The sequence below is a fragment of the Chlamydotis macqueenii genome, chromosome 17, assembly GCF_036417535.1.
Source record: "Chlamydotis macqueenii isolate bChlMac1 chromosome 17, bChlMac1.mat, whole genome shotgun sequence".
NCBI lineage: Eukaryota > Metazoa > Chordata > Aves > Otidiformes > Otididae > Chlamydotis > Chlamydotis macqueenii.
Window position 1 is genome coordinate 6986756 of NC_141572.1, and position 280543 is coordinate 7267298.

Sequence of the window (280543 nt, forward strand, 5' to 3'; positions counted from 1 at the left end):
CCACAGCAACCTCAGAAGAATGAAAGAAAAACATTCTGGTATTTGTCTTGGGTCCATGAATATTTGAGAGCCCTGGAATAAATTAGTGCTGATGCTTTGCAACAAAATGACAAGACACAAGTTGTGTTTGGCGGAGAATCTTGGAATGCATCTGTTTCGTAGCCACATGTGGAACAAATCTTTACGGTACCAATGGTCATTCAAACCGTAACATATCCTCCATGGTGAGGCTGGGAAAGCAGCACATAGCACTTCTGACCAGGACTGATAAAAGACCATGTTTTGACCTCTGTTTACATGATCCCAATGTTTTCCTCAGGGCTTTCAGCCCTTTTCCCTCTGCGTGCAGCACCAAGCAGCATGTGCAGCGCTGAACCGTTGGAGTTTGTAGGTTCTGCTGCAAGAAGCAGCAAGAGAACGGCAAAATGCAACTAGAGAGCCTCCCGCTACAGACCGCTTCCAGAGCTCAGCTCATTGACTAAAGCAGAAGAGGACAAGTCTTAAATCAAGCACAAAACTGAAATGATTAAATAGTCTTACGGAAAGATCTATGGTAACACCACCTTGGCCTCTTTCTTCAGCATATTATGAGCACATGGGTATTTTCTCTTGCAGCAGAATTCATTAGTTTAATGTGAAACACTGTGGGAAGGGCTAGCGATCATAAAGTTACAAGAAAGATTGCATGTTTATCTCAGATAATGTTGCCTAGAGCTCTTTTTTTTTTGCTTAGTAGTGTTATTATTTCTCTCTCCATTTCAATACGATTCCTGCCTACACATTTAATTATTTTTTCCCCAGATGACTTTATTTTAGACCCTTTGAATTTTAATGCCCTGGGCATAACCTGTTCAGCACAGCTCCGTGGCCATGAGAAAGCACAGCATCTGGAAGAGAGGTACAATCCTGCTGGTTACAGACCAACCCTTTCCCTTCATAGCAGTGAGGCACCCAGGTACCTACATCTGGGCATCTGGGTACCTGTAGCACACACACCAGCCGCGAATCTCGTCCTGCCAGCCCACTGGTAAGCACGCCCAGTTCAAGGGACCAAAGCTTTAATTGATACCAGTCTATCAATGGGACTTCTCTTATTTATAACCGCAGATATTCTTGCCCTGTTACGTTTGCTTTGTTCTATCATTTCCTTCTCATCAAGAAACAAACTCAATTATACTTTTCTCTGCTCCAGGCGTAACTAATCAGCAGGCAACTCCCTCAGTAAGCCCAGCCATTTCAAACACCTCCTCTCACATGCAGATATCTCAAAAAAAGAAGTGTTACTTCTACACCCCTCAAGGGGTGCATGCACAGTCATTTATCTTTCTTTCATCTCGCAGAATGCTAATAAAACAATCACCTCCCTATCCTCAAATTGGGTAGATCCTAATTAACATGCTAATTTGGCAGATCTTCCCTAATGACTCCCAAACCTCAGCAGTAATATGTTATTTAGATAGGAAAGAGTTATCTCAAAGATAGGTAGAATTAAAAAACTGGCAAGCCAGAGCAGAGTTTGGATAGGCAAAATACTGAAACGGAACCTTCTACTGCAAGAATTAAAATTCTCCACCTGCCTATGCGACAGATCACATATTTACAGATTCAGCACCTTACAAGGTTCAGAGCAAGAGGCATTTTGAAGGTAATATACAGCTGTAATAAAGAAGACCATTGAAGCAAAGAGAAACAACATATGAGTAACAATGAAGTTTTTAAATATATTATTAAACCTGTTTATTTTAATATCTCTCTAAATAAAGCTGGCTTTTATTATCTGACACAAAAATCTACAAGTTATTTTGCAAACCCAACAATGCCAGAAGCTCTGGCAGTTTGTATTCATGAGCAACGTCAAGATGGATAGTTCAAGTCTTAATGGAATTAGTCCACTGGGGCTAGTATTATGTTTATGCAGTTAGAGGCTCAATAAAATCAAATTTCTGTGCATTTGCTCTCTTCAGAAAATAGGATTCAATAATAATTTAAATCCCCCCTTAAGCTAAAATAAAAATATTGGCAGATGTCATAAAAGTCATTGTTCTCAAGTTTTGTTTCATGCACACCTCGTATATAAAAGAGTAATTTTGTTAGTAAGAAATTATAAGTTTTGACTCTTATAAAACAAAACCTTTGATGTGTGTCTCCTGAAACCCCTACTGCACACGTCCCTGCAAGCATGGCCCTACCCCGCTACAGCTGCGCACGTAGTCGCTGAGCACACCGGAGCACGTTGGCTCTGAACAGCAGCATTTCTGTAAATACCACGCATGCAGCTGCTCAGTCCTGCCTCACACCCAAGGTTGTGTTCGGGAGGACAAACTCAGTTATGTCAGGACTGCGTAGCAACAGCTCACCTCAGCCTGGGCAGCTAAGATGAACTTGAAGGATGTGCTTTGGTCTCAAACTGAAAAACCTCAGAGATAAAACAGAGGATTTTTTTTTTTTTTTTTTGCTGTGCTTTTGGAGCATGTAGAAGAAGAAATACTGGCAGGGGAACACCATGGTTTTGTTTTTTTTTTGTGCAACTTGCTGGACTTTCTTTAGTTCCACTCTAAAAGCCATGAAAAGGAGTAAAAACATTTCACTGTGATACTTTGTTTTGCGATGCAGAACAGTTTTTCATGAAAGGTTTTTTTTTTTTTACAGGATACCAAAAGCTAAAATAAAATGGTTTTGTCCTGATTTCTGCTATTTTCTCCAGTTTTAGTTTTTATGACCCTTGTTCACAAAACATTCTTTCCTCTCCTTCCCCACCCATCATTTTACAATGGCTCCAAATTAAAAAAAAAATCTTCACCTATTCATATGCTTTTCCCTGTATACAAAAGATGGACAAGCAATGCAATAGTCATTACTTATAGGTGTGATAGACAAAGAAAAAATGAGTCCAAGTGAGCTCTGGACAGTTTGGCCCCTTTTCTTTCCATCTTTGTATATCCAGGCAAGCCTCCTCTCACTTCTGAAGGTCCATTTGATAAAGAATCTGCTGGTTTCGTTTAGCGGCAATTGCAATAAAACCACTGCCTTTAGATGTACTATCAAAAGTCCTGTAAGAGGGTCACACCCTACTCCACCAAAGTCAGAGGCACTGATTTAGCAAAGCCCCTCAGCTCCTTCAATACCTTTCTGCTGCTCTTGCCTTCGTATCAGACACAGATTATAACATCAATTTAGATGAAAGTACAGAACAAGAGGCATCGGTCTGAACAGACAAGACAGAGTCTAAGTAATATAAAATACAGTCTAAAAGAAAGCTATCCTATGTATGTACTACTGAAGTATATGGGATCACAAAGACACATCACTTTTCATATACTTTGTTTTGAACAATATCAGTCTTTTCTTAGGAGTTACTGACAGAAAATAACATTACAATGAAATTACCGTAGCATGTATCAGGCTGACCTGTGTTTCTTGTTAGTGTTCTGGTAATAGCATAACGGGGCTTTAGCACTATACGAGACAAAGTAAAGCAAATTTTGCTTGTTAGTGCAAGTTCTGCTCACCAAATGGGAAATCGCTGGAAGATCCCATCTATAAACAAAATCTGGGGCTTTTGTATACACACAGGCAACAGACTCAGCAAGCAGTGAACGCTGTGCTCCTCTCCTCTTAAAAATATGTAGAGAAACAAACCAGACCCGATCAAATGACCTTCAAAGTTGTCATCTCCTGTGAGGATGCAGGAGTTGTGCCCTGAGGTGCAGGGAGCAGCACCCCAGGAAAGGGCAGCAGCACCAGATCCGGAGCAGCCCAAGGCCCTTGCGCAAAACAGAGTTTACACAGGCAAATTGCTCATCTACTTTCCTCCTGGTAGCACCTCTGGGGTGCCGCAGGCTCAGCAGGGCATTAGAAGGATGAGAAGGTTTTTCTTCTGAGCACAGCTGAACACCTCAGTCCATACTTGCTCCTGCACGGGACAGCAGGAAAGAGAGCATCCCCTTGGAACAACAGCCAGGGCAACACAACAGCTGGATATTGCAGCACCATGTGAGCTCTTATGAAAGAAACCTGCAAAACTCTTTAATACAGCTTTGTAGCTGTATTTATCTATCTATAAATACCTATATCTACATAAATACACTGTTCTTTCTTGCTATATAACCTTCATTATAGAGAGCACTAATATTTCTGTGTACCACAGCATAGCGCTGTGCTGCGGAAGCCGGGCTTGAAAGCAAGGCATTCGTGGAAAAAGGCTCTCAGGAACAGGCTTAAAAGCAATGCAGCCAGAGACAAACAGCTTCAGGGTGAGGTATCTTAAGGGGTGTGCTTTCCTGACAGAAATACAGTTCCCTGAGCTGTGTTCACATCTTCTGCACACTCACATCATGGTTCAATGATATAATAAATCCAACTTACATCAAAACTACTGCAGCTGTGAGACACAAAGCACTAACCCAGTATAAATTTGCTCTGCTGATTCAGATTTGTTAAAAAAAAATAAATGTTGACAGGTTAACTTTTCACTGGCAGGCTTTACGCTGGATCATGTACCGCCTGTCTGCAGCACTTCAACATTTTCCAAGATCCCATACCATCTTCAGCTACTGGAAAATAAACATATGCTCTTTATCTTATATTTTGGCTCATTCACTAGAGGTGCAATTGCGTGTCCATGCCTGATTTGGTTCAAAGGACCATGCTGGAGCTGGTATAAAGACCAGAGAATAACATCCTCAGCCTTTGCTGGACAGTCCCAGGGCAGTATTGCCCCAGGGTAAAATCTCTGGGCTAAGTAGGAGGCAGGTGAGTGCTCAAGGTGGCAGAAAAAGTCATTCTATGTGATTTGGAGCCAAAGTCATGGTGCGTCTCTTAAGAACTGATCCAGCCTGAAACCCAAAGCTACTGCTGGCTTTGGTAAGGTTGGACCAGTTACATGTATATACTTTAGTTAATATGGGCTGCAACGTATTTAAAAGGCTCAAAACCAATCACCTTGCTCTTCCCAAAAATATAGCCTTTTGCTCCTTGTTTCAGAATTGCTTTTCTCCCTTTTGCCTTTTTTTTGGAGAGGAAACTTTTGATTTGTAACCTTGTCTAAACAGCAACAAAAAAACCCATGTAGGACATCCCCTGATGAGACCTGGGTCATGATGCCCTACAAGCCACCCCTGCTCAACTTAAGGCAAAATGGCTCTAGGTGAGCTCAGAAAGAGCTCAAAAAAGAAGAAACCATTAAGCCCAGATGAGGGTCTAACCTTGGTCATTTTGAGACGACCTGTTTATTGAAGTTGCTATGTGGAGTGTAATAGACCAGTGGGTTTTGAAACTTCCCTGAAGGGTGTGTGGGCTGAAAGCATTAAGGCTTTGTAAATGGAAATTTTCCTTCCAAAGAGTGAAATATGCAGATTTTGCTCATTGCTTCCACATAAACGAGTGACCAAATGAAGAGAAAACTGATCAAGAAAAATATATGCATAATAAAAATGTGTACATGCTTCATCTAAAATTCATTGCCTCCTAAGGTTCATCAAATAATTACTTAGTCTTGAACAGCTGCATGCACAATAAAATTTGCTTGGTCTGAATAGAATTAGAAAATAGAATTTTTTTTTCTTGAGGATTTTAACATAACTGATACCCTCCAAATGTTCAGCAAGTAGCAACTCCAACTGAAAATGGCACTAAAGTAACTTGTATTTAAAAGTATCTACACAAACCAGATTGATTCTGAGCTGACATTTGCTGGTTTTAATCATGTACTTCATTGCATAGCAGCAAGAGCCTGAAGAAATAACAGAGCTGCTGCATACAAAAGTTTATTAATGAGTCAAATCCAATCCGTGCATCGCTTTGCTCTACTAACACGAGGAGCTTTATGTCACAGCTGAAATATTTCATTCCTGCTGTGAGCTGAGGAGAGGATATTTGGGCCCTGTGCAGGAGATTTTAGACACTGTGCCCATTGCAATGTCAGAGTTTCCTCTCTTCCCAAAACTTCTGCAGGTGAGTCAACAGGCTGGGGTCTCAGGCACGGTTTGGGGGTTTCGCTCATCAGTGTGGAAGGAAAGGGAGAGTCTCAGAACCCTTTTTGGAGCAGAGCTTCAAAAAAAAGATTCACTCTACCCTGTTCTTTCAGTAAAGTCACTCCTGGGCTGACAGCAGGATTTGTTCCAACATGCTTCATTTTTAAAAATATCTGTTCCCATCAGATTTCCTTGAATAAGGATAAATAAATCACTGAGTCATCTATCCTGAAATGGGAGCTGCAGGCAACATCCTGACCAGACTGAACTGATGGCCTGGTCACTAACATCCTATAACCTCTGTTTTCTCACTGGCCTTCCCTGCAATGCTGCTGCTGTAAGAAATTCCCTGACCACCAGTAAATTGTCCTACCCCTGCTCCGCTCCCTGCTTGTACAAACCACACAGCGCGGGGCTTTCTCTGTCACACTGGAGTTCGCACTGACTTTGCTTCAGCGACAATTGGGTCAGACGCTGGGTAGGTGTATGGAAAATTCACAAAAGCGCCAGTTTGGAAGCACGTCAGAAACATCAGCATTTACTCCAGTAAGAGGAGCTGCTTGCCAAAGACGCAGCTCCCATGGTGAACAAAGGGAGGAGGGAGGGATGTTCTCCGTTTACCGTAGACAGCTATCCCTCACAGCACCAGGCTGTGAAATAAAATAAGCTATGAAATAAAATAAGTTTTACAGTAATCAGAGGACTGAAGCCTGTCTTTCCTCTCCCCCTTTGGGGAATGAGTTCACAATGCTTGGGATGAGAGATGACGGCATCCCTAGTCAGACAAGATGGGTAGCGGCCCAGTTTTGTAATTAAGCTAGGTTTGCAAGGTTTTTATTTTGAGGGGAAAAAAAAAAAAACCAGGATCGCTTATAATTGGAAATGAAACTAAATGAATGCCACTGCCTTTATTCTGGCAGCTGAATTCCCGTAATGCTTAGCAATTGCCATGTTTGTAATGTAAATATACTACTGTCGCTGCACTGAAATAGATTTCTTCTTTTTTCCTGCTCAAAGTAAAAAATTTGCTCCAGCTGCTGCTGATCAAGCATTTGGAGAACATTACCCAGACCATTAGTATTCTACACACACTGCCAGGTGCACAAACAACTCACTAGCATCTCTCTCTCTCCAGTTAATTGAATCATGGCTTGATTGGGTTCAACAGACAATTTAAAATATTTTCCTAGTTTGAAAAGTTTGGGCCTGCCTCAGTGAGTAGAAGAGTGATAAGGGACTTCTCTGCAAAAAAAATCAGGTTTGCTAGTCTCATCTGAATCCATGTTCAATCTGGCGAGGCTCAGCTTTTCTTTCCCTTCCTGACTCACGTTTCTGTTAGTGCCGCCAGACAAATGAGCTGGCAGATACCACAAAAGGTCAGAAGACAAGAGAGCAAGAGAAATTTTTAGCATAACTAGATTTTCCTATCCATTGCACGCTCCTACAGCGTACAGATGGGATTTCTGCTCTAGTTACGTTCTCAGACAGGGTGGCTACGGCTACATTTAACCAAGCGGGCATGGCCGCAGAAGAGGTTACTGTGGGTGCACCCAGCCGGGTGTCCTGCCCGCCCCCCCTGCACCCAGGGAGCACTTCTCCTCTAAAGGTCGTGGTGTTTCAGTCTAAAAACCAATGGCATGGTTTAGCTTCAGGTGAAGTACAGGAACCCCCAAAGACAGGGATAGTGGTTGGTTTTGCCCATTGAATTCACCTGGAAGGGAACTAACTTTAAGGGAAATGAAGGAATGCTACAGCTGAGGGAACCTTCTCCTCTGTGCAGAACTGCCAGACCATTTTTTATGGAAACTTCCTTTTTTTTTTTTTTGTGGAAGCAGAATACCCTCCTGGTTCCTAATTGTCCAAAGGGTTTCTGCGTTTGCCAGAGGAACCATGGAAATCAGCTACAAGAGTGCCTGTGCCAGACAAACCCTCTCTCCTGCTGTGTCTTCAGCTTCTTTTTCTCTTTGCCCAGCTGACACTTCCTAAATTCCCTCCTTGCCACGCTGAGTCCGAATCCCAGCAACATCGAGCCAGTTAATGGAGAAGTGCAGAAGGCTGAGCCCTGAAGCTCAGCAATCTCAGTAAAATCCAGAGCCTTCAACAAGCATTGCCTAGAAAAGAGTGGAAGGTACAAGGGGACAGAGCAGAAGTGTGCTGTCAGCATCCGCAGCGCTAACAACTTTGCAGTTTCTCAGTGACCTTGCCCATAACAATTGGGATGAAGGTACGTAGAGGCCCACGTGAAGGTTGGCTTTGGGCCAACGCATGCGTTTACTGGCCAGCTTTGTGGTCAGATTTGAACTTTCAAACCCTGCCATCGTTGCATACTTTTCCACCTATCAACTCCTCCTTTTCTGGACTGCAAGAGGACAAGATTCACAGCTGATGTAAAGCAGCACACCAGTAAAACTAACAGGGCTGCAATGCTCTGCACAACCAATCTCTCATCTAGAAGGGTCCAGGGATCTCACTATTTTGTAAAATATTAGGCATTACACAACAGGCATGAATTTGACTAATTCTGACAGAGCTGAAGTCCCATTCATTATCATCTGTATAATATTTCCAATTTCCATGTTTATTGAAAAATAGTGTTTCCTAAATACTGAGGGTACTTTTTAAACAGACAGCAGCCTCAAATAATTGTCAATCCACTCAAATTCTATTTAACAAGCTCTTGAGTAGAGCCTGCTCTTCCAAATTGGTTTTCTGTTTTGGGCAAACTTCAGTGGAGAACAGGCCAGCTCTTCGCATCTAGCTTTGCTGTGTTAACTGCCATGTGTTAAAACAAAAAGCCCAACCCCACAAAAAAAAAAAAAAAACAAAATACAAATCAAGAATTAAGAGCTTTCAGCTGCATTCAGTTGTCAAACAGGCTCTGGAGTATTAACAGATGCAAACAGTATGAATTTTGGTGCAACTAATACAGAGAAGGAAGATCAGTGATGCAGAGTTAAGCATCAGATTCTGAATTAAGTCCCAGTTTTAGGTGCTTAGAGTCTATACTTTAGTATAGTGTGATACCCACCAGCAAAGATGAAGTTGGGGGTCTGTCAGCACTTTTCAGTCTAAGTCAGGTCTCTTTTCCAGAACAGAAAGGAGGTCTGTGCTGTAACCATTCCCTTGAGTCAGTAGTTTGGCAGACAAGGTCTCCTCTGAGTACAGGAGTGTTTGTTCTGCTAATTAATGTTCCAACTAATTTGACTTTTTAAAAAAAAAAAAATTAAAGGAGAGTTTGAAAGGAAAAGTATACAAAGGCCAAGTTTTTCCACAATTTCAGATGATTTCTTAAGGTGTGAGATAATGTTTTGTAACTGTGAGCGTAGAACGTGGATAAGATGCTAAGAACACACCAAAAATTAAGAATATGTACCTTCAGGTACTTGATAGCAACCTTCCCCAGGAAAAAAACCTTTATGTTGCAGGCTACAAAGTGAGAACTAGTTTAGATTCCTTCAAATCATAAAGATTAAAAAGTGTATGCATGTACAAAAATTAGAACATATGTAGGATAAAAGGTTGGAAAATATTTGTAATAGGGCACATACAAGGTTCATCCAGCCATCTTTTTGGAGTCGAATGAGAAAACATGAGTATTAATTTAGCACTAGCAGCCAACTGTTTTTGACTGCATCAGTTATGCTTAATGCTGAACTCAGAAAAAAATTTTGATGGAAGACTTCAGCAAGAATTATCAGCATCCTTAGAACTAGAGACCTGATCCTGCCATGCATGGGTAAAAGCTGTACAAAACCATCCAGAATAAGGAGCTGCTCTGCAGAGTCTACATATGACAACTTGTCCTCACAACCAGAAAGTGCAGCAAAAAAGCTGGCATGTCAACTCTAGAGTATCTAAAAATAATAATAAAATAATAAGATAAATAATACTTAAGATAATGAATGAAATATTTTAAACTCATGAGGTTAAATAAGATACAAATATTTGAAGAAAACTCTGCTGACTGCAGTACATGGAGATCTTAAAAAGAAAAGTCCGAATTGTGGATTCAGAATCCTAGTGAGAAACTGGCAGAAAGCTTATGTCACAGATTTGACACGTACAAACAAAAGAAAGAATGAGAACATAACTGAAGGGAAGAGAAACGTCCTTGTCACCTACAGTTATAAAAGTCAGGCCAGAGTCTGACTTTCCCTCAGAACCAAAAACTTATGTCATGGTACTTATGACACCTGGGAAATGGCTAGGATGAGTGAACCACCAGTAAATGATGTTGTACACAATGAAACATCGTAGCGTTCTTCCTTAGACACTGACGCTGCGTGGGTAGACCTATTTCACCATGAATCTCCTTAGAGGGCTGTGGTCTCAGGACCCAAAACTGTAGACAGATAGATAATCATTCCTTAAAAGTTGGAGGCTTACAAACACTTTGCATCCCTTCTGTGTAGAGGTCTTTCTTTTTCATCTCCTTTGCCTGTCATGAGGTCCTACAATATTTACAACAGCTCTGCAATGTCTCAGTAATTTATCCAAGATTCAGCAAGTTTCACCATCTGCCACACTTTATGTATCCTTAAGGAGTCTCCTAAAGAAAAGACACTCTTGAATTTTTATGTTCAAAACCACAGTGCTAATCCTGACTTAAATACCAAACACACCCTTCAGATAAGGCATCAACTGATGTCACATTTTCACCGATCAAACCATGTAGCTTAAAAGTAAAATTTTTTATTTACCAACAGGGTGGGTTTTTTTTTTTGTGCAGTATTTTAAATATTCACTTCAGGCAGGATGCTATTTGAAGAGGCATTTCACCTAGAGATTTTGGTGTGATTTCTAGCCTCTTTCTAGTCTCAAAAAAAACTAAGACTTTATGTTTGTGAAAGGTGTTTCACATGGGGAATCACATAGTGTTTCACAAATAAATATTAATGTACCATAGTAAGAAGCTGAGAGGTTCAGATGGTCATCCCAAGGCACAGGCACACGTTAGCAAACCACCGCTTTATGTACTTCACTTCAGGAATGCGAGCAGAACTTAATGGCAACTTTCTGGCTTAATTTTTTTTTTTTTTTTAAATGAAAATACCTGTTTAGAGTCCAAATTTGTAATGAGGAAGGGCTTGGTATTGCTATTTTACTGGTTCAAAGTTGTGAAAAAATCTTCCATTTTTATATTTGAAAAGTAAGTCTAAATTACTTCTGTTAATAAGAATTAAATTTGTACCAAGAGACAAAAACCAGAAATGTTTTAGTTGACCCAAGCTTCCTCTTTCTTACCGTCTTAATTTTCCTTGTTTGAAAAAATAAAATTCTGATTTTTTTTCCATGATAATTTTAAGATCTGTAAAATTCTCAGGGAACAATAAATACTTCCTACATAAGCTCATTTATGAGTAATCAAAATCAAAACAAGGGATTTGACTTTTAACATCAGAAACGTGTACACTAAATTAAACTGTGAAACACAAGAGAAACAAAACTGCTTGTTTACTCTTCTAAGGTCATATTTATGCCAGAAGTTACTTTGGATGCTGATTCCATATGTAATTGCACACATACTTTAGCATTTTCAATTTTTTAATTGAATTTGCTTAATCCATTTAGGAGAGAGGTTTATTCAGAAAAGGCATTCCTCTTCCAAAATAAGAGCAACCACCCACAGAGCCAATTAGGACCAGTTAAAGGGCTTGACATTAAAACTTTGCATCTTATTCTGTACTTTTTTTGAATATAAATATAAATCTTTGTTCACCTTTCTCCTTCCCTTACTGCTCTCCCTCATCCAAGGCCATTCGGGACAGATAATTCAATGAGCAGTGAGATAACGTTTGCCTGAATGCAGACACGGCTCGAGCTCACTGCAGACACATGCCGAGAGCCTTCATCCCACCCCCTCCCCTACAAGCGTCCTATGCTGTCACAGCTCCTCTGCGAGATGCTGTCACATTGCTAAGGCACAAGAAGTTGGAGCCATCTGCTTGCTTCAATTAATTACAGCTTGCTCCTGAGATTTCTGCTGGGACTCTCTCTGTTCAGGCGTGCTGAATGAGACCTGCAAGCATTAGGGGAATCAACCACATTGTCCCACTGTTTAAACAAGAATAAAGAGATGTCCTTCCTAAATGAGAAAAAAAATGTATTATTTCAGCTCCCTCAGCAGAAACTGGCGATGTCTTTCTCTGCAGATGACTACCACGTACGCAAATAAGGCTAGGAGAGGTTGAAGTGTCAAGAATAGCTGAATTTTCAGCTGCTTGCTCTTTAATAAATAATGACAGGCTGCACTTGGAGCTCAGCAAAGAAACTCTATTGCCTTTCTCCTGCCAGAACATCTTTATGCATTACGGGATTGGACAGAAAGTTTCCTGACACAGCAAGGTTAGTGCAGTCATGCACTTGGAAAGACAACCCGGTGATATTCAGGGTCGACAACTGATGAGTATTAAAGCATTCAGGTGTTATGCTCGTGCTTTGTGAGCTCCTCCGTTTGCTTGTTTACTGGAGATGTCTTACGGGGGGGATCGATAATTAACACAGCGATCTCTAGGTCTCATTGCAGAAGAGAACTCCTCACAACTCTGATAGGGAGATTTTTCTAATTACCCAAAGAGAACACACAGTAACGTAACTTGCCAATTTGAAACAGAACTGCTGGCTCACAGCCTAAGAAATACCACATTATATCTGATCTCCCCTCACCTCTCAAGTATGCATGACTAACATAATTCCAGAGCTGAAGTAGGATTTTTAGACCGTAAGGAAGGTCAGGAAGCGCAAAGCCCCCTCACCTTTATGTGAATGCTCATTTAAACATTATGATGTTGCAGTTTCTGTCGCAAAAATAGAGTCATCTGCCTACTTATTTCCCAATCATTGAAGTAAGATTTCCATCATCTTCTAGCTCCTCCATGGTTCATCCGAGCTAGCTCTGTAGAGCTAGTACTATGCTGTACTATCATTTACTTGCCACCAGGCTTATGACCCACTTGGAGCACAGTTTGACACTGCAGCATAAAGAACCAACATGAATTTTTCTGGATAATTCCCAAATTCACTAAAACCTCTGCACATCTGCAATGTGATTCTAAATGGTAAAGAGCAGGCTGAATCTGTTTCATTGTTGGTTAGAGTCAGCTGCCAACTGCTCCTTGGGGTTCCCAACAAATAGATACACCTTTCCTCCCAGGAGAATTCAATGCACTTGTTAATCTTAAGCTAGCATCTGCTAGCCTATTCCAGCTAGAAAGAGAAATACGAAAGGAAAATTAAGTTTGTAAAGTGTTTCAGACTTGTGTTTCAATCTGGTTTCTGGTCCCTGCCACAGATGCAATGAGTTACTCTGCCCCGAGCTCACAGTAAGTACTGGGGTTGCCAGCTGAAACGAGCACAAGGCAGTAGCTCGCTCATTAGTAACTCTGCTGCTGGCAGGAAAAGCACCGGTCTATCCCTTAGTTTAGCCTGCATGGGATAAGAAAAAAAGAGGGGAAATCAGTGTAACTTGCTCCTTTCACACTGCCTTCAGAAGAGCCAAAGCACCCTCCACCCACAAAACCTTGCAGCGTTGCTCTGAAACGCAAACAAACTTAGACTTAAGAAATTTGGAAAATTCCAAGGAGGACTGACGTAGTTTATTAATTTCCACCTTTTGTTCAAAATATGCATAGATGTCTAAAGTCTGGGGTTCATAAAAGTCACTGAACAAGTGCTACTTTAAGAGATGAACTGCAAATAAAGGAACATCTATCCCGCTGTTAAAATGATGCAGCCCATAAATGCCAAGAAGCAGAGACTGTTTATAAGTGCTGTCCATCTGCTACTTCTCTTTCCTTCTTATTCTTTCTGGGTAAGGATGCCCTTCACATGGCTGCTTCTTATACAAAAAAAAAAAGAAAAAAAAAAAAAGGCCAAGGAAGGGGAGTGAATGAAGAGCTTTAAATCAGAAATACAAGTTCTGAACTCCTTTTTGGTAGAGAACTTGGAATCTGGCAGTTCACAAGCCTGAAACCCGACTTCCCTCTCCCACTCCCAGAAGAAAATGAAGGAGACTGCAGGTTACAGCATTACACACTCATGTCTCCTCTTAATCCATTCTTGCCAAGAAGCTGATTTTGGATGAACTTGCTGACAGCTCTGTAAACCTAGTGAAGGACATTTGCAAGGGTTAGATGGCTCAGATTATAACCTTGGGCTGGAACTCCTTTAAAGATTCTCAAATCCAATAGCCTAGTATGAACCATTCAATTAGAGAATTATAGTCAGTCAGTTTAACCAGAAAGTTCTTCACACCAAATTCTTAAATTCCCTTTTCCTCAACAAATCAAGGCATTTATTCTTCCTGTTATCCATCATCTACTTGTTATTTGTCTGGCTTAAATATTTTAACAAGTGCTTTAAAAATGTTTGCTGTTTAAAAATTTAAGTGGTGAATAAATATGCCAGTTTCCTATTTCTTAAGCCCCACTGATGCCAGAGACCAGATATTAATGGGAACGCTTTTCTGCTGAGCTCTCACCACAAGAATTATACGTTCACATTGTTGTCAGAGGGCTTAGCACTGGATCGGATCAGTTCAGTACTCTTAGCAATTGGTTCCTTTCAACATCTGTAAATGAATAAAGCATATTTAATGAAAATCTGTCATGCATTAGTCATCTGCATTAGCAGATTTCTAAATTTTCATGAGAATTATGTTAGTCTTTAATAATAATAATAATAGAAACCCCAGCCTTGCCTGCATGCAACATATGCAGGGAGTCAGGGGACATTTTTTTGCAGGTTAAGGAGTTTTAAATGTATGAACTATGCAGCAGAGCTTATATCAGCAGTGGGGAAGAAAAACATATGTGGGCTACAAACTATTCACAGCATAGAAAGAACATGAGGATTGAGGAAGGAGAATTAATAAAAAGTAAATACATGGAAATACACTGGATTTATTCAAATTGGAAAGGAGGGAAGAAATAATTTTTCTTCAGGGAGATCAGCCCACACCTCATTTAAAGTCCCATGAAAATCCTGTATTCCTAAAGATGGGTACACTTGGAATGTTGGTTAAAAATAGAAATTTAAGAACTGCTTTTCAGGAAAAAGCAACTCTATTGTGGCCAAGGAATTATCCCTGGCCTTAGAACTGGGCCTATTGTGTTCTTTCCACAGTCTCTCTGGATTTATTTCCTGATAATTGTAGGTCCCTGAAAAATATCCATCATTAATCAGTAACAGTTGAACGACCCTGGTTCTGGGAAAAAAATTAGACCAAAATGCCTAGAGATTTAATCAAGAGCATAAGGTGAGTATTAGTGATTTCTCCCCTCTTTACCCAATCAGAAAATTATCCAGGTACCCAAGAAATGGGTCAAAACCAAATCTCAAACATCTTTGTGGTCTGTTAAACAGTGAGGTGCTTTTCATGTTCTCCTCTCCACTGAGATCAGCCAGATATTAAACTCTCACTAAACAACAGCCCTTGGATGAAGCTACGCAGCCTGCAAGAGCCTTGCACAGCAAGTGCCTTCGCAAAGTATACATTGGCCACCTTCTGAATTCACAATTCCACGTATGAAAAATCATACTGAAAGGTTTGCTTCACTACAGAGCAGACAATGAACAGTAATTTAAGAACCTGTCTGGTTAAACAAGGCCTGCTAGAAATGAAAAATTACATTCCCAGTGCAAGGAAATGACTGTCGCTCCAGCCATTCCGTCAGGGGCAAGGTACAAGGGAATGCTTCCTGCATTCAATTTCCTACAAAATCACAGGTATTAATTAACTTGACTTTTCAAAAAGTGCTGCCTTTGATGTTGGAACACATGCAGATTTTAGAGGTTTGCAACCATCTGGTTTTTGAAAACTTATTCTGGTCTGTGTGACCTGACTGAACAGCCATGCAGTGCAGCATTTAACTGCCGAAAGACAGGGTAATTTTTTCCTTCCTTCATACAAGAGATTTAACATCTGTAATACAGGAACAAACCCTGGTTCAGATAAGGCTGCTGGCTTCTCAACAGCAGTAACAATTTCTGTGGACATTAGCCAGGGGAAGTAAATAAGGAGCAGCTTAAGAGCTCATGACCACACTGATTTTCTGATTAGAAAATAGGGGGTGGGTGAGATGATTAGATTTAGGTGGATCCTTATTTGAATAATGAAGCACTGGGAAAACTGTGATGCACTACAGGATTAGTAAGCACTATGGACATTGTTTTTTCTCCCTTCAAAACTTAACACTTTTTCCAAAATGGAAGCCTTTCCTAGAATGCCAGTGAGGCTAGCAGGCCTGGCAGAGGGTTCTGCTCTTTTGAGTACTTGGAAGAAAGTATCATTCTACAAGCCTCATGTTTCATCTAGTGAAAAAATAAAGCCTACTATTTCTCTTCACGTCATGTCCCACGCCAAGTTTTAATATAGTTATTGTTACATAAAAGCAGCTTCATCCTTCTCCTGAGGTCAATAAGTCTACTTCATCTCCATGGGCAACGTTCTCCCCTGCAACCCGCCTCTGAACGTGAGCACAGCTCTACACACACACCAGCACACACAACTCGACCAGCTACTGCCTTGTCTACTTAAATCTTCTTTTGCGTAGGTAGAAAAATGTCTCCATCAGCCCTGCCCTGAGCATCCCTGGGTGAAAAGGCAAACCGAAAGCCCGTGCTGTGGTAGCCTCCTTGATGCATCGCTGCCATGAGGCCTCCACAGACACGCTGTGAGCTGATGCAACGCTGTGGCTGCTGCCAGATGTTCGCATCAGCAGCCAGGTACCCAGACACTGGAAGTCCCTGCTGCACATAACTGAATATCATCATTAGTGTTCCTCACAATTCTCACTGATCTTTCCACCATGCTTACAAGTGCCTAGCTGTTAATAAGCACTGCCACTCCAGTTATTGTGTTTCAGATAAATACGCTGCAGTAATTAATAGAGATTAACAATTTGATTTAAAAGATAGACTTGCCCCAGCATGAGAAGCGACTTGACTGTCACTGCAAGCTCAGCCAGTCCTCCATTAGATTACACATGCAGCTCACATGAGGAATCATACAGAAATCCCTCATCAGTAAAATTATATTCATTAGCCCTCAGTTTAGAAACAAAGTTGGTAAATCAACTTTATCTGCTGCCTATGGGATGAAGAGACTTTTGATAAAAGCTTTTTATTTAGATGAGGCTTTTTAGCATCAGCATCCAGATAAATGAAACTGCATGAATTACCTACACTGTGCAGAAATAGATCCTTTGATTTGGAATACAACAACAACGAAAAGATTTTAACATCAAAAGTATTGGGAACAAGACTGCTTATTAATAATAGTGTCTGTATAAATTATCGCAGAAACAGCTGCAGCAGAGATGAACGCCTGTCAAAGTGAACTTACTAGAAGCAGCCTGCTCACAACCCAGAGAAATCCAGTGCCAAGTGACTAAAACTTCCAGCCATTTCCCACTCAGATGGATAAGAGCTGCCTCACACTCAATTTTGCTTATGAGACCTTGATTATAAAACATTTATCACATTTTCATCTGTTGTTAAATGATTTCTTCCATGGGAGTTCTTCATTGGCAAGCATATCTAGTGCTTCCATATGCCAAGCAGGCAGGAAAAACTGCAGGAGAATGGAAAGACCGAGTATTTCATACAGTCCCTGATTGCACGGTTGTGTGCTTCTGGGGCACTCTGCAAAAGATAAAAGGTTCAAATAAAGCTGTTTCAAAGAAAATAGCTGTCAGGTTTCCCCTTTTGAACCTCTTAGTCATATAACTTCTCAGGTGGGAAGTAACCAAAAACCTGAAGTCAGCTCTTCCCACAGGAGCACTGAAACTGGACGCATGAGGAAACCTAGCTTCCTCACATCAGCTCGTATTCACGCAGGTTTTGCAGATGCAACACATTAATTCTCTGCTGCTCTTTCCACAGAAAGAGGAGAAAAAGCAAACTGTGGGCCAACATGATGACTGTGAGAGCACCTACAGCAGTAGGACAGGATCCTAGTCTTTGCCTCTGAGTTTTGCTTTTAATGCTGACTTTGAACCTCCTGCTTGCTAACACATAGAGCATGGCAGAGTCTGGGCAGCCACTAAGAGAAACAGGAGATTTCTGTGTTCATGTGTGCCTTTGAAGATTTTGATAGGCACCTATCTTCTCCCACACAGTAAGGATACTCACACCAAGTCACAAACCTGCTGTGTATTTTCCTTCAGTTGTTACAGTGGGCACACCAAGCTTCACACCAAGCCTTCTCTTATCTCCATGCTCTATGTGCAGAAATAACGTGCTTCTGGTAGGCAAGGTCAGAGCTCTTATTTCCCTATTGAAGGGCCAAGGGCAGCGTTTCCAGGTCACTCATTTGTCACCACCGCTGCCTCTGTCAGGCTCTCCTAGCTGGAGGGAACCTTAACTACGCAGCATTACCTACCAGTGCTAGCGTTCTGAAAACAAAATACAGTGCTCCCACTGCAAAGCTCAAACTGCAGCCTGGCACAGACCCTGTGCCAACAGAGACTGAAATCTTCCCAGGTAAAGAGTTGAACACAAGGTCCCAAAGCCCAGTTCCAAGGTCTGTTAGAGAGACAGAGCTTGCACAGTAGAAACAGCAAAAACGAAGCTATAGGCCCCGTTCTCCTCCTATCCATGTACCAAATGGCTTGCATCACCCAACCTAGCCCGGAAAGCCGTCCCCAGCATCCTGGGCCTAACAATTGCACTGATTTCTCATCAGTTCTGTGTAAGAGAAAGATTAACGTGGTCTGAGGAAAATGAAGAGCCTGGCAGTTTCTAGAAGCTTCAGAAACTGCAGGATTTCTAAGGCCCAGGTGAGGACCTGACTGGTTCACAACCCTAAACGTCCTTAACGTGAGTCAGGAAGAAAAAGCATTGTCCCAAGCTGGCCTGAGGCTGCCCTTGTAGGGGCTGTGCTGTCTCGTGATCTAGTGACTCATTCTTAACGCTAGGATGCTGGATCAGAAAATACCAGAGCTGCCTACTTGCTGTTCCAGAGTTACACCATGGAGACCTGCTGCAGGAAAAACCAAGCATGCCAAATTCCCAGCTCTTCACCTTCTCCCAGCAGGCACACGGGGACCAGGACCCAGTGCCTGCCAGCCCCCAGTACGGTACAGTACCTCGTGGCTTTGGCAGCGCTCTTCTCCTGCCAAGGTTCAGCTGACGGCCTTCGTTAACATGCTTCCCCCACACCACACCTCTCACAGAGCACAGCTTTAACTTTCCTCCCGGGGCAGGTAAAGCCGGCTGCCACGTAGCTCTTCACGGAGGCCATTCATGTCGTTAGCAAGTTTCTTTGAAAATTCTGTAATACTCCATCTGCTCAACGCTGAATTTTACAGGAAAAGATCTTGCCTGGGTGTGAAATGATTGCAGGGAGAGAGGAGGCAACTGGAGGAGCACACACCTTTCTGAACAAAGACAGTTATTTCACACACCACACAGGATTGTTGCGATTTAAACGATGTCAAATGTAGCTCTTAGGATCGCTCTGCTCCAAGCAATAAACTTCCAGACAGTTTTAATACCGTTCAGTTGTCAAACAAAGTAGTAATTTACATAATAGCGTACTACTCTGTCTGTGAGAGTCCTAACTCTTTCATAAGGCTCCTTGGTGTAATGCTTCTGCCTCTAGGAGTATTTACATTATTTTATTCAGTACAATGCAGCTCTGTGGGTCCCAGCAGATTGAGCTGTCCCGAATGAGCTATCCTTGAAACTACAGAATCTTTCGTGGTTCTCTGACAGAAGAAATTCCACCATCAGGTCTCAGAAGACTTGCAGAAGCTCCCCAATGAGCTTCAGCACGTGACATAGCTCTTGCCCACCGGCTTGGTCATGGGAATGGTTTGCACGAGCTCCCCTGCTTCTCAGTGAGGCAGCGGTAAAGAGCAGAGAAGGGAATAATTTAATCTTGCATTTGACTGCTGTTCTGCACACTAATGCTACCTTGTAATCCGTACTCCCTCCTGCCTCCAAAGGCACTGGGGCTAAAGGGGTTTTTCTGCAGGCAGTCGGCAGGGAAGCACAACAGTGCTGACCACGTCTGACCCCAGCTGGCAGAGGGCACAGCTGGGCAATCGCACCCAGACAGCTGGCTTTTATTACAATATCAAGTAATCTGATTAACATCTGCATCCCAAACATCTATAAGCTCTGCTTAGGCTTTTTTTTTCTCCCCCAGCACCATCTGAAGCCTGTCTAGAAGTATTTGTGTTTCAACCATTTGGTTTTACCTGGGCTGGAAGGTCTGAATTGTGGGAATATCCAGCCATTCATGGTGCTTCTCTTTTCACATGAGCGTTACCTGACAAGTGCATCCCCATCCCCCCAAAAAGCCACCTTTCAGCTTGTGAAAAATCATCTAGAACACTCAAAACAGTGGGTGCACAGGATCAGCCAAGAACAGCTCTGCTGTGGAATTACAGCTGAGCTATCTCTGTGTCTGCTTTGACAAAAACCTAACCCTCGTTCTTCCCTCAGAAGGGCTCTCTTGGCTCAGTCTCCATGCTCCAATAATCTTGCTTTGAATCCAAGTAGCTGCAGCTCATCACCTTCCAGTACATATGTTGGTTTGTTAGGTGTATGCTGAGCATTTTAAGAATTACTGCAGTCATTAACGAACAGAATTTCAATCTGCTGTCATCTAGCCATACAAGTGTGGGGGCTTTTCACTTCTCTGCTGCTAAAACCACACCTCATGCCTCATATTGGCTTCCAGGTATTATAATTACTGGTCTTACATGTAGAATATTATTTTACAGTATACTACATCTTGCTCAAGTCAGTTTTCAGTTAAAGAAGCTGAAGCTAAATCTCTCAGTTTAAAGTTAAATGAAAACATATTTTCTTCATCTTAATTGCATAGCATCACTCAATCACACAGACATACAACCAGCTTCAGGAGAAATACGTTCTTAAAATGCTCAAAGATTTTCAAAAACCAGATCAATAAAACAAACAAACAGACATCTTTTACAAGACCCAACAACCCTAAACACTAGGAATACTAAAACATCTCAGCCCCTATCCCTTTAATTCAGCCCATACCACCAGAATAGCACCTTAAGCAGTGCAAATATTTTTTTTTCTCTTTTTGATTTTTCTAACATGTTCCTTTGCATTTAGCACCGAGCAGACACAGACTAAGAGAGACCATCCTTGAAAGTGAATTGGACTTGTGGCTTCAGGTTATAAGTCTCTCCTATATCCCAGCGTGGATTACCCATACAAGTGAGAAGCAAGAATCCTCACCTAAGTAGAATCATCCCACTTTGGGTGAAATCCTCTCTTTGCCAGGGAAACAGGAGTATTTCCTTCAGTGTGATATAACTTCTTTCCTTTCTATCCCTTCTGTTCTCTTTTCCTTGGAAACATGGGAGATCACAATGGCACTCTGACTCCCATATCCTGGATACGCTTATGCATATGAAAAAATGTGATTCAAAGTTCACAGCCTTAGTACATCAGAATGCCAGTGTCAGAATATACTGTAGAAAAAAAAAACCCTCTAAACTTGAAATAAGGATTTTTAGCCCTTCCTTACATATTACATACTTACAATATATACTGTAATAATGGTTTGGTTTTTTTTTCTTTTTGTCTCTTACTGTCTGTGAAGGTGGCAAAGGTGAAACTGATGCAATTATTAAATAAAGATTATGTTTCAGATATTTCGCAAGGTCACCTAAACCTTGAAATAGCTGATGATTTGGTACAGACAGAAATAAATGAATCAGCATGTAGTCATTTTTCAGAATGTTCAACTATGAATTGGTGATTAACCTTTGAAATATACTATGAAGAAAAAAGACTGATTCTCTATCTCATTGCCTTCAAATCAAATCTGCTCATCCTTCTATAAACACATGCTATAGCCAAGACCAAGCCTATTGTGTTCAGTACAAGATTATCTGTCTGAAATGCTTCATCATATTCTTTGTAATAGAAGAGATTGTGTAAACATATACCTCTTCCAGCTGAAACTGTCAACCAGTGTACAACGTTTCTAGTACCTACAAAAGCCAATATTTCAGTGTCCAACTCACAATCTTACTTCATCGTTCTCTAACACTGCGTGGAAAAATTAGTTTGTTGGTATCACTGCATTCTAAGCCTCCAGAAACCATGCACTTGTCTCTAAATTCTGAATTTTTCTAGTCCTTCTTGTCAAATTTGATGGATATCAACTTCACCTAGGTGGGAATCATTCCAATTGGCAGTCAAAGAGAAGCTGCCCTGAGAGAATCTCAGAAGCTGATGATTAGGCATTGACTGGAACAGCAGAAGCAAGATCAAGCATTGGCAAAAAGCACCATCCATCCTTTGTAAGTGGAGAAAACATTATTTCATGAATGGTAGACTGACAATACGCCTCATTGGCATGTGTTGATTTTTGGTCTACTTTCTCTTCATAGAAATACAACAAAAATTTCATATTTGTAATGAAGTATTAGGACTTGTCCTTTACATGGTGAATTTTATAAGAAGGAAAGTAACCTTTGTGTCAAAACAATTCTCCAAAGTTGATGAAAATGACATATTGTCACCACCATCTCAATTATGTTTGTTCACTGCTTTCAACTGCTGTCACAAAACCAGCAAAAAGTGCTCTTCAGGTCCTACAAACCTGGGTTTCCACTCTATCAAGTGCCTTTAAATCTAAGCCTCCAGTTTGCAAAATTCATTTGGCTGAAAAGAAAGATTTACATGGATGTGTAATATCAAAGTGAGGAGAGGATCAGGTTTCTGGAAGATATGTATTTTTTGCAAACCCAGGATGTGCAGTACATCCAGAAGTTACTTGTAATTACTCGGAATTAAGAAGAGGATGTGAACCAGTTGAATGAAGGCAGAATTGGGAATGGAGAAATCGCTGAAAGTGTATGCTATCATGACAGAGGAAACAGATCCATGAAGCTCCCAAAAAACAAAGTCAGGTTTGAAAGAAAAACTTATTCAAAGTTAAAAATACCCAGATGCTTATGTCCCACTCTAGAACCACCTCTGATGAGTAACAAGCTAGCAGTGTCTGGCTCCAAAGACCCAATTAATGCTCTTCTCTATGTGTGGCTATCAGTTTGGCTCCTGTAGTTACTGATGAGTACAGGCAGAAGCCTTTTATTGTGCATCAGACACCCAAAACAGTTTGTGGCCATTTTTTAAAATCCATCCCTCCTTCTGAAACAATTTGTATAGGGGCTTTAAAGATGTGGTAAATGCAATAGAGGATAAATCTGTGGAATCCTTTTTTAGATGATTAACCCTAGTGCGAGGTCATTAAAAGTAGTAGTGAGTCTGTCCAGAGGTGTACTGATATGGTGCTCTAGGCTTTGCTATTGCTTATTTTGGAAAAAAAAAAAAAAAAAAAAACAGACCTGGCAAATACCTTTGACATACCCGCTACATCAAACTCAGTATTCTGGGTCAGAAGCCAGAGTGAAGGATTTGCTTTCCACTCGACCTTGAAGAAGTCACTTGACATTGAATAACCATACTAGAAAACCAGGTTAATAGAAGAACTTTAATGAGAATCAGATGCTGGATTTGAACTGAATTTTCATGAGTACATGAATTATAGAAACCCTAGCAGCAGAGGTGGTATCAAACTCATAATTCAATTTCAGTCGATGTTTCGGAGTCCTGTTCCAGCATACATAGATCCAGTGTAAATGTGAACAACTTTTGCGAGGTGTTTCTTTTTTGTTGAATTTGAATATCAATTAGTTGATTTGCTTCACACCTCAGATCAGAAATCTCTATGCCTGGTTCCTCTTCACCTACCCTACTGGGTAGTCTCTATGCAAATACCCTTATTACGGCTAGGTACCATGTTTCACCAGCGTACATGTGGTCAAAGTACAGGAGAGCTGAAAACCAGTCTGTCTCTGAAATCACACATAGCCTTGCTTGAAGCTTCTCCGACTTTGCTGGATGCTTTAAAAAATACAGCAACCTACAAAATATTTAATAAAGGCAGACACTAAACAGCCCTTTCATGCATTCAGTGAAAAATTAAAAAAAAAATCCACTCCTATTATCTTCTAGCAGCTGTTAGTGACTACAGCAGGTGGAAAAAGTTTCTGTCTGTAAAACTTGTGCTAACTAGTTTAGCTTCCCTAAAACAAGAGAGCATGAGCACGTGGAAACAAGATGCAGAGTTCTCCACTTACTCATCTTTCTCCTTGTCAGGCTAATTGATACAGAAATTCACCATTAGCTTTTTTTATGGACATGCAAGGCATCGGCATTGAGCCCTTTTACTTAAGGCATTAGAGCAGCCCAGGACCCTGTCCGATAGCCGCATCTTTATTTGGCTCTTCCATCTCAAGTGTTGCTGGATGAACAGAAAAAGCAGCCGCGTGTAGCAGATGGCCTGATGTGCTTCAATACCCTCACGTCACACGCGATGCTGCGCATCCGCACAAAGCTTGCGGTTCCAACCTCAGACCTCCCAAGCCCAGTGCTGTCTCCTAAATTATTTATTTCTCAGACTAGGCTTAATAATGATGCGGGGAAGAATTTTGTTTAGTGATGAAGAATGATTTAACAGAGCTAACAGCATGCCTACAAGCTTTGCTGGGGCTGTTCAGCAGAGGGGGGAACATTCTGCTGCTCTGTTAGTGGTTATGGGTAGTTAGTCATCAGGCATTAACCAGGTGTCATGAATAAAAACTCTCCAATTTACCAGTTTCTAGACATGTAGCAAAGCAGTCTGTGCTACAGACAAAAATACTACCTTCTGGACCAGGTGACAGGAGCACAAGATGTTGCCGTTTACTTTGTTTTTGTTTTGCTGAGAAACTGGCATTCTTGTTGTTTGGATCAACCCTAATGAAACACCTGCTAGGTTTTAATTAAAATAAAATGGAATGCAGTTGCATGAACAGGTGGAAGGAGAAGATGATATACCATACAGCTCAAATCCCACCATGTGTTCAGAGACTTTGCAAAGTCCCAGCTATCACATCCATAAACCAGCGATGGAGTGTGTCAAGAACATTTTGATTGTGCACAAGAGTCTGGTTAAAAAGGTATCTACTTAGGCAGGGAACAGCAGAAAGATAATAGTCAAGCAGCCTTACATTACATCCAGGTAATGACTGGTGTAATGGTTTCTCGTTTCTGATGTACTACATGGTTGTATTTTCCAGTTGTGAGAAGCTGGACTATTCAAATAATTCACAATAGAGTGTTAGTCATCAAAACACAGCCAGATATCAAAATATACAAAGCATATAATGACTATGGTCTTAAAAAAAAACCCAACCAACCAACCAACCAAAAAAAAAACCACAAAAAAAACCACCCCCGAAAAACCACCTCCCCCAAAAAAACCTGACTGCAATTCCTATCCTGTTCCCAACCCTTGTTGGAAAGAGCCATCCCCAAGAGCTGCAGAGGTTGTGCACCTCTAGCCAACTGCCAAACAGAACAGTGCAAGATCAGCTGCTTCATTTTATGTTTTGTTTAGGCATAGAAGAGAGGTAGTGCTCTTCAATAGACTGCTGCCTCCTGAACTTAGCACATGGTTAACTGCCAGCTGAATGTGGCAAGAAAATGGAAGGTAACAAAGAGTCGGAGTCATGCTCCACACAATCCCAGCCCTGGCATGACAGAAAAAGCAGGTAACTGTGAAACACGCATGGTGAGCACCTAGTGTAAGAGCCTGTTCTAGCACTATCATTTATGGACAACTTAAGTTTTGAATGAGATAATTGAACTTAGTGGGCTAGAAAACCTGGTCTTTTGCCAAAGAATGTTTAATACTGATTGCTTTAAATTAGGTCTGTCCTTTAAGCACTGGCTTTTATGCTTTTACTGTCAGTGAGCCTGTAGGTGTCTGTCTATTAGCACTTTGGTGAGTACTTTCTTCTAAAACTGTAGTTCTAGAACAAAACAAAACAAAAGGTCCTATAAAGTCTGAAAGGCCCTCCCTCAGGAAGAATTAATGTAATGAACTTTTCTTGTTGCAAACAAACTACTGCAGAAGCCCTTAGCGTGCACTGTGTTTATCAGGAGACAGAAACTATTTAGTGCATGGGTTATTTATCTTTAATAAACTTTTCGGTCTATCAGGTTGAGGCAGTTCAATGTTATAAAACACTTATGCAAGAGAGGCTTTCTGTACATAAACATCCACTATTTTCTGAGCTATAACACATAAAGGCTTTCCTATTTTCGCTTTCAAGATAATAAATGTCCTCTAAGGACTAATGATTTGTAAAATTTCAGTTTGATGTCAAAGAATAGAGGAAAGCACAGAGCATGCTGCATTGAAAGGAACTCTTCATTTCAAATAACTGCAAGAATTGCAATTGTGTACAGTAAAAGGTAACAGCTGGAAGTTGGACCCACTACCTACCTGTGAGTTCTCTTTGCTGTCTACTTCGCACACGGGGTTAATTACTGGTTATCTCCTGTAAAACAAGGACTTTTCTGACATGCTTGACTCCGTAATTTGGAAAAGTGTCTGTAGTTTGTGCTTTGATTTAGAAAATGAAACAGCAATGGTATCTTAAAAGACAACTCTGTAGAAGAACGCATAGAGCTTGGGGAAGGTTTCGCTTTCCGTGGGATGCGATCCAGGGCACTGCTCCCTCCCAGGCAATGGCTTGTGAAGCCTAACGAGGCAACAAGTCTGACAGAAGCTGGTAACAGAAACAATTTCAGAACTGTAAAAATTGCTTGGAGACAGCAGAGTGTTAGGAAGGATGACCTTGGTATGAGCCAGATCCTTGCGTAACCCAAATACACGCTGTCCTATCCAAGGGCAAGGAAGTCACTGGATGTAATAACTTGAAACAGGTAATTCGGCACGTTTAAAGCCACCTGTCTGCATGATTTCCATCCATGAGATAATCCAGAAACAAACCACTTTGGAAGGTGGGCTGTTTCTGACCTCCCATGTCGAGGTCTATTCCCATCACTTTCCTTGTAACGATTTCACTTCCTATATGAGTTTTGGCTTGAGTTGTGATTTTTGGATATGTCTCACATGACAGAGCAGGCTGCAGTAGCAAAATGGGTCTTTGCATAGTTTAAAGCCATGCTTTCTTTCACTCTCACACTGCAGTCTACATTTGTAAATCACATCTTCCCTGGCAGCTACAGTGATTGATTTTTTCCTACTTTTTGCATTTCAATCAGTAATGTTTGATCCAGAAAATCCATTTAACAAGTTGTTTTAAATCAGTTTATGCTGTCACAAGATGTGAGTAATACGTATTTTTACATGACATGGTTTATTTTTGAATGTGAATTACTTCTCACATTAAACAAGAGAAGTTTCTCTCAAGAAATTTTAAAAACAATGATGAAGTTGGAAGCTGCACACTCTGATAGGAGTTAAGTTCCTAGATAAATCTATTGAAAGATCTGGGACTGCATTATCCACCTTCTTTAATGTCCTGACCTGCCTGCGTTTGCTATATTCATGCATATAAAACTTTGCAGCGCTCTTCATCCACTGGTATCACTTATTCACCATGCAGAGAGGAAAAAGCAGCAAGACTTTCATTCCTTTGTGGTCATTGACTGTGACAATTTGTGAAGCCAAATATTCAAGAACAGAAAGAATCAGGTAAAATAATAGTAATGGGGCAAAAGAGGAAGGGCAGGGAAGTCCAGCAGATAACTGTACTTTGTTATGTGTTACACCTGCATTTCCATAAAGGTGAATTAACAAAAGCAAGCACACTTGACAACGCACAGAAAGAGAGATCTCATTCATATTAGACAAGGTGGCCAAGGTATACAAAAATGTATAGGCAGAAGTAGGAGCAAAGAGAAGAAAATTGAATATCAGGTCTGAACTCACTTTTGTGGCATTTACTCTACCAAAGTTCTTGTGGTAACACCTATAAAACAGAATTAAGCTATGAGGCCTTGCTAAGCAGCCAGAATTTTGGATTTTATTATGTATCATTAAAGCGCAGAAACCATTTAATCAAAAAAACAATTGCTCTCTCTTGTTACACAAACATTCAAAGTAATCCTGTCTGAGGCCTCAATCAGCAACCACAAAGAGATGCCTTAAAGAAAACCAGAGAAATTCCACTACAGTCTAGTGTAGACAGAAGTACTAACACAACCAATGCTTCATTTTTTTTGCCCAGGAGCCTAATAACCTGTATTGCACCAGCCCAGATTTCTGTGTAACTGAAGAAGGATTTGGCATTTAAATGACAGTGAAAACATACGACAAATGGTGTCATCAGTGCCACAGACAAAAGGGTTATGCATTTGCACAGGTTGCATTTCTCCAGGCTCTGCAGTGGGTTACGCTGATAGCTAATCTGGTTTGCACCATTCTCAGGGTGAGAATAGACTCATCTGGAAGACCACTGAGCATGTTTTTCTTCTCAGGTCCACAGATAAAACCAGATTTGCATCACAAGTTTATACATGTGTATTCCATATATTTATTTATGTATTTGTGTATTATACAAATATGAAGATTAAATATTTATAGTACTTATATTTATATTTAGAACATCTGCATGCAGATGCATCTGCCTTCTTTGCCATGTAAACTATCAAGCTAGTAACTTTTCAAGTACCTTCTAGAAGAAATTAATTTCTTTGCTCATACTCATTGCAAGCAGCAGATATTCTTTATCTGATCCTTTAGCATCAACAAGATTAGATTACTACAAAACCTATGTATTTTCATGTTTTGCTGAAGCAAGCCAAACTTTTCTATAAGAAAAAAAAAAAGCAAATTTTAACTAAAAAAAAATGCATAGTTGGATATGACCTTACGTCAATTAATCATGTGATCTGCACCAAAAAGGCAGTGACATTTAAAAATAAGTGATTTGGTACACATTTCTCCTGGCTAGTGCTATAGGCTAGGCACTCCCCATCTCATTTTCACTCTCTCTGGTCTTGAGGAGCAGAAACCTAACTTTTTTTCTTAGGAATGAAAAGTAAATCTGTGGAACAACAGCAGCGTGAATAGGTGCAGCACAAATCCTCAATGTGGTTGCAAGATGTTTTTTTCCCCCTAATACCACAGTTTCTACGTCTGCACACAAGAACTCCAGCCAGTTACATAAAAAAAAAAATCTAAACTATATTTAACTGTTTTTATAAGCTTCTGAATGCACATTGCTTCCATTCTGTAATTTGGTCTCCTAAGTACCTTAATTTTATACTAGGTTAAAAAAGAAAAAAAGCAACAAACAAAAAAAACACCAAAAAAACCAAAACAAAACTATTGGCTCTTTGATGTTGGGGGCGGGGGGGAACGCTTTGGGATTCTATCTGAATGTAATAATTCTTTGTGGGCAAGTTCTGGGATTTGCAGGAAGCATGAAGGGCTGCAAATGTTTCACAGGTCAGAGATTAAGTTTACCTGGTAAGACTGAAGTAGTTTAGGATACTCTGCCAGCAAAGATTTTATTCCCTTCTCTCATCTCCTTTAATAACGGCAATGAAACAAGCCCCCAGTGTGCCTCTTCACTGACCTATCAGGCAAGATTAATAAGCTTTCCCCTTAAATATCATATTGCACAGGACCTTGAGATATCTTTTCCTGTTTATAACCTGCCTCAGTCTGGGCTAATCCTTTCATACTTTGTCCATATTCCTCTTCCAGGAGATACAAACTTGGAAGCTGGAACTCAGGAGCACAGGCAGCTCCTGCCTTCCCCAGTGAGCTCAGCATGAGCTTTACTTACACCACTGATTCCCAACTGCATTAGAGAAAAAAAAAAAAAAAAAAAAAAAAAAAAAAAAAGGTCTTCAACACCTGCAATTCCCAAACCTAACACTTCATTTTACAAAATCAGAACAGATTGCCCTACTTTTTACATCCTAGTAATTGTCCATTAATAAATCCTACTCCTGCTCAGCCTTATCCTTCAGTTACCCAGCAGCATTGCTGGCACCAGCAACGTTCAATTCTAAATTGTTCCCAAGAGGGCTGTAAGAAGTAAGCAGGCTTTTGCCCTTGGCAGGCAGCGATAACAGTAAGTGGTAAGGTGCTGACCTACATCCATCTCACAAGCACACGAGCTAAAGAAAGTCTTGAACGCCAGCACTTTGGTCTGGCTTTCAGTCCCAGTCTGTTCACATGGATCAGAATGTTATGTATTTACAATCTAATTCTCTTCATGCTTATCAGTCAAAAATGCTGAAGGTCTAGAGTAAGAAATGCTTCGAGACTAATTGGGTTTTGTTCCCTTTGTACCACCCACAAAGGGGCCCCCACAAGAGGGGCCATGCTTTGGGGTCTATATTTTCACTTTTGCTCAAACTAAACTGTTCTCTGTCCTGTGGAAGTTATAACTGAAGCAGAAAAGAAGCCTCACCTTAAGCCATGGCTTGAAGTTGTTCACAAGCCCTCTCGTGGTGCTCTCTGCCTGCTACATTTCAGAAGCATCAAGTCACTGCAAGGATGCAGAATGCAAGCTCTGCCTGCGAAAGAGATGCTCAGGGAAGGACAGCACATCCTTTGTCTGACGTAACCCAGGGCCTCTCATCCATAGCCTGTAGAGAGCACAAGACACAGAAGTTGCTGATTCTTTGCAACCCCTTGGCCTCATTCTAAATGTGAATACTCTGCTCTCTAGGATGAGAGTAATGGATGAGCTTTTCCTTTTTAAAAATAGTTGTTCCGTAGCTATTTAAAGGTTTCACTTTGCTTATAACTCTCTTCTCTTTCTTTGCCTTCCCTTGGGCAAGTAATCCCCTTTCTCTTCTTTTGGTTTCATCAGCTTTCAAAAGAAAACCTTTAATGGGGTACCACAACCTCCCCATTTGCGCTGACTTCAAATCCACTTAGACAAACTGATCCCGGGTAAAATCAATTTTAGTTAAAAGACAACTTCATTTTGGACTGTATTTATCTAAAGACTCAGAAAACCCCCGATTTAAAACGAAATATTTTTCCCTGAGGTAGTAGATAACTCATATGAACAGGGTTAAATACTGCACAGCCACAGAGCCAGAGCTCCTATGCCATTCTCAGTGTGACACTGGAATTTCCATCTAAATTGCTGAGATTCTAGAAGAGAAGTTACAAATCAAGGTCCAACTGGGAAAGCTGAGCTCTTTTTTCAAAGCTGAGAGATTATAATAACGAGATATTTGCTTCAGGGAAAAAGCTTTGGAGCAAGTGTCACCCATTTGATCAGTATGCTACTTTGTCTGTCTCTCCTCCTTTGAAAGGCTAACAGAAATAATTTCTTCAGAGACTGCACACGATAAGTGCATCAGAGCTGTAGACCTCTAGCAAACGTGCTTATCAACCACTTTCAAAGGGCATGGAAATGAACTCCTGACTTCATCAGCAGATTGGGAACAATTCAAACACTTCAGCCCCGCAAGCATTAGATTTGTATATCCATGGCAAAAGGAACGGTTACAGCAACATGTATTTACATTTCCTGTCATGCAGTCTCCACAAGGCCTGCAACTTGGTTTTTTATCTGCTTTGCAGCATCTCACACAGAGGATTTAAAAAAAAAAAATTGTAAACCCAACTTCCTGAGCAAGTCAGTTGTCCATTTGGCTGGTGCTAAATTATCACTTTCTACTTCAAACAGTGATATTTAAGGGAAAATAACAAATAACCTATGAAGAGGAATTTATCAGAAGTTCTTAAGAATAGGATCATATTGGCTATAGAAATGCCTTATCCCAGGATAAAACAGGTGGGTGATAGACACTATCTCTCTTGGTCATCCATTAGTATAATGTTCTGGTAGGAGTCCTCTCCATGTGTTTCATCCCATGTAAATGCTGGCAATGCTGTGGTCTTCTCTGGGTCCCTGTGAGAACCAGCAAGCAGAAGCCATAGCCACAAGTTCACCTGCAAAACCAAACCTCTCTTTAAATTCAGTCCTAACTGAATTAAATTCAGTCCTAACTCAGCCCCATTTTAGGTGCTAAAAGATGACTAAGTGCTTAACCCGAAGTTGTCTGCATTTTAAAGGTTCTCACCGCCTCTCGTATGAAATAAAAACTGCCAGTCTTTCACCTCTCAGTTCACTGAAATGGGGCAGGCTGTGCAGAAAGTGCTCTGTTGCGGCAGAGTCAGCCCTGCTCCAGGAGCAGTGCAGGTTTGGGAAATAATGTTTTATCAGTCAGTGCTAATTGATCAGCACAGATCTTGCTGAGTCCCATATTTCCACAGCTGCTTGCAACATTACTGTAATGCAGCAGCCTCATAATAGCTACGGTGCTGCTTTCAGCACTAGCTCACACACTCTGCCACAGGACTTATTTTACTGAAAAATAAAACTGTCTGCCAAGACAATGTGCCACCACATTCTCCCTTTGGGAAGCTACAGAGCTTTTTGTATATATATTTTTTTAAACTATGAGAATAACACAGTGCATCAATAGACTAAAATCCCTGCATGCAATGGCTCTGAATGGAAACAATGCTGCTTTACAGATGTGGTTCTATAAAAATTTCCCAGATTAACTCTATTTATTAATCTTTGCTATCTGGTTCTCCACAAATAAGTTACACCTGCTCCTGACATAGCCTGTTTCAGAAGTGCTGCTTTATTACAGGGGCCAATTAGGGCTTACTGAAGATAATGGAAAAGTTTCCACTCACAGCTTCTTTTTGCTGGGTTAATTTCAAGTGTTTTAGCAATAAACTTGCCCATTTATATAGCCTGCTGTCTAATTTTGGAAGATTGCTTTTGAGACAAGCAATAATCAGCCAACCTCTATTTCACAATATCCGGTGATTAAAACTTGTAGTTAATGCCTTTACAAAAAGCCCTCAGCTCCATTTAGTTCTTACAATGGGAAAATTGGTTCTTTCCCACCAATGAAAAACAGAAGAGAAAGATCTTATAAGCCTATAATCAAAAATACAGAATACATCCTTGGAGGAGAGTTGCAGAAGAGACAGTTTTTCAGGCAATGAATATCAGCATCAGTTCAGAAAGCAAGCAGCTACAGAAAAATCAATGCAAGGGCTGAACACTTCTCTTAACATTTTTCCTTTTCTGAATGGCTCTCATAAATTAGGTTTTTTAGCTTCCTGGAGTGCTTTGCTTCACAAAAGATTTAGAAGTGTCAGGATCCAACATTCCAGTCACTCCCCAGACGATAATGTACTTGCTCATCCCAAGAAGAGTTACATAGAAAGCAAATTAAAAAAAATGCAAGATCATATCAAATGAAGGAAAGTCAGCCTCAAATACTAATGCCTCATCTCATAAAGGTACAAAATAATAAAAACATTCCCTATAGGCAATTGAAAAAGCAGCAACTTCGCAAGCCAATCAAGAAAACTGCAGCCCTGGTTTATAGGTCTGCTTGGGCTGGCTCAGCAGAAGAATGAGGCTCCTATTTCGTGGAGTATGTAAATGCATACAGAAATCCCATGGTTTCTCACTGGATGCAGCCCTTGCTCACACATTTTGTGTCACAAGGGTGCCAGCGAGGTGAACAAGACTCTTTGGGTAGGGGGTCCGACTTTATAGATCATTCATCAAGAGCTCAATGTTTAGAGCTAATTCAGTAGTTGGTAGCCTTGGAAATATCACATTGTCAGTTTTATTTGTACCAAGTTCTGTTCCTCTGCTAACAACTCCTAGGTCACAGCACTAGAGATGTCAAAGCTGATATAGCAACTTTCCTTCTCAGGTTATGAATTAATGAAGGAACCATACTGTTTCTGGTAAAGCGATGCTGCTGTGCCACCACTTATATTTGACAACTGAGGAGGACACACTCCCCCACAGAAGGCACATCCACCAGTCCTCCTCCAGTTCTACCTGGGCAGAGCGTGACAAAATCCCAATTAAAGTTTGTCAACTTCCCTGAAAAATGGCATGATGGAAAAATAGGGTTTAATTCCAGAGGGCATTATTTTGTCCAATTACTAGTAGAACACAGGCACAGAATTTTATTCTGTTACCCTTTTTGTTGCCAAATGACTTGTGTTCATTTAAATCTAACTCAAAACTGTCCAGACAGGCTAGAGTGTCTCAAAGTCTTGAAGAAGAGGAAGAAGCCACCTATTACTTAGCAACTTGTTCCAATTGGTAGTTATGCTCATCTTTTAAAATAAAAGTATACACACTCCATTTCAAACTTATTTGGATTTCCTCTTCAGCTCTTGTCTTTTCAAGTTCACTTGAAGCAATGGAAACTCATCCAAAAGCTAGGAAAAGTTTTAAAGTTTTTGATTTCCACTCCTGGGAAGTCAAAGTGATCTTGTTCACGCTTTTATAGTCGGCAGCAGTTTGTAAGACTCAGACTGCAACACATTTGCCTAGCAGGGCTCCCTAAAGTGCCTTTGCCATGCTGGAGCCCTTCCAGGGCCAGTGCCCGTACAAGTATGCTACTCAGCACCACGCCACCATTGACTGCAAACCGAGTTCACTTCTTCCAACCTCGGTCAATAGCTCCGGACGAAAACTCACCACAGCAAGGGATTCTGGCTTGCACAGCCAGCTCCAGTCCTGTCCATCTTGTTCATGGAAATTAGGAATTTCATTTTACCCAGGGCTGAGCTGCCACCACTCCTCTCTTCTCCTGTTTGTACTTTATCATAGCTGAAGTTTTTTGTCTTGCTGTGAATGAGTCTCCTCCACTTTTACAGGAATCTTTCATTATAAAAGGTTGTGGTTTTTCTCCCCTCCTTCAGGCATCTTCATTACAGGGTACTTTTAAAAAAACAACAACAAAACCATAGTGCAGTGTGCCAGTCAATAGTGAAATTATGAGAAGAGTAATCTACTCTCCCCACCCTAATGAGCTGATGAGTAAATAACTGTCAGGCCATTGCACTGATCTATTGATCAGGGCTTCCCACAGAGCTGGTGTGCTGCATAGGTACCTGCTGCTAAGCAGAAGAGATCAATATAGGAAACTTCTGAAAACAACAACGGAAGGTTTCAGGTTTTTTAGATGCTTTCTCTCATGCACTGGGGCAGCACGTCTTCATTGCTAGATCCATTCTTCATCGTTAGGTCACACCTCTCACCCCTGCTTCCTGCCTTTCACCTTGAGAAGGTTAACATATTCTGTAAACACATAGTACCCTGGGACAGAAGAGGCTGATTAGTGAGAAGTGTAGTTTATAGCAGATATTAAAGCAGCTGGCTGAAGTGACTTCACCTGTAATTAATGCTCCAGAGAAAATTTCCTCAAAGATTTAAGCCTTACCTTCTTGCCCCTACACAACACAGCCATCACATCACCCATACTGGCTTCCTATTCTACCAAGAGTCAAAGCTTGAAACTGTTTTACTTCCAAAAGCTTTGGAGGGGCTTCTGCACCAAGTGTCATGCTGGGTCACTCCTCCTCCATTTTCCACCTATCTTCCTTCATTTAGTACCTAACGTTCAGAGCAAGACTCTTATCTTCTACTCCATGTTTTTTCTTTTTTTTACCTTTCTTTTCAAGTCTCAGTTGAAAAGTTCTCTCCCCTTGTAGACCTCAAAGTATTAAATTTTCTGTCCTCTGATCCTATTATTTACTTGGATGATCCAATTTTCTCAAGACTTGTCATAGCTTTTGTCCTGCCCTCTTCTCATCGAAGCTAGGTACAGACACAGATGTTAGCCTTAAATGCCAATTTTGAAGTTTCCTTTATATCTTTTTATAAAATTACTTTTCATTTGAACTCCTATAATTTTAAGTCCATTTACAATCATTAAAATAAAAATGAAACATTTGGTTTTTTAATGAAAAAAAATTCAAATGGCAGAGCTCATTTTTAAAAAACTCTAGAGGTAGGAACAACTGCAGATATCTTACTTAATGCAGGGAAGTTGATGAAAATAGAGACACTTGAATGTCATGTGACTATCATCTGATGAATTCACAAGCAGCTATACCTGAAACTTCAAGCAAATAACATGTATGTCCAGATAAATAGCTAGCAACCTGAGTCCTTATTAGATATTGTGTCTAAAACAACAAGGTATGGAAGCATGCTGCTCTCCTTCCTACAGAGCTGACATTCTGTAAACACAAACCATAAGCTTTGTCTTATATTTGTGTATCATCTCTCATCGAGAGAAATACCAAAATAAATATACTATCATGTTTCTATGGACTAGTATTATCAATATATTTAAATATTAATTTGACCACAAATAAAAAAGTTCTCATCAGAAAATGGGGTCTATAGTTTTTTTTTTTTTTTTTAAGCTGTAACGATTTAGATATAATTTTTCAAATGGGAAAATTCAAGAAAACGTTTGGGTCTTGTCAAATGAATGCTGTGGTAGTTTTGAAACACTAAACTTTTGCTTGCATAGAGCATCCTGACACAGAAGTTCAAAAAATTGATTACAAAGTTTTCAAAATCAGCACAAGTTTCATTCTTGGCATCTTCATCTCCGATAGAAAAAAGTTTCAGAACATTAGAGTTTTCTGCAGGACCAAAGTTGCATTTGGGCCTACATGAAAGATGGGGAGAGGCTGTTTAGTAGGGCATGTTGTGATAGGACAAAGGGTTTTAAAATAGAGGGGGGTAGATTTAGATTGGATATTAGGAAAAAAATTTTTACAGTGTGAGTTGTAGAACACTGGAACAGGTTGCCCAGAGAGGTGGTGGATGCCCCATCCCTGGAAACATTCAAGGCCAGGCTGGATGAGGCTCTGAGCAACCTGATCTAGTCAGGGATGTCCCTGCTCCATGCAGGGGGGTTGGACTGGATGACCTTTGAAGGTCCCTTCCAACCCTAACCATTCTATGATTCTATGATTTGTTGTAAGAATTCTTTAAGGCATGTACTTCACTTCACTGCTAGTGTCCTGGTTTTTTTTCAGAATTTGTTTTATACTCTGGATATTTGGCTTCATCACATACCCCAGGAGGGTGACATTGCAACAGTTATTTTAAGTAATATCAACCTTTTCTTCCTCAAACTCAATAATTAAAGATAAAAAGGGAAGTGGATTAGACAAGACATTCTATCTCTTCCTTTTACACTGTCCCAAATCATTTTATCACCGGGAAGATATTTTCAGCAGACAGATACTTGTCTCCATTAAAATGCAGCAGAGGAATTTTAAAAAATGATCAAGGGGACACGCTGAGTTCTTCATGTTAAACAAACAAGAGAACTTGATGTACAATTCAGAAAACAGAGAATAAAAAGAAAGCTTAGACAAGATAAAAGGGATAACAGCATACAGAGGCTAAGTTATCAAACAGAAGACCTTGAAGCAAAGCATATTTTGTTCATTTCAATAAAGAACATGAGATTCCACACACGATGGAAGATTATTATTTTCCCCTTTGACAGATTTATGTTTGTAGCTTTTTAAAATTTATTTTTATACAGCTGCTCTACAATCAATTTCCTCCTCAGTCTCTTCTCCCAACCTATAGATCTCAAGCCCCAGAAGATATTGTGCAGGTGAAGTTACTCAGTTAGGAGATACTGTCAGCTATGAAATTAAAAAAAAAAAAAAAATCTAGAAACTGCAAGGTGTCTTTAAAATGAATAACGGACAACACAGCAGAATGCACGGAAAGCCTTTTCATAGAGCCAGTATCTAGACCATTAAACTTGACATAAATAACTAAGTTGCAAAAAGAAAAAAAAAAGTATTTACTCGTAAGAAACAATTTACTGCAATCATTCAAGCCATGAGTCAAAAAGCAGAAAGTACTATGGTCTTTAAATCCTGGTAACATTCAACACTTGTAATGGCTCATTTTTAAGATTTTGGTGCATGGATTAAGCAGATAGATCTAATCACGCAGAGCATGATCTCAAGCTCTACTAATTGAGGAGAAACACATTCATATCTTCTCAGTGAACACAAAAATTATGTATGATCACAGAGAACGGAAAAGACCATCAAAAATGCCAGCTTCTCCTTTGATTCATCAATATGTAAAAACAAAAGAGGAAAAAAGCAGTTGATGACCAACCAGGACCTTGCTCAGCATTAGAATCTCACCAAGTTTTTCTTCCCATTTCTTTGTGAGGGTCACCTTCCACACAAGACAAATCTCAGAAAGCGCCTGTGAAAGTGATAATCAATAACGCTGGAAGGAAAGATGAAAGAACTGATATAGTTCTCTTCCCACTGCCTGGGGACAGAGTGCTAATAGACAAGGAAGAGCTATGATGAGTCTACAATCACAAAAGGATAATCCCCCATCAAACAGAATGCCAGCAGACGTGAGAATATTAATCAAGTAAAAGCTTTTCTAGTGCTCCTGGATGCGATTTGTATTACACTGTTGATGCCTAGGGGATGAAGGTTTTCCTGCAGTTACAAACCAAGACAGGTTGGCTTTTGCCTCAAAGCCCATGGATAGCATCACCATAACTGTACGTCCAAAAACTGGATATGCAAGGGAGAACAAAAAGGACTCCTCTGTATTTGAGACTTCTGCTAGCATACATCAATCCTAAAGCTGGTGGTGGTAACCAACATTCATCAGAGCTGCAAGATAGCAGATAAAAAAAAAAATTAACACACACATGCAGGCACTTCGTCTGAGACTGTATAATTAGGCTGAGAAACCCATTGGCCACTGGATGCTCTTTAAGACTGAACAAAAGGTGAAGAGGAAGTGGACATCAGACATTTATGTAATAGCACAGATTACCCTAATGCTTCAAATGACCACCAAATCTCCACTTTCTGGTCTTCAGGCAATTTTTTTTTTGTGACTAGACATCAGGACAAAACCTTTAAGGCAGGGATGAGGTAGCACAGGTTCTTCCTTCTCCTAGCACGTGAAAGAATTTTCATCTGGAGTACTGTAGTACATCCTTCTAGTACCCTGATCTGCAACAATGATGGATGCACAAGCTAGCAATTGCCACATCCACAAACAATTCCCAGAGATTCTTGTTAATGCACTATGACATTGTTCCTGCTATGTACTAGCTGCTGTCCAAACAAAGAAACAGCCCATAATCTGCTTTCCCTTGTGCAGTAGGCAGGTATTTAAGTTCAGTTGCTGCCTTACCACATGCAGTACAAAAGCCCTCAGTGTCTTTTGCAGCCTTCCATGACCCTACTCAGGGAGGGCGAGTTCTGATGGCTTGTGCTTAAGTGAAGGGGTGAATCATGGTAATGAGGTCTCTTCCCTCCTTTCCACTCCAGACTCCTTTTCTGGAAGGAGAGGAAATGTTGGTGGGCTTTTTTCTTGCAGGACTGGCCACAATCCAGACCCAAGCATCTGTTGGAGAGCTCACTATTGCTCTTTTCATAACAGATTTGGCTGGTAAATCTGGTAACAGCTGCATGAGCTATGCTTGTGATCTGTACAATTAATTTACAACTGGCAAACCTGTCATTGTTCATCACTAGATGACAGCAATGCACTTCTGTGCAAGCCTTCAACTGTTAATAAGGTCATGACTCCAAAGGAGCCTTGGGTGGTTCTGTGGCCTGATTCCCTGCCAAAGACACAGCTACACAGGAAAACAACGGGAGGAGAATGCACTTGGGGAAATAACTCTGCATGGACGAGGTGCCACAGTCCCAAAGAGAGAGAAGACACCAGTTCAGTAAAACGCAAAGTAAAAATATTGGTGGGACTCGGGATTTACCCCAAAGCAAAGGCTGGACTATTACCTTCCTCGTATTACCATAGGGAACAGACCTGGAGGAACTTAAAGCAACTACACTACACTGTGTCATACATACAACTTTCCTACATCCGTGGCACAAGGGCTGATGCTGTCACAGTATAACCAGAGATACGAAAATTAAGAGCAACTTCTAACCACGTGATGCCTTATAACTCACATGACCAGCAATAAACACGCTGTACTGTAGAAAAGGGGTAGCACAGGAGGAATGAAGTCCGTGGTAGTGTCTCCTGTCTCCCCCTCCTGGAAGCGGCACAGTGACTACCAGTTGTGCCAGCAAGAACATTTGAGTGACTGCACTGTGAACGAGTTGTTTGGGAAACATCAAGTCCTGTAGCAAGCAACTTGGTCAATTTGTATTTTTCTAAAGAGGTTACAATTTAAAGGGTGGATGCAATTGAGCTCATAGATGGAGATGGGGGTGGAGAAGGAAGGGAAGCAACCCCAACAAAAGCAGACAGACTGGATGCATGACCAGTTCACAGTCAAACACTACTTCAACTGGAGCAACTATTATTTCATCGTCCAGTTTCCATGGGAAGGCAGTCTATAAATTTAGCTGCATACATACATATGTATACCCACATCCACATAAATCCTTGGATGAGAGCAAGGTACATGAATATCTGCAGCTCCAGTGATTCCTTGCCCCGCTGGCAAGAAAAGAATATTTTCTTATTTATATCCATAACAAGTCATTTATTTACGCAGTTCTCTCTTCTCACTTGGTATTTCGCCTTTGCTCTACAGTTCTTCATTTATGATAATTATTTTAATTCTGACAGTAGCTTTGGGGTAAGCAGTCTTACAGAATCTAAATCAAGCCCTTGATCACTTGAGGTCATTAGAGACTCCATGGCAAGAAAATTATTTGTGAACAAGAAAACTTTTCTCTACTTACAACTTTTTCTCTACTTACAAGGAATGGCTGTACCTCTGTTAAGACAAAACAAAACAGCTATAACAGCATGGAGAAAGGTTGAGCTGAAAAAAAAAAAATTGTATTACTTCTGAAATATCAAGTTCTCTGGGTTACTCACTTGGAAGTATCAGGGAACCACGCATTGTTTTCCCCTCATTTTAGTGTAATAATATGTGGTCGTTTCTTTCTGGAATGGGAACATCCACTAACGAGCTGGTCATTTTTTTTTTTTTCTAGTGGAAACCATCAGCCAGAGCTGCTCATCCTACATAAAATATATTTACTGATTCCTCATCCTTACAGGACCCAAATCTTCTGAAAAGAGCTTGCAAAGGAAGCTGCCATATTCACCTTCATGACAATTACTCTTATAAGAGCCACTTGTTTCAGAGATGAGGAGAATAGTGAAAGCAATAAACATACAAGTCTAGCATGGCAGCCATACTGTGGGTACTTAGGCTAGCAATATTAATTTATAGGGGCTTTTTTTTTTTCCTTCTCAATCATGAAAACAACATTGGGCTGCTCAAGGAGCTAAACTTCCTATAAATTGTGTCTGGGGTACTCTCTACAACAGAAGCACAACATGTTACAAAGTTGAATCCTTGATTTTTTTTTTGCAGACCAATACAAATTATTTTAGACCTTCTTGTTCTACAGAAGATGAATATCATCCTGGGATAATCTCAATCCTCTTCAAAACAAACTTAATCAGTTCTTCACTAGGTGAACCCACACGGCTTTGACAAACTCCACTCCTAGCCTGAGTCCTACAAAACCAGTCTTTCTTCTGGTTTTATAATTGTGCTTAACTTGCGTTGGTTTGTTGATCAGTGCAGTGCAGCACAAGATCTATACCCAATTGCAGAGCTGCTTCCTGCTTCTTCATTTCCATTCTCCCCCCCACTGCTAACTTCCTTGCTGTGTGTTCACTTCCCTCCCCATCTGCATCTAAACTTGCCCCTTACCCCAGCTGCTGGTCTGCAGGAAATCTCTTTTCCAGCAAGAGTGGCACTCATTCCCACAGCCCATTCAGTATCTGGTATCTTGGAAAATGAAGTTTCTTAAGAAAACATGAGACAACATCATTGTGCGTAAAGGATGCTAATGATTGGTAGGGGACTGACTAGTCCCTGTAATGGAAGGGAATGTGGAACAGACTTCAACCTTTGCAGCTCATTGGGGAAGTGTTGTTGTTTTCCCACTTTAAATAAATTTTGAAAAGACGACAGGTGAACTCTAACTGCAACTCCCTCTGTAGGCAATAAAGCATCTGATGAAATCACTGCACATCTGTGAGTGAAGTGATACGGATTAATCAACATACATCATCGTCTATACAGAAAGTATTAAAGCCTCCCTTGGACTGCTTTGCAAGAACATCCTCTTGACATTATTTTGTTATTCCTATCTCAGACTATTTGTTCCTTGTCTTTTAGGGTGAGGGATGAAGGCTAGAAAAACTAATCTCAGTGAAGAATCTTCCTTTGGAAAATACTTGCCCTAATCTTGCACACTGTACATAAGGTTTGGTAAAACCTGATTAATGTTCTCCATTGGTTTTCACTCATGTGACAGTGGGGAGAACTGGCTGGCAGTTTCTTGATATGTTTTATCTCCACACTCCCAAATGGAAAATGTGGAAAACTGTCTTTTTCAGATAAAAGGTTTGCTTTACCATAAAAGTCTGCAGTTACAGTTTTGTAATTATTAGAAGGTCCCTTCTAACACATGGCTTGGAAAGACATGATTTCACATAAGTTTTGACTATATGAAAGTGCAAAACTGAGATATTTTGAAATGGTTGGAATTAATAAACTAATGCACTTTTTTTTTTTAACGGGAAGGCAGTTCAGCAAATATCAGATTTTGATTTAAGTTTAAAGAGATAATCTTTGTCTAATAAAATACAATTAAATGAAATCTTAAAGATCTTGGTACTATAGAGGACAATGTGTCTCAACATAAACATTTCATTAAGTTATAGGGTATACTAGGAGTTATCAGTGTTGACGACATCTGTACTCTTAACTGATTTTCTTGAAAAATGTGGTTTTAATAGGACCTTGCAGGGAGTTTTGAGATAGTCCTGCAAGTTTCAGAGGACCTCCTCAAAGGGCAACAAAGCTGGTGAGGGGTCTGGAGCACAAGTCTTATGAGGAGCGGCTGAGAGAGTTGGGATTGTTTAGTCTGGAGAAGAGGAGGCTCAGGGGAGACCTCATTGCACTCTATAGCTTCCTGAAGGCAGGTTGTGATGAGCAGGGGTTTGGCCTCTTCTCCCAGGCAACAAGCAGGACCCGAGGAAGTGGCCACAAGTTGTACCAGAGGAGGTTTAGATTGGACGTGAGGAAAAACTTTTTCTCCCAAAGAGTGGTCAGGCACTGGAATGGCCTGCCCAGGGAGGTGGTGGAGTCACCGTCCCTGGCAGTGTTCAAGAGGCGGCTTGATGAGAAGCTACAGGATATGGTTTAGTAGCTGTGGCAGCAATGGTAGTGGGAAGACGGTTGGACTAGATGATCTTATAGGTCCCATCTAACCATGTGATTCTATGAAAATAACACCAGCCTGTTCTTTAGAGTGTCACATGAGCTGTCCTGTGTCGAACAGGAGTGATTTCAGCCATCTTCCTCTAAAATTCAGATTTGTCAAAAAAACTCGCTAAACAAATATTCAATTTGATATAATAGTAAATCTTCAAATTCCAATCTAAATTTATCCAAAGCCAGTTTGTACATAATTCAGTTTTGTGCCAACATTGTTCTCTAGCTCAAATAGGTATTTCTCTCTCATGTTTGTAGTTGGTTCTTCTAGAAGAGTCTTCTGCACCTTAAGACTACTTTTCAGCCTACCTGGCTCAACAAACAGGCCTATTCATCAACTTATCCTCTGAAATGTTCCTAATTCTGAACGTGGTTCAAATGCCAGATCAAATATTTCTAAATAAAACTACTCATAAATCTTTGTAGGTAAACATCTGCCGTGCACCTAAGTAAACTGTGGGGAAAAGGAGATTCATGGCCAGTCAGTTACCTGCTTTACTCCGTTTCTCTTTGCTGGTTCATCTCTGCTTGCCTACACCTTGACAGAGACAGAAAGCACATTTGTAGCAGCCAGCTCTGACCGCATTTGGAAAGGTTTGCTAACACGGCCTTTTTATGCCTGCACGAGGACACAGAACAAAGCCAAAAGGGAGATGTTGGAGACAGAGACAAGTGCTTAATCCGATACCACCAGTAGCAGGACATGTTCAATAACAAGGATATGTCAGTAAGAGGAATGTCCAAGTTCAAATCTATCAGTGATCAGAGCAACTAAAAGAACTGGTAAAGATGTTTAATCCTGTTACAGACCAGCAGCCAGAGAGGAGTTTAGCAAAGAGAGCTCAGAGAGGAGTTTAATTTCTGCAGGCACTGCACTGCTGCAAGGGCTGCAGGTATGGTAAACTGATTCAGGTTTTACGTATCTTCCTCAGCTCATTCTCACATGTACTCCTCTGTTTAAATCAATGGGATGATAGGAATGACTTGCTTGTAGCAGGACTGCAGGAGTTTATTAATATCACATAACAGAAAGTAAGAAATAAAAGGGCACAAGGGAATCTTACAGGCCACCAGAAACACGCTACTCTGTCTTGGTGCCTTGCTTCCCTTATACTGATAAATTACGTCTCTATTGCTTGTCAGCTACAGGATAAAACAGGGCATCTTTATTAGCAACAATGTACTCTAATTAGAATTTTAAAGGAGATTACTTAAGAGCTCACTCAACATTATTAGGAATATGCATTACTTTGTGTTATAGAGTAGAAGGGAGTGTTTTAGTGCTAACAGCCTATTTTGACTAAGTTTATCTCTGTATCCTGACAGTATAATGTTGATTTAGCACTATGCCTGTCAGTTATCTTAGAATGACTATTCTGTCTTTCCAGCTAGGGAAAAAAGCTTTAATAAAAATATTTAAGGAACATATGATTTTTCTTAACAATACCCAAGTTGGGCAGACTCAACTTACAATAGCTAAGCAAAACACCACCCAAAACAATTACAGTCAATTCTTCTCAATCTATTAGCAGTTAGACCTGAAACGTTAACAAGTGACAAACGGTGAACACTCACAGAAAAGTCACTGAAATTAAACCAATTAAAAGATGTACTATTCAGAAATCTGAAAGGACTATGCTGCAACTGCTTGGAGTATATATCCTTAATACCTTAAGCTGTTTTGGTCATGTCTTTTTGACTTAAATGCCCAAAAAGTCACTGCTTGACAATTCAGAGAAAGTGACATTTAAAAGTGCGGTCAGGGGAAATAAAGGAATAGCAACCGACAAGATTCAGCACAGAGACCATTCATCTTCCACAAATGAGCAGGTGGAGAAACCAATGCAGAATTACTAAAACAGACAAAGGAAGAACCAACTGAGCAAACAAAGAGCACATGGTCCAGAGACACCATTGCACCATCTACCTCCATTTGCAATGGAAATGGCAGAGTTGGGAATAAATCTACCTTTTGAGCAGTGGCTGGGCAGCTCCTCATCCCATAGGGGATACTGCTTTCTGAAACAAGATATGCTAGGAATAACTATCCTTGTTTACTTAAAAAGAGCTTATGTTCCAGTTTTTGGCTTCTTTCATCTAAAGCCTTGCTATCCTGCCTCCATCCAAATCACATGTCTCACAAAACATAGCTGGCAGTCCCAAATCAGGAAAAACTTGCTGTGACAACTAAAGTAACATTTGCAGTTGGCTGAGAGTCAACAGATATGGCTGTAAGATTCATAGAAGTGTCAACTGGAAAAAAAAAAAAGAAAAGAAAAAAAATCAGTTTCATCAGCAGTAATGTGTTTACAACTTAAATGAAGCTTTATATTTACCCATGAAACAGCAAAGAAAATGAATGAAGGGATGAAGTGAATGCTGTTTCCTGGGGCTGAGGCTATTTTAGAGGTAGATTATCTCTAACTTTCTCCACAGGAAATGCTAAAGATGATAGCCAAGCTTGATTCCATAATCCTATTTTGTGAAGTGTAAATACTCATCAAAAAATTTTGGAATAAAACAGTGTTTTCTTGACAGCTAATCAACCAAGGACTACTGTTTATCTCTAGGAATGACCAATCCATTGTTGCAGTGTCAGCTTTTATTTGAGGAATACACTACATACATCAATGCAGATGAGCAGGCATGCAAACTATTCTACCCGACAACTGTCATCTTTAATTATTCTTTTCCTACCTACCTCGGTCTTCTTGTTTAAGCTGTCATAATGAATTCTAAAATCCCCCCCTGGGATCTTGGCATCTTGTTGGAATAAAAGACGACTTTAAGATTCCCTAGCAAAAGGGAATTCGAGCCTGTCTCAAGCAGATCTGTGACCTGGTACAATCACAGAATCATAGAATGGTTTGGGTTGGAAGGGACCCTAAAGACGATCCAGTTCCAGTCACCCTGCCCTGAGGATGGACACCTTCCACTGGACCAGGTCACTCAAAGCCCCATCCAGCCTGGCCTTGAACACTTCCAGGGATGGGGCATCCACAGCTTCTCTGGGCAACCTGTGCCAGTGCCTCACCACCTTCACAGTGAAGAGTCTTCCTTGTATCTAGTCTAAACCATCCTTCTTTCAGTTTAAAGCCATCACCCCTTGTCCACTCAGTACATACCCTTGTCAAAAGTCCCTCCCCAGCTTTTGTACACAATCAGCACACACTTGCTCAATAGCAGCTTGAAAGAGAGAAAGGAGCCTAAAACATACATGCACAAGTGCAGCCCAGAGACCCGTTAATGTACATTTGTAAGCTGTACTGCTACAAGATTAAAACAACAGCAACTGGACTTTTTTTTTTTCCCTAGTTTTTGTCTCCAGCAAGCGAGTTCAGCATAGTCTCACCCAGGGATGTTAAATGAGGGGTAGCAATGTTTTTGTTGGTACTCTTTGTTCTTCTAAAACCACATGAAGAGTAAGCTCCGGTGCACTAGGAGCACACATGGACTAGAAGAAGAGACCAGGGGCCTATTATAACATGGAGCTAAGCTCATCTCAGAAATTCCTGTGAAAAATGCACTGGGAACTGAAATAACATTAATCCATTTTCAACCCCTTGGAAATCACTCCATAGATTTGTACTATTGGCAGGGGAGATTCAGGCCACCTGTCTTCTGACATAGCTGTCAATTTTGAGACTAGTAGGTCTTGTCTTTTCAGGAGAAAGTTTTGTTTGAATGTAAGTCTGAGGAATTGTCTGAGAAAATAGATCAGTCTGTCACTCAGCTAAATGGCTGCCATTAAAAGAAACGCATGCACTTCCTCTGTATTGAGGTCATTATTATTCCTAGTGGCTTTGAAGGGTTTCCATAGGTTTTGGTTCTGCCAGGTGATAGAATTCACGTGCATCTTCTATTGCAACCTGAACCACAGAGTTTGAGGAGGTAGAGCACTTGTGTTGGAAGAATTTTAAGTACCCTTAGAGTTATTACAGGTATGACCCAGAAAGCTTGCTGCATAGACATCCTCCAGTGCCAGTAGGAGAACTATAATATACTAAACTGTCTTGAATCCCAGAACACAGGAAATTGCAATCTTTGAAGCAGCATTTAATTCTCTTCCCTTCACACCAGAATTACCTATTCTGTTTAAGAATAGATTATTACTTTCCCAGTTTCTTCGCGATCAATCTTCATTATAATCTGATCAATATATAACCCTTGTCCCCATGCAGTCAACTTTGCCAATAGTTCCAGTTGCATGATCAATGCCTGTATTTCTTAAGCCTTGACCAGTTTGCTGCTAGTTACACTGTTTAGCACACCAGATCACCTACTGATGCAATCAAACTTCACACACACCTGTCCCTAAAGGACATCAGTTTTCCCTAGGAAAGATGATTTTATAACTGAGAAATTATTGAAAATACTTGCTGATTTTCATATCTATAAAAGGAAGTAGATTCCATGAAAAAAAAAAAAACTGCTCCATGATGATTTTATTTCAGAACTCAATCAGTTAGCAAATACAGATGGATATTTACCAAATACATAAGGTGTGCAGAAACCAAGTTTGCATGAACAAAACAAGTGAGGGAGGTAAGTGCTTCTCTTAAGGACTAAAAAGGAAATAAAATTATTTTGATATGTCTGTTTCTGTACTCTGGCTTTATTTGAATATTAAATAACTTAATTAGATTCCTGTGGTAAGTATAAGAGACTAGAATGGAATTCTGTGAAGACTCTCAACCAGCTATTATTGTTCTTATTTATGCTTCTTCACCCCTTGGCTTAACTGCACTAATAACAGAAGAAATAAGTACTGCTATTGCCTTCCTATAGCTGTTTTGCTTTCAGAACAATTTTATTTTTCCCTCCTTCCTCTAAGATATAACTTCACTTCTAATTATCGTTTTCTGTTCCATTTCATTTCCATTATTTTTTTTTTTCAAGACTAGGAAAAAGATGAACTCTATGCTGTTTTGACTCTGCATGATCATCCTTAATCACATGAAGCTCCCAGCTATTTCCAGCATACGCCCATTTCTCAGGATGCAACTGATACAACATACTTTATTTCTCTTCTGAATTTCTTAATTAACACGCATTTTAAACAGTAGAGTTTGCATTTAACAATGAAGTTGTCAGACAATGAAGTCAGCAGTTCGTGTATGTACAGCTATGTGACAAACCAAGGTCCCTGTGGTAGGCAGCAAGTCTGCATTAGCACAGTGTTACACCCAGGCCTGATACCGGCACTACAAGATGCCTCAGTAACGGGAGAGTAGTCCATTAACACAGCTACACTGCTTTTGAGGTCTGAAATATTGCTCACGTCCCTCTGAGTGTCACAGCACCATGCCAGGTAGAATAACAACAGTCCAGAAAACACTCAGACTTTCAGTTGTGCTTTCTAGAGAGATAATAGCAGCTCAAGCATGCAATTAAGCAAATTAGCAATTGTCTTAAACCTGAACTAGATCAGCAACAGATTTTGAGGCTGTACACTAATTAAGAGATGAAAAGCTTTTAAAGAGTAATTCTTGTTTTCTACACTTTCATATCTTGCCTTGGTTACCAGAAAGCTGTAGTTACTCTGCTTTGAGTGCCACCTCTCTGCGTTCATTTATACACACACACTGCCCGCTACTCCTTGGGCTGAAATTTAGAGGAGCGAGTGTCCTCTGCCTCTGCTGACTGCCTTGTTCAGACTAGGAAAACCCAACCATCGTTTGACCTATTCTGTCTTAGTTAAGGCAATTGTTCTGCTTTACAGTTACCACAGGCAGCAACGTTTAATCACCTAGTCGAATTTATTCCTTTTCGTTTAGGCACACTGCACCTCCCATCATGCTGTAACTGATGTCAGCCAGGAAGTAATTTGTTCTAAAGAGGGGTAAGCATCCTTGGCATTTGTAAGGCAGTTATCACCATCAGGTGCTTTCATTGAAATCACAGGGCAAACTGCTCATTACAACTGCAATTCGTATCAAGCTTAATTTCCAACATGATGTAAATTGAATGTATCGTGTTGGGCCATAGAACAATACATTTACCTGCCTGGTTTCAAGGGTCATCTTCATTAGAACTTGTATTCCACAGTTAGCTACAATAAATCAGCCCTACCAAAAAAAAAAAAGCTTCAGTAGCAGCAGGTTTCCAGTCTTTGTTTCAACTAATCTCTACCTGTAATTAATGCTTCATCGTTGCCCTTGAGGGAGAACATCTGTTTTCACAGATCATGCTAATGGTTGGTTAAATACGACTGTCTTTACTGTTCCCAAAATCATATTTAGCAGGTCCCAAACATATTGTATCAGATTCTTCATGATGTTTTCACAACAGTTTTCCTAAATCCTCTACCACTTCCTTTGCAGAATCCAATAAACTTTTTTTTTCCATTAATTGACAAGGAATTACCATCCTACTTCCACTGCCTAGAGACATAGCCACAGTATGAGATCATTCTCATGTTATCATTATTCTCAATTACACTAAGCTACAGTCACAACATCACCATCAGCATCACACCTGTTATTACTGAGCAAAGTAAAGTGTGAAGACAATTAGCAAAGGGACATTAAAGGCTTGGAACAAGCATGCATTTCTCCATGTAAGAGTTTCAAACCTCTTCTGTCCTTGAATATAGACTTTTGTCTACAGACACAATGCAGAAAGAGCAGTTATTTGACCTCAGCTTGCTTACCCACCTCCCTTCCAAATGGCACTGAACTCCAGCAGCTTTTCTTTTACTCTGGTAAGCAGTGCCTCACAAGGTGCCAGTGGTATGCCTCTTCATGGACAGCACCAACAATTCCAATTTGCAGAGATGATACCATCACCAAAATGATAAGAAGTGCCACTGATCAGCTTCAGAGACCAAAACTGACCTAGCTGAGCATAAAGGACAACAGCCCAATGGCTCTCCCATAAACTATAATCTTCAGCTGAAAGATAATCACAAAGAGTAAGAGACAGCAGCTTCCTAAATCATTCTGGCTTGATCAGCATGAGGCTGTAGTTTTGTGTTGTTCATTTTAAAAGTCTGCCCACAGTTCATATTATGTAAGTGACAAAACAATACTGCAGGGACACTGGCGCTAAGGTCACAGTGGAACATGCACTGGAGAACAGGCTGTGGTACTTGAAGATACCAAGTGCCTCCACTCCAAAAGAGTTCAATTTTTCTGCATTGACAAGTATGAAAGGGATGGTGGTTTATCAGCCTAGCTCAACTGCAGAGACAGAACTCACAGCCAGTGATCCTGTGTAATTATAGACCTTGGTGGTTTCTTTCTTTTTGTAATTGCTTTTCTTTCCTTGCTATAAATTACTGATGTTTTCCCTGATCTCCACCATTTCACTATAAAGCATGAAAGCCATGTGAATCTAAAAGACACACCGTGGTCTAATAGGGCAATCCTATGAAACACTAGGAAAAAAAACAGATTATTTTTCCACTCCTGTGCAGGAAAACAGCAGCTGTGACACTCCAAGCTCATGGCACCTGGCTAAGCTCTCATGAACCTAAGGGTAGAGCACAAATTGCAGGTCAAGCTCTAATTTACCCTCTTCAGTAACAGCTGCCAGGGCTTCATTTACTCACTTCACCTTTCTGCCTGCCCCACACTTTAGGTAGAATGGGGCTAAATAGTATTGATACAACAGCTGTACTGAGGCAAGCTCCTCAATCAAGTCTAAGCCTAGGCTATTGTTAAAATACATAATAAAAATTTCATTTATTAACACAGCTTACAACTACTTAGATTGTTTATTCCACTACAGGTATTCTAAGGCTGGTTCAGAGCCCCATGCTTCTAACGGTAAAAAAAAAAAAAAAAACCACACCTTTTTTCTGTATCTTACAAGCAGAAGCACCAGGAATTAGCAAATTCCCAGTGCCTGCACCACAATGATCTGCACTATGTCATAGATGTGCTGAAGCATTAGAAGAAAATATTTAATAACCAATATCCCACATTTCTGGGAGATACTTAACACCCACTTCCCATAATCCCATTCTATAAGTTGCTGCTTTTTCACGTAAGGTCACAGCACTGCCATCTTCAGAAACAAAAAAAAAAAGCTTCGGCAGGTCATTGGAATACAATATATTTGAGATGGATTTCATTATCATAAATGACAAAAAGAAAAAAAAAAAAGAGCACACACTCAAGGAATTGTTGGTTAGGGCATTCTGGGCTAAGCCAGAACACATCCAAGACAGAAATTATATTTTAACTACAAAGTGAAAGTAACTGACAAGAGGATAATTCTAACAATCAGAGATTGCGAAGGTGACAGTCTTACAATCGAGTAATCATATTGCCAGCAGAACCATTTTAAAGTATAGCTCATAGTAGAGTTTGATAAATAGCACCTCATTAGCAGAAACTCAAGGAGCCAAAGGTTAGTGAGACTTAGAGTCCACCAAGATTTGTAACAATGCTTTCAAATTAAACCCTTCATTTAGAATACCCAGACAAAGTAGAAGCAGAGTTTTACAGCTCCTGTACATTTGTTACCCTAATCAGGTATCATCCTGGTGTTTTCAGGTAAAAGCTTTAATTGTTAGGACGTGGTAAGCGTAACAATGGGAGGATTTGCACATCTGATGTTTCTTAAACAGGAAACAAGCCCTGCAATCCAATTAGCTGCCTTTGATGGTAACCTTAATTTCTAACTTTGGATAAAACCCTTTCAAGCAAGCCACTTTGTGCTCTGAACTCCCACTGTGCCTGATATTTATTTGACACTGCCAAAAAAATGCCAGAAACTAACATATTTTAACTTTGAAAGTTAAAAACTAAGGGTATTATAAATGCAGCTAATAACTGCAGAAGCATTCACAATCCTATTCCAAGGCTCTATTGGATTAGTCATTGCAGGCTTTGCACAAACAAGTATAACTGAGCAGTCAAATGACAGGGATTTTTCTTAGGGAAGAGTCTGTTATGAATTCAGACACCCAAGAAAGAGCAGAAGCAAACTAAGTCGATTCTGAGTCATCCCAGCAAGGGAGCAAAAAAAAAAAGCACCATATGATCTCACATCAGTGCTCCACCTCCGCCAGTCAGCCAACTGACAGACCGACAAGTTCGTGCTCTGGAGCCTCAAGTTGTTTTGTCCAAGCCATCTAGCAGACAGTTACAACATGAGTATAAAAGAAGGAAGACGTTAAGCTATTGTCTCCTTGTAACATGGAAATTCAACTATTATTTCAGAAATAATGAAAGCATTTTCTGCTTAATTCCTTTAGAAATTAAAGCTCCTCTTGGTTACACCAACCTGCAGGCAAACTTTCCTGAAGTGTATCAAGTAGTGAAAATAAGAGACTACACAGACAACAGACACTGGGATCTACAAAGCTTCTTACTATTTTTTTTTTCCTGAAAGGCTCCACATGACAACGATCACATAAAATATTCACGCATCAAAGAGTGATGTTTTAAAGAAGTTTTAAAGCATACTACAGCGCACAAATACCGTGCACCTCCCATCCCAGTATCTTAACTGTGACTTGAAGCTTTGAATTCACATCAGAAATTACCTATTGCTTTGAATCAAACAAAGCAGTAAGAGCATCTGTACTTTGCTATCATCACATAAGATAATCCTGAGTCTTCTATCAAATTACACTTGCTTTATGATAAGGCTTAGTGATCCTTCGAGAATGAGTCAGCTTTTTTCTCCCCCTCCTATATCTATAGGTAGACACCTCACAGCCAAACACATCAAATGAATATTTGGTGCAGAATGAGGTCCTAACAACACAAATTACAAAAGAAAACCAATTAAAAGCAAAACACTAGGCAAAACAATTATAAGAGAAAATAAAATGGTTATAGCCCTTACAAGCTCATTTATCAGTACAGCTTTTCCTATATTAGAACTATAATTCACCCCTCTGAGTAGCTGACAAAGTCCTCTCAAAAGTAGTCAGTAACCATCAATTTCTTCATTCTAAGAAATACTCCATACTACATTATTTCGTTTCGGAGACACGAAGTCAAAAGACCTCTTCGGTACAATAAGAGCTGAACAAAAATAAATTACCTTTCTCTACAATTTCAGAAGGCTTCTCCAAGCTCTTAACAGTCCTAAAAACCATGCAGCAGCAAAAGCACCCTCTCTCCACCCTCTTTTTGTATGGCTAAGAGCACCTGTTTACCAAATGCTAATTGCAGCCAATTAGCCATCAATTATGAGAAGCTACATTTTCACCTGTTTCAGATCAAAATCCCTGGTACTTGTAGCTTGGCCAATTACCTCGTTCTAACTAGCTAAAAAGTTGACCTTTTGTTGGAAGTTAACTCCTGCTTGTCTACTGCAGTCACAGACTTGTCTACACACAGTTTCCCTAGGAAATTCTTCCTGGTTAGTATTTTAGAAGTGAAATAAACATATTTTTGAAACAGCACACAAGTTTGTTGAAGTAATCTGTTAAATCATAAGTAGTTTTTCTAATTAAAATGCCATTTATTGAGGACAATTCCTCTTTGTAGGCAAGTCCTTCATTCTTAACAGACTGTATAATTTGATAGGAATTTCTACTTTCCTTCTCACATATTTAGCAATGTTCTTGTTGTCTACAGTGCACTTGTTTGCACTTTATTAAAACTGCAGTGGAAGCTGGCCTTCTGCTATGATCTGTATCCTTAGTGGATTCTGTTTCTTCTTGTCTGAATTTTTTTTTTTTTAATTTAAAAAATAAAAGAAAACAAAGTTGACAGTTTATTTTTACAAAGTCATCCAAGTTTTTAATTTTCAACCTTTAGAAATAAAAAATGATCCAATTTGGAATAAATAAAAATTAGCTCAATTATTATGAAGATAAATTAACTACAAGTGAATAATGTTGATATCATGGGTACTTCATTTGCAATAATTTACTCATTGAAGAACTATAAGCCAGTCAGCTTGCATTAGAATGGTTAAGTATTTTAATTCAATTATGGAATTACTATTAGGTGACTAAAGAACAAATAACAAATAAGTCTCAGTTCATTTTATTTATCTACTAGCGACATGACTTAGAAAGATTATCAGTTTAATTAAATTTGCCCCTATGAGAATTTATCTCGTATTGCCAAAAGCAAACCTGCACATGAAGTCACTAAGGAATGACCTTGCCTTTCTAGGAACATTTTGGGTTGGGAAGGGAGACCTTGTACAAGCTCTTTTTTAAAAAAATTATTGAGATAAAAATCTTACATGAAGTCAGGCTGTAAGAAATACCCCCACACTCTCCCTTGGGACTTTTATAAATAAATTCATATAAAACTGGATGAAACCTAGAACAAAATAAAAATCGGACCACAAATCTATGTCTGGCTTCTCACTCAACATATGATTACAAATGAGGAACCGATGCCTTGTTCGTGTGCAAGCTTTCAGATCAAAGTGAAAAGTCTTCAGGTAACTAGTTCATGCTATCTGTTGTGAACCTGCCTTAGTCAAATAGGTATTTAGCAATCTCCTGGCACAAGAGGATTTCCTTGTAGCTGGACAGTCAGCATCATGAGTAAGCAACTCGTGCTCCTTTGGGCTCCTCCCAGGCACTAGACATTACCTGACTGCACTCACTCTAGGAGAAATGTACGTTGGAATTTACTAAATTCTACATTCAGTAGGCCAAGTTGCAAAATTCTCTATGTTGAATGTGCTCATCCTGTCATTTGTCCCTTTTAGAACTCCAAGGTGATTGTTAATGAAAACCTCAGTTCTGGAAAACATTATTAAATCTGGTTAATGGGCAACAACTTGCATTGAATGTCCATAATGGTAGGCACACTTGTAAAAATTCTCCAACGTCACTAAGTTATCGTTCAAATCTTGGCTTACAGTTGGTCTTTTTGGCACGCTGAAGACCACTTGGCAATGGTTAGGAAGCTGGAATGTTTTGATCACTAATTATAACTCTGCCATAATTGCATTACTGGGCTATTGACTTCTCCCTCACCCCATCTCTTTAAGTGACTCTGTCATTACATCCCTTATAGATTTTAACAGTTTTTCGGGGCAGCTGCCTTTCTATAAATGTTTTGTACAGCTATTATAAGTCCAAACCTTATAGGCACACAACACACCAAACAATAAAAAAGAAGAATTATTCATAACAGTAATCATTAGCACGCAGTTGTGTCCCAAGTATAAAACATGGGACAGTATATATGTGCATTCAGACCTGGCATTCACAGTACTTGCCATTAAAAGATATTGGCAATTTAAATATTTCTGGTCGTTTGCCCTTATTGTACCAATCACATTTCTAATTTCTCACAGGCTCTTCCTAGAAAATGATTTAACATGCAGTACAGATCGTCCATGTGAAAAGGACCTGCATTTTTAATTATAGTCGTTTCACAGGATCAAATCGCAATAAGGTTCCCATAAATGTTCAGAATCTAACAAGCTGCACAGCACTTTGCAAAGAGTAGCCATCATTCAGTAGAAATGTTAGAATACCCTTTATTTCCTTTCTCTATTTCCCAGCAAGCATCCTGGGAGAATCATGAGTTTTAAATTTGCTCAGGCATGAAGGGATTTTGTGCCCCTTGAGCCTTTGTATTATGATAATGCATACATAAAGGTAAGTTTTATTAATTGGAGCGCTTTCCATGGGGGCTACTGCAACGAAGGAGGCAGGGGAAAGGGAGCTGAATGGAAGAAGAAGGGACCCAACTGAGCAGTGTTTCCAAGATCCAAAATTAAACCCTGATACACACCCCCTTGAACCTGCGCCCCTTTACCTGTGTACTGATATAGTGTGAACTGTTCCAGGCAGCACTAATTTTTAACAACTCAATCCAATTTATTGTCTTTTTTAAAAAAAAATCAATACTCCAAACTCTCCTTTGTACTTATCTTAAAAATTGCTCTCAGGCAAGATTGGATTTCATTACTGTAGCCTTTGCATAAAAGCACTTTGAGTTCACGCTCTGTGCCTTCCTAACAGCTCTCTCTGCCTTCCTAACACCACGAGCAGAGATGTGATAGATTTCTCAGTACTTTCCTCATTGCTGTCAAATTACACAATATTTCACTACTTCTTATTTGTGTCTTTTTATATTTGTGACTTCTATCATTATCGCTTTCTTCTTATATCTTTCCCAATTTTAATAGCTGAGGGATTGGAATTGGAAAGAACTGGAAGGAATATAGAGGGATGTTTTGATGGTGCCAGATCCCTTCTTCCAATCTTGCTACAAGCGCAAGCATGACTGAACTGTTGGAGTGCCTTTCCCCCATCCCTGCCTCCCGAAAGGTTTTGAGTGGGTGTAGAAGTGAGTTTCTTCAGTTTGGGAAACAAAAGCCCACATGACAAATGCCCTCTTGCTTTCTTATCAGTTAACCGGGCTTTTGAGGGAAGTAAGCAAATATGACGTGGTGGCAGGCTACTCTCCTGCTTCGTTACTCATTTGCTCAGGAAGCCAGCAAACACATGCTTTGAAGACAATTTGTAAGCTCTGATTTGTCAGAGGGAACATCACCATGAAAATGCTCCATATTGACAACAGCAAATTAAAAAGACACCTGCATTGAGCAGATTCATCTAACTATGCTTTCACACATTTCTAGTGGTTTCAAGTGAGATACTCGGAGAGACCCTCAGGATAGAGACCAGTTCGAAGACAATAAATACTGGAAAGAACCCCGTCATGTATCGTGTATCACAATACACGAAGAGAGGAGAAGGAAATAACTGGTGTAGGCTGGGAACATACAAATAAGCCTTCGGGCATACAATTCAATAGGAATTCAAAACAAACAAAAAGAATTCAGAATTGGATTTGTAGGCTCTTGTTTACCTCTCCCAATCTCTCCAAATCCAATAGGATTTTTCTTTTTTCCCCTAAATTATATTCACAGAAAACAAAAATACCACAAAATTTAGATAGGTTAAATGTTACTCATTAAGCAGCAGGAAAAAAATTACACTTCAAGGAAAAACAAGCAAGTTTTGTAATTTTTAATAAGCTAATTCAGTGTTACATTAAGAAATCACAACAATAACAAAATTCCCTCTAGACCAAGACTACTTGACTGCAACTCCATTTTGGTATGAAAAACTGAAATCTGTTATTCAGGCAAATCTGAAATAAAATTGGTTTCCAGTTTCAGCCACAAAACATAAAACAAATTACTTGTGTGGTTCTTCTCTTATACTAGAGAAAACAAGATATCAAATACACGACAAAGAACTCTCTATGCCTTCTTTCATATTAATTCAATGGAAGAGCAAAGGGCAAAACCATAAAAAAAATGAATGCTTTAAACCTTCTGCAGCTTCTTGGGTTGTTGCTTCTGTCCCTGATACTCACGCAGAGGCTTTTCACACTTAAAAAATGAAAACACTTAAGACACTTTTTCCTCCTTTTTTTTTTTTGCTGGACACTCATTCTCTTTTGAGCTAAAGGGCACAAGCAGAGTGTAGCTAAAATAAACTTCTTAGGATCTGAGGGCTGACAGCTGTAGTTTTTAAGAAGTGGTTTGACAGAGATGGGAAAAAGCATACAGTGACTTTGGGAAAATCAAGCAAAATCAAAGGTGGCATGAAATGGTCCTGCTTCTTCCATCCTGCTGTGTGGCCGGCCCTTATGTTCTGGGTATTGCCAAGGCTGGCTCTGAGCAGAGAATGCTCTGTGCAGCCAACAATTTTTGTGCATCACGCTACAGGGTGTTTTTCAGATCCCTGTGTTTTGCATGAGTTGACCAGGCTTGGTCTCTTCCCTCCCTTAATTTCTTAGGGCATTATGTGTCTTGGAAATAGACTTTGTGTTCTACAGCATATGATGGCTGGTAGATAAATCTGATTGATAGGACCAAAGCAGAGCTTGAATCAGTCTCATTCCACTAACAGTTCTGGCAAATATATTGTTTTTCATATTGTGCTCACACATACCTGTCTCAATAGCATCTGAACATCCTGGTCTTTCCTATATTTACCTAATCACAAAGCAAAGTCTCCGTATTAAACCATGTATTCCCCTCTAGCAAACATCTTACCAATCCAGTTGGAATGCAAACATTCATAAGTCATCATCGAGCCTCCCCACACCTGTTACACATTAGAAAAATAGTAATTTATTAAGAAAAAGGCTTGCAGAGTTGATATCTCCTCAGGTAGCTCCAATCCTGCTGGCCCTCCTACCTACCTCACTGCTTGAGTAAAACCAATAAAAAAGCATTCTATTTCCTAACCTGACAAGTACGGGCAAATTGACTTAGAGGGTTTAATTACTTAAAAAAAAAAATACTAATGCCATTGGTTGCCATGGCAATACATTCTCACTAGATGGAACAGCATCGGCAGTATTGGAGAAAGAGTCTGTCTTTGTAACTGCCAGCCTTACAATAAAATACAGTTATTAACTATAAATGCTTCTTGCTGTTTAGAACTGCAAATGCAACAGCCAATACAATAGTCAAGGACTGCCTTTGACGTAGTGCTACAGAAATTTATGTGCTTATGTTCCTACAGGCTGCTGCTGTGGCAGCGGGGAAGGATCCACGGCATATGACAGCAATGATGTGTAGGTTTGGAGAACTGGGAACGGCTCGCCACTGCAACAAGCGCGCAAAGTTTGATTACGCTGAGAAATAATCACACATGTCTCCTGGTCTTAGTCTTTCCTAAACAATTTAAACAAACAAACCAGTGACTGCAGATGCGTTACTGATGGAAGTGGTAAATAAAGCTAACCAACCGCTAAATAGGCGGTTTGGATCCCAACCAGTTGTTGCCAAAGGTGAAGGCAAGCTCCAGTCTTTCGCTCTCTTGAATGTGAAATCCTCACTTGCTTCTCTAAGTTTTTCTGTGCTTCTGGCTCTTCATATTTCTTCTCTCTTTTTCTCTCAGGAGTAAAGCTTCGGTTAAAAAAGCCAGTGTCCTAGAATAACCATCCTGGGAATGACTGATGAAGTTACAGACTGTCTGAATATAATCATTTCCACATATTTCAGTTAAATATGATAATATATCATTTAATTAATACAATACTTCAGAGTGGAAAAATCCTAGGGTTATCCTTCCATCACTTCAGCTCTGCCCTTCAACAAACTACATACGAACCACAATTCAATTTATTAGGTTTATTTTCCTTCCCCCCCACCAAAGTGCTACTTATAGCAGAGGATATTCAACTGGTATATTTTTACTGGCTTATGGTAGATTTTGGTTTATGCCCCTTAATGCCTGTTTACTCCAGAACCTTTAATTATGAAGAAACAGAATAACATTTCAGGGGGTAATACTCTCTGCATTTCTTTTACTGATTTTAAACTGATGTCAATGACATTCAAAGCCACAACTTTAAGAATCTCTTCTCAAACTAAGCTGTATTCTTGCACAAATAGTATGCCATAAAAATGTGGAAAACTTTGAAGTTATAGACAAATTCTTACTTAATAATCAGGTGCTCTGTCTCACACACATCTTGTATATTAAGTGATTATAAGGAATTTTGGCAAGGGTCTGTATGACAAGCATTAGGTGCATTAATTTAAATTAAATAATCTATTTTTTCTCCTCAATAAAATTTTGCAATAAATTGTGCCATTTGGCAAGACTTCTTGAGCATTTTATGACGCAGATTTATTCCATTATTTACTGGATACCACAAGGACCGCAAAAAAAAAAAAAAAAGGAATGAAACATTTGAAGCATCCCAAAAAAGAAACACTGAAAGAAAAAAAAAAATCCTCAAATTCTTTCAGTTGCACCTTCATAGTTTAATAATTATAAAAGTAATAGTTAAAATACAGTTGCATAATAAACCTCAGATCTTGAAAAAAGAAGAAAAATACCAAACATAACTAAGGTGAGCTTTGAGTTCTTTAACAGCAACCATGATACTTTTTTTTTTAGACCACTTCCAAAACAAAATCAAGAACAGATCAGAGCTGCAAAAATCAAAGCAGAAGTTTTGCTCAGTAATGCCATACTCTGCAAAACAGATTGAAGAGAAAAGAAATACTTATGTTAAGTGAAATAAAATTTATTTTTAAGCTTCTCAATTATGTATTTTTTTCCATGGCATAATAGGGAAGCACAATATTTTTTTCCTTAAAAACTCTTGACAAGATAAAAATATACAACTAACCCAAGATTAATATTACAGTCCTCTCTTTCAATTAGCATTTCCCAAAATGTATTTTCCTGTTAAAAATTCATCTGGTAGTGCTGAGTCCTTGTCCTTATCAAGCAATACATTGGGATTTAACACAGCTGAAATATTTTCCCTTGCTATTATCTCTGGATATTTGTATTCTAATTACTGAATGAAACAACATATGTATAATGAATATATGGCCTAAGTTTCTCCCCAGCCTCCCGAAGTGCACAACACAGCATTTTATGTGCATTTTTTTTTTAGCTTTTACATTTTTATTCCAAAGTCTTGAAATTGCTTTACAAAGTATATACACTTTACTCTTGACATGTACTGGGAAAAGGTACCAGGACAAAGGTTATGGAGTAGTTTTCCACAGGAGCTCAGATAGGATTCGGTGACTTGAGCCCCGGTCTCATGGCATAAACAAAAGCTGGTGAGCAGGCATGAAATTAGAACATAGCATGGAGTTGCTGTAAAACAGCTCAGCTACACCAGTGCAATGTGTGCTTAGCTTCTGTCAGCTGCTGTATTTCATGAAAAAGGGACTGCAGTCACAGCTGCAGTAAATCACTACCTCAAAAGCAGCCAATTTATAACTGTGAGGAAAGGGACTCTGGATCTTTGTGTTTTATAAAACTTCTGCTATAATGAGCTGCATAAAGGAAGATTGATATATCAAATACATTTTGGGCTCCTTTCTCTTTGGGCTGCTTTGCAAGAAATAAATCAGCTGTCATCAGCTGGACCAGAGCAAACAGACCACAGCGAAGTACAGTGGGCTCTGGGTTAGTAATTCTCTAGTATATTCTCTGGGTTAGTATAAGGGGTACCACCTACCTCCAACTCCTCAGCAGCCTTCAATCAACCAACACCTAAACTCTCTGAGTTCTTTGTACACAGTTTGATCATTCACATGCATCGCTGTTGTCTCTCCTAGGGAAAGAGCAGGCCACAGAAACGGCATGTTGCTATCACGCTCTGTTACGGGAGTCTGTTGCTCACCTGACATTTCCAAGTGTTCATAGCTTACATTTTTCAGGAGCTGACCTGGAGATCCTAATGGTGAGGACACGTTCAAGGTATAAAATTATGCCCTGCATTAATAGCTTTGAAATGTTCTCCGTTATCAAACTAAAAGGAAAATCATAACAGCATATACAACAGCCAAACACAAGAGATTTCCTGTGGAAGGCATTGCTCTCTTATTTGTCATCCAGCATTCAGAAGAAACCTCTCTGGATTTTGCTTTTCATGAAGACTAGGAAAGAACTTGTCATACTGGCACACACTGTAGAAAACCAAACCAGATATTGGATTCTTCCATTAATTCAAAGGATGAGCAGACAGTCATGTAACATTTATAACTGAAGGGCAGAGTAAGCAATCAATAATGTTTGCCCATGTGGGCCATTTTTCTCATTACTTTATAGGATGAATCCAGGTCTCCAGATACATGAAGCATGGATAAAATTCACCCTTGCACACAAGGCCAGTGTTAAGACCCATCTGCTTCTACTGCCCTGCTTTGGAGGTCTAAACTCCAGCACCAATTCCTCTGCACAGGAACAAGTTTCCTCCAATAGATACTGTTTACCCCTAAGCAACAGCAGAGTAGAGGCTTCTAAATTTCACCATGAAGAAAGATAACAATGTTCAATAGCTAGTGTTAAAAAAAAAAGAAAAAAAAAAAAATCAAACCCAAACAACCACCCCCACCTAAACAATGACATGTGAGTTAAGAATGGTTTTAGATACATTAATCCGCTTACCTTCTATTTCTCATTTTCCCCTACTTCCCTTCTTCCTCAAATCCAGATAGATTTATACTTGGTGCTAATAAAATTCACCAGCTTCAGCTAATTATTCTAAATTACAAACAGGGGGAATGAAGATCTAGGGAAGGAGATGAAAACACCTAAACAAAGGCTGTAAGAGGTAAATATTCTTCATATTTAATTAACAACACCTGGGACTGTTAAAGAACTGGAATTGATTTGATAGCTTTCATAGCATGCCCTGTACTTTTCAAAAGAAATCAAACAAAAAAGCTATGTCAGATTTTGAATTCAAGTCTTAATGATAATTAATTAATAAAAATGCCATCCAGGCGCACTTCATTGTTTGACAGCTACAGGAAAGGAGAAATATGTTCAAGCTGCATGCAGTTCAATAAACAAACACTCGCTCTCGCCCCCAAAATCGGTATCAAATCCAACCCCCAGGTTTCAGAGTTTAGCAAAACTTCTAGGTTTCCTTCACTCATGAAAAATAACATTTGGCAAAATGTCATAACTTTGATTTATGCTGCTGTTTTGAGGATTGCAACAATATCGGTATTTTCTTGAAGTGTCAATTTAATTAATTTCACAGTACTTTTCATACTTTCCCTTATTGCCAGTAGCCCTTGTACTCCAGCAAAACAAACATAGAACTCCTAGAATGGAAAACTTGCTACTTTTTCTACTTTTATAAAGAAGCAAGCAAACAAACTCTCATTTCAAATGCTTCCCCCTGCAAAAAAGAGAAAAAAGTGATGTAGAAAAAAGTCTGGTTTCCATATATCAGTACAGCCAGCTGGGCCACACTGATCACACCATGGCCCCCAAGTCCCTCACGTCCACGATTCTGACTGATTTCATACTTTGCCTCTGAACCCAGGGAGAAGCAGACCACATTTACACACAAAGCACAAATAATCTCATATAACCCTCAGTGGCCTGTATAGAATCCCATATAGAAGATCCTTATTTTGAAAGCTATAAGAACGATAATGAGGGACAGACTTCAGTCTCTCCTTTAATTAAACCAAAAAGTTATTTTGATGAGTGGCTGTTCCACTCATATCAGCATGGAGAAACACTGTACTTTGATGTTGAAATAAAGAGAGAGACTACATTGTCATGCAAGAGATGGAAGCCATGTAGATTCATCATGTGCAATCTGTACAGCTAAGGGAAAAAAATCTTTGACTGTATAAATTATCCTACAGAAACAACCATTCCACGTAAGGCAGCAGATCGAGTAATGGGTTAATCCACAGAAACTCAAGCTTTCCGGATGAAGAACAGTTGCACAGCAGATGCAGGCATTCCAGGTAATGCATTTTGCCCACGTGGAAATATTTTACTGCTGGACAAATGAAGGCATCTTCCCCTCAGTCTTCAGGCAAGCAACTAAATGCAGTCTATTCATTTAAGTTCAGCAGTTACAATATTATGTTCTTGAAGTTTATGCCTTCAAGTTTCACTTCTGACACTTTATCCATCTCCCGTGTTGGAGGCTGAAAACAAGAAGACAGTCACATCTTGCTCTTTGCTCAGATAAAGAGCGAAAAAGAATGCATTTCAAGTCTCTTTGGTTCATTCCTTGCTTATCTTCCATGTATGCAAAATTAATGCTACATCTTTTCTTCGCAATCCCTGCCTACGAGCTGCTTTGGCCGCAGCATTCTGGTACACAGGAACGCAATGGTACTTTGCTTGTCATTAGCATTCTTCTCCTCAACACCACATAGAAGATGCACACCCCAGCTGAAACAATAGCTTCCCCCCCCCCCCCGTTTGCTCAAATTTGCTATCTTTGAATGTATGGCATCATCAAAAAGTTTCTGACTGATGTAAAGGGACCTTGTCCGGCTGAAGCCAAAGGCCATCATCACTGAAGGGCACCAGTAGCACTAACATTACCAACACCGACAATTCAGCTGAGCTTTAACACCATCAGAATCACACAAGGGCACAGGGCAGCATGGTGTGTGCTTAGAGTTCAAACAGAGAGGTGCTGCAGGTCTTGCATAAAATATTTTTCAAAATGTGCAGGTGGTAACTTCTTCACATGTCAAACTGTTCAATCATTTAAGTTTCCTATCCAAATATAAAACATATATATATGCACAACTAGAAAGTAATTTTGGAAGTATTGCCAAGATCATTTTGTTCAAGAAAAAAAATCTCTACATACCAAAAAAATAAGTGAAATTTTGCTGCTGCTTTCTCCCACCAGAAAAAGGGGAAAAAAAAAAACCAACCAGATTTAAGGATACAAAGACATTTTATAGATGTGTGTCACTTTTTTGAACATTCCAGTCTGACGTTGTTCCATAGTTCTGAAAGACTAAAGTTGGTGAACTTCGGTCTTTTTTTTAACCCTCTCTGGAATGAAGTGCTGCATTTTTCCACAAGCTTCACATGTTTATTTTCAAAATCCTCTTTTTTTTTTTTTTTTTTTAAGGTTAAAAGCTGGTAAGTTTTTCAATTTTACAAATCTTTGATCCAAATCTATTTTTAATGACATGCTAAACAGTTAGATGAATTCTTATAAATACAAGCATTAACAACAACAACAAAAAATCTCAGCATCCCTTCAAAACTGCAGCAACACCTATATCCACTCCCTTCTCAAATTCTTTATAAACAAGTCTCCGTTTAAAGCTAAAGAGACAATGAGTGACTACATTCATCTCACCTGAGACATCTCAATTATTTAATTAAAAATCATATTTGGACATGCTAATCCTGACTTAGGTTTAATTTTCAGTCTCAGAAGCAGAAAGTTATTATTAACACAAGCAAATCAACATTCTGCAGCAATATGGTACCTCAAGTGTATTTATAAACAGGAAGGTATTATTAAAAAATAAAGAGCTCCCAAGCTCAGACGGAATATGCAATTACAGTTGATTATGAAACTCAGTCATCATCATAAACTCACCAACAAAGATTGCAAGAACTGTTCTGGTCCTAAGGAACAAGGGGATAACACTGCTGTTCCCTTCCTCCAAGCCTCCAAGGACAATGCTTACTGCTCAGACTGCAAATGGCTGGAATTAATTTCATGTGGGCCCATACATCCATTCTGGGATTTAACCTCTGTCTTTGACTGGTGGAAGGTGATAGCTAATGAGATCTGCTTTGGGGGTAGACGAGGGAACATGGGAGGGTAGCACAGTGTATTAATGCAGTAGGAATAACCAGGCAAAGAATCCAGGCTGTGCTCCTTCCTCTTCACTGTGCAAGTCTGGCAGCCACTTCTCACTGAGTACTAACTTTACCTGATGGAGGAGAATTTCAATTAAAAATAGTATTTTTACAAGTAAAAAAAAAATTTAAAAACCATTTTTACCATTGAAAATGGTATTTTTATGGAAAATGAAATTACTATCAAAAACTGCAATAGCCATACCAATTGGGTCAGCTAGCTTCAACTCTGGAAGAGTCTCTTATTTCTTCTCGGTATTTTTGCAAGGCTATGAGAGATCCTAGTGTCATAGGTTGTAAAAACTGAGTGAACTTGAAGGATATAGGGTCGAACCCTCTTCTCTGAAAAGAAAGCTCTTTGGAGCCAAAATGTCTGGGTTTGTTTTTTCTACAGTCCATTGCTTTAAGGTGGTCTGAGAGATAAGTCAATCCATTTTAAAACTTTTTTGGCATTATTTTTTACTCACATGCATTAACATAATCTAGTTTGATCACTGCTCCAGAAATTTACAGCTCTGAACAATACTTCTAATGCCTTAACTAAAAAAAAAAAAAAAAAAAAAGATCTTCTTGTCAGCATTTTCCTTTGCTTGCAAGGACAAGGTGAGAAAAAAGCCTGTTTCCCTGAAACTGTTTTCCTTTTCTGTGTTTAAATGCAATGCTGCACAGCAAGAGGAGCAGAAAAGAGTAGATATCTGGTCACAGGTCATTATACAGCCCTTTCTAAAGTTAGGCAATGACCAAGAGTCACTCCCTCTGAGGTGACCACCTTGAGCTTTGACTTGGCTTCTCCAGAGGCCGTGGGACTCAAAGCCACCCAGCCACTCCTTCTGAACACACCACTGCTAATTATTGCATCTCAAACACATAGCAAAAAAACCCTTCAGCCTGCAAACTTGTTAAAACTGGAATGATCTTCAGCACAGTAAGCTGAAGTCATTAGTTATTTATTCCCTGGCAGTGTAGGTGGATAATTAGCGCATAATTTGAGGTTTTCTAGGCGTGACAGCCTGCTCTGATAGCTGCCCCTAGTCCTGATTAAATGCCTGCCTCAGATCTCGCAGCAGCATCTCGTGAGAAAATTCCATGCTCTGCCAATATCAGGTTGCTGTTTCACAGTTTGAAACCATCACAAATGTTTGGGTTTCTTTTTTTTTTTTATTTTGTTGAGGAAGAATTTTTTTTCTTGTTGCTGAAGCTCTGACTAAACGTTGCTTTGCATCCAAAGCACCTGTGAGAACATGGATGCAACTGCAGGGGAACAAAAGAGATATTACACATGAGGCGTTAAAATGGCATTATGAACAGAGATGCATACGGGCTTCAGAAAGGAAAATAAATATATCTGCAGGGTAAAAAAGGAAAAGTGTATTCAGGGTATGATGTGTATTTAGTCTGTTCTAGCCCACACACCACGGAGAATACGCAGGAGCCCTCAGGACGCACCCCAACTTTCAGCCTCATCCACAGTCCCAGGGCAGGCAGACGGCAGGAGTCGGGCCTAGGTATTGATTTTACAGATGGTGACAGCGGTGGAGTTGCCAGTTTCTGCCTGCGGCGCCCAGATTCGATCACTCATTGTAAGCGAGATCGGCAGATTTTTTACGTTGTGCTTGGAAAGGTCACAGCTCTCTGACGTCCGCGAGCTGTATTGTCATCCCCTTCATCCCTGGATTCACTAAATGCCAGTTAGCTGAGCGGCCTCTGGCAACAAATTAAAACCAGTGGGATAAAATGGACCGTAATCTCTGATTCACAGAGTGGGGATTCTGTACAGATAGTTACCTAAGGAGATTTTTCTGCTCCCATAAAATAGCCGAATCGTTACTGATTCTCTCTCTATGCTGCTTCTCTTCTTGTTCCCATTTTCTTCTTTCCACTCTGCCTGAGAGCATAGGAATAAACAATGGCAAAGGCCGGCCCAGGGGCCACCTGAGACCCCACATTTCCACGGCTCACCAAGTGTCAGAGCTCCGGTCCCATGGGCCCTCCCTGAGCACCGGGACCAGCACGATGAGCACTCGATGGGGGGGCATCACAGGACCCCATTTCATGGTCAAAACAAGAAAGAAAGGAGGTGTCCGGCCACTGCTTGTGTTGTTAGGTTTCTGGGGAGATTTTGGTGTTGTTTTTTTTTTAAATTCACTGTCTCTTCAGAGTGTTTTTTTTTGGACATGTCCGGAAGTCGTAGCAGAAGGCAGCTTTGTTATTTATCTGAAAACTGCTAGGTCTCACACACAGGCCTCACCTGAGCGGTTCAGCTGGTGGGCATCCTCACAGCACAGAAGATAAAGGATAACTGCTCTCACCAGCCTTGCTCGTACATGGACTGAAGACCCTGCCTTGGGTACCACTAAGTGACAGAGGGACTTCTAGCAATTTTATTACCTAAATCCCTCTGTGGATATAGATTTGATGAAGGCATTCATGACAGAGCATGGCCTCCAGAGTCCAGTTCAACCCCTCAGTCCATAGCTATTCCACTGATGTTGAATAGATGTCACCCCAAACTCCATCACAAAATATTACCTCTCAGCATCTTAATCTTTCCTTGGACTGATCCCTTATTACATTTCAGGGGCTAGCTTGCAAAGGACAGGTTCATTTGCTAATATATGAATGATTTTTGCTTTAAGCCTCTGAGTTAGCATTTTCATAAGCACGTTTCAAAATGTATTTGATTGCTGTTAGAAATCATTTTGGTTCACACTCGACAACCAGACCAACCTAAGCCAATATGCTCTGCCTGGCACTGTGAAAGGATGTTGTGAGAACTTAATTACTAACTGCAAGTTACTGTGCATATGGTGAATTTTAAATGTACTATTTCTTTTATTTTTTTTTGCTTCCAAGATAAAAACACCCAGTTGTTTAACTCCTGCTTATTAAGATTTCTGTCTAGCAGTTCTGATAAAATTGTTTCAGATTGTATACCCTACAGAGAACAGCATGCTGCCTTTTCCTATCCATGAGCTGCTTGCAGACCATAAATGCCATCCAAGCCAAAGTGAGTCCTCTTTGCCCTTCTGTAAGCCTGGGGTACACGTTAGAGATCAGAGTTACTTCATTGCCTTCACGTAAGAAAGTCAGTCCTTATCCTCTCTGTACTGCAATCCCTCCTCTTTGTGAGGGGGAAGATACCATACAGGACATTGCAGGCACAGGTTCATTAGTGTTTGTGACACATTCAGATATATAACAATGAGAGTCACAACAGTACTTTGAAATATCTGCAGATACTGTGATAGGCTCCTCATAATTTACTTTTGTGACTTACTCTTTAGATTTTAATTCTCACTATGAAATGTTTGAAGGACCAGGAGTGTACATTTCAAAACAGAAATTATGAGCACCAGCTTACTTTCTAGGCTTGCCACTTCAACAGTTCTTTGATTCTCATGCTTACAAAACCAAAATAAATCCTAAAACCTGCATTTCGTCTTTTTCCTTGGTGCTGCAAGTTGCAAAGGTTGCTTGATACCTTCTGGTCTTTGTGAGTGCAATAAACACATTAGACCTCAAAATTTTCATGAAGTGCTCTGGCCTGGCAAAAATGAACTAATTTAGAGCCTTGTTTTTCTAAGCAGCCAGCATTTTTCTAGTTGTTTTGGTTGAATCTTCTGCTGATGTACAAAAGAACAATTCTGCGAGACGTGATGAAGCTGTGCACATTTACCTCAGACTGAATCTTTGGCCACATTTATCAATGCATTTCAAAAAGAAAAGGAAAAAAAAAAAACAGAACAACTAAAAGTCCATTGTTTTGCCTTGTGCTCAGGCATAGAAGTTAAGAAAGTGCTTCAAAAACCTTAGAACTGTAAGGTTTTTAATAGGTCTAATAGTTACAGAGAGTTCCCTTCTACTAAACCCAGTGAAGCACTGGTATAAAGAACAGCAACAGTCTCATGTCATTCTGGCCTGATGGATAACAAAAAGGGTCTGTGTAACTGTTTCAGACTTAAGAAAGGAGCTTTGGCTCCGGGATAAAAGCATAAAGCAGGCTCCTAAGAGATGAAAAGTGTCCTGACTTTTTTCCTGATAAGGCTGAACACAACACAAATCCCTCACTGCCCCTCAGGAGCCCACTGAAGCTTTGAACTTCATTTCTGTTCAGAAGAAGGAGGCAGCGCAGTGCATTATCCTGGGCCTCAGTATTACGATAGCTTGAGACCATGAGGGAAATACATGGCTTGGACCTCCTAGGATTTGTTGTGAATATTTTACACAAAAACTCCAACAGAATAATTCAAAACGTACCTTTCCAAAGAACAGGGAAAAACATTTTCAAAATACCTGTGTCACTTAATAAGCCTACGCTTTGCTTGCAAGAGTGACTCAAAATGACCTATACCATGCAAAAAGACAAAAATTGGATCTGAAGTTATTTAGGTTCAGGTTAACAAAAAAATTTAACTATTTACCTTTAGTGAGTTGGACCTCAGCTGATCTGCTTGACTTGTGTTTTGCACCCTTGATTCAGATTCTCTTCTCGTAACTCTCTGCCCTTAGGTCAGCAAGACAAGGATATCCAGTGTTAGTCTAGCCTAGACCTCCTGTCTCAGCATAAGAGTGGCCAGCCAGGTCAGCACCTCATTTACCCAGAATCATCCTGAACAGGCTGAACATCTTGCTAATTGCTTTTTAATACAAAACCATCAGCCTTGCAATTAAAATAGCAGTTTCTTCAGTTTAAACAAATCATTTTGCTATTTAATTTCTTCCTTCTTGCTGATAGGTGGCACCATTTTCTGCACGGAATGCCAACACTTGAAGTACATTGAGAATTTCAATAGCTTTTGGCAAATCTTTAATTGCTAACACACCACAGCACCAACTCGTGTGTGTTTTGGAGCTCTGTCAACGAATTAGAGAGATTTCACTGTAATAAACTGCAAAAGCAGAAAAATCTTTCCTGAATCCTGATTAAAATCTCTCTATTAAAGCTCAGTTATTCATGTAAAGAACCCAGAGCCCGATCACTTACTGAACTGCTTTATGTTGGTTCATGTTGTCCAGATTGGACAACGCGGCTCAGTCTCTCATGTTTAACTCCAGCTTTTCCAATTCAAGGAAATCCCAATCTCCAAATTATAAAACTAAAGCACAATATTTTCTTCAAGAACTTTTTGCGCCAGCTGGGCCCACCCAAGGGGCATGGTATCTTGCTCTGTTGTCAGCAAGATCAAGGCCATTAAGAAGTTCTGTTTAGCTCTTCTAAAACAAATAATGGACTCTTACATATGTATACTCGGTCTAATGCATGTCACAGCACTTTGCTAGTCACATCTTTACCTCTAAGTTCTATAAATCCCACAATTATTTTTGTTAGTTAGAAAGGCTCCTTTTTTTTTCCAATTCAGATCATCTATATTAGTAACACATCTAAAAAAAAAAAAAAGTTACACAGTTGCATTAAGGAAATAATGTGATAGAAGAAGGTGGGAACAGCCTAAAGGGAAAGTCAGAGAAGGTGGTTAAGCAACAGAGGTGAGCTTATGATAAGAAGCACACAATCCAGAAAAATGTTGCGCTGAATTTGCATGAAAGGGGCTGAGTTTTGTTTGCTGGTGCTTAGGCTTATAGTTGGTTTTAGGCACTGAAATAAGTTCTTGGATTTGTTGCATAAATTCTAGCATAAAGAGGGGTTTTTGTTTGTTTGTTTGCTTTTACCTCAAAATTACAGACAGGATAATACCTCAGTCCTTATTTTCTTGTTTTAAATTCCAGATAACCAGTCAGGATGCAAAGGCAAGTCTAAGACAGGTGCTCAGCTGTGTTATGGTAAGCACAGATAGCCAAAACAAAAGAAAACAAAAAGACAACCAAGCAATGTATAGGTTGAAGAATCATTATCACTGCTACTTAGTGCTCAGTTACAGGCACATAAACATGATTCACGAAGGTTTATTGATAAAAAAAAAAAAAGAAGAGACGTGGCTACATTCATGATATACATTCTTCACAGTGAAAAATTTGAGACTTAGGATAACTTTTGTAGTACAAATGTTGTCAGATGCAGAACTGCTGACAAAATATTTACATGAACCTAATTTTGTTGGATATTATTCATGGAACATTCATTTTAGCAAGCATATGGTACCTTGAAAGGTGACATTTCTCCTTCCAAGAAATGCTGGCTTGGTTATAATTGAAAATTAAGTCCATGGAATACCTTGGCTAGCAACGGAGCAGCATTTCTACACAGAGTCCTCAGTGTGGATTTACAAAGAAATGCCCCACCCTAAAAAAGACTGATCCTGGAGATGGAGCTAAATTTGCCAAGGCTGTGTCAGGCTATCCCTTCTGAGGCTGGTTATATTGTTGCCCACTTGAAGACTACAGCCAATCTTCCTTTCTCTGGATAAACCGGGGAATTGCTTAACAGCTGTTCTTCAATGTGTGCAGTCACTGTCCTTGTAGAAATCAGCAAGGAGAAAGCTTGTGCACTCAGATCTCACACCGTTAGTTCAAGTGAGGCAGAGGCGTGCAAGAGAATGAGGAGCACGGAAATATGTCCTAGCCCGGTCACACAACTGTGACCCATGGGTGGGCCCTACAGCCTCCTCTGAGCAGGATGAGCAGGGTAGGGAGATCTTTCTAGGAGAATGAAAGAAGGTGTCAGATTCTTTCTCAGATACTCTGTGCTCTTTGATGACAAATTGCTAACTTTGTGCATACACACTAACAGAGCAGAAACAGCGTGGCTGAGATCCAAAATCAATGCTAAAACCAGTAATGTATGTATTAAACTGCCGAGCAGTTCAAGAACTCCATCAGTTCTCACTGTGCCATCACCCAATTCAATATATGACACAGAGCATCTGCTTCCACTTTTACAAAGTTGTTTGCTAGTGATACAAAAAAAAAAAAACCCATGACACAGTCAGGTCTGAAATATATTTTAAAAGAGGATGACAGAGGTCAAACTAAGAAGGGTGTTAAAAAAAGAGTTGGCAGCAGTTATTCACAGTTTTCCACCATAAGAGAACTACAGGGCATCCTATGGAATGAAAAGCCGAGATACTGACTTGCAGCAATTGTGCTATTTATTACAACAGGACGTTGTGACACCCAGAGGTATAAGTGGATTAGATACATACAGAACGACAGCAGTTATTAAATCTAATGGTTGGGTTGGTGTGTACAGCCTATGGCTTGGGAAGTCCTTACCTTTTGAAATTAGGGGGAGATATATGATGAAAGGACCATTCTGTGTTTTCCCTGTCTCCTATTTTATCCTTCTAAACATCAATTATTGACTGTTTTCAATGCTGAGGTGCTGAGCTGCGTAGACTTCTGGTAGAAGTATGACAGTATAGAAAAGAGTTCATAAGCACTTTATAACCCTTTTCTATTGCCTTTGGGCAGATAAAAGTGACTTTGGAAGCAGAAAAAAAATCAAGTCAATAGCAATATCATCAGTTACAACAGATCAGGTCTATAGATGGTATAAATTACTATACTTCCCACAAATTCCTTGGCTGCAGCTCAGCAATGACATTTTATATCATCTGCGAAACTGGCCTCTCTGTTGAGATAGGTCAGGTCACAGGGTGTGGGATATCCTTCAGTCCTTTGTATTAACTAGGCAACTTGGGAAGTATAATCTGTTTCTTTGGTTGCAGGAGTGTTCTTTAGAACAGTAACACCTCAATGACAGATCAGATGTGCTCTTATACATTTGAATTGCTAAAACATAGCCCCAGTGCAAACCACTAGAAAGAGAACTCTTTCATCATCAGCCTCATGTCTGTGGAACAATAGCGTATTTTTCCCCATGGTTCAATGATTCTAGGAATGGCAATTCCAAGGTCAGAATTTTTTTAAGGGGATTTTTTAAATCAATGGTTGAATGCTTCGTGTGGAGCACTTACTAGTCCTGTGGGACCACATAAGAACAGAGCTTGTACTGCTGTGTGAATCAGTACCTGCAAGTGCATTACGCAAGTACACGTCTTTGTACAGGGATGGCAACAAAAGCCTCCTCCAGTCTGACAGTCACAGCGGAATTGTGATCTCCACTGTCATCCGTCTAGATTTGGATGTGCACGCTCAGGGGCCAAGTCTACAATGAGTGTGTGGGGATACGTCTCCTCCGACACGCACAGAGCTTGTCCCCTTTAGAACAGCTTGCAATCTGCTGCAAAGCGTCCTGTGCTCATCTCAGAAACAGGCTGACTACCTTTCAGAACAGATTATGTGCAATTTAAATTTTCAAATGGATGTATACTTTGCTTTTCTAGTTTTCCTTTGTGTGACAACTTTGAATTTTAAATACAAAGTGTCTAAAGGTACAATAATAAGAAATGCAGCTCATGTCAGCAGTAAAATGCATAGTAATTTATTAGCTTTTCAACTGTAAATACAAATTGATTTCATGATGCACCACATAATGAAAAATTATTTGCTTTCACAACTTGCCTTCCAATTGCTGCATTTTTTTTTTTTTTAATTAAACTTATTACAAAGAGTTTGCAAACTGGGCAATACTTGTTGATGGCCAATAGAAAACTAAGTCTATGAGAAGTAATAAGTGCTTGTATGCATCTTTGAAGAATGATTCTTGATTCAGAAATTCTGTTCTTCAAAATCAGGTTGCCATATATCACTTCACTGGAGTATTTACAAGTAAATTTTCTTGGCCAAAGAAAACATTGTTTTTACTTAGGGCAACCCAGGAACTCAATATCTTCAGTTAAATATCATTAATGCTTTTGTAATATAAGTCAATGTATTTTGTGAAACCATTCTAAAATCCATTGCAATATACTAAAGGGGTCACTGTAAATCTCTTTTTCTAATGCCTTTGATGGCTGGGGCATTGTAAAGACACAGCTAAAGTCTTCACACGACATAAACATCCCAGATCTTTATAGAGACAAGCTATTTTCAAGTTACCAGAGTAAAACTGGGAGATTGTTAAGAGACAACCTAAAGCTAATTCATTACATTTTTTAGAAGATGCAAATATTGATGTGTTTTTTGTCAAATTCACAGAGAATTATTGACTGTATAATTTCAGTCTTTACTCCTTGAGCTCCCTTAGTGCACTCAGTAAGCAGACTACATCTCCAGCAGAACTCACTCAGTGCATTAATATTTTAAGAATATCCTCGTTACCACACAGAAAGCTACAAATGCATGATGCACATACTTCAGTAGACCATGGTGCCAATTAATGTATTTTCCATGCATTCAGCAATTACAGCTCTCACTTTAAGTCCACTAATGTCATACACACACACAAAAAAAAAATCAAATCGCATCTGCAAAAATAAGATTTAGAGATACACACTACAGTGGTCTCTTGAGTAGGTTTTCCTGATGAAGCAATACAAAAACGTTTTAAGTTTGGGATTCTTTACAGAGAGAACATAACATTACTTTTGTGGCATCCAGATCTAGAGACATGTCAAGACCTGATGATTCCTTGGTTTCTCTCTCTTGTTAGCTAGTTCCTCTAATTTGAAATACCATCCTTAATCTGTGGCATGACCTCATGATCAACTTTGATTAGCAGTAAGAAGTAGGCAGTCAAAATAGCAGTAAAAACCGGTACATCATTTCTAGGTACATTTTCAATTAAGTTAATTCTGACAGTTGTTCTTCCTCCCAAAGCCTTTCATGAAAAAAAATTAAAAGAAGGTATGTTTCCTACCTGAATAATATGATGCCAAACACCCTCTGAACTCCAGTGTCTGTTAAAGAAGTTCTTCTTACAACCCAACTCATTGGGTCCCAAAACAGGCCATAATGTGCTTTAGTATGGCTGTTAATGAATCATTTCAAATGAATACTGGACACTAAAGGAATTACATGCTGTGTAATTGATCTAAAGAACAGATTAGGACTGGTGCTATTTCATTAAATCTTATTAGCTCTGACTTATGTACTTAAAATTGCAGCTGTCCTGTGTCAGATAGATTACACCCCTTGTCACAAAGCAAGTGAGGTTTTCATTTACCAGACCACAGTTTTTAAAAAGGAGCAGGCTGATGAAAAGAAATATAAACAGTTTCCAAAAGACTGTGAAGGCCTGATCTTCAGACGTGCCAAGCAACAAATTATTCACTGAAATGAGATAGGCAGTTCAATGCGTTGAATATGTATGAAGAACTGTTGTTTGTTTCCATATTTTTGTCTTGGGTCACTTCTGTGGAACCAGAGTTTAGCTTTTTGGTTGTGGGACAATCCTGAAGAGTTTTCATGTCTCACGGAGGAGGGCAATAGAGATCTTTATGTAATTGCAGTGTAATTCATTGGGTCCTTCAACAATACCTTTTTTAGCTCTTCTTCCTCTTCGCTGCTTTCCACTGGAGGTTAGCATGCCTCAGGAAACAGCGGGCCAATAAAATTAGAGGACAATTTTGGCTGAGGATCCCATAGCTTTAATCAAGACACGAAGAAATTCAGCTTGGAAAGTAGTTTATAGTTCTCAAAGGAGATAGGGCTTTTTTTCCCCCCACAGGACTAAAACTAATTTTTAGTGATCTTGACGTGGTTACAAAAGTTTTTTTTTTTTACTGGTTTGCCTTTGACAGCAGTGTACTAGACTTGACGTTCCTTTTCACCTTACATTCTTCTGTCCTAGGACCTAGTATTTAACTCCATAATCTCCTAAATCAAATTAGCAATTGAAGATTCTGGTCTGAATTGTCTCTACAAGGCATATTACACTATATTAAATACTTCTCATAATAGCAACACTGTGGTAAACAAGACTGAAAATTTGAAACAAGATTAAGCAGGACTTCAGATTATACTAGGGGGTAAAATTCTGACAAGAGACCCATAGACTATGGTTAACACAGATAATACTCAAGGCTTTTAAAATTATTATTCCTTTTATGAGAGAATATTTAAGACCCACTCACTCACATGTTAATACCACAGCCAAAGTAGTGCTTCAGACAGATAAAGACTAAAGCAAAAAGATGAATAAAGTAAAACAGATTAATTTTTCAAAGATAACTGTTTCAGTAAAACTTTAAAAATTGACAATCACAGAAAATACCAACTGCAACTTTAAGAGTTATTTGAATGCTTTTATATTACTCTGTAAATCTCAGAGCCATTTAACTATTGCAAAAATTCACTTTCCTTCTCATACTGAAAGTTGGGTCCTTGCAAGCCTTCTGCAGCCTGTGGCCTCTGCACTCAAAGCTTGCCAGGACCGACCACTCTCAGTCAGACCGTGTAGCCACCCCCTCACGTGCTTTGCACTGGGTGCTGAAAATGCAAAGTAGTGAAATTCTGAGGACAACCGGTTCCCGTTCTTTGTGGTGGTGTCAGTGAAAGGCTGTCATGCTTGCTTGAAATCTTCACCACTAAATGCAGATCTATCTGGCCTTCTCAGCTTCAAAGCTCCTAAACCACAAAAGCAATGCTCCTTTTAGGATAGTAAATTTAAAACCTAGTATTCCTCCAAATATTTAGCCTTCCCTTTCATTTACCCAGGATTTGAAATGCTTGCTGCCCCATTGCTAACCAAGGATCAAGTGTAGATTGGCAAGTCAAGACAAGGAAAAAAAGAGGGGGGAAAAAAAAAAAAAAAAAAGCACGTGGCAAATTTGCTTCTGTTGAGTGCAGTAACATTATCGTCTAATAGAGAAGCATATAATTCACACATATAATTACTTTCAACTTCCATCCATCTTCATATAAAAGAGTTAGCACTTATTAACTGGAAAGACTACAAATGGTGTGAATGACCTACAACTTTACCCAAAAAGCTCACCTGGTAAAGCTGTCTCTCCCTTCTGTTGCCTTCTTGCCTCTCTTGGCCAAATATTTCATGGAGTAAAACTCCATCAGAGTAAACAAAAGAAGAATACAGCTTTCATACAATTCTCTTTTAAATTGTATCTGGAGAGAAGATGAAAAGTCACTTACAAACAGAACTCGTGCACAAAGCGTTCAACACCTGCTCCACAGATGGTAACTATCCTTTTAAATTGCCTAATAGCTTAACATAAGGAGGTTAAACGCAGGGCAACTGTTCCTAATCTATATTTAGCCTAAAGCTTCCTACCTGTTTAAGACCTGCAAGAAAGCTTAAATACTGAGGTTGTCTGTGATTTTTTACTGTATTGCTTGCTTTATAAAGAGGCTACCTCTCCCTGCAGGTCTTATTACACTGTTCAAGAGGTCGTGTTCAACTAACCATAAACACAGAATCTTAAGCACTTTTATATTTAGAATCTCACCCATAATTATTCTTTCGTATATATTCATGCATAACCTGATCCATGTGACATAAATAAAGATCAGCTATGAGCCACAAATAAACTCCAGGAGAATTGGCTTTGTATTACATCTTGCACGCTCTCTTTCAAAATAAAATTGGGGCAACATATACTGATATGCTCTCTGGATACCAACCAAGAGTTGGCAAGAACTGATGGATTTTGCATTTAAAAGTAAATATTTTATTAAATACCATGCCCTTGAAAAATTAACTTTGTTTCCATTTTATTTTATTCACCATGCTCTGAAATAGGAATGGCAAAAGCTCTTCAAGAAAGAGATCACCAAGATTCATGGTACTGCAATGTGTGCGATTACCTGTTTTTCTGGCTCAATAAAACAAAACATAACTTTTTTTTTTTTAATTACTATAAAATATTAAACAGTGATGTTAACAGATACCATCTCTGTGTCTCCTTCAGTATGACTGAATCTTCTGTAATGAAAAGCTGTCTGCTGTGGACCCACAACCAACGCCTGCTGATGTTGACAGTGGTCATCAGCTTTGCCAGTCTTTTGGATAAAGCCTTGTCATTGCTCTGGCTCCCTGTGCACAGATGCTGCATGAACCACTGGAAACATTATTAAATAAAGGTTCACAAAGATGCTCTCAACAGGTCAACTACAGTAAAATATTTTTATTTCAGAGTAGCAGTATTTATATATGCCGTCTAGTTCTTTCTTGCTCTAATTTGCCTTCTTACCACTAGGGTTTTTTTTTTGTTTCTCAAATACTGAAAAGACTTCATTGATTTGTTCAGGAAATTTGTCTAGACAGTGCTCACAAAGCGTATTTGCTCACATTTGACATTTTCACAGGATGGGTAACAAAATGGAAGAGTCAAGTTGTTAAGTTCCACAGATGGCATCTAACTCAGTCAACTTATTTTCCGAAGTCATGAGAACCCAGCTTCCAGGCAGTTTCTGGAACAGCACGACAGTGCCCCTGCGTGCACAGCGCTGCAGGGCGGGAGCCTTGCACTGATGTCCTCAGGGCTTGTGGGCCAACAGAGGGCTCTAGAAATTCATCCATCTACTAGGACATTTACTGCTTCCAAAGAGTTAAATATACAAGTGCTATATCGTGATGCCTTTACAGCTAAGAAATGTAAAATGTGGCAATATAATGGAGCATGTGTCTATTTTACCTATTCAACATTTACCTGTGTCTAACTAGAAGAGGTCTCTAAAATGCTGCTTTTTTGCAGCTTGAAGGTTGAGAACCACCTGTAAACATTTGTGGAACAGTCTCTTTCTAGAAATAGAGACTCCTAAACAATCAACCTTGAAATTTATCATATATTATATTATACTTCCAGTGCTATTTACAGACCATCTTGTTTAGTACAATGAACCAGACATGCTGAAAAGGTAGGATTTTTTCCAGTCTTTTTTTATATGAAGTACAATAAAAAAGGCACATGATTATTCACCATAGTAGTTGTGCACCAGTCAATAACTTAAAGCTAAAAAGCTACCCATCAGAGAACTCTCTTTATGAGGCAGTATTGGGATCTCTCCTTTCAACTCATCACAGAAGCATCCATCTATTATTAATCCCTCTCGGAGAGCTTAAGGAACCCACTTCTCTGTTGTGTTCTGATCTTCACAAGATTTCCAAATCAACAGAAAACTCTTGTTAAGCTTCCCAGGTCATCTGCTGGAGCAAGGAAGAGTCAAATAGGGCCTGTATGTGTCTGCTTTTCTTTTTCTTATTCTTCTTTTTTTTTGCCTTTGAATGCCCAGCTGTGGAGGACTCTTGAGAGCCAAGTCCTGTTCAAACTAATTTGCTTTAATTCAAAATGCCTTGAAAGATATGGCACACTGAGCAATGGATAACAGCAGGACAGGCAGCTTCTCAGCCCCAGCAGTCAATGTCGGCCATGTTTTATCCAGTTTCTAATCATCCATTTTTGCCCCGAGCACCTTTGTACAACTAATCTGAGCCCAAAATTTGCATCCTTTGACATTTCCACTTCTAGACAACGGCCAGTGTCTCTGCTGATGATTGGACCATTCTAAGGAAAAAAAGAAAAGAAGGATTAGAAGAAGGAACAGAAAGGTGAAAAGACTAAAAGGAAAATAGTGGTAGATTTGTAAATCCCTAGAAAGCACTACAAAGTGCCTGAAGGTTATATATCTATCAAGTGATAAAAGTCCCTAGAAAGTGCTAGAAGTTCCTAGGAGAAGACAGATAATTCATACAAAGCGCCAAAACAATTCCTTGATAATTCTAGATTTAGAAATTTCTAGAAAGTTCCCCCAAAATCACTAAAGAAATCTCTAAAAAGCACTAGAGAATGCCTATATAAATGAAGATCTAGAAAGTCCCAGAAACTGTAAGAATGCTTTTGAAAGTGCCAAGAAATAATTGAAAACACTAGATCGAAAAATTCTTAGAAATATGCTTGAAAACTGCTACAAACAAAAATTTTTAGACACACATAAAAAAAGATTTACAAGCATATCCTTGACAATCACTACAGAAATTGAGAATATTCCAAGAAAGCATAAGGGGGACTTCAAGAAAGCATAAGTAAAAATTTCTAGAGAGCATATCCAAAAATTCCTAGAAACAATGTAAGAAAATTCCTGGACAGCTATAGAAAACACATGTAACTATTTCTAGGAGGCATAAGGGTGGATTCCTTGACTAGTCATCTGAAGACCTCCTTATTTGTCATTAAATATCCTCCAGAGTAGCATTCCTCTCCCATTTATCTCTGCAAGGCTCCTTGAGCTCTTCTGTACCTGTGTGAAATCCCAGAACCTCTGTGCTGGCCTCAGGACATCTTCGCACTTCTTCAGAGTCGGTGTCCTGCCCTTCCCGTCATCAATGAGGCATTTGGAGTCAGGCAGAAAGGCTGTGGAGCCCAGCGGCCCCAGCTGCAGGACGCCTTCAGAACTGTAGCGGACAAGCTGGGAAAGAAAGAGAAGTCTTTAACCACAGCCTCAGGGACCCCAGTGATGGGCACAAAGCCGATCTGCAGCCGCTTTCCCTGCTGGCTTCTGGCCCAAGTGCTGGTGAGGAGTCCTCTGTCCTGTTGCGTGTTGGGACCTTCCCGGTCTGGCACATACTGCTCAAGGGCAAAGCCTGGGAAACTTGTTTCACCAACACAGGGTCTCTCGTAGGATGCTATGTTCCCTGCTTCCACACCTCCACACCCCACCATTCCCTACCCACTATTTCACTGCAAAAGGGCAATCAAGAAAGTGAAGTAATCAATATGTAAATCATACCCACTCAGCAGGAGCTGATTTAACAAGGACACAATGTCAATTTGCCATGCAGTTTGTTCTTAAGAGCTCTGTTAGAGGCTATTGATAGCAACAAGTCTAATTAGTTCTTGTAAATAAATGTTACTGAAAAAAAAATCCAGCCATGTAACCAGTATCCAGAAATAATGAGAGAGAAAACAAAAAATCATGAGGGAAGTAACAGCAAATTTGCTAACATATGCTTCAGGCCTACATAATAAATAATCACACTCTGATATTTCAGTTTTGTGCGCGGCTTAACTGTTCTGCACTTTAGTGATGCAGTAAATGCTACTGGCTGTAATTAGAGGCTTCAGGTGAGGGTCATTTATTATATTAGAGGGGATTTTTAAAAAACACTTAGGCACAATCATTCATGTTAATTTTTGCAGGAGTAGAATTTTTTTAACCTTTCTTCTATTTTAAGAGATGATTTCACGTGCCTCAAGTCATTCACAGTACAATGACCCTCAAGAAAAAAAATATGTATGTAGAAGGTGAGGGGAAAAAATTGGTCTCTTGCAATCTCAGTGTGCCAGAATATATTTTATTACATTTATATTAGACCAAGGGAAAAATATGTAAAGACAAAGAATATCTCTAGATATCTCTAGGACTAATTGTCACAGTACAAATGTGTGATGATGTCGTAGTTCAGCCCCGATCGGGACCAGACTACGCAGTCTCTCTCTTGCTCCCCCCACCCTCCGAGAGAATAGGAGGAGATGATATAGAAAAAACAGCTCAAGGTTTGAGATAAGGTCAGGGAGAAATCCTTAAAGTTACCGTTACGGGCAAAACAGACTCAACTTGGGGAAAACTATTCATTTATTTCTAAAATTAGCAGAAGAATGAGACAGGGAACAAGATAACCTCCCCCCACCCCTCCCTCTTCCCAGGCTTAACATTATCTATACTACCTCCCCTCCCGAGCGGCACGGAGCGGGGAAGGGAACGGGGGTCGCGGTCAGTTCATCACGCGTTGTTTTATGCCGCTGTGTCATCATCGGGGGAAGAACTCCTTGCATTCCTCCTCTGCTCCAGCGTGGGGTCCCTCCCACGGGCCACAGTCCTTCGTGGAACTGCTCCGGCGTGGGTCATCTCTTCCACGGGGTGCAGTCCCTCTAGAACAGCTGTCCCAGCGGGCCCTCCACGGGCCACAGCCTCCTTCAGGCCTCCACCTGCTCCAGCGTGGGGTCCTCCATGGGCTGCAGGTGGATCTCTGCCCCTCCGTGGACCTCCATGGGCTGCAGGGGGACAACCCGCTCCACCATGGTCTTCACCACGAGTTGCAGAGGAATCTTGGCCAGGAGCCGCGTTACTCCTCCCCCTCCTTCTGAACTGACCTTGGCGTCTGCAGCCGTTCCTCACAACAGGCTGGCAGACGCCTCTCGGGATCCTTTTTACATCTTATTCACTTCTCATCTCCTCTCCACTTCTTGCAGCCAGGCCGGGCCGAGTTGGGCCCAGTCGGCTGCCCGGCGGGAGGCCAGAGGGTGAGGCCTGCAAGGCCCACGAGGCTCGCGCCTCCCCCTCTCTGCCCCCCGCTCAGCTGCTTCACATCTCTCCTCCTTTTTTTTCTGTTTTCCCCTACTTAAATACGTTATCGCAGAGGCGTTATCACGGGACATTCTGCTACCAACTGGCTCGGCCTTGGCCAGCAGCGGGTCCGCCCTAGGCCTGGCTGAGTCCCCTGAACAAAGGGGAGCGACTTCTAGCAGTTTCCTACAGAAGCTACCACCTTAGGCCCCCCCTTACTAACAAAACCAGAACAGATGAAGAGAACTGTTTTGCTCTGGTTTGCCTTTTTCTGTAAGCAGAGGGTAGCTGCCCGTTTGCCTTCGCATGCTGCTATATTTCGGGTCAGAGTGGAGGGTGACGCTGCTCCTTCTCTGAGCGCTACGAGCTCCCTGGGACGGCAGAACCTCCCGCACAGCACGCGTGGGAATGGACAGAGCACAGAGCCTGCAGAGTCCCGGGAGAGCAGGGGACAGACATAAACCCACATCTCAAGGCACCGGAGTGAAAAAAACAAAACAAAACAAAACAAACCCCAACTTTTCCTAAGGACTCATTGGGGACTTTGAAAAGTTTCTTGCAACCCAAGAAGCCACTGAAGAACTGCTGGAAGACAGCAGACCTGAAGAACACAATCTTGATGAAAGAAGGTTGATTTCGACCCCTTTATTCTGCCCCTTCCAGACCTGATTTTTCTCTACTACAACTTCTTTCAATCTGTATTCTAATAAAGGCTCAAGCGTCATTTTAGGATGCTGATTTAGAAGGAAAAGGGGCTCTGTCAGCTCACTTTCTATCACATTGCACTGAGGTAACTATGATAGTGTAGAGTTGCAAAAATTAATAAGTAATCCCCTTAATTACTGCTACTTTCTAGATAGTTGAGGGAGAGCCTATTGAGGGAGATTTCAAAGCTTATTAAAGCGAAAATGCACGATGTTAATTTGGCAGCAGGCCAATACATCAAATCAGATGTATCTACTCCTTAAACACTTCTTCTGTGTTTAAACCCAGAGTCATTACACCAGCATAATATTTTGCCCTTCTTACCCTAGAAGTAGTCAAGTGCAGCACCCAGGTGCCAAAAGACTGCAAATGGAGTCAGCTCCATGGGTTGGATGCTGGGAGGTTGGATGCTGCAGGGGGAAGATCTGAGCCACCAAAGAAATGCAATTATCACCCAGGAAATTCACTGCCTGTCTGGTCTTATGGCTGTTATACAGCTGAAATTGCTTAACACGAAAGGGAAGGAAGGTCAGAAGTGCCTGCCATTTATTTGATGCTACTGACCAGTGCACGAGATATCATTAAGAGTCAATCAAAACCCCTCAAATTACAGTCTAGCTTTTTACAGCCATCTTTATTAACCTCAGAAGAATCATGCTGTGAATAATCACATCTTGCTGGTGGTAAAGAGAGTGTGGTCTGCTCCCTCCCAGACCACATGCCCTTTGACAAACTACGTGTTCGTTTTCCCACCTGCCGCTTACGTTCAGAGCAACCATGTGAAATGCAGAGTTAGGACAGAGCCTACATTAGAGAAAGCAGAGGGATAACCACATGAAGATGCTTCTTGGTATGAACAGTGTCATTGCTGAGGCACTGTCTATGCACGCTAAATTGAGACACTTCTTTTTTTTGCCTTTCTCTCTAAGGGTATGGGGGACATATGTAAAAGAAGCTCAAGCAAGCAAAGTGATTCAAAATATGAATGCATTGCCAGCTCAGACTAACTTCCTTTTTTTCCCCTATGAAGGATGAAAAAAACCCCAACTTTTATTTTATTTTTTTTAAAGTAAAACCTGTCTGTGTATTTCATACTTCTGCTATCAGTACTCAGTAATTCTGCTATCAGGTACTCAGTATTGAACTGCAGGCATGGCTGAAACTTACACTGACTGGGAAATGTGTTCATCTTGCAGTCTTTATTATACGTCTCCAGATCCCAAAATACCACCTAGCAACCTGGTTGGCTTTGCCTTATCTAGATAATCAGAACCATCGCTTATAATGAGCTACCTGCTGTGTAGTATGGGATCAATTTTCCCTGTGGTTTAAGATGAGCAGCATTTTCTGTATCGATATTAAAGTGGTCTAAAATATTTTTTGTCTTTAGCATCTCAATAGCCAGAATTGCACGTGCTCTGCATCGCAGTAGCCATGTACTTGGGAAAGACTTGGTTATACAGATGCCTGTCAAAACAAAAACCTACTATTTCTGCTTAGGTCTTAGAAGTGGAAGATACACTAACCCTATTAAACTACCTGCAGTATTGAAAGTGGCAGTTGTGAGACAGCTCAACAGAGTCGGAGGTGGCTCAGTGCAGGAAACTGCTATCTATACAATGATGAGACAAATGGGCTTAATTTTCCTGAATCTGTACTTTCTGCCAAGAGTTCCCAGAGCCATAAAAACTTAGGTTCATCCTAAAATAAAATAAAATACTAAAAAACCACCCACAAATGATTATCACTGTTCAGAGCACAGTATGTAATAAAGCTTAGGTGCCTGCAAAAATAGATGAGAAATTAAGGTTCAAGAAATTACTATACAATTAATAACATCTCCCTCCAAAGACATCATAGCGTAAGTTCCTAGAGACAACATAAACTGTGAAAATAAAATAAGCATTTAAGAAGTTGCTTATTAATGTAGACTAGAAAGCAGGAACTGGGACAGAGTCAATGAAATTGTGAAAACTTGATGTTCAAATTTGATGTCAAGTGCCACTACCACACCAAAAAAGAAATAACCTCTGAATTTTATATTAGAATTCTAGCCATGATACATCATGCCAAATCCATTCCCGGTGCCAGCCAGCAAAAATTAAATTATAAAATTCCCTTTATTATGGGATATTCAATCTCATTCATTAAAAAAAAAAAAAAGTCTGTCCAAGTCTTGATGGGCTGAGAGTCTTAGGTATCCACATACTGCCACTGCAAGGTGCAGAACAGAAACAGTTTTATACTTCACGAGGAAGGATCTTCACTCAGTTTCTCTCTTTTATCTCAGAAGAGCTGGAGGATCCACATAAATGACACCAAAGCTAAGTGCTCTACTCCAAGATCTAATCCTGATACTATCTGCTGTACCTGTGATAACGTAGGATGCTTTTCTTTTCAACATTCAGAAATTGGAACAGAATGGAAGAGATGTCAAAGGTTATTTATCAAAGCCACAGTATCTGATTCAAAAATAGTGAGCGGTGCTGCCTAGGGAAGGTGATCCTCCAGGAGCATCAGTAAATGCCAGATTTTAATTGAAGGATTTTCCTTCAGAAAATCCGTTCCTGCTGATTTCCAGTCAAGTGAAAAAAAAGCACAAAATAACACCAGGTAATTGTTTGTAGGAAACAGTTACACAGGTGGGTCTGACAGCTGTCCACGCTAAATTTAACCCCTTTCTCTCTCACTCTTGTTATCCAAACAAAAGGAAATCTTTAACAACCCTTCAGCCCTGCATAGTAAGTGAGCTGTAAGCTGACACAGAAATTGAGCTATACAGGAATCCAAAATACCTTAAATCTCCAAAGTACTTGTCACCATAAGACAAACAGATCACAAGAAAACCAGTTACCAAACGTCCAGGTTTGTTACAGAATCTCACCCACCACATCCTGCACGTTAAGACGCTACCTTTTCATCCGCCCTGCTCTGCGCCATCAGATGTGCTACCCAGGGTGCAACTCCAGAAACCATAGCTCTACCAAGCAAAATGGCAAATATCTGCCCTCAAGCAACAGTTTAAGTAAAGCCTTTCATCCCCCCTTATTCCATCTGTTTGTGTAGCTGTGAGCTCCAGGAATCCAAAACGTCGACATCTCCCTTCTTTCTGCATGATCTCAGTGCCGAGGGAGTTCTCGCTTTCACAGCTGCAGTGCCTCCTCTTTCTGTCAGTGTGAAAGGGAAGAGAGGAGGGCAGAGAAGGAGGCTGTTCACCAGGGCCTTTCTATCCCAGGATGTCATTTTATTAACTTCTCCTCTTCTTTCACGTACCGTATAATCAGCTCCACCTCACAGCATTCAAGACAGACTCTGAGACAGTGAATATTTCCACTCAGGCTCTGCAAGTCCTCTCAGATGGTTCAAACCTGTGTCCTATAACCAATCCAAGAACCTTCCAGAAAAACATATCCCATTTTTGGGGGGTTGTATCTGTCCCCATCCCCCTTGCCACTCCCCCTTAAAAATGTGTTTTCAACAAAAGGCTATTATGTAGTGCTATGGAACCTATGGGCTTTACCGGTGATTGAACAAGAGAGGCCACATGCAGAAGGCAAGGCAGTTCAAGACCCCAGTATATTCCTTTTTTTTTTTCTCCTGAATTTTCTTCTAGCCATGGACTGTTTTTCACAGCAGTATTTGCAAATCTTTTCACCTGAAAGGGATTAGACTCAAACTTCAGGTCCAACGAACACATAAAAAGGACACTACTTTTCTGTAAAGCGAGTTTTGAAATCAACTTAAACTTTGTCTGGGTCCTAGCTGTTAGCTTACCCTGACTTAGCTCAGTTCAAATTCATTAAGCTAAATTGATGTAAACTCAGGCTAAATGCATTCCAGAACATCCATAAAAGAGCTTGTCCCTGTTTGAATAAAGAGATTTAAAAGCTGATGTCATTGAAAAGCTGTGATTTATCATGGTAAAAACGGATCTTGAGAATGCACATAGGGAAAGGCATTTTGTTCATGGAACAGTAATGGTGGAGTGGTTTTATTTTTCACTGGTAATGCAGGACTACACCATTCAGAGGTGTGTAATATGCAAAGGGTAAGAAGTAGAAGAAAAGAACATTTTATCACAGTTGAACAGTAAGCTTATTCCTAACTCAGCTTTCTTTAAACACTTGACTGAGTGCTGTTGGTTTCAGTGGAACCACGTGTATACTAAAGTCACTGGTAATTTGCTTGTCAGAACTGAAGAGTATGAGAAACAAACAAGATTGTAGCTGAAAAGCGAGGGGCTTTCACACCGGTAGGACATATCAGGCACCAGTAACAACCGAACTGGTGAAAATGAGTTCCATGTTTATATTCATTTATATTCAGTAGGCATGTACAAAACCCAAAATCTCAACTCAGTAGGGGTATTTTATGCCCTATGCTTGAGAGAAGAATATCAGAAACTGAAAGCTGAACATGACAGACAACTATACTCACCCAGGCTGATTAGAAGAGGGGCTTTAAAAATGTTTATTTAATACATTAAAACACTTGCTGTCAACACCTTCCATGCTCTGTGCTTGAATATCCTTGATGAGGGTTTGTGCAGCTGTGGTTCTCATACTGAATTAATTTTGTAAATTGTGGTGAGATGATAGAAGTTTTCCAGCTGTGTAATCATTAATTAACTTGGCTGCATTTGAGTGGCTCCAACCCATGCTCATCTGTGAAATACTCAACTCAGATAAAACATCACTTCTGCCTTCTGCTTGGTGTTTCTTACAGAATTAAAACTTTTTTTCATTGGAAATGGAAAGTACTGCAGGATGATTTGGTAGATTAACTTTTTGCCTTTCCCATACTGTTACAATTCTCAAACATAAGGGATGCTTTGGATTTTAAGAGTTTGGGAAGAGTGACTTTCTCTTTTTATGCATTTATTTCATGCTAGTAACAAAAGGGCTCTAGCTTGTGACTGTAATGTGAAGTCTAAAAATAAATTTTCAGGCTTTTCCAGAATATTCACCTCAACAGGATACTGAAAGACCTGTAGCAGAAGCTAGCCAGAAGATATTTAAGTGGTCACTACTCAATTTTAACTTCTTGAGCAGTAAATACTTTGTGTGTTGTTATTTGCACCTGAAAAGAGCTGCTCAGTGTCTAGTCTAGGGCCCACCATTCAAAAAGCACCATCTGCTGTACAGCATATTTCCATCTTACGAAAAGTAAAACAACCTGTTCCTTAATGGAAAAAATTGGTCAGAGCTGGATGCTGAGAGGTGAGCTACTTTATGCCCTCAAATCCACAAGACTTAGTCAGGAGAAATTGGGCACATCGTACTTCCTTTCAAATAAATTCGCAGTAATTTATGCCCTCATCTACTTTCTTCTTCTGGAAATCAAAGCACATTCTATGAAACAGGAGTCATGGAGGCAAACAAGTAGGTTAAGGACTTAAATTGCAAAATAAATTGCAGTCAGAACCATTTATTTCATTATTCTTCTCAATGCTAGCACGATGATAGGAGATTAGATGTTGCGAAGGGACTTTCTCGAAGGACTTAAATTTGTAACTTTCTGGTCAGAATTAGAATGGACTAAGAGACTGAACTCTCCCTGAGTGCTCTGACATCTGTAACTAGAGTCTTCTTGAAAAGCTCATTTACATCTGATTAAGCAACACTATTTTGTTACCTTACTCAAAGGCTGTTCCTTCTGCCTCTACTAGGAAAGCATCAGTCAAGTTCTCCATAACGATCCTGCCAAAGGTGGACATTTTGTCAGTAGGAATTACTGTCTCGCTTTGCTCTAATAAGGTATGGCTTTTCATCAGCTTGCAATTAAGCACAACAGGCAATATTTGTATTTTGTGACTCTTGTTATACATCCACGGTGATGTACGAGCCAGGACTCCAAATCAATATATATATGACTGAATTTCAAGTAATTGTTAAGTCTGTGATAAGGTCAAAGTTTATTTACACATGAGAACAGTCATTAACATAATATCAATTCAGACGGTACTTCGAAAAAACTAGAATTACATTTCAGAAGAAGCTCAAGTCCTAGATTTAAATAATATCCAAATTGTATTCAAAAAAAAAAAAAGAAGTAATATCACTATGAGCATGGAAAGAAGAAATGATATTTTAAAGTCTTCAGACACCAGTAAGAAAATAATAATATGCACAGGGACTGACAAAAAAAAGAAACCTTCTATTTCAGAAAAGATTTAACTTAAAAGATATTCTTAATTCCCTTTGAACTTGATCTTAAATATGTGCTTAACTTTTTGCCTGTTTGGGGAATCACAGCAGCTTGCTAAATAATTTCTGTATAGGAGCATAATGGATCAATGAACAGTTAATTTAAAGAAGTACTATTCCTAGAATAAGTCAAGTCATAACGAGAAGAGCTGCTCTGACACACAAACTGTCTAAATTCATTACTCTTTGGTGGATCTCTCTGTTAAGTAAAATATAATGATGCTTCTCTTTTCCTAACTGGCATCTTCAATGTATAGATTCACATGCTGAACAACCTTGGCAAGGGCACCCAAAAAGACTGGAGTAAAGCCAGATGTTTTCCTTTGCATCTCAGGAATACACTGCCAAACTCAACTTAAATGTTAAGTTCTTTAAGTTGAAGGTTTCTCATTAATTACAGGATTTCAACCATTTACCTGAGAGGACATTCCATGGCATGGATAAAGGATTGCTTTGTCATCCTCTTCGGCTCCCTGATCTAAGCAGTAGCCACTGGCTTTGCTGTTACGCACCTATAACCGGATCAGAAAGAAAAACAATTGTATTGGAAATTAATGTGTATGATGCAAGTCCAGTCTAGCTAAATATTAGCTGCACAACAGCTATTGAAACAAGTAGTATGTAAAACTGTTCTTCTCTGAGAAACACATGCTTATTCTCCAGATATGACAGGATGCCAATAGTGAATTTGCTCCAGGAAAAGACATTATTTGGACAACCTGCTGTCTTTACAGACCTTGGATCAGAGTTATATTTTCAGCAATTAATCAAGGATCAAAACCCCATAAAATTCACTCTAAGAAACCCAGGCCAAATTACCCTTGTGTAATATAAATTTTGACCCTGTATGTTGAGAATGTGACTTCACCAAACAGCATAGGAACTACTCAGGATTAGTATGGGATGTGGCACCTTTTGTTTGCTTCTACTGCTTATATAAAAACAACAAAAAAAAGGCATGTAAAAAAATTCCGTTTGACCTGAGACTGTAGTATATGGTTACATACAGAAGTGACATAAAGCACGTCATTGTGAGAGGATACAGCAATGATGAGAAGTGTTGGAAGGCTTTCAATATATTTAAAGTGTAGGTTCAAAGATCCAATGAAGTAAAAAATTCACCTGCCTCCCTAGAAAAGAATTTGCAAGTCTATAAAAATGGGCTAGAGCTCTTGTGAGATTTCAGCCCTTCCTTTCTCTTCAGGCCAGAAGCATTACACGCATATTTTCAACATGGAAAAATTTTACAGGTATTGTACACAAGAAGTTATTTAGACTGATATTTTGAAACAGTCAACAGGTCAGTTTTGGTTTAGACTGTGAAATATTCATCTGGTCACCTCAATAATATAAAAACAGCTGGTGCATGAGGTGCCGGAAAAAATCAGTAAACAATCCTTCGCATTATAGAGTACGAGCAGAACAGGGAGTCTGATTGGATAAGGGCGCTCACCAGCAGTTAAGTTTCAGGAGGTTTATTTTTGAGTTAGGTACTCTAGAGGCTAAAGAAGATGAAAACAGCTTTATGATACGACTTTAGAAAACGTGAATTGAGTCACTATGAAATATATTTTTACTACTGTTTCAATCTGCTTCACATCTACTCAATACATTTATTTTTCTTTAAACTCACTAAAATCCAGACACCCTTTCCTCCAGGAAAATAACAAGAAAATAAAGTATTTAATAACAAGTTTCACATAATTTAGGATGAAGCCTCTGTTTTTTTACATTATGGGCATGTAAGACTGAAAGGGAACTATGCCAGTTTACACTAGCTAAATAGCTTGTGTGGCTCTATTTTATTATACATTTTAAGGAATTAGGTACTTGCCTCACTAAACGTCCTGTTTGACTCAAGAACCTTCTATGCGATCACTCAACAGAAACAAACCTCTTTTTAGAGGCCAGCTTGCTAACCGCCTGGTATAATTGACACAACATTGGCAGTACTGCCAATGTTCTTCACAGTTAACAGCCTTCTCTGAGCTGACAGTTACTAATAGCTCCTGTTGAATTTACTAAATGTCTTTCCTCAGTTACTGCCAGGGGTAGTTATATTAGGATGCAAAGTGATATTATGCAATAAAACTTGCACTTTGTATCAATATCTGAAGTGCCTCACTTATTTTTTATATGAAGCTAATCAAATGGAACAGAAAGGATGAATGTCCATTCAGTTGCCTTGTGTGAAAATATATTGCCTTTGGATTTAATTGTAGTTCAAGGAGACAATTAAAACAGAATCTTAAAAACATTATGCAGCAGGAGAGCTCCTAGGACTTTGCCCCAGTTCACAGTCATAAATGACAGCAATTCTTATATTACAGGCGTGTGATATAGATTTAAAAAGTTACAGAAGGCATGCCTGACTTCTTTAAAGGTTGGGACCAAATATATGTGGAAGTTTTGGTTGGTTCACAGAAAAGAAAGAAATGATCCAGACAGCTGAGGTGAACCAAAGTGTCTACATGTTTCTAACATGTTTGGATCCAGCATTTTATCAGGGTTAAGTTACATATTTACTCAGCTATCTCCGAGTAAGTGTTCCAAGTTCTTACTCAATACTGGTACACAAGTGAAAACAAAAATACAGAATCTGAGCACAAAGCAGCAAAATTGTTTTTCCTCTAATGACTTTTTAATGATAACTTAAAGAAATGGTAGCCAAATGGTAGCCTCACCTCCTAATCTGAATAAGGATATGTTGCTTTTTATCCTAAAAAAGGAGGATTGCAAAAACTAATTAATAAAATGAATGCAGTCCTTCAAATAGTTTGGCAAAATCGCAAAAAAGGGTGGTCCTTTACCTCAAAATAATTCAGCAAACTCAGCTGTTCTCATTAACTGTAATTATTTTAGCTCTCTTGACTGCTGATGTTTTCTTGATGATGTCTGTGGCATCCCAATTGGGAAAATCATTACCTCAAATTTATGTTCTCAGAGCTACTCTATTTTAAAATGAAAGCCAAGGAGACTGCGTATCATTGTTAGTGAGAATCATTTCATCTGATGTACTCCCATGAGAGGGCCAGCGCTTCTCACAGCCACACTTCTTAGCGTTGATTAAAAGTAGGGGAGGGCATTTCTATTGCTACTACCATGCTGACTTGAGATTGCTCTGTGCATCCTGATACCCACCACTGAGATGAAAGGACTGCTCTAATGCAGCCATCAGGTATTTTCAAAGACATACAGTACCTCTCCATAAGTGACTGTATTGTTATAAACCCTCATTTCAGGATAGACGTTCTCCAAGTACCACTTAAAACTCCGGCACTGCAGTCGCTGTCGTAGAGCTATTCTTTCAGAAACATCTCCAAAGTCAACTCCAGGGTTCTACAAAGCAGAAGAAGAATAAAGAAATCTCACTGCATTGACTTTACGGTTGTTTTCTTTACTGAAACCAAATTTGAGTTCATTTTGTATACCACGCTGTGTTTCTCTCTCTTTCTCTTTTGTAAGTAGCAGCTCATCAAACAGCTGCCATTGAGAGCAGACAATAAATATTAATGAAAGCCACTGGAAGAACAATGATAACAAACATGCAAAAAACAAACATAAATCAAAATAATAAGAATACTTACAGCAATTCTAAATGTTTGCAATCAAACCTGAACTCCTTTACTGTCTGATTCGTTAGGAATTTAGGCGGTAATTCTGATCTAAGACATGGCAGCTTGATCATGGTTTACTCTAGCAACAGCCTTGGGTATTCACTAATGTAAATGAGATCAGAACAGATCTGTTAAAACTTCAAAGCAGAGCTGCTCAAAAAGTCATTAAGCTCCATTAAACATTTGCATAGCCCAGCATTCAGTTTTTACTGGAACTGCAGCTCATTTGCAGACTTCAGCCATAAAATGCAGTTAAACTCAAAGCCTTCTTTATAATTCTACTTCAAAATTTAATTCATGTTTGAATACAAATCCCATGAAAAACACAGGCTGGAAGAGTCAAATCAGTATGATCAAACCCATTAAAAAATGCCAGGTCTGTTGATTTAAATTATTATAAACCATCACAGTTCAACATTAAGACACTAAGAGTTACCTCATCTAAAAAAATCTTCTCCAACACTGTATGAATCAAATGGACTGAAACTGGAGAATTTTGCATGGATCTGTCTTCATTGCCTTGCACATTTCCTCCAAAAAGATTTTTTTTTTTTCCATCTTACAAATGATGTCTAACACAGGGTTAACAAACAGCCGCAAATCTCAGCTCAGGGTTTATTGGAATCCCCAACAGATGCCTGGTATTCAGGAGAGAATACAAGTGTAATACTGAACAGGTTTTTCTATTTGCCACGTAAAGAGTTTTCTGTGCTCACTGCTGCTTGCTGATGCTTGCTTTGCCATGAGCTCTCTGTGCAGCATCCATTCAAATAAATGTTAATTTACGTACTACTTCAGGCAACACGGAAGGAGAGCAATTCCTGGAGGCCCTCAGTACAATAAATCATTCAATATAAGATTCCTTTGTCACCAAAATTGTCGAGGAACAGATCATAAGCAGGAGCATAACAAATATCTGGTTAACTAAAATAAAGCTATGCTGACCCGCTGCTGAACAGTATAGGAATATGATCTTGGAGATATGTTCGAAGATCATCTGCTAATCAAGATACACGTTACGCACAAATCCTCAATAACCTGAAAGGGAGCGAGTTGTGAGAAGGATGGTGTGAGTTATGAAAGGGTTAATTTGGAAGGGTTTTGGTATGGGAGAAAAACATGTATTTTATTTGCCGCCTTTCCGCCCTGTTCTAAAATGAGGCAACACAGTGCCCTGTTTGCAGTGCCATTTCTAGAGAACACAAGAGCAGCAAATTGAGCAGCTATGAAAATGCTGTACTTGTGTATTAGCTGCAGTCACCACGTGTAGATTACAGTGTGTTGGTACAAGAATGAGGTGTCCACAGAATTTAGTATGTGGATGTATTCTTTTCAACCAGGCAGTAAGGTTTCTAGTTCTCCTGCAGAAGATTTTTGTTATGGCTTATAACCATACAGCACTACTTCGTCATCAAGATTGACTACTACAGAGGAGTAACTCTGTGAACACTAATGCAAGCTTCCTTTTCCTGAGAGCTAATGGGGTTATTTTTATGACACACATTTTATCAATCAATTTATTTTATGGAAAGAAAATTTTTATGTTCAGTACTTCTGCTGATTTTATGTCTCTTAATGTAGATATGCCTGTTTTTCTTTAAAGCACTGCTGGATAGCTCAGTGCAGAAAACTACATCAATAAGTAATCTCAGAGAGATTAAAGGAAATCATGTTTTGGTGCAAATGCTTATCTCAATATCTTGTCCTTTCTCAGAATTAATTTGCAGACAGCATCAAGCAAATAAATTTGCCAAGGCTACTTTTACATCTCCTATTTGAAACCGATCATTTTATCAAATGGTTGCAAACAGGGCCAAAATGCCTCTAAAAACTTAGATGGACACTGCTTTGTCTTCCTCCTACTATTGCAGAAATCTTGTGTGGAAAAGAAGTTACGCAGTATTGCCTTTTGTTAAGGCAAAATGATTCTCTGCAATTACCTCTCATGCCAAAAGAAGTCACCAAAACACACCTACACAGAGACCTTGCATAAAGCACCCGATACTGAACAGCAGTAAGTGAAATTCGGACCTCTGCGAACATCTGACATATTGAGACATCACATGGAGATGAATGAAACATTGCTCCTTTAGGTGTATGTATTTTCAAAACTACAACAGGAATGAACAAAAATGTGTTTTGATATATTACCTAGGCGCTGAAGTAGAAGTAGATATTTAGGACAGAATAACTCCAACTAAGTCTTTGACAAGACTCCAGGTCTTAACTGAATGTTCACAAAGACACCCCTGGGTTGGCATGTTTTCCTGTTCTTATAGGAATATTCCTGTTTCTATTTACTTCAATCAGCCCTGAGCAAACCCCTCATGTAAGGGTTAACTAAACCATCACTACCTACAGATCGGAGCATGCTTCCCCTCAGCTGCTCTCCCTGTGCCCCTTCACATGAATAATTTGGGTGCAAATACCACTAAAGAATACAGCAGCAGTCAGCTTCCACCTGACTGGGATATAACACATACCTCTTTTCTCCAAGAATTATGCTCAGTGGAGATGTAGCATGTGATATACTTACAAAATAAAGTGATAAATTGAACCTACAGTTTATCTAATATTTATATTACATGGATTTCTAGAGGCACCCACGTGCCATCTACAATTTGTATGCACAGTAAGAAACAGAATGTGTCCACATTGCAATTCTCAGCCTGTAGACAATAAAGCTAGTTAATGTTTGATTCTTTTATCGCATACTTTGTTTTTTATTCTGGTGAAGTCTACTGAGTCTCACAATGAATGATCATATTTATTTATAGACATTTCTGTAGTCCTCACCACTGTAGCATATGAACACCTCAAAGTTTAATGGCATCCCAAATTAACGACTTCTTCCGAAGAAGCACATAAACCTGAAACATCATGCTCTAGTTAAATTATAAATCTGTGTCACCGCTCCTGAGCGTACAACAAAACTTACACTGAGGAAGCAAGTTTATATAGCAGAACTCTCCATACTAAGCATGCACCAGCATGAAAGAACTCTTCCCCCTAAGCTTAGCCCGCTTTGTACAACTGTAGCAATGCTCTTCACCTCAAAGAGCTATCTAGGGACTCAAACTTGCTTTGCCTTGCCTTCATCGGTAAGAGCTAACTAGGAACGTTTCTGTCTCTGTTCAGGGGAGAGCGTGACCCGTACTTACTGCCATGGGGATGTTCCACGCCATGTAAACATGTGACTTGAAGTCATCCATCCAGACCTCAGCGGCCCGCAGGGCGTTGCGCTTTGCATAGTAATCAATGTCGTTGTTGTAGGGTTTCTTTGTGCGTTCGATATGTGCCACGCGAGAACAGGGCAACACCTCCATGCTTCCTCCGCACTGCCAGACCTGGGAGAGTTGAAGGAGAAACAATTACATGTATTTTTTTTTTTTTTTTTCTTTTTAAGGCAATACAACTGCTTCTTTGCAGATGCTGTGTGTAGAGTGTTCCCTAGGTGATGGGTGCTATCTAAAGATTCATAACGATCACCCGATTTACCTGCTCTGGGGGTGAACCCCCGCTCTCTGTACATTGAGTATAGATACGTACGAGGCGAATGCAGCTGACTGTGTTAGGCACATACACTTAGGTGCCATAAACATCCAAGTCCTTCCCCATTATATCACTGTTCTTGGAACGATTAGGCAGAAAACAAATTATAAAATGATATCATATGGACTAATTTAACCTGGTGCTTGGTACTGAAACTTCAACAAAAATCAGTTTTATCAGCTGGCTGTGCATGAGTGATGCAGGCTGAGCGAAGCTTATGCATTTCTGTTCCCTCGGGTTGGCACCTAGTACTATAGTCTAGCTGAGATAAATAAAAATATTAAGATATAAGCAATAACCCATGGCTTTCGAAGGTTGCCTTTTACTGAGCTCATTTCCAAACAAGACACACTCCAGAACAATACTGTTACAGTTCCCCACCTAACCCGCCTTCTCAGGGACAAAGATAAATTGCCTGGGAAATGGCAGATAAAATCTGTGCCTCCAGTTTGGCTTTTTTTTTTTCTTTTAATACTTTGTTAGGTAATATTTATTCACTGCTTTCCAAACAGTTCTGTACTAAATCACTGGCCACTGGAATTCACATTTGCTAAATGAAATACGCTGAAAAACATAGTGCTCATAAATTTTGACTGACATATGCTGAGAGTTTCCAGTGCAAAAGAGAAGTGCTGGAAAAAAAAAATTAAAAAAAAAGAATTAATTGATTTTCATGAGAAAATCAATGGGAAATGAGTAGTACACTTTAGTGTACTGCTATTTGCCCAACCCATCCTGGAAGCCAGCTATTTAATGCACAGCACATTTTTCTTTCTCTTGCTATGGCTAATGACCTTGTAATTTTTATTTATGTATTTTGATGCCAAGGGCAAATACATTATCTGAGTGACAGATTTATTTCCTTCAAATGCCAGTGCTCATGCAAACCTGAAAAGAAAAAGGTACTAAACTGCAACATTAAAGGAAACAGTTTAGCTCATCTGTAAATTCAACACAAACAGTTATTTATCAGTGATAAATTCTCCCCAGATGAAATCCACAGGGAACTCAGACACCTGGCTTTGAAGAAAACAGAACAAAACAAGGCAGCAGTAGCCTCAAGCCAGATAACGCTCACTCTGTCAGCCAGGATCCTGGTGTTCAGCAGTCAGCGTGAACTTGCACTATGGTGTGATCACCCCATCTAAATTGCTTTACATTTACATTCAGTCACTCCTTTCCCCTATCTCTCAGCCCCATTTTGCTCTTTGAAGAGAGAAAATCTGCTGAAGAGGGGAAAGGAAGGATGGAAGGAAGAATAGAAGGAAGGAAGGACTGAAGGAAGGAAGGAGCCAGGAAACATCCAAGGAAATTTTGCTTCCTATGAAGGTGCCAATTTACCCTAGATGACTTGTTTTTTTTTTTTTTCTAGAAGTATATAACTTTTAACACCAGTGGGGGATGTTTCCCAAGATAAGGATGGGGTTGCTAATCCTAGAGAAAGAGAAATGGATGTACATCATACGGGGCAAGGAGGCAGTTAGATAGCTGTGTATCACTAGGCGTACATCATCACGTCACCGTTTCTCCATATCCCAGATAAATGCCATGGCTGCTTGACTATGGGTCATTTCTTTTCAGGCCAGAGAAGGTCTCCTGTTCCACTTTGTAAGGATTGGTTGCTGTTCAATGGAGCACGGACATGACTCACTAACCCCACACCCTTTCAGTGCACTGCTAAACACAGAGTGAAGCTCTTGTCCGCTCCCTTTCCAGACCAATGATTACTTAAACTTAGACAAAATGGAAGAGTTTTAGTAGCATAACCAAATACGTGCACCCAAAACCAGACAAGGTCCGAGTAGTTAGGAGCAGCCATGTGAGATTTAGATGAAGACTCAAGACTTGTGTCTGAATCAAGAGGATGGGGAGGTTTAGCAGCACCTTCTCCCTGCTGGACACAGAATTGAAAGACATGTGATTCAGAAAACCATTGCCTGTCTGCCTCTAACTACAAGAAGTTTCTGAAATACAACAAAGGATGAAAGAATGAGGAAAGTTCTACCTTATGAAACAGATGAGAGAGAGGCGAGTCAGTGGCTGCGCCTGAAACTGCTTGATTCTCCTCCACTTTTCATCCTCAAAATGGTATTTAATGACCCACTTCAACAGCAGTAAACAGTGCATTTATTTCCACATGTAACTATGAAATTATATCAGAAAAAAATAATTAAATGCATCTATATAGCATTTATCAAGCAGAGTTCTTAAAGTGCCTTACTGTGGGAAGCAAATGATTTCTATCTGTGAGCAAAAAATGATGCCCAAGTCCCTCCAAATTAACACTTTTCAGGCAGAGGAAACAAACTTCAACATCTATGACTCGTCTTCTGGGATAACAACACATCTCCAACCCAAGTTATTCCTTCCGTACTGAGTCGCCAACATTAAATGTGTGTTCCAAGGTTCATTTACTGAGAACGTTGAAGTGCAAGGGTCTCTCTGAGCCGCTGCCTGCAAGGGTGCACGTCACTGAAAAACATACTCAGCCTTCTTTACCCCTCATTGACAGGCAAATCCACAGCGGAGGAGTAAACCGGCTTCTGCTTTGTGTGCTCCTCAACTCAGCACAGCTGTGACAGCCCAGGGACTTGGCTTTGCCTTGGCAAGCATCACACTGTGCAACGTTTTAAGACATGATCAAGCAATTCCAAGAGACACTCAATTTATTTGCTAATTGTAGTTAATTTCTAATTTCAGTATGGCTCTTTAGGCTGCTATAAACAACACTGATAGCAATATAAATGTTACGATAGCTGTATTACCTTAGCATTTTTACTGCTAATTATCTCAATCAACTTTTCTATAAACAGACATATTAAGTATTAAGAAGAACAAGTACCCACATCAGGGGTAAATTACAAACTGAATGATGTTCGTGGTTTGCAATGATTTACTGGCACTAATTATTAGCTATTTCTGTACTCCTGAGATACGGCTGTCCTACAGAAAATTATTTACCATTTATTATACAATTGTCAATTTGACATCATATTTAAAGAAAAACTGAGATGAGACAGCATCTTGTTTACCATGACCTAAATGGTGCATCACCAAATCTCCCTGAAGGCAGGTCAGGTACATGATTTATAAATGTTGATAAATGGCTATGTTTTAACTCTTGCCAAACAAAAATAATTTTTCTGAGGAAATACATTTTTCCACAACTACTTTTTGCTCAACGTTCAAAATACCATTTTTAATAGGATTTCTTAAAAAGATATTGGTTTCCTGAAACAGAACCAGAAAAGTTCTTAAAACAACTGTCTTTTTTTGGGGGGTGAAATTAGTAGGAAGTAAAGTTTCAAAAAGAAAAAGACAACACTTCTGACCAAAATCCAGGTAAACTGGGACTTTTGGTGAGAAAACAGTTCCTTATCTTTCAAAAAAAAAAAAAAAAAAAAAAAAAAAAAAATCCTGGTCACTGTAGAGCTGGCTGGACTGCTGGCTGCTGGGCTCTGCAGATGAGACCTATTTCGAATAGCATCGTATCCTGCTGACTGAAAGTCAGAGCTCAAAACCGTCACAGGATTTAAGATTCAGGTGAGCCATTTGCAGCAGGGCAGCTGCAGCTCCCCAGGTGCTTCCAGCGATTACAGGGAGGGATCATCACCCTCCATGGACTTAGTGCTCTGAAAAGTGCTCCACATTACCCGCAACCATTCTGTTATTTGAAAATACATGTTTAGCGACTAATGAGTGAAATCATTCATGTTACTTCCAAAAAAAGGCAATGCAATTCCAATATTTTGTGGCCATTCTTATATATGCTTTTAGGAGTGTCAGAAGAAGGGTGTGCCTGCAGTCTACAAGTAACTAATACTATAGATTATTCATTATTTCAGAAAAAAAAAAAAGCAGCATAAGCAGCAGATAGCTTCATGAGTTTATGCATGACATCATTTTATACGCTAAGCCAACTGTACAGTGTTATTTAATTTGGTACAGATGACCTTAGTAAAATCAAAATCAGTAGGTAAAAATGAAAATGGCACGGGTATGAAGGCAGCACTGAGGAGAGAGTTAACTATCTGAGAAAATTCATTCTGGAAAGAAAGATTGTGATCCTTAAGAACATTGTATCCTGCTGTGAGTTTTGCAGTTTGAACACCTCGGTGCTCAGTGAGATAGAAAATAAAAGCTTCAGACTCTCTGTTGCAACTATTTTTTTTTTCCATCAAATACACCTTTGATCCAAGCAGCTGGAAAGATGAGGTATCCAGGAACGTCTGATAGCAGAAAGGAGACTTCAATGTGTAGAGGATTTGCTTCCAAATAACTACTCTTTGCTAACAATTTCGCAGCATCTTTTAATGGACACATTGGTTCTGCCCACTGGTGTAAACATCGCAGGTTTACAGATGCTTGTGCAACTCCAACACAAAGAGCGAACCTGGCACTTGCAACACATTGGTCTCCACCTCTTCTAAAGTCAGCTGAGTAAACATTGGCTCATTCTTCCAGAAGAGGGCTAGGATTAGTCTTGCTCTCTAAGGATATAGAAAATCAAGTAATTAATGAAATTTGCGATAATCTGAGACTTTAAGCCCATTTTTCATAGTTAGCAAGCTCTCTGGAGGTGGTGTCACAAAGGGCTGTTACTGTACAACTTGCAATTATGTCACAGCAGCTTTGTGCTTCATCTATTTCCAACAACTTGTGGACATTTCAGCAGTCCTTTGCTGACAGGAATAATCACTGTCTACATCTTGCAGCAGTAAGAAAATGGGAAGAACTGGATTCAAAACGTGCACGTGGCAGCAGGGTCCTCTCATTTCTAACGTGCCCACCAGAGTCACCCAGCGTTTCTGCAGGGGCTTCTGCCAGCGGCAGCACTTCAGAGGCGGATGTTCAGCACATCCTGAAACAAAAACCTTAAGCTAGAACTGGACTCTGATCTTTTATAAAAGCAGTTCTGAACTCCACCTGTGCAGCATTTCATAGAAGTAGCCTTTCAGATTTCAGACTTTCTTTTCTGTATGAAGCCAAAAGAAGTCATGGAAGAGTTTTCAAAGCAGCTCAGATATCCCTGTATCATGATATCCCAGTATGGAAATTCTTAAAAGTCAGGTTTTCTTCAGTTTTCAAAGCAAAGCCTACTAAAGACAGATGTCCTTCTAGACTACACACACACACTTACAAGAAGTCTGGAAAAGATCTTCCCATCATGAAAGAATTTCCACATTTCAGAAATTTTGCTGACCTAAATGGTCAAGAACAACATTAATCTTAAATGCTTTCACTAGTTCAAACACAAGCTCTTTGTCACCTCCATCTTCCTCCCCTAAAAAACTGTCCCAAATGTTTTTCGTAAACTGAACCACTGATGATCTTCAGAAGACCTGTTTGGTGTTAAAAACATTTTAAATACAAGCATATTTCAATCTGAAAGGTCAGTTTAAACTGAAAATCCAAACCTTTGTTGCAAAACCAAACCACAATCTTTTGACAACATTAAAAAAAGGTATTTGCTCTCATTTAGAAATTTTGCCAAAGAACAGCCTCCTCCACAGAACTATTTTTATTTTAATTTATCAGCTGGAAAAACCTCTAAAACCTGCTCATCAAGCTTCAAGGAGACCAGTGGGGTGACAGCCCTTCTCAAAGTGCACATGACCTGGAGATAAAGATGCCTTAAATCACTGCGACAGACTGTCCAAATGAGGGGATCTGACAGAGTGAATGAATTGTGGTTCCTCAAGGTGAAAAAAGTCTTGATACTTTCCAGCAAAAGTTGCAACACCTGGAGAGCAGGAGGAGAAACCCAGGTAGTAAATTCACAGCAGCAGATATCATGGGCCCTTCTCAGGTCCTTCAGCACCACCGTGTAAAATAAAATCCATGTGTACAGCAAAGTTACAGGAAAATTCCTACTCTGATGAAGTCAAACAGAAAGATAACTCTTAACATTAAAAATATAGATAGGAAGATGACGCTGTAGTTTTGGCCTGTCTTTCCAGTCAGCCACGGACCAACAAGGTCTAAATCAGAAGGGATTCTTCAAAGTAAATTTGAACCATAACAATTAAGATCTTTTTCCATCTGAAACACAGGAGCTCTCTAGCCAAGCTCTAGTCCTTAATGGATGTGGCAACTCTTCTAGCGCTCACGCTAGAAAAAAATTAGCATCAGTACAGCACACTTATGGTTTTTGCATCTCTGATATTAACAATTTACATAGTTCACTGAATACTGATTTTGCAAAGTAATTTATAGCCTGGCATTTTCTTTTTTTTAATAGGGTTTTATGGATATTCTTTCTTCCACGTATTCTCAGTGCTGGCTAGAGAGTCGTGTTTAGTCAGATCTGCTAGATAAAACGCACTCTGTTTTTCGTTTCACATAGGAAGCTGATAGAAACTAGGCAGCTGTCATAATCAAACACGTCATATGGAAAAATTAATCACATGGTCTCATTTTGTTCATCAACTAAATTTTTATCATCATCTTTAAAGGCACCCATAATTATGGTTTAAAAAAGTCCCAACTCTCGGTTCTCAAAATAGACTGTGCTATTTAATGGTGCACTTATAAAGCAAAAATCTTTCCACGCTGGGACAAAATAGCTTACATCAGAGAGACTTTTAGCTGCCAAAGAAAGAATTTAAAAAAGGAAGAAATCACATCTCAAGATCCTGTTTTGATCTTGTTTTGTCAAATATTTCAGAATAAAGTTCTGACCAATGCTTGCAAATTACAGGACCCAAAATGATCCTTGCTTGACTGATCATAACATCTCTATTACAATCTCTGCCTTTTTGGTTTCAACTCCTGTTAACAGCAGTTTATAGATAATCTGCGAACAGCAGATATATACAGGGAATGTGACAAAATCTCAACATAAAAGCTAGTTCTGTCACTAGCGTAGTCTTATTAACGTCGATGTGTCAGTACCTAGCCCCCACTGCTCTTGCTGCCCTGTAAGGCTGGGAACATGCAGCAGCATTTGTGGGCTATTGATTTTGGAGGGCTGAATTCCACTTAGGGCTCTCTTGGTGGTTTTTTCCTATCTCATGCAACACAAACTTAATTTGAAGACAGAAGCATAGATATGGAGAAGAGGACAGATGCAGCCATACGAGTTAGTACATGTTTGGCACTAGTATTACCTCTCTTTATCGTTATTACTATTATTATTATTATTATTATTTCAGTTTCCCCAGTGATGAATACTCAGAAGCTAGCTGCTTTTCCCAAAACTATTATGAAAGATTTCAAGAGTGTGTTAGATCCTCTTAAGAGTCATCTAACATGAGGTTTCATGGTAGATTGAAAATTACAGTTTTTATTTGTAGAAAAGTAAAAACTTTCTTTCAAAGATACTTGATCAGTCTTTAAAACTTGTTAGAATTTATTGGGATTTGACCTCTTAGTTTTGTTCCCTCACGGTTTTCTAATATTTACAGACGAATTGCTTTCACAGAAAAAAGGCAATGGGACCATAATGTTCTTGCAATGAGACACTCAACTGATGCACATTTTAAAATTTCTCTGGAGGCTCTTCAGCAGCAAATTTAGAGATTGTCCTTCACATATTTCTTAGAGGCTACACAGAACCTCAAGCCAGCTAAGATCTCAGATGTGACAACAGTGAGAAGATAAAACCCTTCTGTTAACCCTCTTACAGAAGAAAATAGATAACCATTAAGAAATTGAAATATGTTCTAGAGAAACTTGCACTCAGCACCTGCTGTCTTGCTGTAAAGGTAAACTTTGTGTGTAAAGAACAAAGTCTGATAAATTAATAGACTAGCTGTTATGGGAGGGAGAAGATAGGATTTAAAATGATATTAAAAATGTCCCATATACTTTAACCACTCATCCAATCTCCATAAACCCATATTTGGCATTGTTTTTACAAATAATTCTACACCTTTGTAAACAGCATGTCTAGGGAAGAAGCTGATGATTTTGTGTGAAGAATTCCCTTCTGCAAGGAAAATTCCAGACTCTCTGAAATATCTTGGTGACGGGGGCCAGAAATTGCAAAAAATCTTCAGAGAAAACAAGAGCAGACTGCTACCGCATAGGCTAGCTGCACAGGCAACCCTGCACAGACCATGCTTTATGTACAGATTTCAAATACACATCCACTGGGATGGCATAGAGTAAAATATCACCTCAAACCAAGGTGGTTCAACAATTCTTATTTACCGCTTAACATTGTCTCAACAGTCTGATTTCCATTAACTTTCTTCAAAATGGCAAATGAAACTGTTTTCACACTCTTTAGGGTGCCTATCCTAGTATGTCTGAGTGGGAGATGAACCACTCCTAACTCTGCAGAAAGGGCAGACAGCAAGTGCGTAACTCAAAGGCACCTTTTCTAACAAGCAGGCAACCACATCAGCCACATCAACCTAAAACTAGGCAGAACCTCTAATAGCATCTCCCTTCGATTGTTACCTAAGCCAAGCCAGGATGAAAGTAAAAGACAAAAGTTCTGCAATGTTTTGGGGTGTTTTTTTTTTTGTTTTTTTTTTTTGTTTTTTTATTCCCCAGGGTGAGTTCTCAGCTTTCTTGTGTAATGCCATTAATTCACACTTTCAGTCTTTTGATAAAGAAATGAGACTTGCTGCACATTCAACCTTCAATGAGAAGGATGAAAAAAAAAATATAAAATGGTTTCTGGCATTTTAGCTGAGACGACAGGGAGGAAGAACAGAGAGTGGAATTTATTGCTGCCTCCATTAGAATAAAGTCATTCTTGAATAAGAAAATATTGAAACAGACTGCCTAATGAAGTGATCACAAAGGGTCTTTTCAAAGGACCATAAGTGGAGTCATCCTCATTTGTTTTCTCTTTCCAAAACAACCCCTTAAATGATCTTTGCACATTGTCTGCACTAAATCCTGCAGGGTTGCCGTTTTATTTTAAAGAAAAAAGCTTTTAAGCTGCAAGGGATTCATTCAGTGAGAGCTATTATGCTTATTGTGACTCTGCTGCAGAGCCAAGGGATTTACTATGTGCTCATTAGATCCTGCTTTGTTCCAAAACAATCTTTTACAATGCAAATTTTAGCATGCTGATCTACTTAGAATAACACTTAAAAAAAAAAAAAAGGCTATTAAAGTAAAAGCTTCTTCTAATGCAGAAACACTACGAACTCAGATTAATTACTAATATTTTAGACCATGAAGACATCTGGTGTCTCAGCTTGACTGCAGCTTTGAACATGGTTATGAGAAGTCACAAGGACTCAGCGTTACGGGTACAAAGCAATACCATGGACTGTCACCGAGCTCGGAGGCCACACTACAAAGCCATCATAGATGAGACACATTTGTCAGTTGGCTTCTTGGTGGCTGACATACAACAGACTTGATTTATTCAAGCGCTGGCACCTGAAGTATCTAGGTAGCAGAGAAGCCTCACCAGCAGAGATGTTTGTTCACCAAGGCCTCTAAGGAAGCTACATGAGATGAGAGGTGTGAGTTCTCCACAGCCCGGCCACAAAACCATCTCCAGGGCAGCACCACCAAAAGAAAAAAAAAAAAAAAGGGAAAAAAAAAAAGGGAAGAAAGCAAGACGAATGTAGCTGGAAAAAATAGCAGAAGTGAGCAGAAACAACTCACTGAGTTCTGATGCTGGATGTTCAGTACCTGGAGTTGTGACAGCTTCATCTCTCGGGAGCACTCTTTAAATCCATGTTTGGCAGCTGTGACCTGCAGAGGTATTGATGGTGTAGGGTGCACTCTTTTTTTTTTTTCCAAAGTATTAATTCTATCTTGTTCCTCCTCTCTGACCTTCCCAAGGGAACGGTTGTATGAACACAGAACGATGAACATTATCATCCACGAGATATACCCCATAGCTCATTCTTAATAATTCTATAAATCCCGCTAAGTCTTAGTGCTTTAAGCGTAGAGCAGAGATAACACTGCTGTAAGGAACAGTGCAAACCCATCTCTCACAAGTATGGAAACCAGCCAGTCTAGTGACACTATATTAAAGCATTCTCTCTTGTGCTCTGCTTAGCAGAACTCAAGCTGAAGGTAGAATTTATATGGAAAACTGATCTCCAGGAGGAAAATTAATAAAATATCAGAGGTGAGCAACAAGGAAAAAAAAACCAAACAGTTCGCTAGCAGCAGTACTAACAAATCATTATAGTAATTCCAGACATCCTTTCCCCACACACCCATTCTAAATCAGATCAGCAAAGTAAACATGCAATTTATATTGAAAAACCCACAAATCATCACATGCTTATACTGGACAAGTTCATCTGGCGGGAATAAGCACCTGCTCACTAAACCAACACAAGATGACTGAATTCAGATGGCATCCTGTTTTACACAGTAATTGCCAAATCCTTAATAAACAAAAGATGCAGATGTGTGTGAGCATGGCTTTCACTGGGAATGAGTATTTACTTCAGCTGACAAACCCACATTTAAAGAATCTCCTCCCTGGAAAACATAACCAGTGCTGTAGGAAGGTGCCAGAGGAGAGGAGCTGCCCATGGACAACTGGAATAAGGTACCTGGTAAGGAGAACGTCAGAACTGATCTAGATTAAGTCCAACACCGCAACAAGTCTCTGAAGTTTGAAAAACATTCCTCTGACTTACGCTGCCCTTTGCCCAGGCACAGCTACCCTTGGCAGTGACTCGAGTTGCAAGACGACATTGAGAAAATGAAAACACACTCCTGCGAGCCTGTTACAAGATGCTTTGACTTTACCTTTCTGACTAAAGGACAGTACCTGTCTGGAATGATTTTTGGATAACCCAGAGGAAAAACACAAATACAGAGGAGAGGAACTTTAACAGAAGAAAGTGCTATTATGTCCTAGTCATTCACTCTGCTTAATAGGCTGCGATGTGACTAACAAACTAAGCTATTTTACATGAATAGAGCGCTTAGTACATCACCTAAAGAACTGGTAAAGGGATGTAATTTGGGTAAAACACTGAAGAAAAACTCTGTTTGTGATTTTGATGGACAACCTCCTCAAGTATCTCCAAATCCTGGGACTGCAAACCAGGCTGTCAAATTTGTTGCCTCTCCAGGGAAATCTGAAGTGAGGTGTATCACCAGGCACAGCATTGTACTGGCCCTTTTCATTTAATTTCTTCAGGATCAGTTATTCCTAGTTACAAAGTTTTAGACTAAAGCTTGCTTTAGTGGAAAAAATTCTTTGTTTGGAGGATTTTAAAAATTTGTTGTTGTTGTTCTGTTGTGTAATGAAACCAACAGAAATATATTGACAATGATACACAAAAGAGTTTGCTAGGCAGGTTTTTATTCTTTAAACTAGATAGGACACATTCCATCTAGCAGAAGAATGTGAAAATACATATAGACATTTGGCAGTATTTTTCCCAAGAGCCAAAAGTGTCCTCACAATTGAACACTGTAAATATTAGCTTCAGCTCATTGGGAAGATAGTGTCCTGTATTATTAAAGTGCTGAGCAAATGAGAGATGTTCTTTGTTGGCAAGAGATTTCTAGCAGTTAAATATATATAGATACAGATATGGTTTGAAATTGAACCAAAAATGTGCTTAGCATTTCAAGGTGTTTGACAACTCAAAATGTGGGAAGAAAGTTCATTTCAGATCAAGCAAAAGATTTTGTTTTAATAACACCTAAAAAAAATTCCTTTTTTGGAGAATGTAATTTAATGGATTCTCCTTTCTTAACAGATTAATTTAGATTTTTTTTTCCCCCAAATCTGCATTATTTAAAAAAAAAAAGAAATTGGAAAATTACTGTCCTATTATAGACAAAAAGATCAGTAGTTGATTCCAAAGAAAATATTGACATTTACCTTTTGCCTTTTTCCTGACTTCCTTAATTAAGTCATTCATCACCATTCTTCACTCCTAGGCTGGGAACCTACACACCAAATTTCCCTTGTGAGTAGATTTTAAAAAGTCTTTCATTAGAGACAGTCTCAAAAACAAACTATGTAGAAGAAAGCCCCATGCTCTGAGTCAAGTCCATGTTCTCCACCCTGGACTGACCACTTGGTGCTAAGCCAAAGAGAAAGGTAGTTTACAGCTAACAGAATTTCACATAAATTCATCTCTTGTTCTGCTTCCCTATGTCAGACAGCCGCACGCTGAACCACGTGGTGACTTCTGTCGTGCTGGGAATCAGCAGCAGCTCTGTCCCTGCCCTTGGAGACAACCATAAGATAGAGCTCAGCAGACGTTAGAAATGTTTTTGTATCATCCTTCCTTGCTCTTATCCAAGGTCTTTCATCCTGACACCTGAGAGTGATTTGCAGACACCCACTGTGAGCAGGGAGAACAGTATCCCAGTTTCATAAGCTAGGAAATGAAAATGGATGTTTTTCATGCCACCACTTTGTTCTTATAAGACTCATTGCCTCTGTGAGCTTCTTGGCATGGAAAGGGTTAGAACAATTAGGACTTCAGAGAATACTTAGACAACTTGCTCATACAGCATGCTCATCCCTCCTCCTCAATCCTGCCCTTCCCTTATTTACCCCTCCCTGGCCCACCGCAGAATTTAGCCCCTCTGCATTTCACATACCGCTAAAAGTATAAATTAATTACAGAGCAAATACTCACTCACAGACACGGCACCACTTGGCTTGTGTCTAACAGAGGAAGCCAGAGCCAATTATATACAACATGGTCATGAAATACAGGTATCAGCACAAAACTGACCTCAGCAGAATGTCAGATTTGACCAGAACAGTATTGCATCAGAAAAAAAAACCCAGAGTTTACTTAAGGACCTATGGCATTTTATGTTCCCAGACAGTTGCTCTAGTTTTACTCCAAAAAATACTCTGCAACTACACCTTGGCTAAAATAAATAAATAAAAACCACCCCTCTGTTACTCTAGTAATTTTTTATTTCTGGAGAATGGTCGTAGTCATTAAATGCTCCTTTGCCTCATTAAAGTCTGAATTTCCAAGAACTGAAAGGGACAGTGCCACAGTTTTAAGTAATTCTTTCATCACATGGCTGGTGTGCTTTATGCCTGCTGGGTCACAAAAGTGCTCTTCATTTACTGAACTCCAGGTTTTATCTATTTATTTGTGAAGCCTTTGTTTGGCATTTTGGGCTGCCAAAGAAATAATGAAGAGTCTTTCCTACTTTTCTTTTTCAGTCTAAATACAACTCTTTGTTAAAAAACCTTTTCGGGTAAAATGGGATGGATGATAAGAAAACAATTACAAGGGCTGCATTGCTTTCCCTATCATATATAAGAAAATTTGAAAAATATAGCTCTACATCATTTTTATGAAGGTGCTTTTCTGGACTTTCAGTTCATTTAATTTTGCCCTGGAGCACCTTTGCTGTGTGTAACATGGAATACCAGCCACTTGTCCCATTGCCTCTAAATAATCTCTTTCCATCTTCTCTCAGAGCCAGGCTGTCACAAGCAGTGTAATACCTCTAGAGAGACAAAATAAAACAAAAGCAATAACCGCAGTCAAGGCCTCCAGGGATTTCTTCACTAGCTCTAACTACAGTGTCCACTGTATCAAAATGCTGCCTTGTTGCCCTGTGTCAATGTTTACATGCTCTGCCGCTTCTACCACTCGCATTTTCAGAGGATTCCAGCCTTATCATCTACTTTGTCAGGTGACGGCAACAACTATTTTCCCCATTTCTCCTGTCACTGTCACCTTCTGCCAACCAACTCTAGTCGCAGCCTCTGCTTTATGACTGAGCTATACTCAGCAATTCCATTATTATACAAAGGATGCTTTATTTAAAAAAATTATTCAAGTACCCTGTAACACTGCAGGAGGAAGGGCTTTGGGAAGACTAAGTATGCAGCTGAGGTGTAAGGGAGTGGTAATTCCTGTTTCAGGATGAAGACAAAGACGTGGCAATATATTTTTACCTAGCTTTGCTGGAAACAAAATGCCTAGCTGTAATTTATGTTGGCATGGACTTCTTAAAGTATTAATTTCAGTTTTTCAAATGAGAAGTACTGCGGCTGTTAATGTGACAGCAGTTATGGAAGCTTCAATCACATCCAAATGCTACACATGCATGTGTTAAAATACCAGAAGCATTTTAGAGATCTTCTGAAGGATGGACATGGACAGAAAGAAATATTTCCTCCCATCTGCAATAGTACAAAAATTGAATATAGGGAAATAAAATTCTTATTCAAAATCATATCTGAACCTATGATGGAAACAGAAATGAACTCAGGTTTTCAAATTTTGGGGCTAGTGCCTTAGCTGAACGATTATCCTAACTCAACCAGCTATGGTCAGTCTATGGGCTCTGCATAGAAAGGGAGAGAGTTTTTACTCACTAGTAGATCTCTGCAGGATTTCTGGCCAGGAAACATCAGTTCTGCTCAGTATTTCAAAATTTGTCTTCAAATACAGGTTTTTCTCACCTTTATTGTTTTGAAGATAAATTGTCCTTCATGCTCTGACAAGAATCAGGAGCTGAGAAACCCCGGCAGCCCCAGAAGAACTAGGACGCACGAGCAAAGACAGTGCTCCAGCGAATACACAGACTCTCCACGAGCTGCCCCGGGAGCTCCCCAAAGCCATGCACAGGCAGGCTGCTGAGGAACGTGACAAGGCAAAGTCAGAGAAGCCAAATCAAACAAATAGTCTGCATGGAATAAGATGAATGTAATGAATCTTTGCCTTCCAATTAAGAAATACTCTCTTAATTTTTTCCCCAGTACAGTTTAACTGGGATCCTCCTTCTCGATTAGAGTCAGTGATTGCTGATGGGCCCAGAAAACATGCTGACAGATACATACAAGTTATGAGAATACAAAGACACCATTCTTAAAGATGTCTAAATACCGTCTCCCAGTATCTGCAATGACTCATGTCACAATGAGGGAGGGCTCAGTGGCACCATCTGCTCCCTTGAGAGGCCACGTCCCATACATTCAATGCCCACCTGCACTCGTGTGCAGAGACAGGTGACACAACAGAGTGGGGCATCTACGGGCGGTAGCCAGAGATCATCAGAAAACTCTGCAGGTAAACCTGTCCCATATCGGCACATGTCAAAGCGTTCGAACTTTAAGTGGAATAAAGTTTGTGCAAACGCACCAAGAAAAATTACTTCTCTTCCCCTGACAAATTAACTGTTTTTCCCTAGTATTCCTTCTAAACAACATGAGCGTGTTTTTTAATCCTGAAAATATGCCATAGAGCGAAACTTAAGACGACCAAGTTATTTCCTAAGAGAAATGCAAGAGATAGTTTGATAACCAGCTGCATGGGAAGAAATTCCTGATCCTAGCTCTTTCATGCAGCAGAAAAAGACGCAATGAAATGTAATAACTGGTAGCTAATGCTAGAGAAATTCTGACTTCAGAATAAAATGAGTTTTTTTAAACAACAAAGATAATTAAACACCGAACAGCTTACTGCAGCAAATTCTCTACTACTAAAAGATGGTTTTTTTTTCTTTGTTTGTTTGGGTTTGTTTGTTTGTTTTAGTGAGGGTAGGCATCTTCTAAAACCCACCAAAAAACTCAAACAGGAATTATCTGTGTAAGGTGCTTGGTGAAGATCTTGGCCCTCCATTGGCCAGTTTAATTGAAGAAGCCTGCTAGAAGTTGGGGGATTTAACCTTGCATATCAATTTTACAAAGTATCGTGGAGCAAAAATATACCATGGCTCAAAAGAAAGTCTGAAAGTCAGAAAACTCTACTTTTCCAGTTTTTATAAACGATACATAATTTTTATGTATTAAAAATTAATCACAGAATCTTCCTGGACTGGGCTCAATCCAGCCCACTAACTCTTTGATGCAGAATTAGAATTTCTTCAAAGAATATTTCTTTCTTTAAATTTCTCAGGCTATGATTATTGTAACTACAGGGCAACAGATACAGATGGAGATTAATAACTCCTGCACAGGTGGAAAAACATTGAATGCATAGTGCATCACTTTCTGGTAAGCCAAGACACAATAGAACAATGTCTTCCTCTGCTTGTAATTGCTAAGGATGTGTAGTAAGCCAGAAGTTATCAGGCAGAACAAACTTAATGCACTTGAGAGCAGTACAGTCATGGTTTTATATTAATAAACTCAAGAGTAGGCAGCAAGCAACAGCTATTACTAAATAGGCACCATGGTCAGAACTGAGCACACTATGTGACAACACCTCGGAGCAAATTTTCTGTAAATGTCTTCCTCAAATCCAAAGTGGAAACTTTATTTTTAAGCTAGTCCTTGAGGACAGTCACCATATGATGCTAAGTATTAAAAAAAAAAAAAAAAAAAAAAAAAAAAAGGTGAAGTGAGTCACTCCCAAATCCACTCTCCCTAAATAGCAGAGCAAAGCCATCTCCCAGCCCGTGTCAGGGTGACCGCACAGGACTCCGAGGAGCTCTGTGGTGTCTCTGGAGGGCAGCCCCAGACACCCTCCACATACACTTGCTTCTGGTGCTGCTGCACGGCAGCCTCTGGGACGCAGAGGGGCTGGGACACAGCATCCTGGCAGCTGTTCACAGGCAGCTCCCTGACTGCCGCAGAGGCAGATCTATGGACATTCCTTCTATCCCTGGATGGATTATCTCAGCTTGGACCTTACTTCCAAACTACTTTCCATTTTTAACCATTAGAATGCATTTTGCCTTTGCTGACATAAAAGCTCTGCGGCTAGAAATCCTCTCTTTTATATCCTTTGAGATCATTAGGAAATCACTTCTTTCCTTCCCGGCTGATGCAGAATGGCATTACTGAGGGCAGAAATGCAATTTGCAATTGCCTGTAGTTCCAGATGCAGGCAAGCACTTGACTGCTTGCTTATCTACACAGCTCTGTGTTATTCCATTGACTACAGCAGGACCACTCACACAGCTAAAATTAAATGCCTGTTTAAGTGCCTTGTAGGTTTTTGGCTTGTTAACAATTCACCGCCAATACCTCAACCTGCTTAGACCATCGCTCTCTCTCACTTGTGGTGGTTCTCTGGTTTTAACTGGAGTTTAAAAGCTCCTTTTAACTCCAAGCTGAACAAGTAAATGTGCTTCTGAAAACACCCATGAGAAGACGTACTGAAGAACCTGCTATCTTTACTACTTACACAATTTTCGTAACAGAACTGTACATCACACTTATCTCATTAGCAGTCATCACCTCAGGCAGTACGTACAATGTGGGTGGTTGTTTTTTTTTTGTTTTGTTTTGTTTTTTGTTTGTTTGGTTGGTTTTTTTATTATCTAGGAAGTCTTGCTGTCTCTAATTTTCCACGAATCTCATGAATTGCCATTGAAATCTTTATAGCTACAGTAGCCTGGAATGTAATGCTCTAAACTAATTTTATACCTAGTAAAACAATTTAATACCTAATAAACTTTATGAAGAAAGTGGCACACTTCTAAGCAGTGCTTCTTGGTAATGAAATCAAGCCAAAGATGCTTGAGGGAGAAAAGCTCCATGTCTGAGAGCAGCAGCCTTGGGTACGTGATAACACCTGGGATGCACATCAGAGACCTCACAAAACCAACTCAACTTTTACTCCATTTCTTAGTTTCTCAACTTAACTGACACTTTCAGACTTGGAAGAAAAAGCCCTGATTGACGTAATGACTGTATACAAAGTAGGGACCTCCGAGTGACCTCAATCTGGACAAAAAACTGCTTCAACTCTAACCTCTTACCAGCTTCAAAGGACAAATACAAACAGCAGTCCATGAGATATCTTCTCTAAAATAAAGTGGAAGATGGCAGCCTTGGTTCTTCACTCCACATCTGGGTACCACAACGGAAAGAAACAAATTTATGGTCCTGAGATACTCAGTCTTGGTTGAATAACAGAGGTCTGTGTTATATACTGTGGTAACAGATCTTGCACGTTACCCCTCCTGTCTGTATCCTGCTCCATCATCCATTTCTCCAGTTGCAAAAGGAAAATGAAGAAAAAGATGAGTGAACCTTTGCACAGCCTCTGTACCCATGAAGAACCGCACATGTTACAGATAATGTTTTTATTACTATTCAGTTCAGGGCTACTGTATGTATTATTGTGAATGTGCAGAGTGGAAAATCCTGATAATCATGACTGTGGTCTAACAAGTTAGGTGAGTAAACCACATGCCTGTGGCCCTATGAATGAAATGGGAAGTCCGTCTCAACACAAAATACCAGACCAGCTGCTTGATTCTCCCAGTAGCACAAGAGCTGTGAGCGCTGCTTCAGGCAATCATCTGTAACATCCTTAAATACAAACAAAGTTTTAAGCATTTCCCCTGACTCGGGTGGGAACTTAAAAACCGTGCTCATAAACCTTTGTTATATTGGGATGGAATTAAGTCTGCACTTTCCCTGGATGCTACTGCATTTTTGCATGATGGATCTCTGTAATCATCTTCTACTTAATCAGAACACAACTCAGCATAGCTGTGATTACACAATTTCAAATGACGAGTAACAGTCTTCACCTTTTGTTTTGATGAAATCTGATTTCTCTTCATAGATAACATGATTAATTTGTTATTCAGAAATGGCATTTAATCAGTGAAGGATACTCTGAATTTGATCAGAAAAAAAACCCCACCCAAACAAAAGGAAAAATAATCCAACAATATTTGATAAATGTGGTACGTTTTTGAACAATTTTGTCGGATGTGTTGAGCTTAGCAAAAGTAGGCTAAGTCAGCAAAAACTGTACTAATGGACAAATTAAAAAAAAAACCAAACAAACCGCAACCCTGTCTTGTTTCACTTCTCTGATGTTTCACAACATCTACAAGTTGCTACCCAGGAGGCAGTTTTTAAAAGAATTTACAGTCGTTTTGTATTCTGAACAAATTCACTTGCTCAACAAGAGAAATGACATTAAACTGCTGACAAAATATACAAAGCAGAGCTGGTTTCAGATATTCATGCCTTAGACTGTGACAAAAGTGCTGCAAACATTAATATCAAGCCATGACTACTTCTAACAGAAACTATTAAAGAAGTCAAAATAAAATGTGTTTTCTAAAGCAAGAAGCTGAAAAAAAATGTGTCTTGGGATGATAAAAAGACTGTAGAAAATTCAGGTACAGATTTCATGCGTATTAACTATGCATAATATACATATGCAAGAAGACAGGATAACCTTGGGGGCAGGGATTTTTATGTCTGAGAAGGAGAGTTGACCTGAATCCTTGGTTGTGCCAGACGCTGAGTATTTGACTAAAACACCCCACACCTCAGTTTACTCGTATGTAAAGGGCAGATAATAAAATTGCCTTCTGTTAAAAACACAAGAGAATCAGAAGCTCAAAAAATACACAGAAATTGCATACTTTTTTTTTTTTTTTAAAACAACAACACAGATGTTCTAAAATACTGACAATCTGCTTCCAGATAAGTAGGCAGAACTTGGTGTTGACTTAGAGTAAGGGTTTTCCAGACATCAGTGATTATTGAGTGCCTCAGTTTGCAGATGGCACATTTGGGACCCCTTAAAAAGGGTCGATGAATGCATCTCTTTTTAGCCACCTGAAGTTATTTCCCACTTCAGTAACAGCAAGAAGATGATGACCGAACAGGGTGCCCCCCTTTCTGCTACCACACACTTCATTGTGCTGTGCAGCACATCATCTTGTAACCACTGCCTTTTGTTAGATGGATCATCACAAGTACAAGGGCAAACGCCATTAAATATAATTCTGCCTTAACTAAAGTGCCGTTCTGTGAAATGGCTACTACTACCAGCAATTTGAACAAAACAAAACCAGTATTTTATGTCAGTGATGGATGATATCTACACCAAGAACGTAGTGGATTGTATTTCTTTAAGTCTCTGATCTTCAAGGACTGCAATTTAAACCATTTATACATGGTGAACATTACAGTGTATACAGCTTTCAACGTTTTCGGCCATCCTCAGCCTCAGAACAGCCCTGCCCACACCAGGGTACCCTCAGGGTGATCCTCCCAGGACTTCCCCTTTGGGCAGTGGTGTTCCACAGCACTGCCTTCTCAGTGTTTCCCTATATCAAATGAAAATTGGCATCAAGTTCTGGGAGACTGAGACTTGACTCTCAAGTAGGTACAAAAGAGGAAATTCACTGAAGTTTGGAGGAGAAATCATTTAGTCGTCAGCTTCTCTTGCCTCTTTGCGACCCTGGAGAGAACCAAAGCACTTAGCTCCCCAGCTGCTAGGCGGTCCCCCTGGGTAGCACCTGGGGCAGGTTTGAGCACTCACAGCTTGCTCCAAGTTATATTATGCTGGCCCAGCTGTGGGGGTGGGAAAACATACTGACAAACACAGAAGCACTGGAAGTGCTTGGCTGTCCCATTAGTGAGGTGATTAGTAGCACTGGCACACTTTCAGGCAACTATTGTGCTCAGACGGAAAGAAACAACATACATTTCCATCAGCTGAAGTACAGAAACTGAAGCTATAAACATAAAGCATCTGCTCTGTGAAAGTGAAAGAAAAGAGGAGAAAAAAACCAGAGAGAAACATCACAGCTTTAAAATGATAAAAGCCCTTCTAAGAACAATATACTCTATTTGCTGGAAATGTGTGCAGCATCATTTGTCAGTTACGAAGTTTTAAAGTGAGGATCAAAGGTACTGAAGATGGAGTACTTACATGACACTGCTCTATTTTTCTTTTTCTGAAAGCCTTACAGTGCTTTTAGCACAAGAAAACATCAACGTGCCAATCACATTTCTGCCACACAAATTTTCGGCATTGACAGGTGGTGGTTACTAAGCCTGTTGAGCAGAATTAGCAGTTGCGGGGATGACAGCATTGGACATCAGACCACGTGTCACCGCTTGTTGCCAAGAAAAAAACCAGCCCGCTCAAACACACTGCGACAGGGACACTGAAACTTCCTACCAAGTGCTGCCTTCTCTGGTGACCACATTCTGTACTTCAGTCATGCCACACCATGGTACTGATGTTCCTATAAGCTGTTCTTCAAAACTCAAATAAGTATGCAACGGATTCAGGAAAACAAGATCTGATATTTCTATTTACATTCTTCAAAAGCAGCCCTAGGCTGTAGAATGTCGTAGAAAACATTTTAAATTTTCTTTTCCTGAATGATATAAACCCAGTTTCACTCCTGCTATAAAATTATGCGGTAGTGATGTTGTAACCATGATGGCTTAGGGATTAAAAACAAAACAAAACAAAAAAACCCCCAACAATTGAAGAAATTCTCTGAGCTTGAAAACTTCCTACTTTTTCTGTGTATGTCAACTAATAAAACATGTTCTTTCATTGGCTTCAGATATCAAGTACATGATTCCCTATCTATTTTCCTGCTACTATTTCCTTCTTCCATTGTAGAACTTCTAGTCTTGGACCCATACACCTTTGCACCTGGCACTTAGAAACAAAGGTCCCAGCAGATAAGGTCTCTTTTCATCACGTCACACACCTCGGCACTGCAGTGTGGCATTACGATGCAAATGTAGGCATAAACAACGTGGATGGGAAGCCAGTCTCCTGGCTCTGCCTAGTGCACAAGAAAGACAACACACAGGAATTTAAAGCAAAAATTGTGGCTGCAAATCCTAGGAACAACATAAATTTCTTATTGTTCTGATGTAACCTGCAAGAATACTTTAAAAAGACAAACTCCACAAGGAGCAGCTGCAGCAATGTGGGTGAAGTACTTCGATGCTTCAAAAAAGAACTTTATCTTTTAAAGAAAGCAAAGCAAGAAAATGCTACTTGGAGATAAGTGCCACAAACTGACAAGAGTTTTGCCTGACAGAAATCAAAACACAGCCCTGCTCAGCCAATCTACGGAAAGAGAATGTTGCATTAGAAAAAAAATCCAGCTGTTGTGAAATTCTTCAGAGGACAAATTGATTGACTTGTCAGCATTCTCCTTACTGTTTGGCAGTCCCAATAACAGAAGATACAAGAATTAAATATTAATAACCATGTTTCTTAGGCATGCTTCCACAATGTAAGGAGATACCTCTCATGAACCTGTTCCTTAAAATGATTGTGACCTTTCTCCTCTTAGGTGAACTCCTAAGCAAGTTAGCACCACTAAGTCAGAGGACAGGTAGCGTGCCCCACCCAACTTAAAGTCCTTTGGCATTTGGACAGGGCTCTTGCATTTCCTTCCAGTCATTCAGAAAAAAAAACAAACCAGAGGCAGCATTGGGTGATTTGAGTCACCTTGAAGAACACAAGCTCTAATTGCTCTGCCTCCCAGAAGGTGCATGGCTGTTCACACCATCACTCCTAGCAGTACGGCATCACATGAGGGCAACATTGCCCTGTAAACACGCTGAAAGAAAACCAGCACCTACCTTCAAGTACTTGCTGTCCTCACAGACAAATGAGGAAAACAAATAAAACAAAGGCAGGAACTTCCCTGAAAGCTCAATTTTTAATCTAAGGAAAGAGACAGCAATGGAGCTGGTGTTCCTATTTAATATCAATTCCTAATTTGAAGAATGGATTTGGTATTTCTTCCTCGCTCCCAGTCAGTGTCCCCTTCCTTACTTTTCTCCCTTCCCAGTCCTCCAGTGGAGGACCATGTTGGTTTGAACACTTCCTTGCTGCTTTCTCACAGTCTTTGTGAAGAATGATGCTACAACATTTTTCAAATGTCACTTACTGTTTGATTTTGGGGCACTCATTTTGCAAGCTAAGACAGGATGCCTCACAGCACGCCTGCACTCATCTCCGGGCAGCAAAGCCTTCAGCATGTGCTTAATTTTAACCAGGGACTCAATTCCTGTTGATATCAAGGGGACTTATAGAAATGCTTCACACTAAGGAGGTACTTCAGGACTTTGCTGAATTGGGACCTGAGTTTTGATTGGAGACTTTGACGTGAGGAGTTTCGACTTACATTTTCAGTTGGTTTTAGAATCTCATTTGCCTTCCTAAACTACCTACTTTTTTTTTTAACATCAGGTAATCATACAACATCTAAGTTAGCACTTCTAAGGACTGAATACAACTTACTTCCTAAGTTGTAGTCAACTTAGAGCAAGTTGTGCTGATGGCAAAGCCCCAGAGACTGAGCAAAAGTTTGGGTCTGCTCAAACATCTGGCTGACATCTAGGGAATATGGGTTTGGTGCACTTCCCAAAGCTTCTCTGAACTATTTAAAGAAAAAAAACAACATACACACAAAACACTGTGTTCTCCCACCCAGCAAATCTGTTTAGGAAATTTTAATATAAAGGATTTTTTTTCCTAATAATTATTTTCTATTGTTATTTTTTTTGTGTGTGAATACTGTTATTACTGTGTGTGAATCATCAAGAAGGCAAGTGGGCTACAGATGCTGTGACAGACCACTTGAATTTTGGGAGCATGTTTTGCTGTCACTCATTAAAATGATGGGTGGCTATATATATTTGGAAACAAAGTATTAAAATTACATATACACACGTATAATTTTGGTCTATATCTGTGTATAGGCAACTCTCAGCATCCTTCCGCAAAGTTTTTGTTTGAGGGGACTTGTCACTGCTAACTTTCAGATTATTCCAATTGACCACCTCACCAAAGGCAGCAACACAAGTGTGAAATCAAGTTTGAGGTGTGCTACAGCACTGCAAACTCCCTGCAGGGAGGACCTGGCAGAACTGCAGCCAAAGTTTTACCAGTGAAATTTTCCAGCAGAAATTCAATGGAATTTGGATATCCAGAAGACTGAGTATCAACTGGAAAGTTTCACCCCTTTTATTGAGCTTTCCTTAAATCAGATGCACGCCTAGCATTATCAAGAAGCAGATGTGTGTGACTGCATATGCCCTTGGGAAGAAGAAGAGAAAGGGAGGGACACTAAATTGCAGCCCAGGAGGGCATCTAATATTAAAATTACTTTAATTACTTTATTGTTCCCACTCCACTTGATTCTTTTGGGCTAGCAATCAAGCCAGACGGATTTACATTAGCAGAGGACCTGGCATTCACTTTCCTTCACAATTGTCTCTACTGGCTGCACGTCAAAATACATCTTGGGCATTCGACAGGGCAAGGAGCCAAGATTGAAGGTTCGTGAGTTTTTTTTGTTCGTGGGGTTTGGTTTTTTTTTTTTGTTTGTTTTTTAAAGCTTCTTTTGGAAAGGTTTAGTGGTATTTATCTACTGCAAGCAAGTAGGTAAGGCTTACAAGAGAAGCTTTGTTCAGCAGGCTTTGGTGTCATGCAGGCATGCTGCCTTATTTGAGGTACCTCTCTTTTGTGTAAGGGATTTGTTATTTGTTTGTTGTCAAGAAGCCTCTGGGTATTAGCCCCCACTTCTTATAAAGAGATTATTTTTCACGCTGTTCCCCTCCAGCAGTTTCAGCTGCTGTAATACTTGAGGATGTTACAAAAGGCAGATGGATAATGCAGGGACGCTGAATAAATTTAATGTTGTGGCTTCAGATTCTCTTTCCTGAAGTAATTTTCTCTTGAAGTGGCTTCTCAGTCCCCAAATACAAACTTCTCTTTCCTTGCCCTCTTAATTCTTCCTCATATCTACTTTAATGTAAGTTTTTAACTGCTGCGGCTTGATTTGTGTCCACATGGTCCCATACTACTATTACCAGACCCTGCAAAATAAAGCAGGATCAAGAAGGCTGCCTCTTCTGGCAAAGCTGACCCTGGAAAATAGGAAGCCTCTTGGCATCTTGATGGAAGCCATAAGGACTTTATTTTCTTGAGACTAGCTAATTTTCTCCTTGAGCCATGGAACAAGGAATTGACCCAGCTCCAGTGCTGAGGAGACAAGTAGCCCAGGCCCAACTCCTGCAGCGGACCACACAGACCTTCACAAAACCTCGTGTGTATCTGGTCTTTAAAAAGGGAAAGAGAGGTCACTCTGAACAGGAGGCTTAATTTGAAAATAAAACCCACAAGTCAAACCCACTGAGATACTATTAGTGTAATCTCAAGGTAAAAGTACGAGGAAGAATAGGCAGATGGAGGAAAAACTAATATTACAAGGCCCTGCTTCTCATCTCAGTGGGCACTGGGTACAAAGTAGAGAGGTTTGTCCTCTGAGCAGGTGAAGGAGCGAAGCGCATGCATGAAGCATGAGTTCCAACGGCACAAGGCATTTCCAAGCTGTTCAAAAACCCAGCACTAAATTCAAGCTGTTCTGATTCACTGGTACATGAACACAGAAATAGCAAGTCTGGCACCTTTCAACTTCCTTTAGTATTACAGTTCTGAAAGGACTACGTCTGGAAAAACATCAACAGCTTTCAGCTTGCTAAGGCAGAAACATTTGACACGAGGCTTTTAAACACATTTGAAAAATAAACAAAATTTAAGTGGAACATGAATCTGGATCCAGTACAGCTTCCTGGTTTATATCTTGAATTGGTGTGGACTGGTATCTCATTACCAGTTTCAAGAAAACCATGGTCATGCCTCAACTGACAATCAGACATAATCCTTTTATCACAGGCCATAACTGAATTTTAGGACATATCTCAGGAATAAAAAAAAAATGCAATACCAGCAGGTTTACACAGGGCAGATAAATAAAAGCTTAATGGGAGTGAATGGATAATAACTTGCACAAAGGGGTGCATGAAAAAAACATTCACAAAATCAGACAGTAACACCATTCAAAAATAAAAAAAAAAAAAAGAGCTTGTGATACTGTGATACTGCACTAAATCTAGTGATGAATGTACCGATAACTCAATACTTAGTTTTGTGTCACCACCGTAAATCAGAGATCATTTTTCAAAAGTCTCAGTGTTATTCTTTCTTGGTCCATCTTCAGCTGAGGGTTCTCGCTCTAACGGCAAGAATAAAATTTATAGTCCAGAACTTCAAATTGATTCTCATGCTAGATGGAAGCTTGTCTCCAGAGGCTAGGCTAACATATTTCTTACTCTTACAGGTGCTTGGAAGTTTTTAAGGAAGTCTGAGGTTGCCAAAAAGCAGAACGAGAAGAAATAGCCTAGGACATGAGGGAGGAAGAGATAAGGATCAAATTTTACAATTTTTCAAGTCTTCATTATATAAATTCTTCATTCTAGAAAAGCTGTCTTGTTCTTCACTACCAGACCAATACTCTAGAGCCCTGAGATGTCCTTGTGATGTCTGCTATATAAATTTATCCATGAATAAAAGTCACTGAGCCCAATTCGCTCCCACCAGCCCCGCACGTGGCCCTAGCACAACAGAATATCCACTTAAGGGTTTTAGAGGTACAGGACACATGCTAACACTTTTCTTTTTGATCCAGATATTTTAGGGCTTGTCAACAGGAAGATAATTAAGACTGATTAATTAAAATATATCAGTGAATGTATGTAATTAAATAAATGTATTGGACTATCATGAAATCTGTAATTTGGGTGTAAGTGGCTTCACATTGAAGATCTGGGTTTAGCAGTCTAAGGTCACCTCGCACACACATGCTAACTTCACACTTTGAATTGATTCACTTTTTCTGAATCAAATCAGCAAGACATTAGCTTCTTTAACATCCTCACTGAAAGGATGTGTCAAATTCAGAAAACACATTGAAATTTGTCACAGATGTGTAACTGAGAAGAGTGATTTAGTCTTTAGTGTTGACATGAGTAAAGAGTTTACTGCTACCTTTCTGAAACACTGAAGTGAAACACTGAACAGTGAAATGCATTTACGTCAGATGGAGAAGCAATCTAAAACTGATGTTTGTAAACATATCGAGACAAAAGACAAGAAAGAAAACAACTTCACTAAGGACATTTGGAATGAGTGCAAATAAAACACTTCTGCACTTTGCCAACCTACTGCACTCCATCCAGGATTTGTGAAAAAAGAACCAAAACAAAAACAAAAAACATTAAAAACACCCCACAACTCTGCAAAGCTGACTGCAACACTGATCATTGCTGCCCAGGTGTCCTGAAAACAGCTCACGTGCCTGACCAGACCAGCTAGGCTGGAACTGTTGTCCACAACACCTGCTTACGAGATGCGTATAACGTGTTAATGAAAAATTAGCCTGTTAACTAACACACCATTAGATTTCTGATTCAGATCTCATCATTGAAACTAATGTCATAGATCTGTTTAATAAGCTGATCACCTGTATAGCTGTCTTCTCCCATTTGCACACAACAAGGAAGGAGAAGACACTCATGATTATGAACAGCTCTGTTCATGTATCTGAATTATTCAATTAGTTTTTTTCCCCTTTGTGAAAAAAGAAGAGTGCAGATGACATCACGTGCTGAGAAAACCCATCTAATGACTTTATGGATATCTCACATTCAAAGATTCAGTGGACTGAGCCCAAGGTTTATATTACACACTAACATCAATGTTCTGAGCAGCCTTTTCAAACTCACCCATACCCTTACCAACCCTCTCTAAACTGGTGGAGTTACGGTAAGAAAGGCTGCCACTGCGTGATCATTTTTTTTAGCATTCAGGTAAACACAAGACACTTTTCCTTCTTTATTCCCTCCCTTCAAACAGGAAACTGAAAAGCAAGTTGCTTCATCTTGTTCCAGTGATGACCTGGATGCAAGAACAACTCAAAGCTTTACATACACAGTCAAACAAACAAAATACACAATGCTTTGTGCCAAATGCACTCCTCAGGTACATCTCTGCAACCCTGCTGCCATCAGCTGAAACGGACCAAATGGAAAGATGTATTTTTGCTCCTGCCAGAGAGGAAAGGGAGCTGGGAGAATGCATTGCTGCATGCCAACAGGCGGGAAAAGCATCCTACCTCAGCTTCCTCTGGTTTCAAGCTTGAGATGTCAGGTGCATTGCATGGACATTATTTTGTAAACATTTGGGGACTGATTACTCATGTTATGTAATTATTTTCTGGTCATTCTTAACAGAACCCTTTGCTTCAGCCTTTGACTGCGCTGATCCCATGTACTGACACAGCTTCAGGTTTGCTGGCCTTGCAAGGGCATGTAAGTCCACCCAGTAAAAACCTCCCCTTCCTGTCCCTCCTACGAGTGGGAACAACACCGTCATGATACAGAGTCAACCGATGCGTACAGTGAACACCGATGGCTGCTGTTACTCCGATTTATATAAAGCTTTGTTATAGGGACTTCTGTCTTACGTGACACTTGGCCTATAACATCAATGTGTTTCCACTGATACCAGCACGTCACGCTACCTTTGAACAAACCAACCCTAATGATCTGCACACACAAGCAAAGATGTGATGGAAACATAGACATAGGTCAATGATGCAGAGAAGAGAGAAGGATTGGAAAAAAAAAACCTGTTGTTTTTTTTTTCCTGCTATATCATAGTCATTATTGAAATGCACTTTTCTGTAGAGAAAATAAAAATTATAGAAAGAATAAATGCTTCATATTTGTCCCACTTCAGAAAAAAACACAAATACATATTTTAAATTACACTGACAATGTTTTCTTCCTTCTCGTCAAATTGATTTGACACACTATTAAATATCTAAATAAAATATGAACACTGACATTTTCCTCACTGGACCTCTCAGTACTATGGAAAAGAAAACTTCTCACCCATTTAAAGGGAAAGCTGTGCTGTGAGAATTTCTGTTGTAAGGAGAGGTTGTCGAGATGCTCGTTTCTGAGGCTGAGTTACTCAACTCTGACACTGGGCTATCAAACACAATTCTGTTAATTTAGATGTCAGGAGGAGAAGGGATGCAGCAGAAAGATATCACACGACAAGTCTATCAAGAGTGGCTTCCCAAAGCTACTGCAAGGCATGTGCAACGCCAGCCAGGGCCCTTGCGATGGCTCCAGTCAGGTAAGAGGAAAAAATCATCCATAACCACCCAGCACTGCTCGGTGTCCTTACATTTCCCATTACACGGCAATTCCAGATTTTATGTGACATTCCGGTACCAGAGAGTTTAGCCATAAATAACAAGCCTTTGTGTAAATTCATTCTGCAATAGCAGCATTAATGGGCTGAGCCCTTGCCAGAAAAAGATCATCTACCTACACCTCTAGTGAAGGCAGTGGAAGCTCCCACAGTTCTCTATTTATAAGAACAATTTGCTTCTAGAATGTAGAAAAATATTGTCAGATACATTTAAAATAACAGATTAGAAACAAAACAAAAGCTAAACAGTATAAAATAGGTGAATGCTAAGGACTTCATGGGAGTGGGAAAAGCTTGATATGAGCTCCAAATGTAAGCCTCAACCAGAGGATCTGCACGTGTACAGTCAAAATGGGGAGCTTGTGGTCTAACACACCTGAACACCTGGATCTGCCAACAAACCTTAGGAGATGCAGAGCTTCTTATTGACTTCAGTGGGCTTTCACTCCCATGAGATGTTCCTGTGAGGTTGTGACACAGAACATCTCATTTGTTGGCCTCAGGTGGTGGCACTTGTTGCTCTGGGCAGCACTGGGAAAAAATAAACCTGCACACTGGGTACAACAAAACCAGAAGTACTTGACAGTCATGAATGACTGCGTGCCTTCACTTGCAGAGCCACAGCGGAGGTGACCCACGGCACTTCAGGGAGAAGCCCCTTTGTTCAGCCTCCATGTACCAGTGCAGCAGGGCCCGTCTCTGCTCTTGGTTGGGGAGAGAGGAGTTGTACTGGAGGGCTTGCTGCTCGGCGGAGCTGGAACCAGCTGGGACAACAGAAGGGCAGAACTAAGTCTTAAACGGCTACTGCACTGCACTTTCATGTCTGGCCTTAATCCAAATCAGCTTTCAGAGTGTGAATAATTGCGATGTTATGCCCATGGAGGGGACAGCTAAAATTTGCCCCTCTGTGTTTCTTCAACTAATTTCTCTCCTGGTCCAAGTCTCCAAGACCAACAGACATAGTGCAATAAACAAATGTTAATGTGGCTCATTCTTGCCAGTTAATTAATAGTTCTTCTCAGAAACCATTTAGTAAATTATTTGGATGATGAATAGTGCTTTGAAAGAGTTTTGCAGTTACTAATAACACCATTCTGTCTTCCTGTTCCACAGCTGGTTTTATTAATAGAATCCTTTCATAGATGAAGGCTGATCTGCAAGAGCATTTGCCAAAATAACATCCAGAAGAATATTACTTATAGGCTGTTCCGAATCCCTAACCTCTAAGAAGAACAGCTCTGTTTTAGGAAACCATCTGTATGCTGGCTGAAACCAGAGGAGATGGACTGATTTCAGAAACGCAGAGCCTGACATTCTTGTGTTATAGAAGCTGCTGCGAGTTTTCTAACTTTCCATCAAACACCAGAGTTTCTAACAAGGAAAATTCACCTGCTCCATCTCTTATTGAACTTTATCAAGTCTAATGGGCTCTACTGATTCATTTTCACTTAATTGTTACCTCATTATTAGTTGAGCTGCAGGCATTCATACCATGTTGGAAAGGTAAATTGGCCCTAAAACCAGAGAATTACTCCTCTAATTAGGTTGGATTGATTAGAAAGGCTACAAAGATCACCTGCATTAACTACAAATCAGTACATGTACCCTGCCTAGAGTCAGGGAGTGACAAATGACCATGGAGGCCTTGTCTTGTAGCACCCACTAGCATGAGACCAAGTTACGAGATGCTTCAGTAAGGCCATCCATTGAACAGGCCACAGACTGCAATCATGCTTCGCTGAAATCTGTTATTGTAATGAACCGAACCTTCTCAAAATAGCAGATGCCAGGAGGGAAGGATGTTATATTGATTTCCAATACCAGCCAAACAGCCTCAAGGTTGAAGCCAAAACTGTGTCACCCTGCTGCTCCGTGGACTGTCTCGTTTACGGACTTTCATTACTTACACAGCTTTGTAAACCACTCATTCCAGAGCTCCCAGCTGTTTAAGCAACTGATCATCACTTGCCATCAGCTGTTGTATGTTATGTACATTAGCAAGGTTCCCCGTGGAAACATAGCATAATAGAATCACTTTGTTTTATTTTCCCCAGTAAGAAAGGAAAAAAAAAATAAAATCAGAACTTCTGCAGAAATAGGCTTCTGAATATGTAAAAACTAATAATGAGGCACTAAATGTTTCCATGCCAAATGACAGAGTAGGGCAATGAACAGCTATTCAGTATGTTGGTGCCTGGCTAACGTAATACAGATTCTGGGAGGGATTTTAAAAGTTGCCTAAGTGCTCTTGTGAGTGTCTCATTTTCAATGGCATCTCTGCTTCAAAGTTACTCAGGTGATCTTGAGGATTGTCCCTTTGCAACGCCTAACCTATGCCATCAGACAGCTCTCAAGAAGAGATGAAACACATGCAGGGGGGACACACAGAAGACACTGCTGTTTGGATGGTGCCAAAATGTATTTTTTAAAATTTCCTGTTGCTTTATTCATTTAGAGTTCCTTTGAAAAGCAGTCGTCAGTTAGAATACAGATACCCCAGCTTGCAAAAACTCATAAACCAATCCTGGTTATATGCAAAACATCTGTACTCTGTATTCTGTTAAGGCTGTAAATCTGTATTATGCTTCTCTGCGCACCAGTATTTATCTTTGCTGTTTAGTGCACCTCTGCACACTGGAGAATTCATTAGGAAGACGACACAGTCATGCAGCGTGGCTATAAATTAGTGTGCCGCCTGAAGAAATGCTATTGATTTTGCACGGCACTCCTGGATTTGCATGTTTGCCAGACAGCTTAACCACAATATTATAATGTACATCAGAGAGCATCGTGAAGAGTTGAGTTTGCATCCTAAGGCAGCATTTTGGTGGTACATTAAGCCTTTACAGAATGCCGGTCAGGAAAAAAAAAAGCCCCCAAACCAATTCGTTAATTGGCTTAGAGTTAATCAAGCATTAAAAAAAAAAATGGTTAGTTTTGCAGCTTTCCATCTTTAACATTTAAGTAATGCAGCAAGGAGGAGTGAACTCTCTAGCTGATGTGCTAAAGTGGTTCTCCTCTTTCCAGCAGTTTGAGGGATGGCTTGGCACGCTACATCCAACCGGCTCACAACCTCAGAGAGTGCTCCTTGCAAAACAGTTCAAGCAAAATGGGATAAATGAGTCTATGCGATCAGGTAGCAGAATAATTCGGTTAAAGGACAGAGCCAAGGCTGCTGCAAACACATTCCAGCGCACCCACACCATTCAGACTAGCTCATCTGTTTTTGTAACACAGCTTGAAAACGCAGATTTCTTGAAGAGAAGGGAGGGCAGTAAGCAAACGCAAAGTGCCTGGCTTGGGCAGAATGAGAAAATGGTGAACTCCAGCAGCAGCTCAGCGACACCCCGGTAAAGGCCATTGGGGAAGAATGCTCCTTGTGGGGAGCGCCTGCAGAACCTGGCATGAGGGATGTAAGTCAGAGAGAACCTGGAAAAACGTTACACGCAACATTAAATGGAAGACAGGAAAACACAAGGAGGAGCTGCTACTTGCAAAGCTCGGTAAGTGCTATCTATGAGCTGCAGGTGCCTTGGCATTTACAGCCATGACAGGGACACCCCGTCTTTCATCACTCAGGTATAAAATCTTAAAACTGTGAGTTGGCTTTAACTAGCCTGCAATCAATTATTGCAGGAGAGCCAATTGATCACATATCATGATTAGCCAGATAATTTACTTCATATTTCCATTAATGAGCCCAACAGGCATGATTAATTGCTGCAGGGGGTAGAATTTCTTCATGGCTAGTGGGGAACTTGCTTTGTAATATTGTGAATCCCATTACTGTTAATGGAAATTTAACAGCCAAATCCCCTGTGGATCACTTAGAAAAAAAATTACCCCTTAAGGTTAAAGGGGATTTCGTTAATAGTATTCTAGGATGCCCTGATTTAAAATTACTGTAAGCCTCCAGTGTCATGTGGAAATATGCATCCTACTGTTTTTTGCATATCCCTTGTTATTATATCTATTACATTACCCTTCTCAAATGGAATTTCAAAACACAGCTCAGCCTATTGAAATGTAAGGAACATTAAGGGTAAATTTTGTAAAAGTTATTCAAGGAGATTTATCTGCCAAATTCCTATTAATATTAATGAGAATTGCCCAGCTACATTGCTAGACACTACTCTGAAAATGAACCCCAACAGCAATTTATCAGGCTCCTTAATTCCTGATGCCCATGTATAGCAGAAAGTAAACTACATATAAGTCTAAAATTTGGGCTGGAAATCTAGGTACCATGTTGTCACAGTTAACGGCATCTAACGTTTCATCTTGCACTAATCTGAGATGTAGACAGAGTCTTATCAATGACTTTCTGGAGTGTTTGGCATCACAAGCCAATACATGGATATCACTCAAACATAGCTAAAGGATATGTAGAAAAAATATTAAGTTGTCACTCTAGAGTGCCTTACTGACTGTCAATCACTAAGAATCACTAGTGACAGAGTGCTCCTATTGTTGGGCAGCCAAGGTGACAGAAAGTTAAATTCTCCCTGAAATGCAACGTGTTTGTTCTCTGGAAACCAAGGTCCATTAAGACAGATACCCAAAAGAGTCACCTTTTAAAGACACATTAAACAAAAGGATAGCTGTAAATATTAGATGGCGTGTCTCAGACTGATGATACCAATTATTTAGAATAGATTTAGCTATTTTCCAATTTGCAAGTAATTCACAAATTGAGCAGCACTTTTACAAGTTAATGCATTCCTGATAATTAAGTTTCTGGTCATTTATTGTTAACGTCTGATGGTAACTAATTATTTATAAACACTTTGATATTGGCCAAAGTCATACAGAAATGCATCTACTCCTTGATCAACTGGATTAAACTCTTCACAAAGGAAAATGAAAACTACTGAATGTCAGCAGTATCACAGTGCGTGCATGGACTCACTCATTTAACTACAAACATGACCACCCAGAGAAAACACAGCCTCACATGCAGGCAATTGGTCTGTGCACATCTATTTCTTAAGGTGTTCAAATCCCATGACATTGCACACCCACAGGAACTGGTCCCTAAGACACTCTTCTGTAACATTTTACTGATGCAAGCCAATACAAACTCATAAGTGATCACTTAAAAAAAATATATATATATACTTTGATGTTAGAGATGTTAGAGAAAAGACTGACTGGATCAAAAACTGTAGGTTGGCACAGTCAGTGTCAGCTACAGCCCGATGCCACCACAGGCAAATTGCGGCAAAAAAAAAAACCTGACTAGTTTGGAAATACTCATGCACATAAGCAGAAACATCCACATTAATCAACCAAATCAACCTGTCTATAATATCAAACAGTTATTAGCATTAAGACCACCCCTAAACAATGTGGCTGGAATGGATATGAAGAGGGATTCATCTAGCCCATTTCTGTCAACATCCAGGATTTATGGATACATACAAGGACACTGTATGAATTTTAAACATTGTTTTCTGTTCCACTTCTACACTCTACAACTTTTTCTATTATAACTGTGTTCACATTAGGCGATCTGATCCTTGCGTAGTGTAATGCCTCAAGGACTATTTTCATCAGGCTGGTGAAAGGCGATGTTGGATTCTCGTTAGCATGCCATAATTTCTAGCTACTTTGTCCAAACACTGAAGGGGATGAATGGATGAAAGGAAAGAAGGCAGAATTGAAAAGAAGTGACCACACAGAGAAAAAAAGAGACCAAGGAAGTAGAAGAGTCAATCACGCAAGAGAGAACAGAGTAGTAAGGGATATGATAAATAAATCGCAGAACAGGATTAGTTCTCAAGATCTTGAGGATTTCAGAGACTTCTCCATATGCATCAGAGTCTGGTTCTCCTTTGACCCATTAATCTGATTTTATTTGTGTCTGCCTCTGGGTTCAATTCCTGAGGTCACTGTTGCACCCTTCAAATTTTTCTTTCAAATGTATAGCATCTCTAGATGTCTTTACTCCATCATCTTTTTACAGTCAGAGATGAAGTCAAATGAAAGTGCTATGATCAACAAAAGCTAGTTTCCCTACAAAACATAAGCCTCTTCTACTTTTCCTCTGAATTAATTTGTGTTCAAATTAAAACGTTTCCTTCACAGTATCATTTCATGTCAGAGAAGAGACCTTGGTTAGTTGTTCTTCCTATTAAAAAGGCTTTTTTTTTTTTCCTACTCTGAGTAATAGGTTTTTTTCCTTCTCATCTAGTCTAGGCTACTCTTAATCAAAAAGCTCCTCAAACCTCTAATGCTTCCCTTTGAACATCCATTGTCAAAGACATTTATGAGCTTTCCTGGGAGTTGCTTAGGTACTTAAGAGGTCTGGTGTCCACAGCAGCACTGAGCTCATAAGTCACTGGCACAGCTAGATGAGAGTGTGGAACATTAAGGCCTGGTGGAGCTGAGCCAGGAAAGGTGGAGGGATAGGTGTGTGATGAAAAAGAGTAAGACATATTGGCAAGAGCAGAAAAGAGAAGGTGGAGAAAAGGTCTAAAGACTTGCCAGAAAGAAAGGACTTAGGAAGAAAAGCTGAACCAAGGCGGGAAATTTATCTGAATTTTCAACCTCCCTCTGCACAGCTGAAGATGATTTGGTCCTGTCAATTTGTCTCATGCTCTTGAGTAATAGCTCATCTCTGCTATCCCCATAAAACACTTCCTCTGCTGCCAGCTTCATGTGCAGAAAGCAAAAGATGTCCAAAGCCCAAAGAGTGCTCTAGAGAAGACGCAATGAGTGCTGCTCGCATACCACGCCTGCCTTCCAACGTTGAAAACTGAGCAAGTCAAACATGTTCTTCCCTCTGCACCTTGTTAGCATGGTTGTCACCCTGGAGCCTGACATACGGCCAGTGTGGTTACATTTACACCTTCCTTACTCCTGATTTGGTTCTGTATGACGGAACACTAAGGCAGAGCTGGCAGTGGCTCTGTTCTTCACCTCAGAGACTGTTGTGAAAGCATCTTTAGATCAGTGGGGATGTGGTTAACAGTCAGCATTCACATCTAGACTCCTCATGCCCTTTGTCACCTGCTTTGGGTAGGGAATACTAGCACCAGTGGCAAAAAAATTAGGATAGAAATAACCTTTTTTGAAGCGTTAGTGAGTCTGTGTTAATTGGGGAATATTACTGCAGGAAGCCCTCACAGTGACAGAAGCAGAAACAGCGCAGAAAAGGCATGAAAGAGGGCTAGTACATCAGATCTTTATTAACGTGGCAACAAGTGCAAAGCAGCTCTGGATTTACCAGAGCTGTTTTGAAAATGAGTGCCATTCAGATCTACAGTAAATTAAAACTAGAGGCTGCTGTGCCTCTGCACTTAGAGAAGAAATACATCCCACCCTCAGCCCATGCACCATGAGGGAACAAACACCTTTCAAACTGGGCTGGGTCCTCCATTTTGCTGTATATGACAATCAAAGGAGGTCAACATGCAGCAGGTTGAAAGATTTATCATGCAATCTCTAGCAGGCTCATGGATTCCAGTTTAAGGGGTTTCTGTTTTGCTATATCACAACTATCACAACACTTCCCTTGTATCCAAAAGGGTGTGGACATTCAGATAGTGCAAGGAGGGTTTTTCCGTGTCTTAACTAATCAAAACACTAAGGAAAAGATTATGGGAATCTTTAAACTCCCTTTTGAGATGCAATTCACTCAGGTCACCATATCACCACTCCTCCTTTCTCTTGCCATCATATTCTCCTCAGTTCCTTACTTTATCTGTATCTTGACTCATTGCTAAATTTTTAAATTACAATGCTAGATTGCACTATCTTTCCCTATCTGCTTTCTTTGCTAAAAAAAAAAAAAAACAACCCAACAAACCAAATGATCAGTGCCCTGCAAGGTATGCAGAATGAATATAAAGGTTAAGAAACATCTTAATAAGCGCTATAATTTGCTATTTATTATGCAGAAACTGCCTTTGACATTTGACATGACAGGAAATATTGCTTCAGTAAGATGGACAACAGGCTACGCTTAATTAAAACAGGCAGAGGGAATAGAAAGGGAGAGAAAGTAACTTATAGCACATTTGCACATCACTATATCCTCCTAAAGAGATACTGAATACGGATTAATGAGGAACAAGAAAAATGAACCACACTTCCCTTAGCAATTACTTTTGCTGTGCTTCCTGCTGAAGACAACCATGAGTACCTATATAAATGAAAGCACATCCAATGCAAACAGCTGCTGCTGAGCACAGGATGACACAAACCTGGGTCCAAATTCCACTTTCTAAAACTCACCTCCTACTTCCACTGCAACCCAGAGGAGAATACTTCAGCATGACTCTAGAAGCAAAACACATTGACTCTCAAGTGAAAAAATGTCCTAGGAAGGAGCTGGGAAGGAGGAGAGAGAAGAATACCTATGTTGCTTGCATGACAAGGTAGGGAAGTCAGTGGACTGATTCAGTTTATAACAGGTCTAGCCTAACATTTTGGGTGCTCAGTGCAGAACAGTCAGGGCTTGGCTCCATGATCTCTTATCCATGCCTCCTTCCCCTCCAAGGACAGGTCAGGTTCATTTGAAGCAGCTGGTACAACCATAGGGGGTTTCAAAACTGACTCTACCAAGACCTGTCATCTTCTTTCAGGAGATGCCTGTCAAATTTTGGTTCAACATGTCCCATTCTCCACTCCCTCCCTGAAAAAATTATTAATCACAGTGCTCTGGACATCATTAAGTTGCCCTCTGGCCCTTAGCTAAATGTCCACATTTCTGTTACAACTGCCTGTGTTAATCACTACCCCCATAGGGCTCACTTGCCTTACCTCACCGACAGCTTTTTTTTTTTTTTTTTTTTTTTTACGATCCCTATCAGCCATTTTCTTTTTTCTTTTTCATAGGTGAAGCCTGACCATGCCTTCCCTGCCCCTCAATAATTCACATCACAGACATCAAGGGAGGCGACCCCAGGGAAAGCAGCATACGCATTGAACTGAATCATTAGAACAAAATTTCTGAGATGATGGAGGCAGTTCAAATAATATTGAACTATTAGTTCAATACACAACAGTTTACTACAGTTGACTTAGAAAATAAATGCATTATTGGCAAGTTGCTGGACACGCTGAACCCTAAAAACAGAATTCCAGGCACCAGGTCAGATTTCAGTCTGACAAAGAAAGATGTCCAAGACCCACAGCCTGTTCTCAAAGGAGTGACTTTGGAGGTGGGTGCTATATCCAGCTCTATACACAGATGATCTTAAAGTGGCTGCACATCTTCACAAAGATTGATGCTAAAACTTAGGGCAGTGATGCCTCCAACAAGTAGCTGAGTACAAAACAACCTGATCTGCTTTCTAAATTTCTGTTCTCACATGTTGTTTTCTGGGGGTGTGGTACCTGCTTAAGGGCATTTTGTCTCAGGAATTTGGAATCTGATTTTAAACAAAATTTCAAGACATACTATACGATAACCAATTTCTAATCGATAGGTCAAGCTAGGTCTTTAAGAACAAACGGCTGACAGAGGTTTTCCATGTGTCTATTAGAGATCTGACACTTAACCATATAAAATATATTTAACAGCCGATACAATTAGATCCAGGTCTTGAAAGGAATTAGTTACTGAAGGTGATGTTTTAATAAAAATCCATAGAGGATCATCATGTACCTAAACAGATATGCATGAATTGCTAATGTCTCTGTTGTAGGGGAAGACAGTGTTTCAGTGATCAAGTTCCTGTATAAGGTAAATAATATACAAGCTGGGAGAAAAATTCAGCTGTTTTTTCTGGTCTGGTTGCTCATTTGATGGAGGTAAGTCTTTTTCAGACTTTTGAGGCTGGTGTCCCTTTTTTTAAGTAATAAAATCTAATCTCTTCATATTTACTATAGAAGAGTAAAAAAATGCATTGGTAATGAGGATAAGGGTATATGAGTTTTGTGGATGCTTTAAAGAATTTGTCACAGTGCTAAAAGGGAAGATTATTTGTTTTGGATTCTAGTCAAGTTTGCAAGAAATCCCAGCCTCCTCCCAGAGCCACAGAAAAACAATGGGCAACATGTTTTACAAGGCAAAAATTACACGTAAGTGAAATTTAAATTTTCTGAGGAAGTGGCAGTTTGGTTGGACAGGCAGATTACTGAGGAGGGAGTAGAGCAGAGGACTGTATGCAAGCCGCACAGCTGTAATTTATCGTGTGAATCCATTCTCACAATAGTATATCGTATGGCACAAAGTCAGGTCCCTGAGGGAGGGTTCATCTTTTGGGTTACTCTGAAGCATTAAAGGTTTATCATCCGAGAATTAATGTTTACAAGATCTGAAAACAATGGACATTGGGAGTGGAAATACTGAGATGCGCTTTTGTAGATATGCAAAAAAAATCCTTAATAATCTGTGCAGCATTTTAGATTGAAGATGCTTTGACCCTTGCAAGCAAATCACTCCTCATTTCATCTGGCATGTGTTCAAGCAGCCCCAATTCTAGAAATACTAATGCTTTCCTCTTATCTATTTACTTTAAGAACTTCTTTGCTGGTTCCTAATTCCAGCACAATACTTCCCTGGCCCTTTGAATATAATCTTCATCCTCTTCCCAACCGCTTTGTAAACATTTTTTTTTTTTTTCTGTAATACCAGTAATCAGAAAAGCACACATTTTTGAAGCTTGGAGCCACCTGCCTGCATTGGCTAATCTTTCAAGAGCTTCCATACCATTCTTAAAATCCTGCTTATTAGACAATTTACTTCTTACCAGTCAGCACTATGGCTGACCCTCCTGTCCATCAACACACCTCATTTTACCTTCTTCTTCTCATCACTGTTCTCAACACCCTGACCACAGGCACAACGCACGATGGATACCACCCATCTGGTGAAGCTCTTGTAACAGGAAAGGCCCTTTCTCATTCACAGCCTTCTCTCTCTCAACCTCTGTCTGTATTACCATATTTCTACATAAAGGTATTTCTACAGAAGCGAAAATCCTTTTTTTGTAAGCCATTCCATTCTAGTACTACACATATATTGAGGGTGTATTAATTCATCTCAGCACCCAAACAGTTTGGCATATAAACAAGAGATTCATAACAGTCCCTTTAAAATTATACATATGCTATCGATTATGTACACTAATGGGACAATTTATGTGCAAAAGTGATGATCGTATATTTATAGTTAAGACCATTGGAGCTATGCACAACATTCACAATGAAAATTTTAAATCCACTTAATTTAAAGACTGTTCTGCTTTCATTTTGCAAAATTGATTGAAGCTAAAACAAAGTTTCTCCTTTTAATTCTTTTGCTACAAAATATAGCACTTCCATACAATCCTGCCTTTTAGTAAAAAAAAAAAAAAGCTTCTGTATTTGAAATAGTGCATTTTTTTTTAATTAGCTGCACTATGAAGTTTAGAGTATCAGCATAAATCCAACTGTTTCATAGAAACCTTAAGCGTAGGAATGGCCCAAAATGAGCATTAGTCCATGACCTCTACATACATATAAATATGTACACACAGCCTTATATACACAAACACACAGATGAGTTATCAAGATGGGGAGACAGAATGTGTGTATGATGCTGCAGAAAGACGACATGCTTAATTAAGGTCATAACAGTACATAGAAAAGAACAAGTCTACATGTTTGTGACACAAAAAAATCTGGCTTTCTGATATGTCTTATATTGGAGAGCTTTACAATATTTTATTCTAGATTTACTGAAAGTTCTTAGATGGACACACAAGAAGCAGTATCAGAAAAAAAAAAAAGCCATGCTATCCTCAAATTATTGTCACATGCTCATTTAGCCATCAACAAAAATAACAATTCCTTATCTTAAAAATAAATAAATAAGTAGTGATTGATATTACTACTATTTATACATAGGAGGGAAATGAAGAATCTCAGTTATGTTACACAAGAAATTGTAGAGAAAAAAGCATGTACTATAAACTATACAAGTTTCTCTGAATATCTGTGTTGGTTTCCAAGTGAAAAGTCCCTGCAAAGCAAAGATCTGACATGCAAAAGAATAATGTCTTGACAGTGTTCAGTATAAGTACTACAGCACATCAAGCACTACTTCCAACGCCCTCTACTTTTTTTTCAATTTTATTTAGAGATCTCTTTGCCTATGTGCACTCTTGGGAACCAGAAAGCCTGAGACCAAGCCATTTGAAAGCCACGCTGCATGGGAATGGCAGCTGGTGGAGAAGCAGCCGAAGGACTCTCACTTCATAACGCACGGTAACCCAAACTCCTTCTGACAAAGGAAATCAATACTTCAGTAGGAACCGCGCCCCAGCTTGGCACAGAATCTCAAATGAACAAAAGGCCTCCTCTCGCCTGAAGATCACCCCCAGAGCACTGTATCAAAACTCACCTCATTTAATACAAGCATCTCCAGAGGGTCTTTCCCCCTCCACGCCTCCCACGTCCTTCTTTAACATTTACGGTTTGAGATCAGTAGTCTATACAATTTATCACACCTGTCAAGGCTAATTTATTCATGTGATCTGGCAGTAATCAAAAAGACTGAGATCGATGTGCCAGCAAACCCTGACGTTTATTCATATTTTAAAGTCCCATTTGACCTTGAACTGCAGCTGACTGGAGCTGAACTTGTCAGCAGCTTTCTGAGGCTCACAGGGTCTGGCAGATCGGCGCCTCTGGGCTAAAGGCACAACATCAGGGCAACAAATGCTCGGACCATGAGCATGAAAGGCTGAACTGCTTACAGAGAGGTAGGGAAAATGGCACCGTTAATGATGCAGTCATCAAGGACCCACCAGTCTATCCAGCACACGCACTGGTGCAGCTTGTACCTGCACATTCCCCACAGTACAGCTGTTCAGGAGTCAATGAATTTCTTGCTGAGGGGTAAAAACTGTGAGGGAAAGGAGTGAAGAAAGAACATGACATCCGCCCGCCTGCAGCAGCACACGCTATGTTGTCCTCAGTAGACTGCTGCCAGACTGGCCCCACGTGGGCCACTCATGGACAGTCCAAAGAAGAGACAGAAAATAACACCACCTTCCCTTCCTGGGGCGGGGGAAACAGAGACAGTGGCTGGCGATCCAGCCATGAAGGGCAATGCAGAAACTCTGCAACCCACTAGGTACCCGCCAGCACAAGGCAGCAAGATCAGCTGGAAAACTGGACAGAAAAAAGGTAGATCTCAAGAGAATTGCTTTGAATGTGCTCTCACACTCCTGCTCGGGAGAAGGCTTTACAATTTGCTTATTCCTCTTGACGTCCATCACCCTTGTGCTACCTCACTCAATCATGCCCTAAAGGCACACAGGAATCCAAAGTGAAGTTCTTCTAATGCACCCCATGGACTGTAACCTCCAGTAATCATTTCACACTTTGAATTCAGAACAATTAGTAGAGAAACACAATGGAGTCTATTTAAAATAGTTTCAACCTGGGCTCTGCCTTCAAATGATTCCAAGATGTCTCGTGAGGACATCGTTAGAGCCTTCTGCCTCAGTTTCCCCTTAGTTAAATGGAGGCATTCTCATTTACCTGCTGCCCCCCAGAGTGTGCCAGGAATGACGGGCGTGACACTCTTTGAAGTTACGAATTATTTGTTTTTCTGCTGATAGGAAGATATTTGTGTAAATGACATGCTCTTAGAGACACAGAGGAAATCTAAGTGGCATTTTAGGTAGAAATATGCAGTTACAGTTTTACTAAAATATGCAAATAGATTATTTTATTACAGTCAAAACACTTGAATATGTAATACATGCTTGCACCTAACACAGATTTTGCAGATGTATTTTGATGCCTCCCTGGGTTCTCCTTGGCTGCATTTCTCACGCTATAAATTCTGTATGTCACATTAAATACGATTTTTCAGCGAGATCTGCCTTTTCTAAGCTGAGAATACAAATAGAAATGACAGATACGCCATTTTGTGTTTGGTTTTCCTTTCTTTTAAGAAGCTAACACCTCTTTGTTTCGTTGGAAGAAAGTTACCCATGAAAAGCAATTGGCATTTTGACCAATGCATTTGTGCGTGTTATATATAATGTCTAATATTCGCCATGCAATCTAATCTGATGTTCATGGAAAAGAAACAATGACATATGAGAACATCAAGGTAATTTGTCTGCATGGATCTAGACCAGCTGCAGTATGCAAGCAGTGAAACTACACAGAGCTCTGTAAGTTACAATCCACTTGCTAACAAAGCATTTCAGCCAACCCGTTTCCCTATTTTTCCTAAGTAAGAAACAAAATGTGAGATAAAGCATCCTGGAAATCTTTGAGAGAGACTTTAAATACTTTGTTGGAATTTTTTTTTTCCTTTCCTTCCTTCCATACTGAAATGACTTACTTTATTTGTGCAGGAACAGAGCAGGAATTCAGCTGCACAATATTGATGGAAAAAGTATGGAACAAACGTGGCAATTGCGTGTCATCAAGTTCCCAACTCCTGGCAGCCAATATGATCTAAAGGTACATTACTGCACACATCATGTCCCAAAATATTGTCATGAACCATTCCCCCAAAGCTTTTAAAGGACACTGAGTTGAAGGAAATGATATCTCTCTGCAGGACGAGCAGTATTTGTTAGTTTGGACCGTTGATGACTGGTGTCCTCCTACGACATGCCTGCAAGCAAACACTCACTGCCACCAGAACCAAAAACGAAGAGATCATAAAACGGAAGCAAGCTTGGGAAAATATTTTGGGGTTTACTTGCAGGAGGAAGATCAGGTGGAACAGATGAGCTTTTAATCTGCTCACTGTTTTCACTCTGTGCCAAGGACTGCCATCGCACCCACACCTCTGTGATTTCTGTTTGGGCTCAGCTGAACAGGGATCTGTTTCCCTGCTCTGTGCCCCTCTATGCCAGGTCTCACTCCTCTGTGAGCTCTCTGGGGAGAAACTGTCTCTCCCTGCCACCTCCCTGCAAGCCGCCTGGCCGATGGTGCCGTTCTGAAATATTAACTGCAAAACAAATGATAAGAGCTCATCTGCACTCCTTTCAGAGGACATTTTCTGCCACTCTAGAGATGACAACTTTACCATTCCCTGTACTGTTTTACCCACTATACAGTTGCTATTATCATTGCCATTTGCAGATGGGTAAATGCAGAAGGGTAAGAAACAGACTCCTCAAGATCATGCACAGCTGGTGAGTATTCCCCAGTCAAGTACTCGACTTTCTATACAACACAGCCCCCCCTGTCCAGAGGCTCCCTTGTTGTGAATATTCCCATTGCACTACTCAGGCCATTAAACCCAAATTTATAGACGACTTGCGTTAAAAATTTCTCATTGGTGACTAATATTCTGCTGCCTTCAACAAAAAAATAGCTTGTCTCTTTCATGCACAATGTTAAGTTGCTTTTTTTGCTGTGTGTTACACACAAGGCAGATAATGATATGATTTTTTTGGCACCGAGGAGCAAACCTTTATTTAACAATGCAGGTACAGGCATTATTCCTTCCCTGGTCCTCAGCTCGGAGGTATCTGTCACATAGGTCAGCTCAACAAGCTTTGTTCTGTTCAGGCAACTCTACTGCAAAGATTATTATTAGTTAGACATTTCCTTAGCATATTGCAACAGATACAGTAAAAAATGTCATATTACCTCCCAAACTTTTCCAGACAGAACTAAAACAAAACCGAACAAGCCTAAACTCCAGAACACTTCACCCCTCCAAACCCACAACTCATCAAAAATCAACTGTTTTCCTCACGCTCACGTGACAAGAATGCATCCACCCACCAGCGGATTTATGTGCCTCTGTTTAACGCCGTAAATAAAAGTTACTTGAATTTTCCTACAAGGGTAGCACCTCAGTGACAGATGGCGAGTTATACATTTCAGTGCCTACAGTCTCATCTCCAGATTCTGCACTCAAGACTGGAGGATCCTATAAATCTGACAACTCACCTCTACGGCTGAAGTACCTTTTCCCAAACGAGATACTTTGCCTGAAAAACTGGTAACTGGGAAAACCCTCCAGCAACACAACCACACACAGGAGCCCTACCCACAGCTAAAGAAAGCAGTTTGGGCTGGGAGTCTCCCATCCCCTGGCTGCTCCTCCAGGACTTACCCAGGCTGCTGGTCCAGGCTGGGAACCTCCACACAGGACTCTGGCCCAAACCAAGGCTTTGCTCCAACTGCAGAAGCTCAGGCTGACAGGACTCCTGCCCTCCTAAGAGCTCTCTATACCTCCTAGAGGGTCAGATTAAACCTCTCATCCTCAGGAAGACAAGAACCACCTGGGGAGCTAATCAAAAGGTCAATTAGAAAACAAGCATCTCCCTGCTCTGGGAACAGCTGGTATCCTGAAACACTTTCACATTTCATTTTTCAAGTGGAAAGATGATGTTTTCCCCAGCACTGATAAGAGTGCTGAAAAAGATTTAAAATGGTTCCAAAAAACTCAAACATTTTATCAGGTCTGCTGGCTAAGGACTGACAGCTGAGCACCTCTGGGTTCACAGCAGCCCAAGCCAGGCTTGCAGTAATCAGCATCAAAATTTAGAGTTCTGCGTGAGTGGTTATTTTGCAATAGAAAATACGTTGTATCAGAAAGTTTCTGACCAGCTGTAGCCCGTCTCCAGGCTTTTGAGTCAGTCTCATCATTGGGGAAGGGAAACCTGTTTCAATCTCAACCTAATTAGCACACTCAACTTCTCCGCATTTTTCCTCTCTCTGCCTCATTCAGTTCACGCTTGCCGCTGCGAAGGAATCTGTGTTAGACTTAGATTAAACCTGCAGGAAGGTGCCTGAGAAGAAAGCAGCAGAGAGACTAAGGAAACATCTTCTTTCCTCAGTTCTCTCACCGTTCATCTCTTTCTGAAATGTCCAGTCTTGTGCTCTTATAATGTCCTCGTACATGAAAGAGTTTGTAACATAAAATGTTACACTCCATCGAGCATGATGTGATATTGAAGCCAAATGGCCAGATGCTCTTTTCTGAGCTGTTTCCAATGCTCCCACTTCAGAGAGCATTTTTAACGGCATTCACAACCTCTGCTGCTGTGGTTTGCTGGCAATTTCATGCTAGAGAACTGTTGTGCTGTTTTCTGATGAAAACATTGTTTTCCATTCAAAGTTGCAGTTATCTTCAACTTAATAAAAAGAAAAAAAAGAAAAGAAAAAGCGCCCCCAAAAGAAAAACAAACAAACAAACAAACAAACCCTGAAAAAAAAACCCAGAAAAAACCACACTGAGATTCAAAGAAATTGCAGACAGGCAGGGAGTTCGATTCACTCCCCAGAAACAAGATCGCGCATCCCATTTAGAGCACAATTAAGGCTATCTAAATTACCTGGTCGGATAAAAACCCAAGCACTCTAACTTAGTTGGAACAGGCCAAGGGCCATCTTCGAGCTCTTTGGTTTTACTTTGCACTGTTTTCACATTCTTCTCTTTCATGCGTGGGAGGGCCTTTTGCAAGGAAAATCCTCCAGGTTGAAACACGGTTGGTGTCAGACATCTGAAACTCGGCACCGGCTGTCACACTGGACTTCAGCCTGTCCTCTTCATCTGCTTTGTCACAGTCGTCTCTCTGGCTCGCTGCACGGAGGCACGAGCACCGGTTACTGGGAGGATACACCTGCAGAGCCAGGTCGGGAGTAAGCAGGGCTGCTAACAGCTTTCTCTGAGCCGTTAATACAGCTATCGCCCCACGCAGCCGTTGGGACTGACCGTAGCACGCTTTGGCCATGGGGCCAGCGGCCGTTCGTGGTGACTTGGAACAGTCCAGGGTTCAGCAGCCTGGGATTTAATGCCTGCACGAGCGTCTTCACTTACAACTCAGTCTCCTTTCCCAGAGAGAATGCGTTATTGCTATATACAAATGTCAAGCCTAATCTTATCCTGTTTGAATCAATGCAACTCCGCTGGAATTAAAAGATGCTGAACATTTAGACGGGCAGAGGGCTGGCTCATTCTCTACGCACATCACCATAGAACAGAGTGTTCCAATCCCTGTTCTGAAGAGGGAAAGGAGCTGCGAATTAATGTAATCCGGGCATCATGAATTCAATCCTTTCATGACTTCTTAATGCTCGACTTTACAAGCTTAACACTCTTTTACCTTAGGAAATGCCTATAAAAATGTTAAATTAAACTGGAGATGGAAAGGAGGACACCTTTACTTACACGGCTTATCTGGAGAGTGAGACCTAGGAAATTTATCAAAGAGATCTTTGCAACCCGTGCAATGGGGCAACTTCCAATTACAGCAGATTACATCTCTTATTAGGATTTTGCTCTGCCTGCAGAGTTCAGCATACAACTGGACAGAAACATTTTAATAGCATTTAACTTAATGCTGAAAATGCTGATTTATCGCAATCCAGTGCGAACAGGCATGTCTAAGGACAGAGTGCACTACCTTTTCAGCTGCCAGGAACTGTGAATTTTTGTTAACGTCATTTAAATGGTTAAATGTCTTCAAACTGAAAGACTTTTTTTTTTTAAAAAAAAAATTTTCACTTCAAACTGACTTAATTTATACTAAAAATTATAGCTTGGGAAAGGTCAAAATAAAAATGAAGTATTTTTGGGTTTACTGAAATAAGACATTTTGATTAACCTGTATTTTTGTACAATTTTCACTTCTATTTTACCACAGCATGTGGGGAAAAAACACTGACATTTTGAGAAACTCTCCAGAACTGGGTTCCTTACTTACTTCTTAGCTCTAAGACTAGAGGCCTGGCCTCATGAATCACACAGAGTAAAAAGCATTGTCCAGAATTCTGAATTAAATTTTGCTATACATAAACCTTGTGACATTTTTATTACAGCATACCAGCCTAGAATCTGCATTTAGAACACTGACTGCTCAAAGGAATCTAAATTTCCTTAGCTAAAAGTAATAAAATCAGGTCAAGAATTCACCACTCAACAATCTACCATTAGCATTTCTGGTCAGATCAAATGTAGTTCATCTGTTTTTAAAGAAAGTAAAGCTGGGCCACAGAGCATAAGTTTGGAAAGTATAATAATTTGCTTGTGTTTGAAAGGCCATTAGGTAACGAGTTTTATTTCCTCATAAAGAGATGTCAGTGAATCTGCATCATTATTTTTTTTCAGTACACACACCATCCCAGAGGTGGGACTGCACGTCTATATACATCACCCATGCTCGATTTCAGCTAGGCAGCTTGACCACCACTAGCAATGGAATCACAACGGCAGAGAGCGCAAATGATGTGAGCTTTTATCCTGTTTTCAGATGATTCTTTTCAGTCCTGATGAACCGTGTGTTCCCAGGCCATTGCCAGCTGCCAAAACTGGCCAAAGTTACCCGTGATACGAGCCAAGGTCACAACTCACCTTAAGCAGCCAGCTAAGCTCTGCTGGAGAACTAAGCCACCATGTGAATCCACCATAGGGTTAATTTGTCACACTGGTACCTAGACACATCACTAATTGATTTATCTGGTCAGGACCTCTTAAACAGTAGATTTCTTTAAGATATCTCAAATTGGGTAAGTCATTAGTGGGGGGAAGTGGTTTGTTGGGTTTTTTCCCCCCCAGATCTTGGAGTTAGCACCTCTGAGAATTCATCAACTGATGTACATTCCCTCCTTTGAGATATATCACAGTGCTATTGAGAATAAAGCAGTACGGCCAATCGATGCTGGCCATAAAAGAGAGAAAGTTTTGCTTTCAGCTGTCACTGTGGCAACATATTTTTTATTTAATTTGTTCGGATACTTAATGGTGGAAGCAGAATTTAATTTATACTAGAGCATCCTTTAAAATAAATGCTTGATCTCTTCCCACCCACCACTACAGTTGATGGGTACAAAATAAAAAGAACAGCAATTCACTCACCTTATCACCGGAGCACCAGAGGAAGAGAGAGATCCTTAGTGCAATGATTAATGACTCGCTATAAAAAGATGCATCATAAACTGTTTGTACCAGGTCAAATAATAAACGAGGATTTTCATGTTTATATGATCCCTTTCCAAATAATTAAGTGTGTCTGTAGCTCCCACTGGGAAGGGAACTTACATGACACTTGCAAAGCGTGCAGTTTCTTACAGGGTCATAATTTGGGACCCTTACTGATAAGGATCCCTGTCTTCCTCTATATTCAATCATTGTTTGAATTTCCCTTACTATTGGGATGTCTCTCTGCACTACAGATCAGCGAGACCATTTGATGTCCAGGAGCAGCAAAGATGAACATGATCTACCCTGAGTTTAGGGGTGTCTTCTTCAGGCACGGACACATTCACAGCTTTGCTGCAGGAGAAAGTACCATTATTTTTCTTTATCTCTGCCCCCAGTCTGGGAAAAGGACAGCTGAACAACAGCTGAAATGAAAACAGGGCTACCGCTTGCCAGGTCCATGTGGACAGAAGGAGGCAGAGCAGTGGTGTGGTGCTTGCCTGAATGCAGCCAACAAGCCAAGTTGTCCATGCTTGTAAGGGCACCTCACCCACGCAGGAGTCAGTCGTGATCTGACCTTATAGATTCCCAGCCAAAAATCAGCTTTTAGGTGCTCACAGGCAATTCCCATCAGCTTCAGTAGGTGGCTGGTGAACAACTAAGAGAATAGCCCCATTTGTTCATAACAGAATTCAGTCCTGTATTTATCCATCTTGCGATGAAACTGCCATCTTTGAAAAATAGAGTACAAGATGACATAACTGTCCATCTATTTCCTTACTATCACAAGCCCACAATCATGTCCATCTCTGTTTTATTTCCCAGAACAGCTGGTGCTTTTTCTCAACCAAACCAGAATCTCCCTAGCTTGGCAAACGGACATTGGCTTCACTGCAAAGCTACCTCATTAGGAGAGTGTCACAGCTCTAACCAATATGGAGTTTACACAAAAAATAATATCAGTTTAAAAATGAGCTGCAGAGCCCTAGGTATTTTCAATAGATTTTCAATAGTCAGTTTATGCACTGCTTACTCAATGCAGAAAATCACTTAGGTTAATTATTTAAATATTTCCATCTATGGAATTTAGAGAAGAGAAAGCCAATAATGGAATACCCAAGATGATGATTTTCTAATAAACAATAGATTTAAGGGGGATTAGCTGGGTTATCAAACAGTATCCTCCCAAATCAGCTCATTAGTTTCACTGACTTCCATTATTTCACTTTATTAAAACAATTTAAATGAGAGTTCATTAGATGCAATGTAATCTAATTCAGACACTCCAAGCCTAATCCCTTTTCTTTTAGCAGTTACATGATAATAGCTTGCAAAAAAAGTTTAAAGGATTATTGTTACAGCTATTTTAAATGGGGACTGTTTTCAGCCATATGTGTAACCACTACTTCCCCACCATTTTATTATTTATTATTATATTATTTCTTGCTCTTTACTCATTCATTCATTTCTTCCTTCCCCTTTTCTGCCTTTCATTGTTCCACACAAGCAGAGTCACACATGGGCAACAGCATCCTCTGCGCAGGTGTCGGGGACACGGCACATACCCCGTGCAGGTGGGCACACCAGGCCTTAGGAATGATTTTTTTTGCAACTTACTGTGAGATTCTGGAGTTAAACCCTTTGTAAATTCACAGTGATTTTATAAATATCCTAGAGGGAAAGGAGAAGGCTCCTGTGTGTTTTCAGGCTGCTGGTTTCTGACAGCTCTGAAAGACACACAGGAGGGGCTCACACGTCAGACTTGCAAATTGGGAGGCAGACATTGTGTGTTCCTTACCGTGCTAGATCCAGGCTGGAAACATAGAGTAATGGATCCATGCTACAGACAATACAGCTTATTTCCAAATTAACTCACTCAGATTCCTGTGCTGTCATAATGCCTTTCTCAAACAGTAGGGTTAACTATTCTTTACAGGGCAAAAAACTCAAAAAAAAAAACCCCAAAACAAACAAACCCCCAAAACAACCCAGAAACAAACCCCACAAAACCACCACAGAATGACAGCTAGTTTCTTGATCCAAGGCTTCTGCAGACTTTAAGAGGCTCCCTGCCCCTGAAAACCTGTCCTCGCTCACTTCAAATCCTTGTCTCTTCAAGCAAGTGCCACTTCATAATCCTATTAAAGCCTTTGCCTCTGTTTACCAGGAGACCTAATCGTACTCAGCAAGTTCTTCTCATCTAAGGAAGAGTGACAGCTTTCAGATTTCTTAGGAGGCTTATTCATCAGCTATGCCAGAGTTTTGCCAGAGCGTTCAATCTATTCTGGGAGCAGCCATGTGGAAAGAGTTTCAAACAGCTCAAAGCCCTGCACAATGATAAAGGAAAGCTCACACAATCCTGGGTAATAGCCTGACCCTCTTAAGGAAAATTGGATGATTTGTGGTAGCAGTTTTTCTGTCCCCTATGTGAATTCTGGACCTTAAGGTGTAAGCAGTGTATTCACACGGTCCCATTACAAACCCGATCCCCCTCGCGATGCTGGGATAATACATACACACCCATACGTGCAAATAAACTCCTGCTGCAGTGACCTTCTTCCTCAGCCCACTGGTGTGAAGGAGGTTGTAGCCATTTTAGAAAAAAAGATTCAGATAAAGAATGGACTCATTTGATGTTCAGTGTTTCACCACGAGCAGAATATATGCTTTAACGAGCACATTACATGCACCAGAGATGTGTTACTGTGAAGCAGCAAGGGAAAAATAATTAAACAGTCAGCTTTCTAATGAGGAAACTGTGTTCATGCAACATTAAGTGGCTTAATTTTCAAGTGCTAAGCAAAGACATATTCCTTGGACTTCAGAAGGACTTTTCTGGCAAGCAGCACCTTCAAAGTGAGGCTAAAGGATCACAAATATCAAACCTCCTTGAGGTCCAGAGGCACAAGGTGGACTGGTGCTGTCCACAAGTCACCTGTCCACACTTTGCACTGACCTATCCAACAGGATTGAATATCTGCACCCCGGAGTTCTTATTCTGTAAGGAGAACTGTTAAAGTTTCAAAATACCACAGCATTCATCATGCATGGTGTGTAGAACATCACAACCAACTTCTTCCAGCCTGGCCTTAGTTTTCTGTTGACTGCATCTGCTAGGCCACAAGCATACATCATCATCTAGGCGCAACGAGTACATGAAGACTTAGCGTAGCTGTTTGCACAAGCAGAGCTACTGGGAAAGAGGAAAAATCTGTCTCATTGGGTTCAGACACTGACAAAATGAGCCAATAAACCATATTTCTGTCTGTTATCAGTTCTCTCAAGGCCAGTAAGGCCAGGAACACTCATTGACTGGGACTGTCAGTTCCAGATAGTGTTGCAATATCAATTACTTCAGTGCAGTGGCCTATCAATCAGACAGCAATTCTGTTGGGCCACAGGCTCCCCGTCTGTCTTTGCAAATGGACATGGCACAAAGCCGTTTCTTTGTTACTCACCCTCATGCCCAATTCAATATTTTCTCCTCCATAGACCTCCATACCCGGGTCAAGCAAGCCAATCTCACCAAAATACTCTCGGTCCACTACAAACGAGCATCCAATCATGGCTGGTGTCCTGCACAGAGAGATTAAAGCAAAAATTAAGTCATTTATCAGCTACTACAGAACCCACCTCATAACAAATTTACACAGACAAAACAATTCTTAGTCTTCAAGTTTACATTTTGAATTTTTCTATTAGAGTGCACTGAGCAGCACTACATGACAACAGATTTTGAGATCATTTGCCATACGAACACAAGCATTATGTCAGCGCAAGACAAGCTAGTGGCATTTACTAGCTTCGTTTGTCCGCACCTTCTCTGCATCTCTGCACTGGTCACAGCACTTGCCTCTTTAAAATTCAAGGTAGGACCGAGGTTTTCCTACTGCGGCCCAGAATTTAAAAATGTAAGCTTGACTAACTTTGAGGTGGAAAACCAACAAAAGCCTCCAGCTCCATGTTTGACTTGCAATTCAGCTGCAGGTGACAAAGTGCCTACTGCAAAATCATGGCTGGTCATCCTGCAGTCTGATCTACAGGATGTGCCCAGGCCCTGGGAACAGACCCCTCCTGTACTTCAGTGGGATCCTGACAGACCAGGCTGCTGAATCCAGGGAAACTGTAAAATCATTTGAGAAACCAAACACTTTTGGAGCTGAGCTAGAAGAATGAGCTGTACTCCCTCTCCCATTGAAAGGGAGGCAACTTTGAACCATCTGGCAGACACAACATCATTCCTAACAGTGCTATTGTAAAAAGACATCAGGAAAATTCTAGTTTATGCCAATTTTCTACTTTCTAATAGAACAGAGAATGCTTTATCTATGGCCCAAGCTTATATATATATACCATAGAAACAAAGATGATGGAAAAATTCTAAAATCTGTTTTAAGAAGTCCTCTTTGTAATGCACTAATGTTACACTGTCACTATGAAGCCTCTTGTCTCAGACACCTGCATGTTTCTTGTACGGAAAGCTGTTCACAAGGTATTTGCCCAGGACATCTGAGAAATACATTCATGAGGCGGTTTCGTACACATGTGAAAAACTGCCCTGACCAGGAAAATGAACTCATTTTTTACCCATATATTGGTGGGTCCTACCCATAGCAGCAGGTGGCTACTGGAACAGTATTATCACATCAGGTCCTTTTTCCTCATCAGCAGCTCACCATTTCTACAGCAGAAGGTTAAAAAGGCTGCAAACAAACGACCCAGATACGGTTAGCTAAAACTTATTCTTTGCTTCTGGGCCTGATGTATATCCCGACATTGCAGAACACAGCCTGACCTATGGCAGGAACTATCTGGTACCCTTGAAAAGGTTCATTTGCTGAAGTGTAGCTATTAGTTGTCTGTAATGGACTCTGCTGTAGCATTCACATTACTGGTACCACTTCAGCACCTTTCCCCTGGACTTTTTCTCCCTTTGAAAGCCATTGCACCCCCTCAGATCATTACAAGCCTATACTGCCATCAGTGCACACCGTTCCTCTCACGTTTTCTCTGCATAATTGAAAAAGGCGGCTGTTGATAGAAACACATTTGATCGGCACTGCTTCTGACAAAGTTGAAATAGCTTGATTAACTCTCGTGTTCCACCCACACAGTGTGAGACGCATTCCCTGGATCATGAGCTGGGGGGACAGGATTCAGTGGCATTTACAAAGGCAAACACCTGGCTTTCACAGATGATTTTGGGCTGAAGTGAGGCTCTCAGCCAGATCCCTGCACCCATTCAGTCAAAAAGGCTGGAAGAAACTGAGGCCAGATGTAACAAACTCTAGAAAGAAACTGCAGCAGGGTCACCACCAGCACCCTCAGCACTTGGACATCTCCCACACCCCACAGTCCCCCTTTCGCGTGTGCAAGAAATTCCAGCACTTCTCTGTTTGGTGCTGTTATTTGTGAAGACTTTCTGTTGACTTAGCCTCTAGGTAGAAGCGGTCTCAGAGCTCTGTGAAAACCACCCATGGTCCTGGGTACTGCTGGCTGGAAGGAGGTGGGGGGAAAGAAACACAAGCCACTTTCTTCATTTTCCTTTTTGTGTATATAAAGCTAAACACAGGCTTTAGTGGATGAAGGCTAAAGCATCGCTGCTTTGCAAAGCTGAGCTGCTAGTTTGGGCTTAGACTCGTTCTCTTTCCAGCCCCCCTCCCCCAAATCCTCTGGAGGCAGCTCCTTAAGCAGTAGGATGCTCCCATGAGGACGTTTCTCCCTTCCTTCCTCACAAGAAACGGTACCTCTAGGCTTTGCAGACTGCTCATAGGTTCTGGAATCTCTCTCTGGGGGATGGATTTTTGCAGCTGTCAGCTCTGTCCATTAAAACACTGACTTGTTAATTGAATGAGGGTGGGAAAAACATTTTAGATGTAACTGCATAATCACCACTCACAGATGAATGCCGCTGAGGACTGCTTTTGCAACTCCCTCTCTCGCTTTGAGGTTTTATTTCTTCTCATTAGATACATTCAAATACAGACGCCACAAGCCTTCATGGCTTATTCAGAAAAAAAACTGTTTTCAGGGATGAGCAACAACAGCAGTGCAATGGCAGAATGAACTATATCCAGATTTTCAGAGAAGCCAGTCAAAAATTGCCACTGTCAGTGCCTTTCTGCACCTGAATCTGGCTGCCTGCAGCCACTGCTGTTCCGCGCAGCAGCACGGCTGCAACCCCAGAACCTGAACGAAGAAACCTGTGGCTCTGTCCTGGCCGCATCCTGATGTGATGGAAGAACTTGCCTATGATGCACAATGTTGATTTTCTGCATGCTGCATTTTCAACACTTCCATCAGGTTCAACTAGAGTTTTGGGCATTCAGTGCTCATCAAGTCCAGGCCTGTAACTTCCCAGTGCTTTGACTGAGCCAACTCTAAACGAAGTGTAGTGCGATTGCACGGCCCAGTGAGCTGGTAACAGTGCTGCGAGCCGGGGGACCCTGGCTCTTCCCAGCTCTGTCACTCATCTCATCTTCAGTGAGCCACTTCCCTCTGCCTCTGTTTCTCCATCTGTGGAGCACATGTAAGTTATAATACTGGATAAAATTCTGAGAACTGCTTCAGCAGCTTGAAAGCCTAAGGTTCACTTCTAAAAGTGCTTTAAGCATATAGGTGGATAATTTTTTTTTATTGGACTTCAGTGTTACACTGACGTATTGCAAATACTTTTTAAAAAGCCTGCCCCCCAAAAGGCATGAGACCCTCACTTTGCTGTCATCAGTGGATTTTTCAGGTACCTGACAAACTCCGGTATATCTAGCATTTTCAGTACAGTGCAGCAAAGACTTCCCTTGGAAGTCAGAAACGGATATATGAGCAACAGCAACTGTGTGAGCGTGTCTTAAACGCTGCTCACTAGGCAAGGGGCAGTCAGTGAGAAGGTGCATGTCCTTAGCACTTCACAGCCTCAGAGTACAATACATTAACCTAAACCACCCCTGCCTTATATAAAAGGACCTTTTTGCTTAAGTCATGGACTTTCTAGTAAACAGTGACATTTTTAGAAGGAAGCCATCACAAAATAGCAATTAGAGGTGTACTATTTTTTACACTCAAAGGTGTTGTGCAACTTAGTTGATCCGTGGAATATTCTTTGACACATCTGACGATGTTATAAGTGTTAATTATAATCAACAGCAGCACTCCAAGGATAATGTGGGAAACACAGCAAAATGGCTTTTGCAGCCTAAACCTTAAAAGGCAGCAGAGAACAGTATTGATTCCGCACTGGAGAAAGACACAGCGCAGTCAATTTGTGGAAACTGCCTGACGGCATGGCTGCAGCAAGGGAGATACGAGAGAGATGTTACTCTGGGTAATAACCTGGGGAAGGGGAGGAAGCAGAGAGCAGCACTTCACGGTGGTGAACACCCCTCCCTCCCCGCCTGCTGCTGCCACACGTACAGTGCGGGCGGCTACGGGGCCAGAGAGGCACAGTATGGAAGAGGGCAATGCCTGCTATGGGACGGGATACCAGAAACAGAGGGCTTGTTGGCCAGAAATGAAAGCCACTTGCCGTAGGTCTGAGTCATGACTATTTCGTTTTAGCGAGATCTCCAGGAGCTCTGGCAGCAGAACTCCAGCCGGTGCTGATACCCGTTTCTCCAGCCAAGCGCATCCCCCTCCTTCCCTTTGCAGACAACTGAAGGATGCTGCCTGGGGGCTTCGTCACGAACAAGTGAAGGAGAAACGGATGAGAACTAGACTGACATACGGCACGTGATATGATAAGTCTTCCTTGCCCTTAAGAATCTTTCTCCCAGTGCCTTAAGGTCAGTATACATGCAATCAGGTCACACTTGAAACAGTTTTCAGAGCATACAAGTTCAGTTTCCAGGACAACTGACCTACAAACATTCACACACAAATACATAAATACAAGCACAAATGTAGCTATAAATAAATACATAAACATAAACATAGATATAAAGGGATAAGGAGAAAGAGAAATAGATTCAAATGACACATCACACACCATATCTTTGAGTTTTCCACCTTTCCTGGCAGAATGTTTCTTTGGTTCGGGTTCCCAAGCAGCACCTTGCCCCTGGCCTGACAGATAAGTGGGGAAACGTGCACAGTACCTGCGTAAGTATTTGTTTTCTTTCACAACTCACATCTTCTGCAAGAAAGCCACACCAGGCCATGAGAACAGAACTCAAGAACAGATCTGCTACTCAGGAGCTACAGGAAAAAAAACTGACAAGCTTAATGACAGGAAGGCTTGTTAAACCCTTTAGAGAGCTATAGTATGTGGAAAAAAGCAACCCGGAATGCTTGGCTAGGAAAGGCAGGGCAATAGGGATGCAGAATAACTCTCTGATGCCCCACAGAAGTATATTTTTTTTTGTAACAGGAAGGATATTCATCAGAAATTGGACAAATAAAAGAAAAACTAATCTGTTATAGGCTCCTGTGAGCCAGCAACTGAAAAGACAGCCATAGTCAATCAATAAACAGTCACTGGTTTTATTATTACATGACAGCATGGCTTATCCTGAAAGACTTTACAGACGAGCCCCTTCCTAAGCTCAGGCACACAGATAGATTTCTTCCCAGAGCAGTGATGACCAAACGCAGCTGCATCACAATCGCTGTGACAGACCTGCAGGGGCCTGACTCGCACATGAGATGGGCACGCACGCTCCCAGCGAAAGCAGGCAGCACAAACCGCTTCACCGTGGGCACATCAGAGACCAATTTATATATGTGAGCAAGACACACGTGCTTTCTGGAGCGGCTGATTCAGTGCGTGTACGTACACATTCCTACCGGTACCTAGCTGTGGCGTATTAAAGCAATAAGTGAGAACATATGCAACAATGAAATGCACCACTGCTGCCGGAGGAAGATAAAATGGAAAGCTGTGCAGCGCTTGGCTGAGCGAGGCTGACTAATGGCTCTAACGTTAGTGGCTGCTGATCAAGAAATCAAACCAAGAGCAGTCTATCATAATCACGGCAGGTGAGGGAAGACAAGCCAGAGCCTGAGCTCAGGATACCAGCCACCTTCCTCACTGTTCCAAAAACCAGACTATCTTCTACACACAGAAAAAATCCCACCTTGTTTCAATACACAGTCAAATTCATTAGAAGTTCTCTGAAATAGGATCCTTTGTTGCACAGTTTGTGGCCAGATGATAAGGACGTTTCTGGGCAGTGTGTTCCTGGGAACACAAATGGAAAATGACGTGATGGACACGGCATGTCAAAATAACAATTCTCATTTAAATCTTCACGTTAGAGACATCTTACGTCTCAAATGTCAAACATGAAAAATGGATTGTTCGCAGAAGCTGATTCAGCGAACATCAATTGTTCTGAATTTCAGAGTATTAACATAGGAAAAAAGAAAAGAACCAACTTAAACTGTACCAGAAATCTTTACAAAATCTGACACTTTGTTCTTGCTATTACTTTACCTTTATTTGCACTTCAAGGCCACATCCCCTTTGTCACTTGGACCACAACAGCTGATCTGACATTTTATGGTGTGCATTTGCCATGACTGCCTCTATGGTGCCCCACTGACTTGAGGGACAGTTCCTGTTCCTTCCCAGCAAGGCTCTGAGTAGGATCACACCACTGTTAGTGTTCAAAAAAGCAGAGGATCAGGCTTCAAACAGAAAACTTCTGAGAAAAAAAGCAAGCACATCTGTTGTGTAATCCCCGAAGAAAACAGGAATTGGACTCTACTTTCTGAACGTCTCACCCAATTCTGCAGATCGATGATATTTATTCATACAGTGCAAACACCAGAAATGCCAGGGCTCTGATCCTCACTGATACCAGGGTGTGCATTTTTTTTTTTAAACTGAAAACCTTTAATCCTTTTGGAGATCTGGGAGGAAGTATTCAGCTACACCAGCCACAAAACCAGTCATGGGGTTATTAGTTATTAGCCTTTTCTTTTACAAAACACACACAGAGACACAAAACAAACCCACTATTTGCTGAACAGTGTCAAAGGAAGCCTTAAGAGGGACAGTGTCAGCAAGGACTAAACGAGCTTGCGGTCTTCATGCTGATGAACAGTCCTGCGAAGTTATGAATGCACGGAACAGACACATGGATCCAAACACCATCAATGCAGACCAGTTTGCATGCCTTGCAAACGGGACTGAAACAGAAATCACAGTTGCAGTACACGCTGTGGAAAATTGGTTACAAAACCAAAATCTGTACCAAACCAACAGAGATTTTTTAAAAAGTTTGCTCACTAGTCTGATTTCCCTTTCCTTTTGAAAATATACCTTAATTTTTTTTTTACAGCTAGTAAGTTCCCATCACGGGTGCTTTCAAATCCCAATTCTAAGTACAGACTTACTGATGCTTTTCATCAGTAACACTCACATGTTCACTCTTTCCATTATCATAATCATGCTGGCATATCACTTAAAAGCCACAAAGTTACATCGTATTTCTATAGCCAGGTATAACAGAACAGCACCATCAAATGCTTTAGCAAATCCATCCAGGTGCGACTGCTTTGGAGCCCATCAGAAATCAGTGCAGCGTGGCTATAAAGTGGATGCTCCGCTCTCCTAGATCACTGCCTTCAAAGCACAGGGAGACAGGTAAGTGGTCACAGCTCGACGTTGATGTCTCTGCATTTTAGGGCATGTAATTCGTAATTTGTAGGAGAGATACTTATGCAATCACAACATCTCAGTACTCCTGGTATTTGTCAGAGAGGGTTGGGTGCCCTCCTCTGTGTGCTGCCTGTCTCATCTCTCTCTGGGCAGTTTAGGCACTGTTGAATTGCAGAGTTTCTTCAACCAGGTTCAGAATAAAATCACTGCTCTCAGGAGCCAGCTACTTACGTGCATCAGATTTCAGCTACTCTGTGCTTGACTCTAGATCTTACTCATTTCAGTATCAGTCCAACTCAGAGCCAGCACAACTGGCAAGAGCTTGAATGTAAACCTGAGGAAAGCTCATGGCAGATCAGGCCCTGTATTGTTGAAAGAAACCTCATATCCCAGCATTACAGGGATGAGATTCCTTATTTTCTATTAAAAAGATTTGTAGTTGAATTTCCAGAAGTGTTTTGCAGATACAGATTCCATGCTTTAGGGAGTGCACTGAAAATTGTGTCAAAGGAACTTGCTGAGGTTTAACCTCTTAGTTCATTCTTATCTGATATGTGACCATTGTCTCCAGCACAGAAGATACTCGAATACTAGAACGAGTCATGTGAAAATTAATTCAGTGATTTCACGTATAAACTGGAAGTAATGAAATCTGAAAAAGCTTTCAGGAATAAAAGACTGAAACCCTGATTTCAGGAATGAAAGCTGTGGCTGATTAATTTTCCTTCATCAATAAACTATTTCTCAGGGCTGAGTGAAATAGAAAACATCTACGCTTTTAAAACAATGTGAGGAGAGCAGGGCATGTTATCCAGGAAAACTGATTTCCTAAGTAATTACTTTCCTGCTTACTGAGGTTTCAAGCTGAGCAAAGGGTTAGCGATGAAGGACCAAGCTGTCCTGCAGTAAATAAGGTTAATGTTCCTGTACAGCTGTGTTTTGCAGTCGCAGCGCATGAGAGTGAACCTAAGTGCAACTTACAACACTTGCTCAAATATGGATTGAAATATTATTCGCTGCATGAGGGAGGGATCCTGTGAGATGGCCCCATCCAACTGATCGCTTAGAAAAGTGAACAGTTCATCTATGTCCTTTCACTTCCACTTGGGTCTGTTCAGTTAGTTCTGTTGTTCAAAGTGCTTGGATGGACTTCTCGGGACCTGACAACTCAAGCTCTATGCTGGACGGGAAGTACATCAGCTTCTCTGTCAGAGCCTACACAAGCACTGTACAATGGAGTTTTAAAAATTAAGATGACTCTAAGGTCGTAATTTGTACCCTTCCTTAGAAATCACAAAAATAGGGCAGAGCAATCTAAAGTGCATACCCAGGCTTCATATTTTTTAGTATTTATTTCAACAGTTGCTAACAATAGTACCCTTCGCCCAGCGCAGTACATCTCAGAGGAGAAGTTAGACAAGTATCTGCGCTGGAGATGAAGGGCTAGGAGACAGACATTTTCAAACGAAGGGGAAAGCAAGCGCCTTTCTCATCAGTTCCTGTTTTCCCACTGTAACAACTCTCAAAAACACTACCACAATTCATGAAACAGTATTTCCTTTGAAATTTCCATTTCTGTACAGTAAAATGTTCTCTTACAGAAAAAAAATTACAATGATACTCTGTCTACGTGGTCCAGTTTCATTTTAAAATTCATCCAGTGGGAAAACTCAGAACACATGCAAAGTTCTCCAGAAAAGAAAAAAAAAAAAAAAAAAGAGCAACTCTCCAACAAGGCGAGGCTAACACATCTCCTACTAGTGCTGCTGGGAAGCTCTGGTTTGGGCTGAGGGCCAAGAGTGCTGCCTACAGACCAAAAGTGAAGCCAGATTCTTTGTGATCGCATACAAAACACCTCCGTTTTTCACACACAAAATGTTTCATTGGCTTATTACTCATCCCAAAGTCCACTGGAAAATAAAAGCATAGATGAAAAAGATCCTATTGTCCTACTAAGGGCCACAACATGAACTTGAACCACGCATTCACAAGTAGAAGACCTGCACTTCTGTGTACACTGTGGTACAGCTTTGAGATGCGACACATGCATCCACAGCTTTGTAGAGCCATCTGTTTTCTCCAGCTTCATTTTGCTATCCCTGTACAAAGCCTGTAGCCTTGCTTTGCTTAAATTCCCCCTCGGCAGACAGCTGAGATGGAAACATCGCTAGTACCAAAATGACAGCACATGGGAGATTTACCTGATGGGAGCTGACTCATCCCCTTTATCGAGCCAGTCCTGTGGTGGGATTATGTACATGCACCAGAGGCCCCAGTTATAGCCGTGGGCTGCATTGGCGTATTGCTGCACTTCAAAAGTGTTGTACTTGATATTGTCAATGGCTGGTAAGATGATCCGCTTTCGATCCTCTTTGATCCGAGTAAGCGCAGGTTCCACCCTGAGAACAATAAAAACAGCAAAATGTTTTAGAGCTGCCCAGTAATCCCAGGTTGACTTGGCAGTCTGATTAAACGATGTTCTCGAATACTGAGAGCAGTAACACAGGGAGATCACAGGCCGAAACACAGCACAGCGGGACCGAACACAGGTCAGTGTCGTACGCTGAAGAGGCTGGAGCTTGGTGTGGAATACTTCACGCAGCAACAGCACATGAATTATTGCCTTTATGAAGCTGTACCAGAGTCTTACAACACAAAATTTTACCAAACACTTTTAATGAGGCCTGGAGACTGTAATTTCATTTTGTAATGGGCAAGTGTTGAGATGCTATCACCAGGAGTAACTAAGTGGTCCCCTAACGGCTACACCACCAGGATGCCTGGTAGCGATTAAATACCTGCTCTTGCTGACAAGGCCTAAAGAACAAAACACACACCTGGAACTGCATCATCTGAAAGTTCCTCAAAGGTTTTAATCCTGTTTCCTAAGGACTGACCCCATTGGATCTAGTTTGAATGACAAACGTGGCTGCATTATGCCTTCTAAACCCTCTTTGGTGATGAGAAGATTTCAATTGCCAGATGGTGCAAAGGCAGCGAGCTGCAGGAAATGTGCCATCATTTCAAAAGGCTTTAAAACATCAATGTGCTTTCAACAGAAACTACATCCCAAAGTTTTTCAAGTAAAGTAAAAAGCTTCAGTGCAAACATTCATTTCCGACCAAGGTAGTCTGAAGTTGCTGTGAATGTACAGAGAAACTGCTCCAAAGAGCCAGCAGACTTACACAAGAGTGGAAAGCACTTCTCAAAGCAGTACGAGAAACAGCCGCTGGTTCACTCCTTTGTAACTCTGTTTCCCCTTGAAAGAAGCTTTGAAGATTTAGCAAAGCTTTTACCTGTATCTTTAAGGGAAAGGTGGTTTGCTGCGATTCGCAGAGGCAGAGGGATTTGAACACTGAGCTTTTCTCATTCTTTTGTCGATGGTTAAAAGGCAATTGTTCCTTTGTAGTTTCAAGTTTGTTACCTTGTATTTTGTTTGTTTGTTATATTATATTTAGTTTGTTACCATGTATTTTCTTGTGTAGGTCAATTGAAATGGACAAGTTATGTAATTAATTCAACCTCCATTTTCAGTTTTCACTGCCTCAATCTGAACTATCATAAATTTTCTGGTCTCTTCTGCAAGAAGGCAGCATTTCCTCTGTACTTGAACATGGCCAAAATATTTGTCTTTTATGTACACAGACTCAATATTGCTTACATGACGGCACGGATTGCTTTCTTTCTCTTATTCTTATCCCTCCCACACCAGCAAAAATAGACATAGATTCAGTGACAACCTTAAGTACTGATGATGAGCTACTTAGTGCAAATAAACCATCACAAAACAATGTAAAATAAGAGCATAACTGACAAAAAGAAAAGCTGTCGCAGCATTTCATTTGGAGAGAAGTCAAGGACAGTTAAACTAGTTTTATTTGGATTCCACTAGAAAAATGACATTTGAATTTTTCAGCTGGATGTCAATAACAGAGCATGGAAGTTTTCATAAAAAGGACGATCCCAAGCATGGTGGGAACGGAAGAACGACATTGCAAGTTGCAGAAATTCCCCCTAGCCAGGAAAGTTATGAAAGAGATGTTCGTCTCATATGCAACTCTACTGGATTTATTCTGAGAATAAATCAGTGCATCCCCCATGACTGGAATGGCCTGAGGTCTCTCTTACTGCTGCCTGCCACTTATAATACCATCGTCAAAGCCCAGTCCTGCAAGGGACCAAAGGCCCCCACAGAAGCATGAAGGTGCATCAGCCCAGAGGAGGTACAGTGATTTCAGCTCAGGTTGTCAAGCACCTTTTGGGGTTTAAAATATTTCCTTAGTCAGCAGGATCATACGTTTGTTTCTTTTTTCCCTTTTTTTTTTTTTTTTTTTGCATGGCATTTAAAGAACTGCACCCTAAACTCAAAGGAGATTTATTTTTTTTTTCTGTAGTAGCGACAAGAAACAACTTGAGAGATTCAGGACAGTGCAGTACACGATCCAGAATGCCAATTTGTACGGTCTTTAGGCCACACTCATGCACCCACATAAGGAGCCAGTGTGACCTACCCAAGTCAGGATAAACCACTGCCATTATTAACATGAGATTATATTCATGAGATTCACTGTCGTAAAAACCAGTGGGTGGATGGCGGAAAAACTCTTGCAACTCCAATAAAGCAGAAAAGATTAATCTGCTTTGTTCTTTCCACAATGTTGTCTCTGCTTATCAGCCAGCCTAGAGGCAGCAGAAGAAAATACAGCAGAACAAGAGAGATGTCATCCAGACACCCCTCTCCCATCACGAAATGGGTGCCTCCACGCATGGCTGTGGTAACTCCTGTGCATAACGTCAGCAGCAGGCTCTCCCACTCCCTTCTGATACGTGAAACAAAGGCTTTCAAAATATGAAACAACAGGTACAGATGTCACTAATGGCAGGCTGTTAATTGTTTGACTGGAAGAAGAATCCTCCTCTTTACAGCTGTGGAGAAAAGAAGACCTTGGAGCAGGTCACGGTCCAGGCAGAGTGCTTGCAGCAGAAGTTACAAACCTGACTCTGAGTTCCCTCGCAAACCGATCCCCCGGGGAATCCCTCTGCAGCCCTTGGGCATCGCTTCAAGAGATCTGATGCAGTGGGGAAGTCACAGAGTAGAGGGATTATGTCCTCCAGTGGGATCTGGTGGGCATCAAAGGATGCAGTCACACCCACTGACTCCCATAGCATGCAAAAATTTCTTATATTTGGGTCTGGATTTCCAGATCTCCCCTGCAAAGCAGGAAAACTGACAGCATACCTTCTGAAGCAGAAATCTGTAAATGCGTTTCCTTTATAAGAATCGAATTCTGTCACTCTTATTCACTCCCATCTGATTCGGGAAACAGATCTTTAACAAGCAAGGAAAGACTGGGAGTTTCTAAAACTATTTTTATCTCTCTTGGTTAGAATTCTTTGGTCATCAGATCCTCAAGTCCTCAATTATTGGGATGTTTATGTTGACACAAAGCAAGACAGTTTAACCATCATACTTAAACTTATCCTGAAGTTTCCATGTTTCTCCTACAGTTCCTCCTTGTGTGCTCATTTTGCAAGTATTTTACTTTGGTAAATACTTCTCATAATAACGTAGACACTGAAAATAGCTAAGATTAATAATGTTCCAGAGAAGCCTATTTTAAATATAAAGGGAATTTATCCTGCTACTTTGCAAGACAGCTTAAAATTGGACTGCTGAAGTGTATCCCAAATAATGGTTAGAGAAAAATGTGAAGAAAATATTTAACAGTCATTCTGATTTTCAGCCCTCAATCGTATCTGTGATTGTGTTCATCTGATACCTGTGTCTTGGAAATGCTAATCTGGGTCCTCATTTTTTTCATAACAAGAGCAACCATCCATTCCCAGCTCTGGTTCTGCTGTCACACCAGTCATCACCAAACTACTCCCACCACTCTAAAATTGACTGAATTTCTGTGTTTTTCCAGTTGTATGGCTTACATTTATTAGCACCTCACTTGGTGCTTTGCATCTGAATGGAACAAGGAGGGATCTCTGGAGTGTAAGACAACAGTTGGGACAAAATACATGATGGAATTTCATTAATCGCTATCTATTCATTTGAAATCTCAGATTTTGAACTTTTATTAAATCTGAGGCATCTGAAGGCTGCCCATGTGACGGAAGCTCTGTTTCAGTCCCCTGCACTTAAGAAAGATAAATGTTGAAGATATTACCACCTCAAAAAGTGTTGGTATCTCTACCCTCAGGTCAGAGATGAAGTAAAATGCCATGCCAAGGTTACGGAGTGAATTGGTATGAAAGCAACTGCTGGAACTTCATTTCCTCAACCTCCCATCTCCCCCCGAGAGGAGATGACTTTCCTCCTCTGTCTGTATCCACATATGTGGAAATCACATCCCCGCAGGTATCAGGAACAGAAAAGGTTCAGTGTCTGGACAGACTGCACATTTATCTAACTTCCAAAATATGTTCACACCCACAAGTAAGAGAGTGGGCTCTGAGTCACCGATGGAAAGAGAAAATCCAGTGCAGAGTTGTTCTCAGCAAAATTCAGAATGGAGCCCCTTTGAAGTGACCATTGCACACCTGTGAGATTTCACAGCTTGCCTTGCTGGACCAGGGACAGCAGAAGTAGCAATGGGGCATTCAGATGCCAAGCCCTAGCTCATCTCAGTGAGATCTACAGGAACATTCACATACCAGATTCTGCCAATGCCCTCTGCACCGCTGACGCTGCTTCTGCTCTGTTTTTCTGCTGCCAAGATCCCTCAGTAACGGCCAATGGGAAGGATTACAAGCTTGAACAGGACTGGGCAATGGACTGTGTTTGCATTGCTTATCTTAGGTAATCCATGAAAGATGAGGGGTTTTTTATTGCTATTCACTGCTAGCAAAGTCCAGCCTTGGAGCAGCTCTGTTAGGCTCAATGGACTTGCACAGCATCTTTGTCTCTGTGAGCTGCACATTCATCAAATCCTTTGTCAACTTTGCTGGTAATTCTAGCTTTGTCTAATTGCTTTAGCTTTTCAAAAGGATTATGATTAAATCTTTCCTAGTAATTTCTATTTTTTTTTTCCTAATTTTAAACTGCTACATTATTATGTAGATTTATTAATCCTCTTTATAGACACTAGTGGTTTTTTCCTTCCTCCCCACCTTGTCTTGTTTTTTTTTTCTACTATGCACCTGCAGAAGCCAGGTGCTGCTGGCAGCTCCCAGGGCTAGAAGGACAGAGAGGAAGAGGTTGCTGAAGTCCAAGTATGTTCAACGTGCTACGCTGATGAGCTGCAACGTGTTGTTTGAGTATTTCCTTTCCACACGGCCGCTGCTGGCAGCGAGGCAGGACTCAGCCCTGCCTGATTAGGTACGTAAGCCAGATGTGAATTTTGAGATTCATCTCTGGTTTTCACAGATGCAAAAAAAAAAAAAAAAATACGAGGTTCTTTGCTTGTATCTGAGTCAACACACTTTATGGACTGAGCGTAGCATATATTGTTAACAAGTTATTTATGGGAGCAAGGGGAAAAATTCTCCCAGGCATATTCATAGACGTGATGGATTTCAGTAAACTAAGTATAATCAAAAGATCCAGCTTTAAGGGTAGTGCTTCACATAATCCATTTTTTTTTCTCCACCTAATAAAAGCCAAACAGACAATTTGGGCTGGAATTTGAGTGACATACTAAGTTCCTCCCCTCCATCCTCTCTAAAAATATGTATTTGTCAGTATCCTCCTCTCACTCTGAACAGATGGCTGGTGAATGGTTAAACCAGAAGAGAAAGGACAGTAAATTTAATTCTCTTGTAGACTCCACTAGGCTAAAGGGAATTTTCACTTGGGTTTTGTTTCTCTGAAGTAGTTCTGGAAATACAGTAACACACTGCTGAAGTCTCATTCCCAGGAGTCAGCCTTGCGATTAACCGGGCTTGGTTGAAACTCCACAAAGCATATCACTGTCCCATGATTTCGGTGGGTTTCCCACAGGCACAAGGACGTGCTGGGGGGAACATCCTCAGCAAGTGCCTTGGTAAGTGACTCCTCCTCACAGAAACTTCCTTGGGGAATTTGCAGAAGGAATGTCTGATCAGGAGCAAATTCACAACAAAGGGATGTGTCTATTTGTCAAAGATTGTTAAACATATCATCAAGCATAGCACATGCACTTCATGCATTTAATGCTTCTGCCTATCGGTGGGTCAATTTCTGGATTAACACTGGATTTTCCAAGGTGTTGAGCACCCACGATGACTTCAGTGGGAGCTCCAGCAACAGCAGTACTGTGGGCCTCAAAGAATAAGCACTTCCAAGATAAACATTAGAGTTAGGAAAAGAGCTGGAAAGCAGAACCCAGAGTACAGAATAAGCCTGTAAGAAGACTGAGAGCAAAGGCATGGGTCATACTGTGATCACACAGGCTTCTCCAATCCCATTGTAAGTGTATTTCTGAACGTATATGCATTCTGTATTTAATATGGGGCCAATTCAGAGCAGCTCAAACCCCACAGGAAACCACAGCAAACAAAAATTCTATGCTGTCTTACATCCTTATCAGATTGCCGGAGAGTTCATGCCAATGGGGAAGTCTGATTTTTCACAAAACTAAAAAAGAACAGCTTCTTCCAGATAAAACCAAGTTAGTAATGAGCTTCTCAGCACACACGATTATATAATTCACCTTTTTAAATATGTAAAAACACCTGCTGACTTCAAGCAGACTTTTTTAAAAAAGCACAACACAGGAATAAATGCACACTATCTAAGAGAAACCACATGCATGCCGCAGGCCAGATCCTCTGCTGTCCAACTCTTCTCCTTCAATGGACCTCACAACTTCAGGGATACTTTGCTAACACGCATCATCTGAGGAGTGGACCCAGAATTCTTTTCCATTCTTAATTACAATGATTGTACTAGGCATTTGTCAATAACTCCTTTTCTGCCCCCTACCTCCCTCCAATGTCACTTTTTCTGAATTTGTCCAAAAGTAAATCCTTTCCTAAATGACAGGAACTGGAAAACTCTTAAGTTCTGCCCCGTCCCAACTGGCTACCCAAATACCCAAATCTCTGGGTTCTTTTGAGATAAACGTGTCTTTTTTTCCTGTCCACCATCACTATTATCATTTTTACTCCAATAAAAAATGAAGAACTAACAAAAAATCCAACCTTTTCCCCCCTCTTTCACAAATCAGAATTTCTTTTTTTTTTTTTCCGTGCAAAGAATTAAGGAAAAGTCCTTAAAAGACATAAATGAAAGACAACATCGTCTCATCTAGCTCAGTGGGTTTGACACCGTATTTTACCACTGTCAGGTACCACGAAGTAAAAACCTAACACAGAAATGTAAGAAAAAAATCTGTTTAAACTGAAAGCTTATTTTGCATGTGATTTTATACGCTGCCTCACATTTCACTGACAATACACATTTATCAGATGCAGACGAGCAGATCTACTGACATACGTAATTCTTCACTAAGGCCAACCAAGGAATATTTCATGCAGAATGCCTTTCCTGTAAATAAGTGTTCAGAGAACTAAAAAAAAATAAATTTCATACTCCCTTCCTTGATTTCTAAGAGGAGAGAGAAATTCCCCATCTGTTCTGCCTGACATCTCTATCAGCATTCCTGTGCGCCCAGGGATGTTTCAGACCTGCAGCCCCCAGCCAGAACGGAGCGAACGTGGCATAAATGCCTGACGGAGAGTTAAAGATCAGTTCTTTGGCTGCCAAATCGGAATAGCTCTTTTCCGCACCACTGAAAAGCAATGAGAATGCTTCAATGAACGCTCTAGGTTGTTTAGGTAGATGAATAGTTGAAGTTGCTTTTCTGGCGTGTCCTCTGTATGTAAACTGGCACTGTCCCATGAATGCAAAAGGCCCACATGGCTTATGTTGCACATTTCCCTCTTCACTCAGATATTAGTTCACTTTTGCCATCTAAAACACGTATTCCATTAAGTTACCAAATTGATCCTAAGAGATAGTAGACGCTATGGATAGGAAAACAAATCTCCCTTAATAAACACGTCCTTTCCTTTGCATTGCATAAATAAAACTTCCCAGATCAAACTCAGCATGGTACCAGGGATGCTGCAATGAACCATGTTCTGAGCAGGAGTGATAGGTGTGAAGCCTCTGGAGGGGAGGGACCGCGCAGGAGAAAGACTGCAAACAGGTGGGGAAAGTTGTTTTTGTTCTCTTCCTCATTATCCTGTTTTGGTTTGATTAATAATAATAAATAAATAGATAGTTTTCCCCAAGTCGAGTCTGTTTTGCCCATAATGGTAACTTCAATGATCTCTCCCTGCCCTTATCTCAAACCTGAGCCTTTCTCAAGGTTATATTATCTCTCCCTCTTCCCTGGGAGGGTGGAGGGGAGTGAGACAGAGACTGCACAGCTTGGTCCCGAGCAGGGCTGCACTATACCAGGAGCGAAGACCTTGTGGCTTTGCCCTGCAAAAGCATAACCATGTCTCTGTTGTAAAGTACTTAGGATAACCAAAGCCAGCAGAAGATTAGGAGGAATTATGCACTTTCTTGAGAATCAATTGCTCACAGCCACTATAGTAAATTGCACTATATATGACAGTATAAAATAGTACCTGCAAAGTATTACCCATAGACCTGGGGATCTTGATCTTTAGCTCTTCTTCTTAGTTCATTAAAATGCCAGTTTTCTACATTTTAAAAACACTGCAAAGTGCAGGGATAATCCATAATGATGGGCTCTCTGTGGCACAGTCTGATGAATACTCGCCTTTCAGGTCCTCCTTCTCACATTGGGCTGTCTCTGTCTCTCTGGTACACTGAAATCTTTTGATGAAATCCTTACTCCACTGCTTCCTTATTGATACCTCCCCCTCCACCTTTGTCTGGCAAAATTTTAATTACTACAGTGCTGCATAACTCCATTCAGTGCTCATACTACCTCTGTGATAGCAGCAAAAGCAATTCCTAAGATAGAATACAAGTATAACACTCTATCATCACGTCTTCTTTTACAGCTCCTAGCACCCTCTTTATGGCTGCTAATATATTGTGGTCTCTGCCTTTCACTTACTGATTTCAGCTCTCCTTCACTCAATGTGTCTTTATTCTCACCCAGAGAATTAACACTCCATCTCTAGTGTCTCTCTTTCTTGCTCCCAGCTATAATGTAGTGAAGTTCTCTTCTCCTTGTCGTGTTTTCTTTCCCATCTCTCAAAGACAGAAGTCTATATAATGCTCCACATCTTCTGCAACACAATTAGCAGCCAGGATGCACTGGTCTGCGCTCGGCTTTACTCTGTGTTGCTTAACGCACAGTGGGTGAACCCAGTACAAAAGTCAGAGCAGGAATGCTGAAATCTTCAGAGGACTGAAGGGAAAACTGAACGATAGAGGCTTGTCTGATACAAGCCCTCAGCGAGGAACATATAGGAGCTTTTCATACCTATTGGTTTTTGGGTTGCTGACTCTAGATGCTGTCTTCTATTGAGAAAAAGTAACCACTAAAAACAGACAAGGTTCTGCTGCAAGATGGGTAGAATTTTACATATGAACTGCAGACATACATTAGCATGTAATTTTAATTTAAAATTCAATTTGAGAATTAATAACAATGGCCTCCCTTTCAGCTAGCCCTCTCCACTTCTGCTCTCACAACAGCAGCACTGGCTCACACTATCAAAAGCCTGAAGGGGAACAGGGCAGTGGAAAATCTCTGCTCTGCACCAGTAAATTTCAACATCTGAGAAGCAAAAAAGCAGCAATTAAGCACAGCAAAATAAATAATTCAATAGTTAATTTGACCTGCCAGGTTGTAGAGTATTTTTTTTTTTATATCCTACCAGATTGTATTTTAGTTTAGAAGTGTCCCTGGAGAGTAATGCTGTGAGAGCCCATAAAATGCTGTAGTACAATACAAGGCAAAACCTCACCTGTAAATGGTGCAACTATTGTTTAAAGAAAAGTTTTTTTTCTTGTCAGTCTTGCATATTTCATGAGAAAGTGAAGCTCTTTTTTGATTATTTGTGAATTCATCTGCCAACTGGTTAGGCAGGTAAAGCAGCTGTAGATTGGAAGACTAAAATTGCAATGCAGGTACTTAACTTCTACATGGAACACAAACCAAACAGAAAGCTAATGCTCTTTTCTGTGATAAAAGAATTGCCTTCTTTTTAATTGCCTCACAAATAATCCATAGACAGCTTTGAGTGGGAGCAATTCATGTGGCAGCTGAATACATGAATATACATTGAAAATGGGGGAAAAATATTAATGCAAGATGAGACTTAGTAGAAGAACATAACAGAAGCACTTTGACAAGGTACTCCCGCAAGCCTACCAAGTCTATAGGATTATGAAATAGGGATGATGTTAATAATGTTAACCTGGTGGGAAAAAATAAAGCAGTCCAAACGGAAGGACTTCCAGTCCCTCCTAGTAAAAGAAGGTAAGAGGAAAATTGAGATGACAAAAAACCACATCTGTACAGGCGGACAGCATTAAAACTAAGAGGAAACAGGTAGAAGGTTTGAGATGGCTGTCAACAGCCCCAAAGGTTGAGGGGAACAACAGGAGAAAGAGCAGAAGGGAACACTGAGCCTCCACATGTGGCTCTGAAACAAAGGGACACAGATGCTGCTGGTGCAGGTTTGCTATTGTTATTGTCATCCGTCCTCTGTGGCTGCTCCAGAAGCCAAGAGGTCTCAGAGCAGCTGCACAGACTGGCTCAGCAGCCTTACTGAGACCTACGTGCCCTTGTTGAAAGGAGGGTACACCAGGGAGGATGCAGTAAGTGCAAAAATTTTTTATCCTGGATGCACACACAGTCTCATTTACTGAGTAGTCTAGGTTCTTGTTATGCTGATTTCAGCCCTTTCTGACGTTAATCCAAAGCAGTAAGGTTAAAAAAATAAAACCAAAAACAACCACAAAACCCTTTCCTGCTGACTGACACCGTTGCCTAGCTTCTCTGGGTAGAGTACCTCATTAAGATCTCAATGGCCTTTATAGAAGTGATGACAAAACTCTCTGCAAGGCTCAGGAAACTGCAGCTTGGGCAGGACAAGCACTGGGAACAGCATCCAGAGCACGCTCTCCCCAGTCCTCGATTCTGTCCGGTAGCTGATATTACCCTACATGAACATTTCCAATGATTTGAAACATCTAGTTGTTTTAAAAATAATAATAAAAAATAAATTAAATCAGCTCTTAAACAACTACTGTTATAGTCTTTCATAGTCCTGGGGGAAAAAAAAACAGAGTGAACATTAACCAGGTGCACTACAAGACTTGTTTTATTGCATCTTCCATTTTATAAAGATATTCATGAACATACAAAAATAAACACTCCACTCCTTTGCAATTAAGTTTCCTGCTGGTTGTAAGCATAGCTATTTTTAGTTTTAATTTGGGGATATCTCCCAGAACTGCAGAGCATAATCAGCTCCACCATAACCCTGCATCATCATTATCAAGTCCCAGACTATCTTTGGAAAACACATATTTTACATACTGTAGGTCCCAGCAGCCCTTTTTCAGCTGACTGTACATACCAGTTCCCTCAGTCCCCACTTCCAGTAATGGCAAATACTGGCCACTAAGTGGTGCCACAAAGACTTACTGCAAGTGCAGCTCTGGCCCATTAAACCCCAAAGTCTTCTTGTGACAGCCAATACTGCTCCCTTGCCAAACCAAGGGGATAAGGAAAGACGTGCTGTGCTCATTTCAAGCCCCGCCTAAAATGCAGGAAATGCATTCAATATTTCCCTCAGATGTAAACGCAAGAAAATTTATGAGGAAGTTCAAGTTTCTAAGAAGAAATGTTAGAAAATGACAAGACGACAAAAGTGCTTGAAAGCATGCATCTGCCTCCAGCCCAGAGCATCCTTAACGGTACCTCCCCATTTGACTGCTTTGGTAATTGCTAATGTGATAACACCAGCCTACAGCTGTCTCATCCCTACAGTTTTTTTAGCTTCCCTGTTGCTGAGCAAATCTATTTCACAGTCTTTGAGATGTCGGGCACAGCGTAACAGCACTGCTCTCCCTGGGGGAACAGCCAACATCTTACCAGCCGATGTTGAACTCAACGTGAGCATCAAAGAACCCAACGACAGGAGAGGTTGCTGCTTTCCAGCCTTGGATTCTCGCTCGAATCAGTCCTTCTCGTTTGCTGTTGCGCACTATTTTCACCAGGCCTGGGTATCTTTTATTGACATACTGGTCCAGATTGAATTTTAGCTCAACTGCGGGACAAAAAAAAACACACCAATATTCATAATGAGAAAAAACCCTGCAATGTTAAGTTTTACTTTGATTTATTCTGCACTAGAAATGGAAAGAAATCCCTAAATATTCCTAAACCCTCAGTCAGTCTCACAGACACAAACCAAGTACCGCAGCTGTGGCGTGGAGCAGTTCCAGGGGTACCAGCTCTGAGAAATCGTCTACACATCAGAGCAGTTACTGTTAGACTTACACAGGTTTAATACGGCCTGATGGATTTCAGTATTGTTTTGAAGAGGCAGTTTTTCTAAATATTTTAAAATAATTACTATTCTAATTCTCTGATGATTTGTGTTAGGTTACAACTGGACTCTGGAGGAGCAATTCTGACCTTACAGCAGTGTAACATGGGAGTCTGATGATTTTTTTTTTTTTTTTCTGATTTATGCTGTTCAGTAAGAGTTTGAAAAATAACCTCAATGGATTTTGGGTTAAGACCTAATTCAGATCACAATTAATTTTTCTTTCTTTTAAAGGTTTTCCCTTAAATATAATAAAGACTCCTCAATACCAGGCTTATTTCCTGTTGAGCTAAAAGAATATTGAAGATTTCAAATAGACTTACTCTCTTTTGTTCATTTTCAGGCATTCAACCACAGACAGAGCAGAACTCATTCACTCCTTCATTCAGCTTCATTTCAATAGGCTTATAAACAGACAAATTACCAAAATGGTCTCTCTATTTTTTTTTAAATCAATCTAGTTTGGTAATCAATTTACACAGCGACTTATTCATAATGAGGCTTTTACTCAAATATATTTATTAGGAAAACTAGTAGAAGCTTCCAAGACATTAGAAGCCTCATTCTTCTGATCTATATTACACAGGAGAATCATTATCATTGGAATCAAAGACCTGATAAATCTCCAGTTATCTAGAAGAATGACAGATAAAAGCCATATAAGAGTTCACTGAGAAACAATGAGTCCAGTTCTTCTCTGTATTACATTGTCTCAAACACTTTTCAATCTCCCAAAATTACTCCACAGGTTACACTGCTGTAAGTGAAAGCAGAATTGGACAAAAGCTTTCTTAAACCTATAGGTTTTGGAACTAATTTTTGGTTTAGATATTTGTTCTCTCAACCCTCCTTTCTCTTTGGGGATCTTGAAGAGGAACAGCAACTTAAAACGGAAAGGTTTAAAGCTGTTGATCTGTGGAGGAAAAGCTAAACTTGAGCCTTATTTTAACTAATGTGATTTGAGAAGATGCAACAGTTCTACCAGTGTAAGGTATAACAACTTAAAACATAACACTGCTAGTCGCTTATACCCTAAAAGTTCTTCAAACCCAACCGTTCTGTGAAACATGTTCATCAGTAGCACCCTATATGTTCACCAACATTTTGAATTTTGATTGTTGTAACAGCAGCAATTAATGAACCAAATGACCTGAAAGCTGCATGTGCTTTGTGCCCATTCTGTTTCATTCTCACAGTCTAATTTATTCTCTACCTCAAAAAAAAAAAAAAAAAAAAAATCAGGCTCAAGATCTGATATTATCAGCACCTGTTTAAATAATGAAGAAGCAGAAATGCTGCCACGTAAAAGAGTGGAAACTATCTTTAAGGAGAATCTGTAGCCCCACTTTTCCTCAGAAGCAAAATTTAAACTTTTAATTTAATAACATATTCCTCTAGATCTGAAAATTTGGAGAAAAGTGTCATTTAGATATTAAGATTGCCTATACAAACGTCATTCATCCTCTGAGGATTTCAAGGAAATCAGGAGGGTTTATCCACAAAATACTCACAGCTTTGTGCAAGTGGCTCAATCAACCCTCTCATCAACAAAAACAAACTCTTGTAAATTCTACTGACTTCAATAGCGGTACATGAATTTAAACCAACTTATGATCTACATTATTAGCCATAAACCAGCAGTTGCATGTATGACCCTCCTCTCCCAGCTGTTTAAATGCAGAATAACTCAATGCTGTTTCATCCCAACATTAAAAAAAAAAAAAAAAAAAAAAAAAAGGCATTTCAGCTAGTAGTGACTAAACTCCCTTTGATTGACACTTCATGACCATTAACCACACAGGATACAGTACTTAGAGGACAAGTTACATATGTTCACCATTGTCACTGTTGTCATCCACCAGAATGATCTCCTTGAGCAAGTGTGAGGGGGTGTGATTCACAACGCTGTGCACAGAGCGCAGGATGACGGAGAGCGCCTCGTTTACAAATATAAAGACCACAGAGATCTGGGGCAGGTCATCTGGGTAGGTCATCTGTTTGCACCTGGAGAGAAGAAAGAAAGAATTAAAACCCAAGGAGCCACTGGGAGGCTAGAGAAGGCTCATCATACTATAGCCCGTCTGTGCTCCCAGGGGAATCATCAAAAGGTCTGCTGCTAACTCATAGTTAGATCTGACACTTTCAAAACCAGCAAATTTTGCATTTGCCCATACAAAGAGCACTTGCCACTCTTTCTGATTTTGCAGTTTCTGCAGCAAAAACAAATGTATGACGTTTGTTGTACAGGCATGCACTCGCTGAAATATTTACAAAACAGATCTGCTCCATCCGAGACGTCACCTTGGCAGGCAGCTACATCCTGACATTCACAATTTGCTTTTGTGCTTGCTCATTGGTACATATACGTTACCATAGACCATTTTGAGAAGAAAAACTGAGGCCTGGAGAAGGCACACAGCACAGAGCAGAACCTCTGCTTCCCAAGCCCACAGCCCATGCCCTTCTGTAACACCATGCTACCTTCTTTTAGTGGAATTCTCTTCCACTAGCAAAGGTGCAAACTTAAAAAAATTACCTACGTGTTCTCACTGTCAAAAGCCATTCAGAATTACCATAGCAATTACTAAACCTGCTCTCTAAAATACTGCTAATGATATCACAGGAAATGACTTTTCCTGCTCTTATCAAACTTTCTGACCTCTTTGCTCATTACTTTGGCATAACAATCACTTTTTTTTTTCCCCAGTATCAGCAGTCATGGTGATGGGGAGGGCAACAAATGCTTGACTGTTGGGTAACCTCTGGAAATCAGTTATGAATTCTAGTAAAGTGCAATTATTCATAATTCCTACTCATCCAAGTGCTATTTGCTCAGAGACTTGAGTACTTGTCAGTGATTACAGTGTTACCATAGCTACTTACTGGCAGCTCACTGGTGGCCTGTACCATACAGAGGACCACTGTGCAAAACTTCTGGCTAAGCAGCATTCTTACACAGTCTAAAAATAAACCTGGAACAAGGACTGATTTGTACAGGAGGTGTGAATGCTCTGACACAGCCTCCTTTTTTAATTTCTTTTTGAATGTGATTTTCCTCTTGACCGCACCGACGTATCAAAGAAGTCCATCAGGAATACTTCACTAACAGGAAAGTGCTATCAGCTAAAAACACCGACCTTGCAATATTTCCCTTGATGAGGGACATCTTTGGTCTGACAGCAATTTGCTTCAGAGCCTCACTTGCCTCAGCAGGACACAGCAAATCGCATCTCAGTAAATCGGACTGATGCCCAGAGAGTGGGTGCACTGCTGGTGGGAGTGGGGCAGACGAAGAAGCCCACCCCAGGCCACCTGTCCTGGTGGGGTTCTGCATCAGCACTCTGAGCTAACAGGGAAGCAAAGGAACCATGTAGTTGAAGTCTGGAGACAGCGAGGAGGCTGTGGCAGAGGAGGAGGGAGCAGAGAGGGAATGAGAGAGCAGACAAAGAGGCATTTGCAATAAAAGGAAAGGTAGGATGAACACAAATGTCAGAAGCAGGAAGGCACGTGTGGAAGGACCGAAGTATTTTGCCCGGGAAAAGACAGAGAAACCACTGAAGTAGTACAAGACCTCAGTGGATTAGGCTGGGCTTCCATTACCTTCTGATCATGAAATTTTACCAAACTTTTCTGGAGTAAAACGTATGTTTTATTGGCAAGTGAACTGAAACACCTGCGCAGCCAGCCACATATTCCTGCCCAGACTGAAAGGTTGATCAGGACTAATCCCCAGGGCTTTCCCTCCATCCTCCCACTTACATTCTGAGAAAACCGGTATTTCTAATTCAAGCTTTAAAACCAGCACATCTAAACCATAACATCCACTTCCGATTTATTTGTTCTTCATCATATTAAATCAATGCATTATTATCCTAAGTGTGACTCCATGGTCTTGCTGGTTCATAAGACTTTTCATGCCTTGGTTCTCAATGATGACTTACAGTGCAGGGCATCATGGGCAGCTTTAGATAAAAGGCTGTTTGGAATTTGTTATCCCACCTGGGTTAAGTCATTCCTGTCACTCCTCACTGCAATCTTCCTTCTGTCAAATCTCCCCTTTCTCTGTTATCAGAACATTGTTGAAAAACTGCATTTGGAAAGCGTGCTCCAACCACTACATATTAGAATATCTGGGGGAACATCTAAATGGACAAAGGCAAACCTTAGAATTTAGCAGTGGTTTAAAAGCTGTCATAAATTTATTTATTATTACAGCAAGGATGAAAAACAGCAAAAGCTGCTGTCCAGCTGAGTAGACTTTTCAGAGTATAGCTGTGATTTAGGAGTTTATTTCCTGCAGACTTCCAGTCAACCTTGAACTCTCAACTCCTTATGTCACTTCAGAAAATGAGATGGATGTGCTAGGGTAGTCAGGAGAAAGTACCAGTCCACTAACAAACACTGATGATGTCTGAGAGCACGAGCAATGCCAGTCCAGGCACCTTTCCTTAAAAATCAGTGGGTGCTTAAGTGTTTTGTTGGATTGCTGCCCAAGTGCTTCCCAATGTATTCTGTAATTAGATACCAGCCACAGCAATTTACAGTTAATACTTCCTTCATTCCAAGAAACTCTAACCAGCAATCGACACTCTGAGCCAAACAGTGACATTATCAAGTCACACGCAAGAATGCGCTACCATCAAAGCACAACAGCGCCTGCTGTCACCTTACACCACTTTTGCTTGGCCAGCTGCTGACAACAGATGAGCACATTGCAAAGGAACGTTCAGTCACTTGTGCCTGTATGCAAGGTTGAGAAAGTCAGAGTGGCAGGAAGACACAAAGACCTCCTTGGTGCAGCCCTTGATTTTGGCCCTGGAGCACGGCAGCAGGAGAGAGTTCATTCCAGAGAAGTCCCAGGAAAAAAGTAAGGCTACAACAAGCCTATTGGCTTTCAATAAGGCCTAGGGCATCCTCTCAGAAAATGGCTAGGCAGCTGTCTGGAGACAGAGGGAAAGCACCAGGCAAGAAACCTATGAGCTAATGATAGAGGAGCTTAACATAAGACTAGTCACTCTGATTATTTCTTTCAAGAAGTAACCAGAAGGTGAAGACATCAAACTGTACAAAGGTGTCCAGCAAGGCACACCTTGCTTGGTGTGCAACCCCACCATCAAAAGGACTTCGATAAGAAATTAAAAAATCACCCATTTCTGGCAGCCCTGGTACTGTGCCTGGGTGTTTAAGGCAGCCCTGCTTGGCCTTGGTTGCCCTGCTTGGGGAGCCCACAGCAGCACGCCCAGCACTCTGCCAGGGAAGGGAGCTGGGTACCACCATGCTCTCCATTCCTCTGCACTAGGTTTGATCACATTATGAACTGTGGCAACTGGGCAAGGGAGGACAATTACAGTAATTGATAGCTGAAACTTGGCCTCATTAACATCTGCCTAACACTACTGAGTTCAGGGAAAATTTAGAGCACACATTTGACCTCTGTGGTAGCTAACGGTGGTCTAAGCTGGCCAGGCATAGCTCACATTCAGTATCACTGTGATTCTAAATTAGTATTATGAACCGTCTCCAGGCCTCATAGTGTACAACTGGCCAAGGACTTCAGGTCTGAATTAGAAGCAGTGCCTCTCTCCAGGGCAGGTAGGTATGCTGTAGACAAACATACCACAGGACACATTTAGGAGCAGTGATTCCAAGCAAAGGCTGACAATGTCATGGCTAATCATTTCCATGGACCAGCTGAGGATGGATGAGATCTGATATGCGAAACAGCCCTTCAGGCACCTTTCATACAACACGCCGAGCATCAAACCTGAGGCATCCTGCTGTTGTCTTGGGAAGGGTCTCTGAGTGTTCTTGCTCTGTATTTGCTACTGCAGAGCTTGGCTGGCAACCCAGAGGTATTTCCTCTGTACGTGACAGAGAGCTTGATGTCAGATTATTTTGCTGTATTCTGGAGATGATTTTCACTCATTCTTTCCCTTGCATTGAACCAGTTCCTTAAATGAACATTTCCCAGCCAGCCACCTGCGCCCAACTGTGAGCACTGTCTATGCAGGCATAAGAAAACAGGAAAGGCTCCTCAGTTGGCAGACCAGAACCTTGGAAAAAAAGTCATGTACTAACACAAAAAAACGTCATGTGTTAGAAAGTGGGACAATGAGAAAACAAAAGCCTCTCAGCTGCATGTGAGCCTACTCAAAGCAGTCCTGTGAGCTTGTAGGCAATAAAGCGAAGGAAATATTATTTTCTCTGAACCTTAATTGCTCGATACCTGTATTTACTCTATTTGTATCAGATCCAACAGAAACATGGGAAATCCACTATTTATGAGAGCCGGTCTTACAGTCCATTTGAGTTGCACTACTTTTTGTGAAGGACTGACGCTACAGCCATGCGGGTAGTTCAGCGCCATTACCAGGGAAAGAAAAATCTTTCCTGCTCTCTTTCTCCTGCCCTCTCTCCTGTCTGCACACTTGCTAACGTCCAAAAATGAATTTTGCTTGCAGACCTTAATATACTGAGTTTGGAAATGGATTAGGCAACGCACTTAGAGATTTCTGACAGCTTTACCCTTCAGGAAGAAATGCAAACAAAATTAAAGCTGCTTCATGAATCTTTAAAGTACTTAATACGAGATATGTTTTTCCAATGAACCACTGGGATGGATATGACTGTTGGTTTCTCTCCTTCACAAACCTAATGAAATTGCTGGGCATGAAGAAACCTCCTCTGCAGTTCTAGCACAAAAACCTCCCGATGTGCTCCGTACCTGGAAAGCTGCAGAACGGTCTGTAGTCATTTTTTACAGCCACAGCAGGGGAAAAAGGTGAACAGCACTTTATCGGGTACACGATCAATGAAAGGACAAAGATAAATACTAAAAAGATTATTGAATCCCTGCTTGTTAAGGCTAACAAATACTACTTTTAATTACCAGGTCAATGTGTATTGTGAACTCAGTTAAACCAAAGGCTCAGAGTAATCTTACGTACATGGTTACCTTTTAGTACCTAAATGCTGCTGTGACTTCAGATTATTTACAACAGCTACATCACTAAATTTAGTGGCTAGTTCAATACCTGATTTTTTTCTCCAGAAAACCACTGTGGCTTTGCAGCTAGTGCTAGATATAACTGTAACTAACACACAAACTAGCATTACTTTCTTGTTTGGCATTAGCACAACAGTGAAAACGTGCCAAGCTACAAATACCTCCTTCCCCAGCATGGGGTTCAACTGCTGACCAGTCCACGGCAAAAGCAATGGCAGGCTACAAAACTGATCAGCTTCATGGATCACAAATCTGTCAGGCAGGGAGCTCCAACTCCTTCCTAATTAATTATCCTTCTCAATACAAGGTGTTAACTGTACTATGCCATAGCATTCTCTTTCTATTAAGGATGTTTTTTTTCTGCCCCATCCAAAAAGGAAAAAAAAAAAAAAAATCAAAACCAAACCACAGAATAATTTTTTTGAGTTCAAGACTTGCTCTTACTTTCTCCTCCTGTTTTGCAGCTGAAGGACAGCACTTGCTAAGAATCATGTAATATAAATACTCACAACTGTGAACAAGGGAGCAGTGGTACAGAACACTGATGCTCTATGTACCTTGAGAGGAGCAGCCCATTTTATTTACAACTAAGGCAAAAAGAGAAGCAACATTTGCTTTCAGAAAAAAACCTAGAATGGTGATACCAGCAGACACCTTTTTACCATGGCTATTTCTTCACGGTCTGTGTTGCTTTATGGAACAGCCTCCACTTTGATTTATCATACAGAAGAAAAATCAACACCTTCTCCTTTTGCCTGAATTTACTTGGGGGAAGTACAGATACAAGATACAGTGCAATTCTTGTTGGTGCTGTAAGCTTGGTAGTCTAGGCAGCTCTGAAAAACCATCAACACTGATGAGCAAAGGATCTGGTGGGTGAATTTCCTCTCCTGAGTGACAGCTAAAGAAATCAGGACAGTTTTTTGCTCCACCTCTGCAAGGACTATAACACTGCTGTCAGTATTTGGACATTCAGCATTAACACTGACTTCCTGTATCCACCCATTTTTGGGGTCCTTGTCAAAGAAAGTATTTGCCAAAGCAACGAAAGCCAATTTTGAGCTCTACCACCTCATTCTTCTTGAAGGAACAAATGGAATGACAGTTTCGCAAGAACGAAATGTAATGCTGAAGAACTGACTGCCTTTTCTACTCCTCAAGAGATCATCCCCATAGTATGCATTATTTAAAACACTCCTCCGTCAGGACTTCACAGCCCGTAAATGGTCAGCTTTCCTGAATAACTTCTACCTGGCTTCAGTTGCTCCCCTGGCCACACTCCATGCAGCATGTCCTCAGCAGTTATCCCTGAAGAAGAAATTCATTAAAATAAAGATACCTCCTCAACTCTTCCGGAGTACAAACTGTGTCTGTTCCTCCTCCCACAGTGTTTCAGTGCTTTGTATTAAAGAGGAGTCAGGGGAAGTCAGCTAAAATAATCTGTCCTCCAGCTTTTCTGATACACAGTGTTGTCGATGGTCATTTTCAGCATTTTTATAAACTGAGATCTTAAATCTACTTTATACTCTGGGAATTCCCAGCAGCCTTTTTCACATGCCTCCTTGACACATTTTTCCTTATTTTGTATCCCAAAGTCTAGGAAAGAAATCACCCGCGTTCATCAGAAAGAAATCAGGCCAAGTCCTTATTTCCATGCTAATCTCAAACACTTCCTGTATCAAGGAGAAGTGTCCTTTAACATCAAGCAGAAACAAATGATTGCAACACACCATGGGTCTACCAGCACACATCTGCTCCTGGGAACTTCCCACATGCCCAGGCTGGACAACTGGACTTCATGCCTGCAGGATTTACAGAATGAAGAACAGCAGCAGCCTTTTATAAATGTCTTTTATACCTTAGAACTCTCTCTTCTCTGTCCTATTTCCTACAGCAAAGACCAAATTTACAAGAATTTCTGCCTTGCAAAACTTCCACGAAGGAGAGAGCCCTTTCAAGCTGGGATGCAGGCAGTTCCATAGGTAGGTCAAAGCTCCCCATGAAGCTGCAATAACACACACGAGACAAGTGTTTCCTGAGAATCAAACATCAGGTTTTGTTCTTTTTTTTTCCTTTCTTTTTGAATTCCAGGCCAGTACAACTGGGACTAATTTTTCTGCACAAAAAAAAAAATATATATATATATATATTTATCTTTTGTTTTTTTTAACACACTTGCTGCTGTATTTGGCTTAATTCCTTCCTTCTCTTTGACAAATTATTTTCTGTATATGGTAGAAAGCCCTAAGAACTGTCAGCCAGTGACTGATAGCACAATATACATGCACAGTTACCATTTGCAGCATGCAGATGGTCCCACTTGTAAAGAATATTAACCCTTACATTTAGGATTATTAAACTCCTCAAAAGTAGCTGCCACACACATAAAATAAGAGGCCTTGTACTTCAGTGAGCTATTTCTGGCTTTTCTTAGGCAAACAATACCAGAAATATGCCATCATGTCTAATATTCATATTGATTTATACACGTAAAAATGTTAAAACTCCTTCCAATCACTTTTAAAACAAGCCCCTTTGTTAACATGAAAAATGGCTGAAAGCTCATGCTCAGATCCTTCTGTAGGAAAAAGTATTTGCCATTTGCCTTTTTTTGGTAACTTAACTTGAGTCACTAACATGTTTTGAAATACCATCTGTGAGAAATTTCCACTCTATCCCCTCGTGTGCCCGTTCAGATCTGCCCCCGGCTGTATGCATGCTGCATCACAAAGCATTAGGCTGATTGGAAATTAATGGAGAGGCTGAAATTTGCTTTCAAATGCTTTTCAAAAATCCCCAAAGAAACTATCTCTCCCATGCGACTTTATTTTTAACTGTGCCGCACTTAAACTTAAGGAAGAGGCCAACTAAATTCCAAGTGATATGTATTCTGCCTGATTTTAGGTGATTAAACGCTAATGGCTCATTTAGATTTGTCAAGTGATTCTCAAGATTTCTGAAAGATCCTGGTCCTTTTTCCAATTGAATTTTTAGCTTGCTTCCTTTAAAAGTTAAAACTAGACAATAACTGTCTTAAAAAAATAAACAAAAAGGTGGTCTTGCAAAATTCTGCTTTAAGATTGGAGAGCTCTTTGAACTTGAAGTTAAGTGAAATGTAAACATCAGTAAAACCAAAGAAATGATACTAAATAAAGGCAAAACTAAAGGCATTTTGACAATTCACAATAGCAGTGCTTTGATTCGAAGTTCTTACCCAGTAAAATATATTCAGAAAACACCACCTTTTGTGCAACCTTTTGAAACTTAATTCTGGGAACTATGCTGTCTATGGAGGAGTGAAAACGTACCCTCAGTTCAGCGCTTCGCCAAAACTAAGGCCTCATATTTAAAACAGGGAAGGTTCACAGAGCCATTCAAGAAGCCAGATGATGTTTTCTAGGTTGCATTCACAAAATTGGCTGCTACCTTGTGGCACCACTTCTTGTTCCTGGCACCAAGGGTCATTACTCTCCAGCTAGCAACGTGAAGTCAGCTATTTAGCTGCATTATCAACAGTGATTTCTAGCATTAAAAAGCACTCTTCCATTCAAGGTGATACATCAGGATCCCAAAAAAAGAGATCTTTATGGCAAAGGAAGAATTAACCCCAGCATGTCTCCAGGGAATGAGAAGGCAGTAGCCCAGATATCCAAAAGTGGACTAGGTATCTTAAGATATCACCTCTGAAATATTTCTCCCATTGCATTCCAAGTCCACACCTGATGTAAGGGAAAAATAGTGGAGTGGATGAAATTAAAGGAATAATTTTCAATAAATAATATCTAAGAGGAAAATCACCCTTTTCCGTTTGCGCAGAACCATTTGCTGTACCCTTGAAGCTATTTGTTATTCAGATAGCAACACGTAAATACAGCAAGTTATCCTTAATTAATCAAAAAATTACTTCAAATATTTAATATTAAAAATTCAAGGTACTTCTCTTTAATTTTGACTATCTCAATCCCTCAGCTGGTGCTGGACAGAGGCTGAGTATTACAGTCTCATCTAGAAATGTAGGGCAATAAAAAAGTTTTCAAGGTAACTGCTGCAGAGCTCTTCACGGATTTCATTACAGGTCTGCCGTCACGTTGCAGCGTGATAGTAAGGAGGAGGATAGAGAAATGCAATCATTTTCCACTATTACTTCAGCTAACAACGTTTTTTATGGTCTCGGGAGGACATACAACAATGTTTGGCAAACAATCCTTTCTTTAATGGGCTCCAGCGTATTTCACAGGAGACCAGCTCTAATCTCTGGTCAAATCCAGTTATGCAGCAGAATGTTTCTCTCTACCTATGTACAAACACAGGACGGTTGGAGCAGTAAACAACCAAATGGGAGGTCAGTCACAAACGGAGTAAATCCATCCCCTCGCTGCCTGCCAAACCCATAATAAGCAGCTCTTAATTTTGCCTTGTCCCAGCAGCTACAAGGCTGGAAGCTAACCCTTCCCTGGTAATTGCAGCACGTGGTGTACTGAGGCGATGCAGAAGCTGATGTGACTAACCAGCAATGGCCTTGACATGTTTAAAGAGTAGTCACAGAGTTTTTCCTCTCACTTTTAAATGATCCATTTCTATCAGACCAAGTTTATGGTATGCGGAAAGAATTATGGTTCAAACAGAGCAGTGTTCCAAGAACAAATGCATAAAGAACATTGATTTAGCACTGAAAATGGGAGTATTAAATCCACGATGTTTAGATGCTTTATATGGGATTGAGCTGAGAGCCTGGTGGTGGTAGCAGCATGTTTATAAAAAGGCACGCGTCTGAGTCAAGCAGAGAGGACAAATGAAGGTGCACACGCTGTATGTGTATCCCTCAGTAGACAGGGGTAGGAAACTGCGTGACAAACTAAACCTCTGTAACAACAGATGATGGAGAGCATCCATCAGACTTTGGATCTGGACACCACAGGGTAAATCACTGGGCAAAACCAGCTTTGTGAAAACCTAAGAGCAGTCAGATGCTGAAGCGCAGATGGGACTTTACTCGTCTTTACATCTTTCCCAGTGATACCTGCAGGACTGGTTTTTTGGGTATTATAACTGCTTTACAAAATTTCCTATCAAGTAAAGCAGTTAAGCATGTCTTAACTTCACTGGAGTTACTCATCACTTAGAACTATGAACATATTTAAGTGCTTCATTGGACTGGAGCCTAATTGCACTTTCATAGCTTTTGTTTAAATTAAAGGCTAGCTAGAAGTGAACAACAGTATTCAACAATTTCATGCATGTGGAAGTTAAATGTTAACAACTATTTCTTACCTTCTAATTATTTTGGGCACTTAAAAAAACTCTTCCATTTTAATTTGTTTTTGGTTACATTTAGAAATAAAAACTTTTTTTTTTAAATGCAGTCACATTTACTGTCTAGCACAAAGCTAATATCTAGGGCACACACTTCATAGCAGCAACACACTTAAATGTATGGGGATTTTTTATATTTATGAGCTCTTCTCCTAATTCAGAAAAACAGGTCAGCATATGCTTCGTCTTCACTGAGGCTGACAGATCCTAGACCAGACAACGTACTTAAGAAAGACTGAGAATTTGAGGGGGCCAAGGACACGCACCAGTCTTTTCCTGACTCTGCGAAGCCATGGCCGATGTAGCACTCCAACATTCAAGCATGCACGGCTCCTGCCCAAATCTGCCTGCTGAGAACCGATCTCCCTTTGTCATTCTGTGTTGTCTGGTATTTTTTCCTACTTGCCTATAGACCACAGACATTCTGAAGTCACATCCTCAGTGTTTGCAGACTGAAATTAATTTGACATCAGAAAGAAACCTGGAAGTGAGTGCTCTGCACTGGGGGAACAGATTATTTCCATCAGCTCCCTGCCCAGCAGACTGAAGCTGTGTTCACAACCGTGCTCTTCCTCATCCGGCATCTGCAGACAGACACATTCAACCTGTTTCACCCAGACTACTCGCTCAAATCTGTACTCAGAGAAACTTTTCCCCCACTGCTTCCAGAGATCCCCAGATCCGTCAGGCAGAGGAGCCAAGCGCTCCTCTGTGAGCAAACGCATCACAAATACTCTGCCTCTTGCGTACACGAGGATTAACAGCACCGAGGCAATAAGCCAATGAAGTAGTTGTAGGTCATGTGTTTGTTTTCAGGCAGTGTAGAAAACACAGGAGCAAAGCTTCAATGTCATTTTTATCTTGAGTTTAATGTAAACTGCACCATGACCCTCTGGGAGAGCCGTGTCCTACCAAAACATCCGTGGAGGGGATGAAAGCTTACTCCAGTCGCTGACTGAGACAACTGTGCACTTCGTGGATGGAAATAACAAAAAATGTATGTCTTTCCTCTGGAATTTTAGGGGTACAGTCTAACTTAGCAACAGCATCCAAGGGTATTTAGTACACTGTTTTAATTATTATTGCTGCTATTAATGCTCTACCATGAGGCAAGTCTGAACTAGCGTCTCTGCCGGCGAGGCGCGTTTCGTACTGCCCTAGAGGCTAACCCAGTGCTAGGGCATTCTGAAGACAAAATGCATAAATGCAGACTAACAAAAGTCTGGGAATGTAGGATAAATAATATGATCATAATATGCTTGGAGCAAAGAAGGAAATAAACTAATTAAGGAACTATTTGAGAACCTGAAGGCATCTCACACAGGTAAAATGTGGCTCTAGAGGGCTTCCTTTCTAGAAGCTGAGAAACAGGGAGCTTTGTGCATAAGCAACACACAACTAGAGACAAAATCTCCTGTAATTTAAAGCTGCCTAATGCCTCACTGATAAATCCTGTCATGCCATCACCACCAAAAATTGTAGGTGCACTTCTTAGACCAAGGGGGTTTAGGTTTTGCCTGATGTCTGCATAACAATTGTCCTTATTTTCTCTGTTTAATTCTGACATATAAGGAGACACTTGTGTCTGTGCTGGCTAGCGCAGACTTAGGCTAGTCATCTTTCTTAGACACAGCATTTATTTGCACACTGAATGAAAAAAAAATAATACCACCAGAAACACAAAACACGCCATGCGTTGCCCCAGTGACCCTGCCTTTACAATACTTCAGCTAGTTAAAAGCTCCATCACAAGTTTTGTGTGAAAAATGAAATTTCCCAGCTGAGTTTCCCCAGTGCTCACAAGAGTGTTCTTTGCAATGCACGAATCGTCAAGAACCACAGAGATTAGGAAACTGATTTTACCCCCTTTTACACTCCGATCTCCTTCTGCTACATGCAGAGAGTGAGTTTTTCAACCTTGGTGCTCTGAGGCGTAGTAACACATACTGTATGATGCCTGCTTCACAGGAGTTATTTAAACACACCTGGACAGCTAAAAATAACAACCATACTGGTGCTGGCTTTACAAAGGAGGCATCAAGGCACAGGCCTGGAGCTCCTGGTCCTCAGGGCTTGCACCATCCTTCAAGAGAAGTCTCCAGGTGAGAACATTCAGCTCCTGCAGGATTTCTTGCGGCCAAAATTGCATATACTCAGCTCCACAATGATTTCTTATTAAGACAGACAGGGTTTTTTTTTTTTTAATAGCAATTTAGGGAAAATAATACACAAACTGCATGGGAAGCAACTGTCCCTGGACCTCCTTTGAAGTTGCAACCAGCAAGGTGACCTGGCTTGACTCAGTTGTTTTTGAGACCACAGCAGAAGGTTTAGAAGCAATACAACAAAAGTCAAGAATTTTTCAGAAAGCTGGAGGAGCAGAAAATAGAGGCCCCATATTTCAACATCATAAAAATATCAAACAACTTAACTGGCAGGTGCTGTTTCAGAAGAACAAAACCTTATAGAAAGCATCTAGATCAAGCCAACCAAGATCAGGAGCTTACATTTGCTAGCCTGCAACTGTCAGGTACTTCTGGCCCTGGCTAGTTTTAAGAGTCTCTCACTTTTATTAGCATTAAATTCACTCAGAACAGAAGACATGGGCAAAACAAGTAGGAACTGATGCTATTAAAATGAATCACTGCATCAACTTGGAGTTAACAATTCAGTTTTATTTCAGACAGAAGAGTAAATTGTCTGACAATTTGGCCTGTTCATGTTTTTATCACAAAGACACAAACAACAACAAAAACAAATTAAAAAAAACCTGAAACCTTGATTTTCTTATACTATGAAACCTATCCAAATAAAATCAGAACAAAAACTAGCTAATTTTTAAAGTTACACCAGGAAAGCTTTAGGAGATAATACATGTCTGACATTGCCAGCAGAACTAAATTTGCATGTACATTTTAACAAAGAAAAGGGGAACATCATCTCAAACCATTAGCAGAATTCCTTCAAAGCTGTAAGAAGGGTATCAGGTGCAGCGTAACAGAGACACACATAAAGAAACATAAAAGCCCTGAATTCATTGCCTGACTTTTCTGTTCCTTCTTTTTATCCTGTAATGTGGTATCATGGAGCGTAACATAACATGACAGTTCAGAGATGCACAGGAATACCCTCTTCTCCCTGGAAGTGACAGCGGGCAACAATCAGCCATGGGCCCAGGGGAAGGAAATGAAAGAAACTTTAAAATGCCAACACGCAGCTGCAAGTCATGGCTGGATCGCAGTGGGGCTGCTGCGCTACAGATATACATTTATCTCTGAAAGAATGGCATACAATTTGAAGACAGCACACCACCTTAAGGAGGAAATACTCCTTCTGCTATGAAAATACTGCAGCTCTCTGTTTTTAAGTTCAGAAAATTACTACAGTCTCTAAGGTATACTTTTTTTAAAAAAAAGAGATTGTGTTTAAGACACCTGTAAATGTACAGGTCACATGAGACACATTTAGTGTTATAATCTGTAAGAAAAATTGAAGGATGCAAAACAGCTTCTTGATCATCTTTTCTTTTCCTTGCAGCTGAAAACTGTGCTGCATCCACAGTTTTGCCTCCATGGCTGCTGGGTGGGGACCTTACCCAGGCTGCCCATGCTGGCAGGTCATTCTTCAACACATGTTGTTAATACAGAAATTCCCTCTTGTTTCTGTATGCCTTGGAGCATTTAACATTTTGGATTGGATTTACCTGAAAGCCTATTTAAGCTGGCTGTCCTAGGTTCCTGAGAGACCTCCAGAAGACATTACACACTGTACATCTTAAGCAATGCTACCATGTCCTCCTCCTCTTCTCCATTGACCATAAAGGCAGCGAAGCTGATCACCTTAAACTAGATGCCTAATTTTTAGTCAATGTTATGCAACCCCTCTTAGGTCAACTATTCATGTATTCCAGAGTACATTCTGATGCAGACAAACTGCAGGGAATGGCTTCCAGTCTTACTGCATTTAAACACAACATGGCAATCAGTTATTTTTCATGCTCCCTAGTTAATCAAATTCAGCCTTCACTGAATCTACATTTATTAGTGCTGACACTCATGCAGAACTTGTCTTCAACAATTAATATACACAAAGACACTGCAAAAACATAACAAGAGGAAAATTACTGCATTTGAACATAAGGTGAGGTTTTGGAAAGGTCATTCATTTTTATGATTCTATTTAATTTATCCTTGCTGTTCCTCCTTTTATTATCCCATGGGCCAGTGTTAATAATCAAGATCTATGTTATACGGTTTGTGGTATAATTAAAGTCACTACTTAATTGGAAAGCCTAGCACTAAACAAAAGGGAATCAATAACATAACTAATGGAAAAAGCCAGAGAAAACTTCTATCGAATATCAGAAATAACTGCGAGATACAGCCACGTGTCCAGCACTGCTACTGTGGAGACAGCATGGAGTCCAGCTCATGCGGAGTTTCTGCTTAGGAGCATGTCCTGCAAAAAACGTTGGTACTGTCTACCCAAACCCTATGGAGTCACCAACCCTGTGCACAACAGAGCAGAAGGCAGAGTATTAGTGTAATGCAACCTGGCCAGTCGCATGGTCCTGCCCCATGGTCATACTCTATCATTGTCAACCCAGCAAAATCAGTCTGAGAACCTTCCTGATAATGGCCTCAAAAAGCAGTTGGAAAGTTTCACAGTAAGTTTTTGTTACTGGGAAACATGGTCACAGTGTTAATCTGTTCCTCAGTCACTCTTCCCACTGAAGCAATTTAACTTTGTATAACTAATTAAATATTCAAAGGCCTAATGGTGACCTGGGATTTTGGAGAATAAATTTTGAGCCCACATTGCAATTGATATATCATTATTGACGCAAAGCGAGCAGAGCTCCAGCAGAGGTTGGGAGAAGTCCTACAGTACCTTCACGAACAGGATCCAGCCACAACTGCAGGTCTCAGTGACAACTACAAAGGCACAGTACAAGTAAAGAGCACTGGGTGCAAAGCCAGGAGCTGGTTGGCAGTACCTGTGATTCACAGGGAGTTTCCTTTCCCAGCCAAAGGAGCAGGTGATTTTTCCATCTTTTGTGAGCTTTACACAGCTCCCATCTGAGCCTGTTACAGCCAAAATAGGAAACGCTTCCAAAAATGCAGCGATAAGCCTTTGGCATGCACAGGGATGCACAAATAAGCACAAGTGGCCCAGAGGCAGCAGCATGAGCAAATTTTGGTTGTCAACTGATACCCTAAACGAGCAGAGTCAGAATTACGACACTGAACACTGCAGTGGCTGGTCAGACCCCAGCTCTCCACAGAGGAAGCCACACAGGGACTCACGCAGTCCGCAGCAGCTCCTTCTGCTCTTGGGCAAGATGGAAAGTCAGCTCAAACCTTGGGTCCATCTCTGTGAAGCTGCATCACCAGTTGTGCACACAGACAGCGTGCGCAAAAGGCGCCCGTGTTATTTGTAGGGATTCACAGCCCGAGGAAAACGCCCAGCCTGCGTCACTCGGCAAAGCTGGCTGAGATCTACATAAAGTCCCAGAGCACGCGCACACACATGCCCCCTCTGCACTGTTCAAAATCCACATCTGGACAGTGATGTGGGATCCAATTAAAACACTTCAGTTAGTTGCATCTCTTACTTCATTTCCCTCCAATAAACAATTCCAATCTGCTGCCCAGAGGTAATTCCGTCTGCTCCATTTTCTGTCTCTATTTTCCCTTCTCTCTGCTTTAACTTATGTCATATTTGCAATCACAGTGGCCAAAATGGGTTTTTCAGAAATTTAGCATGATTTTTTAGATTTATTGAAACTAGGTGCAAAAAAAAAAGTCTAAGTCTAATTGAAATAAAAATATTGTCCTTGTACTATGTGAAACACTGTCAGCTGAGAAAAGAAAATACTTAATTTCAACTGATGTTTCACTTTACTGTGATCTGACACTAATCTGAAAGTATTGGTAGAAGCTAGTGATAGAAAATTCATTACTTTAAAATCAAAGTCCTGATGGAAAACTAAATGTTTCGTTGGTCTAAACATTTTTTTTTAAATAATCATTTCACAGAGGGTGTTCAGCCTCACATAAAACATTTTTAGGTGTTGTTTTTTAGTTGCCATTTTCTGCTCATCAGGAATTCTGGTTCCTGAACAGCCCCGCATCTGTTCTAGCTTAAATGTTCCTTGCAAAACGGCCCATTACATCACACTCTGGTTAACCTGGGAAGAGTCCCAAGAGGCTGTTTCAATTTGGAGATTCTTGTGTCACTTCTCTAAGCGATGCAAAGATCACCAAGTGTCCCTAGAGGATTTGAAAAGTGGGTCACGAGGCAGAGAAAGCTGCAGAGGTGGAGAAAATCAAATAAGACCAGGTCTAGCCCTCTCCAGTCCACTGATCCAAACGCTGATGCTCTTTAAAAGCCATCTGCCTTCCTGCCCTGCTCCTGCAGGGACATCCACACAGACGGGCACAGAGGGGCTTGCCCACTCCAACAGCCTCAGGCAGGGGCCGTTATACCAGACCACAGAGCCTCCTCTCATGACAAAGAACTTGCAAACACATACACAATTTGGCTGGAGAAAGCTGCTGACTAATGGCTCAGGTATTACAGAGTATTGCAGAGATTCACCGCCAAAAGAAAGGGTTAAAATTAAAGGTGAGCTCCCTGCGCTCTCAAAAGGCTTGAGCTCACCAGCGACTGAAGGACAGAAAGGCTGTTTTCTAGCTACTGGCCTCATCCTAGCTACTGTTATTAAACCTTGAATGAACAAATCATAGGTCTATTTACCAAATCTGCCCCCTTGATAGCACTATTTGATCAATTCCAGAATCTTTTTTGATAGATAATTAAAAAAGCTTTTCCTTAGGTATAGAGTGGAGTGAAGCATTAATTACACCTCAGAGCCCTAGAGATGCAATTCCTTTGCTATTGTGAAGTGTCTATAGCAAGCAACGAAAATGTTCACCTCTATAAAAGAGCTGAATAAATGAAAGTAATTTCCTCAACACCTAGATTCCTCTGCTTTTTATGGCTGAAGACTTGAGTTACCTCAGCATTAATAAGTTTGTTCTTTAGGGCTGAATTTTCTCAATACTAACATCCATGACCATAACACAAAGAAATATCTTCTTTGGCTGATAGAGACTGAATCCATATATTAGTATTATTGTCATCACTGAAGTACCACAGTGTGCGCAGCATCAAGTTGCACAAAAAAAATATGAGTTAAATTAAAGATCCTTACCAAGCAGTGACAGTTTCTTGTAAAAGCCAATTTAGCCCTTATGGAAGCTCCGGGATCATACTAACTTTTTTCAAAAGTATGTATAATGCATCACAGCAAGTGGTTTTAACAAGTGCATGTGTGCGTATGTGCGGACATGTCCTGCATGTAAAGAAACCCCAGAAGTTATTTAAGTTGCCAAGTCAAGTCATAGAAAGTTAGAAAATGCCAGGTTTACAGGTGTTCAACCTGTTTAATTCACCCCCTTACAATCCAGCCTGTGCACCATAAAGAACAGGGAGTTGACGTTATCCTGAGAGATCATGCTTACGTTTGAAAGCATCTGGTTAGTTGACACTTCCCAATTTTCCAGCATGTCACAATGTAATAAAACCAGCTTTTGTACATTTGGGGGCCTTTCCCCCAGTCTTTGAATGAAATTCTCTAAGGTTTTGACTTTTTCTGCATTCTTCTTTTTTTTTATGAAGTCAAAATCTACTGACATATGTGGTGTAGCACCTCTGCCTTCATGCATGATTGGGAAGGACTGAGTATGATCCTTTGCTGCTGGAGAAGAGACTTACATTTTGTGCTACAGCTGGCAGCAGTGAAGGCTGTTATTCCCCAAAAGGGCAGACGGATGACTGCTGCTGTTCCTGAAGCCTGCTGTAGCAATACAGCACGTTTCAGCTAAACCTCTTCTCTTTCTCTACTCTCAGTACGCCGAGAGTAGAAAGTCCTGCTAATACTTTACCCCTAGGAAGAGAGATAGGACGTTCCACACTCTGAGCTCTCTGCAATGTATGTTCCATAGTGGAACAGCCCTTGAAAAACTTCAGCACACTGGGGAGAAAAGATGGAGATGCAACAGTGATACGCAGAAACCTGTGCTACTTTCCTTGGTCCTTCTTCCTGTGGCTTGCCCTTGAGAAATGTTTTTCAAGCTAGATATGTGCCTGTAGGACAAGAGATGAAAATAATTCCATCACAAGCATTATGAACTCTCTTGTAATAAAAATAATCTTGCAAAAAAATCTTTTGGCATTAATGTAGATTTCATAAGTACTAAAAAAAATTGCTCTGGAATTCAGATAATTAATAACAGCCAGTACTAACCAGACCACTATTTTAGAGTTATTTTCATGTATTTTAACAGACCAACAAAGTAGTGACCAGTTCCCACTGAGTATGTGAAGCAATATCTCTGATCAGTCCAATACTATGATGATAAGCTGAATGTTTCTAAATACTCAATCAAACATAATAAATCCTCAGTATTCTGCTTGATGTTGAACTCAAACACATTTCATTCCCACTGCTTGGTCCTTGTATCTTCTCAGAGCATTCAGCTGAACTGTACTCAGTTGCTTCAGGGCAAAAAGTCACCATTAAGACTTTTATAATACGTTATGGAAAGATCATCAGCCCAACTTTAAAATCAGCCCATTTGTTTTAGGTGAAATCCCACAAGAAATGAAAATAGTGTTCAAGGTCACACTGAATAAACTCACAAACGGTTGGGGAGGGTTTGCCTTGTTTTATAAAACAAAATTGCAACTTCTCTATATTACATGTCTCTTGAAATGAAACATAGCCTGAAATATCAATTCACAGTATGCTTTTGAACTATTTCCCCAGGGTTGTCAGCCTTCCACATAGAGACAGGGGAAGCAGTCAAGCTGTGGGAGGTGCAATATCAGAGCAGGAAAATTTGAGACATATTTATTACACCATGTTAGGATCAAACTATAATTTTGCAATTATTGTGTGAATTGTAACCGCAAGCAAGCTATTTACTGTCATTGCTTCGATTTGGCACACAACCACAACATGCACAAAATCTGCTGTCGTCTCCTGTACTGACTTAGTGATTCCTATCTTAAAGAAAAAGCTTCTCAGATAAAAAGAATATCGGCGCTGGCAGCAGCGGGTAGGAAAGCAGAACACGCTGTGAGTGCATGGGAAAGCTTCTCGAGAGCAGGACTGCCCACCTTTACTGCAGTGAAAGGACAAGGAGGTGACTCCAATTTAGAAGCCTTCATGGTCACGCTGTCTCACTGTACATCTCTTTAGTGTAACATATTTTTTTTTAATTTGCTGTGTGAGGATGAAAATATCTCTCCTGAAAAACAATTAAAGTGATGAATGTTTACTGAAGCTATGCTAGCAGACGGAACAAAAGGCTTATTCTACCAGAATAAGATACTGGACAGCAATAAGGGGGAAGTTCAAAGATAAAATTAACTCAAAGATAATATTTCTGATCAAATTTATTTTAAAAGAATACTAACCCTGGAATATTCTAAGTCCCACATTTGCATAGTGAAATCATGTTTACTTTCATAAGTTGTGCCTATGCAATGCAGACTTGAGTATAAATTCTCCTAGTTCATATCTTTAATACCTACTGGTGTGTGCAAATATTTATATCTGAGCATTTTAAATGGAAGCCAGAATGGAGAGAAAGCATGGTTTAATACTTTGGGAATGTGAATCCAAGTAAGTGCTTTTATACATAAACTGGCCATGGACTTTGTACGTGGCTTTGGACATTAATTCTACCTTGCTTCTCAATCTAAAAATGAAAAGTTCTGGGAATGACATGAATATAAATCATAAGCAGACTGAGAAGGGCTCAGCAATGAGAGCTATTATCAAGAGACAAAACGATGAGACCATTGAGCAAGTCAGCATACGAAGCTGGACAAAACAAGAGTGGTTTTCCCAAAGCCTGTCTCAAAGATATGGAGGTTTAGTTCTCTCCAATACATAATTAGAGCACAGTGTCTAAATCAAACTGAAAGTCAAGCTCAGCTTTGCCTTACAGCTATGACGTACGACTGTCACCTGTCAGGTAAGCTGATGTGGTACTACATGGTGAATAAGAGGAGGCTGATAGGGTAGGGAGTGAAAACTGCCTCTCAGCTTTAGAGTGAGAGCTCCTAAAGAGGCTGTATATGAGTAGCTGTGCATTTGAAGGGGTCAGAGACAAAAAATGCTGCTCATGAGGACAGTAGAAATTTCTGACAGAAAATCACAATCAAATGGCAGCCAAAGCTCCTTTGATACAAGTGGATAAAACTCTTCATATAAGAGCTTCTACCTTCTCCAAACTTTCACTCATTTTTCACAGAAAATTCAATCTGAAGGGTTCTCCTGCAACTCATAAGTATCTAGAGAAAAATGTTTCAATTCCAGCATCCAGACCTAAGTAGAACTACCTCAAAAGTGTCAAAACACCACGAGGAAGGCAGTCCTCCCAGTAACTCAGACCATTCATCATGCAACATGGACTTAGAAGACTCCCAAAATGAGCACGTCAAAAAGCCTATCTGAATGACTCAAAGCTTCCAAGTAAAACTGTGGAAGAGTATAATCTGAAGTGAAACATCACTGGATCGCAAATGTTCTCATGCTTCTGACAGCTGCTGAGCTAGATTCAAGCTCTACAACCTTCACTTTTGTATTTCCTAGTAGAGCATTCTCATTTATTATCTACCTGACTGCAGCAGCTAATAACAGGCCAGGTCAGACCTCACTGACTTTCATTTGAAGAACTTCACGCTGATTTTCAGGGTCTTTGGACCAGATCAGATGCACAACTCAAATATTTGCATAACTACAGACTACTTTTCCCCCAGAATAATTCCATGATGGATTTTTATGATAGATTGAGAGAGATGGAGAGATGAGACCATTGGGTAAGTCAGTATACTTGCATGAAATGTGAAATCACAGCAGCAGAATTTTTTCTCTTTGCTGCTTCTTTTATTTAGGTTTTCTTTTGTATAGCAAGTGCCTGGGAAAACAAATGCTGAGTCAATACTTCTGAGATTAGATTAATACGTAACACAGCTAATTAAATTTGTAGTTAAGCTGAAGTTTTGTTTTGCTGGATTTTGGTTTTGGCAGCTTGAACTGCCTAAAATCCTAATTCAATTGCAATCTACTCAGAGAGCACAACTGTTTTGCTTGGCTAAACTTTTCTCATCACTTAATAAGATACTTTTTTTTAATTTAACTTTCAGTTCAGCCTAGGAGCCCCAGTGGGTCTTTTAAAACGGAAGATTATTATTAGAAATTAATTAAGTATTCTTTTCAATCCTGTCTCCTGAGAGTAACTAGGCATTGCTGCTGATCTCCTCTGCATTAAGACATTACTGATTGTCATTCGTAGGATGACAGTGTGGATGTCTCATTTGGAAGATACATAACTCCATAAATATGAAATATTTGAAAGACATTTAATATGAAATATAATACATCAGTGCAAATATTAAACATATAATTGCAATGTCACACATAGCACAGGCATGTGAAGGCTATAACACCAGAATAAAAAAATCTCCACACATTCCAAAGACAAAAAAAATCTTATTGCAATCGTAGGACCGCGATGGATTACACTTAGGCTATGTTTCAGTGCATTGTAAACCCCAACTAAACAATTCCAAGAACATCAAATGCAATTAAAGGCAGTTGTTTTGATTTTTTTTTTTAAAGTGTCTACAAAGTGTTTGTTGTCACTGTCCCACCTTCCATTGCATGTGACTACAAGGAGCACAGACTAAGGCTCCCACCTCTGATGGTGGGCTCAGGTGGCACTACCTGGCTTTTTTTAAGTGAATCAAAACCAATAAGCACCAATATCCTGATGCAGTTTTTGATCTGAGGCCTTAAATGTGCATATTAATGCATTATTCACAGAATTTATGCATTTAACATGGCACTTCATGCTGGAGATAGCAGTTGGTCTTTTCAATTTTCACTAAACTCAGGAGTATGTGTATGACTAATCACTCTCATACTCTAACCAGGAAGGGATGAGAAAACAAGAATGCCACCATTGGCCGAGAGAACAGTAATCAATCACTTCCTCTCAATAATAATGTGGAATTCAACTTACTTTTTTGGTCTGTAGTCAGGGATGGACCTGTCCAGTGATATTCTGTCACTGAGCTGGGCATTGTAACCATATTCTTCATACTTAGTCTCTGATTCATGGCTATCATCTCTCAGGGTAGCAGCCATTCCTCCCTGGCCCAGGCCTCCTGGACCTTCAACTAATCCCATGGGCTTTGCCAGACCTAAACAAAAGACAAAAAAACCCACAAATTATCAACATAAAGGAAATGGATCTAATCTCTTCTGTGACCACAGAATGTTTTTAGACAAACAAGACTGGAACTCCCATGAAACTTAGCTTTCAAACTCTCATGACTCTGTGGAAATTATCCTCAGCTTTTCAAATCAGAATCTAAAATTAACACATCTTGTAGTATCAGTGCATAATTACTAATGAGCAAGCTATAAAGAATCAATTAGCAACTTTCACAATTTTTCCTTTTTCCTGTATAAATCCCTGGAAATGATAATCTTGTTTCCAAACATTCCAAAATGCCTAATTATCCTTAAGATAATTAAGATAAGTTTTCCTCAAAGAACTGGAGGCCATGCCCTTTCCCAGTATAGCCCGTTATAGCTCCATTCATTCTAATGGACATATGTTGAATTTCTACCACACATAGATCTGCCAGCTTAGCGCCCTATTAATGTCAGTTCTGGAATAAGTGTTGGAGCTGAGGCATCTGCTCTGTGGCCCTAAGACCACTTGCAGCTCTTGAATAGTTCAGGTTTGGTTGCCATGCTGGAAAAAGAGCTATGCAACTGGTCACCAGCTGCTGTTGGGTGGGAAATACAGGGTAAACCTAATTTCACTATGTGAGTCAATAGATGGGTCATTTGGACTCAACTGCACACCTTGCCCAGCCTGTTCACACAAAGATGTGCTAAAACTATTAAAGGATCTGACATCATCTCTCACCTGGGAATTACTTCAGACTTCCTCTATCCTTCAGCTCTCTAACAAATGAAATATGTCTATTATGTAAGATACTCAGCTCTATATAGCTTATAGGATCAGAAAATGTGGACACACTTGAGCTGAAATAATTAGCCCCACTTGGTTAGTGCTGAGATATTAGCCAGTCAATGCATTTATTGGTTTCGTTCACTGGTATATTATCAAATATACACTCAAAACCACATGTAAAACAAAACTAAACCAACATTAAAAATGCCCACATGATCACATCACCAAGAACCTCTTCCATGGCAACAGGCATTTAATTTGGTGCTGAATTCTCATAAATAAGCTCCTCAAATATCCTATGTTTAATGTCAAAGCTTTCCTTTACAAAAGGCCCACTATCAACAAGTCATTATAAGCAAAAAAGTTATAAATAACAGTCCTGCGGATACTATACGGAAATGTACAAATATGTTCCAAATAATTTACAACACAGAGCAAAGCAATTAGAGTTTGACCTGCTTAACATTTTTCAAATCAAAATTTTTTTCAAGAGGGAAATGCCATTATTTCAACTAAATAGTTAATGAGAAAGACAGAAAGAAACTGTCAACATTTGCTAGTAACAAACATGCAAGACAGAAGCGGGGACTGGCTTCTTCAAGCCACAATAAGGTCTGGGACAGTTGAGTCCCTCATGAAGGAATGTCTCTGGCACCTCATTGCTAACACTGTCCTCACTTGTTATAGCTCCATCACAATCTCTTCTTAATTGCAGGACAGAACAGAGACACGGTGGTTCATTAGTGGTCTGAAAAAGTAAAGTTAGCATTTTCTTCTGCCGCTGCTTATGAGAAAACCCTGTTCTCAGGTTAGGCACAACACTGCAAATAGTTTTTCTGAATATAAAAGGATTGAGAACCTACAGTACTCGGGAATTTTGGTACTGAATTTCAGACATTGCCTACAAAAATACATACCTCATAGTGCAATCAGTGATCTCAAGTCAGGACAGACCTTGCTTGTGTTTGCATCTTTGATGTCTTCTTCATGTTCTTCATCATCATGCACTGAAATGCTCAACTGCCTCAGAGTGAATCATGAGTCCTAGCAGGAGGAGGAAGGGCAGAAGAAGAAAAAAAGGATGCCCTACAGAAAAACATTATTGGCATGGGCAAGCTTTTGAAAAATTCAGACAGCTCCAAGCATTCAAGGCTAGTGAGTTGTTGAAAAGAAGGGAAAACAAGAGGCATGCTCAGCCACGGTCTCATTATAGGTGTGTGTGGGAGGTGAGCTCCACGTCTACACTGGCAAGGGAGATCAAACAGAAGCACAAGCAGACACCCCACAGGCCATGCACCCATGAGGGGAAAGTAGAAAGATGAAGCTTCAAACCAGCATCTTTTTCTAGGCTATTGTATTACTGGGACATAGAGAGAAAAGACCAAAGCACTGAGCTACTGGGATTGATACTGATGCTTAATCAATAATGAACCTCTTCAAAGCTGTAAGTGAAACAAAACGCTAGGAAAAATGAAAGGTATGCTCAAGGCAAGGGAATGTAGTATCGGTAGACAGCTCTCTTCTTCTGTCAGTCACATTGCCAAACTAGGATCTTGGACCACCTTGGATGACTTATCCCTCAACATTTGGTAACACAAAAGAGAGCCCTCCCACAGTTTAACGACTATTCTTCCTCCTAGGCCAGCTAGGTTGTCTTACTCTCCCAAACACATTTTCCTCTAGTAAGGCATGGAACTAACCCAGAAGACAAACAGGAAAGTGCCGTTGTCCTGCCTGAAAATGTACAAGAAGAATGCAAGAAACAGATTTACTTCATACATCACAAAATACTCTTCTTTATTCCTCACATTTTTTTTTTTTTGTAAAATGTACCTTATGAATAAATGTACCTTCTGCATTCTGCAGGGACAGAGAGAAACTAGCACAAGGGAAGCTCACCATTAGGAGCTGAAATAATCATGTCCCAACTGGGTCATGCAAAGGATGAAACTATGAGCAAAAAAAGGTGATATCATTATATTTGGGGTGTTTAAGCAGGACTACTTGAATTTTCTAGTGAAACAATTTTCTGTAAGAAAAGCGGGGTCATAGTTTCTGTGGAAACATGACTAAAACTCTTCAAGAGTTGTGTTGCAGTAAGTGATTTCAAACAAAAGAAATTATTTTACCTTACTAAGTTAAGCACTTCAATACACATTAAATATTTTTAAAAGATCTTTTAGGGAGCTTCATTTTGAAGAAAATGTAACATTTGCCCCTTTTGTTCCAATGTAGGATGAGAGGCTATTTGGCACTTTGACTAACTTTAGTATTTAATATTACCTCATTTGGAAAAATTAGAACAGAAAGGTCTAATGTTGCCATCCCTGGCCTGACACTTAGTCCTTGCTCAAATAATTACAGAAATCACGTCTGAGATTCTAAATCTCTCCCCATCCAAAAGGAAAAGCACAGCAGCCTAATCTTCCTGCATGATACAGTCTTAGACTTAAAAGATACTAAGAGCAAGCAGTGATGCTGCATGCCTGTGCTTTACTTTCCCAATATACAGCATCTTAGAGGGGGGCTCAGTTTCAAAGAAAAGTCAGCAGTTCCCTCAAAAAAAAAAAAAAAAAAAAAAAAAAAGCCCACAAGCAGGACTTATTAAAAGGGAGTTACATTAGGCACTTTAGAAGTTAAAGAATTCAGAAGACCAGACACTTCATAAAGTCTATGTCCTTGAAAGACTGAAGTGTGGAAATTTATTTGCTGATTATTTGGAATCATCTGGGCTGGGATCTGTTGTTACCTCAAAGGAAATTGCAGGCAACTTTATTGAAGTTAACTGACCTGCATTGATGAGAGGGACTCTGAGATGTGGCGTGCTCATTTGACTTTAAGCAACAATTTAATTCCAGTAGTTGAAAAGTTTGTTCTTTATACAATATGTTCTTGCAGTTTACAGAACAAAACACTTGCATCTTTATGGCAGAAGTAAAAGGAGGATGAAACTTTCAACACACAGGAAGCATCAAGCATTTTGTTTGTTACTTTTCTTATGAGAGAATCAGTTAGACAGCCTTCCAAACCATGTATAATGACAATTATTTCATATACTTTTTTTCCCTAAATCAGATATTCTCGCTCTTCATGCTAATAAGTTGATCTTGTTCTAGGAATGAATCATCATATGTCTGACTGACTCTCAGAACACAGTGCTGTGAGGTTTTTTCCCCGATTCATTACCCAGATTGCAGCCTAATCTGACTGACAGTTATTATAGCAATGCACTAACATTGACCAATATACAGCAGCAATTAAATAAATGATATTGCATTGCTTCATTCTGCAAGAAAAGCAGTAAGGTGTCTCAGGAAGTTTTTAGGAGCAATGAATATAATATATTGTATATATGTGCGTGTTAAATTCAGCAATTACATGCAACGTTCTTCAATGCTCGGTTGGTTAGCTACACACAATATGTCTCTCATAGGACAACATTTGCATAGCATTTTTCATCTCAAAGGATTACCTGTTGCTTCAGCAAACGCCTCCTCAACAGAGCGTTTTGCCTCACAAGTACCTATGTCAAGATCATAACTCACTAACCCCCAAATCCACGATTAACCGCATTGGTCAGATTTCTGTGAAAAAAAAAAAAACAAACCCAGAAAAGGGGTGCTAGTTCAGCAGCATCTTCTCAAAAAAAGGTTAGTCTTAAGAGATGGGATCAAGAGGCAGGCAATGGGAGACAGTGTCCCCAGGTTTGGCTCAGGCAGAGGCTGCTGGTGAACCTTCCAGCACGTCCTGCGGGCCCTCGTCCAAGGGGTGCCCCACAGTCTGGGACCATTGAGGCAGAATCACCTCCTCAGAGTCCTTCTGGTATGCCAAACACAGCAACACCACCTGGCAGGACGTGGAGAAGCAGAGTACTCTACAACAGTGCTCCCCAAGGATGCGTGCGTGGGCTGCCCAAGACAGGGAGTCAGTGAAGAACAAGTTATTTGTGCCTTACAGCTTGGGGGTTTTCTGCTCAGCAAAAATCCAGGGACAGCCATAAAGAAAATTCATTCCCGTGGATCTTCCCTACTGGAACAACAGGGAAAGGAATACATTTTTGGAAATACTGCTGCTCAGCAGAGACACAATTGTTATTGGTTTTACACGCTGGGTATGCACGTCCTACAGCGATGGGGAGCAATATAAAGCCTAAGACAGACAGATGGAGAAGTGCTTCTGGTTCAACTTCCAACATATATCTGGGTTTTAACCAAGGCAGACCAGATAAGAGAGTTTCTCCATTTTCTTCTTTTTTTTTTTTTTTTTAAAACTTGCTGCAGACTTCCAGATCCTCATCTAACGTATGAGTTGCCTACTTATGGCTCTAGCTAGTACTCATTTTTCCGTGGCTTGTGAAGCCATTGAGGGCAGGGTACATTGCTGACAGTGTAGCCCTGCAGCTCATGTCAGAGGAAAGGATTGAAATTATGTTGCCACCTCCGAAATGGTGATGGGCAGAGGGTGGAGAGAGGGAACAACGGTGGCAATGCCCAGTGAGCTGCTATTTTTAAAGTGGTCTTTACTTTATGTTTTTAGACTAAAAAGATCTACAGCCCATACACTGGGATCAGTCATGCCCAGTTTGACATTGTAGATGACAATGAGGTCACAAATAATTAGTGTCTGTCATTCATTTCAAATTTATTGCTCTCACTGCAGAGATTTCTGTGTAAGACAGAAATTGCTGGGAGAATAGAGGGCAAAATGAACTGGTCTTAGTTTCTTAACCAGATTAATTACTCTGCAGGATGCATAATTTTCTAGCAAGAAAAGAGATCTCCTATTTTTTACCATAAACCCTGTCACAATGGCAGAATTACTGAAGAGATTTATGTGAGAAACTATGGCAAAAGCAAGATCAAACTACATCTGTGATTATTTTAGTATCTCTTTTTTTTTTAATATTTGCAACACGATTACAGGCAGTTGTAAATCGGGTTCAGCCAAGGTTCTCAGACATAATTAACCTTTTACCAATTCAAAATAAAAATAAGCAATTGAGAATAATTGTACATCCTCACTCACAATAGCACAGGTCTGTTCTTAGCCTCTTCCTGGCCTTTCTGCCACTTCTGCCACCCCCGCTTCAGCAGCAGCAGCTCTGCTCCCACATTTCATCCCTCTTTCATCAAAAGTCTGTCCAGCTGGTAGCAGGGATGCTGGGCACAGTCACAAGGCCAGCTCCATCACCAATGCCACCAGATTTGGCAAGCACTAACAGAACTGCTGCAAAACCTCTGAAGTGCTCTTGCTGACCCATCTCACTCCTAGGTTGAGCAGGGCTCCAAAGCCAAACTTCTGAGCTTTAACTACTCTTGGACTACCTGCGCTCTTGAATAACTACACAAAAGTACTCCAGTTCCTAGCACCTTAAAAAGAGGGAATAAAATATTTCCTTCAAAAAAAAAAAACCCGGCATACTCACCCACTACTCACTGTGACCACTGAAACACTTCTCTCTTGTGTAAACAGCAAACATAAAACTCATTAGCAAAACAATTATTTCCTTCCTTTTCCAATTCTAATTTCTCAGTTGAAAACATCCCTGCATACCTTGTAAGGCAATAAAAATCTTTAGATCCTAGTTTAAACAAAAGAAAGAAAGAAAGAAAAAAAAAGAATTCAGGCACAATGGCAGCTCTACATAGATTGACAAAGCTGACTTTTAGCATTTCCAGTCACAGCTTTAGAAAGAAAAGAAAAAGGATCATAGACTCTAGAACAGGTTCAGTAACATAGTTAAAACAAGACTCAGCTTACAACATCTTTTTAAGCTAGTTCTACACAAAATCACCCTTCTGGATGCAGGTATTAAATCAGTTGCATCTAATGAATCATCCCTAATGCTTCCATCTTGAATTACTGTATTGCAGTAATTTTGCAATCTTGTTCTGTTGCAACTAGAAACTTCAGATGGAGGTTACAGCCTCGCTGACTGGCATATCCGTAGGCATGGAGGAAAAAACTGGTCTTCCTCCTTCAGGAGTTAACAGGACATGTTAACTGTTAACACCAAGCAGATGCCTAAGCATCTGGTTGGAGGAGGAGGAAGACAGAGCAACACGAGCTAACTGTTCAACACCAAGCAAAAGGTCTCAGCTCACCAGTTGTCTTGCTGTTTATAGCTCCATTTTAGTGGTCCCTAAAAATAACTAAGAGGAATAAGTTTTCCAAAAGAACATGTTTACATCGGAGAAAGGCTCAATCGCATGAACAGTGCCTTGCCTCTCACACACCTAGCACAGCCCAGGGATGCTCTAGTCGGCTGCTCAGATCAGGACGTTGTCCAGACTGGGTGCTAGAGCCATCCTGGGCAGGCAAAGCAAGTCCCTGTGCGGCACAGCTGCTACCGCCGTAGTTTCTTCTGCCACCACCCTGCAGTAAGCCTACATAAGATATAAGATTTGCTGCCCAGGGAACTGATCTGAATTTTGTCCATATCAAAGGTGCTTACTCTCTGAGCCAGAAGGAATGCTGTATGTTGATGAGATTTAGTTTTACATACAGAAACATTCACCCAATCGCACTCCACAGGGATACAGGCTCCAACTGTCTCCAAAGCAGAGAGCAACAAACAAAATCCCATCCAATTTAAATTACTCCAGCACTTCCATTTATCTGAAATGCAAAATTCAGTTCTATTTTTTGTAGTTGTAATCAAGCTTGCTGCATCCTTGCTTGAAAGATTTATGTCCCCTGCTATCCAATATCAGCCCCAAGTATCTCTGAAGATATACCAGGGAGAAGACAAACAGTATCCTGTGGCTGATGGTTTGAAAGGAAAAAAGTACAATAACTTGTAAAGCTGGAACACTTATGTGCAATGTTTTGGCACTAGAAACTATGTGGTGCAGTGTTTTTTTAATGTTTACCTCATCTCCAGACTCTTCTCTCTGTGTGGGAAAGTAACTTAGGGACAGGGTTTATAGTCTTCTACGTAATACGATCAAGACATTTCTCAAATTATTCCTTTTGTAGAAAAGCTCATAATAAAAGTTGCCTACTCATTCAGGCTATTTTGAGATGATGAAGATGGCAGCTCTGATATATAAGACAGGTTTCCTGCTGAGAATGCTCAGCGCAACTCCTCCCGTGCCTATAGCGGGAAGGAGTCCACATGAAGATCTCTGGAAAGGCTGTTCCATGCGAAATGCAAGATTCCTAGTGCATGACTTAAGACTTTGAAGAGGAGGAGAGGAATATCCGAGGAAATAGTATGAAAAAAAATACATAATGGAGGACCAAGTGCAGGAGACAAATGTAATAGGAAAATGTGTGTTAATCATCTTGGCACGATGTGGAGAATGACCAAGTCCATCAATGCATACAATAGGCCTGTTGGGGGAAAAAAGGTCAGATGACCGTGCCGAGCCATTTTCTCTCCCTGACCAACTTTTCAAAGGTGTTTCACGCATGCCGCTGCTGGCTTCATCAGCCTTCTTACAGGCCTAATTTTTTGTTCATTGGCTTAGCAGAAACAGGAGCATTGTGTGGACTACTCCCTCTCCAGACACAAAATTCATTAGTGCTTTTTAATTGGAAGAAATACTGTGGTTTTACATACAGATATCTAATATCAAAAGTAATTGCTTTTATAGAATACTCATTTGGAGCTGGTTTCCCCTTGAGATGAGAAAATGTATTCTAATTACAACAGATAATTCAGGAGGAGATAAACAGATTGATGACTGGAAAGACCAAGAAATAGGAGCTACACAGACCACAGGATGATAAAACCCCATTTGTGAGGTAGAACACTGATCTCAAGCCTACAGATAATGAGAGAGACACCAGTGTTTTGTCAGAGCCTTGATATAAGCAAAATCAATTTCCTAAAGAACAGGGATTCTTAAACAAGGAAGATATATGTGATATATTTTTAAACTTAAATTTTTAGTAACAACAACAAAAAAAGTCTACCCTATACGCACAATTCTAACTTATATATGTGTGATTCTGATATTTTAAAAATTTTAATGATCTAAAAGATCATTCACAGAGAAAGATCAGTTTGTCTTCTTTAAATAAGTAACAGACGCCAAGATTCTTCTAGAAGTTTTAAAATCCCAGCTGACTTGTGGCTCGTGCTGGGAAAACATATAAAACAGATTTTTCTCTTCAGGGCTTTGGAGGAAAGCCAGAAAACTCCTCCTCTGGTGATGGCATAAATCTGGAGTGGGTAGAGGGGGAGCTGAAACACTGGTGTAACTGCCCAGCAGCCCACTGATATTAAAAGGAGAAAAAATTTGAGTGTCATCAGTTTGGTATCTGGCCTCTGGCAGGAGGTAACGCCTGAGGCTTCAGAGGAAACACAACGCAAATCATAAAGCACTTGGCCAATTAAACTCTGCACAGGCCCTGGAAGCACAGTTCCCTTCTGAACCCCATAGGCAGGTAACTAAAGCCCTGAAGTATAATATTAGATTACCCTCATTATCTTAACTCAGAGAGGTAGAAATAGGGCTGAAAACTACCCAATGCCCTCTAAAAGCCCAGCCACTAATATTGGATTGAATGGCCTCCTGCAGCAACAAATTCTCTGGTACTGTCACGGTCAGAGTGTCACTGACTCACATGAAACAGATCATCTCTATCAATATATTAGATTTTCTTTAATTTTTCCAGGGAAACAGAGGTGAGAACTCCTGGGGAAAGTGATCATTAAAACACTAATAGAGACATTCTAGAGAAAGGGAAAGGGGCTTCTCCTTCAAAAGCTCCAAGTTGTAAGAGCTAGAAGTTTGGGGCTGTTTAATTGGATTCAGGAATAAGCCGCTCCAAGACAAGTTAAAGGGCTTTCATTTCACAAATGAGAAAAAGATCTTTTGAAAAGCAAGGAGCTTGCTTGTGTGAGTCAGAGGCAGGGAAGGGAAGCAGCGGACTGCTGCAAGGAGGGAGTTCTGACCCAAGGTCTCACAGGACGGAGCCCACAGCTGAAAAGATGCTGTTAGGCGCAAGAAAATGTCATTGCATCCACAGAGCTGACTGCATGTCTCTAACTTAAAAATATCCCTTTGATTTCTGATGCAATTCTGGATGAGAAATCCCTGATGGGTCTATTCTCAGATGAGCTCTACTACAGCAGCAAATCCCACAGGGTTAGCTTCCATAAGGAAGAAATTATCTTTAAATACAAGCAATCGGGGGGGGGGGGGGCGCGGGGGGAAGCATATCTATCTAACTTCAGGTCCTATGCAGGCTTGTACTATTCTAGACTTTATTGTGCTGGTATTAAAGTCTAAACTAACCAAAGGCTGTATCACATCTGACATTGCCAAGCCTGCCAAATTACTTCCTTTCAGCCCAGGTTTCACTCAGGCACCCTTGGGAACCTGCTCTGTCTCAGAAGGATTGTGTCCATACTAAGAAAGACTCTTCTCTCCCGGCTCAAGGGTGTTTGGTGAGCTCTTGACAAAGGACAGACAAGCCCATCTCCTGCAGCATCATTTTGCAATCATGCTCCACATTATATTGCAGACATTCGTATGCCTCCCTGCTCATTTACCTAAACAGTCTGCTATGAAATTAAACTAACATAATCACACAGGCAGCTTTCCCAGTAACAAAGTCGCATACAAGACTTGCCATTTGCATGACTGAAAAGCTCCCGGTTGTTCAATGCATTTTACACAGCAGAGGATGACAGCATTAAACCCAGCCGTAGGAGCTGCTGGAACTCAAAAATCCCATCAGGCTTGAAAGTAGCACCTTGATTTTCCACAGCTGTGAAATCAGTCACCAAGTCCATGTCTGGCAATGCAACTACAATAAAGAGACAACAAAACCCCTACAAACCTGCTGGCTCTGTCTACTGTTCTCCCTTCCATGCTCCAAGAGTCACTGTCTGGTGGCTTTGTTGGCCATGGGAGAAAAAAAAATGATCTGAAAAGGTCCCCTGCTCTGTCAGAGTGATGCTGGTCCTTTATCTGCTCCTCCCAATCTTATCATCAGGCATTTCTCCTTGGGAATAGATGGTAGAAGAGATCAGCTGCCCTTGAGGACATGAGATTTCAAATACTTCCATCAGATCTCTTCAAGGGCCCACACTTGAAAACCTGTTAATTTGGATATCGGTTTTGACAGGAGCCAGAGAGAGCCTTGATGCCTCCATTTCCTTTTCAGTGTGACATTGCCTCGTAGGCTTTTTAAAGGTGGCATACTTTTTATTTTGCATCATTACACAGCAATATTGACGGCTGGCTTCAAGACATACTCATTTTCCTGACAGACTGCCTATTTTACATCTGCAGATATGTGTATTTTTCTTGAACTGTGTTTGCTTCTTTTTCAGGCACATCTTTGACACCTCTCAGGGAGTTTGGCTTGGAAATCTGGTTTGAGATAGAACTTGCATCTCTGCTTTTCCTCCTCTTTCCTCCCTTGACTTTATTTTCATATCTCATGTCAACATACACTACAGTTGTGCCTTGCTTGTCAATGCCAGGCTGCAGTGCCTCCTTCCATCAGCCTCTTAATAGGCATATGATTTAATTTTCTACCAGCAGGACAAGTCAGCTCAAAATCAAACACAGGACACATTCGAAACAGAAAAAATACAGCCCAGAATCCAGTATCTAAACCAAAATGCTTACAAGTCAACCATTTATGGTAGTTTTTAAGCTACGATGGATGAAGAAAGTTACGATGGAGAGACTCCTAACTGGTGAGATAAACTGGCAGCCACATCTAGAGCAGATCTATTAGAGGATGTGCCACAAGTAAAGGTCTCTTCTGCTCACAGAGGAGGAGTAGAAGTCGTCCACAGTGCTGAGAATCATACCTGGTTTTGAAATGCCTCCCTATTCTTTCAGGAAATGTTTAACCTGGATTTGGTTTCAGGTCTAGAGAGGAAAATGTTCCCTCTTGAAATTCATAAAAGAAAGCCTATTTAGAAATGAAAGACACAATGCGGCATGGATAGCTTATAACATACAATTAATCAACGATTTATCAGGGAAAAAGAAAAAGAATTAGGTACCATATTCTCTGGAAGAAGTAAATCAAAGGATGAGACAATTCTGCAAAAGAAAGGAGAAATGGGGACAATAGCAATTGTCAATAAATTTGTGAAAATAAAGATGTAATGTTAGGGAAAAAATATTGGCACAATGTTTTATTTAAAAGCGGTAGTAAAAACATTGCTTACTTTGATTTCTGCCCTTTCTGTTTTATTGTTGATATAAAGATAAATTGACTCAGGCTTCCAGGAGCGAGAAAGCTTCAATCCACAGTTACAGGCACTTTAAAAACCAGCACTGCTGTAATACCTGATTCATTATTAACAAGATTGGCTTCATTACATGTTGGTATTTTTAAGAATTGACTGTGACCCACGGCTAGCTTAGGCCCCAACAAACTCACTGCAAGACAAAATGGGCTTTGTTTGACAAAGGAAGGGTGCATTTGGAAATTACACGCTACCTTGACCCACCTGCGGAGCATGTTTAAAGCTATCACACACACAGAATTCAGATCATATATGAAGACAATGGCCAAGTTTTTAAAATTTTGGATCAGACTTCTCCAATTTACGTTCCCAATGCCACTGACTGCAATAGCGATTATCTGGTTTTCACCAAGGCAATGTAAAAAGAAATTCAAGTTTTCAGAGACTCATTTTTTTCTTCAGTCTTTCCTTTACTTTATGCAGAAATTCTATGAAAAGAATGTTCCTGTCCCCTGATGTGTCTCAGGTTTGTACTTATGACTATATTATGAGGTGTTAAATTACACAGCAAAGAGAAAAGTGAAGACAGTGATAGAAAGTGCCTTCATACAGGAGAAGATCCTTCAGTGAAGAGACAGGTATGAATCAGAATTTGAATTTCAGAAAATTGAGGTCTGAGCTTTCAGCTTGGTCTCATCATTCCTCAAAGACAGAAAAAGCAGACGTTGCTATCCAGTCACGCTTAAATTTCAGGTCAGACCCACGCTTCCCATGATCAGAAAGAGCTTTCCAGCACCACACGGTCCCAGAGAATGCCAATGCTGAGCCAGGAAGGGTATCTGATGAGAGGAGCAGCGGGGCATGCTTCACATTGCCTGGCAAAGAGCAGCACAGGATCATTTATCTGCTCCTCACATAATTTAATTATTCAGTCTCTACTGAAAGGCAATGAGACAAGCTGGTGGGACGCAAGTCTGCCATTTTAGGAAGCTGGAAATAAAGGAGGCTCTTCCGCAGTACTGGTGTAGTGTGAGGGAAATTCATGCTGCTATAGCTATTAACTGAAGTAAGCAGGAAAGCAGAGAAGAATACTTGTGTTAACAAATCCCAAATTAACAGAGCAAGCAGAGGAATTCAATATGAAGATCTGAGTCTGGTTCCTTTAAAAGCTAGGAGCTTCATTTTCCTGTTTGTGTTTAAATCAGTAAAAATTCCATTTGCCACCAGTACGATTTTTAGTCTGATTTCCTAAGAAAAAACAGTTTTGCAGGATCACGCTGTCTGCATTTGTCTGTCAGTCTGCTTCCCTCTCTCATACCCTCCCCTCACCTCTGCTCGTTAGACTTTGAGGACTGTGTCTAATTTCAGCCAAAGCTTGGCAGACAGTCAGAGGTCTCCAAAAATTACAGTTCTGCAAGTGCCACAAAAGTTGACATCTGGGAAAAAAGTGGCATTAAAATGTTCCTGCTGAGAAAAGAGCTTCAGTGAAAGATGAAATACAAGAGACCTGTTGGAACTATTACAGATCACCTAGGAATTCACCTTTAGGATACCAACCCACAAGAAAGTCAGCTTTTTACTGCTGCTGCTCAAGGAAATAAACAGTTACTTTCAGGATTAATTCTGGTAATTACTGGATGTCTAGGTGAGTTGGATGTCTGGCTGTTATTTATATCATTGATTAACAATATCAGGAGGTAAGATGCTGCACAGACCAGTCTGGACTCTGAATTCCTCACTTAAATAGAGGACATGGATAAGGGGAGGGAAAGGAAAAGAGCAGAGAGATGAGCTGGCACCACAGCTGAAGAGCAAAGGAAAGGCACACCTGGAAATGAAGCCCAGGTCTCCTAAGCCTGGGTCCTGTATTTCAGCAGCTCTAAATATTTTCTCAAAAGCTAGCACTGAAGCTGCTCCTTTAGCCCCCCAGTCCTGTTTCTGTGAGCTTACACACACTTCACGTCCAGTGTTAGCGGCAATGATGAGAATCAGGTCAAGTGACAAAATATCATGGGTTCTGGTCACAGATCGGGGGATTCCTAATGAAACAATGAGGTATGTCTGTGATCTCATTTAAAACCACTTTCCATGTAAAGATACCATGTTAAAGGAAATTCATATGGAAATGCCCGACTCACTAAATATAGCACTTCTTCCCTTAGGAAGGGAAAGATACAAACTTGGCGGTGAGGCACCATGACAGCAGGACTTACCACTCCATGCAGCTCTGCCTGTTTCCCCTGGCATTTACTAATAAATTAATCCTTCTGATTTTGTTTGTAGTAGGTGTGCTTTTCCCTCCCTACCTTTGAAAGGAATATAAAGCCAGGTATGATCCCAAATCCACCCAGCCTCATCAGATGAGTATTAAACCAAGCTTTTTTTTTTTTTTAACAAGGAATTTGTCAGTTCAGTATCTGTCAAAATACTTACGAAAATAATCAACCTCTAGTTTCACCACCATATGCTGAGACACTCGTATCTACCATTGAGAAGCCACGGGCATGCATCAAACAGAATTAGAGTCATCTTCCAGTTCAGGGACAAAAGCAAATGATGATATGTTGACTTCTTTGTCTAAAATAAATTTCTATCCAAGAACATCCAGTTTTGTTTTCTGATAGTACAAAGGATATCTCAGCCTACCATCACACAGAGCATCGCCTAGTCATGTCTAATTGGTGTTGATCCTGCATTAGCTGTCCTGTCCTTTGGGCACGAGTCTGACCCTGCTACTACAGTGCCAGAAGCAGGCCATGGAAGAGACAGCTTTCACCACCTGACATTCTGGTCCAGCATAGTTATCAACAACCTAGGCTGACATGATTTGTCAAACTGTGCTATGGGCTTTACCAGAATAACCTGTTGTCCATTGTCCTGCAATGGGGAACCCACCTGTCCTCAGGGCTAGAGCCATCCTAGCGTGACTCCCACAAGGACCCCAGTTCCAGTTCACTAAGCCCATGCTTACTTCATTGACTATAAGCAACTTGAATAAGAAGAATTTTACAAAGTATTTCCCTGCCCTCATTCTTCCACAACCTCCACTATGTGTCTAAGAGTAATATTGTGTTCTCCAGCTTCTTGTCAGTTTTATTAAAGGCTGAGAGACGCCTAAACAAGTAGTCCTGTAACACATGCAAAAATGCCCTCTGCAACGATCAATGTCTTCTCTCAGGGATGCGTCACTCAGCCTGTGTCCATTGGCATGCCAGGCTGCACCGGCGCAGCCTCGAAGTTAGGCTGTATCTTTGTCCTCTCAGGAACAGTTCTCCTCCATTTCTGCATATCTTCTGTTCACTTTTCTCACTGTGCAAGGAAGACTTAAAAATCCCATTTTGTTAACTTTTTAATGTGTGACAAAGAGGGAGACAATAATCCAGTTATGATGCAGATCAGGTTCAGAATGAATCACAGAAGAAATTTTTAATTCCCTGACCTCATCTAAGAGAGCTCTCTTCAGCCTGGCTTAGGGTTTTGTAGGCCTGAAATAGGAACATGGCTGTGAATATGGGAACCATACCAAGCTGACTCCTTCAGAAAACAGAAGGATTTACATATAACCCCACTGGATACTAGCATTATAAAAACCACTTCCGCTCCAGAATTAATTTTCTATTGAATGAAAATGCATTGAGCCAGATGGATCTATTTCAGGAGGAGAATCAGACTGGCACAGATCTAAAATCAAAGATTATTGATTTTGTGTATTCTAAGCTGGAGCAGCTGAGAGGAAAGTGTTCAGTGCAGGCCCTGACATGTTCAGGTCCACACCTAAAGGAGTATCCCAGGAAGGGTATATCAAGTGAGTTTGCCAAATATTAAATAGAAGAGAGATGGGAAATTTCAAATTAATACCTGCAAATCTTTTCATTGCTCCCTACAATACTAGCAGTAAATAAAAAAAAAAAAAGGACATTCTTCAAGTGTTGAGAGAGCTGCAACCTCCAGCAGATAAAAAAAAAAAAAAAAAAAAAAATCATTAAAAAGTGGGAGAAAAGACTGGTCACTAGAAAGACATACACAAGCAGGCTCCAGTGAAGTATTTGGCTGCCCACATCCCTGCTATGGTGCTGGAAGTCAGACACCTAAATCCACAGACCTGGATTCTGGAGATTGTCCATGTGACACAGAAATTGTGTAACAGAACTATCAAAAAAAAGTGTTTTCCAAACCCAAGGTTAACACAGGCTAACACCTAAACCACTCAACCACCCACTTTTCCAAGCCAGACCCACTCATTGCTTGTGTAAGTTGTAAGCATCAACTACTTCAGCAGTTAGGCAGCTTAGTATCAGGTTGTTTAATAACTTGAACATGATCAGTTCACTCTTACCTCGTACTCCACTCCCACCTGTTAACATGGAGCCACCTGCAATCTACCATCATGTTTTAGGATTAACAGATCTGTGCAGCAAAATCTGGTTTTCCTATCAGAGGTGCGACCAGTACCAAGTTCCTGCTCGGTACAGCGCTTGTAACACAAACACGGGAACACGTAACCCTCATTGGCCGGCTGACACCAGCACAACAGGTATCAGCATCTTCCATCAGCAGGTTTGTGCTTGTGGTAATCACCACCGGGACTGAGTTCTGCAGACGCAAAATCATGCAGCTATCAGTAGCTTCATTTTACACAGGGCTGGATGACTAAAAAACTGCCTTAGAAGGAATCTGTAATGCAACTGCAAATTTTAATCCTGAGGAAGAGTAACCTTTGGGTTATACAACGTTATTTCAACTGGGGATATTTTTAGTCTTATCACTGCCTTCAGTTCCGTATGCACAGAAAAGAATACCAGCAATCTTTTCTACAACACAAGGCTGACTTGAAAATAAGTTAATATAACAAAAAATATATTTTTATTTACAAAAGCTTCACATCCTAGAGGCATACGAGAGCTGTAGAAAAAATAAATTCAATTTCTAAAAGGGCAGTAAGGCCCCATTGCCACATAAAATAGAAAACCAGCATAAAAAATCAAAATGAAAAACAAGTAATTAACCCTATCACCCTACCAAAAAATACCACAGAGACAAAATGAGAAGCAAACTTCTCCAGTGTTGCAGGAGAGGGCTTTCCACCTGTCATGGTGGATATCTTCCAAGAAAAATGAGCTCCTGCGCAACAAAGCCCCTTTAGCTTCAGGAATGATACCAGTACCCAGGCAGTACCTTGGCTAGGATGGTAGTCAGGGCTGTGGGAAACAAGAACTGGAGCCTACGTATGACCTTCCATAAGTTCCAGTTTTTGATGCATTCCATTCCAGAGTGCTCCAATGCACTAAGGATAACTCCTAGGTGCTAGCATCTGAGGTCCAAGCTGAGTGCTTGCAGTAAGGACCTGCTCTCCAGTCCAAGGAGAGATCAAACATTTGGCTGATGCTCAGGATGGGGCCAGTCAACAGAGGATGCTGAAAAGGTGGGAATAAAAGGTCCCATCCTTGCTTTGAAGTTTGAAAACTTTTGCCCTCCTAAGACCCACAGCTCTAAACAATGCAGCAGAGGTCTTATTCTTCATCCAAAGGAAAGTTATATGACCCTCCTTTTGTTTTTATATTTTAAGCAACATACTAAGCAGTTACAGCATTCAGCTAGGATGCAGATAGCCCATACACATTTAATTATATACGCACGCCGAAAATACTTATTCAATCAAATCTTGAGGAAAAAAAAAGCCTAGTTTTGGATCCCAATTAGATTCCGTGAGTTAGGCACTGATTTACCCAGCACTGCCAAACTGAGACAAAAATCATCATAGGCAGAAGCAGATCTCAAAGGTCAAAAGTGAAAGGGTTCTGCACTGCGGGCAATGGCTGAGGAATGGGGAGCTGTGTCCATGGGAGTACAGGCACCAGCTGGGGCACGGGGGGCTGTGTCCAGCAGCATACGTAACAGACAGAGTATCGGAAGAGGATTTGGTTTTGTTCCGTGGTAGGTAGACAGCACTGTGCAATGTTGTGGAAACAGATAAATCAATCTCTGAACAAAGCTTGCTCAGATACCAGGAGGAAGACATGCATGATATGGCTGCTAATCTGACCTCCTGGTCTGTGTAATTCTCTTTGCAAAATGCTAACTGGAGCCAAACAGCACGAACACAGAAGCAATCACAGACAGTAGCAGGGGTCAGAGGTAGAAACACAAAGCTCACCCAATCTATACTAGAAAGGGGAATCACTCCAAAATTTTCAAGGAGGAAGGATCCTGTTTCTCAACCATACTAAAGCAGTACAGGGACACAGCATGAATTCATCCTTTATGCTACATATACATCATCATAACTAGCCAATATACCGTTCATCCTGTGGCAGAGGTACCTTCATTTGGCCAAATTTACTACTGGAGTTACTACTCTCTACCGGCTGTGCTGATCCTTCTGGATAAATAGCACAGATGAATTTAGGCGACTGACTTCTAAGTGCATGGGTGAGCTGAGGAGAATTTGGATCACTGCTGCAGGCATTAAAACCTATTCGAGCAAGTTACCCCATCCAACCAGCAATATGTCACTGTCCATACAATGCACTGTTGACAGCAGAACCAGGGTTGGCAGGATCTGTGGTTTTCTTAGAAAGCACTGTTGGACTTAGATTCCTGACTAAACACGACTGCTGACTCTATCACAGACATGGTTTTTAACAGTTCTCCCCAAGAACAAAAACTAGTAACACACTGGTATTCCCACAGAGATCAGCTCTGTGCTTCCCAAGTCCTGTGACAGAGGATACCCATGCCAGGTGTCTCTGCACAGCCTAACACCGCCCTACATGAACCTCTGTAGGTAGTGCAGTATCTGAATATTTAAAGAATTTCACAGGAGAGAGAGACCTGGCAGGATCCATTTTCTCCCCTGATCTGTTCACCAGACATTAAAGCCTAGTTGGGAGACCTTTTATGCTGCTTGTACCAAGTGGTGATTCAAATGCAACTCTAGCAAACCTGCTTTGAGTTGAGCCTCATAAAGTGCGTGAGACCCTTACACTATGCGCACTTATTCTCATGAGTACTCCAGTAAAGGCAACTGGATTGCCTCTATAGGTAGCTCTGAATTGTAAGGAGAAGGTAGATAATTGAGTTCCATTGCTGCCTTTTGCCTACACAGGCTCAGATTTTCTCCTCTCCCTCCTGTCACAGCTAGTTGCCTGAAGAGGGGAAAGCAGTGTTTTTACAGTCAAGGAATTGTCCTTCCAGAGCGGAGTCCAGTGGCACCCAGATAACAAAGGCCTCTACATCAGCAGCTTATTTCCACAGACATAATTTGGCCTGGCAGAGAGATAGGAGGCAACAGGGATCTGCTAAGGGACAGCATGGCTTTTAGCAGTGTTATATACCATTTTACAGTGGCCAATCAACCCAAGGGCGGTATTGGCATTCCAGTAGCCTCTTAGGCATTTGCTCTAACATCTTGCCCAGGAGGTTAAGATTGAAGCAAATGCACTGAAGAACCCAGATGCTCAACATGTTCCTTTATATGCTAGGCATATTCATCCACTGAGTTATTTAGATGTGATTTCCAAATGATGCTGTGAAATAGGTAACCCTCTCCTGTAGCATTCAGACACCAAATACCTCTGCCTGACAGAACCATTTTTAAGTAGCAGTGCTTAGAGACGCAGTTTGAAAAACCTTTTCCTTGGTTTAGTTTTCTTAATCATTGCCCATTCTCCTAGGATGACATGCAAATTACAGCTCAAGTATTAAAAGTATAAATCAGACTGCGGTGGCAAGTGAAAGGGCTTCTAGACAACTGCTCCATAGGAGGTGGTACAAGGCTTAAAATATTCAAAAGTCTATATTCTCATGTCTTCTAAAAGTGTTTTGGTCATTTACTTAGACAACTCTTCAGCCTCTAAGAAAACTAAGTGTCCACACTACTCATGACGACAAAGCAGAATCAGTCTATTGTCTCCTCAGCTATCTACTCTGCAGCTGCCCTCAGACTGTCCTCCAAAGCCAGTAATCAAGGACATACTTGGAAAAAAAAATATATTGGGCCTTTTGCCATTTGTCAGAGATTCCAAGAACTGGTCCTTTTCTACTGCATTGTCTCACCAAGGACTCCCCTTTACTGATGATACAAAACAATTCATGGTCTCAGACTCATCCTTGTCTTTTGAGCAGATCCCTCAGAACTTCCCCTCACTGTGGGAGGAGAATGTCAGAGGTATAAACAAATAGAACTCATCTCCAAAATACCATTTCCCTGAACATCTCAAGACTTACATATACACACACAGCTCACTCCATTTAGATCTACACCAGAACACAGGTGTGACATCACTTCACCAAGCCAGCTGGTGAAGCTCCATTTGAAGGAAGGACCATTTTGCTACAAACAGTAATCCCATCCTCAATTCTCTCTGTTACAGAGGACCTCTTGCTGATGCAAATGAAGGCCCTTTCCTACTGCCTCAAAGCTCAGAAAAACAAGGCCAGCAAAGTCATACAGATTATTCATCTCACACTCTTGTGTGCTACCAGTGCAGATACTGTGAGCAATGAAGGAAGACAGGACAGAAAATAGAGGTAAACCAACACTGAAAAGGTGAAGCCTACCAAGCTTTGAAGCTCTCTTCACCAGGTGAATTACCATACTCTTCAGTGTACTGGAGAGCCTGCAAATAAAAACTCCAAAGCCTAGCAGAGTAGACTGAGAAACAAATTACAGAACCAAGATTGTCACCTTCATCCCCAGCAGTACTACCATGCATTTAAACTCCAAGTAATCCCAGATAAATGAGAGGACCTGAGAAAAAGTTATCACGCTGCTCCCTGATTACTCCCTTCTGTTCTGTGAGTCAAGCGAGGAGAGATAGCTCAGGAGATAGCCTCGCTACAGGTAATTTTTATGCTCTTTTCATATCCTACAGGACTTGCTGAGTAACCAGCAAATGTCGATTGCACTGTAGCCTGTCTCCAAAACTGTCTGGGAAACCTGGATATTCCACAACACCTGAAAGGATAAAAACTATAGGGCAGAAAGATAATCGTTAATCTGTTTGCATCTGCCATGCTGTCCTTGAAATGGGTTTTGCCTCCACCTAGGAGGCTTGCAGATACTCACAGCCATTTCTATGGCACCGTAGCTGTGGGGTTTAGAAAAAGCAGACACAAGTCATATACACATCCGATTAGCACTTGGCTGCTTTCGCTCTGTGCTCTCAGGAGAAGATGACTTTGGGTCAGCAGGAGGATCCCTATCAGGCTTTCATTCTCAGAAAATAAAGTTCTCTTATTTCAGAGGACAGTTTTGATCAATAGAACAACAACAAGGTTGGAAGCTGCTCTGCTGTCACTGGCTTCCTTCCTTCCTGTTATTCAGAACATCACAGGCTCTTTTTCTTTCACCGTTCTGTTTGTTAGTTTAAAATAAGTGATGGAAATGACTACCAAGTCAAATCCCACAAATAATAACAATAATAAAAAAGTATGCCAAGTATACTGAGAAAGAGAGACTGAGTACCCATTAGTAAGGTTAGAGAGGAGCATTAATAAAAGGAAGATTTTTTAAACATGACTCATTTCTTTTCCTTCCTTTCATAAATCTTATTATTCCCTTGGAGAACAGCCACGCAGTCAGTGGCTGGAACTGCATTCTTAAATGATGCTCCTGATTTAACTACTACCTGATCTTTACTTACTCAAAAAAATCAGATAAAAAGAAAAAACAAACCCTAAACTCAAAGAAAACTTGACCTGTCACTATCAAGGGTATTAAGTTAAAGCCAGGTTTTCTAATCCTCTAAACCTCTATGGTGATAATAGAAGTGCAACAACCACACTGCAGCGCTTCACTAGAAAGATGACAGACCCGTATGTGCTTTTCCAACTCCAGACATATCTACAAAGAAATGGAAAAAAAAACTGAACCGGAATACCTCCTACAAGGCAACAAAACCAACATCAGTCAAAGATTTTCTTTCTACCTCTGTAAACATTGCTTTTAATCCTATATAGTACAAATGATTCAAGCTCTACATGAATGAGTCAATGATAAAATTATCACATGATTTTTCCATCAAAATAAGATTTCTTTCCAGCTACAAAGGCAAAAAGTAGAAACATTATACAGAAAATAGTTACCAGTACATGAAACACAGAGTATAAGGAGAGACTTCAATATCATTGATGTGCTGCTAGAATGGAGATATATTTTTTTTTTGTATTTGTCAATATTTTGATGAGTTGAATGCAATTTTGTCCATTTTACAAAAGAGATTACTCTCTTTTTCCTACCAAACCTTTAGACTTTTTCCTCCTAAAACGCCTAAATAGAGAAATACTATTTCAAATATTATGTTACATTTTCATAGGGGTTATCCAAACAGTGACTCATGATGTTTTCTTCCCTTATTTTGGGGAATAAAATCTTGGCCTTCCTAAAATCACTGATTATTAATTTCCTCAGCTGATAAATCAAGACTAACATAGCTATATAGCCAATGTGAAGAGGAAATCAGTCTTCTGGACTTGACCACCACTTTGCAATACAAGTCAGGCCTGTAACAATGTTTACTTACCTAAACTGATCCAGAACAACTGAAAATGTTTGTTATATGCTGTGTGGCAAACTAAAAAAACTGCAGCCTAACTTAAAAATAAAAGAAACAGGAAATATAGCTGGTAGTTTTCATGCCTGCCTTCACAAGCCCAGCATGGCGCTTCTTGAAAAAAAAAATCCTCAGAATGAGACCACTTGACGAAGCCACTCACCAGTACAAGGCAGGCACATAGCTGAGCGCAGTCCCCACAAATCAGGTGGTACTTTTGGAGAGAATTATGTCCTGATCTTGCCAGATGCATGTTAGCACCAGACCACAACCAAATTAAATAGAAGTAGTTATAACATGAGAATCTGTATACGTGTATGAGAAGGGGCAGTTTCAGTAACGTAAGCCTGGTAGTCACACTTAATCTTCCCCCCATGCACACGTGGCTTTACCTCTCTTCTCTGCAAAGGAATTGCTCTTCAATTGAAAGTTGCCAGCTATAAAAGCTTATTTTGGACAAAATCCGATGTGGACGTTCATGAGATTCATTTGTAGCCTGTTCCCAACCCTTACTTTCGATATGGAAATTTGTAACCGTTTTCAACCAGCCCCAATCCTATGAAAAATAAACTGTCCTTTTAAAAGTACCACTATACCTTTTAAGTATGCAGATTGGTAGGCTGAATTTTAAATGCAATCACTTTGCTTCCAGTACACTCTAAAAATCAGGAGTCACAGTCTGCACGAATCAGTCCTCTGCACCTAGGACTTGCTATTTCCATCATCTTAAGCCTGTGTACTGCAATTATGTGGATTGTCCACTTCTTTTCCCTAGCCCCCTCCATGAAATGCATCTGCAATATAAAACCCATTTATCATACTGGAAATTGCTATTGTATTTAATCTTCCCAAAGAGAGCAAAATCAAATTATGATGTGTAAAGAATGCTAATCTGCCAAATTCAAGGGAATACTCCAAACCTATCCCTCCATGTCTGCAATAGAGCAGGTCAAAGAGATCTAATGTAGAAGACAAGGGTGGGAAGACATGATGTGGGCATACATAATGAGAAGATGAAAACTCTCTTAATCTTTGCAGATTGAATGAAATCTAATTACATGCTGTATTGATTGTTGTGTATTACTGGAAAGAGACAGTGAAAAGGGGAAAAGGCAATTACAGTGAAATTGTAGTCTGACCCCTCAATTGCTTTTGGCATGAAAGGTTATGCTCTAGCTGGGGCATCAAAAATTCTTTATCCTCTATAGTAAATCATCAGCAACAGACTGAGATGCAAAACTGATCAGGGAAAAAACTCAGTCAACTAAATCTTTTTTATTTTTTTTCCCTTTTACAAAAATTAGAGGCAAAGGAAGAAAATACTAAGGCGTTACCTTTATGCCATTTCTTGCAATAAAATGAACTAAGTCCATCTGACATTAGTTCTGTGTTGACTGACAATAAATCTTATTATCAATAGAAATACCACAGCAAAAATGAAAAAAATATATAGATTAATGAACCAGATCTAGAATAACTCAGTTTTCCAAAACAAATGTTATACCCAAAGTCAAATATTAAGAGGTAATATAAAGTTTCACCAAGGAAATTCCACAGACACATTTCATTGCTTTCCTTTGCCTTTGCCGCTCCATCCATTTACTTCCACCAAAAACAGCGGCAGCTGAGCATAAAGAAAGCTTTCAAAAATACTCTTTTTCTAAGTTGGTAGAAAACCAAAGCACAAGCCAAATGAAAACTACTGTTTGGGTGTATGTCTGCACAACTCTGCAGGGGATCATGGCAATTCTCATTCATTCTATTCTGAAAATTCTTGTTCTGCCAAAGATAATTACAAGGACCAGCATTCTACTGACTTTCATACACGGTCCTCTGCATTCTACACACACCTCCAAAGGCATTGTATGCACAGTTTTTATTCAGAATGAAAAATTAATGGGTTCTCTAGTGATCATTTTTAGGTTGCTTCTTGATGCACTTGTAATATTACTGCTTGTTTTTATTCTTCCTTGCAGAAGGTACGCTTTCAAATAACATTTTTTTTTATTGCGTAAAATAAATAAGTGTGACAGAAAAAAATCTGTATAGCTGCAGTTGCAGGGCTAGTTTCTCATAGAAGTCTCTTTCTATTGTGCTGGATCTTCAACAGAGTCCCTAGAAAATCCAGGTAAGATCTTACTAGTTCAGAACTAATCTGAATAGTATAGAAACATAAAATAAAAGAACACTGAGACTTTATTACTAAAAATATAAGATACTTAATAGGTGACTCTAAATTTGCTGATCTTAAAACAGAAAAAAAACAAGAGTAGAAAACTGAAATACTGATCTGGACAGACCTACAATAACAATAACATTGAGCTGGACTCAAACTCCTGGAGCTTGCAGGAGTTCTGGGTATTCAAGGAATCCATATTCCTTAAGAATGAAATCTGTCTACCCACGTCTGTCTTGTCCTATGAAAGTATCTTTGACCCACCTCATTAAAAAGTAACATCCAAGAAGGCCTCAGATAGCTCTCTAACTTTGTGATAAAGCAGCATACAGGATAAAGCCTGAGAAACCTTGCTCGACACCAGGATGAAACTGCACGGCTCCAGAGCAGAGTGCTTGTGTAATACCAGCCTGTGCACGAGGCACAGTACAGTGTTGTCAGACAGGCTCCCTTGAACCTCAGTGCTGCCAGCACTATGCCCATTAACAGCACAGGTAATGAGTCATGTTAAAAACTGAATACCAATGAGCTAAACCAAGGCATAGATTGATCCTGATTTCACTTGCAGTGATGCGACTCATTATTTCGGTGGAACGCCCTTTAATTTTTTAGAACTTTTCAGTTGTGTTGCCACAAGATGAAAAAAAAAAAAAAAAAAGAAGAAAGTCAGAAGATATCTTTTCACAATGATGATGAAATAATTAATCTGTGGTAATGTATCACTGTGTAACAAAAAAAAACCCAACCATGTCAGAGAGATACTGAGAGGAAATTAATAGGAAATTTGAACAGCTCAGCCTAAAAAACTTTCTGTTTTTTCCTGTATATAAACTTTCAAGAAGAAGAAACTGCCTACAGTGTTTATCATGACCTGAAGAAGCAATGTAACATTTCAATTCAAGTAGTTTCATGTCAACAAACCAAATTAAAGAGGAAAAAGTCTAAAATAGAGGCATACTTTACAGAGAACTTCCCCTTTACTGTGAAGCCACAGTCATTGCACACAATAGTGCCTGCCCCGTACATTAACAACTCCTGCTGGTTCTCCAGGGGATGCTATGCTGAGATGAACCCAGAGCAGGTAAAATCCCACTCAAAGTCTCATCTATGAAGAGCACCAAGAAAAAAAAATTAATTTGGGCCAAAAAACCCCCAACCCATTCAGGTGAGCTCCGATGGATATAGCTTGGGGACTAATCTAATTTAGTTTGGGAACTCTACGGCTTTGTTGAATTTGGGAGGAGAATTTCCCTCTTAAATCCCGCATTCTTCAAAGCTGCTCCAAAACATGGTTAGGAAACACAGCTGTTGACACTTTCCCTCTAACTCATGAATGTGTATTTTTCTGACTAACACCCACACTCCACATCCCTCTTGCCCATTTATACAGATGAGTGCGAAAGGGGATGCCTGTTCTGTAACACTTGCTGGCACAGACTGCGTGTTACCCTAACAGTCTAACTTCAGTTTATACAGTCATTCAGAAAATAGTAACAGGGAATATACTTTACCCTAACCCTCCTGTTTATCTGCATTTTGAGACTACAGTAGCCTTTGTTAAATCTACGTTACGAGTAAGATTTTCACGAGCAGCCGAGAAGCACACTTGGTATACTTAAAGATATTTACACTGCGAGTTTTATTTGGTGCTAGACACTAAAAGTCACATTTATATTATAATTTCATGTAAAAGTTCATTCCTTCAGCCTCTTCTTATCGAAAGCACTGATGTATTTATAATCACATACTTATTCCTTTGATGTTCCACGTTTACAACTTTACAGATGTATGCAAATACAAATGCACTTGTTTTGAAAAATTAGTTTCTATACAAAATGTTAGTTGTCTTCTAACAACTTCTATGGCTCAGCCTGTTCTAACTACCATGGAAGGGTTCTTTGCTTACCTACCAAGATTTTGGAAGGCTGATGAATTAGAATGGATTGTCATTAAAAGAAGTGGCGGATGCTTCCCCTCCTTACCAAAGAAAACATCCAATTTAAATGGCAAAGTCAGTAAGGAAACATACAGGTGCTACGTTTAAACAGACCATTAAAAGTACAGAACGTAAGAACTAGGTAGAATGCTTTTAAACTAGTTCTGAGAGCAAGCATATGACTTCCAGCTATAACCTAACAGCGTATCTGCTGTACAAACACCTACCCGTACAGAGTTAATATATCCAGGCAAACTACAAAACCCGGTACAGTTCGCAGGGACTTCCACCAATCCTTAAATCCGTGAACTCTGCAGCCTCCTTAACTTTGTATCTACTGCGGAAGTCCTGACTTCGGACCGAGAGCTGGCAGCGGGGGGCTCAACAAAGCCCTCCAGCAGACCTCTGCAGCCGCCCCTTTCCCTTCATTTTCAGCACTCCAGCAGCGGGGTCGGTGCGCAGCTTGCCCGGGCGTCCCTCCCCCGCGGCGGGTTCTTCAAGTGCTCGCCCCCGACCTGCGGCACCCTCCCGGGACCCAGGGCAGCACGGGACCGGGCGCCGCGCCCCCTCCCAGCCCTCCGTACCATTGAGCTGGTTGTAGACCACTTCCTCCAGGTGGTCCAGGCGCTGCAGGATGGACTCTCGGTCAGCCAGGCTGCCCACCTTGGCGCCGCGGCTCCTGGCCCGGCGGTCCGCGCTCCGGACGATCTGCACCAGCTCCTGGGAGCGGTCCTGGATCCTGCAGTAGACGGAGAAGAGGATGATGCCCACGAAGACCAAAATGTTCACCGTCAACAAAGTTTTGATTTTCCGTGCCACCGCCATGGGAGCCGCCGGCGCGGTGGCGGGGGGCGCATCAAGGCGCGGCGGACGGCGGCCTCACGGCCACCCGGCGGCGGGGCGCGCCCGGGGCAGCGCGGAGAGGAGCTGTCCTTCAGCACCACCGCGCCGCTCCCCGCACGCCTCCCGCCTTCGCCCCGCGGGGGCCGCGCCGCGGCGGGCCGGGCTGCATGGAGCGGGGCCGCGGAGCCGCCGCTGCCTGCGGAGGGAGCCGCCGCTGCCGCCTCTCTTCCTCCTCCGGCGGCTCCCGCCGCTCGCCCGCCCTCGGTCTCCGCCGCCCCAAACGCAGAGCGCCGGTGCGGAGTGACGTGCTCCGGGGGATCTCATCTACATGCACACGCCGGAGCCGCCGTGCCGCGCCGCCCCGCCCGCGGCTCCCCGCCCCGCCGCCGCCCGCCCCCGGGCCCCGCCGTGCAGCCCCGGCACTCGCCGCTGGATTCCAGCGCGACGCATCCATGAAGGAGCTGGGGAAGTTGCGTGCTTCTCTCCTACGGAAGACACCATTTTCTCCTCATTCCCCACCTACAGAGCCCCGATACCGGCCCAGCATCGCTACAGGCGGCTCCTGAGAAAGGACAGGATGAAGATTGTCCTTGCCTACGGGTGCAGGCCCTGCAGGTGAGATGATGCCCCACCCACCTCACAGTTAGAAATAAGCTGGAACAAGTTTACAAGCTCCCAGCAAGAGGGAGAGTTGGTAACGCACTCGGCTGCGGGGGTTTCCCGCATTGGCTAGTGACCCTACCTGGAAGTGACACAGCTGGGACCACGTCCACACGCAAGAGAAGTTCTTGCCAAGCATACACAAGTGAAGAAAAGCAGCCTAGGCCCTTCCTCTCAAACATGTATCCAGTGACTACTGAAGAATTACCAGGATCTCTGAGCTTGATACCTACGGATGTCAGACAAGCCCTTTCAGCTGGCACCTTCTCCATTCATGTTCACAGTGGTCCTTCTTTGTATACCATCTCACCTAGAGGGCTGCATACCATAATATAATCCTGGTTGTGGGATTTTTCTTTTCTTCCCTTTCATCCTTCCTTCTTGATTTCAGGAGCTACGAAGCTGAAAATCCAGCAAAAAAGTTACAACCTGAATTTGCTGTAGCTTGGCAAGACCTGCCCAGGGTTTGCTGAGGTATAAACTCTCACTGCTGTCCGACTTCTGACCCTCCTGTTGTTCACCTTTCACAAGGCCCTTGAGGGTGCAGTTTGAGCAGAGATGAGTTTCTGTCTTAGAGGAATTCTTCCCTTGTCTTTTGGGGATCACCAATAAAACCCATGTTGGGGGCATTAGCAGCGCAGAACAAGCCTAGACTAGAGTTTCATCACAATCTAATCTTATCCCTGGCAAACGATACCACAGGTTTCTGCAGTGTCATCTCTTGCAAATAGGTATGTCTCTATAGAAATATGTACAGGATTTGGTTGCTTCCTACTGCACTGTGTTCTTAAACACATATAATATCTAAGTGCAGGGTCAGGTGCTTCTTTCACTGAAGCAGTAGTAAAATTCTCAGTCAGCTCAGCAGAAGCAGCTCAGAACCTGCAATTTTCCAGCATTTTGATTTTTTTAGTAGTATTCTTATTGCAAGTCTGTCACAGCATTACCTTTTCTTGAAAAATACCAATTTGATTTAAGACCATGTATTGAACTAATGCTGAAGTGGAGCTTTTTAGACGTCTCTGCAGCATTCAATATATTATAGCAACACCTACTGGTCTTGATATGGTTAAGAATCTGTTAGATCGCTGTTTCCATTATAAACTCCAAGTTCACAAGCTGGCCACAAGAATCCAGTCTGGATTCTGAACATGAGTGTGTAGTTTGTACCAAGGGTTGTAGAACACCTTTGATTATCTCAGAGAGTTTATCAAGTTTTGATGGGTTTTTGGTTTTTTTTCCATATCACTGAGTTTTAAATGGGCTCTTTCAAAGACATTTTTTCATCCATGATTGACTCAGGTCAACTCCAGTTATTTCCTTTTGCTAAGTAAATGTTCTTAAATGGTCAGTTTAAAATAGTCTACAGTGTGTACAGAAGAACATAAGAATACGCTTATATGGCTGAAATCTTACCTACTGCTATTCAAATAATAGCTAGCTCTTATAGATGACTGTTCATTCAGAGATCTCAAAGCAAGTTATGAAAGATATACTATTAGAGCTGACTGAAGAATGACAGTAGTGTTTTTGGAACAATTTCAAGGTCAGAAAATGTATTTTCTTTTTGCATTGGAACAAAACTAAAAAGCTTTCAAATATTTTTACACAAACAGCATTGAGCTGAAGCCACTGTTTCCTGCCCAAAAGGGTCAGGTTCCAATTTTTCTTCCCTCAGAAATGGAATAATACCTTATAACACCAAAAGAAAACTAGATCATAATAAATATATGCAACATCTGGATTTCAGTGAAAATGCTTTTGTTGAAACCACACCAATCAGCTCTGATTGCTGACCCAGCTTACAAATGGAGAACATGGGAAGACATTGGTAACTTGTTCCAAATCAACGGGAACAAGCCAGAGGCAATACCGGGATCCCATTCCAACCCACAAATCCAGTTTCTCTCTCTCACTATTACTCTCTCTTACTGATTTTTACTCCTGCTCATCTCCATAGGGCTCATGTTTTCACTCATATCATCCAAGATGGATCAGGAAGCTGCGAGAAAGAAGCACCAAGACACTGTGTATTCAAATGACAGTCTATATGTGCTCATGCTCATTACATCTCTCTCATCACAGTACTTAGCCAGAATAAGCACCTGGATGAAAGAGAGCTGGCTGAAGATGAAGCTGGTGTTAAGTAGCTAGAGGTAAAGACATTAAAAAACGAGTCAGCTCTCAAAAATAGTCATCTGTCAGAGGCATCCCCCCTACTCTAGTAAAGATGGTTTATTGCCTTGGGGCACTCCTGGGCTGCTACTGGTCTGTCAAATACCTAAGGCTGCTATAACAGTAACAGCATAAAACACCAAACCTTGCTATTGTCTGTAGCTGTCCTTGAAACTGTGCTTGGACTTGTACAATGTTGATCTTGGAGCGCAGAACACTCCATCTTGGCACAAAGATGTTGATATAGAGGAAAACTTCAGTTGCCTCTGCATTTACAATCCTGTTCTGCACAGCTACGGAGGTCAGAGACAGTAAATTTCATTTCAAACAACACTGAACTAAAAGATTTTGAAAAGAACTTTTAGTAAAGCACCAGTCTTAGAACCATCATCAAAGCAAGAGACTGCAAGTCAATGCAACCTCAGTTCATTTAGAGCTACTAACCTCAACCAATACAAAAGAACTAGATTTTTTTTTTTTTACCAGCTAGTGAAAACTGTAGATTGTGCGGCAACTGAATATGACCAAGATACCCAACATCATCTGGATATTTTCCAAGTTTAAGTTTTCCTCAAAAGCAATCACAAAAAAAAGTTATTAACAAAGTTCACGTCAGACCTGCAAAGTACCTTCTGTATAGCAGAACCCTTGGAATCACCATGCCTTCTGTCGCACAGTCCCAGGTATGGTGGGTACATACTCAGATAATCAATATGCATTTCTATTTCTTATGAGATGTTTTCTGTTGAATTTCACTTCAACATCCCTAGACAGAGACGAAGGAATTGACTTGCTGATGAAACAAAATAAGTACAATTTTACTGTTGGGGAGAGGTGAGAAGAGAAGAGGGTGATTGAAAAGTTGCTTGAAAGTTTTTTGAAGCTGAAAAAAAACAACCTGAAATCAAGTTAATAACCATAAAATAATTCCCAACCACTTTTCCAAAAGGACACAAGATTGATTTACCACATCTAAAGAAACATACCTTTCTGATCATTCTGCTGCATGATATGAGACATTTGCAAGAATGAATAATGTGTAGAAGGGAAGACTTTGATGTTTAAAGTATTTGAACACTAGCTTTAAAAAAAAAAAATCACAGGCAAAATATTATGCCAGTGATGGTCTACAATTGTAGATTCCAGCTGTAGTTACTCATACACGCTACCATCACCCACCATTTTCCTAATGAAACCTCAACTCCATTTACTAGCCTAGTACTTAGAGTTTTAATATAGCCTACTCCCTTTCTGCTTTAACTAGTGCTTATTTAGAAGAAAATAGCAACAAAAACAGACATAAAAGTCTAAGATCTCTGTTAAATTATGCAGATACACAGAACTGAGGCCCTCATCCTGTTACAAAGAGGTATTGCAGCCCATCAAATAATACTTGTGCAGCTCCCTTCTTCCCATAGGTCCAGCAGACTCTAAGAGATTTGAGCAAACATGACGTTTGCATTAAGTTGCATGAAGTTTTTTGCAAAAGCAGCTAGCAATTAAAGAGAGAAATAAATAAGGACGCCTCAGCTGTCTCATACTTTAGATGTTTCCAACCAGCCTCTTATCTTTCCTGCTGCAGCTTCAGAAAAGATGGCAAGCCGGTATTATAGTGGCACAAGAAGGCCTGTAGCCAAATAATTCTTCTTGCAACAAGGCGTTGATAGGTCCCCAAGGCTTCAAACTGCCACTCTGCTCATGCTGATGTTGAGACTTTGGAGCACGTTCACAATTGACCAAATGCCTGTTATTGCTAGAATAGAAGTGATGTAGCCAGATAAGGCAGAGAGAGGAATCCCCAACCTAGTATCCATCTCACTGCATTAAAAACGCTTGAAGCCAAAAGTCGTGAGGGATTTCCGTGCAGTGATTATATGCTGGGAATATTTAGAGCTGGTTCAGAAAGTAAAGGTGTATGGTGATTGGATAGCCCTGAATACAATCAATGTCTACTTTACTTAGAGCAGAACAACACCACAATGTGCTGTGCTTTGGTTTCAGCCAAGATGAATGTGTTTACTTAAGTAAGATGACCTCTTTCCTATACTTATTACAGACACGATGACATAAGCATTTATTAGTGGGGTCACAATTACAGTGTGCAAAGACTCTCATTCATAACCAGCAGAGCTGCTCAAAGCAGTAGGCACAACTCAGAGACTAAGTATTCACAAGATCAGCCTGGAGGTGCTGAATTTTAACTTCATCTTGAGGACGGTTCTAAGCCAAATGAGACGCCTTAAAACCTGAACACATACTTCAGACGTTATATAGATAAATATATCCTTTTAATTTTGGCAGTATTAGTCACTTAATAAGGTTACATAAAAGATTCCTACATGGAATTTTTGGATGCTTCCTTCTAAAACTGCAGCAATTCCCACTTGCACATGGGAGAGTTCTTCAAATGTACAGACTGCACTGTGCTCTAGCACCTGTTACTGCGACACAAAGATGCACTGCCCATATATTCCTCATATTGTATTAAAACTACAGGTTGGCTCTGCAGAGAGGATTTATAATACACAACACAACTGCAGGCAAATCTGCTGCTTTCATGCTTGTAATATTTTGCTGATGACCACACTGTAGTAAATAGCATACAGATAAAACCCAACAATTATCCAAACACACATTAAAAAAACCAATAAACCTGTCATTGTAAAAACAGAATATAAATAACTGCCAAGACTAAAATATTCAACCCACATGCTTACATTTTACAAAGCTCTAATTTATAAACATTACAGCTCTCACCAATTTTAATAAGAATGAGTCAAGTTCCTACCTTTTTAAAATCCAACTGCTTAGTCCTCTAGCCACTTTCTATTACTATCGCCTACTGTAATTTCAGAATAGGCGCTTGTTTGATCATGGTGAATGGTGATAATCCTCTCTTAGCAAAGATTATTTGCATGGTCTTAGATTTACTCCATGCAATAACAGAAAAAAATACTTGAGGATCTCATCTCCTAGAAATGGCAGAGAGGCTCAGTCCATCTGTGCCTGGAAAAGGGAAGGTGGTTGGAACCCTCCTGATGGCTGCTGCATGGGGACCCTAGGTTGCAGACTGATGTTTTTGACAACCATCATAACTTACTGTAAGGAATTTCAGAGGTACTGTGATAAGACAGAGATAGAATCACACACTGGAAATAAATCTAGGAAGTTTTCAAGGATAGCTTCTATATTTATGAGAGTTCTAGTAAAAAAAAATAAATGCGCAAGAGAGATCTAAATGTAATTTAATATCCAGCTATTACAGATACAGAAATTACCTCATTATACTCCTTGAAATCCATCTTTACTTGTTCCTGTTGCCAGAAAACTTACAAAAGCCTAAACAATGGCTAGGCTGTTTGCATGCTGAGGCTTCTGCTTTTCATGCTGACCAATATTGTCTTCTGGTTCCCTCTGCTCCTTCTTCTGCTGCAGTCACTGTCTCTGCTCTCATACTCTGTCTAGCCAGAGACTGCTTTTTGATAGCACTGTTTAAAAAAAAAAAGAATGGTTTGTGAATGGCTTTCCTTATCCCAGGAACAAATAAATCTTCGGCTCTATCTGCTACTTGATATCTATGAACTATGACTAAGTTCTTCCTTGGAACCCATTTGTTTCTTTTCCACCTTTACTACTTAACAGCCAGCCTCATGGCAACAGAATTTGCAGTCAGTTAGTTTATCAGTATTTAATCAAACATTATCTTAGGCAGAAAATATTGTCCAGATCAAGTTTTATATTAAGGTATGTTTTTAATATAGCTGTGCTTTCAGGTAGAATTCTGTTTACCGACACAACTAGCAGAAAGAACTGAGCTTTCTCAGATAGGTGTTGAACTTAACAGTTCTCCACAGGCACTAAAATAGCCAGTAGACCCCAACAGAGGAGCTCAGACAGCCGGAAGGATATTGCTCCCTGTCTGATCCAGCTGAAAGCCTATGAAGAAGCTGAACATTGTCACTGGCTTAGAATAGTTAAAACTATTTTACTACTGGAATTGCACTGAACTGAGTAGAGTACATTAATCTTTGGCCATCATGGCCACAGTCCCAATTCTGCTGTGATGCTTGTGGACTTCTGCAGGTATTTGCTCAGGCTGATCCACTTGTAGGAAAAGAGCCTCATACAATATTCATTACTTACTTGTCTCTGTCTTGATGCACATTATTAAGAGATGCATAGCCCTCCAGCAAAATCTTCACAACAGAATTAAGAAACACAGCCAGTCATCATGTCAAAGTCATAAGAGATTAAATATTCTAAGTGCAGCAGCACCAGGGTAAATTAGTATTGTTACCTTCTGACCCCAGAGCTGCACCCAACGCTGGCTTTAAACAATAAAAATAATGAGATTTCTAGATTCCATTTATTTTGAAACAACAACTGGCAGCTTGAAAGAAGAAAACATGTTTTGGCAAATAAAGTCGACATTGACATTTTTAGCCAAGACTAGCTATACGGTGGCTTGTCACTGGGCAAATCTGAAGAATCACTGCCGCCTCTGATGTATGACGTTTTTCACAGGGACAGTGCATGTGTGAGCAATAAAGAATATTTAGGAGTTTGTATCTGCCTTTAACAGAGATGTTCAGAATATTTAAGTAGAAACCAAACAATTTCTAGCATTAAAGTCTTTAGTGTATCTTTTAAAAATATCATCTTAAAAAAAAAAAAAAAGATAAAAGTCGATGTATGGAAAATTCCATCCTAAAAACTATACCAGTGAGAAGCCTTAACAGATGGAAGTAGGATGACAAAACCAAACTCATCTAGTTGAGTTGAATTCCCAAATATTTCCAATAAAGGACAAAGTCTCATTTAACAGTTTTGGAGGCTTTTTTTTTTTTTAAAATGCACTTGAAAATGAGCCAGTCAGTAGGAAAAGAACATTTAAGACTATATTGGACTATGCAAATGCTTAAAGAACTGTTATGCTGTATCCTGTTCCAGACAAATTCTCTAGTTTTCAATTTCTTCATCTGAAAATTGGGGACAGCTTGCCATATGGGAAGTGGCAGAATTTGCTTTTATTAATCTTCATCTCAATTGATGTAGAGGCCATATGCAGCTTAAAATAAATAAAAGTCTGAAACAAGAAAAACATGGAATACCAACAGACCTGCTACAAGGCACCAAGAGAGGAACACATTGAGGGGAGCTGCAGGTAGTCAGGAACACGTAGGTATGACACGCACAGATATTCACAACCCTTTCAGCTGTAGATCTTGGGAAGATATTCTCTATTATTCATTAATTCTAAGGTGAGCAGATAGATTAAGCATTTTTCCCTCTTAATTAATCTTGCTCTGGGCTACAAAATTGAAGAGCTTCATTTATTTATATATTTACCTATTTTGAGGGAAAAGTATTTCTACAGTCAAACTGCAGTGTCAAGGCCTCCGGGTCAAGCTCACCAGCATTTCGGACCGTGCATGCCTTTAGCCACTGCATCACGATACATGCTTTCAGATACAGAACACTTACTGCTTTTGATGCTAGATACAGGGAGATATTTTATGTTAGTGGTTTGATTTTACCAAGTACAGACATTAATACCAGCCATAAAGGACAGATCATATTCCACCTATATAAAGGAAACATGAAACAGAAAGGATCAGGTCTGTAGGTTTTTAATGCTATTTATTATTATATATAATATTCAACATGTGTCCAATTGTATCCGCTCACAAAAATTTCCTGACGTTAAATCCTTTAATGTCTATTGAGCTGCTTCTGATTTACATAAACCAAAGATCAGCAACAAGCAGTGAAAAGGCTGTCGAGTGCTGAGCAAAGCTTTTGTTGGTGCCGGTTATTCCCTTCCATCCCTCAGGCACACAGGCCCCTGGGAGGACACGCCTTGGCAGAGAGCAGCATGGACCTCCATCGGCTTCAAATCCAGGGGTTTCAACCGCTATTTAACAGAGCTAGCACTGCACTGAGCAAGCACTGCTGCTTGTTAGCATGCTCTGTTGAATACAATTAGTACCGTACCTTGCCAGAGTAAACACTAAAGGATATCTCAGGTGATAGACTGAGGTTATTCAACTTTTGACAAAAGGTTTGGGGAATTCTCTTGAAACAGTAATTGTCTGTCACATGCAATACTGCAGCTTCCTGAACACAGGAAAGAGGAAACCATGAAATGAATTGGTTTAGAGCAAGAGGAAACTGGAGGTGGGCAGGTTACTACAGAGGAGTCTAATGGACTTGCCAATAGAGTCTAGGGTAGATTGGACAGAAAATAAAAAATAAAAGGAAGTTAATAAAAATCTCAAATTCATCTATTGTGTCTGTAGCTAAAATAACTGAAGCTGGTTTCCTCCTAGGTTTTAAGAATGTTTGTGGTCATTACGTGGATAGGGAACTTCTGCAGTATTGCAAAGGGCCTCAGAGGACTTGCCATGGGATACCTTCCCATGTGAGCCAAAAAAAAGACAGGATGGCACAGGAAGAATAATGTATTTCTAGAGTGACAACATTCACTACACTATAAAAACAGACCCACAAGTAATACATCATCTTAAAGCTCCAGGGCCCAATACAGGCATAATGCCATTGTTACCTGGCTAACAGGAGGTAAACAAAGTTAATTGCCTGGGCAGGCAAACGTTCTGCAGGTTTGGTTTGAGGAAATAATATTCAGAAAGCCTTCAGCATGGGCATACCTTTTGCAGAGGTACCATTTCAAACACATGGGTGCACAAGTCAGGAGGAACAGAGGGTTAAAAAAAGGCTTAAAGTAAAAACTTGAAATCTGGTAGTAGAGCCAGAATTAATATTCACAGAACAGGTCCTACCACTGGCTTTAACTGATCACAGACACAACTACTGATTACCATGAAATCCATTCTGTTGATGAATCCTTCACTCTGTATCTTACAAGCCCCTTTTCCCGCGTGGCACTTGCCTACACTTTCTGTTCTCAAGGCTAGAATGGAGCATTTATCTATGACAGGACCCTGATCTTCACCGGGACAGTGAGACGCTTCCATCTGACACAGAATACATAGGCAAGACAAATAATAACGGGCAGCAGTGATAAGAATAGCGCATCTTTATAATATCCACTCTGGGTATGACATAAATTAATACATCAGATTACTCTTAAAATAGCCTACTCTAAAATTAGATAAGTGAATACTGCCATATAACACTATCATACTAATGTAATTGGAAGAGCTGGATACACAGACCAGAGTTATTGCTGAGAAAAATCCTCTGCCTTGAAAATGTAAATTTCATCTAATTGCCACTAATTGTGCATAGCATCAGTGTAAATTCAAACATGAAAACCGAACAAGCAGTACTGAGTCTGACCTCTGTCAGGAAAAATCTCCATTTTAAGGAAAGCCTCTATCAGAATCAGTGAACATAGGCTCTTTTACACCCACCTAGCTTTCTAAAGCATGCTGCAGACAACTGCAAGGACAACACTAAGATAAACACACCCCAAATTCATCTCAAAGTGCCATTTCTGTGGCACACACACCAGTTCTAAGCCACATCTTCCATCACTTTGTTCCTCAATTGCACAATTGTCTGAACTTGCAGCACAGAGAGCAACCAGAAGAAAAATTGTTCTTCAAATGCAGCTGACAAGAGAGCACCTGTGCAAAGCGTGCTCACATGAGGGTTTTCTGGGCTCATGTGAGTAACTGAACCATGGACTTCCAGGGATTATGGCAGGATAAAACTAGTTAACCTGGAGCAGTAACAAACACATTTCTGTGGGCACAGCCGCACTGTTGTGTAACTAGCTGTCAATTTGGAAATACTTGGTCTCCTGGCCAACAGACTAAGCAACATCCAGGGCTTATATATATTTTACATATATATATAAAATACATAGCCTCTGGCTGTGGAAGATGAAAGTCAGATTCTACAGATATGATCCACAATAGTTTCACATATTTGTAAGCTTAGCAAAGACAAGCAGGCACAGTAGACAAAAAAAACCCCCAAACAAACAAAAACAAAACAACAAAAACCAAAAACCCCACAAAAACCACTGGATGACATTTGACTTGTGACATTGCCTGTGGACTCAGAAAGAAGATTTGGGTGATTGGTTTTTTCCCCCCATAATTATATCTTCAGTGATTTTTACTACAATAAATCATTTCATTTACTCACTTATCACAGGCAATTTGTTTGATAGAGGTAGTCTTGATTGACTCCCAGCACTCACACAATAAAAAAAGCAAACCCTGAAAAACCTGTAGAGAGTCTTAGCTACAACTGTAAATCCTCACCGCTTTGTAAGTTTTGGAACATCATCTTCAGGTCAGAAGAGAAGGCAGATGATGGTAATATGCCATCTGCTGCTACCAATGTATCCTAACCCACTGGAGAACCGTGCACCATCAAAACAACGCCTGGGGTGCAGCACAACATCGGCATTAAATCCCAGCCTGAGATCTGGCAGTGATATTGAATAACATCAGAAGGCAGGGCTTCACCTCGGGAAATATCCTTACCAAAGTAAGTATTGAAGTCCCATAGCTGTAGGATAAAGCCTGAAGAAGTTGCAGCAAGTAACACCTGGTAAGAGTGAACCTTTATCCACTTTTTGTCCTCTGAAATCTCTCTTTCCAAGTTGTGGTACATGGTAGAAAATCTGAAACTGGCTTTAAATGGCAAGAGAAGTAGCTGAATGCATTTCTATCCACTCATCTAAATCAGAGTAAAACTTAAAATAGATAATCCAGCTTTACAAAAATTCTTATTCAAATGGGAATTTGGGGGTTTTGGGGTGCAAAGAGGGAAAACAAGATTCCTTTGTTTTAAGGAATTAAAATCTGTATCTGATAGTAACAAGACACTAAACACTGCCATGATGGACACAATTTGGTATGTTAGAGGAAAAATACTTATTCTGTTGGGAATATATTGTCACAAGCCAGCTGCTTATACTGGATTAGAAAAGGGAATTAGAAAATGCACAACCCAATTAAAAAGTAATGTTTTGTTTGTTTCTTGAAGTTCTTCTGCTCTTTCAAACTAATTTATTCTCTCTTTCATTTTTAGTTAATATAATATTAATATTGGTATTCACAAATAAATCCCAAGGTTCATGTCTTTTTAAAATGCCTCTAGCATTTGTTTTCACACCATGGCCTGATCCTACAGCTGTAAATGGAGCTACGCCAGTTTCCAACAGCTCAGGATATGGCCCCAAACATTCCTCTGCTGACTTCAGCGGGAGAAAAACAATCTCTGAACACACCACGTTTTCCATATCCTCACAAAAAAAAAAAAAAAAAAGAAAAGGTGCCCCAGCCTTTCAAGCAAGGACACCCAAATTAATCTGTATCACTTTCACATAGGCTTATAGAAGAGTTGAAAGAAGGGTCGTGCTGGAGGCGAGACAAAATAGGAATCTTTCTCTTGCTAGGTGTTCCTCTGATAGCAGGTTGGAAATGGAATTGGAAAATAACAGAAATACCAGTACATTAACTCTAAAACCACCTAGAATGATCCATTAAAATACCCATTAAAATAACAAAGACAGTAACAAGTGATATTTTAAAGCAGCACTGAAATTCCAGAGAACAAACAGTAGAGCTGGCTGTGAATACCTGCAGAGACTTTAAAAAATACCTAAGATTTGCCAGATTTGAGGGCACATCCTCATTTTACCCCAAAGTGAATAATAGAGCAAAATCAAATTACACAACTTTAGACAGACCTGTGGACCTTTGAATTCTCTATTGCTCTTAGAAATAAGAAGGGTTTTAAAGACGCAAAGTCTCAACTCTTCCTTGTTGAAGAGAAGGAAAAAAAATAGAGTTATTTATTAGATTCCTTTAAAACCTTTGAAAAATTTTCAGACAAAAAGCTTGTGGCACTCCATTTGTTCTTGCTTTCATGAAGCAACTTATATGGTTAGAAAAGAAATACAAACTTTCTGTACTGAATTGAAAGAAAAGATTAAAATCGGAAAAGAAGAAACAGGAAAAAAGAAAGCTCTCCAAGACTATGATATTGCACTTCTAGTAAATTCCCTTTTGAAATTTGAATTTCAGATTGCAGAATTCCCTCCATCTTTCAAGTGATTCTTGTTTTATGCCTGAAGTCAGGAAAGTCAATTGAAACTCAATTCTTTTCTTCCTTGATTTATAGCAGCTACGGATTAAGTACCTGATTTGGGACAGATTCAATTGTTTCCTCATAGAAAACAAACTAGGAATTTTTCTTAAGGTTTGCACCTTGAATAATGCTTTTCTGTGTTTCATCATATTACACCACTGTATTTTATTAGAAAGCATTAGTCAAGCCTTGTTTCCTGGAAATTCACCAGTGATGCATTCATATGTTGTCAGAACATGGCAATGACTCAACAGCACTCTGTGCTCAAGACACGTGGGGACAAGGGCCTTGGCTAACCTGGGAGACTACTTCATTCATTGAAAAACAGACTGTAGACACCCAAAAAAAAATAGACCAAAAGCATTTATTGCAACTGTTAGTAAGACTTTTTCCAAATAAAGTTTTAAAGTGTTTTTTTGTTTGTTTGTTTCAAAATTTTCACACCTTTCCACTCTTTTTGGAAAGAAAAGTTTTACATTTCTAAATAACACCCTGATATGAAGTAGACTTCATTCTAGCGTTAAAGAACTTACAATTTTTTTTTTTTTTCATTTTAGTGAAAAAGCTTAAAGAATTCATTTTAGATCTGGATATTTCTCTTCACCAGTGTTTTGACTTAGTCAAACAAACAAAATTCAGTTATTTGTGTACCTCCAATCTCCCTACTAAAATCTTCCCTTTTTATAGCTTATAGCAGACAGCATACTTCAAAATAACCCACTCTGATTTGGAGCTTCAAGAAAAAGATGCTTAGTTCGTATAAATCAATGTATCTTCAGCAAGGAACATGAAGCTGTGTGCTTTCATGGCAGGCTAGGAACCAACACATTTTTACTATCTCATTTTGGAGATAACTTTTTTTTTTTTGCTTGCAAATATATATGTTTCATTAATCAAAAATATTTAGTTTAAAAAAGTAATTACAGAAAATATTAAGGTAGTATTTCTCTAAAAAATATTCACCAAAATGCACAAAGTATTAGAAGGTAGGCACATCACACTATACAAAAATAGGAAGCCTTGACAAAAGAGTAACGCTTTGAAAAGATAAAGGGAAGATCAATATGTTCCATCCTTATAGACTCTCATCTTGTATTCTCCGGCAGTCTCAAGTCAAAGCCTACTTTCGTCTGTAGTCTAACAAAGGGTATCAGTGTTACGAAATGTACAGTAGTTCCTTCTTTATGCTCCCTCATAACTTGTCATTTATAATCAGTCTGAAATTCAAAACAGCTTTTTCTCTACCTGCCTGGTCCCCTTTGCAAAAGAGCTCACAACTAGCCGCAGTACAGTCCCTTGTTCCCCTGCACCAAAAAGGTTGTTGCCTTTGGTTGGTTGCTCCCCGCCAAGCTGTCTACAGCTAGCAATGGCCAGAGCAGAAAGCTGGGTGGAGAATAAATCTGCTTAGCTGATGTACCAAGTATTGCCATAACTCACTGGATGATAAACTTAAAGCCACGTTACACATTGAAAATAAAAATACACCTCAAATATACCCAGAACCACAGATGAGGATGTGGCATTCACCAAAACTACTAACATCAGGCAATATTAGATGTGGCACATCTGCACCAAGGGCACTCTGTGTTGCAGTAAGGACTTGAAAACTGAGGCATCCAAACACAGAGGTCGAGCCCAGAGATTCAGCTAAGCAGCCTACTTTGCATCGCTCCTGAAATTATGGAAGGGAAATGTAAAACACTGCTCCTCAGGGGAAGTAGAAACCACAGCTGCATAGCAATTTAAGAACAAAGCTTGTTACCTGTCTCAGAAATACCTAGACATGACAGCAGTTACTTGTATATAAAGAGACACTATTTCCTTCCCTTTTCACCCAATTATCTGTATTTAAGATGTGTCTGTTTACAAGAAGTCATGCTAGATGGAAATGGAAGTATGAAATTACACTCACTTTTTCCAGAAAAAAACCAGCTTCCTTGGAAACACAAAGTCCCTGTGATGTTCCCTGGTGTCTCAGCCAAGAGAGCTTCACAAAGTCCTTCCAGGACGGGGAGCGGGCCGTGGTCACTTGAGGCACCAGTCTGGGTGCATTTCTCCAAGTGCATGGCAAGGCAACTTGCTGGAGCACCAGTGTGAGCTGTTGCTCACTGGCTCCACAGACAATTCATTCAAAAAAAAAAAAAAACAAAAACAAAAAAAAAAAAACCAAAAAACAAACACTGCACAAAATAAAAAGGTGAGTATTAAGCAGGTGCAAATGACTCGCGTGAATACAAACTCTGTCCAACAAAACAGCTAAATATACAGAAGCCCAGAATAGGGGACAGTGAAATGTCTTTTCAACCAAAAAAAATAAAATAAAATAAAAAAGTTGAAGAGGTACTTCAGCACTTCTAGAGACTTTTATACAGAATAGATAAAGCAATTTTGAACTTAACTTCAACATTCAATGCTTATCAAAGATTTTTCCTTGATCGTGTTTGGAGAAGGTGGAGAGTAAGGAGGATGTAAAATTCTCATAGCTCTTGTTTCATTTCTGAACCCCCAAACCCCTCACTGCAAAACCTGGGATTGCCAGGAATCAGAAAATCCTTTTCCATATTGGCTCCAATTACAAAATCCTTGCACTCTCCATTCATACAGAAGCCCTTGAAAGTATGAGGCAGGCTTTTCTAATCTGAAAAATCAGTCAAGACCTCCTCTTGCTTGCTGCCCCTCAGTCCCACCTAGGGAAAGCAGCGTGCCTGCTCCATGGGGAGAGCAGACATCCAGCCTGGGGCAGCCCGAGGAGACTTGTACTGTTTCTTTAGCAGAGGCTGTAAATCAGACACTTGTTTTATCCTGACATAATTGCATTCATTATGTGTGTTATGGCAGATAAAGAAGTAGCCGGGAGGACAACAGAGTAAATGATGCCCATAACCAGCCTTCAACTTGCAAACGCAGAAAGCATCTTTGGAAACTCAAAACTCCACTAGATTAAAGCCTGAGTTCTTGATAAGGAAGCAGATGAATACTTGGAAGAAATGCTAAGAAGACAAAATCCTTTTGCCGCAGACAATGAACTGCTACGAGGACTGAAACCCATTTCTTATCTTCCATTGAGTTTTTTGTCTGGATGCTATTAGCACAGCATTCCTCTGATCATTTGTAAATGTCATTTATAAATCCCTGCACAATTGTTCTCTGCAGAGTAGCTTACAGAGTCCAGCTTTCCTTCTTTCAGATTGCAGACCATGCTCTGTGGTTAATAAGGATGTTGCATATTGTGTTTTTTCAGTTTCTGCTTCAGCAACTCTGACCCGTGCTGCACTACAATGAACCAGACCCCGTACCAATTCCAGTAAACTGCTGAAGGTGTGATATGTGAAATGCAGAGGATCACACTCTCAGTTTGAAAACTTGCACTCATTTTCTCATACAGCTTTCTTCAAGCCACCATGGATTCTGGCTAGATCAGCAAAGTGGGCTGAGAAGCGGCTGCACGAACTTCCCATGTCTGCAAGCATCCCATGCACAGAGGGATTTCTGGCCCTGCTCAGAGCTGTCTCGACATAGCTGCACTGCTGGGTTGAACCTGGGCTCACACCCACCAGTGTAACTCAGCAATTTGCAGTATTTTTGTTGCTTTTTTTTTTTTTTGGCCAAGAATAGCACAAAAAAAAAAACAAACCAGCTGTTTATATAGACCAACTGTCATTTACGTTCAGTCTCCTCTCAGAGGCAGTGAGGCAGACAGAAAGGGAAGTTTTATTTTGATCCTATGCTAAGAATTATGTTTATTGACTCAAATCCTACCTGCAGACAGGTCTGAGATTCATTTCATGCCAGCAGTGTTCAGTAAAGGAGGATTGGACATGGCTCCTCCTCATTCCCACCTAAACAAAAAAAAAAAGCAAATGCTACCCCACCACAGTATCTGAACAGCAGACAAATGAGGTAAGGGAGACAGCAGACATGGTAATTAAAGCTCGCGTGATGGCACGCCATAGAGAGAACTCTGTTCTGACCTTAATTGCTGCATGCAAGTAATCTAGAAATCCAGAGTACACATTAAACACTAGATGAGTTCTTCACCAGCCATTTATATGAGGTCGATACATGCTTGTTGAAATCTAAAATTCCAGGTGTCAGATAAACATGCTATCACGTGAACTCTGGACCAAAAGATCATGTTGTATGTTTACTTCTGCTTCGAGCTGTAAGGTGCACTTTTTTCCAAGGCATTTTAGTGCCAATGGCCAATTCTGAAAAGCTGCTAGCTGTTTACTAATTTTGAAGGAGGAAATGGAACTCTGTTGAATTAATTAATTTCCTTCATTTCATGCAATGCTGCTTCTTCATAGCTTGTGATCAAAGAAAGGATGTCTTAAATAATGTCAAATATGGTTTAGGTTTTACAGTGTGCTATCTGCTAGTTTGGTTTTCACTTCTCTAACGAATCTTTTGTTTCGCAATCACATCACACAAGGACTGTGATAAACACCACAGAGGAACAAAAGAGAAAGGACACCAAGCCTAACGTAGAAATGAAACAAAAGCAAGTTGCTACCTTATTATTGCCAGTCCTGAGCTGAAATAACAGAAAATCTCCTAAAAAAAAAAAAAAAACCACATACAACCTCCTCAAAACACAACAATGAACAAGCACCTTCAGTATTGGGACCAGTACTACTTTTTCCAGATGAATTCAAAGTTACTTGGGGAAATAGGCAATTCTCAAATGCTACATACACCATCCATGTCCTGCACTCAGTATGTGACACCTGGATTTATTTCTGTACTGCAGTAAGTGGAGGTCCCAGGCGGGTGAGTGGTTGCTCTTCCAGCACGCCCCAATAGCGTGGAGCTGGTGCAACCTCAGAGTCACCAAGACTACACTCACCACGCAGCCAGTTCCAGGCCAGTGCAGAGAATTACATCATGTTTGCCAAAATATTAATGCGTGTTATGCTCCAGTGTTAACTAAAAACATTTCTTAATCTATTGCCTAATCCAAACAAACAAATTAGTATAATTGGAGAGCTGTGTTTATGAATACAAAGCATAAAGAGAGGCAACGCACTCTTGTTGTCATTCCTATCAGGCAGCAACGTTCAGTTGGTTCTGCTCCTTGCAGTCTGAGCATACCAGTATAATTGATGGCAACATTTATCATAACAGCAGTGCAAAAGCATCAATTGCTTGATGAATTTATTTATTCCTGCCCAGAAGTGAAGCTTTGACTGGACCACTTTATAAACATCAAACTGCGGTAGACCTGGTCTGTTTTACCTAATTAAAAAAAAAAAAAAAAAAAAAAAAATCAAACACTCAATACATTCATTATCAACATCTGCAGTACTACCTGCTGCATAGTTTAGTCCTTTCTCTAGTAGGTTTTTTTCTTACAACCCACAATATTCCTGGAGATAGAGAGCTATAAAGTAAGTATCAATAGGTAAGTAACATTCCTATTTTGTGAACTATTTGTCTTCAATAGAGACAATATAGGGCCATGTTCTCTTCACCCTGGTACTCTGCAGTCATTTGCATCTGTGCAAAACTCTGCTATTTCTCCTGGGTGGATTCTGTACTTTTTTTTGCACGGATGGAAGGAAATCCAATGAGAAATAGGTGCAATAGCTCTACGTTTTGGTGGTTCTCTAGATTCACACTCTAGCTCTAAAGAGGTCTTGAAAATCATTGCTTGAGATGGATATGGTCTGTGACACTTGGTCTGCATGCTAATAACATACGGTTGTTTTTCAAATAATAGTAACTAAAGGAAAATAAATAATTTCTGGGCAGCAGGGTCAGGACATGAAAGTTCCAAACATCCCATTACTATTTAGAGCAGTCTTTATCCAGTCTACATCAGAGCCAGCAGTATCATCGCAGGATGACTCACAGAGTGAGAAACCGCAAATGCCATTATGGGCTTCAGCAGGGTTCCCAAGCGGGCCCAGAGTTGTGACTCATGATGGTCTTACATACAATGTCACTCCTAGTCAGATACTCGCAGACACAGCCTAAGGCTGAAGATACATTGAGTCTGCAACACTTCCCATCCCTGTCCCCTAGAAAAACCCTCTAAATCCTGATGCATTCAGTTACTCATGTTACACACCCCATGGAAAACTGGATGACAGCAGCAAGACCTCCTTGTGGCCATTTCTTGTGCCTGCCAAGGGGTGAATGGGGAAATGGACAGTTCTTGTGCATGAGACTCCTGTTCTCTGGGCAGTTGGTGGAATATATTAACATTGCCTTTAGATAGTAAAAATTTTTAAAATACAGGCTTCTCCGCAGAAGCATGCAAATAGTATTTCCTACTACCTGGAGAGATACTTTATAGACATTTTATGGTGGGCTTGGCAGCTGAACTAACACCTTTGACTGGGCTTTCATTTAAGGGCTTTGGTGGTGCCACTTGTTCAATATTTCAACTGTGAGCTCCCTGAACACACGAGGGCACTTGCTTTCTTTGCACCAGTGACCAGGTGAGCAACTCGGGGCAGATTTTTTTTGTTGTTGTTGCTTTTTCAAATAATAGCTTTTGTGCTCAAAGATCTCACCTTTCACAGCACAAGTCACAGCACCAGGACAAGGAATTTCAAACTTGTCTTGCAAGAAATAAGACTTAAAGGCACACTGTGGGTCATCCCAATGAGAACAAGGCGGTGGTGAAGCCATCCTCCAGAGCCCACACAAATTAGCAAGCTTACACACAACACATAGGGCAGAGACCAACGTACTACACTACAAGCAGTGTAGTAACAGTGACTGGATGAGGCTCCAAGCAGAAATAAGTGGGATTTCAGAAGCATGCACTGGCCTCAAGAGCACAAAAGCCACCTAATTTCTTTGCTACTTACATTCCTTAATGACTCAGGAGCACTAGAAAATTCCCGCTCAAACTTTTCAAATTCTCTTCCTAATTATGCAGCATCTACCAACATCCAAGGCATGTTGTTATGGAAAGCTGGTACAAACACCCATGCTCCCAGTAACAGCCTGGGAGGGTGAACGTGAACAAGCACGCTGCCTCCTGAGCGCCTGCAGGATCAGGCTCGTTATAATCTAAAGATTATTTTTATGAGTAAGCCTTGCGTAGCCTTTATGTTTTACGCAGGACTTCAAACTCATGGTCAGTGTCACACAAAGAACAATAAGATAATCACAGTAATAAAACACTAATCTATCGTATTAACCTGTGCCTGGAAAACTGCAGCAGAGCTGGCTTCCAATAAAACTGAAGGGAGCCCTCAGAAAAGGGCAGATGAAACAGATTTCCAGCGTGGGGAAATAACGTACCAAATCCTGCTGCATCCAGTTACTAATGTTACACATACCCCATGGAAAATTGGATGACAGCAGCAAGAAGTGTTTGTAGCACAGTTTCTACCCTGCTAGTCTGCTGAGCACACGGATTACGTGAGTCCCTGGCAGCCCAGCCAGGGAGAGGGATGGCGATTAACGTAAAAGAAAAGCCTGCATAAGTAGGGGTAAGCAGTTTTCACCGTCCTCATTGCTGCTCAATGAAAGGCACAGCTGCACCTTTCTCTGAGCTATCAAAGATTATTTCAAAAGCATGAAGAATAGCTTTCACAGCAAGATACATCCCCATCCTCTCTCTTACTCTGTTCTACATAGCACCGGGACATGGTAGGGACATGGTACCCTCCCTTTAGCACAAGCCTCTTAGTCAAAATGTTGCTCTCCAAAAGAAATGCCTGCTTACAGATAGCCTGTCACTACTTGGACCTTAGTCAAGCCCTTCAGACTGCGGCTGTGCTCCCTTTGCTGGAGAGGTGAAGAGGAGACAGCCTTCCTACAGCTGTAGTTGGGACTTACGAGAGAATTTGAAGTCTCAGCAAATGCCTTGGTAGATGAGTCAAGGAGGGCCCCATTAGCCCCTGCTAACAGATGTCAGACAAAGCTCGGCTCTGCTGGGAGTTGTCTGACTAAACAAGTGCTTTGAATGGAGGAACTGAGCACAGGATGAGAAGACCGCAGAATAGGCTTCAGTGGTTCCCATTTTAGCATGAATCTCTTCGGTTTCTTCAAAAACTCTGGGAACAAAGGCAAAAGGAAGCCTCTAGTGACTTTTAAAATTCAATATCTTTCAACTGAAAGGAACGACTTTCTATGAATTATTTTGCTTTTAGTATAAGGCAAGCTTAGCTCCTTCAAAAAAGAAAAAAAAAGAAAAAAAATGAAATCACAGCAGCATATAGCAGCTGAGGACTTTGCTCCCCCACACTAACAGCAACTTTACTATCTTTGCTTCTCTTCCTTTTTGCATCACAGTTCAATGACAGAAAGAAAAGGTGATGGCCTTTCTATGTGGTCACTGCTCTTTTCACTGAATATGTTTGGAAAGACTTTCTCTGGAGTTACACCTTCACGGAAGTCTGAGCAGCTCTTCAAGCCCTAAAGGAGGCTGTTGTCCAAGGGAGGCTTAGGGGTCTGGAAGCTGAGATGTGCAGATGGCCATCTGGCTGGTCATGCACAACACAAAGGCTACGGAGCCAGATGGCTGATGTTAGGAAGAGCGGGAGAGATCAGCTTGACTGAACTCACTGGTAACATTTACAGTCATTTCGGGACAAAGGCACCATCGTGAGTGCTGCTCTGAGCTGTTCTATCATATGTGCATACCCTTGCTCAGAAAATACAATCATAACCCACCAGGATTTGCAAATAGTCCTCAATACCATCAAAATAAATCCTTCTTTACTATCCAAATACCCTTTTTGGAGATCCTTTGTTGCAGCTTTAATAATAATAATAATTAAATAACTATTATTTATAACTATTAATATAATTTATATATTATTTCACTATTCCAGAAGCATGCTGCAAAAGTCTAGCTAATTAACAGGAATTCCCCTGCAAACTATTAAGTCCAGAAATACCTCTCAGGTATGCTCTAGGCCCCAGCTAGATTACTCATGAGCGACACTGGGATGTACAGCTCAGACCAACATCAGGACCACACGACCAGAGAGGTAGGAACAAGCCACGGAGCTGCCAGTCACACCTCCTTGGCGTGGGTGTGGTGAGCAAGACTTCCCCCCCTGCAGGGATGGAGCTTCCCTGGAAAAGCACAACAGTATCAGCCACATTGCAAGGACACAAACAGTTTAGCTGTTCCTTTTCCATCATCTTTCCACTCATTGCCATCTCTGAACAACGTCATCCACTCGCTCCACGTCTAAAGGATAACTACGAATCACTCACCATCCAAGCTGAAGAGACAGAGGGGCACAATGCTTTGAGGAAATCAGCAGGGCAGAGCTGTTGCGCAGTCACGGAGGAGCATTAGTTTGGGTACGGGATCCGGTCTGGCCATGACAGCACTAATCCCCATGGGAGATGAGGTCCCCAGGGTTCATCTTGCTTTTCTGGGGAGCTCTGCATCCTACCCTGAGCTACAGGCTGATGGAGCCAAACCACAATCAGGAGTGACTTTAAACCCAGACTGAAGATGCCGTGGACCAAATCTGCAGGTAATATGAATGAGCACCAATGTCAAAGCAGATTTATACCAGCTGAGGTTTGTTTTCTCCCCAGCCCATCTTGCAAGAATACAGCATTTTCTTTCCTCAGTCATGACACTGGCAGCGTTTGCAGGGCTCCCCACAGAGCCAGGCCTGCCTCCCGAGGGCTGCAGCACTCTCACCCAGGGTGTTTGGTCTTTTAATTCAACTCCTTTAAACCAATAGCACTGTCTAGGCTTTTCCCTTCCGTTCTGATTAGCAGACCAAATACGTTCTACACGAATTGCATAATTATATCAGCAAATCTATTTTCTTTTGCAAATTTTTTTTCCAGTTTCCCAAACTGTAGGGCTTTTTTCCCTGCAGAACTCCCCAAAGAGATGCCACAAAGCAAAGCAATCATGCAAAAAGATTTATGACAGTCATTTGTATACATGAGTATGCTCACAGACATTCAAGTCCTCTCTTCTGTCTTCTTCTTTTATTTAGTGTGAAAGTGCAAGCTGTTCCCAAGTCACATTTATACATTTTTCATAAATCAGATACACTACTCATAATTTTAGAGAGGGACATGAGGGTTCTTTGTGTGTTTTCTTTTTCCAGGGTCTCACTACATTTCATGCTTTGCCTGGAGTTTTTAGCAAGCATCAGATTTAACGAAAAGGGACACTCACCTCGTGGCTGATCATGACGTGGCCTGAGCCTTTGCTCAGTGCCCTGTGTAGGACTGGCGCTAGCTGAGGTGCCTGAGGAGGAAAGGGTGACTCAGATGCAGCCCCCGCCTCACCACTCCACTGTTTGGTCCTGCAGCTCCTAGCTAGGTACAGTCTGCTCACATGGAGTCAACTTCTGCATCTTCCAGGTTATATTCCTGCTTGGGGGAGTGTGAGGCAGAAATGAGCAGTAATGCAGCAACAAAAAGAGTGCCAGGACCCGATCACAGCCTGGCTATTCAATAGCATTAAACCAGCAAAAGCTGGTTAAAGCATACGATTCATAAAAACTAACATTGAAATCTGCATCTGCTACAGACTTGCAGAACAAATATAGACATCTTATCTAGTTTTTTCCCCATCTCAAGTTTCCTATTTGCAAATGCCTGTCCTATTTTACAATACCACACAGCAAACGTAGAACAGCACACCTCTACTAGAAACAACTTCTTCATCCTAAGGTTCTTGTCCTCAAACCATCTCATTCCCCCTGAAGAGTAATGAAAACTGCACAGGCTGGAAACAAATCTATATTTTTGCCCTAAAGCAGCTAATATGATGCATACCTCTCGTCTTTCAATCTCCTTCTGAAAGAACAAGACCATCAGCTCACAGCTAACTGCTCGATTAGCCCATGCCTGTCTTTTGCAGTCCTTTATCTTGTGTGAGCAGAATGTAAAAATGCTCAAAATCAGAAAGGACAGGCTCAGGAATTTGGGACCCTGGTGTTCTAGGATGGAGTTTGGACTGCCCTGTGATGGATGCTGGGTTGTAATATTTGCACAGGTTCCCCGAGTGTTACAAACCAAGAAGGTCCACGGTTACATATTACAGCTCCACTTCCAGCACACGACACGCTTAAGACTGGAAACAGCAGGCACTCGCCTTACTCCGCTTCGGCAATTCTCTTTTCACTTTGTTCATAGCAAAATATATAAAACAAATGCAAGCGGCAGCATCCTGTTATACTGCTTTGCATCCACTTTACGCAGGTGTAAACAACCACCTGAAGTGCATGGCAGGGGGGAATCAAACCCCAGCACATCACTTGTCCTGGCTGCCTGGCTAGTAACTCATCTCATTACAGCATAAACTAGAAACACAGAGGCAGACTAAGTCAGTTCCCGAGTTGAATATCTACCCCATTACTCAGCTGAATGCTTCCAAATAGTTACCAGAAAATATTAATCTTCTGTATTGCTGGGAACATGCCGATGCAGCATGGAGAGTTAAACACCAGGGAAGACTTTAACCTTCCAGACGTATTTCAGCCATCCAGCGCTTAGCGCAGAATCTCCTCTTGCACTGCTCTCTCAGGAAGCAAAGTCTGGCTAAGCTTCGGCTGACATTGGTCAAACAGAGCACAGAAATCCACATTTATCTGCTTATCACACGTTTTGTGCTACTTAAAACAAGCACCTTGCTTCAGCACAACTGTCAGGATTAGGATTACTTCGACACGTGGGGTTTTTTTTTTTTCTTTCCTTTCTGGTGTGGAAGATGAACAAAGTCTTTTCTATTCTTGTCAAATGTACATTTGCAAATCACTGGCATTTATTAGACACAAAAGCCAAATAAAGTAACAATAAAAGCTGGGTAAAAAGAGAGTTTGGGTTGTTTCTGGTGACTAAAAGACTAAATATTCCTAGACAAAATGAAATACTTTCTGAAAATATTTCATTTAATTGAATATAACTAGTTTTTATGGTGATGATGTTTGCCCAATACACAGGACACTTTATTCAGAAAAGCTTTGAAATCACACTGAAAGATGCCATTTATGTACAAGAGCAGTATCAGAAAATGTTCTGTATTTTAGTGGTCCAGTGTAGCAAGATCACTCAGCAGTGGAAGACGGTGAAAGGAAGAGGCTACTAACTTATTAAAACAAGCTGAGGATCTGTCCAGATTAGAGCCAACTGTGAACAAAAACTTTCTAAGTACTATGTTATTCAAAGCCTAGCACGACCAAATTATGCTTAAATTGCTGATGTGTGTTGAAAGAATAAAGATGAATATGACAAGAAGAGAGGAAAACCCACAACTAACATGTTAGGAAAAAAAACACCAACAGTTTCTAACTGGTGGAAATTAAACCTGGGTATGGAGGTTAGTCTCCATACTCCATAGAGTTTGTTATGCCTGTTGTGGTTTAGCCCAAGTCACCACACAGTTTCTCACTCACCTTCCCCCTCCCCAGTGGGATGGGGGAGAGAATTGGGAAGAAAAGATTATGGGTTGAGATTCAGACAGTTTACTAGAACAGCAATGGAAAACTACAATAATAACTAAATATAAGGATACTAAAATATACAAAACAAACAATGCATGATTTCTCACCACCCAGTGGCCCAATGACCAGTACAGCCCGTCCTGAGCAGCGATCGTGGAAATGAAATCAAGCAGCAGCAAAGAAGAGAGAGGGAGAAATGAGGGCGAGAGAATGCCCATCCCAGACAACCCGCACTTATATACCGAGCATGACATTTATGGCATGGAATACTTTCTTTGGTCAGTTTGAGTCTCTCTCTGGTGTATGTATCCCTTCCAGCTTCCTGCACCTGCACATCAGTGAGACCTGGAAAGCTGGACAGTGTCTTCGGGCTCATTAGCAACAACTCATAACATCAGTGTGTTTATCAACATTCTTGACATACAAATAACATCAGTGTGTTTATCAACATTCTTGATGTGTGAAATCCAAAATACTACTGGGAGGAAAATTAACTCCATCCCTGCCAAAACCACAATAATGCCTGTCAGAATATTTCTTACAGGGACATTATCAAGCCACCGCTCCAACTGCTAATTTAAATAATCCTGTAAAGACAGCAAGTAATGCTTTAATTAAAAACATTTTTTCCATCAAGTAAATAATTTTAAAAATATCTGTGGCTGACATGATGGACAGTACAAATGCTGGTAGCACCCATGTGGGCCTGTGCCAGTAGCACACTAGTATATAATTTTATCTGATTGATCAATTAAATTAAAATAATCTTTGAAATAAGCTATAACAAAAGTTGTATAATTCCAGTGTTACTTATTATGGTCCTTGCCAATTCATCTACTCTCACCAAAATATTCTTCCAGGTCCTGGTTGAGTAATAAAATGGTAGTACTGATGGTTTCATGACAGAAAAGTAGATGAGCTACAGCTGAACAACTTAATTCCAGTCTCTCCCCATGTTAACCATTTCTTGCTGTTGTAAGTATTGAATCAGATCCCTTTCTAAGTCTCAGTCACTTCGTCACTTACAACAATCCTCAGCCTTTGGAAGGCAACCATAACGAACACAAAAACACTAATGAGACGGCAGTTTTGGACAGAAGGTTCTTCACTGAGATACTGTCTTTCAGCTGTGTGTAGATAGGACCTTCTACAGAAGAATGCCCCTTAGTTCCTCTAGGCTTCCCATTACAGAGATGCCAAAACTCTGGTAAATGACATTAACTCACATCAGGTTTGGGGCAGCTTTATGTCAGTGCATTTTTTTTTTTTTTTTCTCATCTCTGTATGTATTGCCCATTTCTCACTTAACAATACTGTTGCCTTGCAGGGGGAAGCAGATGCTCACTGAGATATGGAGCCTTCAGACAAAAACCTTTTCCCAGGGAAAATAAGTTATTTCATTATTAAGTTAACAGCTAACAGAGTAAACACCAATATGTACTGAAATGCATGGCAGCTGGTCTCCAAGTTGTTCATTCCCTCTGAACAACTGGTGAGGCTTGAATTTGTCTGGAGGGACTCTGTTTAAGAAAAGCTACAAATATGCTATTAAAGTAATATCTTTTCCTTTTAAAGATAAGGCTCCATGTTCAAGCACAGACGATGATCATGGTATATGCTCATCCACCACCTCATGTCCCAAAGGGCTGCAAAATGGCTGGAAACTTATTTCCCTGTACCGTGCGTTCGCTACCAGACACTCATCTAGAGAGTCTGCGGGCTGGAGTATGACTGCTTGGAGTCCTCCTCAGGGAGGAGGTTTTCCCTAAGAGACTCCTCAAATAAAAAAAATCTGACATGATCTAGCTGTACTGAGATGGAAGTAGAAACTACGCTGAGCACTGCTCAACTTGAGGCACCACTTCATCTGCTACAAGGAACGTGTCTAAACCTCGGTGAGGCACAGAGGAGCAGAGCAGCTAACTATATAGCAAAAAGTCCAGCTATTTCCTTGTGTCTTAGTCTTTCAGTGCTTAGTCAAGGTATTTAACTCACTACAAAGTCTCAGATTAATGTTTAAAATGTTTTATCACATGACTTTGAGAAGGCAAAACTTTTTTGCTTCCCCTTCCTTTGCAGAACAGCTCTCGCACTCCAACATTTTGCAAAGCTCAGATGAGAATTTGTGTTGAAAGGCTCAATTTCTACACTGGTAGAAGTAGTAAACCTTGGAGCTTCAGCAATCTCAATCATCTATAAAACATAGACAGGGCTCAACATGCATTGAACTCAAAGTCATCAAATTCATCACCGTCAGTGCCTCCAGATTTACATTGCTCTAAAGGAGAAATACTTAGCCTAAATGGTCTTAATTCCTATTTTCCCTTCAGTGATTGAAATAATTTATTTTGTTTTTCCCAAGTGTGAAGCCTACTGTCTCTGCACATCTATAATTCTATTAAATTGCTCTTCCTCCTTAATTTCCCTTTAAAATTATATCTTCTAGTTCACTGGTATATAAGGCATCTTCATTGCAGGTCGATTAGTAAAAGATACCCCAAATGAAATCTGCTGCCCACAAAACCAACTGCTTAACTTAACAGAATTCACTAAACTTACATGCAAACACCATCCAAGTGTGATAAGGGGGAAGTTTCTGATATGAGTAAGAGCAAGGAATTGCAATTGAATTCTGCCAGATCTGCTCAGCCAACAAACACTTTGCACTCCAGCCAAGGGCAAGCAAGCACATGGTTGGAAGTAGAGTCCCCAGGGGAACTATTTCCATACTCTAAGACAATGCTTGCTTAAATGTTTTGCTGAAATGATGTTGGCATATTCAGCATCTTCAAGGCTCAAGTTGTTGTTAATACTTAAAATATCACACTAGGAAATAGGGGCAAACAGCCAAGCCTAGAAAGAGATCATGGCCCTGTGGAAGCCATGTACGGGTATTTTCTGAGCTCAGCATCCTGTGAATAGTGAGAACATGAGATTATCTCAGCTTCTCTGTCTTTTGCACGAAATGGCACATGTAATATCCTTTTTTAGGTGGAATCCACAGATAGTTTAAGTGGGTTCTGGTTGCTTTCTGTTACTTGGGGGCAAAAATTCCCCACACAAGTGAAAGCTGAGAAAGAACTAGACTGTGGGGGTAGCATGAAAAGAAAATGACAGAAGAGCTGAACAGAAAAACTGGAAGAGAACTGCAATAAACCCAATCTGATGTCCTTCACAAAGGGCATTTTGTCTTTTATATGCATTTACAATCATTTTGTAAACCTCAAAGAAAGCTAAAAATCTCAGTCTCACCTGGGAAACAAGAATGCTAGAAGAGAGATGCTGCCCTGCCCAGATGACGACAGCTGCCTTTGGGATGCTGGTCTCAGGAGGGTGAAGTTTCCCACTTTTTCACAACTCAGTATATTGCAAAAGAAATCTATTGGTTCAGGCAGACAGAATGGGGCAATTCTATTTCAGTCAGCCAAGATCGATGAGCAGACTACTGACCGGTAAAAAAAAAAAAAAAAAAAAAAAAAAAAAAGAGTCAAGAATTAGCAAAGCAAAGGATTTTTTAATGGAACTTTATATTGTCGATCTCCATCTGCCATCGAGAGTCTTCAGTTACAGCACGAAATTTATTTGGACATTATAACCACCTAGCCTTACTCTGACATTGGGACTAAATGTGCCTTCTCTTGTCAATATCATTCAGCAACTTCTGCATTATATTACCTGTCAAAAATTATTAATCCAATTCTGTTTTCATGTATATTTATCATTTCACTGCCAACCACAGTCAGATGATTCTGTAAGACATATTGATTTCCTGAATGAATTAAATGAAAAGTATCTGTCATAAGTTTTACAGACAATGGAGTGATTTTGAGGTACTCTTGGTATTTTTGCTGTCTTTTATTCCCAATAACTTGCAGATAACAATCAGGGAACAGAGATGCGCTACTAACTATGAGGATTTTTTTTGCTTGCTTTCATTTTACTTGCTTAGAACAACTGTGGCATAGAGCCAAATATCCTCATCTTCCTCATATACTGATTCCACTTGACTTTACAAGAGCTCCTTCTGCAAAATACTATTTCACCACAACTACTCATCTGTGTAGTTCCCAGAATCAGAGCTAATCAAATCCATTTTAACAAAACCATTCTGTGCTCCTGCTCTTGCATTCACGTCGTAAGATCCAATATATAGCAAGTTACTGTCCATTTCCCACCACATTCAATGGTAGGCTTCCATCAACTTCACCAAGGATGGATTTGAGCTTCACAACCTGTTTAAACAATTCCCCATTTACAGAATATTGACCAGGTCCTGCAGTGGACCACAGACTGCAGTCCACAACTGGGTTGCTACATGGCAAGAAGTGCAATACATCCCCATCACATAATGAAAATTTCCCATTTACATCTAGTATTCACAAAGAGAATTTAATACATACAAAACCCAAGATGGACTTGTTGAAAGATAACTGGAAGTCTTGGTCATTGAATCCAGGAGTCTGGAGGAAACATGACCCTTCTCAAACAAGGACCTTTCATAATTTTCTTCAAATGAAATAATAACAAAGTTCACCATGCCTAAAGCAAAAATTAAAGTACACAGGGACTCCAAATGTGAGATATGTTAACACACAGGTAGTTTTCTGCAACCTAAAGCAGGAGGTCAATCACCTGGAAATAACAAACAGTCCCTCTCAATGACACCCAAGTGACTGTGGAGGAAAAATAATTTTTCCCTGAAACATCTACCTTTTCCTCCCAACTCCTTTCAAGCATTGATCAACTGAATAAAAGCCTTCAAAAGCTTCCTTGTCTCTCCTCTAGTCCATCTGTGAGGATATCTTGTAGATGCCTCAGTGTCTGAAAAAATGCTATGTTACAGAGAGGTTCAGCTCTGGCACAGAATCACAGTTGAATGGTGAGGCAGAGGGAATCTTGATCCATCTCTATTTTATAATGCTAGTGAGAACACCCAAATGACCCCAGAGTTGTTAATCTCTCAAGCTCATTGCCTCCATCCCATTCCCTAGGACACAAGTTAACCTATCATCATTATTTGCAGGTGGTAAATCTTCCCTATCTTCCAAAGGACAGAGATGCAAAATGAAGCTTGTTCTCAAAGATCACGCTGCCAGTAGCTAAGACAGATTCTCCTCAGAATGATACCAAATGAGCTGTGCAACGCAGGCCGTTATGAGTTGGACTTTGTGTGCAATACATCAGGCTTTTAATAGCCAAGACACAGCACTGTGCAGGTGAGGTTTATTTGTATGGCTTGTAGAACAGGTGTGAGATGTTGCTGAGCTAGGTAAAACAACAGCTGAGCAAAGCATTTGCTGCCTATACCCTGGGCTTTGAACTTGCAAAAAGCTGTGGCCCACACTGATATTGACCCTACCTGGCAAACAACACATTTCCCAAACAATTGTTACCACATCAGCAGACCAAACAGAGAAAGATGCATGTACAATAATGCATTTTGCCACGTTTTCCACATAAATATCACGGGAGACTTTGCCCCCCTGCTATTTATTCATGGATGCAAATAAATTTGGGAGATGATGAAGTGGGACAAAAAAGAACAATCCCACTCTTTTGGTCAACCTAACCTTACCTAAGTCATTTCATAGCAGAAGCTTGGAAGAGGAAAATCTTGAGACAAACTGAAAGACCAGGTGCCTCAGTCCAGAGACGTGCTGCACACACAGGGAACAAAGAAGCAGAAACGTACGGCAAAAATATTTGGATTTCAAGAGGTAATGTCAAGCAGCAGGGACTTGAGAAGTGGTGGGTCTCCATCTGGAGGAGTTCCCAGGAGAACAGGCAAAACGAGAATTAAAAATATTATTTCAGCATTTGTAATTGTGTCTGGGTCAGGGAGAATTATGCAGATTTTAAGGACACTAAAAGAGAGAAGGCTACAGTATTTTCGATTCAAAGGAGTGATAGTCTGGATAGGAAGCCTGACTGAGCACAGAAAGAGAAAAGGCATTTCTTTGAGGTGATAAAGAAAATATAGTCCATCCACTGCCTGAAGGAGGGAAGGGAATTTGGGGTAGGACAGGGAAGAGATGGTATCTAGGTAATAGGCCTAGGTCAAACTGAGCATATTTCCTATATGTTACCCCTGATACTTTGTTACTGAGGTAAGAGGCAGTGATTTCATTTCACTTTCAGGCAATGCATCTTGGTAATTTCTCTAGGACCATCTTGATTTTGTTCTCCTCTTTGACCTCCAGCTCTCTGCATTTGATATTTCTTCAGCGAATTTTTCTGTAGCCACTGTGAATAACAAAACAATGCTACTGCTGTTTGCAGTATTCCCAATTCTGCTGCTACTATTTGCTCTGGAACCAGAGCTCTTTGCTTTGGCTGTATTGACTCAGAGCTCCCCCAGCCCAAAACTGTGCATTAGCACTGTTTGTAAAATTGAACAGTTACTTACTGAAACGCTTCATTTTTCACACACAGCCTGCACTTACAGTCAAGCTCCCTGGGAAACAACTAGAAAATATTCCTGAGGAAAGGAGAAATAATGGTTTTTCTTTTTCTTTTCTCCCTTCATGTGACAAAATGTGAAATGCAAAATCCACACATAGCGACAGCAGTGCCTCAGCTCAGGCTTGACTCAGGCGTTTGAGAGGTTTCCTTCCTTCACCAGCCTGCAGGACAAGTAATGTCGTTACGAGCATATAAGAAGTGGCACTGGTATCCCATCACACTAAATACTGCATACTGAGCATATCACAGACTGCACAGGCGCGTAATAACCCCTTTTCTTTTCCCCTCTACCTTCATATTATTGAAGGGGCTTGTGCAGCTAGCTGAGGAAGCTGAAAAACCAATTACAGTTATCTCAATTGATATTCAGACTCAGATCACGTGCTTATCAAGAGAACTCAGGCTCCCCTCCCTAAGCTGGCTCCCCAGCGCCTGGGCAGGGGGGAAACACCTGATGTGAGTATTCAGGTGCAGATGGGTGCTGTGCAGGGGACAGTCAGACAGCTCGCATCCGTCAGCTGGACAAACCCCCAGGTCAGCTCAACTGCCGCTGGGAAGTGTCATGGAGGGATATAAACCAGTAACAAACTGCTCCTCCTGGTCCTCCCCAGGAGCAGGCATGGCTTGTAGTTCAGAGGGCGTTTGAGTCAGAGCGGTGCGGGGCTCACCTGCGACCCCCGCATCGCCAAAGGCACCCGTAACCCTGAAGAGCTCTCCAGGGAGCACGTTAGTCTCCTGGAGCTTTTGTCCCCGAATAACCAGCTGAGGCTTCAGCTGGAAGAGGAAACAACATCGCGTACTTTTGTGGTTTTGTTTAGTTGGGAGGGGCTACAATGGAGGAGGAAATAGCCTTTCATTAATTTTCCATAAGTGGATTACACCAAGCAGAGTGTAAACAGTCCCACGGGCACCAATTACCAGGCTTATTCTATAACTGAATTGTCCTAAACAAGCACCATTTTAATTTGAATATCAAATACTTTACACAGCAGGAAGGAGAAGGAATAAACCAACCTAACAATGCATTTGTTACGGATTTGTACAAAATTGCTGTGGAAACCTGTGTGTCCCCAGTGGATTGTGCACATGCTCTTTGCATATGCTCATGCTGCACACCTCACTCAATCAGATGAGCAGCACCACAGGCACATGCCAGCTATTGTGCCATTAACAAAATCGCTCCAGAATTTAAGGAGGGGCCAAATTAAAAAAAAAAAAAAAAAAAAAATCAAAACAAAATCCCACAACAAAACAAAACAAAAAAATTCCCACATTTAATTAGATTTTGCATTTCTCCCTTTCTTTACTTTTAAAAGATTAACTTACTAGACCTATTTTCTGCTTCTAAAAGTCTTGATGAAACTAGCCTTTGGGTATGACTTTTCTTTAATAAATTGGAATTGAATAAAAACCTCATATCTCCAGGAATGAGGGAAGCCAGTGACATTAAAGAAACAGTACCCAGCATTATCCCAATCAGTTCGCCAGCATAATAGAAGCAGCACACATTCCCATGAAGATCTGGGGCTTTCTTCTCCTTCCCATCCAAGCTCTAGCTTGTTCCTGAACTGTCATTCCAACTCCTAACCCCGCCACAGAAGAGCGTGTCACCCTCGTATGATGAGCTACTAGACAGAGATGTTTGCTTGCTGCTCCGCAGTACAGACGAAAGCATGAACCACACACAACGTAAAACGTTGAGGCCAAGTAGCCTAAGAAGCTATGTAATGGACAATCCCAGTTCTCACTGGTGGGAGCAGTAGAGCATGGTGCAAAGCTCTTACCCTCCATAAGACCTGAGCCAAAGCAAACCAGAACCAGTCAAAAAGAACAACCAAGGAACAGACCTTTGAGAATAGCTTGGCTGTCATTAGTCTGCTGGCAAATTTGGAATGAGTTGGTGAATTCAGTCCTTCTATCATTAGCAATATCGGCAAAAGGCCAAAGATTAAATAGATGAAATTAGAAATGAGATAATCAAATGTCCAAATAAAGGCACAGAACTTCAGGGGACAATCCACAACTTTTTCAGTCCTGGTAAAACACAAAGTTTTGTCCTCATGTTTGTATGCAGTGCACTTGTGGCTATTACAGATCAGCCTTGGCCTCACTCAAAGACATTAAAGCCCCATAATTCTTGTTTGTGGAACTGAGAATTTGCAACCTATTCAGAGTGGAGAAAAGGACTAAGAGAGGGAGTGGGTTATCCCAATCTAAAAAGTGGAAACTGTGGCATGCATTAACCAGTTTACTCAACGAAGCTCAGGCACGCAGTTTTCAAACTGTCTACTGCTTAAACCATGGGGCTTGTACCTCTGAATCATCTCTTCTGGAACATTTATCCTTCAGAAACAGTAACAATGCTAGGAAAAAGCATCAGAAAATACATCTCCTGATGTAAATCTCCAACGCACCAACCGATAAGGCATACGTGCAAGAAGGCATTCAGAGCCTTTACTGGTATAAATTCAGTTATCCTGCCACAGGACACTCACCACTGCAATACGTTCCAATGGATCACACTGTAAATTGAAAGCAAAGTGTTCTCTGTACAGTTCTTGAAGAAATAATTTGGTTCCTAGGTGAAGACAATGTTATTAAATGTCTTTGAAGCTCTGAATGCTAAACAGTCCTTTTTTCCTGCCAGTATATTTTGGGTTCATTTTATACATCACATAGATGAACAAGCAGGAAACAGCAGCCTTCTGGAAACTTTTGGTCTTTGCCCAAAACCATTATTCATTTCCATGTGGCAAGAGCAAGAACTGCATGTTCTCCACTTGTACTTAGAAGATTAAAAGGAAAGGCGTTAAAGAGGAATGCAAGGAGAAATTTTTACACATAAAAGAGAAGCTATGGAGTTACCTCTTCTTCAGTTTCATTAAGCAGAAGAAAACTCAGCAACTACCTAGACTGACTCTAACAATCTTATGTAATAACCAGTCTCCAAAAAGGCCAAGCCACAGTGTCCTTCCATCAATGCCTACGTAAATGAGGGCAGGATAAAGCAAGGCAGATCAACAAGATCTAAGAGAAAGAGTTTGATGTCTTCTAAATCTGTCTGGCTGCTCCTACACAAAAGCAGAATTTGGGTCCCTTCCTCCCACGCACTCGTTTGCTTCATATTGGCAGATTAAAGGTAATCAGCCAAAGGGCTTCATGCCCAGACGCAAAGTGGCCAGGAATCCTATCTCCATCTGTAATCCCTCTTGTGCCAACCTATGTCCTTCCGAAGCTCCTCCCTTCCCCCACAAGTGACTTCAGCCAGCCCTGCATGGCCACAGCCTCCAGGCAAGGACACTGGTGTGAAGCACTACTGTGCAGCAACTCTCTTATTCATGTGCTATTCCTATATTCTTCTTGCTACCTGGATCTGCCAAGAGCACATACTTCTCATTCAGCCCCATCCATTATTGCCAACCCAACAAAAAAAAAAAAAACAATTCAGATCCCTGCTCCTACAGAGATGCCCCATGTGACCTTGACCAGGTCAAGGGAAACACCCACAAGCTCTTACTTAAACAGAGCACTGGAAGCATAAAATACAAATCACTGGAACAAATAAGTAACCAAACACTGGGATAACAATTACTGATGGCCCTACATTTTCCAGCTAATTGGTCACGCATGCAATGCTTTACCATAGAAGTCACTAGATTCTGTCCTGATCCTTGCACAGTCCTCCTATGGCCCCTGCAACCACCGCTGTACCCAGCCAGCTTGCATACAGTTGTGTTATGTTCCAAGCCACATCCACAAGTCTCTAGTTCACCCTGTGTGATGAGATATAATGAATGAAAAACAGGAGCAACGAATTTCAGGCTCAGTGGAGAAGCTCCCTGTATATTTATGAGCTGAAGTCCAGCCTTTAAAAACTTCCTTTTCCCCAGTGCAGTTTCCTTCCACAGGAAGTCATGGATAAAACACAGAGAAGCTGCTAATAATAAAATGGTCAGGCAGAAAGAATAGATTCGGATTTTTTTCCCACCTCACTAATAGCACAGTGAAATAGCAAGGGGCACCAATAATTTATTTACAAGTCTTCAGTACTTCACATCCTGCTGTTTTTCTACCCCCAAACAAGACCCTGTGGGTTTAATTAAGTTTTCAGAGGAGGCTGGGGAGATATGATTTCCCTCAGTCTATGTCATTTATTCCATGTTTTCTATAGATGCAAGGGAAAAAACCTACACGGCGCAATAAATCAAACATGGTGCTGGTGAGCAATACACTAGATAGACATGGCAAAACCCCCTTGTTCTAATGCTTTAATACTGCAAGGGACGACCACAACTAAGAGAAGTCCAGAAAGCCTCTGCCTGTACAGGGGGCAAGGCAGTCCTCAAAACTTGGCATATCGTGGACATCATTCTTCACCAAGAAATGGGAGGAAGATGTGAATGAGTCCCCTGATGTACCTTTCCTCCCTCCCCTGCCATATCCACATGGCATCATCTCATCCCTGGACATCTATAATAAGGCTGGCATTTCCATTCTCACATTTGAGACTCCCATAGGCAATAATCTAATGCTGTGATCTGGACAAATCACCTCGGAGTAGCTCCAAAGCAGTATTCAGGCCTCTGAAGATGCAAATGGGCACCTGCAACTGGGAGTTCGGCACTTGCAAAATCAACCAACAAACAGACTAGGATCTTAAGACAAGTTAACTCTTTTACGTATTTGGCCCTTGGATCTTCTGCCTCAGTATATCATCTGCATTACAGGGAAAACATGAATATCTGACCTCTGATGGACAGTGTGAAAGGCTAAAGAAGTGCTCAGATATTACCTGGAAATGTAATATATGCACTGGTACTTGCAGAGGCAGACATGCGCGAAGATGTAAGACTTCCTGGGCCCACTTTCCTGATCAGGACACAGAACAGGCCTGTGTCTTATGGCACATTTCTGTTTCCAGAACTGATGCAACAGAAGGTATTGTGTGAGAGGAGTCACTCTTCTGATTACAATCTAGACTTGATAAAAATCCCCTTCCAGATCAAGCAGCCAGTGCTCCCATTTCATGAAATGCTGCGTTCATGTTGAATATAAAATATTCTGCAGCCAGATGAACCCATCTTTTCAAGGTCACTTCTGCCAGAATTGGTATTAACACAATCTAAACCTTCTACCTCCACTTTTTTTTTTCCCTGACACGGTGAACATGTTCTGTCCCCATGAACTGCACACTAAAATACATCTTCTGTGCCAGCATTTTGAATTAATCTGCCACCTGAATTGTCTCTGTCTCCAGGTCCTACATCAGGGGGCTGTTGTTAGGAGGCTCCAGGTCAGTATCAAGACTGTCTCTTGACTATCTTCACTTGCATGCACATCAACTCTGCTGTCTTTCCAGAGGCAACTCCTCTACCCTGATTCATCTAATTTGTCTGTTGTTCAAGAGGAGTTTGGGCCTAGAGCCTGGAGCCCTTGAGATCCATCTGGGACAGATAACCATTCATAAAAGTTGTCGTATTCAACCTTTTCTAACTGAAAATGAGCCTCCTCTTAGCTTGTCCTCCTAAGAGTCAATAATCACCAGCAGAGCATCTGAATTCCCAAGCAGTTTTGCTTTGGCATTTTAGATGACCTCAGCTGAGTAATGATTTCCTGCTGCTATCGTAAATGAAGGGGTTTAATGTAACCTACTCAATACCTTAGTAGAACGCTACAAAAAGTAAGGGGTTCAGGAATCATGCTTTGAGACAGATTAAGATCAATCCATATTTGAGGACCATGACTAGAGCTCCAAAACAATAACTGAAATGATGCCCAGCCTAGGCCATCTGTCTACTTCTGCAGGCAAAAAAAATCCCTACTTAAGCTTGGATGCTACGGTCAGTGTATTTTTCATTATTTTAAAAAATGACTGGGTTTAGTTTCTCTCCCTGTTGTTTTTAAGCCAACATCTTAAAAGTCTGAAAGTGAAACATATTTCTTTATCAATTTCTTGTTTCTCTCCTCCTCTGCCACCCATGCACAGTGGTTTGCTTATTGAGGTTCATTCATGTGTAGGGGCTGCTGGCATTGATGTATTTTGCTAGCAGGGTGGAGTGTTTTTTTTTTTCATTTTTTTTTATTTTTAAAGAGCCGACTGGCACATTAATTTAGGCTGGCAGAACAAGCAGATGAAGATGATGTTAATTTTGCAAGCAGGGACAGAAATACTAGGCTCCCCATATCTAAGACATCTCAGTAGGCAGCCACACAGACAAGCTCAGGACTTCGAAACTGTAATTTTGAGCTAGTCTTATTCTGTGTTGTGACTGAGGACCCATAGGTAAAAGATTTTACTCGCTTTTGAAATTACATTTTGTGAAGTTTTTTTTAAAAATTGTTTTTACTCTGACTTAAGGAACAATTAGATTTTGGGTTCATGTGCAGGAAGAGTGTTCTCCCCTGGTTCCATTCACAAGTATTCCCATAGTCTTGCTTGTAGTGCTTTCAATGTGCTGTTGAAAACCAAACCCTATATTACACAACTTAATGTCCTCAAGGAAAATGAGAAAGCTCTCTATAATGACATTATGGTATCTCTCAGACAGGGCAGATGAGAAAGATTCTGTGAGCATCCCTTCCAGCAAGAGAGACAGCTGCTAGGCTTAATCAAATCAGCACAAACATCTTCCTCTAGTCCATGCCTGAAATTAAGGCAATCACCAAAGAAACCAATTAAGGAAAAATTTTGATACAAGTTAAAAGATTACTTACACAGGTGCAACATGTTTTTAGCTTTACATGAGTGAAAGAAACCAGAAACATTCTGCTACTTCCAAACCAAACTGCACTGTCAAACTCGTTTACACAATGAACAACATGGCCCATCTGAAGGTGCCAGTTCCCCAGCCATAGCCATCTACAGGAAGAGCAGATCAGGGAGTGAACTACAGTTACTGCCATTTTGACCAGCTAGACACGATCACTTGATCAGCAGCCCAATTACTTTAAGAACAGAGAGATAACAGATGGACAGCATGGATTTCAACAGACAGAAGGTGAACCATGCCACGTGTGCATGTGCATTAGTTAAATGAGGTCACTTAAAACTGTCTTCTCTAGGGTCTAGACAACACAGAAGGCTATGAATTCAACCCAGTCCCTGCAAACTCCTCGCCAGGCCAGAGCACCAGCACCCTGTATTCCCAGAGTGAAACATTAACACCCCTGCATTATGAATTGTGAGGCTGCATCACCCAGCTTTTCAACAGCCAAGGTCAGCAGACATTCAGATTTTAGTTGGTCAAACACACCCATTTTGCTAAAGCATTCAGCTCATCCAGTGATTCCACACTCTGCAACACCAAGCCAACAAGTCATCCGCCATATGAATGTCTTCTGTGCTGCTGTATCTTCCTTGACAGGCTACTTAAAAAATAGCTTTGATTTGGGTTTTTTGAGCTTTTTTGTTTGCCTATTCCAGAGAGACGGAAAACTGTTCATGATGCAGACAGATGAGGTTCTGCTCCAGCAGCAGTCTGCTGGATTTATCATCCTTTGTCTACTCAGCTGGTAGAGAACTTTCAAACACAAATTTGAAGAGAAAGGAAAGCTGCTCAGAGGATGAACCTTTCCCCCTGCTAATAATCTTATTATATCATATTTCTACCAGGCGGCATCTTAGTAAGCATCAACAGTGTTAATGATGGGCTCTACCTGGAAAGTTAAAAGACAAAATTGTTCTTGGTAAATATGTCTCACACACTTGGTCTTCACTGAGATTTACTTTAGAGTAAATCTATCTAACACAGTTCTTTGCATGCTAGTCACTTGTAGGTGAAGTATGGACACTTGCAGCAGTAGTGAGGAGTTCTCTGTTCCTCCAGGAAGCTGAATATACACCAGTTCACCTGCTCCCCCTTCAGCCATTTTTCAAATCATTAATGCAACATAGTGCCTCATTCAAAACTCTCTACATATGATTAAAAAAGGAAAAAAAAAAAAAAAAGAGTAGTGATTTGCTTATAAATGTTCCTGCACAAGCTTCTTACAGGATGTCGTAGTTCAGCCCCGATCGGGACCAGACTACGCAGTCTCTCTCTTGCTCCCCCCACCCTCCAAGAGAATAGGGGGAGATGATATAAGAAAAACGGCTCAAGGTTTGAGATAAGGACAGGGAGAAATCCTTAAAGTTACCGTCTCGGGCAAAACAGACTCGACTTGGGGAAAACTATTCATTTATTTCTAAAATTAGCAGGAGAATGAGACAGGGAACAAGATAACCTCCCCCCACCCCTCCCTCTTCCCAGGCTTAACATTATCTCTACTACCTTCCCCTCCCGAGCGGCACGGGGGGGAAAAGGGAATGGGGGTCGCGGTCAGTTCATCATGCGTTGTTTTTCGCCGCTGTATCATCGTCGGGGGAAGAACTCCTCGCATTCCTCCTCTGCTCCAGCGTGGGGTCCCTCCCACGGGCCACAGTCCTTCGTGGAACTGCTCCGGCATGGGTCATCTCTTCCACGGGGTGCAGTCCCTCTAGAACAGCTGTCCCAGCGGGCCCTCCACGGGCCGCAGCCTCCTTCAGGCCTCCACCTGCTCTGGCGTGGGGTCCTCCACGGGCTGCAGGTGGATCTCTGCCCCTCCGTGGACCTCCATGGGCTGCAGGGGGACAACCCGCTCCACCATGGTCTTCACCACGAGTTGCAGAGGAATCTTGGCCAGGAGCCATATTACTCCTCCCCCTCCTTCTTCACTGACCTTGGCGTCTGCAGCCGTTCCTCACAACAGGCTGGCAGACGCCTCTCAGGATCCTTTTTACATCTTATTCACTTCTCATCTCCTCTCCACTTCTTGCAGCCGGGCCGGGCCGAGTTGGGCCCAGTCGGCTGCCCGGCGGGAGGCCAGAGGGTGAGGCCTGCAAGGCCCATGAGGCTCGTGCCTCCCCCTCTCTGCCCCCCGCTCAGCTGCTTCACATCTTCTCCCCCTCTTTTTCCTGTTTTCCCCTTCTTAAATACGTTATCGCAGAGGCGTTATCACGGGACATTCTGCTACCAATTGGCTCGGCCTTGGCCAGCAGCGGGTCCGCCCTAGGCCCAGCCGAGTCCACTGAACAAAGGGGAGCGACTTCTAGCAGTTTCCTACAGAAGCTACCACCTTAGGTCCCCCCCTCACTAACAAAACCAGAACACAGGAACACTATCTGTAGTACACACACTTCAAGCACTGTCTATTGACTCATGTACCGCATGTAAATCAGCCCTTGATTATAACTAGCTCTGGAGTCCCCTTAGCAGGTAACAGCATCTTCTAAGCCTTTTGGCTAAGATCACTCACAGTATCACTTTGATAAAAGATAGATCATCTTTCCATCAGGTTACAACCTGCCTTTTACAGAGAAGAAATGTAATGATTTAGTAGATCTCTTGCATCCCTAGCATTATTGAGCAGGATTTGAATAATTCAGACAAAAGTTAATTGTGGTCAGAATCAGCTCAATTCCTTCCACTAGATGCAAGCTTTGTAGTGAAGAGGGGGGCTTTATCTTCACTTTTAAAAAGAGCAGCAATATTTATCTGGAAGAAATAACATGCACCAGGTATCCCACAGCAGAGCCTCAATGGCACTCCACTGTGAGACAGTCACCAAAGCAAAGCCAAGGAAAAGGTTCAGAGTTGATCTTGGCCACTTTATCTCCTTACTGAGCACTACAGTTTAAAATGAATTTAACAGAGGTCTTGTAAACAAGACCTTACCCTTGTAAACACCTAGTCAAGCTCCCAGCTGCACTGCAGAAACCAAGGGCTCCCTCTTCTCTCACTCTGCTTCAGATGCAGGGCTGCTACCCAGCTCCCACCATGGAAAAACCACACAATATAGTAACTTTGAGTTAAAATCCATCTTTAAACTCCAGTATCTGACATGGCTATATCTTCTAACTCATACATGTCTTTGCGAGATCTTTAGGCTGTGCATGAAGCCATTCTGCAGCAGCCACTCGCATACAAATACAAGGTACGTACACATTTCAGACCTGCCCTGAACACGTGCACGTGCTTTATCTGGACAGGTGCAAAATCTGTCATCTGCCTGGGAAAGGGGGAGCATGCTCGAAACCTTGCACTCAAATGGAAGCTGCCTTGAAACAAGAGCTTTCTTAGACATACACCAGTATTTCCACTGAACAAATAATACTTTTACTATAACAAGAAAAACTCAGAAGAAATCTGAGAACACAGCGAGTTTCTGGCATTGCTTAAGGTCTCCTGTAATATCACAGATTATTATCCCTCCGTATTTGTTAGAAGAGTTTGGGAGAAAGAGGAGGGATTGCTTAAAATTGGCTTTTAAATCTGGCTTCCCCTGAGAAAGATGGTCATGCTCTGAGGTTTATGGTATTACTTGATAAGCGATGATTAAAACAGTAATCCTGAATTGTAATCAAAAAGCAGTCAAGGCTCTGAAATTACTTTTCACTAAGCTTTCTCCCTCTTTCAAAGACAGCTCTGTATGGCAAAAGATAATAAAACCACAGACGCCATTCCACTTTCATTTAGAAATATTTGATCCATTAATTTATAGTTTGGAAAGGTTTTTCCTCTTTTATTTGTCTTTAAATCCACATGAAAAGTGGGTCTGTAGTCTAGGAGGATGGACAAAATTCTTCTTGCTGTAGCTGTTCGCTCTGGTAGAATACCTGATATATTTATATGTCAGCACAGTATAAAGTACTGAAAAGGCTTCTCCTTACCCAGTGAAGTGCTAGCTAAAAATCAGCCTTACCCATTCTTTCCCAGGCAATAAAATGTCAGGCTGGTCCATGTGATTGTTAGCAAAGTAAAGCCTTTCCTAATTGAAATGGTTTTGAGATTTCTGAGAGAAAGCTCATGCTGACTTGATTTCACGAGCAGAGTTTGCTGCTCAGACTTCAGGATGATCTCTGCAGGATCACTGGATGAAGACACCACACAGAGTGGCTGTGTTCAACAACTTCTACTTCAGCCCATTCAGCCCGAGCAACTGCTATGTGATCATGTTTCCCTCGCCAGAGGAAAAGCACAGGCAGTATTTCATGGCAGTGTGATTTTCCACATAGTAAAGAGTCAAACTAGCGATCAGTTTGTTTTCAACGATGATGTTTCCAGAGGGAAAAAAAAGTTAGCAATAGGATGGTCCAACAAACATGCTTTTTAAAATTCCATGTGTAAGCGCAAAACTCTACACGAAAATTTTCCCTCATTCTGTGCAATGATTTGTGATTTTTCCCCCTTTATGCTGATTTTGCAAGAAAACAGAAATAAAATTCATCAAACTGTAAAAAAAAAATCAATAGTGATGCTTTGTTCTGTGTAATAGAAAAACTGCAGAAGTTTATCAAGTTGAACTGCAAAATTCACAAAGGATAGCAGGTCCTGTCTGGCCACAGCAGGAACTCAGACCACGGTTTGCACGTCACAGTCTAGCTCCACACCCAGGTCTTAGTCGTAATTAGGGACATAATAAGGACACAGTATGGTGTTGCCTTTTCCAAACACACTCTTATAGCTCTGGAATCACACTTATTTATTTTAGAGACAACTTAGAGATTTCCACTTAGTAAATGCTACTCATAGTCTACCCTAAAACACAGTCACACAACTCACACCATTCCAGGTCTCACATTTCCTCTGAAGATCAATTAAGTACTTTTCTAATTGTATCATTCCACATCAGTGGCTTACAGTGTGGCATGTCCTCACTATCCGCTTCCTAAGGCAAACGGCCTCAGGAAACAGAGCAGCTGCTTCAGATGTGGTGGAAACATAGATCAGCCTGAGAGACTGCAGATGAAGTGGAAAGCCCTTGAGAGCACCAGTCTTTGGAATAACGGCGGAGTGGGAGACAGTAAAGCTTTGTGTGCATGCTGATCAACCAAACTCATGAAAAGGTCCAACTAATGAAACTTATGTATCCTTTATTTACAGAACTTGATGAAATCAAAGCTATAAAACGAACTTTTCAAAAACAAATTTCCTCAGTGAAATATGTTTCCCTCCTGTTCCATTTAACAGCTGGGTACTGAAGATGAAGACCAAGCACACGTTTTATCCATGGATTAAATTAAGCCCTGGATTACAGATCCTAATTGAGCATAATTATTCCAAAAATACCAAAATTTAAGATTGCCCTCAAGAGGCAGAATTTGCCCCACAGAGTAGCATTAACTTGATCAAAACAGTTATGTTCTACTAATGCACATTCTAGCATCCTATTTGCAAGCAGCTAGAAAAACATCTTCAATTTCTTGTAGAGGAACAAAAAATCCCAAGATACCTTTATGTTTTATGTTAGTCTATAAAGCTAGCAAAGTGTAAACTCTATAAAATGGCTTTTAATCTAGTACAAGATTACTTTATACTACGTGATACAATCATCTAGAACAAATGTTGTGGCTTACATTTGGAAAACAGAAGATAAAACCTAAGAAACCCTCTTTTTTAATGTCTGGAGAATAAACCCCAGCTGCCCTTCATAATCAAAAGACTTGAAAACAACAGAATATGCCATTAGCAATGCTGGTCAGGTTAGCATTTCTCTCCATAGAAGGAAAATTCCTATTATTCTTTCATCACGAGTGCTACTACTCATGTCAGGAGGGCAAACAGGATTTGACTTACAGAAAAATTCTTATACTCAAGATCTGTGATAAATACAGATGCCTGTTTATCACTTTATCATTCAATTCTATTATTTTATACTTGTGTAATTCTATTGAAATAAATGTAACGCAAAATGAATTAAGAAATGCGTGAATTGGACTCTGTGTCAGAAATCATAAAAATCAAGACTACATCAAGGAGGAGATTTATTTTTGAGCACCGAATTCACATCCTTTAGAGACAAAAAATGTACTCTGGCAAAGGATAAAAGCTGCTAAGGAGGCATCATGTGTGCTATGAGGACATGCAACTCCCTTATCATGTGTATAGGCATCAGCTCACAAAATCCAAAAACCACCATTGAGCAGCATCCTCAAAAAACCACAACAGCTTGTTGTAACAACATGATTTACGAGACTCAAATGTAGGTTTTGCCCGTTCAGCTCACTCAGGTTGCACGCGATAGCTGAGAAAGCCCACTTGTAGCAGTGGTCATGCACACTGCAGCCAGCATGAACAGCACAGCATGCGTCACGCTCACAGCACACACTTGTTTGGGCTATACTACAAACACAGGTAGAAACATTACTTAGATTTCACCCTCAGGAGTAACTGGCGTATTGCAAAGCCGACTAGTGTTCAGTGTATCTGATTAACTAGCTGAGAAAGGAACCATCCAAGCTCCAACAGTGCTATATAACATAACCTGGAACATTTAATTACACTGCTTGGACCACTGAAAAACAAGCAATTTTGGAAAGGACAGGTCACACAAAATCTTTACGTTTTTTAAAAAGAAATATGGCATGTGTCCAAATATCAGTGTATTGTGTGTGATACAATAAAAGTGAAACAATCCAATGGCAAAATTGACTCCATTACATTTGTCTTACAAACAGCAAGAAGGATCTGACTCATAAGAAGATTATTTTGTCCAACCTCTCCAGAAAGAGGGACATGAACATATCCAGTAACCCTCAGGATGCTATGGGAACACCCAGAGCCTCAGAGAGCAATGGGGACCCATTTTGCTGGGCAGCAAGGGACACTAGATTTCCTTTGGAAGTATGAGCGATTACAGATAGAGACGGGGAGAGCGAAAACCTGGTTCAGCATTAAGGTGAATGTAGTATTTATAGGAACAGTGCTTGCAGTATATCAGCTCCCTTACTGCTAAAGCAGAAGGGAACAGTGACTCAGAAACAGGAGAGAGATGACAGCAGGAGAAGGATATGATTATTAAAACTGAGCAGCTTGGTTTGATGGAGTGGAGGAGAGGAAGCCCTCCTTATTGTGTAAAACAGTCAGAATAACAAAACAAGATAACTCCATTCAAGACACAAACATGAATAAGACAAAAACCAAGAATACAAAAGGCAGAATGAAACATGAGAATAGGGAACACCTAGAAAAGGATCTTGGTTGTGCAGAGAATGAAACTGGATCTTAGACATTCTGAGTAGGAAGATGATAAACCAAAGGCAAGGCTGAAAAATACACCAAGGAATGCCATCAAACCTAGAGCTCTTTCAACCCACATGACACTGACAAAAAGCATCCTTGCGTTAACCTTCTTTTTGTTTCTGAGATTTTTTTTTTTTATTATTACTTGTGTCATTTTGTTTCCATTGCAATAAATATAACAATATACTAATCATTTCAATGCACAATGGCTGTGTAAGACACAGCCATCTCCAGATGCGGACAGAGACCACATACCATCCACAGGCACACACATATCTACACCGTACACAAGCTTGGATAAAGGTTAGATTGTGTTATTAAACTGCGTTTAGGATTCTTCATCACATATCAGGATCTTACAGCACTGGCAACTTATAAACACAAACCAAAGCAAGAGTTCCAAATATAACCAAAGGTGAACAAATGATGGACATTACTGGCTGACCAAAAAATAACCAAATAAAAAAAAATAACGTCAGTAAATATGCACTCTGTCTGTGGTCAATTTTTCTTGACATCACAGCAAAGGACAGTTTGAAAAGTAGGATTTGAAAGAAACTAACAGTAAAGCTCTATGACTTTCAACAGAAAGCTCTTGTAATTCACCTCTGAAATCACAGGTCCTACCGCCTTCCACATATGCTTCAGACCTGCTGTAACAGCAGCTCTGTGTATACACATACCCAGGGCAGAACACAGCTGCGTGTCCAGTTCTGCCTCTCCCTGCAACCAAGCGAATTGGGGTCATGATTTACAAAAAGACAAAATTCTCCCTCTGCATTCAAAAGGTAAATAACGACTCTGACCCAAGACAGCACAGACTGTCCCTTATCCATCACTTTCTCTCGTAGCTTACAGAGCAGTACAATCCAGGGAGTAAATTAATCATTTTCTCTTTCTGCAGTGTACAGAATACGGACTGCTCCAGTGAGTGACTACTTCGTTATAAGATAAGGTTAATCAATAACAATAATTAGACACTTCTGGTTAATATGTCTATGTCACTGAGAAAAAGCACATAAAGTCCTGCCATCCCCTATTGAACTATAAACAAACACTGGAACAAATCCAACTGGTATAAAAACGACCTAACTATATGGAATTTAAAAACCCAGATTAAAAATAGCATGTGGTTCACTTCAACTTGAATATTTCTGAGTCTCAGAGGAAGTCTCATACTATCTTATCTCCCATAGCTTGAGTCATAAGGTTGAACCTCTGTGTTCACTTGCAGCCATCTCAATTTTAGGGGACTGTTGAGCAATTTGTAACAAATACCAGTTTGTCAAATCCCTGGAACTGGAAGCTGGCATCTTGGCTAAACTGGCTGACATAAAACCCAACTCTGTTCTGGGCACAAGGATCCAGCTACAAAAAAAAAAAAAGTGCCCTTACAAGACTGAAGCCTTCTTCACTATTTTTGGCTCATCTCTACACAGCAATTAAAAAAACTGGAAGTTGATTAACCTCACCCCAGCCCCATAACCCCTGCTTGCTCAGCCTTCCTTTGATGCAAAGGGAGATTCAAGCGGGGGCAGTTTGTCCAGAGCACAAACAAGTTCCAAGTTGACCACATCACTCCCTCAGAGAAGTCCTTCTTTCCAATTGCTTCTGTGGCACCTACAGCTTTTATTTTTAATTCTTGTGAGTCACATAGCTCGTCTCAGATCACTAACTCAGCTCTGAACAGCGAGGGCAAGATAAACCTCTTCAGCTAAGAACCAGAAATCTATATTGATGGACAACCAGCAGATCATCTAGCTAATCTCCACTTGTCCCACTTTAACTGAAGCTTTTCTCAAACAAGTATCGACCCATTGTTCCACAGTCACAAATCCTCAAGTAATTCTCTGTGAAAAGAAGCACTTCTTTTTGTGAAGGGAGGAGAAGCTCTCTTTTAAGCACGAGAGAGAGGCTAAATAAATAAACAAACAAATACATAAAATCTTTCTGCAGCACCAGCAGCCACACAATTTTTTTTCTTGTGCCCACAGACCAAGAGTGCTCTCTCACAGTCATACATGAGTTTTACTTTAAATCCCCCTGGTTAACATTGCAAGTGTTTTTTCAGGTGAACAGACATTTACAGTCCAGAAGAATAAGAAAGGAAATGCTCAGTTCCTGACATTTTTAGTATTATATTTTTTTCGGTTCTTATTCGACTCCAGGTTCTGAGGTCAGAGACAATTTCACTACAATCAAAATGCCAGATCTACCAAAGTTTATTCCATATCCTCATGTCACCCAGAAAAAGCAGTTTAATTGTTTTCATTATCTCTGGAATTTTATTATTCTAATTATCTGTGTGCTTTTATTATCCTAAATATTGATCTTTGCTTCTAATTAAGCCTAATTAAGATAGGAAGATGTTGAGGCTGTTTGTAATAAGTGGCAACCAAGAGAGTATAAAGCAAAGTAATGCCTCAGTGTCACAGAAGGGGATGCAATCAAACATCTGGAAAACTTCTAAACCTCTTTCCACATACAATCGAGGATCGATCCATTGCCAGCTTACTGACACAGAGAGCTGGGCTGCAAGGGCTTTGAAGGAAAGAGACTTTTCATTCCACACCTGAGCTGAACTCTGCACAACGCTCTCCTGGCCCAGGACTACCGTGTGTATCACTGCAACGCAAAGAATCAGCAAACAAATTATTCTCTTCCATATCTTGGTGTACTCTTCTGCTTCAGTGTTTAAGAAGTTATCACGGCATGTCACACTTCAGTTGCAAAATGTACTGGGCATGGTTTCTTCTACAGTTTGCATGTGCTTTGCTTGCTTTTCACAGCATTTCACATGTAGCGGGCATTTGTTGTAAAGTAAGAACATACTGTGGTGGTCTAGCCAAAAAAAAAAAAAGTTTTGTCAGCAGAACTGAACATGATACTCTGTAGTAACAGAAAACAATCAGTGACCTGCTGTACAGCTGTCTTTCTATTCAAATTTGATCTTGCTCCCACTGAATCAAGACTTTGATGCTAGACAACAGTGGAAGTAACGCCGAACTCTGAGCATTAATGTATTTTGTAAACTTTCCCTCTAAAAAAAGTGCCGTATAAACACAGACTATTAACAAACATATGATTAGCTCTTTATGATGTATGATAATATATTTTGCTTGTATTTTCTTCACAAAAAGACCTCTGATAAATATTTATGCAATGAAATAGATGAAGGTGATGATGCTACAGAGAAAACAATTAGGCTTTCTTAACAAATTCCTCCAGTAAATCAAATCACATATTCCTGGATTTTGAAATCTTTCTCCTTTAATTATTTGAAGTCACATTCCATGACGGCAGCTGTCTTTCAGTATATTGTTTTGAATGGAATTATGTAGACAAAACCAAAACCAAAATTCAGGATAATGTTCCTTATCCTAGAATGGGTATAGGAATACCGAAAACAGTTCAAACTAACACACAGGCTCCTATGTCTAGTGTTCTAATGCACATTTGTCAATTTGGACAAAGACATGTAGGCCTTCAGCAGAAACGAAAGTCCTATTTAAGTATTTTCCATCCTGGAGAGGGAGGAAGAAAAAGATGGATGTTTTGCAGCTGCCTGAGCGAGCAAAATGAGACGTTGCACCAAACTAAGCAAATCCATTCTTACAAACAACAGAAAGGGGTAATTATTTTTACACTTTTCATGTTCTCTGATTAGCAAGCAGCAGCACTGCCACAACTGCTGCAGCAGGACTGCTTTTGCTGAGGCCCTGCTTCCATAGGGGATCTTCAGAACTGCGTTATTTTTTCTAAAGCAGGACCACTACAAACTCCTATTAATAACACAGTATACAAAATTCTGACAGTCCCAATGGCTTTATTTGTAAAGTATGCAAAAACCCTTAGTCAGAGATGGAGAAGCATCCAGTATCAAGTTGAATTCTGCTGAAAAAAAAAAAACATTATTACGATTCCTGGAGAAGTACAAAAGGTCATTTAATTCCTGAGGAGGTATATTCCAAGCATCTCTGCAAGAACTGAAGATATTTCTAACTTTAATTCTAGGGTGTATCTCAGAGAATGGCAGCCTGGCCAGACACTACCACTTTGTATCTTTCGGCTCACATTCAGATTCAGTTGACTGCACACAAATTTTATACTGGGAAATTCAAAGGAGCCTTCTGCATTATAACTGCTTTATCACCTGCCCAAGTAGCTCTGTGCTGCCCATCTGACATGACTGTCAATTCTTTTTTAAGCTTGATTCTTCAAAATCAAGCACAGCTTCAAAACCTCCTGGTCTATCACATATGGAGATGCCATCTGATTTGTTACTGCTCCAGTATGACCAAGTCACTCAGCTCTTTCCTTCAAGGTCTACTGAATGCCAAAACAAAATGAACTTGGTGACAGAGGAGGGAGGAAGTTCAGATTTGTTTTTCATTCTGCTGTGACTAAGAGAATGAATAGGCAATAGGTGCTTATTCTTAAGTACCACATAATATTAAGAAGCATAAGAAGTGCATGTAAAAGACAAGTGTAGCTGAACGGATGAATCACTTGCTCAGTAACCAGTATGTTCCTTCATTTTTCTTTAAGTCTGAAGTGTCTACTCTCTCCTAAGGCCATCTGCGCACAGCTGAGGGGTCTCCCGCCTTGACTCTGTGTAAGCACTGCTCAGCAATAACTAAAACATCCCTCAATTACCAGCACTCTTTCCAGCACAAATAAAAAAAAAAAATAGCCCCATACCAGCTACTATGAAGAAAATTAACTCTACCCCAACCAAAAGCAGCACACTGTGTTTACTTGCCATGTACAGAAGATTGTAAATAAAAATCCTGGATATCAGAAGTAAATTAGCAGCTTCAGCATGTGGTCATTACATGAGCCAGCCTTCTCCCTGCATAGTGCTTCCTCAGTCATGCACAGGTTGCTCACCTCACCCTTACGTTATCTCGTTTATCAGGACAGTGACCATGCTACTAAATGATCCTGTGGCTCCCACAACATGAACAGAAGTCTGCACTTGTTACTGTACAAGAAACAAGATGGAATTGGCTTCCCACTTGCAGCAAGCATCCCGGGTGATTCAGAATCTGCTAAGATTACAAATCACCCTTCGAACATGGTACTGCTGGTGCGTCAGAAAAGGTATTCAAAGGAAACTCTGTATCTACAGGTCTGGAATGTATTTTCTTTTGTTTTGGTGTTATTAATATGTAGAGTTTAGATCAGATTAAAATATCTACTCCACATAGGCAAGGGTCTTCTGTTCTACTGAATTGCTCCCATGCTGCACTAAGACTTGTATTTGCCCAAGGTTTATATTTCAGAAAGGCATCCGGCTGCAGCTAAAGACTGCTGGAGATCACTTCCATCACTTCCTTCTGGACCTTGTGAAGGCCTGGTTCTTTGCTTCGTGCAGTCAACCTCAGTACTAATACTGCCTTGGGATATATTACATAATTAAACAGATGAACCTACACCTTATTTTGTCCGCCGAACACACTGGGCCCTTTTCACTGCTCCCAGATACGTACATCATCCTAGGAGACTGCAATACCCTTCTCTGTATTGCTCCGGTTCCACTATCTTTGCCACTAAAGGAGCCATTCCAATGTCAGAAGTAAGTCCACCTCTAGATCCCAACAATATAAAGCACTCAGGAATGTATTCTTTTACCCCGACTACTCCTCTAACATGCTGAAAAAGAGAGTGGATACTCTCTTGAGAAGAGTGGATACTAATCAACACAGAGCTTGTTGATGGCAAGAAACAGTCAGTTTGTTAGCCTGGTCACCCAAAGACATATCAAAGTCTCACCAAGGAAATCTAATTGCAGCATGACTAACGCCAGTCGTTTACTCCTTGCCAATCCCTCCCCGTGTGCTTCCAAGGATGGCATTTTCCACCACCGTCTATAGTATAGTTAATGCTGTGTGGCTAAAAGGTAGAAGCAGAAATGGAAGAATGTGTGCATAATGCCAGATGGAAACCGAAGAATGTTGAGTATAAGTTGCCTATAAAATAGAGCTGTTTATAGGCAGCACAATTAGCAATCTGTGTACCAGCCTTACTACGACTCCCCAGGTCAGAACACACTCCTATTGCTTCAGGGTTGAAGAAAGCATTTCTTTGCTATTGCAAGAGGACATGAAGCAAAAAATCTCCAAATAATCCAGCTCTAAAAACAGGTATCATTTAGTGGCAAGCACAAGAGGACTCCACTACACCGTTGATGTTACTAAAGTGAAGACTACAGCAAGAAAACCCCCACGCCTACATTCAGTAGAAAGATTTTTCCTTGGCAAGTTAAGGGTGCATGAATGGTACACTCACCTGCAGCGAACAGATCCCTTTAATTCAAACGGAAGGAGTTACAACACTGCATTTTTTTTTCCCACATCTTTGCTCAGTTAGGTCCATTTGCATTATTTCACTTGTGCCCAATAGCTGCTCTCTCTGCAAAGAGCCATGCAGAGACCAACACGTAGAATCCTCACCTTTACTGAGCAGGAACGTGTGAGGATACCTGAATCAAAGAGGCTACAAAAAGAAAGACGGGAGGATTTGGTTCTTCAGGACTGATGCACCAAACTGATTTTCACACCACTCTGAAAGTATTAGCTTGGGCCTGACTTTTCACGAAGGACTTGGTCCAGCAAGTCCATGACCAAAAGCTGAAGTAATGATGGGATTACTGACACCTCTGAAGTAAGTCAAGTACTTTTCTGAAGTGGCAAAAACACCAGCATACCCCCTACCCGGCAACAAAACAGACCGAGAAACCAAAAAAACCCACACAGAGACAGCTAGGACAGGAGAGGTGATGAAATCCTCTGTATTATCTTCAACACTTTCTTTTTCCAGTCTTCGGGTTTTAAATGCATAAAAATCTCAGAGGAATGCTACTGATTTTCTGTGTCTGTTCTTTCTGAATATGGCTGTGTGTTTCTTTTTTTTTTAAATGATTTAATATATTCTTAACATGAAACATTTAATGCCTGTTGCACAAACGTATAATAAAATTCATTCCTGTGGCTCTTTTAGTATCACACTAAATAGGATCCACCTGAAACAAATCTGCAGCTTGAAAATTTTTTCATCTGAATGTTCCTGTCTTTGAAGGGAGCAATTCTCTTCTCTCATCTCCTACAGATCAACAGGGATTTAGAGGAACAGTAAGAGGGAATATTTCAGCTTTGGTTTTGTTTTGCCAAGCCAGGGTTCTGGATGGTACAGCCGTACCCTATCACACTGAAGAAAATGAACCCTTCGTTAGAGGCATTGATTTTAGCAGGTATTAGCAGTATGCCCAAATAGAAAAAGAAAAGCAGTCCCAGGCATTTTCAAAGGAAGGAAACAAAAGGGACTGAGATATGGTACACAGGATAACTACTGCTCAGAGAAGTCTTCTCCTAAACTAAATCTCACATCACTCAGGGCCAATTTACTACCATATACAAACATAAAGGCATTATTACTGGTTGAAGGGGATCCTCTGCACCACCCTGATAACCCAGCTGTCATTTATCCCCAGGACAAGTCATGTTTCTAAGGTCACAGAACAGAGGCACATTTAAACCACTGAAGGCTGCCTGGCTTTACTGTCTACGCTTCAGCGTCGAGAACTTCAGACTGAGCTCTAGACTGATCCTCACAGACTGAACACCCTTTAGCAGCTGGAGCATGTCTTCCAATTCAGCTCTGTGTGAATTAAAGTACAGTATGCGGGAATGACTGGAATATTTACTTCAAAAGTATGTTCATGATCCAACCTAAAACAGTAGTGTAGACGCAGCCATAAACACCCAAGAACATCAGGCCAAACACCGTGTCGCAATCAGTTATTTTCCTGTCAAACACAGAAGAGTTGCAATTCTTACTGCCTCCAAAGCTGAGCAAGTTTCATTAATATTAATGTAGTCTTAAGACAGGAGTCAACAAATTGTTTCATCATTACACATGATGTTTCAAACTGTTTTCCTGACACATGAGTTAGGCTTCAGTCTTTGAAGAGAGCTGCTAAAATTAAGTTTTGTTCAGCAGTAACCCTTGGAGAAAAATCAGTGGTGGTTCACACTGTTTGTTTGCTGGGGATTTTTTCCTACCCTCTCTAAATCTGTAAGCAATTTTTAGGCTAGGGAAGCTTCACAGGAAGGTGTCATTAGCTTTCAGGGTGGCATTTCTGGAAGGCAGAATTTTCAAATTACTTGCTTTGAGATGGCCTCTGTTCCAGCACTAGCATAGGTATGTAAATAAAGAGAGATGCATTTAATATACTGATTCTCTGTTGTCTCCTCCACAGGGAAGCTGATCTGCAAACCTCAGGTTTCTTTAACATGCAGCAACTGCACTACACAATGTCCAGACAAGAAACCTCCAATTCCTGAAGAGCCCAGTATCTTTTTACTTTGAAAAGGATAAAGATCTGATTACAAAAAAAAAAAAAAAAAAAACCCACATGCTGCAAGTAATATTGGATTTAACAGATTATGCGATTAAGCATGTACATGCAGCTTTGCAGATGGAGAATAGACTACTGTGACTTAACTGGTACATGTAAAGACAGAAAAAAAAATATTAAGCCTTCATTTTGTGAAATGTTTAGGTAGGGAGTTTTAAATACAAAGAGGGAGAGGAAAAGGATGTCATTCATGCAAGAATTTGTCTCAGTCTTACAACATTGGGCTTGCAAACAAAGCTTATATCTAACTAAAGACTTTTTAAAAAGTGAATCATGATATAAAAGTACTAATTTAAGTTGCCAATTAATTTTCTAAAACAATTATAATCGCATTTCTAATAAACAGCATTTTTGGTTTGCAAGCATTTATTAGCCACTTCATTCTTATGCAGGATGAAAATAAAGGCTGAGAGTAGAAAATAAGTCAATAAAAACCAAAAAGCCCTCAACGCTGCAAAATATAGAATGAAAAGGACAATGGTAACTTCCAGTGACATGTAAAGCCCTATGGGGCTTTTGAGTTTTAAATGGGTAGCAAAGATTTCTACAATACCAGCTATCATCAATTACATAATGCCTCACATCTTTTCCATCTATGGCCACTTCTGTGGTATTCCTGCCAGCTGAGGCTATTTCTGAGCTCTTAGCAACAGGTTTGTGTTACATTTCTCCTTGTGACGACATAATGTGAAGCCCCTCTCACACTGGCAGATTCCTGATGCACAGACTGCTGTGGAAATGATCATTGCTCAGATGAGAAATAAACAGCTAACATCATAAATATATGTTATTAATCCAAGGTACTTCTGGAATGTGCTGCGGAGTGCTGGTAAATCATGGGAAGGTGTAAAGTTCTGGGCAAAACCATTCTGTGCAGCAACACGGCTGTTTCAATGGAAAATTTTTCACAAACCCTCTCTCCTCATTCACACTTATTGAATGGACCCAGCATACTATGTAGTGCTCCTCAATTGTGTTTCTGAAGGACCAGGTGGCTCAGTTGAAGCATCAGTAAAAATACAGTTGTTGTAAAAGAAGAGAGGAAGTTAAGTTCCCTCTAAAGCACTCACAAGATAGGTTCAACTCAGTACTACTAGTCTGGTATCGCAGACCAAAACACAAAGGCTGATGGGGCATAGTCTCAATAACGTATGACTCCAGCTTTCAAATCTGCAGTGGCACTCTCTGCCAAAGCCACGTAAGCCCAGAGTCATTCAGCTGACTGGAGAGGAGTTATCTTTGAGCACGTCCAGTATCACAATGAAGATTTCTCAGTCCTCTTGGCTTAAGCATCACTGCACAATTACTTCACCACCAGCATTTTAAAACGGTCTCACTTTTTTCAGTCAGTAGGTTTTACTGGCAACCTTTGGCAGAGTTCAGCTCTGACCAACACAGAAAATACAAAAGCAATTCCTTGCAACAAGTCTGCAATGCTGCATTTCCATTAATAAAAGTCATATTCATTGAGAGATGGTATGGTCTAAAAGACCCAGTACACCACAGCTACTCCAGAGACCTTATTTCATCCTTTCATTTCTGGCTCTTTTTGCAGTACATAAGATTCTTGAGCAAGACACTTGCCATCTGAGCATTTGATGGCTGCCACAGAGAACGGTCCATGGTGTTTCCTTCACCTTTCATGACAGTGATGTGCTTTAAGGGCTCATGCTCTTCAGCACAACCTGATTCCTCTCCATGTAGGCATTCTGAAACTGCTCAAGCTGCAAAGCTGTGAGATATATCTGTATGCAATCACAATGTTTTAACCACCACACCCTGTTAATTTAAGGCCTTGGGTGGAAGGGTACCATTACATAATCCTTGCTCAGTGATTTGCAAAGTCCTAATGCAGAGTAACATTGAACTTCAATGTCTGACCCTAAAATTTCCTCTACTTTTTATTCTGCTGTTTTGTCTATCCACAGTTTTTCCTTTTTTTTTTTAATAGAAAGTGTTTAAATAGCTCTTTCATGTATTGATTAGGCCAGTACTCGAAGAAGAAGGGAGGTGATTGATGAATATACCTGTTCATTTAAAGTAGGTCTGAGGCAGCAGTGAAATTAGTTGCTGACTTAAGTAATTTAGTCACAAAATTATGCTCGTGTAAGTAGCAAATAGAGTATTTCTGCTGTGCACTCAGAAAGTCAACTTTTTATACTCACAACAAAACTGAAGAAATTATGCATGCAGCTTCTTTACAGCAACTTGGACAGACCAGGGACTATCTGGTGGTTTTACACAAGAAACCCATGGAGTTAAGGGTTGAAAAACCACTGCTTTTCAGCCACTGATAAATCATCCCATGTAGAATTTGTGAAGCTGTTATGTACTTACTAAGGAAATTACACTTTTTCCTTTCCAAGCAGACATTGAGGCTAGAAATAATTACAGTGCTATATACACGTAGTGAAACCTGTTGCAAGTACCTTGACACATTGATAAGACAGAAGCTGCCTTTGAAAGAATTTAAAAAAAAAAAAAAAAAAAAAAAAAAAAAAAAATCTCTTGTGCTGGGTTTCTAACAGAGGCACAGCAAAAATGCTTTCACAGTTCTGGTAACAGCTTTAGGCAGGCAGCTGCCTAAACAAATTCAAATGTCTTCAAAGGACAGAAAGGTAGATATGCTACTTCACTCCACGGAAAGGAAGGCTGGCCCCATGTTTGGAGATCCCTCTTTTCTATAGGGCAACTAGGCTTCTAGGGTGAAATTCTCCATTTATGGGGACAGCCATGTCATGCTGTTAAGGATGAGTGCACTTTTTGGTAGCCCAGGCAGAATAGCTCTGTATCTGTACTACATTTGTATTACTGCAGCATCGATGCACCTCTGTCAAGTACCATTAGGCCACATTCTATATGAATACAGAGTGAAACTCTCCTTGCATCCCACAGACACCAACAGTCAGAGGGGCAGGTTCACCAGGAGCTCAGTGACACAGCAACAACTCCTTTTGTCCACTCCCACCATGCTCAGCACGAGCCAAATGCAGTGACGCAGCAGCGGTCACCACCTCCTCTGCTCCTCCCTCACAGTGCATACCCTGCCACCACCGTTCTCTGGATTTTATACAGCTGATTTACCACAGAAAAAGCCTTAGCAGAGATGCAGGTAGAGCAGCACAAAAAGGCTTTTATTAATGTCCTCTATTTTGCTGGGGGAACTGGAGTTCGCATCACGTCTACTGAGGCGTTTTAACCCCTCTTACTGGAGAAGCTTTTTGTGCTCCTGTATCTTATACCGGTTTTTCAGCATAGCCATACTAGCAAAGACTTTCTGGCACATTGAGACACTCAAAGACAAGTACCTAGACCACAAGCAGTCTGAAAATCACAAGGAAGCCCAAGTCAGCATAGTACTGTCTTGCTTAGCACTCTCAAAAATATTTTACTGGGACAAACATTTCCCATTCCCCTTGCAATAAGGACAAAACAGTCACCTCTTCTGCATGCAGCACAGCTATTTGCATTGCAAGAGCAGTATTTGCAGCCTCCTGAGCATCCTCAGATCTGGTGCTAAGCCCAGGGGAATCCTCAAGCCCGCCCTGAGAACCAGGGCTTGCTCAGCTACCAGCTGCCCAGAGCGTGCGCGTCCCTCTTATGAGCGGGCAGATGGGATTTTAATAAAGGCAACTGGTAAGTCTATAATAATAAATCTTGGCAGAATTAGGTAATAAAAGGAAAAGTATAATTGCTGGGCTTCTCAGCAAGTTTTTGTAACATTTCATTTAAGCAGGATGGCTGGCCAAGTTTTCTTTAGGCAGCTATAGATATAAGAATTAAATATTATTATGAAAAAATATTTAGGCAAATTGTTACTGCAGAAACCTGGTGATGGAGTGGATCTCACCTCTCAGCTCTAGGTGCTTCAGTTCTAAGTCTTACTAAGTTACTGTGACATACAAGAAATTGGCAAGTACAACAGCATAAAGGCAAACAAATAGTGGGTATAAACTCACCACAAATTGATATTACAGTTACAGCACCCACTGCAAAGCTGCATTACATGTCACCAGAGTGGACCTTCCAGATCCTGCAGTCCCATCACTCAGTGACTGGGCAGAGTTGGCCAGAAAGTTATTCTGCTGTGAGAAATCCTGAAAAAATCTGAAAGAGAAGACAACACATTGTTGTTCAAATTCAGATTATTGTTACATTTTCAGGAAAACAAAGAATAAATCAAGAACAAGTTGATTTTTTAATCTCACCACCAAGCCCATATCCACGAAACACAGTTCTCTGATTAAACCAAAGGCAAAGGAGGCATTGCAGAGGAATGACTACTTCAGCCCAAATTCTGGCAGCTCTGGGCAAGTGTTTAAGCTACTGCTCAGCCTGTAGGATTGGAAAAGTTCTGCCCTGAGAGCCTTATTGCTCTCCTACGCACCAAGAGTTACTCAGGGGTAACCAGCACCAGCCACTGCCAGAGGGGAGACAAGGTGGGGACCAGGGCTGTGACCCAAGAGAGCAGCTTTTACATTCTCACCAAGCTTATGCGTGCTATAGG

At 40.6% G+C, this 280543-nt stretch overlaps 1 protein-coding gene and 1 long non-coding RNA gene across 2 annotated transcripts; one reads left to right on the forward strand and one right to left on the reverse strand.

Annotated features, from left to right (window-relative positions):
- Positions 1-76771: 76771 nt before the first annotated feature.
- On the reverse strand, positions 76772-221779 carry GALNT9 (polypeptide N-acetylgalactosaminyltransferase 9). The gene is made up of 12 exons (XM_086761405.1): positions 221539-221779; positions 194157-194337; positions 171574-171740; positions 169280-169454; positions 157460-157657; positions 148120-148237; positions 95728-95913; positions 92151-92288; positions 89366-89461; positions 79993-80160; positions 77644-79259; positions 76772-76860 (listed from the first exon to the last, which is right to left on the reverse strand). Exons 1-11 carry the CDS (start codon positions 221777-221779, stop codon positions 79113-79115), a joined length of 1815 nt encoding a protein of 604 aa, XP_086617531.1. The 3' UTR covers positions 76772-76860; positions 77644-79112.
- Positions 221780-222304: 525 nt separating this feature from the next.
- LOC147598585 (uncharacterized) lies at positions 222305-243415 on the forward strand. The gene is made up of 2 exons (XR_015260391.1): positions 222305-222412; positions 242978-243415. It is a non-coding gene; the product is annotated as an uncharacterized LOC147598585 (long non-coding RNA).
- Positions 243416-280543: the final 37128 nt, after the last annotated feature.

Bases quoted from the DNA above. Each gene is read 5' to 3' on its own strand.
- GALNT9 (XM_086761405.1), bottom strand. From the start codon at position 221,779: ATGGCGGTGGCACGGAAAATCAAAACTTTGTTGACGGTGAACATTTTG. The intron at 92,289-95,727 runs GTAAGTACGGGT...TCTGCTTTGTAG, and splicing joins CGTGGAACATCCCCATGGCA to AACCCTGGAGTTGACTTTGG. The intron at 80,161-89,365 runs GTAAATGGTTGA...TTTCTTTCCCAG, and splicing joins GCCATGGAATGTCCTCTCAG to CTTGTCCGCTACAGTTCTGA.